General features: G+C 43.1%; 1 protein-coding gene across 1 annotated transcript; it reads right to left on the bottom strand.

The window, feature by feature from the left end:
- Positions 1 to 68,692: 68,692 nt before the first annotated feature.
- LOC126106195 (proclotting enzyme) lies at positions 68,693 to 229,809 on the bottom strand. The gene is made up of 10 exons (XM_049912459.1): positions 229,710 to 229,809; positions 195,600 to 196,054; positions 194,995 to 195,007; positions 180,915 to 181,086; positions 160,310 to 160,488; positions 135,098 to 135,290; positions 119,726 to 119,836; positions 101,047 to 101,213; positions 82,084 to 82,223; positions 68,693 to 69,472 (listed from the first exon to the last, which is right to left on the bottom strand). Exons 1-10 carry the CDS (start codon positions 229,807 to 229,809, stop codon positions 69,314 to 69,316), a joined length of 1,689 nt encoding a protein of 562 aa, XP_049768416.1. The 3' UTR covers positions 68,693 to 69,313.
- Positions 229,810 to 288,358: the final 58,549 nt, after the last annotated feature.

Below are 288,358 nucleotides of genomic sequence, written 5' to 3'. Positions count from 1 at the left end.
CCTGGTGCTTGATGGCTCCGTTTTGTTACGACAGTCTGATAGGGAAGGATTATAGAACGTGACAGAGTTCGAGAGAGTGGAGAGAACCTTAACTGCGGACCACGATTCTCGGTCATTAGCTGTTAGTTTTTAGATAATTACAGTGCGGTGCAAGGCTTGTACCCGATCGGCGGTCTGAAGGAAGGTCCTGAAAGCGGCTTTCAAAGCCACGACCTCTCTACGCTGCCGCCCCAGGGCGTGCGGAATGGAGCTGCTCGCAGACGCGGAACGGGCCTCCCGCGGTGATCTCCGGCGCGGCTGTTGCTGGGCGGCGATTCGCGAGTCCCTGCCGTGGCCGGCCGTGCCCGGCACGCTCTGCTGACCCGGATGTGGGAGGCGACTCCTGCCCCCGTGCTGCGTCCGCTTCAGGGAACTCACAGCCACCGTTTCGCTTCAGTTGGATTTACGTCTGTGTGGCTGTGTTTGCCTCACACTCAAGAAGACGGTTCACGCCTCTTGTGTGATTCAAGTCACGACTAGATAGAGCCACACTCGCTGTTCCAATGATCAAGATGTCCGCTTTGCTAGCAGCATCCGTTGCCGCAACCCGTATATTTTGTGGCAAAGACATAATTTTAGAAAGAAGGCCAAGTATTGAGATAATTAATACCTTTTCCGTAATACACGATTGAGCGCAGTGAAAGAGATAAAGGTGGCAAAGTGTATTATATACTGCTTAAAATAATTAGGTGATTATGACTTTGGGCGTCTGCCTTACTCCACTGATGAATAACTGATGACTGAATATGTTACCAAATTATACCTTTGACAAATCAGGCCCACAACAAAACATAATTATATCCTCGATCGTTGTCCGCCTGCTTAGCTGGGTGGTAACGTGCTCGCCTCGTATGCAAGCGGGCCCGGGTTCGATTCCCGGCCGGGTTGGAGATTTTTCTCCGCTCGGGGACTGGGTTTTTGTGTTGTCCTTTTCATCATTTCATCCTCATCACCGGCGCGCAAGTCGCCCAGTGTGGCGTCGACTGCAATAAGACTTGCACTCGGCGGCCCAACTTCCCCCGATGGTGCCTCCTGGCCAACAATGCCATACGTTCATTTCCTTTACATCCTCGATCGTTTACATAAAAAGAACTGAAACGTCTGACAGGTGTCGAAAACAAAGTGCAAACAATCATTCATCCCGGCATCGTAGGAGCTTTTAATTGGACTTGGAGCTTCAGTAACGTTTATGCCTTCCGTAAGCGTTTATTACTGCGTGATACCTACTACATGGCATGCTTCTTATAGGCCTACGGTCGTCACTGTGTGATATCCATTCCCACTCTTCAACGAGAGTCCATGAGAGTTCTTGGGGAGTGCATGGTGAAACAAGCATGCAGCAAGACCTCAGGTACCGCCTGTATCAAAATGGATTTCACATACCAGATGCTGATACATATGTTCCTCTAATTCCTTTGAACAGTGTATTTAATAGCTGTGCTCGTGATTTCTAAGCAATGAAATGGAATGAAATGATCGCGTGGCATGTTGGCCGGGAGGCCCCAACCGGGGAAGTTCGGCCGCCGGGCTGTAAGTCTTATTTCAGTTGACGCCTCATTGGGCGACTTACGGCTATGATGATAAACAAAGGATGATGAGGACTGCACAACACCCAGTCCACAAGCAGGAAAAATCCCCAACTTGGCCACGAATCGAAACCGGGCCCGCTGCACGGTAGGCAAACACGTTACCACTCAGCGAAGCAGGCGGACTTCGAAGCAATGTTTCATCCTCTTGGGCCACTGACAGTAAGCGAAAATAGAAAATTACAGAGATTTTGTACTAGTAGCGACAAGAAGAGCTGACACTTCGAATTCTTGCTACCGGAGGCAACTGCCCTAGTTCGAAGTTCCGGTTCAACATATCTACTGTGTCGACCTCTGAATATAATTTCAGAAGTTTTCCAGAGTCTGGTGAAATACCTGAAAAACTACGTTAAACTAGACTGGCAACGATTTAACGTTTCTTTGTTATTTCATGCTTCCATTTACTGCCAGTAATCCAAGAATATGCAAATACATGTTAATTTCCGAATACACAGCACACGAGGTATATGGAAAGGAACAGCTGCCGGGTCTTATTTTGTCAAAATTGTTTAATAAGAATTTCTAGTTCCTTTTTTATTTATCCACAGATTCCAAATTGTAGAGAAGAGTGGTTAGACGTTACGCGAGATCCTGAAGTGAGAAGCAATTTCCCGCGCTGTTTGGGAACTTTCAAACCATACAACGGTGAAAGCAAATGTATCAATTACAAGCGCGATTTCAATATTCCTTTATTTGCTTTTGTCGACGCGAACAATTTATGAAGGTAAGTGGCTCACAATGGGTCCAGAAAGGCTTCTTCGACATAACATCAAGGGCTCCAGCGTCGCTCCTCTTATTCAAAATGAATAAGTAGGAAGTACGAACGAAGACTTCTTATTCTCTACAGCTTTACCTTTGACCCTTCCAAGTGAACTGTAGACAGTCAGTTTTTTTGCACTCTCAAATGGTTGAAATGGCTCTGAGCATATGGGACTTAACATCTGAGGTCATCAGTCCCCTAGAACTTAGAAATACTTAAACCTAACTAACCTAAGGACATCACACACATCCATGTCCGAGGCAGGATTCGAACCTGCTACCGTAGCGGTCACGCGGTTCCAGACTGTAGCGCCTAGAACCACTCGGCCACTGCGGCCGGCGCTGTATGGATCTAATCAGCCAGAATTGTCACATAATCCTTGGCACACCGGTCGGCTTTTGTACTCTGTCTTCATAATCAGCAGAATTAGGCAGCCATAAACAAGGAAATGCATGATAATACACTTCTCGCTAGATCCATCGGCTTAGACAAAGGCAGATTTACATGAGTGAATGAATCTTTTAACAGTGAGACGTAGTTAAACAACACACCAAACGAAGAGAACCGCGGACAGGCGCACGAGTGTTGCACGGGTCTCCCCGTCTGACGTTGGGACCATTGCTTTTCACAATATATATAAATGACCTAGTAGATAGTGTCGGGAGTTACATGTGGCTTTTTGCGGATGATGCTGTAGTATACAAAGAAGTTGCAGCATTAGAAAATTGCAGCGAAATGCAGGGAGATCTGCAGCGGATAGGCACTTGGTGCAGGGAGTGGCAACTGACCCTTAACACAGACAAATGTAATGTATTGCGAATACATAGAAAGAACGATCCTTTATTGTATGATTATATGATAGCGGAACAAAAACTGGTAGCAGTTACTTCTGTAAAATATCTGGGAGTATGCGTGCGGAACGATTTGAAGTGGAATGATCATATAAAATTACTTGTTGCTAAGGCGGGTGCCAGGTTGAGATTCATTGGGAGAGTCCTTAGAAAATGTAGTCCATCAACAAAGGAGGTGGCTTACAAAACACTCGTTCGACCTGTACTTGGGTATTGCTCATTAGTGTGGGATCCGTACCAGGTCGGGTTGACAGAGGAGATAGAGAAGATCCAAAGAAGAGCGGCGCGTTTCGTCACAGGGTTATTTGGTAAGCTTGATAGCGTTACGGAGATGTTTTGCAAACTGAAGTGGCAGACTCTGCAAGAGAGGCGCTCTGCATCGCGGTGTAGCTTGCTATCCAGGTTTCGAGAGGGTGCGTTTCTGGATGAGGTATCGAATATATTGCTTCCCCCTACTTATACCTCCCGAGGAGATCACGAATGTAAAATTAGAGAGATTCGGACGCGCACGGAGGCTTTCCGGCAGTCGTTCTTTCCGCAAACCATACGCGACTGGAATTGGAAAGGGAGGTAATGCAATGGCACGTAAAGTGCCCTTTGCCACACACCGTAGGGTAGCTTGCAGAGTATAAATGTAGATGTAAATGTAGATGTAGACGTTGAGAGAGTGCTGCGCTTGCGCACGATGGCCCGCGGCGGCGCAAACCGAGGCCTACGAGAAAGACAGGTCGCTGCTCATACGTCACGAAGGTAGGCCTGAACTCGCTCGCTCGCTCAGCTCGGCAGACAAAATGCGTTTCTAAACCTGTTCACTCGCAGCTGGGCGTGTGCGTATAGACGAGAATTGCATCTTCAACTGGACTCTGGTATTAGGAAGTCTTACTGATTAACAGTACTACAACAAAACTTAATTTAAGCCCAATACTCGATATAAATCGTATAACGGATTTTTATAGCATTTACTCTCTCCTGCTTAACAGTCCTCATTTCGTACATGAAGTGGTGCCTTGTGCAACTGATGATCATTTTGGCATCATTTTAATTTTGTTGTACCCCAGTAAAGCCGTAACAAATTATAAGTAGCCCTCTGGACGTCCGAGCATTGTAGGAATAATAACAGTAAGATTCCATAAGAGCGGATTCCAGTAGAGTATGCAATCCTCGTGTGTGGGTAGACACCTAATTACGAGTTAACAGGTGTAGAAACGTAGTTTGTATGCTGAGTTGAGCAAGCGAGCGAGCGCAGGCCTACCTTCGTGACGTACGCGCCGCCGCCTGTCTTTCTCGTTGGCCTCGGCGCAAACACACACTTGTCAGAGCCAGCACGCGCCCCCTTGCTTCTTCGTTCATCAGCCGCATGCACCTAGTGCGCACGGAACGTTGCACAAGTGTAAACGCATCTTTACTGACACAACCACAGGCTGCTTGTTTATTTGTGATCGGTGATTCGAGTTTTAGGCAATTCTTTTTTATCCCTAAACCGTTGCGAGATTCGGGAAAACACACAACACCGACGCTACTCTCAAGTACGCCAGAATCATGTTATTCGAGCAGCCTGCCAGAATACATAATTAACTCCGTTTCCAGCCCACATAGCACACGCAGTGATCACAGGCCGACGGTCTCGGTGTGTGTCTGGGGCAACAAGGTCTTCAATTCGTGATGGAGGAAGCGTCGTGGAGGACTGACTTAGTCAATACTATGGCTCAAATGGTCCTTACAGATAACTAATTGATCGAAGTTTCTAGAATCTGGGCACCGGGAAAATGCTTTGATGTGGTCGATTGTACTATTGTACCCATTTCCAGTTGCTTCTATCGTAGGGAAAGGTGAGTTACGTAGCAGAAAGTTTTCCGGGAGAGGCAATCATCTCTTAGGGGTGAACTTGAGCTCAGAGCAGGAATTCGCTTTAAGTCTATAATGGTTGGCCTCTATTTATGTTAAGAGCCCCCTAGAAGCTCACTGCAACACTCAATTGATCGTAATGCTGTTTGTATAACCTCGACTTATTTCGGTAATGATGCTATAGCAACTGTTCGACGTTTTTCGTTGTGCAAGCCGACATACACCATTCTTGAAAAGCAGAAAACGTGGTCCCTCGGAGATATATGTCTCCATTAGAGGCAGTTTCGATACCACCAAGCAAAATTAATATCTTCGGTGTAGATGCACCGTCACTTGCAAGATGCCGACACCATCTTCCAAGCTGTGCGACCCACACACTGAGCGTTTAGCTGAACTTTAGTGATAGAAACAAGTCGCGTTGTGCCTTGAATTGCTTCTGCCTGGCTGTTCCACTGTATGGCGGCAACTGGTCTGAGAATATGGTGGAGTCAACGTTCACCACCGAACGTCAATGGCCAGTCAAGGTCCATTCTTTCCATGACAGTTTGCCACAATGACACAATTAGTCCACTGGTGATTCACTTTCAATACAGAAGCGTACGGGCGATTCACAATGTGTCTCGCATAAATTGTCCATTTATGGATATTTCAGAGTAAGGGACAGGCTCCTAATTTGTATTTACTAACTTTGAATGGATGTTGTGGTTAGTCATCTAACATACAGAATATTATAACGGCACTGTATGTCATTTTATCCATTTGAAGAAACGCCAACATCACGAAAAGATGACTTCTTTCTAAAGCGGTATGAACAATAGCACTCCACAGCTCAACTTGGGCTTGACCCACGTTATTTTTCAAGATGTATCAACGCTTAAGGTTTCATTGACATCAACATAATTTTAAGTCATATCAGCAACATTTCACCTTTCTTATGCGATGTTAGATCTTTTATTTCATTGATCTGAGTTATTCATATTCGTGAACGAACTTCAGGTATACAAGAATTAAAATAAAGAAGAGAGAGGAAGTTTGTTATCTACATCCATACGTGTAATAATGAACGATCCATTTGTGGCAATCTGTATAAAGGCAGCGTTCCATGAAAGCAATACTACAGTGTCTGAAGCACACATGTGTCTAATTTACTATGAAAGTAGTAGGTACGTACAGGACATGAACAATCATGACGGAATTGCATAGTTTCTCTCATAACACGAATAACAAAATAAGGCGTTTGCTTTTGCTGGATGGAAATTGGTATCAAAGCACTCTCTGTCCTGTTGTGGCACTGCACTGTTAGTACTTTGTCCAGCTTCCATTCTTCCTTATTCCCTCAAAAATTCTCTTCGTGCATTGACTTTGTTAGGGCTTATAGTTCTTGCAGTGCAATTATCATCCATTCTTCTCGTATCTTTCTTTTCAGCTCACATACGGTCTCAATTTGTCTTCCATTGCAATAAATATTCCTCGCAACAACTCCCCAAAGGTTTTCCAAGGGTTTCAGATCCGGGCTGCGTTCAGACCAATGTAAGACATCAATATTTTTATCTTCAAACCACTTTTTGATTATAGTAGAAACATACACAAATGCATTATCGTCTTGAAATATTAGACTTTCGTCCCCTAGGTCCTATACTTTGCAATCAGCTCTGTCTTTAGCATCTCACTGTACAGGTTAGAGTTCATTCCAGTGTTCAACAAAGCAAACCGTGACTTACATTTGGCGCAAAAGTCTGCCCAAATCGTAACACTTCCACCACCAAAATTTCTTCTCATTCTTACCTGCCGGCCGAAGTGGCCGAGCGGTTCTAGGCGCTTCAATCAGGAACCGCGCGACCCCTACGGACGCAGGTTCGAATCCTGCCTCGGGCATGGCTGTGTGTGATGTCCTTAGGTTTAAGTAGTTCTAAGTTCTAGGGGACTGATGACCTCAGATGTTAAGTCCCATAGTGCTCAGATCCATTTGAACCATTTTTCTTACCTGCTTCTCTGTTCTCAGATCATGCCAATAATACTGAAATCCATCCTGCCCTTCTAAATTAAGTCTTCTCATCACTGAAGATCACTTTACCGAATTCTGAAGTCCAGAACACATGTTTTTCAACAAACTCCAATGTAGCCTGTTTATGTTTGGGCTTTAGAGCGGGTTTCTGCAGCTGTTTTTTGACTGCAAGATGTTTGTCCTGAGATAAAATATGTCGTACAAGTCTGCCAGCTACTGCAACTGTAAATCAGCAACAAGTTGAGAAGAATAACGGTTTTTGGCCCTTGCTTTGCGCAACAGTAACCCTTTCTATGTCTTAGATAATTTTCTACTTTGCACATATTTTCCGTTCTGCCAATACCGTGCGCCCAATCTACTTAAATCATCAATCATTGTAATTGAAAAGTTCAACTTCTCGGCAAGCTGACGATTAGAGGGACCCAATTCCTTGCAGGTGCCGACTTTTGCTTTTTCATCACATGATAACTGTTTTCCGCGTGGCATTGTCACGATCGTGGTTTACGTACACAACACGCACTGTCGCTAACGAAGTCCATTTCCTGTCTGCAGTAAAGGTGCGGACGCACACACTAACACCTCAGACAACCGAGTTCACCCTCTACAATCTGAATCGTTGATGTTTTGTTATATACTTTGCTACTGACATTAAATGCGGTACCATTTAACTGCATTTGCACTGGATTCGTACTATTGCATACACATTGTGCAGAACTATTCCAAGCTACAATGTTAATTTTTCTGCATATATCCATGCATTTATGCTGATTTTCACTGCTGTATAAGTATTTCATAGCAAGTACGCTTTAACACGTAACTTGTTCATAGTTATGAAGCATTAACTCAAGTTTTAGCTCCGAAGAAAATTTTATGTGTCTATGTATTAGCAGTTTTGATAAAGGCATTACACAGAGAAATGCTATAGTTTTTTACGAAATTTTTTCACTGGAAATTCACACTGTAGTAAACTGCTCAAAATCTGATCTTTCCCCACCCTAGTGACGTCAGGAAACCGCTACCTCTGTAATGGAGGAGAGAGTAAACCTGCGTTTTTAGGACAGTAGAGTACAATCAGGGCCAGTTTAAGGCCAAAGGAACACAAGCTGTCCCTTGGGGCGCCAACCTGAGAGGGGCGCCAGGTGTGTCCAAGTGAAAGATTTGTATACAGTGAGTCTCACAATTAGTAGAGAAAACCGACACGGGTGAAAGTGCACGAGGGAAAACGAAGGAGGGCGAGGGGCACCAAATGATGAAAAAGTATTCTCCAACCAGCTCTCAGTGTAATGCGCAATATGTCCAATCGTGAACGGGACAACGCGAGTTGTTTACACTGCACAGTCTCTCACCGTGTCTTAAGGAGTCATATCATGCTTGAAAATTCGCATATTGACACTTAACGGCAAGAAGTGTTGGCAGTGCGGAAAGAACCCTTCGAATTGAGTTACACTACACTGACATCATCTAAACATTCAACAGCTATAGTGAGACACAAAACATTGAAGGTCTGGCTTTTAGGTGTCGTCTGTGGCCAACACCAGCCGATGATCCCCACCTACTAGCAGGTACCTCGAACAGAATTCAACAGAACTGAACACTGCCCTATTGGGGGGGCAACTGGGACGCCGTGTCAACCCATACAGTGCGCAACTGCATCCGTACCATCAATGTGGCTTCTAGGCGTCCGTTAAGAGCAACAGTGCAACACCCACCCCCTTTCCCCCACCTTCACGCTCCCATTAGCACCTTGGTGAGTGAAGAAAGTGGGCAAGGGAAGACCTACAACGGAACCTTGATCAGTGCCATCCGAATCTCCTAAACGAAGGTTGTAGGATTTGAAGACTGGTGATCGAAACAGATGAGTGCGGCCATGTCAAATCCAGGCAGCCGCACTGGTCCTGCATGGAGGTGGATCCACGTTTTGGTTTGGCATCAAATTCGGACGTCCGACGCCTCTCATCAGTCCTTCAGTCTATTGTCCTATCCAGTAGTCTACATCTGACCAACAGAATCGTCTTCCAAGAAGATAATGGCAGAGCACAAAGCGACTGTCACGTGCACGTCTCCCTGCGCGATGTATGGAACGAGCTACGGTATCTACTGTCACGAAGTCCGCCCCTGGTAGCTCAGTGGTCTTAGTGACGGAATGTCATACCTAACGGCCCGGGTTCGATTCCCGGCTGGGTCGGAGATTTTCTCCTCTCAGGGACTGGGTGTTGTGTTGCCCTTATCATCAGCCTCTCATCCCCATCGACTCGCAAGTCGCCGAAGTGGCTTGAAATCGAAAGACTTGCACCTACCTGACGGGAGGTCCTAGCCACACAGCATTTCCATTACTGTCACGAAGACAGTATGAAATCGAATGAGCATGTGAGGACTGTGGCAGGGAAGGCGAATGGTCGACTACTGTTTATTGGAAGAATTTTGGAAAAGTGTGGTTCATCTGTTAAGGAATCCACATGTAGTATGCTGGTGCGACTTATTCTTGACCACTGTTCGAGTGTTTGGAATGCGCACCAGGTCGAATGAAAGGAAGACATAGAAGCAGTTCACAGGCGGCTGCTAGATTTGTCGCCAATAGGTTCGAACGACATGCAAGTATTGCCTACTCCTTCAGGAACTCAAATGGCAGTCCATTAAGGCAAGGTGACGTTCTTTCCGAGTAACACTAATGAGAAAATTGAGGGAACTGGAATTTGAAGGTGATTGCAGAATACATGTCGCGTAAGGACTACGAAGACACAAAAAAAAGGGCTAAAACGAAGGCTCTGTTCGCATGTGGAACAGGAAAGGAAATGACCAGTGGTGGTACAGGGTAGCCTCCACCACACACCATACGATGGCTTGCGGAGTGTGTATGTAGAGGTAGACACAGATGTAGAGGTAGATGTAGAACTGAACATGCTTGGGAGAAACTGAAAATTGTATTACGTCGTCGCAAGAAACTTCCTGAAACAGTGAATGATCTCAGGAGGGCCGCCGTTGGAGAGTCGAAGAGAACTGAACAAAATTTCGCGCACCTTCTGTGTAACATGTCAAGGAAAATCCACAGAGCACGGAAAAGAGAAACACCTTATTGGATATTACACATCAGCACAATTTGATTTCTTAGATATGCACTTTGGGACAATCTACCTTTATTTTGGTACTTACTTTGATTATATTTCACATCTCATCAGGCTTAGTCTATCATTCCCTTTCTTCCTTCAATCTGAGCTCGGAACCGACTATAAACTAAAGGGGGTTCAGAACTTTTTTGAGCAGTTTGTGATGTCATGAATTGGCAAGAGCTGCGCGGGGTAGCCGAACGGTCTTGGGCGTGTCATCACGGTCCGCACGGCTTCCACCGTCGGGGGTTGGAATCCTCCCTCGGACATGGGTGTGTGTGTGTGTGTCGTTCTTAGCTTAAGTTAGTTTAAGTTAGATCAAGTAGTGTGTAAGCTTTGGGACCGATGACCTCAGCAGCTGGGTCAAAAATTAAAAAACAAAACAAAAATTCGCAAGAGAAAGGCAGAATATCTTTCAAACTCTGATTTATTTGCTCTGCATAGAGCAAATGAAATCGGAAGCAGAGGATTATTAGTGAAATTCCTAAACATAATCTCGATTCTCAAGAAGTACCAATAATGTAATATGAAATACACAAACAGACGTTAAGTACTTACAATCAACCCTCTTACAAAGACTATGCTAATTGTGAGATGTCAGGGAAGATGTTCACGAATCGATAAAGGACTTGTGCTGAGAAAGACTGCAAATATCACAATTAGTAGCGCTTCTGCAGATAAAGGGTGTTATTATGGAGGACGGAACACAACCTTTGTGTTTGCGCTATCGGATTAATTTATTATCCAGGAAAGTATCTATCTTCTCGGAGACCGTCTATACGTCCAAAAAAACTATACTTATGAGATCAAAGTAAATCTCATTAGGATGAGTTTAACCGTTGTTTCCCTAACTCATTTATTTCGGTTTGTAGATGGTTCGAGACTATGTATGGCTATAAAGTAGTTCCTATTGTTATCTAGTAACGCACTTGGTTAGTTAGTAGTTCATACGCATCACAACCTAGTGACGAAGAGAATAACAGTAATATTAAGTCGTAGCTGTATAAGTATTCAACGAATATCTAATAAGACTCACCTATAAGTTGTACTATACTTGACTTACCTATATGTTGTACCATATACACCGTCCAAGGTGGATCATCAATGAATGGGACATGTCAAGTTAGCATAAATAGATATGCAACTTTGAATTTTATTGTATATTGTGATTTTTATGACGTAACAGTCATCAGTGAACACGTTTTGTAACAAAAATTCTGAAGACCTGAAGATGACAGCGAAGTCTGTCTAAACTGGTTGTTTAAAATAAAGAAATATTTATGCGATTTTAGCTTTAGCACATTTTGACTAACATATAAGACATGCGATGTTTTGTACAGATATTCTTTCCTCATTGAGACGGAGACTTTGATAGCGTTGTGATAATGTTCATGCCGTACTGTTTCCAGTGCAAGTAAAAAGTTGGGGGAAGAACTCGAAACCAAAGATGAACCAGTTCTAGTGTCACAAACATCTATGCCTAATGCCTGACGGACACATTGTACTATCGTTACATCATTCTGAATTATATATGTGCATGTTATGTGGCTACAAAACTGCATTTCTCTCTTGTCACGAAACTGTTAATCACGTGGGGAATGAATGGCGCATTTTAAGACAGGCCGCGCTGTCAAATACCTGGTCACAAGCCATAACGTACCGAAGGCCATCGTCCCTCAGGTTAACGATCGCATACACTGACTGGTGAGTCAAAACACAGTGACACAAATGCGAAAATCCATTGAGTTGAGCGACTTTGACAAAAGCCAGGTTGTTGTGGCCTAATGCCTGGGAGCGAGTATGTCGGAAACGGTGAAGCTGGTCGGCTGTTTGTGTGCTACTGTCTTAACCATCTATGGAAAGTGGTTGAGGGATACTGAAACCACGAGTAGGCGACAAGAAGTTGGGCGCCCATACCTCGTCACGGAACATAGGGATCGAAGGTTTGCCCGCTGTCTAAAGTAGGATAGGCGGCGATCTGTGGCAGATCTGACGACAGAGTACAGTGGTGGCGCAGGCACAAGTGTTTTGGGACGCACTGGTCAGCGCACAGTGTTGAACATGGTGGTCCGCAGCAGGAGACCCGTACGTGTTCCCATGTTGACCCAACAACATACAGGGTTATTACAAATGATTGAAGCGATTTCACAGCTCTACAATAACTTTATTATTTGAGATATTTTCACAATGCTTTGCATACACATACAAAGACTCAAAAAGTTTTTTTAGGCATTCACAAATGTTCGATATGTGCCCCTTTAGTGATTCGGCAGACATCAAGCTGATAATCAAGTTCCTCCCACACTCGGCGCAGCATGTCCCCATCAATGAGTTCGAAAGGATCGTTGATGCGAGCTTGCAGTTCTGGCACGTTTCTTGGTAGAGGAGGTTTAAACATTGAATCTTTCACATAACCCCACAGAAAGAAATCGCATGGGGTTAAGTCGGGAGAGCGTGGAGGCCATGACATGAATTGCTGATCATGATCTCCACCACGGCCGATCCATCGGTTTTCCAATCTCCTGTTTAAGAAATGCCGAACATCATGATGGAAGTGCGGTGGAGCACCATCCTGTTGAAAGATGAAGTCGGCGCTGTCGGTCTCCAGTTCTGGCGTGAGACCATTTTCCGGGGGTACGCGTGAAACTTGCCCGCACGCGTTCACCCGTTTCTTCGCTCACTGCAGGCCGACCCGTTGATTTCCCCTTACAGAGGCATCCAGAAGCCTTAAACTGCGCATACCATCGCCGAATGGAGTTAGCAGTTGGTGGATCTTTGTTGAACTTCGTCCTGAAGTGTCGTTGCACTGTTATGACTGACTGATGTGAGTGCATTTCAAGCACGACATACGCTTTCTCGGCTCCTGTCGCCATTTCGTCTCACTGCGCTCTCGAGCGCTCTGACGGCAGAAACCTGAAGTGCGGCTTCAGCCGAACAAAACTTTATGAGTTTTTCTACGTATCTGTAGTGTGTCGTGACCATATGTCAATGAATGGAACTACAGTGAATTTATGAAATCGCTTCAATCATTTGTAATAGCCCTGTAGTAATTGTGATTACACTGGGCATGGGATCGTCGAGATTGGACCGCGGGTCAATGGAATCGTCTCGCCCGGTAGGATGAATCTCGTTTACTGTTAAAACACGTCGATAGTAATGCCCAGATACACCGTCACCCAGCGAACGGCTGCTCGAAACATGCAGCGCACCACTGATGGAGGCAGTTGGGTAGCAGTATTATGTTATGGGGGACATTCACCTGGGCCTCCGAGGGACCTGCGGTAGTAATCCAAGGCATCATGACAGCTGTGGACCACGTGAACATTATTAGGTACCACCTTTAACTCCTTATGCTTGATGTCTTCCCCAGCAGCGAACTGTCTCAAGGCGTGTCCCAAAGCCAGAATTGCGCTTCAATGGTTTGAGAAGCATGATAATGAACTCACGTTAATGTCTTGGCCATCAAATTCGGCTCATCTGAAACCGATGGAACTCAACTGGGACGCTATCTGGCGCCGTCCCTGTTATCACAAATCAACCGCCCGTAAATGAAGGGAAGTGTGTGACCGGCGCGTAGAGATCTGGTGCCACAAACCTCTGGAAACCTATCGAGTACTTGTCGAATCCATGACATCCAGAATCACTGCTGAATTGCATTCCAGAGGTGGACCAACACGCTTTTAAAAATTCAAATGGCTCCAAGCACTATGGGACTTAACATCTGAGGTCATCAGTCCCCTAGACTTAGAACTAATTAAACCTAACGACATCACACACATCCATGCCCGGGGCAGGACTCGAATCTGTGACCGTAGTAGCAGTGCGGTTCCGGACTGAAGCGCCTAGAACCGCTCGGCCACAGCGGCCGACTAACACGCTTTTACGTAGGTAGTCGTAATGTTTTAGCTCATCAGTATATTGTACCTGTTTTCTCGTGAGATTTCTTTCGTGATTCGTAACTTTATGCTAATGAAATTGGATTGAGTGGGTTTGGATTGTCAGAATAGGTCTGTTGATTTTGATGTACAACTGTTATAATGCCAATAAATTTTTATTGAAGATAGAAAGATAATAAAACAGTTGCTATGGACTTGAATACTACATTGAATTTTGTGTGAGACACAGAAAATTTCACCAGAAAATAGTATTATAATTTTGTTATAAACTGAAGCCTGGATAGGCGTTTATGGGATGCACGACGAAAGGTTGTTGAATTATTTAGGCATATGATGGCATTTTTAAGAGAGAAGAACTAGAGTTAATATTTTCGAATCGTGTGTAGACGTCTGTGTGGTGGCAGTGGTGGCCTAGCAGGTAGAACACTAAACTTTCGCCTTGGATGTCTCGGGTTCACTCCCAGGTAGCGCGGGGATTTTTCCTCGTTCCAGTCCTTCTAGGATTGCCAGACGTCAACTCATCTTGCAATAAAATGAGTTCCGGTGTCTTTCCCGGGGGTGAAGGGCGGCCGGGTCGAAGGGCTCGCCACTCTCCCCCTCCTAGGGTTGCGGCGAAGACAGGCTGCATTGTACCTGCAATCAAGGTATTAGCATTGTCAGGGGCTGGCAACGTAGGCTTTATCTTTACCCTTTTGTAGATGTTCTGTGCCGATCAGCGGTTATTTAGTGAATGCTACTGACAACAGGTAGATTCAGAGTTTAACACAGTCGTCATACCTGCTCTACGTATCCTACTATCTTTCCCTTCTCACGCTCTACAAAACTTATAATCTAAAAATCGAAATTGATATTATCAGTCAGTGAAGAATTTTTGATACTCAGCGGATAACATAGCACTTGGATTGAGATTCTGTTATGGCTGGAATGTTATGTGATACTCAACAAACTTGGAGGAGATAAAAACTACCACATGTCGAGTCTACGTAGTGACGAGATCCACCGACGCCGAAGTGTCTTTGAAGAGGAATGGCGGTCGGTGGCTCTACCCACTTGACGTTTAGCATAAGCCCTGACCTGAATTGAATTGGGTGTGGTGCTGCCAAAGCGAGGACAGCAATTGTTCCGCTGATTGCTAAGTATGTACGTCACCTATAGAAAAAGTGACGAGACCTTTACGACGCAACCAGAGTATCTGTGAACACCCGGCTACAGGACTTGTCTTTGACAGCTGACGAGTCCAGTCCGTTCCACAGCGGATTCCTTGCTCCTCAACACAACGATGTCCGATTGGACGAGACTATTAGAAAATATCTTCGAGAGGACGTGAGAAGATATAATGAAAACCGATTACAAAATCTTTTTAAAACCATAAGAATGTAAAGAGCACAAAAAGAAACTTGTTTTCTGTAAACAGCACATTTCATCAATTATTGTTGCGGATGTAAAGTAACCAACGAGGGAGGAATATTTGCACAACCAATCAAAGATGTAACATAAAGGTTTTCTGGATGTTTAGCCACGTCATATTGTAAAATAACTGTCACTAAATGAATAGTAGCGACGTTTCAGTGACCTTACTCTGGGACATCTGCAGGCTTGGTCGAAACGTTCGTATTATCCATTTAGTGACAGATCATTTTTATTCTGAGTGCGGACGCGGAAGCCTGCAAATTTACAATCCAAGACTTCTTTAAAATTTTAGATAATTGAAGAGACGAATCGAACGCATAGGCGGTATTAAAAAATAAAGTCGTACGGAAATTAGTATAAGGGGAGGTGTGTAACGTCTTTAGAGTATTTCAATTGCAAGCAGGGGGAAGAGAATACCAAACGAACCTTTATTTCCGGAAAGCAGTAAAACAAACGATAGGCTCATCAGCATCCTCTTCACAGTGTATAAAATATCCACCAAGAACATCACCACCCGCTTGGACAAAGCGATTTATTCAACCTGGCTGTTTATGTATTTATAATGTGGAATCAGTCATTTTTTGAATTTGATACGAGTTGTTGTAGCATTAACTAGTTTTTGTGCCACTGCTGGCTCACCATCAGATGGAAGTATTAGACGAACATTATCTGACCCATGTGTAGATAGGCGCTATAGTTGTCGTGATTCCTCTGTGCCATCGTATCCATTACAAAATTCGTTCCGATTATGTATCTTTTAGCCAGCTTACACACACACACACACACACACACACACACACACACACACACACAAACACACACACACACACAGAATAAACAAACACAGATGTAGTTCGTCATCCACAGGGGAAATAACAGATTTCAACTTGACAAAGGAACAAAATGGTTTTTACACAGGTTTCACAGTTTCTGAGACAGTTTCGATAAGCTCTGTACAAACAGCCTTCGAAAAACTACTCAATCTACGTTAGTATACGGAAGAATATATTAACAATGATACATCTTCCGTTAAACTCCTTCATGGAAGTGGAGAATTTAAAACTGAAAAAGTAGCGCGACCAGAAGATTCTAAAGCAGCAGCATCCCAACAAACGAGATCCGTATCTGATCACCGATGCTGGTGACAGACCGCCCATAAGCTCGCCCGAGAGTTGTAATTATACTGATAAATGGGTTCAAAAATGACATAAACAAATACACACAACACCGTTACTAGTCAACTGACCTTTCGAAGTATGTCAGATTTTATTTGAGTACCCTGCCCCCTTTGAAGCGTATTGTCTCAGTACTACACTTGTGTTCGTTTACTCTCTCTCTCTCTCTCTTTCTCTCTCTCTCTCTCTCTGCCTCTTTCACACACTCTCTCTCTCTCTCTCTCTCTCTCTCTCTCTCCCCCCTTGTGTGTGTGTGTGTGTGTGTGTGTGTGTGTGTGTGTGCGCGTGCTTGTGGTTACCATAAGTTGTCGAGAGTGTCAAATGGAGTATTATACAACGTTTCGTCGAAAACAAGGGGAAGGAATAAAACCGAAGACGAATGGATAGTCCGCCGCTCGTGGTCTCGCGGTAGCGTTCTCGCTTCCCGAGCACGGGGTCCCGGGTTAGATTCCCGGCGGGGTCAGGGATTTTCACCTGCCTCGAGATGACTGGGTGTTTGTGTTGTCCTCATCATTTCATCATCATCCAGGAAAGTGGCGAAATTGGACTGAGCAAAGGTTGGGAAATTGTACGGGCGCTGATCACCACGCCGTTGAGCGCCCCACAAACCAAACATCATCATCATCATCATCACGAATGGATAGTTCTGAGAGGAAGAAAATAGGACAAAACACGAGGCCCAGTGGATGTCGTTGGTTGGTACATGACATTTTGAATTTAAATGATGCAAGGAGAAAATATACAAGTGCAAATGTCGCAAATGAAGCAGGTTAAAAAAGTATATATTCATCTAGAAAATGAGGCTGACATAAGGTGCAAAATGGGGAAGCGGGGACGGCTAGAAAATAAAGGCAAATTGCTAGAGACATTTATTACAGTGTGAAAGTTATATACTGGCCATAGGAAAATGAAAGAGACCTTTGGAGAAAAGAGAAGCAGCTATATTAATATCAGGGGCTCCGAAGACAAGTTAGACAATGCAACGAAAGAATGACTGACTGATGGAAGGAGTATATAAAAGTGCTATACAAGAGAAACGAACTTAGAGACAGTATTATAGAAAGGGAAGAGGAGGAAGATGAAAATAAAATGGGAGATAAGAAACTACAAAAAGAATTCGACAGAGCAGTGAAAGAGATAATTCTCTAGAGTGAGCTAGAACAGATGACATTCCCTCAGAATCACTGAGACAGTTGGGAGAACATACCAGGACAAAACTATTGCACCTGGTACGCAAGATCTATGAAACAGACGAAATACCCTCTGACTTTAAGAACATAATAACTGCAGTTCTGAAGAAAGTAGGTGCTGACAGATATAAATATTACACAACCATCAACTTGATAAGTCATGATCGTGAAATTGTTAGAATCCGACGTCTGGGAAGATCAGTTAGTCAATAAAGCCTTATTACTTCATTAATACTGAGCTGGTATTTTTTAAAATTGTTAACACATTTCATTCCCTAGTCCCCAACTCATGGTGTAATTGGTTACAGTTGCTGCCACTAGATCGTGGGTCCCGCATTGGATTCCCGGCCGTGTCAGAGATTTTCTTCGCTCAGAGACTCGGTGTTTGTGTTGTCCCAATGATTTCGTCTCATCATTAAAAAGACACGCAAGTCGCCAAAGAGGCTTCAAATAGAAAGACTTGGGACATGAGGTCGAACAACTACAGACCTGCCCTCCAAGCCAGTAATGCCATACCATCATTTCGTTCCCCACTGAGGCGGTATGTTTAGAACTGTGTTCTTTACAACCTATTATTCCTGCAGGATTGTAGTGGGACAGAGGATAATCTTTAACTGGGAGTAACTGGAAAGGGATTTCCAGTCCCGACATTTGCCCAATAACCATGGGAAACCTCCAAAAAACTTGGCCGGAACTGGGGAATTAGAACTAGTTTATTTCTGGGACAATTTAGTGTCTGTGTATCTTGTACCTTTATGTGTTGTAGGTGTATCTTGTATGAAGGCGATATCGTTATGGTACAAGGCTTTTTTTTCATCAATACTCTTCATTTGCTGGCCGCTTTGGCCGAGCGGTTCTAGGCGCTTCAGTCCGGAACCGCGCTGCTGCTTCGGTCGCAGGTTCGAATCCTGCCTCGGGCATGGATGTGTGTGGTGTCCATAGGTTAGTCAGTCTAGGGGACTGATGAGCTCAGATGTTAAGTCCCATGGGGCTTAGAGCCAATTGAACCATTTGCACTTTTCATTTCTACACCAAGTAGTTGAGTGGGTTGTTCGATGTCCCATCCATTGTAGAGTCGCAGTTCTTTTCAGCTAATGTCCAGGCGACCTGATAACTGGGTAGAGGAGTTTCACAAATTCAAGTTTAGAAATTTGCCCTATAATCTCGGGAAACTCCAGGAAACAGTGGTTGGAACCAGGGAATTACAAGTATTCTTAATTGAGTTCTGGGACGATGTTATGCATCGTCCCAAACAAAAGTATAAATCGGACACTCCGAAATAAATGAATGCTACTAACAGTAACATGTTCTATCTTCATACATTCCACATTTTCTCGCATTTTCAAACACACTCATCCATGTTAAACAGCATTTGGATATAAGTGAAATGTTCTATAGTTCATAGACGAAAGAAGTGTCCTGACAACCGAAATGGTTTTGATACGGCTGTTTCACGAGTGTACCACAACTAAACGTGTAACACGATTTTGTGTACGCCTCAAAGGTAACGTCTCTCTGTTGCCGTAGCTCTGTAGACGGTTGTTGTTTTCAGCCACGAGGCTTTGATAGCGCCAGCAGCCTTTTACGTTCCGCAGTTGAAAATTGACAACAGCACTGCCACCCGTCAAGGCTCTCCTTACGTCATATCAAGTGTACTATGTAGGAGAGGGTATTATACCTTGAGGATAGTGTAACTACCAACACATAGTGTTTCTTGGTCAGTGTTTCAATCTAAAGACCCATTTTAGAATCACACTAAAGTATGCGCACTAGAAATGCACACTAGAAGCAAGCACATAAGCAGTTCCCAATTTTTGTTGTTGTAAGCCATGAGTTTGCGTTTTGTGCTGCATTTTTAAATATAGTTTCTACACATTCGAGTGCTGTACAGTATATTAAAGCTATGTGGAAGATATTGTTACTTCTTCAGTTACAGAGCTCTATGCCGAATAAAATTCTATATATTTTTAAAACTAATTATACAACGTGCGGGCGGTTAATACATACTTCGTCGATCGTGCATCACTTTGCACATTGGAACGGAAGATCTTCCGCCGTGGAACATGTGGTACTTGCGAAATAACTGAGTTTCTTTAATTTCTTAACAATTTCATCTATCTCAAAAATGGAAATCTATGTTAGTCTCCTATAACTTCTGTTTCAAAATGTATTTAACTTTAATGGCTTCTGATAACGCTTCTATTTAACGTAACAGACAGATTATTAAATAAATATTGACAAGATTTTCTCGAATACACAGTTTTAAATTTCAATAGAATAATTGTTCTAGGCGCATGACGATGTTTCACTGTGCAACATTTTTTCACATTTAAAAAAAAAACCTTTTTCGGAGTGATTTTTGTACTTTCAGACGAAAACTTCAGCGCACGAAAAGTGAACACCCTCATTTGAAAATGGAATAAGGAAACATTAAACTCCTATTACAAGGCTGGCGAAATTCTGAAGTGTCCCAAGGTACAACACTCTATTAAAACACACACCCCTACCGTGAGGGCAATAGGATCTCAGAATAACTGCGGACATGCATGTGAACGACCAAAGAAACCGCAAAGAATTTTAAAAAGGCGTACAAAGACTGAGTTATAATAAAACTGATATTAGTTACGCACCAACACATTATCTTGAGGAGAAACAGTTGCATGTTAATGACAGGTAAACGTTTTCACCAGATTCATGCACCCGAAAACCATCATCCATAATTTTTCCATATTGGCATGAGCCGCATTCGTTTGGAACCACTACTCACCTTGGCGTGTAATAGCTACCTCTTCAACGAACTACCATTTCTTCCTGGACGCTACACTATTCTTCGCTTCCAATTTCGTTTCAGTATCAATGGTAATTATATGGGGTATGACACAAAGCAGTTTCGAAAAACAAGGTGCGCCCAGGAATAGCTGAAGGTTGTTGTATAACAATTTTTACGAATTCAGTGGAACTGTTTTACTGTTAGGCAGGCTATATCTGATAATTACAACACTTGATAAATAAATCGAAACATTCATTAGAAAATACTTACCGAAATAAATGAAAACTGAATTGTTGCGGTTGTTACGGTACGATGTACTCTCCGCCATGCACTGTAAAATGGCTTTCAGTATATTTACGCAGATGTAGGTTGGGTCTCTGGAAAAATAGGTTAGGAAGGGTGCCATAATGCCGTTGTAGCCTCTCCTAAGGCAAGCTGGACTACGACTGTTTACTTGACCTTGACAGAGTTCACGTCAGAGGTCGTGACACACGTGTTCTATCGGGGATAGATCTGGGGATCTTGCTGTCCGCGGGATTACCTCCATACACAGCAGTTGATGGAGACACCTGTCGCGTATGGAACAGTGTTGTCCTGTTGAAAAGTGGCACAAAGATACTGACGAATGAGAAGTAATACATGACGATGCAGAACGTCCGTGACGTTCCGGTGTGTCGTCAAATCTCCCCTAATCACTGATCACTATAATCCGTGACCTGAAGTCGTACCCGGTGACTCCCAATCCATGGCGCCAACAGTAACACCGCTGTACTCTCCAGACATTGGAAGAATGGCATACATCCCCAGGTCGCCGCCATATTCGCAGACGGTGGTCTCCCAGGGTAGTGCAGAACTGCGATTCGTCGCTGAACGCAATGTGACGCCATTCGTCATCATCAGCCCCTGATTCCCAGTCACAGCACCACTCCAACCGCATTCGATTGTGTTGTCTTATTGGCAGCCTAAACATTAGACACTAATTCCCTAGTCTTGCTCGTGCTAGTGTCGAACAATGATGTGAAATGACACAGTATGCTGTAAGAAGCTCCGTTATTTGTTTCATCTCCATTTACATCATTACTCCACAATTCACAATTAAAAGCCTGGGAGAAGGTTCATCGAACCACTTTTTAAGCTACTTCTCTATCGTTCCACTCCCGAACAATGCGCGGAATAAACGAACTCTTAGACCTTTCCGTGCGGCCGCGCGGGAATAGCCTAGCGGTCTAGGCGCTGCAGTCATGGACTGTGCGGCTGATCCTGGCGGAGATTCGAGTTCTCCCTCGGGCATGGGTGTGTGTGTTTGTCCTTAGGATAATTTAGGTTAAGTAGTGTGTAAGCTTAGGGACTGATGACCTTAGCAGTTAAGTCCCATAAGATTTCACACACACCTTTTCGTGCGAGCTCTGATTTCTCTTAATTTAATATGATGATCGTGTCTTTCTACCTGTGTATGTCGACAAAAATAAAATTTTTTCACATTCTGTGGAGGAGGATGGTGACTGAAATTTGATAATAAGTTACTGCCACAGCCAAAAACGCCAGACACCTCAATTCGTGTACCATATCCGTACTCTCCTATTTCACGATAGTACAAAACGAGCTGCCATTCTTTGAACTTTTTCGATGTCCACAGTCGATCCTATTTGGGATCCAACACCGCAAATCAATACTTCAGAAGAGGATGGACATGCGCAGGTTCCTTTTTTTTTTTTTTTTTTTTTTTTTTTTTGGTGCTCGTTCGGATGACTTCACGATTTCGAGACAATTGCCGCCTTTTACGCCATACAGATATCTTGTCTAAATCATTCATCTAAATCATTCTACAATTCGTTTTGATTATCTGACGGCATTATATGACAGCATCATCTGCGAACAGTTTAAGAGCGCCGCCCAGATTGTCTACTAAATGGTTTATATAAATCAGCGATAACACAGGACCTATAACATTTCATTGATATACTTCAATTTGACTCAACGACTTTCCGTCAGTTATTACGAGCAATGAGTTTTCTGAAAGGAAATCACGAATCCAGACACACAACTGAGACAAAAGTCCATAGGCAAGGCACGCAATTTAATCAGAACTTACCTATAAGGAAAGGTGTCAATAGTCTTCTGGAAATCTAAAGCTATAGAATCAATCTGACGTCCCCTGTCGATAGCACTCATTACTTCTTGAGATTAAAGAGCTAGTTGTGTTCCACAAGAACAATACTTTATGAATCCGAGTTGGCTGTCAATAAATCGTTTCCCTCTAAGTGATTCATAATGTTTGAGCACAGCATACGTTCCAAAGTCGATGTTAGTGTTATGGGTCTGTAATCCAGCGGGTTATTTCTATTTCCTTTCTTGGGTATTCGTGTGACTTGTGCAACTTCCCAGTCTTTGGGTATGGATCTTTCTACAAGCGAGCCGCTGTATATGATTGCTAAGTATGGAACTATTGTATCAGCATATTGTGAAAGGAACCTGACTGGTATATATTCTGGACTAGAAGCCTTGCCTTTCTTAAATGTTTCAAGCTGCTTAGCTACACCGAGGATATCTACTTCTAAGTTACTCGTGTAGGCAGCTGTTCATGATTCGAATTCTGGAGTATTTACTCCGTTTTCTTTTGTGATAGTGTTTCGGAAAACCGTCTTTAATAACTGCTTTAGTGGCGCTGTCATCGAGAACATCACCATTCTTATCGCACAGTGAAGCTATTGATTGCGTCTTCCCAGTGGTGTACTTTACATGCGACTAGAATCTATTTATGTTTTCTGATAGATTTCGAGACAAAGTTTTATTGTGGAACCTACTGAAAGTGTCTCGCACTGAAGTTCGCGCTAAATTTCGAGCTTCTGTAAAATTCGCCAACATTGGGAATTTTGCTTTCTTTTAAATTTGGCGTGCTTTTCTCGTTAGTCCTGCAGTACTATTCTGGCCTGCTTTGTCTACCATGGAGGATCAGTACCATCTGTCATTAATTTATCTGGCATATGTCTCTCAGTTGCAGCCGATACTGTTTCTCTAACTTCTGGTCTACACTAACTTAATGACATGGGAAGGAGTGCGGACTGTATCTTAGGGCGGTGTTAAGCGAATATTTATCTTCTTTTTTAAAGAGACGTATTTTGGGTTTTTTTGGTGGGTGTGGATGTTACGGAATTCAGTCTAGCTACAGCAATCTTGTGGTCACTAAACCTTGTATCTGTCACGATTATCCTTATTTGGTCAGGACTGTCTTTTACAAATTGGTCAAGTACATTTTCGCAACCACTTACACTTCGAGTGGACTTGTAAACCTGATGTTGAAAAGAATTTTCTAAGAAGGCATTCAGTACGATTTTGGACGACGTTTTATGTCTGCCATCAACTTTAAATATGTAATGTCGTCAACATATCGAAGGCAGGTTGACGTCACCACCAACTATATTTGAATGACTGTGGTGCCTATTGTAAGGACATTTAAGTTTTCTTTGAACGGTTCAGAAACTGTATCATCTGCGTCGGGGTGTGGGCATGTGGCGCGGGAGGTGGGGGGGGGGGGGCGGTAAAAACAACCAATTATTAATTTATTTGTCAAGTATAACCTCTACCCATACTAGCTCACAGGAACTGTGTACTTAAATTTCACTACAAGGTTAACTTCTTCACACAGCCATAAGCACTCCACCACCAACTACATTTAATCTATTCTTTCTGAACACGGTTAGGTCCTCTATAAAAATTTCAGCTGAACTTATTTGGAGCCTGGTTCTTTTCCAATACGGCCACGATAGATTACAACTACAGTACTGATTGTTCCTTTGTCTGCCCTCTTCCTGTGTTCGTCCTGCACCCTTAGAAACTGAAGCCCTTTCTGCATATTCCCGAGGCCTTCTATCCTACAAAACCGCCCAGGCGCTACATGGTCGCAGAACTGTCTGAGCCTCTGATTCTGACCTTCCGCTCAACTCTGTACCCAAGGACCACAGTCGGTCCTGTCGACGATGCTACAGATGGTGAGCTCCGCCTTCATCGCGCAGGGCAGGCAAGACTGTCAGTCTTTACTATTTCAGCTAATCCAGAGAGGCATACATTGTTAGTACCAACATGAGCCACCACCTGCAATTGGCTGCACCCTGTGCTTTTCATGCCAAACAGAAGTACACATTCCACAAGTGGAATTATTTGCCCGGGTGTACACACAGAGTGCTCATTTAATTCCTTCCTCTCTTTCGCAGCCATCTCCCTAAGGGGCCCTAATATGCGCCTGACGTTGGCTCTTTCAAATACCAGTAATCGCACTCTCTGCGAATGCACAGATTTTGCAGGCCATGAGAATTCCTCTGGAACAGGGCAAGCGACTTCATCTGGCACAGGGACCTCGTCAGCCACAGGCAGCGCCCAAAACCTCTTCGTCAGATGAAACGGCGAGGTCCTCCCATCGGCCCTGGTAAAGTTTCTCGCTGCCAACCGCATATTGGAGCCACTTCGCACTCGATCACGGTGAACAGTATCCGAGACGGCCACAGTCGTGGACGGATCGGGGGATATGTGGGTCGTGCTGGACGTCCCTCGGATCGTCCCGTCCGGCTCCCACAGCGATGCTCATTGGCAATAGCCTCAAGCTGCATGACAAGCCAACACCGCCTGTAGCTGTTAACTAAGGGTCACCAACTCGGCTCACATCTGAACAAAGCAATCACAGTTCCTATACATACTAAAGACGGCCTGTTAAATACACAGACACACCCGAAATATAGGATCTGAAGCTAAAGAACGCTGATGGAATTTACAATAAGTCGCTCCTTGTGAGAAGCTGTGTTAACACACAGTACTCTATGTGCTGCTGCTGCTAAGAGAGCTGTCACTCGACTGGTGGATCTAACTATAGCAAGTGGCTCTTGAAACACAAAAACAAATTCCTGGCGTGATGCAAACAGCGGTTCCATGCACTATACAGTTAATAAGGCGAGGAACTCTGCCTAATAAACAAACACAAACAAATATAGAAGCTGAAGCTAAAGAATACTGACGAAATTTAAAGTAAGTCGCTTCTTATGAGAAGTTGTGTCAGCTGACAGCCCTCTGATGTGCTGCATGATGCAGCACAGGTAGGAGAGCTACCACTTTCCGGATGGCAGGCACAGATGTGAAGGGGCTACGATGTGCCTGGTGCACAACATTGCGATCGTTCCTTGTGGTGGTAGGATGTGGTCGAGCAGAACCTATATTACGTGTGTTGCTGCCCCTTCGTAGCCACACAGTCCAATATTGGGCCACTGTCACATCGGAATGCCCCTTGAATCAGGATATTTCACGGATCGATCAGCTAGCTAATTGGAGACCCAGAATGAGGCCCTTTCCAAAGACTGTCAGATGGTGATAACGCTGTACCACACCAGTATGTTACATCTACGTGTCCTCCACAGTGATCATTCAACAACTGACGCTGTTCACTCTCCTTACATATCCTACTGGGCCTAATTAAAACACTAGACATGAACAACATTCGCCAGTGTCTGTGAATTTTTATATGGAGCACTTTGTGGAAGAGGCCTTGACGTCATCCTAATGGAAACCACCTGCTTTTTTCGCCATGTGGATGACACGTTCGTCATTTGGAATCATGGAAGCCACAAACTCTTTGACTTCTTTGTACATCTGAATTCCACACATGCCAACATCAAATTCACTATGGGGACCGAAGAAGAAGGAAGACTCCAACTTCTGGACGTCACAGTCAAGAGAAGAGCTGATGGCACCCTGGGCTAAGCTGTGTATTGGAAGAAAACGCACACTGACCCGAATTTGAACGCTAATAGTGCCACCACCCTGCACACAGTTCTGGGGTGCTAAAAGCACTAGTACAGAGGGCACTCGCCACCTCAGACGCAGAGAGTCTGCCGTGGAACAAGAACACCTCAGAACTAAGTTCCGAATAAACGAATACTCAGAATGGCAGATTAAGCGTGCTCTTGCCCCACCACTGCAGTACAACCTATGGAGACGGAAGAAATCACGGAGGAAGAGGTAGCTATAGATTATATATCTTACACCGGCGCGCATTCCGAAAAAGTCGGGTGCATTCTGAAAAAGCACCGCGTAGGAACTGTCTTTCGCCCATCCAATAAAACATTGACATTATTGGGGAGTGTCGATCTGAAGAAGGCCGGGCTATATCAGATTCCGTGTCAATGTGGCGAGACGTATATTGGACAAACAGCGAGAACTATCGAAGATCGATTCCAAGAACACAACGACACACTCGGTTAATGTACTCAAACAAGTCGGCGGTCGCAAAGCATCAAAGTGGTTCAAATGGCTCTGAGCACTATGGGACTTAACTTCTGAGGTCATCAGTCCCCTAGAACTTAGAACTACTTAAACCTAAGGACATCACACACATCCATGCCCGAGGCAGGATTCGAGCCTGCGTCCTAGCAGCAGCGCGGTTCCAGACTGAAGCGCCTAGAACCGCTCGGTCACATCGGCCGGCTCATTAGAGAAGCCATCGAAATTCGCACCATGGATAATCTTAGCAATCTGGACTGCGGCTATAATCTCATCAAGGATTGTGAACCAGCGCTGGTCTAATCAAGCAGACTGTCAGCAAACATAATGAACTGCGACAGGGCGGACAGAGCAACTACTTTGAAGCGACCACAGGCGCCGACCCAAGCGTCTCCTCGCGCTCTCAGGGCGGACCGCGGAGGAAACGGCTTGCGGTGGGAGTGGATATAAGCACAGAGCATAGATTACCTCTTTGCTCTATGGACATAAATCGGACATCCCCTCGGCAGCTCAGTTCGCCAACGGACCTTACGATGGCGACACGTCTGATCGCCGCAATATTGAGCCTGTTGCTGTTGGACGCTATTGATTGGCAGTAAACCCGTGGACTGCTCGATCAACATTAATGCACTATGGTGGCCGTTTTACTACCAAAGAAAATTTCAACTCTAATTATTTACATACATGCCTACGTTGTGTATGTGTACGAAGTTACACTGACATTCGACCATGTCTTCTGGGTGCTTCACTTTTTGTCAGACAGTATAGTTGACTTACAGCATTTACTTATTGGATTGTTTGTATGTTAAATTAACAATATATTGCAACCATCAGGAAAGACTTCCTGTAGCTCGCATAAATTATAACGAGCTTTGTAGAAGAAGAGAAAATGTGAGTCACTTGTTCAATGAGTATGTGTATCATGATTTGTTCAATGGCTATAATTATCCTGTAAAAAAAAGTCTGCTTTCTCTTTCACTACTTAATCAACTTCCAACTCCATCACTGCTCTTCGACTTATACTAAAGTTTCAATTTTTGACACTTCACCATGGATGCTACCACCAGGCATTTCGCTCCAAACTCTAACCGATACTGGTATGAGAAATTGTATTTCTTATCCGTACCACATGCTAAATCGTACGTTTTAGTATCCGCCTACCACTAACGGAAGAAGGTTCACCGCACAATTTCCACAGTTCGCTGTCAGTGCGAAAGCAGACAGACTCCTTCTAGCTACCTACACCTAAGGAACTAAATAGCTTACTTTCTCTCCCGCAGCAAGCAGTAATGAGAAACTGTCAGGCTACCGTATATTGTGGCATTATGGTCATAAATGATTTGCTGCTAAGCAGCAGGTTTCGTTGCTCGCTCACACCGGGAATACAAACAGAGGCGGCTCCGCCCCAATTTGCTGCACGACGCGGCCCGCCACTGGTAAACCGGAACCCCATGTGGACGGATGGGGAGTTGTTAGGTTTCATTATATATATTTATATATGTAGTGTATCATGTTTTCCCTATACTTGAATGCAAATCATGCACGTAAACATTCCTAATCCTCCTCCCACCTTCGCATAAAGCGTGGCCAAATACTAGTTGGGAAAAAGCAGAAGTAGTTCTGTAGTAAAGTAGTGTCAACCTTACTCCTGGGTAGTGGATCAGAGATACAGCACAGGCAGGTCGAAGTCAAAGACGTTCCAGTGTCATAAGATTTGGGGTGAAGAGGTTGATCACGACCAAGTGGTTCGATCATCCCCTCCACCGGGACCCAGGAAGACCTCCGGGTGCCCGCCATATTCTAGGAGCTCTACAGAAGACGGGTTAGTGAGCAGACGTGCCTTCAGTGCGGCTGTCTCGGTGTTCACAGGAAGAAAGGTATTTGAATATTTGAACTAATTCTATTTTATTTCCAGCGTCAGATTATGTAGGGAAATGAAGGTACGTTATTATTGCTTTCTCGTTTATTCCGGAAATTTTGTGTGGAAACAGAGTAGGCTCCCATCCTTTCAACAAAGCCACGTGGTGTCGTAACCTACAAAGTCTCAGCAACAGTTCCAATGCATAAATTCTATCGCGCAAATCGAGTGTAGAGAAGTATATTCAAACGGCGAGTGATTTATTTTGGTCGAAAAATTGAACTGTAAAAATGTTTCTTTGTACGAAGGGGGTCTTAGAACACGTGGTCTGCCCCATGCTAGTAATAGTGAACGTGGGTGATCGTTGGGTAGCCAAATTATAACATCGAACGGTCTCATCGTAATTCGCCGCCTCACGGCATAGTTAAATTAATTGTCGTTTCCACTCCCTTTGTAGTTAGATATACTGTAGTTCCACATGGTCGACCGTTCGTTGCCGGTGGGCACAAGCGACAAAACAGATATTGCTCCGCTAAACTCCTTCGACCCCTGTGTGAATGTGTTCGCTAAACTCCTTCGACCCCTGTGTGAATGTGTCTGGTCCCCAGCCTGTCCGTTATTTCCCTCTCACATAGTGGATGTTCTGTGTAAAGTAATGGTAGAATATGGTGGTACACGTTTGGCCAAAGCAATTCCGTCTTGCCCGTAAAACGATCATGTGCGTGCAGATTAGAATACAAGATAGCCAAGCTGTAAGTTATAAAAAATGTAATCTCTGCAAAGTGGAATAATTTCTGTAATTGCTGTAAAGTCGAATGATTATGTTTAAAATAAATAGGTTATGAATGATCATCAATCTTTAACATACTCTGAAATCACAATGAAGCCAATTTAAGAGAATTCATTTACAGAAGGAAAAGAGTTTTAAAAATAACAGGGACCCACTTACCAGCGTGTGAGCCCTTCAGCCCCTTGCTTAGTAACGTGCAAAATAGAACTCGCTCTGTTCTCTAACGCTCTCATGTACCCCTTCCCCCAGTTATCCGTTGCGCCATTTCCATTTAGAGCTAGTTGCAATGACTACCTCTTTTAGTAATGCCGATGTCAGGTGTCAGTTTCCGCCTGTTTGTGTACAAGTACAGAAACAAGAAAATCCACAAAAATAACGAGGGCTGCATAAAGCAGAAATATGAGCGTTGCCAAGGGTTTTTATGCAAGTACAGGCAAAAGCATAATTTTCTCTCCTCCACAATAACACAGTTAACTTTCACCTGGTGTCCTCTGCTGGTTTTATTGTAAGAACGTTTGTTGGATTCCCATAAAACGGTAATCTTTCATCTGGCGTCCCTTTGCCACGATTCCCACAAAGCAGACGGTAATCTTTCATTTGGCGTCCCTTTGCCACGATTCCCACAAAACAGAAGGTAATCTTTCAGCGAGTACAAATTAGCGAAAGCGAAAGGCAAGGAACCTAAGCTGAGGAGACAAAGGTCACGGGATACCTCGTAATATCGTGTCGGACCTCCTTCTTCCCGGTGTACTGCAGCAACTCGACGTGTCATGGACACAACAAGTCGTTGGAAGAGCCCTACAGAAATACTGAGCCACGCTGGATCTATATCCGTCCATCATTGCGAAAGTGTTGGCTGTGTAGGTTTTGTATACGAACAAACCTCTCGATCATGTCCCATAAATGTTGGATGGCATTCATGTCAGGTGGTCTGGGAGGCCAAATCATTTCCTCAATTTCCCTCTTCAGACTGTGACCCGGTGACAGAGCGCATTGACATCCATAAAAGTTCCATCGTCGTTTGGGAGTGGTTGCAAATGATCTCCACGTAGCCGAACATAACCATTTCCAGGTGAATGATCGGATCAGTTGGACCAGAGTACACAGCCCACACCATCTTGGAGACACCACCTGCTTGCACCGTGCCTTATTGACAACTTGGCTCGATGGCTTCGAGGGATCTGCGCTACACTCGAACCCTACCATCAGCTCTTACCAACCGAAATCGGGACTCATCTGCCCAGGCTACGCTTTCCATAATCTAGGGACCAATCGATATGGTCACGAGCCCAGGACAGGCGCTACTAGCAAAGGCATCTGCGTCGGTCGTCTGCGTCATAGACCATTAACGCAAATTTTCGCCGCACTGTCCCATACGTTCGTCGAAAGTCTCACATTGATTTCTGTGGTTATTTCATTCAGAGTTGCTTGTCTGTTGGCACTGACAACTCTAAGCAACGCCGCTGCACTCGGTCGTTAATTAAAAGTCGTCGGCTACTGCGTTGTTCATGGTCTGAGGTAGCGCCAGAAATTTGGTATTCTCGACACAATATTGACACTGTGGATCTCGGTATATTGAATTTCCTAACGATTTCCGAAATGGAATGATCCATGCAACTGGCTCCAACTACCGTTCTGCGCTCAAAGTGTGTTAATTTCCTTCGTGCGGAAACCTGATCACATGACTAACCTGAGTACAAATGACTGCTCCGACAATCCACTGTCCTTACATACCTCGTCTCCTCGCCACTACAGCTATCTGTATATGTGCATATCTCTATCCCATGAATTCTGTCACCTCTACATATTTTGTCACTGTTCTGCGAAATCTCGCATCCAACTCGGCTCTAGAACAGCACCAAACATTCTACTGTACCAATTATTATATATATAAACGTAACGTGAACGGTATTATGATAAGTAAACTTTTAATATCCGACAATGATTCGGTTTCTCCGCGTACCCCGAGTATCGATAGGGAGAACAATTCATATATACTCGGGCGCAGGCACTGCGATTTACGTTTGTGATTTGGATCGCTCTTTGGATCGCTCTTTGGATCGCTCTTTGGATCGTTGTATACGCTTTAGACGACTTTGCGACGGTGTGGACGTCTTGTGGTTATTCGTTCACTTAGTGACCTCCACTGTCATTTACCTCTGAAACCATCTGTTTTGTTCCGCCGGCCTCTGCTTTTTCACCAGTGCCAGCTATCATAAATTCTCTTCTACCTCCGCAGAGTAGGATACAAGAAAACTAATCTATGTTATGTAATGATTTCTGAACCTACCATTCGTCTTAATATCGTACTCTTTATACCAAAACAAGAAAAATGTCCAGTACACTTGGGCCTGAACAGCTATGAGCACTTGTTCATCTTCGGTACTGCGGAACACATTTCTTCTACAGCAGCCTCATTGCTTCCCATATTTTGGGAGGAGGCAGTATGGACAAAACAAGAATGAAGTGTCCAAAAAAAAAGGGGCTCTAAAACAAATACCTTAAAGAGTTATGACTACTTGCTGATGAAACGTATCCCCTCTATTGAACAAGGGCTTTTAGTTCTTAAGGGATGCAATTCAGAGCCCATATTTACTTGACAGTTTTTCTTGTTTTGATCCATGCTACTTTCTTCCAAAATATGGAAAGCAAAGAGCTTTCAGTAGAAGAGAGGTGTTTCACAGTACTGATGATCAACAAGTGCTCATAGCTCTTAAGGTATGCATTTTAGATCCCATCTTGTTTTGCTGAAGGGAACAGGTCCTCGAAGTTTGTAAAGGGAATTCAGTTACAAACTGTACAGTGGTATCTTCAGAAAGGAAAGGTATTGCCAAACTTTTTATTTATTCAGTCGCTACTTAGTGTCTCTTCTCAAGTATAGTGAATCTCATTTTCCAGGCAGAATTTTGCCTTTTGTCTAACAACATTCTATGGCTTTTTGTATAGAATTTTCTTACTGCATTCAGCAGTCAGTTAGCCATACTGACACTTTTAGTGATTTGCTTTCTCACAGAGAATCCTCCTGTAACATCAGCTAACACTTTTTTTGTGAAAAACCGAGGTACACTTCCTTTGTTGAATTATTTATGTCTTCTACAATTTCGTTTAAAATGCCGCAGTTCTTTCCGTTCCTGAGCTCATGCTATGTTCACTTAAGTTGTAGTTGTTGTCTCCCTGATTTGTAATTCCAGTCACGGGCATAATCAAGAGGCATTACCTTGCGCGTGACCTCTGTTTCACATTTACCGCTGGAGTACCTCTGCGGATGTACACGATGAAGTCGTGTGCGATTGTGAAAAAACACAGTTGTGCACAGCATATCGCCTTTCTCTCACAGTTACTAGTAAGAAGCTTACGAGCCCACATTATCTGTAACGTAAGTTATGTTTTCATTCAATATTATATACAATCCTTTCTTCACTTAGCGCGGTATACTGCTAATGCTAGCTGTTTAAAAATGTGTGTGAAATCTTATGGGACTTAACTGCTAAGGTCATCAGTCCCTAAGCTTACACACTACTTAACCTTAATTATCCTAGGGACAAACACACACGCCCATGCCCGAGGGAGGACTCGAACCTCCGTCTGGACCAGCCGCACAGTCCATGACTGCAGCGCCTCAGACTGCTCGGCTAATCCCGCGCGGCCTGCTAGCTGTTACCAAGACGCTTAGGTGTGGCGGGGCTGTGGCTTTTGTTCTAATCAGTTGACCTCCTCAGTCGGTCATACCAGTAATTGCACGTCTTTTCGCAACGGTCGCCTAATTTGTCTTGGTCTATGTTGTGTACTTTTCCAGCGATGGATTATCCTACCACACACTACTCTAACAGCCCATTTGTTTCAGAATGACTTTTCGTTGCTAGCTCATCACGAGCACATGTAAAAATATTATTACACTACTGACCATTAACATTGCTACACCACGAAGATGACGTGCTACATAAGCGAAATTTAACCAACAGGAAGAAGATGCTGTGGTATGCAAATGATTAGCTTTTCAGAGCATTCACACAAAGTTGGCACCGGTGGCGACACCTACAACGTGCTGACACGAGGAAAGTTTACAACCGATTTCTCACACACAAACAGCAGTTGATCGGCGTTGCCTGGTGAAACGTAGTTGCGATGCCTCGTGTAAGGAGGAGAAATGCGTTCCATCGCGTCTCCGACTTTGATAAAGGCCGGATTGTAGCTTATCGTGATTGCGGTTTAACGTATTACGGCATTGCTGCTCGCGTTGGTCGAGATCCAATGATGCTAGCAGAATATGGAATCTGTGGGTTCATGAGGGTGATACGGTACGCCGTGCTGGCTCCCAACGCTCTCGTATCACTAGCAGTCGAGATGACAGGCATCTTATCCGCATGGCTGTAACGCATCGTGCAGCCACTTCTCGATCCCCGAGTCAACAGATGGGGACATTTGCAAGACAACAACCGTCTGCACGAACAGTTCGACGACGTTTGCAGCAACATGGACTATCAGCATGGAGACCATGGCTCCGGTTACCCTTGACGCTGCATCACAGACAGGAGCGCCTGCGATGGTGTATTAAACGACGAACCTGGGTGCACGAATGGCAAAACGTAATTTTTTCGGATGAATCCAGGTTCTGTTTACAGCATCATGATGGTTGCATCCGTGTTTGGAGACATCGCGGTGAACGCACATTGGAAGCGTGTATTCGTCATCGCCATACTGGCGTATCATCCGGCGTGAGGGTATGGGATGCCATTGGTTACATGTCTCGGTCACCTCTTGTTCGCATTGATGGCACTTTGAACAGTGGACGTTACATTCCAGATGTGTTACGACCCGTGGCTCTACCCTTCATTCGATCCCTGCGAAACTCTAGATTTCAGCAGGATAATTCACGACCGCATGTTGCAGGTCTTGTACGGGCCTTTCTGGATATCGATAATGTTCGACTGCTGCCCTGGCCAGCACATTTTCCAGATCTCTCACCAGTTGAAAACGTCTGGTCAATGGTGGCCGAGCAACTGGCTCGTCACAATACGCCAGTCACTGCTCTTGATGAACTGTGCTATTGTGTTGAAGCTGCATGGGCAGCTGTACCTGTACGCGCCATCCAAGCTCTGTTTGATTTAATGCTCAGGCGTATCAAGCCCGTTATTACGGCCAGAGGTGGTTGTTCTGGGAACTGATTTCTCAGGATCTATGCACCCAAACTGCGTGAAAATGTAAATACATGTCAGTTCTCGTATAATATATTTGTCCAATGAATACCCGTTTATCATCTGCATTTCTTTTTGGTGTAGCGATTTTAATGGCCAGTAATGTATACATCATACACTTCACAAAAGTCGTCAACGCTCTATGCTTTGAAAGGACAACCATATCAAGGATATATTCTGAGATCTCGATTCAGATCATCAGGGACAACTGCGTTGTCAATAACGCGTTAATGACAGCGATCGTCGTTAGCTCGATTTGCAAAACCGAAAACACAGATTGTAGCGCAGCATATTGTCTGTAAGTTTGAAAATAGTTTGTTGTGATACAAAGTGAACAATTCTCATGAGCAATGAATGGAAAATTCCGGAACTTTTAAGCTATGAATTAGTTATGAACCTTGAAGTCGCAGAATAAAATTGGACACGTAATCCGACTATTAATAATTAACAGAATAGTTGCACGCAGACACTTACATGACTTAAGTGGAGCTGAAAGTGAGCCTCACATAGCTATCATTTGAACATTGAGTAGTGAGTAATGATTCATCAAAACATTGACCAAGAGTTAAATGTGTTTGCCGGCCGGAGTGGCCGAGCCATTCTAGGCGCTACAGTTTGGAACCGCGCGACCGCTACGGTCGCAGGTTCGAATCCTGCCTCGGGCATGGATGTTTGTGATGTCCTTAGGTTAGTTAGTTTTAAGTAGTTCTAAGTTCTAGGGGACTGATGACCTCAGAAGTTAAGTCCCATAGTGCTCAGAGCCATTTGAACCATTTTTTTTTAAATTAAATGTTTGAAGCTTCCTGGTAGACTACAACTGTGTGGTGGACCGGGACTCGAAAGTGGGACCTTTGCCTTTCGTGGGGAAGCGCTATACCAATTGAGATAGGCAAGGAAAACTTTCGACCCGTCCTCACAGCTTTACTTCTGCCAGTACCTCATCTGCTACTTTCCGCACTTCACAGACGTTCTCCTGCGTAACGTGTGGGGCTAGCACTCCTGGAAAAGTCGTATAAAGTTTGGAAGGAAGCAGATGAGGTACTGGCAGAAGTAAAGCTGTGAGGACGGGTCGTAGGTTTTCCTTGCCTATCTCAATTGGTATAGCGCTTCCCCACGAAAGGCAAAGGTCCCACTTTCGAGTCCCGGTCCACCAGACAGTTGTAGTCTACCAGTAAGTTTCACATCAGCGCGTACTTCGTTTCAGAGTGAAAAATTCATTCTAGAAATTAAATGTTCGCTTTCTCCGTACAGAATGTCCAATTACACATGTAATCAGTGATTCTAAGCGTGATAGAGTAACTGAACCATCAAAATCAACACATAAATTATCATCACGATTTTCAACGGACATCTCAATAAGGTGCCAGAGCACTTCCGCACACATTTAATGAACACTGATCGCCGCTACCACAGCCGTCGACCTGCATTTCTGCATCTAACACCTAATTTCGTGCTAAGAGAAAATGCTTATTTCTAATGTTCTGTGGTTGCAAAATTAATTAATTAAGTAAGTGGCCTCTGATGCATAAGCATATAAATGGGCAGTGAGGAGAATCAGATTAAAGAATGTGGCGGCGTAGTAGCTTCATCGCACTGTGCCAGTACAAGTAACAAAGAAATGACAAGGTTTCAGGGGAAACAATTTTGAGAGAATATCTTTATTACAACCGCCTCCTATCGACTCCAGACAAAGTCTCTTGATCCATTGTGGATATGGGACAGCGGCCGCTCAAACATTACCAAGGCAAACCGCCACACAGTCATACGTTTTCAGAAGTTATCTTGTTTAGACAATCTGTTTCAGTATCTCAATAATGTCATCTTCAGACCCCTATGCACTCCATGTATAGACAATCAGATATATCGATACTTGCATACTAGAGCCATCGATATCTGGATTCCATGAATTCGTTTGTGGAATGTTTATTTCTAAGAAAGAGCTTCTTGTCAAGTCTTCGGAGTAAACACTCCAAAAAAGAATTCACGGAATCCAGATATTGATGCTCTAGTATGAAAGTATCGATATATCTTATTCTCTATATATGGAGTGCATAGGGACCTGAAGATGACATTATTGAGATGCCGAAGCTAGTTGTCTAAATAAAATAACTGCTCAAAATATATGACTGTTTGGCGATTTTCCTTGGTAACAATCAAAGTCAGTTTTCCTCCCAAAACAGAACCTTACCAGCACCAGAACAGACCATCGGAAGACACAGAATGAGAATGACAATGGTGGAAGCACGTTCAAACAAGGAACATCTCGTGGCTTCCATACTGCAAAAATTTCCCACCGGCGAATAAACAAACCGACTACCCAAAGACGCGAAATTGCCTTAGTGACCAGGCAACGAGGTTTCTCAAGGAGCTAACTTCACTCAATCGATGCCCATTATAGTAGAGATAAGCAAAGTGTCGCAAAAGTCACTGTCGTGACCTACTAGATGGAAAATATGGTACTACCAAATGAACATCCAACTGCAGTCGAGGACGACAGCAATGTGTGAGTAACCAAAACCAGCCTCTCGATGTGATATACAGAAGCCACAACCTCGCACGAGTCTATTTTCCATAACTCACAAGGTACAGGAACTTCCATAACTAACCTTAAACGCTAGAAACACGATGAAGTGCCACCTTAAATCATGACTTGAACAACACGACAGTCGCCGGGTACGACTGGAAACAACCAGCATACAATTCAGACGGTTAGTGGTATTAAACATGGTTGTTCTTCTTATTACAGAAGTTTATTCGTCCGTATTACGCAAAGACCACCTCCAATATAACTGACAATGTCAGATAACCATCATAAATTAGTCGTATTGTTGTATAGTCAATCTTTACCTGAGTTAAAATAGAACACTTGGTTAGTTCGGCATCGCCCCCTACAGAGCAAGTGACATCTTGACTCGCTATGTACAGAGAACACCACAACACCGTTTTCGAATTGTGACAGAGTAGACTGGAGAACACAGTGAGGACACGATGATACGTGATTTCGCTTCATTTCAGTACTGTGGCGCATATTTGGTATACTTTCGAGGTGACTGATTTCTGTGAGTTGTGAACTGTGGAGCAGTCTTGGATGAGCATCGTTACCAGATTATCTTGAAAGCTATTGATTTCATGTTGTTGTTGTTCTGGTCTTCAGTCCTGAGACTGGTTTGATGCAGCTCTCCATGCTACTCTATCCTGTGCAAGCTTCTTCATCTCCGAGTACCTACTGCAACCTACATCCTTCTGAATCTGCTTAGTGTATTCATCTCTTGGTCTCCCTCTACGATTTTTACCCTCCACGCTGCCCTCCAATGCTAAATTTGTGATCCCTCGATGCCTCAGAACATGTCCTACCAACCGATCCCTTCTTCTAGTCAAGTTGTGCCACAAACTTCTCTTCTCCCCAATCCTATTCAATACCTCCTCATTAGTTACGTGATCTACCCACCTTATCTTCAGCATTCTTCTGTAGCACCACATTTCGAAAGCTTCTATTCTCTTCTTGTCCAAACTATTTATCGTCCATGTCTCACTTCCATACATGGCTACACTCCATACAAATACTTTCAGAAACGACTTCCTGACACCTAAATCTATATTCGATGTTAACAAATTTCTCTTCTTGAGAAACGCTTTCCTTGCCATTGCCAGTCTACATTTTATATCCTCTCTACTTCGACCATCATCGGTTATTTTACTCCCTAAATAGCAAAACTCCTTTACTACTTTAAGTGTCTCATTTCCTAATCTAATTCCCTCAGCATCACCTGACTTAATTTGACTACATTCCATTATCCTCGTTTTGCTTTTGTTGATGTTCATCTTATATCCTCCTTTCAAGACACTGTCCATTCCGTTCAACTGCTCTTCCAAGTCCTTTGCTGTCTCTGACAGAATTACAATGTCATCGGCGAACCTCAAAGTTTTTACTTCTTCTCCATGAATTTTAATACCTACTCCGAATTTTTCTTTTGTTTCCTTTACTGCTTGCTCAATATACAGATTGAATAACATCGGGGAGAGGCTACAACCCTGTCTCACTCCTTTCCCAACCACTGCTTCCCTTTCATGCCCCTCGACTCTTATAACTGCCATCTGGTTTCTGTACAAATTGTAAATAGCCTTTCGCTCCCTGTATTTTACCCCTGCCACCTTCAGAATTTGAAAGAGAGTATTCCAGTCAACATTGTCAAAAGCTTTCTCTAAGTCTACAAATGCTAGAAATGTAGGTTTGCCTTTTCTTAATCTTTCTTCCAAGATAAGTCTTAAGGTCAGTATTGCCTCACGTGTTCCAACATTTCTACGGAATCCAAACTGATCTTCCCCGAGGTCGGCTTCTACCAGTTTTTCCATTCGTCTGTAAAGAATTCGCGTTAGTATTTTGCAGCTGTGACTTATTAAACTGATAGTTCGGTAACTTTCACATCTGTCAACACCTGCTTTCTTTGGGATTGGAATTATTATATTCTTCTTAAAGTCTGAGGGTATTTCGCCTGTCTCATACATCGTGCTCACCAGATGGTAGAGTTTTGTCAGGACTGGCTCTCCCGAGGCCATCAGTAGTTCTAATGGAATGTTGTCTACTCCCGGGGCCTTGTTTCGACTCAGGTCTTTCAGTGCTCTGTCAAACTCTTCACGCAGTATCTTATCTCCCATTTCATCTTCATCTACATCCTCTTCCATTTCCATAATATTGTCCTCAAGTACATCGCCCTTGTATAAACCCTCTATATACTCCTTCCACCTTTCTGCTTTCCCTTCTTTGCTTAGAACTGGGTTGCCATCTGAGCTCTTGATATTCATACAAGTGGTTCTCTTCTCTCCAAAGGTCTCTTTAATTTTCCTGTAGGCAGTATCTATCTTACCCGTAGTGAGACAAGCCTCTACATCCTTACATTTGTCCTCTAGCCATCCCTGCTTAGCCATTTTGCACTTCCTGTCGATTTCATTTTTGAGACGTTTGTATTCCTTTTTGACTGCTGCATTTACTGCATTTTTATATTTTCTCCTTTCATCAATTAAATTCAATATTTCTTCTGTTACCCAAGGATTTCTATTAGCCCGCGTCTTTTTACCTACTTGATCCTCTGCTGCCTTCACCACTTCATCCCTCAGAGCTACCCATTCTTCTTCTACTGTATTTTTTTCCCCCATTCCAGTCAATTGTTCCCTAATGCTCTCCCTGAAACTCTCTACAATCTCTGGTTCTTTCAGTTTATCCAGGTCCCATCTCCTTAAATTCCCACCTTTTTGCAGTTTCTTCAGTTTTAATCTACAGTTCATAACCAATAGATTGTGGTCAGAGTCCACATCTGCCCCTGGAAATGTCTTACAATTTAAAACCTGGTTCCTAAATCTCTGTCTTACCATTATATAATCTATCTGAAACCTGTCAGTATCTCCAGGCTTCTTCCATGTATACAGCCTCCTTTCATGATTCTTGAACCAAGTGTTAGCTATGATTAAGTTTATTGATTTCATAGCACGATGAATCATCGCTTTCATCATGAAAGAAAGCACTACACCCGAGTACACTTCTGTAAATCGGTCACTCGCATTAGATGTCAGATGTGCAACGAACTAATATCAACGTCGCGGATCTCAGACACAGAATGATCTGCTGTTTAGTGGATAATTACAGAGGATGTTATCAGTCGCCTATGTAAGGCGACATATAACGTAGTTTACAGGCAGTGCGCAAATCTACAGCATTGCGTACAAATAGTATTTAAACCTGAAGAAAGGAGGATTAAGGGTTAATATTCCGCCAACGGTCGTATCATTCATTAGAGATGAATGTTAAGGTCGAAATGAACACGGATAAGGCAGAGAATCAGCTGTGGCGTTTCAGAGGAATCATCCCATCGGAAAAGATAAACTCAACTCCAGAAAAATGAGAATGTAGAGTCTGAAACACAGTGTAACTCTTAGTTACGCACTGACATAATTGTAGAAGGTATTATTTTCCAGTAGCGAGTTATTAAAGATAGATACTTTCTCCTGCCGGACATAAGGCGAGGAAAACCTCAGAACAGCGACAGAAGACTTTCTCCAAAATCTTTCTCGTCCACGTCTCATTACTAGGCAGAAGAATTCCATTCTCACGAACTGTTCTGCTACAATGCGCAGAAAATACGAAATTTTAGGTTTTATTCACTCATATTTTTGTCTTCCAGTAGCTGAAACCGAGCAGGGGAAATGTGTAACATTTCTTTGAATCGCTCTTCGTTAGTTTCAGTTTTTCGGAAACTTATTTCTGTAGGTGTAAATGAAGTGAACGTTGTTAACTTAAGTGCTTTCCAGATGTATAGCAATGTGGCTCTGAAAGATTTTTTTCTTTTTATTGCCGATATTGGACAATTTTCCACGGTTCCGTGCTAGCGATGGATCAATGTACTTTTAATGTTTGTGCTGCCTTCAGGAGAAGTGCGACCGTGAATCTCGATGCCCACTGGCAGAATATTTTTCTCGAACTACACCACGTAGCCTGCCGTTTCATTCTGGCAGATAGATGGATCACCGTCAGCAAACTGTTTTAGAAGTCCTCATTCCAAGAGACGCTGCATAAGAATTTGGGTTTTACCCCATTTTGTTGGCGCAGAGTTTGGTGATCACTAACTTTACGTCTCCGTCTCTGTCTCTTCCCACTTTTGCCCGCATCTCGTGGTCGTGCGGTAGCGTTCTCGCTTCCCACGCCCGGGTTCCCGGGTTCGATTCCCGGCGGGGTCAGGGATTTTCTCTGCCTCGTGGCGGCTGGGTGTTGTGTGCTGTCCTTAGGTTAGTTAGGTTTAAGTAGTTCTAAGTTCTAGGGGACTGATGACCATAGATGTTAAGTCCCATAGTGCTCAGAGCCATTTGAACCATTTGAATCTTCCCACTTTTCATTGAAATACGGGCTATGAAAATTTCTGTCAGTACCAGGACTAGAACCGACTACTTCCATGCTGAACGTCGCTGCTCTTGCGTGCGTTAGTGCTCTCGACTTCGAAGCCACCTGACTACGTACAATATAGACCGTCTTGGGAGCGTTTACCGTTTTCATGTTAGTTGGTTCATGAAAGTCCAGACTCTAAATTCACACTTGACACATTACTAAAATATATTTTATTGTTAGTTAGATAAACTCATTTCACCACGTACACCGCGCTTCATCAGTCAGGACCTTTTATCAGATGGATTTTTACGAACGTTTCACACGCCAGTATAAAAAGTTTCAAGTCTCATAAGGCACTGATTAGTAATTTCCTGTTCACATGAAGACACTGGGGCTACCATTCGATTTTCGCTGCGATAGTAACTGCACTGGCCTTCTACACAATAAGATTTCTGTCGACCGCATGACAGGGTCATTCAGTTGATTGTCCTGCAGTTCCGGCACCTTAGGTAGTGACGTAGGAGGAACCTCGGTAGCAGCTGACTGAGGCTATTAGTGATACGGAAGCAGCTAAAGTTCAAGTGCGTGTCGGCAGACGGCGCATGCGCGCTGCTCGCTCGTTTGTGAAGCTCGCATCCGGGAGCACAGCTTCTACGAAGACGACCTTGCCGCCCCTCTCATTCACACTCTGCATTCCCCTCTGCTGGCAGGCGGCGGCCCCAGTCGATGCTCTCGGGACCGTCTCTCGTCTGTGTGCCATAGGTGGGGCCCGTTTATTGACACAGAATCTTGCTCTTAAGCGTGGAACTCATAAGCCACTAAAACGTGCACTACGGAGACGTTATAACATTATCATTCAGTCCCTCGTTTGTTTTTCGCCAGAGTGTTGCACAAGAAGTACTAATGTGCGAATCTTCCATACGTATCCGGCGACATTAACTGACGGTTTTCAGCTGAGTAGTTGCTCTTCAGACAACATCCCGTACGGTCTTTACTTCTCGTTACTTGTACTTTAGGTACCTGGGCTATGCATGGTTCTGCTTGAAAAGAATAACTCGATGTTGTCATAGGGTCGAGCCGTACACGTCAGCTTTCATGCCACACAGCTAATTTGCTGTAAATAATAACCTGTAGCTCTGATCCTGCAGTCAAATGCTCTATGTATCGGCTGGAATTGCGAATTAATAAAATATACAGAACTATGAAATAAAAGATTTATTGAATAATTTAATAAAAAAGGTTCTGTTCTAACATCTGTAATTGATGTAGACGACAGATAATTCTGCTGAATAATGTATTTTCGTGGAAGATTATCTCAGCTAAACGGAAAGTGGTCCCACGACATCCAGTTAACATACAGACAGAAAAATACGTTATGAAAAGCAGTAAAGTTGCGTTGAGAACGTTACGAGAATAGTAGCATAGCACCCAAGCTAAATAGTCATCCAACACGCGCGAAAACTAAGTCCATTTCGTGATCACAATATACGAAATATTCACCAGCTCAAAATAGTTCAGAGTTCGTCATGACGATTTACAAATGAACACTCACGAGATAACGTTCACCACCCAGAATCAATCATCTATACGATCAAACACGTTAAGATACCACACGCAGGTCTGCCTCCTCCAAGAACTAGACATAAATTTCCCTTCTTCTTCGAGATCTGTCACAAAAATATCTTGAAAGTTAAAGTCTTACAACGGCCTTTCACCACCCAGAATCAATCACCTATACGATCAAACATCACTCCTTTCCACTGGCAGATCTCCACTGTATCGCTTCCTTGAGTGCACCACTCGAAAAAAGACTGTCTCCACTTGACTCCATTAGTTCTTCACTGCCTGCTTTTCCATTGGCTGAAAGCCGTCCTCATCAAAAATACATCATGCGTAAGTTCTACAGACAGGATTTGACTCAACTTGACCACTTTCTGCACTAAACTAACATAGTACAAGAGTATTTAAATAAAGAAATATCAGAAGCATTTGGCCACTCTCAGACCGTGTGCAATAAATAGAAATAAAGATTTGTTCATTAATAAATAAGCCACGATTTTTCGCAGGTGCTCTCACGTTAAAAGACAACATATTGTCGTTAAATATTGTTTAAAGAATTACTTAGGCCTTCTTGATAGAAGCGTCTTTTGGCACTCTTTACAATGGTGATGTAAGCTGCCACATGTCGTTGACCACTTCTTAAATTTCCTTAATTTTCTGTTAGCAATTTTAATCAGTAGTTAAATAAATATCTGTCAAAAATAGCAAAATATTCCTTAAATTAGTACGCAAGTATGACAAGGTATGAGGTATTCATGCTGCGTTCATTTACTGTCTTATCGCGAAGAATAATATGTTCTGACAAACAATTTCATGATGAGAAAGATACAAACACATAATAAATCCATAAGTAAATTAGGCAGATTTATGTATCTTTCAGAGATATAGATATACACTCCTGGAAATTGAAATAAGAACACCGTGAATTCATTGTCCCAGGAAGGGGAAACTTTATTGACACATTCCTGGGGTCAGATACATCACATGATCACACTGACAGAACCACAGGCACATAGACACAGGCAACAGAGCATGCACAATGTCGGCACTAGTACAGTGTATATCCACGTTTCGCAGCAATGCAGGCTGCTATTCTCCCATGGAGACGATCGTAGAGATGCTGGATGTAGTCCAGTGGAACGGCTTGCCATGCCATTTCCACCTGGCGCCTCAGTTGGACCAGCGTTCGTGCTGGACGTGCAGACCGCGTGAGACGACGCTTCATCCAGTCCCAAACATGCTCAATGGGGGACAGATCCGGAGATCTTGCTGGCCAGGGTAGTTGACTTACACCTTCTAGAGCACGTTGGGTGGCACGGGATACATGCGGACGTGCATTGTCCTGTTGGAACAGCAAATTCCCTTGCCGGTCTAGGAATGGTAGAACGATGGGTTCGATGACGGTTTGGATGTACCGTGCACTATTCAGTGTCCTCTCGACGATCACCAGTGGTGTACGGCCAGTGTAGGAGATCGCTCCCCACACCACGATGCCGGGTGTTGGCCCTGTGTGCCTCGGTCGTATGCAGTCCTGATTGTGGCGCTCACCTGCACGGCGCCAAACACGCATACGACCATCATTGGCACCAAGGCAGAAGCGACTCTCATCGCTGAAGACGACACGTCTCCATTCGTCCCTCCATTCACGCCTGTCGCGACACCACTGGAGGCGGGCTGCACGATGTTGGGGCGTGAGCGGAAGACGGCCTAACGGTGTGCGGGACCGTAGCCCAGCTTCATGGAGACGGTTGCGAATGGTCCTCGCCGATACCCCAGGAGCAACAGTGTCCCTAATTTGCTGGGAAGTGGCGGTGCGGTCCCCTACGGCACTGCGTAGGATCCTACGGTCTTGGCGTGCATCCGTGCGTCGCTGCGGTCCGGTCCCAGGTCGACGGGACGTGCACCTTCCGCCGACCACTGGCGACAACATCGATGTACTGTGGAGACCTCACGCCCCACGTGTTGAGCAATTCGGCGGTACGTCCACCCGGCCTCCCGCATGCCCACTATACGCCCTCGCTCAAAGTCCGTCAACTGCACATACGGTTCACGTCCACGCTGTCGCGGCATGCTACCAGTGTTAAAGACTGCGATGGAGCTCCGTATGCCACGGCAAACTGGCTGACACTGACGGCGGCGGTGCACAAATGCTGCGCAGCTAGCGCCATTCGACGGCCAACACCGCGGTTCCTGGTGTGTCCGCTGTGCCGTGCGTGTGATCATTGCTTGTACAGCCCTCTCGCAGTGTCCGGAGCAAGTATGGTGGGTCTGACACACCGGTGTCAATGTGTTCTTTTTTCCATTTCCAGGAGTGTAGCATAATGCTATCACTGAGATGTCACTCGTTGAAATCGCATGAAGCATTTAAAGGTGGTTAATTCAGAAGTTTACTGTGAAAATATTTAGTCACTGTGAAAGATTAACTTCTGTAGTTTTAAAGATATTGAAATTATTGTTGTGTCACTGGAGGCACCCCATTTATCTGAGAACGCCGATGTATTAAGATTTGCTTTATTATGTAATTGTGATTTATTGTCGAATTTATAAGCACTGTAAGAAGTCGTCTTTCAGCTTTTCTGACACTCCGCCATTGCCGGTGCGTCGTCTCTTCTTCTAAGCGACCGATACCTGTCCAAATTCCGTGTACCTCGCTTTCCTGTCAAGCCTTTGTACCCGCACCTGGACTCACCAGCAACGGTCGTTGCGAATGGACCAGCCGCAGTACTTTGGCGACCCTGGGGCTGCCCACCAGCACACAGCCTCAACAAGCAACTTCACCTCATCTCGTACCAAATCAAGGCGGCCGATTAACTTGCATACATATGTGAAATGTTACAATTCCAATCTCTGTTATTTGTTCTTGTGGCTGTGAAACTAGATGTACGGTAGTGGCAGTACGTTCCGTCTCAAATACTGGGTCTGTGAAATTACATGAACCCTTTCCCCAAAAAGAAAGTCTAAGTGCTCACCTAGATCTCCTCCTACCATCAATCCAACGGGTCGATTAACATGTAGCATCACGTCTCTCACGTCTTCCGATCTTCCACTTTCATGCATCCCAGTTTCTCAACACTCTAACACAGGGTATCCCATATAAAATCGGTATGCCTCACGTACAGGTTAATCATCTCTAGTCAAATTGCATATGAAGTGGCAACACTGTCTCGAAAGTTTGTGAGTTCGTGCGTTAGTTGTTGTGAGACGCTCGTATGGTGGAGTTGTTACAGAAATGGGTCATTTTGCATTATAAAAGCCAACTGTTGACGTAGAGTGTTACATATAGACATGTTCCATCAACGAATCTAAAGAAATGTTTCAAGAGAAATATCCTGGTAGGAAACTCTCCATGACCAGCTCTGTTCAAGATCTGTACAAGAAATGGAGGGCTGCAGGACCCGTTCAAAATGTACAGAAGAATAGGCGGCCGACAGTGAGGACCCCTGAAACTATAGACAGAATTCGCATGACACTACGAGAAGTCCCCGCAAATCGGTAAAGACGTCAAGAGTTGAAATTTGAGGATCAGGAAAAACATTGTTGTAACTGGCTGTTAACATCAGTTGCTAACGGTTACTTGGACTCCTCTCTTTACGTCATGTCATATGAGACCTTGTTTCATTTTCCGGGTTTTGTAAACTCCCAGAATTGCAGATACTGGTCATCGAACAACCCACATATTCTGCATGAAGAACCTCATCACTCAGATAAGATAGGTGTTTAGTGAGCGTTGTCCGGCATGTGCAAAATTGGCCCTTTTTTTCAGTTGCACTTCAAACAGTGCCAGATATCTAGTCTTTTTATGCACTGCTGTCGAATGTAGGGAAACTGCACCCAGTATTCCAACAAGACAGAGCAACCGCTCACACAACCCACCAAAATATGGCATACACTATCAACGTGTTCCCTGAAGACACTATCAATAGAGGCCGCTGGCCCCCAAGGTTCATGGACTTAACATCGTGTGATTTTTATGTACGCGGAGCACTAGAAAGCAAAACGTATGTTGATAGTCCGCGCACTTTAGACGATCCTAAATGGAACATTACTTGAGAAATTATCAACATCACGCCTACAAAATTACAGCGTGTTGCTGGCAACGTCATCACGCAAAGTCAGCGATGCCTGGTTGCCCAGGGCCACCACTTCCAGCATCTCTTATAAACAGGTAACTACGTCTTTTTAACGTTATTGCTATCTATTCTTTTTTAGTTAATTCTTTGATACTCGGGCTTGAGACGTACCGGCTTTATGGTGGACACTGGGGTACTCAACAGGCAACTCACACAAGAGCCTTGTATGTTGTCTTCTTGACAGCTGCACAACGTTTCTTGAGAATTCACGCAATAACTACAAGTAATACATTGGTCTTTCCTGCAGCTGCTTTTAATTTTTTTCCTACGGCAGACCGCCTTGTAACGTCATGATAACCACTGTCACTGAGTTCAGCGATTTATCTCTGTGCCAAAAAGCTATCAGATTTTTCACCCTACGTGTGAAATATTACTTTTAAAGAGAAACTGACTTTCGTCACCTAAAGTGTATATTAATCCATTTCGATTTCAATTTTCCTGTACTAGTCGACCACTACGTTATTGCACCTGGGAGCTAGGTCGCTTCGGTCGACTTATTGTGAAATTTTATCGTGATATTTTACGACACACTGAACCACTTGACAGTAGATGCACAGTTGTCTTGGTATCATTCCCAAGCGTTTTCCTTAGTCAGCACTGTAACTGTTTGCTGTGACGTCACCGTGTGTTTCCGAGAATGGCCACCGGAGGCCAAGTGTAATAACATCGTGGTCGGGTAACAGTATTCAACGAAGGTACATTACTGTACAATGACAAACAAATAATGAAATTAGTCTTAACACGGACAGATTGTTTCATGTTAAGAACAAGAGCTGTTCATCCTAAGCAATTTCCAATAATAGTTTTCTTTCTTACGAGTACTTCTGTTCTAAATAGAGTAATAAATGGACCTAAAAGTTACGTAATGAAATATACGGAATTCCAGTATGACTGAGCTACATTTTCCAGTGTTAAAGCATTCTGTTCCGTTCAAAGCGTATTATCTCAGACGATTTATACGGATGCAATACGTCGCACGCAATATTAGTTATTTGCTACAGATAAGTATGTTAATACTGTACATGTAAAAATCACATTTATTGTCTCTCAGGCAACGTTCTGTGTAGTGTTTGTTATCACGGAGATATTGTTTCTATTGCTTTGGAACTGTATGAAATTGTAGATTTAAGTCTGACTGCGGGCAACGAACACGCCATGATCAGATTTCATATTGACACAGTCGGTTCATTGAGAACCTTCCCAAATATTCTCTGAAGTTAGAAATAATGTCTCAACATACCTCCCGTCTTTACATGAATGATGGTATGCTCCAACAACAGCACAGCTTTTAGATGGCAAGGCTTTTCATTTCTCTAGAGAAGCGAAGTTACTTCGAGACAACAATGGAAAAGCAGCTTCGTGTATTTGGCTCGACATTGTCGCTTCATCTAACCAAAAACAGATCGCTCTTTGAAGAAATGAAATATACCTACTAAAACATTGCAATTATACTCCGAGCTCCTGTTTATATGTTGCATATGCTGCAGCGCATGATGATTGTTTTTTATTTCCGAGAATAATGTCAGATCACTGTCTCAGAGCGTTCCCTCGGTCAAAAGTTATCGCCGCCAGCCATATCCGTGCGTGGATATTCCATACGCTCTTAACATTTTATCAGATGATAGAGTGGTTCTTTGGAACCTTTGTTTATAAATAACAACGTTGAAAATGTTACTCACAGAAAGTTCCGTTTCCACTTTTGTCAGAAAAGTTTCTTGTCTAGGCCGTAAAAACCGCAGCCAAAGATCATTACATAAAATAAAAGACTTTCATCTAAGCGTCTTTCGCTATGTTTGTACAGTAAGTGTCACTGAGACATGGTTTCTGTAATTTCCTGCTCCAGTAAATTGATCTTCATGATCTGTCGAAACAGTCGAGATTCTGCAGAACTTTTGATATTACCCTCTTATTTCAGAAACAATAAAAGAGAAAAGCATACTGAGGATGCCACAACTGAGATGTATTGGTTATTAAAGAAAACAAAAGTATTGTTTTCCTACATGAAGGCAGACCTTTCTTTAAATCATTTTTTTCTGCGAGATTGGGAATAGATCTTAAAATTCCATTATGATAGTATTAAGGCATACTTTATAAAGCGATTATGTCTTCATTTAACGCGCATAAATATGAATATTACGACGAAAATCATGCGTACTTCGTGTCTTTATTAATTACCTACATAAATATTATAAAGTGTTACATGCTTTCTATTTTTTCCTACTATCCCTTTCAGCAAACACAGTATATGAGCTGTATATTCAAAGCATAAAAAAACTCTCTCTACAGTTTCAACATTTTCTAAGGATTACTTAAATAGTTAAATTATTAAATTTTATATATTTCAGTTCTGCTGCAGGTACAAAAGTGTTTTCTACTTTTCTTTTAATCCTGTACCGTGGGACTAGTTCGTGACATGGTCATCAGGTTTGGTATCTTCTTTTGTATACAGGTTGCAACAAAGTGATATTGATTAACCTGTGGGGGCTGTAGGGTGTGTGTTGTTACTTATATCCTGCCGTTCAGTCGCCCCTTCGGCAGATGACCTGAGTCTGTACAGTTGCTGTGGACACGGCAGCGGTCAGCGCGTTGGATGGTGCAGAACGCGCCGTCACCTGGCGAGACACTGCACACTGCCAGAGTGGTGGCCTGGCACCACGCGTGTCTCCCAATAACTTGTATAATTTGCAGTGTCGTTTTGTGGCGTTTCCAGACATGGATTCCAATGCCCAATTTGTTCATCAAGACGTCCTCTACAGCTGCTTGAAGTTCGTCGGTATCGTATTTTTGCACCTAGTATATAAGGCAATACTTATCGAGTTTTGCAGTGCTTCCATCCTGGGGCTATCACAAATATTTCTGTTATTACTTGATTAACGCTGGGCTTCAGCATTCAACACTGTCTGCTTTCACGTATCACGAGTGTTACAAATTGTAGATGCTCTGCAAGAATTTTTTTTTAAATCTTGTTTCCAACTTTAAACAACACTCTGACTAAATTGGTGGCTCACAGTTAATAAATGAATTTTACAGTCGAAAATAAAAGTCTGAAAAATACTCGTACATTAAGTAGTTAGGAACAGTGACACATCTGGTACAGAAAAGGCACAGGTTAAGATCTGCATGTATCAATGTAAAAGATTTTGTAGCATAGCACACTGCTGATTTCTTGGTCATTTACTGTAACCAATCAAGGTTGTTTGGTATGACCTTAGAATTTCCAGTCAATATCAAAATTCATTTTTTGATACATTTCATTAAGGTTGTTGCTGTTGTTGCGTTCCCTGTAAATGTTTTACTAGCATTTCACATCTTCGTTGGTTGCCAGTTAGACACGACAGTCCCCACAATCCCGTTCCCTGTACTTAACATACCCGCTCTATTGCTCTACACTTCAGCTAGACTTAAAATACTGACGTGTCTAGTCTGACACAATTATGTGTAAATGCAGTTTCATGATTTTTCGATATAGTATGGCAAAGAGAACATTAAACAGTAGTAAAAGTGAATAATCTGTTACCTCGAGCTAGGGAAAGTGAAAATGATAAAAAGTGAAATAAATTTAAGTGAATGTGAATCGTGTAATAAATGAATAGTTTATTAAGTATAATTTTAATGTGTTACTCGATATTAACATTTAATAGGATGCCGATACGTAAACGAACAGAGGATGTAGCTTGTGGTGACCTGAAAAGAAGGGAACAGAACTGTGAAAGAATGAAACAGATGTGGAGGGAGAAGCGTGACTAGCTTCACAACCCTAGAGAATGAACAGATTGTGAGAAAACAGATGAACAACGAGATTAGATAGAGAAGAGGATCGAGGGAGACATTCAGCAAGCTGACATAGAAAAACTGCTGAAGAAACAAGATTACGGAATAAACTAAGTACAGTGACGGTGAGTGAAGTTCTAGGAAGACAACGACCGCAAGCACAGGAATAGAATATTAGTTTGTGAGAAGTTCAAAGCAAAAGAAGTGGAGATTACAGTTTAACAGACTGACCATTGCGTTATGATATATACACAGACACGTTGTCACTGGAAAAATGGCGGCCGCTGTGGCCGAGCGATTCTAGTCACTTCAGTCCGGAATCGGGCGACTGCTAAGGTCGCAGGTTCGAATCCTGCCTCAGGCATGGATGTGTGTGATATCCTTAGGTTAGTTAGGTTTAAGTAGTTCTACGTCCAGGGGACTGATGACCTCAGATGTTACGTCCCATAGTGCTCAGAGCCGTTTGAGCCATTTGAACTGGAAAAATGGTCTAGTGTGTTAGTTCTGTGACGCCAAGAAATTAGAGAAACATCAGAATTGTGTTGAATAAGTGGAAATATTCGATTAGCGCCACTGGAGGTGCCTCTACAAGAATAATAATATAACTGGACAAACTCCACAATAAAAAATTTTCTACAAAATGTGAGAGCGTAGAATGCTTACTCTGAAATGATATTTCGTGCTACTTCCATGAGCAGTGAAGTTGGATCGTATAATCGGCAAACGAATCATAAATTTTTGCAAGTCGATTTCATTGTCGACGAACAAATTGCATTTCCAGAGATTTCTGTAACGTTCTCTGATATTATTTCTGAATTTTTTTGAATTTTCCCTAATGTTTAAGTATTTCTCAGTTGTTCTGGGATGTTCTCGGTGTTCTAATAAATAATAAGTAAGAACAGAATACTTTATTTCAAATTAGGTCGTTGTTGAATAATTAATTTTACTTAAGAGTAATTAACAGAATGTTTGAGCATTCTAGAGAATTTTGGAGCGTGAAATGGTAACATTTTTATGCTTTATTCAATGTTCATGTTTGCGATGTTCTCGAATATTCTCGAGTGATCTGGAACGTTTTCAGAAAACGAGTAAAAATGAAGACTAAGCGAAGTGAGGCTTTTTCAACTAGTACTTATAACAAAAATAACTACAGCACTAATTTCTACATCATATCACTGAAGCTGCTTATAGGTATATGGCCAAACAAAAAATACAAAAAGACATATATAGCCAGTCTTACCTGCAATGCAAACAGCACTGAACTTGATACGGAAGGCAGAAGGTAGCAAATATTGATGAGTGTAAGATTTTATATTTGGTCTTTATGTCATCACCTGCGTATTTCTTAATTTTATGGATATCTTCCAGACAATAGTATTATCATAAAGGCTGGATCTTGAGCTTAGTGTAAGGAACAGAATTCGACTACCTGCCACAGAGTTTCCTGTTTCTTCCGCACTTATCCTGTTACACCGGCTCACTTAACTCGTGTCACTCACAGTACGTGCAATCGTTTCCAGTTGACGCTTCTTGGATGCCTTGCTTGTCAGACGTCATAATTGTAACTGACTGACTGCAATTAGGGCGTGAATATCGTAGTGCCGCGTTTTCCATGTTGTTACCGGTGGTGGTGAGAGAAAAAGGCATCGCCTACTTTTTTCGGAAGGGACGAAAAGCGAGCACCGAATTTAACGTTCCCACCTAACGAGAGGATTGTAACATGTCGGCCAGGGGATTCCTCTAACCGCGTGGACCACAAACAATGAAACTGAGTAAACTACGCGAACAAAGCCTCTAAGTACTATTTTGCGTATCTCTTTCCTTTTCTGGACCAATAGCCTACTGGGGATGGAAATTACTTTGATCAGTCGCACATGAAGCTGTTACCTCCAAGCCCAACACACTCTTTTTCAGCGTTCATTAGCAAGCTCGGCTACGAACTTGGGTTGTCTAGTCTCCTGACTTCACCTCTCAGTACAATTCAGTGACCATATCACGACAGTGAGAAAATGTGATTTTGAATCAAACTCTCCTCGTCTTGTCGTTTCTTCTGTGTTTTCTAGTACTGTACGGCTAACATCAGAAAGCCTGTATTGTAACTTTGGAAGATCCATATACCAAGGGTGGAAAATTGTAGATTATCGTCTTACTGATGTCGAAGTTCTTAGCGACAGAACATTTGTTGAAAGAAACATTCCAGCTGCCGTTAGGACTGGTTCGGGGTAATCCCGAAACAATTCAGTCGACGTTAGTGGCGTAAGTTTGAATAACAATCGAGTTTTACACTAACTCTACGAGGTATAGAAATTACGATATATGACTGAAACTTTCATGTGTAATAAGAATATAATGGTCATTATTAAAGGAACAGAAGAAAAATATCTGCATGCTGTAACAAAATAATTGTTGTCTTGTAATGCATAGCTCACATAGTTTAATAAGCAAAACGTAGGACTAGGTACAGAGTATGCAAATGAAAATCAAAAAGATTTGATGAATAACGTAAGTCTTTCTTCATATAATTCCTGCGATGGAACTGCAGACAAACTTAACAAGAACAACCTATAGTGCGGAGCTGAAGATAGCCTTACAATTACAGAATGTCATCTGTACTTATCCACCGGCCCGTTATCCACTTGTGGTTTGTTAGAGAATATTCATGAATACTCCAGCCTGATTGGAAGCCACAAACACACCTCCTGCAATTCGGGAATCCAGGATTTCTCGGCGAATCTCGATGACGAGCAGGAAACTTGTCGAAACGTTGCCACAGAATGAGGCTGATAACCCGAGAAAACTTCATCACATTCCATGAAGACATCAATTTAGTAACGAACAGGCCAACCAGAGATATCATTTATGAATATTCAGTTTTCGACAGGCTCGTGATCAGACCACGTGACCCTCTTTCTGCCATTGGTGTCGGCGCCGCCGCTGGTGACACGTGACGGACGTTACTGAAATCTTCATCCAAAACTATTTTGGCTACATCGTCACTCCTCATTGAACCAATGGATATTTAGTCGGAAACAACCCGAATTGTGTCGGGATGAATACGACGGAGATTCAACGGCGGTCGAAAATTACCACGTCAGCTACTGCCGTTGGTTTTTGATGAGATAGCGGGATCCGCCCATTGTGATTATACATTCCCGCCAGTCACGTGGTGATTGATTCTCCTGTGGGGAGAGAGTTACGAGTAGTATTGATAGCGGCAGGTTCGACCACCTTCACCTGAGGGTCTTTCTGATAGTTCCTGGCACCAACCCTTGTTACCGTCTTTACGTTCTGCTATAGACTGCATCGCTAACTGGGAACCACTGGCGTCCCGCAATTCTTAACGACTCTGTAGAGCGAGAAGGTGTCATAGTGTTCATATCTGTTGTTCGTGGAGTTGTTCTGCAGAGCTCTTTAAGTTGGCTCAAAAAGGCGATAACGGCCTCCAATGTGGGTGTTGACTAAGTCACCTTAATCATTCCTTCCTTAAAAGCGCATACCACATGTTCCATTTCTCTGTTGTACTGAGGATGGAAGGAAGCCTTCAGCAGCTAATGTATTCCATGCCGTGGCGCGTAATTCTCAGTTATAAACCGAGATCCTTTATCATAAACCATATATCAGGAAAGAACTTGTGGATCACTGCTTCTGCTATTGTGGACTGTGTCTGGCAAATGTACGGGAACTCAGTAAAAACTCTGACAATAAGAGGACCCATGGAATTTTGGAACGAAACTGCATAATCAATTTCAAGTGGTGTCAGATTATGGCACACCGAATGGACCTTGTGTGGAGCTACTAGGCTCTCGATATCCCTGTCTATCGTGGGCCAATAAACATGTCAAAATATTAACGTTTTCATCTGTGAGCTGCCCATGGCCTCAGCGGAGGAAGATTATAAATCTGTGGTGGGATTGCAAACTTGTGTGAATGCTGATCTGTAGTGAGTAACAAAACCGCTTGCTTACTGACAGTCGACGCTATGAAGAAAAGTACTTGCATAGTAGAGGATTAGAAAGTGAAGAAACCTTGTCTGGCCAGCCTTTTTATAGCCCATCATATTATCTTCAAGAGTAGCAGGCCTTTAGCCAAATCACTGGAGAGTTTCGACGCAGTCATGGGAATTTACTCTAAAACTTGACAAATGATGGTGCCAGTCTTGAACAAAGAACTTCTTGTCTGTCGAAGTCTATATCTGTAAGTCTTGGAAACCATGATAATGAGTATGTGTTTGCATTACATCTTGGATTGTATATTATATATGTATGCCCTCATGAATGTGACCAACTACTGTATCATTTTTGCTGTCCTACCGCAAAGAGGCAGTTTCGTCCCACGCAATGCTGGCAGTTTCGTCCCAGGCAATGCTAGCAGGCGTTTGTGATCCGAAATTCAGTAGATCTTTACTCTATGTAAGTACAGGGTGTTTCAAAAATGACCGGTATATTTGAAACGGCAATAAAAACTAAACGAGCAGCGATAGAAATACACCGTTTGTTGCAATATGCTTGGGACAACAGTACATTTTCAGGCAGACAAACTTTCGAAATTACAGTAGTTTCAATTTTCAACAACAGATGGCGCTGCGGTCTGGGAAACTCTATAGTACGATATTTTCCACATATCCACCATGCGTAGCAATAATATGGCGTAGTCTCTGAATGAAATTACCCGAAACCTTTGACAACGTGTCTGGCGGAATGGCTTCACATGCAGATGAGATGTACTGCTCCAGCTGTTCAATTGTTTCTGGATTCTGGCAGTACACCTGGTCTTTCAAGTGTCCCCACAGAAAGAAGTCACAGGGGTTCATGTCTGGCGAATAGGGAGGCCAATCCACGCCGCCTCCTGTATGTTTCGGATAGCCCAAAGCAATCACACGATCATCGAAATATTCATTCAGGAAATTAAAGACGTCGGCCGTGCGATGTGGCCGGGCACCATCTTGCATAAACCACGAGGTGTTCGCAGTGTCGTCTAAGGCAGTTTGTACCGCCACAAATTCACGAAGAATGTCCAGATAGCGTGATGCAGTAATCGTTTCGGATCTGAAAAATGGGCCAACGATTCCTTTGGAAGAAATGGCGGCCCAGACCAGTACTTTTTGAGGATGCAGGGACGATGGGACTGCAACATGGGGCTTTTCGGTTCCCCATATGCGCCAGTTCTGTTTATTGACGAAGCCCTCCAGGTAAAAATAAGCTTCGTCAGTAAACCAAATGCTGCCCACATGCATATCGCCGTCATCAATCCTGTGCACTATATCGTTAGCGAATGTCTCTCGTGCAGCAATGGTAGCGGCGCTGAGGGGTTGCCGCGTTTGAATTTTGTATGGATAGAGGTGTAAACTCTGGCGCATGAGACGATACGTGGACGTTGGCGTCATTTGGACCGCAGCTGCAACACGGCGAACGGAAACCCGAGGCCGCTGTTGGATCACCTGCTGCACTAGCTGCGCGATGCCCTCTGTGGTTGCCGTACGCGGTCGCCCTACCTTTCCAGCACGTTCATCCGTCACGTTCCCAGTCCGTTGAAATTTTTCAAACAGATCCTTTATTGTATCGCTTTTCGGTCCTTTGGTTACATTAAACCTCCGTTGAAAACTTCGTCTTGTTGCAACAACACTGTGTTCTAGGCGGTGGAATTCCAACACCAGAAAAATCCTCTCTTCTAAGGAATAAACCATGTTGTCTACAGCACACTTGCACGTTGTGAACAGCACACGCTTACACCAGAAAGACGACGTACAGAATGGCGCACCCACAGACTGCGTTGTCTTCTATATCTTTCACATCACTTGCAGCGCCATCTGTTGTTGAAAATTGTAACTACTGTAATTTCGAAAGTTTGTCCGCCTGAAAATGTACTGTTGTTCCAAGCATATTGCAACAAACGGTGTATTTCTATCGCTGCTCGTTTAGTTTTTATTGCCGTTTCAAATATACCGGTCATTTTTGAAACACCCTGTATGTGTAACATTGCAGACTACATAGACTATACTTACGGCTTACCTATCGATGTACGAGTTTTGTTGGGCAGTAACAAGTGTTTTAGAAATGTAGATTATCAGGCTCTCTGAACCATCATTTTAGTGGTGAAGCAATACAGACCCGATACACACTATGAGATATCACTTGCTAAGTCGTACAATTTTCGAAGAGTGTATGGCACTAGTCACAGAACTGAAGTCAGCTTTTGTTTGTCACCAACACTGTACCTAAACCAGCGGCGCACAAAATGTTATGTGGTTTGGCAATGTCTGCCATATTCAGAGTCAACAGAATATTACAGTTAATGTTCCTCGTGAAAGTTTGTAGTTCTTTTAGACTTAAGGGTCTAGGTATTTCATTACCTCCTCAGGGGACACTGCCTTAACGTAGCGCTGTCCGTGCGGGCGAGAAGGTTTGCGTGCTCCGGATCCGGAGGGCTATGCCGGCGGTAGCCTAGCTACCAGAAGGGTCAGTCAAGCCGGACAGGCCAACGGGGAGGAGCCAGACAAAGTGTGTCCTACAACGACCGATAGCTCCCCCTTTCCTATCCCAAACCTGTCCTCACCATGTCCTTTTTCTGTCATTTCCTGTTATAAGACCTCAACGGTAGCGACAGCGGAGAAAGAGTCTTTCGGAACGGTGAAGCTGGCGGAAGAGACACCTTTTCTCTTTGGGTACAAAACAGTACAAGTAGCGAGTGTACCCCAGAGGGGCAGCTACAGATAGCTTCTGGCTCATAGCGAGAGGCTGATTTTAGGGTGGGCAACCTACTACCTATGTGGAAAGTAACGGGAAACTACCACATTACATACCCAAGCAATACATGGTATGTCTCTCCAGGTGAAAATATTCCAAGTTAAAACTTCCCTTCATTCAGATCGTCGGGTGGAGGGGGGGGGGGGGGGACACATTGAGAGTAGACATATTTGAAAGGAAGAAAGCGACAATGAAGGAAGGAATGATAAGCATTGGAACATGGAATATGAGGACACTACTGCAAGCAGGAATGCTAGAGCCGGCCGGGGTGGCCGAGCTGTTCTAGGCGCTTCAGTCTGGAACCGCACGACAGCTGCGGTCGCAGGTTCGAATCCTGCCTCGGGCATGGATGTGTGTGATGTCCTTAGGTTAGTTAGGTTTAAGTAGTTCTAAGTTCTAGGGGTCTGATGACCTTTGATGTTAAGTCCCATAGTGCTCAGAGCCATTTTTAGGAATGCTAGAGAATGCAAAACAGGAGATAAAAAGTAACAGATTAGATGCCCTTGATTTGTGTGAAATGAGTTGGGGAGAGAAAGGGGAGATAGAAAGTGGAAATTATAAGCTCTTTTATTCAGGGGAAACCAAGAGTTTGCGTGAAATAAGATGGGGAGAGAAAGAGGAGATAGCAAGTGGAAATTATAAGCTCTTTTATTCAGGGGAAATCAAGAGTGGAAGGTGTATTGATAGGGAAAAAGCTGAAAAATTAGGTAATGAAGGTACAATATATTGATGGAAGACTGATGATGATACGAGTGAAGAGTAGCTCAAAAGATCTGGTGTTAATACAAGTATATACACCAACCAGCCAGCATAGAGATCAGGAAGTGGAAAAATATTGTGAGAAAATACAAGAACTCACCGAGAAAGAAAATAGAAAGGTCTGCATTATCATAATGGAGGACTGGAATGCGGTGGTGGATGAAGGGAGAGATGAAGATACAGTAGGAAAATTTGGATTAGGAATAAGAAATGAGAGAGGTGAACGACTAATTAGTTTCTCTAAAGAAAATTCATTAGCAGTGGGCAACACATTATTTGAACACCACAAAAGGAGAAGTTACACATGGATATCAAATTTGAACAGGGAAAGATATCAGTTGGACTACATCCTGATAAACACAACCAAGTAGTGGAAGAAATACAAGTGAAGTTGAAAAAAGTCTGGAGAGATAAAGAAAAAGCGAGACTAAACATAGAAAGACTCAAAGAGGTAGGAACGGCATCAGATTTGGAAAACAGATTTATGGAAAGATGGGAAAGAGGTAGTGTTGATGAAAGTGTTAATGACAAATGGATAAAAATGAGGGAAGGACTCATGGACTCTGTCAAAGAAGTACTGGGAATTAGAGTATTCCAAAGTACCAGGAAAGAATGGATAACGGAAAACATGTTCAAAAAGATGGAAGAGCGTAGGAAGTGGAAAAATTTAGAAACTGAAGAAGGCAAAAAGACGTACAGGAAACTGAATAATGAATTAAGAAGAGAAACTGAAGAAGCAAGGGAAAAATGGATGAAACAGAAATTCGATGAAATACAGAAAATGGAGAAAGAGGGAAAGTATGAAATGATGTATAGACTGGCTAGTGAGATAGTTTTTTAATTTAAAAGAAAGAGGAATAACATGGAAATAGAAAGAGAGGATGGTACTCTAGCAGAAGAACCACAGGAGATTTTGAACAGATGGCAAGAATGTATTGAATGTCAATATAAGGGGGAAGAAATACAAAGCGAAATTAAGGTTGAAGAGGAGCAATATGTGGCAGATGATGGAAAGGGATTCACCATCTTGGAAGCAGAAGTAGAAAAGGCGCTGAAGGAGATGAAGAATAGGAAGGCTTGAGGAACTGATGATTTGCCAGCAGAACTGTTGAAGAGTCTGAGAAGCATGGTAAGAAAAGAAACAGTCTACCTCTGTAATGAGATAAATGACAAAGGGGAATGGCCTGAGGACTTCCTTGCAACAGTAATGATACCAATTGAGAAAAAGAGAAACACTAAAAAATGTGAAATCAGTCTAATTTCTCATGCAGCTAAAGTGTTGCTGAGAGTGTTGAATAGAAGGCTATATGGCAAGCTGGATAGAGGGATTTCAGAGGAGCAGTTCGGATTTAGAAGAGGAAAAGCAACAAGAGACGCTATTGGCCAGTTAAAAACTATAGGAGAAAGATATATGGAAAAAGGTAGAGAAATCTTTGCTGTTTTTATAGGTTTAGAAAAGGCTTTTACAGAGTTCAGTGGAACAAGTTGATGGATATTCTGAAGAGAAAAGGAGTAGATTGGAAAGAAAGACTACTGAATCCAGAATCTATATTTACACCAGGAAGTAAGCATAAGGACTGGAAATGAAATTCAGAAGGAAGCAGCATTGGATGAGGTGTTAGACAAGGTTGTTGCCTTTCCCCACTGTTGTTTAACGCATACCGTGAAGAGATTATTGCGAAAGGCTTAGATGGGAAAAGAGGAATATGTATTGGTGGAAAGAGCTTAGAATATATAATATTTGCTGATGATATGGTATTAGTGGCAGAAAGTGAGCGGACAGTGAATAACATGCTGAAAGATCTGAATGAAGCTTGTGTGGAATATGGGATGCAAACAAACACAGCAAAAACAAAGAGTATGGTCATCAGTATAAGACGCAGATTGTCCAATACTAATATAGGACAAGCAACCAATAGCCAGGTAAGTGCATTTAAATATGTTGGAAGCACAATAACTGTAGACTTGAAATGCTACCAGGAGGCGAAAACTCGAATTGCCATAACGAAGGAGGCATTTAACAGAAAGAGGACACTGTTACGTGTCAAAATAGGTAAAGGCCTAAGGAAAAGGCTTGGCAAAAGTTTGGTCTCGAGTGTGGCACTATATGGGGCAGAAACATGGACGCTGGGACGAGAGAATGTAAAAAGGTTAGACGCATCTGAGATGTGGATGTGGAGAAGAATGGAGAGGATAAGCTGGATGGAAAGAGTGACTAATGAAAGAGTCTTGGAAAGGGTTAGTGAGAGAAGATGTCTGCTGAAGGTTATAAGAGAAAGGAAAAAGAACTGGTTGGGACATTCATTGAGAAGGGAGTGCTTGCTACCAGATGTTTTGGGAGGACTGGTTTGTGGGAGAAGACTGAGAGGAAGAAGGAGATACAAGATGACAGACGACATAAAGAGAAGAGGAAATTATGTGGACCTGAAGAGGATGGCAGGAGACCGGACAGCCTGGAGAACTACAATGTGAAAAACCTGCCTTTTGGCAGAACACTAATGATGATGATGTCTTTCATTAGTGGCCTGGAGGCGGTGTTGGGAAGGTGTTATTCCCCTCGGCCCCCGATCACAGAAAGCACTGGCATCAGCTAAAACCGCATTTTAACACCAATGCCTGACGACTTGAAAGCAGCACCTGCAAGTCAACGATATGCCTTCTCGTGATGGCAGCCATTATGACAACGTTGTGTAATGCCGGCCGCTGGTGGCCGAGCGGTTATAGGCGCTTCAGTCTGGAACCGCGCGACGCTTCGTTCGCAGGTTCGAATCCTGCCTCGGGCATGGATGTGTGTGATGTCCTTAGGTTGGTTCTAAGTTCTAGGGGACTGATGCCCTCAGATGTTAAGTCCCATAGTGCTCAGAGCCATCCAACGTTGTGTAAATAGTAACAAAAAGCTCATACTTGCCTCATTATTTGATTCAAATATGGCTGGAAAATAGATGATGTGCTAGTAATGTCAATTTGTCTCTTTTTAGAGATAAACGCAAAGGATGAGCTGAGTGTTGGGCACTGCTGCGACTCTGAATCTAGTGGAAGCGGTAAGTGGGCACTGGATATGCCAATTTCTTTAAACCAGTCCCCTTTTGATAGTAGACAACATTCTCGTCAACGAACGGATCGACTAGAAAGTGTAAACACATTGTCGGTGAATTGTGAGCAACTGCCTGCGCCATCGCTTTGCTCCACCTAATCGCCCTTCTCCGGTCGCGGCATCACACAGGTTTTTTGGAAGTTCGGAATTCAAAACCCAGTCTAGCCATTTTGAGTAATGTTTGCTGCCCTTTCTACGTGATCCAGTCACATTAATGTGACCAACGCCTATTCGACGGCAACATGCAGTAACTACTCACAGACGGCAGGTGGCAGAGCTAGCAGTGGAGGATATGGACTATATGATCAAAAGTATCCGGACACCTGGCAGAAAATGACTAACAAGTCCGCGGCGCCCTCCATCGGTAATGCTGGAATTCAATATGGTGTTTGTCCAGCCTTGATGACAGCTTCCACTCTCGCAGGCATACGTTCAGTCAGGTGTTGGGAGGTTTCTTGGGGAATGGCAGCCCACTCTTCACGGAGTGCTGCCCTGAGGAGAGGTGTCGATGTCGGTCGGTGAAGCCTGGCGCGAAGTCGGCGTTCCAAAATATCCCAGATGTGTTCTATAGGATTCAGGTCAGGACTATGTGCTGGCCAGACCATTACAGGGGTGTTATTGACGTGTAACCACTCCGCCACAGGCCGTGCATTATGAACAGGTTCTCGATCGTGTTGAAAGATGCAATCGCCATCCTGGAAATGCTCTTCAACAGTGCGAAGCAATGTAGTCCTGTGCTGTGACAGTGCCACGCAAAACAACAAGGGATGCAAGCCCCTCCAAGAAAAACACGACCACACCATAACATTACCGCCTCTGAATTTTACTGTTGGCACTACATACACTGGCAGATGACGTCCACCGGGCATTCGCCATACCCACACCCTGCCAGCGAATCGCCACATTGTGTAGCGTGATTCGTCGTTCCACACAATTTTTTCCCACTGTTCAGTTGTCCAATGTTTACACTCCTTACACCAAGCAAGGCGTCGTTCGGCATTTACCAGCGTGATGTGTGGTTTATGAGAAGCCGCTCGATCATGAAATCCAAGTTTTATCATTTCCCACCTAACCGTCATAGTACTTGCTATGGATCCTGACGCAGTCTGGAATTCCTGTGTAGTGGTCTGGTTAGATGTCTGCCTATAACGCATTACGACCTTCTTCAACTGTCGGCGGTCTTTGTCAGTCACAGATGAGGTCGATCTGTACGCTTTTGTGCTGTACGTGTCCCTTCTCGTTTCCACATCACTACCACATCGGAAACAGTGGACCTAGGGATGTTTAGGAGTGTGGAAATCTCGCGTACAGACGTATGACACAACTGACACCCAGTCACCTGACCCGTTCGAAGTTCGTGAGTTCCGCGGAGCGCCCCATTCTTCTCTCTCACGATGTTTGATGACCACTGAGGTCGCTGATATGGAGTACCTGGCAGTAGGTGGCAGCACAATGCCCCTAATGTGAAAAACGTATCTGTTTGGGGGTGTCCGGATACTTTTGATCACATAGTGTACCAAGCACGTCGGGAGGGGGGGGGGGGGGGGGCGGGAAACATTGCAGTCTTTTTCGTATTGTGGAAACAGAGCGATTTCCCTGACGTCCGAAAGGGCAGCATCATTCGCTTTCGTCAGGGGCGAACGACGGCTGCGGAGACGTGTACAGGCGAACAGACGTGGAATGTTGAGAACTGACAGCCCATTTGAACGAGGGGGCTAGCAACGTGTCCCCTGAAAGACTATTCGGAGGACGTTGCTGCATGTAGGCCTCCGCAGCAGTCGCCTTGCTCACGCACCACGGTGGCTGCTGTTCATAGGCGACGGAGGCTGGAATTTGCATCTCGTTACCGCAAATAGACGTCCACTAAGTGGCGACAGGTGGCCTCTTGAGACGAACGCTCCGTCGGACAGATGGCCGTTGGCGTGTACGGCGTGAAATGTCTGAAAGCGAACACCCTCTCAGAACTATGGAATAGGGAATGTTTTCGTGGCATTCGCAGGGTCATCTTGTCACTATAGAAGGCACAATGAATCTACATAAGATTGCATCTATCGTTGGGGACCGTGTCCAGCCCTACATGCCGGATGATGGCATCTACCTGCAGGACAATACAACGTGTCATACAGTTCGCTGTGTACGTACTCCCCTGGCAACCAGTCTTCCCGGATTTGAACCCAATCGAGAATCTCTGGCTGTACGCGCTGTCGATCCTCAGGTGAGTAACTTAGCGCTGATGGCCACGGTACAGGAGTCGGCAAGACTCCACATCTCTGTCTGTACCTTACAGAACCTCAAACACTTTTCCTGAACTTTTCGCAGCGGTCCACGCAGCTAAAGGTGGTTATTCAGGTTTCTGGCAGGTGGTCACATTAATGTGACTGGACAGCGCATAATCATTTTACGAGGAATGCTGTGATGAATAGTTAACTTCATACTGTACCACACGATCTGTCGCAAGGGATTAACAAACAGGGGCAGTTACAAGGACGACTTCTACTCTTCGTCTCATACCTTTTGTGTAGCTTACCGACTGCTTTCAAGCCTACGTCCGTCAATTACAAAGGAAAAAAAAAAACTTACTGAGCTTTACAAGGCAAGCGTGCAGCAGGCATGGTTGTTTCGAATCGGTTGTCTCGTAATTCCTCCCCTGTCAATTTATGCGAATCTGCAAGGGGTTAATAACGTGTATTCTCCAAATGGAAAAATGGAATCTTACACGTGTCGTGACAGTGATTATGGCATGCGGGAATCATTACTTTCCTATTCTTTTTGCATTCAGAAAATAGATACGAGTCGTTTGTTCACTCTGGCCGTTCTAAGACTTTTATGTGTTTGTCTACGTGAAGCGTCCTTCGTTAGTTCTGCTACGGCAATCGAGTTGTTATTATACGCTGTAGAAGCCAGTCGTATTCCAAAGCACTCTGATACGACCGTACTTTATTATTTTTTAATGTATGCTGGACCTGTCGGTACAGGCACCATCAATCAAAATAGTACTATGTGTCTTCTCAATATGTAACGCTTTTTCTTTGTTTTGGATTTTCACTGGTATGTCCAATGCCTTGTACAACTAAAGAGAACGGAATGCTGCCAGAAAACAGCAGAGGAAGTATATATTGCTCTGTCCATTCATCATTATCTTATTTATCAAGTTTTAAACTAATCATCACCGAAAAATTCATTTTAATATTTTTTCTTTTCCTTAGTCTACATCTTAGGCATTCTCAGTTATCGCTGTGGTCATCATGTTCTCGTTTTCTTACACCTTCTACGCAGTCTGAACATGTTGGCAATGTAAATAGCAAAAGAAGTTACTTTCCACCTTTTAAGTTTTGCAATTTACAGTTCAAGAGGACGTTCGGCTATTCGCGGCACAAGCTACATAGTTTTAAAAATGTTAGCATACACTGCGGCGACAAAAGTCATGGATTAGGGACATGCCCATATACACATAGCGGTAGTACCGTGTACACAACGTATAAAAGAATAATGCATTGGCAGAGCTGTCGTTTGTACTCACAAGGGAAATTGAACGGTCCATGCTGAAGATGTGTCACATCGAACTAGGTCAAGACTTTACGCGTCGCGGTTGTGTGACCACGGCGTTGGTTTGCGGAGCGGGCGTGCCGAGTTCAAATTTCGCTCGTACCCCTGTCTCTTTCTTCTCAAAATTATGAATTTTCCATCCGGTCATTGACTTGTCTGTTCTCCTATTGTCTTTGCAGTTTTCATGCTATACGTTGGTTAAAGGATATGAATCATGTGGTAAGAAGATATTACCGTCGCAACTAAAAGAGATGAGTGGTGAGAGCAGGCGAGATGGTGCATTGACCTCTCACAGAAATGAAAACAAGAAATTAATTCAAGCGTCAAAACTTCCAAAACGGAACATAACAGTCATAACACGAGGTATTTGTGTAGAACAGAGAAGAGATACGTACGTCTGGAGGTCTCTTCCTTACACCTCACTGTTACAAACGGGCGTTACACCACGACCCACTCACATTTGAGTATAGCTAACAGACACGTCAATGACCGGACGACCAGTTCATAATTTTGCGAAAAGAAATTTGTGGCACTAGCGAGATTTAAACACAGATCTCCCCTTTCGCAGTCCAACGGCATAATCACACCTCCGTAACGCCATGGCTACGCAAATATGCTCTATGCTCCACGTCTTGGGCTTGGACCATTCACTGTTTCCATGTTGCTTCTTTTGTCACAGTTCAGGACAACTTCTTCCTGCTTTCATGCTCGATCTGTGTTCAGTTTTTGGCGGGCTATCCACTGGGCCATCTTACGGCTAAATATGAGGGCGGGCGACGGGGAGTTTCCCTCGTCAGGTGATTCATGTGAAAGGGTTTCCGACGTGATTATGGATGCAAGACGGGAACTGACAGACTTCGAACGCGGAACGGTAGTTGGAGCTTGACGCAGAGGACATTCCATTTCGGAAATCGATAGGGAATTCAATAATACGAGATTCACAGCGTCAAGATAGTGCCGAGAACGCCAAATTTCTGCCATTACCTCTCACAACTGACAACGCAGTGGCCGACGGCCTTCACTTAACGACTGAGAGCAGCAGCGTTTGCGTAAAATTTTCGGTGCTAACAGACAAGCAACACTGCATGAATAACGGATGTACAACGAAACTATCTGTTAGGGCAGTGTGGCAAAATTTGGCGTTAATGGGCTATAGCAACAGACGAGCGACGCGAGTGTTTTTGCTAATAGCACGAGATAACTGCAGCGCCGCTGAGCTGACGGTAGGATTCGAATGTAGTGCAGTCTCCATGGAGCCAGGGACACAAGTTGTCAAAAGGCACTGTGCAAGCTGGTGGTGGTTCCATAATGGTGTGATTGTGTTTGCATGGGATGGACTGGGTCCTCTCGTCCAACCCAAGTGACCACTGGGTGGAAATGGTTATGTTCGGCTACCTGGAGACTATTTGCAGCCGTTGATGGAATTCATGTTCTCAAACAACGATGGCATTTTCATGATGACAATACGCTTTGTCACCTGGCCACAATTGTTCGCAATTGGTTTGAAAAACATTCTGGACATTTATAGCGAGTGATTTGGACACCCTGATCGCCCAACATGAATCCCATCGAATATTAATGGGGCATAATGGAGAGGTCAGTCCGTGAAGAAAATCCTGCACGGGTAACAACACTTTTGCAATTATGAATGACTAAAGAGACAGCATGGCTCAGTTTTTCTGCAGGGGACTTCTGACTTAGTGTTGAGTCCACGTCACGTCGATTTGCTGCCCTGCGCCGGGCAAAAGGAGATCCGACAAAATACTACGATGTATGCCAGACATTTGTCGCCTGAGTGCATAGCCGCGATTTCATATTTTAAAGCACGTTATCCCTTGAAAGTAATGTGTCGGGTAAGAAGACTTCACTGTGTATTACCGAGCTAGCCACGCGAGATATATTGTATAAGTTCGGCCTTTACCGCAAAATGAACTTCTTAATATAATATGATGTCCTTCTATGATCGCCCCGCCGTGAAATAATAGTTCAGTAATACCAAGAACGAATATTAAAGACCATGATTTAAGTTTCTGAGGTTTATAAAATAGTAATATAGAGAAAAACGAATTTTTGTTATCAGACTGTATAGTGGAAGACACAAAAAGAAGTAAACTGGTCCTCACCATAAATGATGTTTAGAGCAGCCCCACTATTTTACTAACGCCGTTACTATTGGAGGTGGTATGCCTTCGGCATCCTCTGAACCGAGAAACGGTTTACACAGTCAGTTCTTGGGACCACTACGTTTGAAGTGCAACTTTGGTGTTTCACGCAATGGAAGCGTTTCGAGAGGTGAAAACTGGATCAAATGACAGGAAGTATACGTACAAGCCACGAAAGGTCCAATTCTCTCAAATTAGAATTAGAAATATGATAACATTTTGTTAGGTAAAAATTAAAAATTTTAACAATGGCTATCGACAGGGCATAAAGTACACAATGCGTGTAGGACATCAATATGTGCTATTTCAACTGTTGTTTAATTTATTCCAGTAACAGTGCCAGATTCGCTGTTGAGCTGTATGACAGAATTTATTTTGATGTTCGCGTCATGTACAACAGATTTCAAGATTATATAGTCTCGTTATCAGGTGCCAAACGTGCCTGCCAAATGGAGTGCCATACATTCCACAGCCGTTTTTCCAGAACAGGACACGACGAGGAAGTGAGCCAAAGCGTTGTGTAGAGGGTGCTGGACGTTGCAGAAGCAACATCTGTAGCAGGAAAAAATCAAATCTTGAGGCATGTTTTATATCTGACGATGGAACCCTATGATCTTAAAATCGATTGTAAACGAAATGAACAATAAAATACATTGCATCGTACTGCTGTATGGGGAAATTGACACAGTTACGGGAGTAAAACAAAGCATATTATCCAGAATATTTGTTGACAATCATTTTGGCAGGCCAAAGTAATTCATGTAAGAGCGATGACAGTAGACACCAATGAAAAATAAAATGTATTCAGAACTTCTTGTCCATATTCTTGAGAATAGAAATTCCTGAATTTGAAACAATTATGTTACACAACACAAAGACGGCGAGACGAAAATCATTTTCTAGAAAACAACATGATAGTTATGACAAAACAAGGACTGATGGCAACCCTAAAATCAACAGCTTTTAACAAATATCCCACCTTCAGCGATCTCGACCAACATCAAATATAAAAATATTAGATTCTTTGAATAGATATATTTCTGTAGCTTGAGGCACCGTTTCACCACGTTACAGCGACGCAAAATGCTAAATAGTTTTGTAGTTATCCTTAACTACAGCATGTTTATGTGATCATGTGCAAAAGAATGGTAGTACTTTATAATATAAATATTTATTACATACATTATTTACAGGTCATATTTAACATATTTAAATAACTGTTTGACGATGAAATGCAGAAGTCATTCTTAAGAGTACTTTTGAAATAAATATTCATATTGATTTATGTTTGAAATACTGTCCTAACAGTATCGCTTGAGGTATTGATTCTAACTCAGTAATATGTTAAACTGTTTCTTACACTCGAAGAAATGTGTTGTATAAAAATTCAACTTCTTACAATGGCTTTACTTGATTCGTCATGGAAACACGGTAAACAGAAAGTCTGCTGACTCACCACATTTCCGCTCGCAGAACACACATGAGTAAAAGGAAATATATCACAGTTTTATCGTTATATAAGAATACTACGAGTATGTAACAACAAATACCATGACTATGCGGTAATTGCCAAGTGCAGAAAAAGATCCTTAGCTAATAGACAACGCGATAACAAGAGTGTTGTCAATTTGGTGCGTCGTGGTACTGTATTATACAGATTTACACTGCACGTCTCACTATCAGCAAGCTAATTCGTGAAGGAGTGAATTTTCTGACATAAGAGATGAGAAGAACATAAACTGTCTGAAATGAAACTGTCTCGTGAGCTGTCTTTATATGATCTACTTCTGGTATTAAATGCAAATGTGGACTCGTCAATGAGCAATTTCACGTGAGAACAGAAAGTCCGTCTCGACCCACAGGAAGCACCTCCCCGCGCCGTGTGTCCTCCACGACGCGAGGACATGTGGGCTCATTCGGCAGCGTGCCGCCCCTGTCACTCGCTCATGTTCTCCTTTATCCAGTCGAGGTAGTGGGTGACCCTGGTGTAGACGCCGGGGTAGCCCGGCTCCCCACACTTGTTACCGAAGGAGACGATGCCGATCTGGATCCAGTGTGCGTCTTGCTCCAGCATCAGAGGGCCGCCGGAATCACCCTGAAACAGAAAATGCGCCACTTCAGGAAAAGAAGTTTCTGACCTGCTTCTATACGGCATAACTGCAAGTTAATAATCTCAGAAAGATATTTTTCTCGCTCGTATTTCATAAACAGACTGTGTGGTGACAATAGGTAGCCAATATTTTAATGTTGTTCCTTACGAGCTATCTCAGATGAGATTACTTGAGAAGTACTAACTATTGCAGAAGTATATGTATAATAATAATGAACTAACCTCAATAGTAAAAAGACGAGGGCTAGTAGAAATCCTTGGGTAACAGAAGAAATATTGAATTTAATTGATGAAAGGAGAAAATATAAAAATGCAGTAAATGAAGCAGACAAAAACTAATACAAACATCTCAAAAATGAGATCGACAGGAAGTGCAAAATGGCTAAGCAGGGATGGCTAGAGGACAAATGTAAGGATGTAGAGGCTTATCTCACTAGGGGTAAGATAGATACTGCCTACAGGAAAATTAAAGAGATCTTTGGAGAAAACAGATCAACTTGTATGAATATCAAGAGCTCAGATGGAAACCCAGTTCTAAGCTAAGAAGGGAAAGCAGAAAGGTGGAAGGAGTATATAGAGGGTCTATACAAGGGCGATGTACTTGAGGACAATATTATGGAAATGTAAGAGGATGTAGATGAAGATAAAATAGGAGATATGATACTGAGTGAAGAGTTTGACAGAGCACTGAAAGACCTGAGTCGAAACAAAGCTCCGGGAGTAGACAACATTCCATTAGAACTACTGATAGCCTTGGGAGAGCCAGTCCTGACAAAACTCTACCATCTGGTGAGCAAAATGTATGAGAGAGGCGAAATACCCTCAGACTTCAAGAAGAATATAATAATTCCAGTCCCAAAGAAAGCAGGTGTTGACAGATATGAAAATTGCCGAACAATCAGTTTAATAAGTCACGGCTGCAAAATACTAACACGAATTCTTTACAGAAGAATGGAAAAACTAGTAGAAGCCGACCTCGGGGAAGATCAGTTGGGATTTCGTAGAAATATCGGAACACGTGAGGCAATACTGACCCTACGACTTATCTTAGAAGCTAGATTTAGGAAAGGCAAACCTACTTTTCTAGCATTTGTAGACTTAGAGAAAGCTTTTGACAATGTTGACTGGAATACTCTCTTTCAAATTCTGAAGGTGGCAGGGGTAAAATACAAGGAGCGAAAAGCTATTTACAATTTGTACAGAAACCAGATGGCAGTTATAAGAGTCGAGGGACATGAAAGCCAAGCAGTGGTTGGGAAGGGTGTGAGACAGGGTTGTAGCCTCTCCCCGATATTGTTCAATCTCTATATTGAGCAAGCAGTGAAGGGAACGAAAGAAAAATTCGGAGTAGGTATTAAATTCCATGGAGAAGAAATAGAAACTTTGAGGTTCGCCGATGACATTGTAATTCTGTCAGGGACAGCAAAGGACTTGGAAGAGCAGTTGAACGGAATGGACAATGTCTCGAAAGGAGGGTATAAGATGAACATCAACAAAAGAAAAACGAGGATAATGGAATGCAGTCGAATTACGTCGGGTGATGCTGAGGGAGTGAGATTAGGAAATGAGACACTTAAAGTAGTAAAGGAGTTTTGCTATTTGGGGAGCAAAATAACTGATGATGGTCGAAGTAGAGAGGATATACGAGGGCAGTTCAATAAGTAATGCAACACATTTTTTTTTCTGAAACAGGGGTTGTTTTATTCAGCATTGAAATACACCAGGTTATTCCCCAATCTTTTAGCTACACAACACTATTTTTCAACGTAATCTCCATTCAATGCTACGGCCTTACGCCACCTTGAAATGAGGGCCTGTATGTCTGCACGGTACCATTCCACTGGTCGATGTCGGAGCCAACGTCGTACTGCATCAATAACTTCTTCATCATCCGCGTAGTGCCTCCCACGGATTGCGTCGTTCATTGGGCCAAACATATGGAAATCCGACGGTGCAAGATCGGGGCTGTAGGGTGCATGAGGAAGAACAGTCCACTGAAGTTTTGTGAGCTCCTCTCGGGTGCGAAGACTTGTGTGAGGGCTTGCGTTGTCATGAAGAAGGAGAAGTTCGTTCAGATTTTTGTGCCTACGAACAAGCTGAAGTCGTTTCTTCAATTTCTGAAGAGTAGCACAATACACTTCAGAGTTGATCGTTTGACCATGGGGAAGGACATCGAACAGAATAACCCCTTCAGCGTCCCAGAAGACTGTAACCATGACTTTACCGGCTGAGGGTATGGCTTTAAACTTTTTCTTGGTAGGGGAGTGGGAGTGGCGCCACTCCATTGATTGCCGTTTTGTTTCAGGTTCGAAGTGATGAACCCATGTTTCATCGCCTGTAACAATCTTTGACAAGAAATTGTCACCCTCAGCCACATGACGAGCAAGCAATTCCGCACAGATGGTTCTCCTTTGCTCTTTATGGTGTTCGGTTAGACAACGAGGGACCCAGCGGGAACAAACCTTTGATATCCCAACTGGTGAACAATTGTGACAGCACTACCAACAGAGATGTCAAGTTGAGCACTGAGTTGTTTAATGGTGATCCGTCGATAATCTCGAACGAGTGTGTTCGCACGCTCCGCCATTGCAGGAGTCACAGCTGTGCACGGCCGGCCCGCACGCGGGAGATCAGACAGTCTTGCTTGACCTTGCGGCGATGATGACACACGCTTTGCCCAACGACTCACCGTGCTTTTGTCCACTGCCAGATCACCGTAGACATTCTGCAAGCGCCTATGAATATCTGAGATGCCCTGGTTTTCCGCCAAAAGAAACTCGATCACTGCCCGTTGTTTGCAACGCACATCCGTTACAGACGCCATTTTAACAGCTCCGTACAGTGCTGCCACCTGTCGGAAGTCAATGAAACTATACGAGACGAAGCGGGAATGTTTGAAAATATTCCACAAGAAATTTCCGGTTTTTTCAACCAAAATTGGCCGAGAAAAAAAATGTGTTGCATTACTTATTGAACTGCCCTCGTAAAATGTAGACTGGCAATGGAAAGGAAAGCATTTCTGAAGAAGAGAAATTTGTTAACATCGAGTATAGGTTTAAGTGTCAGGAAGTCGTTTCTGAAAATATTTGTATGTATGGAAGTGAAACATGGACGATAAATAGTTTGGACAAGAAGAGAATAGAAGCTTTCGAAATGTGGTGCTACAGAAGAATGCTGAAGGTTAGATGGGTAGATCATATAACTAATGAGGAAGTATTGAATAGGATTGGGGAGAAGAGAAGTTTGTGACACAACTTGACTAGAAGAAGGGATCGGTTGGTAGGACACGTTCTGAGGCATCAAGGGATCACCAGTTTAGTATTGGAGGGCAGCGTGGAGGGTAAAAATCGTAGAGGGAGACCAAGAGATGAATGCACTATGCAGATTCAGAAGGATGTAGGTTGCAGTAGGTACTGGGAGATGAAGCAGCTTGCACAAGATAGAGTAGCGTGGAGAGCTGCATCAAACCAGTCTCAGGACTGAAGACCACAACAACAACAACCTCAATGAAAATGTTTTTGGCAGTATTTACTGGAATACAATTCTTGAAACTGTGTAGCTATTAAGGTAAAAAGTGAAAGGCTGAAGACAACCTGTAGACAGATACAAATGAAACACATTCGAAGAACCTGAAAGTGAGGCTGTAATAGAGAAAATTGAAAAAATGGAGTGCAGCCTGTATCCCATGGTACTCAGTCTATAAACTGAGTATGCAGTATAGGAAACCAAGGAGAAATCTGTAAAGACAATTAAATTTTAGAGAAAAGAAGTAAAAACTCGAGATTCGAGGATGACAATATAATTCTGACGTAAGGGAGAAAGGGTTTGGAAGACATGTCGAATGGAGTAGATAGTCTCTTGAAAAGAGTTTATACGATGAATACAAGTAAAAGTATAACAAGGTAACGTAGTGTACTCGAATTAAATCAGGTGGTGCTACGATAATTAGATTGGGAAACGAGATAATGAAAGCAGAAGACACACTTTGATGCCTGGGAAGCAAAACAGCTAACGATGATAGAATTATAGAGGATGTAATGCAAAAATGGGTTATGTTAGCATCGTATGTAAATGTGTTACGAAGTCCTTTTTGAAAGTGATCATTGGAGCGTAGCCTTATATGGACGCGAAACGTGGAACTTTAACAATAGAAGCTTTTGAAATTTGTTACTACAGAAGAAAGTTAAGACTAGATGGATAAATCTAGTAACTAAAGAAGAGGAACTGAACTGAATCGGGGAAGAAGCTTTACGAAACAATTTATGAAATAACTGGATAAGTTGAGAGAACGTGTCACGAGATATCAAAGAACAGTTAATTTGACAATAGAAGGAAGAAAGAGAGAGAGAGAGAGAGAGAGAGAGGGAGGGAGAGAGGGAGAGCGAGTGAAGGAGGGAGGGAGAGGAGTAAAATTTGTAAGAGGACACCAATGTCTGAATAAGATAGGCACGCTGGAACGCATGTAGAGTGCAGTAGCTGTGCACATATAAAAAATCTTACACAGGATAGATCAGCGTGGAGAGTTGCTTCAAACCAGTCATCGAACGCATGAGTAGTACAACAACACAAGTAATCTACTATCTGCACTTGGCAATGTGCAGTCCTCCTTACTTAATTTTGCTTATTGAACCATATGTAAATCAATATTCTGAAAAAGCTGTAAAATCAGACTTTGTATTTCTCAAGCAAACAGTCTAGCATTGATTGTGAGAATTTATTGAGCTGTCTAGTCAGAGCAACTGGACCTTTGGTGTTCTCGACGTTGCAGAAGGCTGTATGATGTGACTAGGATTAAATACTTCTTTACTTGGTTCGCTCCCATTCCGTGTGGAGTATCTTTCACTGCACTGATTGCATGTTGCTGGCAAGTGGAAACGATGGGCCGGCTGGGATTCGAGTCGCGGTTGCTATATTCGATGGCAGTGCAGTGCGCCGCCCAAGCACGTTTCGAGGACCGACTCAGAACTTCAGCTCGTCTCCGGCCTTATACCACCATATCCATCTCTCAGAGGTGCTAGACCGGCAATACAGTGGGAAAACCTTTACTGACTTTAGAAGCGAAGAGGAAGATCCTGTAACATGTTAAAACTTTAAGTCTGTCGTGCGAAAGGCCGATATCGAGGATCTACACGCTGCCTGGCTCAAAATTTTAGTTCAAATGGTTCAAATGGCTCTGGGCACTAAGGGACTCAACATCTTAGGTCATAAGCCCCCTAGAACTTAGAACTACTTAAACCTAACTAACCTAAGGACATCACACACACCCATGCCCGAGGCAGGATTCGAACCTGCGACCGTAGCAGTCCCGCGGTTCCGGACTGCAGCGCCAGAACCGCTAGACCACCGCGACCGGCCACAATTTTAGTAATCACATACAATCATGTCTTTATTTGATAGCTGTAATGCGCATATCTTACGTGTATCTGCTTTCGTTTTTGACAAACTTGAGTAATATTCTGAAAGATCGTGAGACGACAGTCCATCTATCGTTAGAAGAAGAGGTTATTGGACTAAGTTGCTGCTGATAGACTTTTAGTTTGTTCGAAGAGGGCACTAGCAGTGGCAACTAACATTTGGCTTTGGGAGAATTGGCTCAGTGGAGTAGTCATGGAGAGGCAGTGCCGACCACAGGATCTCACGGAAACCGTCCAGTAGTCGAATCACATATGAAGGGCTTATTTCAGTAGTGGTACAAGTCTATTTTTGTTCATTTTGAGATACAGACTGCTAAAGTTAAATGAGCGCTGAAAAATCTGCAGCTGAGATACTATAAATATTCAAGCATATGGCTTCTTGCTAGAGATGAACCTTTCTTTCTGTTTGTTTGTATCATTAATTTCAGAAGCATTATAGGAAGAGAAGTGGAGGTAATGAACCTGTACAACTATTGAAATAAGCCCTTCATATAGCAGGAGTTAGACGAGGAGTTACTTGTCAACAGATATTCGTAGAGGAATGACTCTGACCGATGAATATAAGCCTGCAAAGAAGGCTGACGTTCGGCTGAAGTTGAAAGCAGCTAACTCTATGGCCAGGATATTGCTCATCATCAGCTCTTGTGCTATACTTTAGATATTTTCCAGTATATACATTCATTATAGTGTCAGAGGGGACAGTACACTCTCTGAAAAAAAAAGTGAAGCAAACAAAAGTGGAGGCGAAAATTAAATGAAAATTCACGGACTGCGAGGGTTATTTCAGTGATTTAAAAAGAACTTGGCAGTATGAGGCCACTTATCTGAATGATGTTGCACCTCGTCTGACATACATGCATGCACTGATTCGGTTGGGAAATGAATTATGAAGCCATTGTATCACTTCTGAGGTAAGTTAGCCCACAGCTGTTGTAATTAATCCTTGATGATCTGGATACTGACATTGGGACTGAGTTGGTTCCACACACGTTCTATCTGGGACAGATCTGGGTATCTTGCTGGCCACTGGAATACGTAAACAGCATACAGACAGTTCGTAGAGAAAGATGCCAAATGTGCACAAGCATTGTCCAGTTAAAAATGATATCACGCTACTGTCGTAAGAGAGGTAGCACGCAAGGACACAGGATGTCCGTGATATACTGAACAATCATCAGAGTTCCGGAAATGACTACCAGCCATGACCTGAAGTCTTACCAGATGGCTCCCACACCATTACGCCAGGAGTAACACCGCTGTGCCTCTCTGAAGCATTGGAAGAATAGGGCCTCTCTCCATGCCGCCGCCATACATGCCGATGTTGGTCATCCGCGGTACTACCCAACCGCGTTTCATAGCTGAGCACAGTGCGACGACATACATCAGCAGTCGATGTTTCCCGGTAACGATATCACTCCAACATGAACAACAGCCTACGCAGAGGATGGTTATTCCTTATTCCAGCTGCTGCTAGTCTCTGACCAATGATGCTGGAAGACACAAGGAATCCCTTACTTGTTCTCGGATGCAGGCGCAGATGTGAAGGGGTTATGGTGTGCTTGGTGCACAGTTCGGCAATATTCCCTTGCAGTGGTCAGATGTGGGCGATGAGAACCCTGATTTGTATGCCTGCCCTCATGTCCACATGCAGCCACACACCGGGCCATTGTCACATTCGAATACCTCACAATTCCGATCAGATCAGCCGGCCAAATGAAGGGCCACAATGAGACCCCTTCACATACTGTTAGGTTCTGATAAACGTGCCTCATACGAGTACCCAGCATCTCCGCGTCCTTCATAGCGACCACTCAACATCTGACACTATTCAGGCTCCGTAAATACCTACCAGACCGAGTAACAACACTAAAATCGAACAACACTAATGTACTCCGGTGGCCGTTGAGTCTGTCACGGATAATTGTAACTGTAGTTCCGCCGATGATGTGTACGTGTGCGAACTTACATTGACGTCCGATCACATCTTCTGGGTGCTCTACTTGTTTTTGTCATGCAGAGTATTTCGGAGCACGTCAGTCAAAGCACAAAGGATATTTTGTTTTAGTTTCTAAGTCACAATACATTTATTCGGTAGCGAAATTCGTCATAAATAATCCACCAGATTTTGAGAAGAACCGTCGTGTCCATACCTACAACACTAGGGGGAAAAATGACCTTCATTAACCATTATTATAGCTGTTTGTGGCCCAGAAAGGAGTTCGATGTGCAGCAACAAAAGGTTTTGACTATTTTGCCAATAACATGTCTGACAGGTAGCAAAGCAAGTTTTAAATCAAAGTTAAAATCTTTACTCATAGACAATTCTTTCTATTCCATTGACGAATTTCTACCTAAAAATTGATAGCCAGTAAAAGAAAACTTATTTTTAATTGTACATGTATGAGTAGGACTAACAAAATTGTGTGTTCATTAATCTTAACATTAATCATGTCTACATAGCCTGTAAACTGATTCATTCCACATCATTTCGATAAAATACACGTTCAAATGATCTGGGGGATATGTAACTTGCTAACTCGCTAAAATATTGTTATCTGGCACGTACAGGGTGATTCCGTGATGAGGTTATAAACTTTCAGGGATGATGGAGAAAGGAAAATGTATCAATTTCAGTTACAGTAGGAGGTAGAAGGGATCAAAACAAGAAAAAGTCTGTAATCGATAGGCTCTAAAGTGCATCTTTGCTGCTGTGAAACGCTTCTCTTCTACTGAACAAGTGCTAGTAGCTCTCAAGGTAAACATTTTAGAGCCCATGTTTTCCATACAAATATGTCTTGTTTTGGTCCATACTACCTCCCAAAATACGAAAAGCAAAAGCTTGCAGTAAAAGAATTTCACTGTCAGACATATCGTAACGATTTCCGCTTATAACTTTCGATTCGACCGCTTCCAGACCGGGATCCCTTATCACGGATTGATACAATTACACCTCTCCATCATCTCTAAAAGTGAGTAACCTCATCACGAAATCACCCGGTATATAGTATATAATGAACAATTTCGTAGATGTTACTATTTAATGATCTGACACCTCTAGCACTGACATAGCACTACATCTATCTCACTGAAATTTGCACTTGTTTGAAAGAAAGAACTCCATCAATCAAATTAATAGCAAACACAACCCATCGTTTGCAGTGCTGTCCCACACTCAGTAGAATGCATCTTCTAAAGGCTTCCACAACACTTAACCTCTTATTTTCAACCCATGTTAAATGTTCGTTTTCTTGGCAGTCTCTCACTGTCTGCAAAAATCTCTTGGGTCCATTTGGCTGTAACTGTCGTTATTCTGCTTTACAAAATCAATGAATGTTACGATATTGCAGTTTTAACAAGGAGTCACAACTGCTACCTGACTCACCCATCATGACCGAGTTTCCCCAACCGTTCCAGATAAAATATGAGATACATAGTTAGTTAGTGTTATGTTCCATGGATTATTTGCACCATAAATCGTAAATAATGATGTGGATTTTATATTCATATCACAAATTAACAAATTATTTTGTAAATATGGCTACAGGGCGGTCATTCACAAGTGGTTTTCTTACAGACGGATGTGAGTTAGTAATTCCTACCTCCACCTTTTACACATGACAGTAATAAAAATTCTTTTACGGAATAGTAGGAGTTCTAAAGGAGTAACTTACCAGATTGTTTTCAAATTTTACTTTCCTGTCTGCCAGACATTTGATATCATTGGGCAAGTATCAAAAATTTTTGTTTCAGCGTTGTACACCCCTTTTTGTGCTAAGCCTTAATGTGGAGTAAGGAATGTCATTTTTCCTTTTGCTGTTGTAATTATGTACATCGTTGTTCCTTTTGAGCTGTAGTGGATTATTTACGTCAAACTTCATGAAGGAATAAATATACTGTAAAGGAGTAGTCAGAATGAAAAACTCCTTAAACAGATGCGTACGAGAAGATCGTGAGAGAGAACCACGTATTATTCTTACAGCACGTTTTGGAGCAATTGCAGTTTTCTTTCATAAAGATGAGTCACTCCATTGCATCACTCCAGATGACGTTACTGAATGAAAATATGCAAAATACGTCAACATACTGATTTGTCAGATTTGCGATGATTCCAAGTGCAAATGTAGCTGACTTAAGTTGTTTTAGAAGTTCCAAAATGTGTTTTTTCCAGTCTAAATTCTCATCGGCACAGACATCTAAGAATTATGAAGTTCCTCCCTATTTATTACTTCTTCACCATGTGTTACACTTATCCCTGGTGTAGTGCATCTAGATGTGGAGAGCTGAATACGTTGTCTTTTTTTAAACTGAGAGTGAGATCATTTGCAGAAAAGCAGTCAATGATACTTTTAAGAATACTATTTATCATTTCCTCTGTTGGTGTTTGTATGTTTGAGTTCATTACAGTACTACTGCCGTCCGTAAAAGAACTTATTCTACTTCCTGTATATTAGACAGAAGATCGTTAACATATGCAAGGAACAATAACAGACATAAGACTGAGTCTTGAAGAACCCCACGCTTTATTTCTCCCCCAATTATAATAATCTCTCCTGACCGCCATGATTGAATTACTTTGTTGAATTACTAAGTACGACTTTCTGCAATTTTTTGGGTGGATATGGCACCGATCATATGGCTAGACCATAAATCCCATAAAACCTCAGTTTACCTAGGAGAATATTGTGAGTTACACAGTTAAATGCCTCAGATAGGTCGCAGAAATTACTGACCGGCGCTTTTTTGTTCCTAAATGGTTGTAAAATTTGGTGAAAGAAAGTGTAAATGACATTCTCCTTTGGGCAACCCTTCCGCCATCCGAACAGTGAATTACTGAGAGTCTTATTGTTACTCAGGTGAGATACTATTCTAGAATACACCACCTTTTCAAAAAATTTGAAAATTGATGTTAGTAACGAAACAGATCGGTAGTTACTGACCTTTATCAACTTTCTTAAAGAGGGGCTTAACAACTGCATATTTCAATCTCTCTCGAAAAATGCCTTGAAGTAGTGATGCATTGCATGTTTCAGATAAGACGATGATTAGCTTGTTAGATGGGAAGAAATCGTTAGTACTCTGTTAGAAACACCATCAACTCCAGATGAGTTTTTACTTTTTGAGAGAACATATAATTTTCCTAATTTAAGAAGGAGAAGTTGGTGTTACACTCATATGACTCAATTTTGTGAGAACTACCTTTTCAACACACTGCTGTGATTTTTGGCTTGAACTGTTTGTCTGTCCATATATTTTCTCACATGCTTAAGTAATGACTATTAAACATTCACTACCTATGACTCATCATTTATAGCACATCCATTTAATTCCATCATCATTTATAGCCCTTCTATTTCATTCAATGTCCTGTTCTGTAGCTGGTTGTTCTGTCTCTTATTTCACTACATTTGATGTAACCGTACGTTCGTTGTCAGAAATACTGATTTCTGGCATACTGCGCATATCCCTTGATTTTTCTCGGCTTTTCTTACTACTTTTGAGTAGTTTTTGTAGCCTTCAACTGCTGTAGGATCTCTACTTTTTCTTTCCAACAGATACATTGCCCTTTTCCTTTGACAAGATACTTTAAGTCCTCTAGTGATTCATAGTTTTGTACATGGTTGTTTAACATCCTTTCTGATTAGCTTATGCAGAAAGCTATTTTCAAATAATGATAGAAATTTATCATGGAACAGATTACATTTTGTGTCAGCATTTGGTTCATTATATATTTCACCCGAGGTCATTATTGTAAAGTATTCTTAAAAACATTTGTTTTGGAGTCATTAAGTATTCTTACTGATTTCCATTGAGAAGTAACTGAAAGGTACTATCTAATTTATCCTAACTAAACGTGCATCATGGTCAGGCAGAGCATTTGCTTCTGGGTATACAGTTATTTTCTTGCTCTGACGTTCATCAGAGATCTTCTATCTTCGTCCATCCATGTTGGAAAGCTAAATACTGAGATCAAACTGTAGGATCCAAATAAGGTTTCCAAATCATTTTTGTAGTAGAATCCTGTGGACAATCTACATTGAAATCACCACTGAGGAGTATTATTTTTGAAATGCACTGTCTTATTTATCCCAACTAAATGTGCATCGTTATCAGGCAGAGCAAGCTGCTTGCTGCTGCCTGACAGACAGGATAGTTAGGAATCCAGATTCTTCACAAACAGTTCAAAATTTATCAGTGTGGATCTACATATGGTTACAAGTTAAAGTTACCTATTTTTCAGTATTAACTCACAAGAACAGAGTTCCATGTGCTAATCACTATACAATCTACTTGCCTCAACGTATTCTGCTTTAATATATGTAACAACTCCTGCTTTTCCAATATTGGTTATACATAAGTAAGACACTAGAGTGTAATATTTTATGTTTAACATCGCTAAGCCTGTGGTTGTGTGGTGCTCAATAGGCATAAGATGTCTGTCTTTTCATAGCTCTCTAATTTTTCTAAACAGTCAAGAAGAAGCTCTTCTGTCTTATTACCCAGTTCTCTAATGGTTTTGTGAAATAAGGTAGTCTTACTTTTCTGTGCTTTCTTAAGCAGTTTTAGAGCTCTTCTGTTATTTTAACTTGTTTCACAATGGGGTGCCTCAATCCTGACACTGACCAGTCAATCTATCTTTCCGTCTCTTATTCAGATGTAGGTCACATCTAGTACATCCCCATCTCCCAACCTTAGCAACAGGCACTGCATTAGTATGAGATTTCATTTCATATAGCAGTATTTCCTTATGGTAGATGATGATCATTAGTTAGCCTGTGTTAATCATTATTAGTAGTTTTAAACCAATGTCTTGTACAGTAAGTCCATTTTCATAATAATTATTAATTAATATATTGAATTATTTTCTAATTTACTTGTTATTCTCTTTATTAAGTGATATAATCTATGATCTCATGGCAGTGGACCAGCCTCCACAACAAGAATACTACGTCTGCACCGCCGCTGAACAGTTACTTCTGTTGTAATTTACTGTATCAGCATGCACTCTATTTTTATATCTGTATTTGCATTTCGCTTAGGTTGTTTAACTTAACAGTAAAGGCAACATTGAAATTTTAGTAACATACAGTTAACAGTAACTCATTAGGCAATCTCCGTGCTTAGCTGCTGCTCTAACAGTTCAGAGCTAAAGAGGATGTGTGTTACGTGATGGTGTGGGCTCACCTGGCAAGCGTCCTTCCCTCCCTGGGCGTAGCCGGCACAGATGAAGTTCTCGGTGATGTCCTGCAGGTACCGCCTGTCGCAGTCCTCATTGCGCCACACGGGGATAGACGCCTGCCTCTGAACAGTACTTTCTCTGCCACCTGCCGAGACAATATTTGCATGTTTCTAAGCTTCATTTTCTAGGCTGATTTTGATGATAAAGTGCCTGCAGTTAAGTTTTAGATTTCTTTTTGGAGGTTCTCATAGAAAGAACTCTTCACAAGGAATGTATTGCAAATAAATGTTCCTGACAATAAGACACAGATACACTCATATACACAGAGCAAATCGTTCCGGAAGGAAGGAAGGAAGGAAGAGAGATTAAGGTTTACCGTCTCTTTGACGATGAAATCACTGGAGATCGAGAACAAACCTGGACTGAGCAAAGGTGAAGAAAGTATGAAAAAATTAAATTTGGAATGCTGGGTGGGGATTTGAATCTCGTTACTCCCGATTATGAGCCCATAGCCTTAACCGTCTCATTAATCCCTCGCCATACTTATTAATTGTACTAAATGACCCTCTAACCACATATGTAATAGCTCTATGAAGCGGGGTATTTTCCCAGATAGACTGAAGTATGCCATTGTTAAACCACTGCATAAAAAGGGGATACGTCTGATGTCAACAACTACCGCCCAATTTCTCTTCTGACTGCTTTATCCAAAATTCTTGAAAAAGTGATGTATTGTACAGTAGCTTCACAAGTTCGTAAAAATAAAGTTTTAACAAAATGTCAGTTTGGTTTCCAGAAAGGTTTTTCAACGGAAAATGCTATATATACTTTCACTAATGAAATATTAAATGCTCTGAGTAACCGGAAGTCACCTGTTGGGATTGTTTGTGATCTCTCAAAGGCTTTTGATTGTGTAAATCATGGAATATTTCTAGATAAGCTCAACTATTGTGGTATAAATTGGACAGCGCCCAAATGGTTTAAATCATACCTAACTGGAAGAGTGCAGAAAGTTGAAATAAGCAGTTCACATAATATGCAAAAAACTAGTGATTTCTCAAACTGTGGAACCATCAAGAATGGGGTGCCACAAGGTTCAGTCTTGGGTCCTCTGCTGTTCTTAATATATATTAATGACTTGCCATTCTATATTCGCGAAGATGCAAAGCTGGTACTTTTTGCTGATGATACAAGTATAGCTATCACACCCAACGGACAAGAATTAACTAATGAAATTGTAAATGATGTTTTTCAGAAAATCATTAAGTGGTTTTCTGCAAATTGGCTCTCATTAAACTTTGACAAAGACAGTATATGCAGTGCCACACAGTAAATGGAATGACACCGTTAATAAATATAGACTTCGATCAGGAATCGGTAGCTAAGGTAGAATATTCAAAATTTCTAGGTGTATGCATTGATGAAGGGTTGAATTGGAAAAAAACACACTGAAGATCCGTTGAAACGTTTGAGTTCAGCTACTTATGCTATTAAGGTCATTACAAATTTTGGCGATATACATCTCAGTAAATTAGCTTACCACGCCTATTTTCATTCTCTGCTTTCGTATGGCATAATATTGTGCAGTAACTCATCATTGAGTAAAAGATTGTTCATTGCACAAAAGCGTGTAATCAGAATAATTGCTGGAGCTCATCCAAGATCATCCTGCAGACACTTACAGGGTTATTACAAATGATTGAAGCGATTTCACAGCTCTACAATAACTTTATTATTTGAGATATTTTCAAAATGCTTTGCACACACATACAAAAACTCAAAAAGTTTTTTTAGGCATTCGCAGATGTTCGATATGTGCCCCTTTAGTGATTCGGCAGACATCAAGCCGATAATCAAGTTCCTCCCACACTCGGCGCAGCATGTCCCCATCAATGAGTTCGAAAGCATCGTTGATGCGAGCTCGCAGTTTAGGCACGTTTCTTGGTAGAGGAGGTTTAAACACTGAATCTTTCACATAACCCCACAGAGAGAAATCGCTTGGGGTTAAGTCGGGGGAGCGTGGAGGCCATGACATGAATTGCTGATCATGATCTCCACTACGACCGATCCATCGGTTTTCCAATCTCCTGTTTAAGAAATGCCGAACATCATGATGGAAGTGCGGTGGGGTACCATCCTGTTGAAAGATGAAGTCGGCGCTGTCGGTCTCCAGTTGAGGCATGAGCCAATTTTCCGCGGGCTACGCGTGAAACTTGCCCGCACGCGTTCAACCGTTTCTTCGCTCACTGCAGGCCGACCCGTTGATTTCCCCTTACAGAGGCATCCAGAAGCTTTAAACTGCGCATACCATCGCCGAATGGAGTTAGCAGTTGGTGGATCTTTGTTGAACTTCGTCCTGAATTGTCGTTGCACTGTTATGACTGACTGATGTGAGTGCATTTCAAGCACGACATACGCTTTCTCGGCTCCTGTCGCCATTTTGTCTCACTGCGCTCTCGAGCGCTCTGACGGCAGAAACCTGAAGTGCGGCTTCAGCCGAACAAAACTTTATGAGTTTTTCTACGTATCTGTAGTGTGTCGTGACCATATGTCAATGAATGAAGCTACAGTGAATTTATGAAATCGCTTCAATCATTTGTAATAGCCCTGTATTTAAAGAGCTAGGGATCTTCACTGTAGCCTCACAATATATATATATTCACTTATGAAATTTGTTATTAACAATCCGAACCAATTCAAAAGTAATAGCAGTGTACATGGCTACAACACTAGGAGAAAGGATGATCTTCACTACTCAAGGTTAAATCTAATTTTGGCTCAGAAGGGGGTAAATTATGCTGCCACAAAAGTCTTTGGTCACTTACCTAAAAGCATCAACGGTCTGATAGATAGCCTTATAGCATTTAAAAGGAAATTAAAAGAATTTCTGAATGGCAACTGCTTCTACTCATCAGATGAATTTTTGGATATAGCAAGTGGGTAATTTTCCCACACCCAAAAATAAAAATAATTAAAAATATTAAGTGTCACGGAGAATTTTGTGTAATGTAATATCTTGTATAGACACCTTTTATTAACCTGACTTGTTCCACATCATAACGAAGTATCGTATTCATGATCTATGGAACAAGTTCTAATCTAATCTCTGTAGGAAAGGTTCCTAGCACAAGCCTGTGTGGTGGCGCCCGATCGGGAGATATCCAATTAGAATACTTGTGGTGAATACATTTTCATCGGCAACATTTCGACGGTAGGGAAATCCAGGTTTGGACTCAAGGTTTCTTAACACCAGAAGCTGAGTTATTACCCTGGATTAAATTCCAAACGCCTCGGGGGCTCCATAGCGTGCGGAGTCTGACGCTGTTAATGGTGAGCACTCTGTCGAATAATAGAGTTATACTGGAGGGGCCCCTTAGTGCTCAAGGAGTAGGCTATGAGTCGACTGCTGGTTTCACCGTCTCCCTTCTCACATCATTGACAACATAAACAAATCTTTGCACGATAGCTAAAGCTCATCACTCAATTACGCTTAAGACACAGCTCTCAAATTTCGTGAAGGAACGGTAAAATTCTACGTCCACATCTCATTCATACTCTGCAAACCACTGTTAAATACATTGTTAGAGCTTCTGCCTAATCCAGTTTCGTATAGAGAACAGGAAGAACCAATGCTTAAAAGCCTCTGAAGATGCTGAAATTAGTTCAGTCTTTTCTTCAGGGTCCCTATGGGGGTGAAGAATCTCTCCAGCTTCTTCCCTTCGCATTGGCTCTCGAAATCTTGCAAGTAATCTTTCGTCATATAAACGGCGACTGTTTTCAAGTGTTTGCCAATTCAGGTTTTTCAACATTTCTGGGGCACTCTCCCGCAGGTGAGACAAACCTGTGACCACTAGCGCTGCCCTTTTTCCTACACGTTCAGTGTCCTCTACTAACCCTATACGGCATGGGTGCCAAACATTTGAACAATATTCTAAGGCGTGACGTACGAGTGATAGGCCAGTAGTTTCCGTAGAGTGACTGGATTTTCCCGGTTTTCTGCCAATGAATCTAAGTCTGCCGCCCGCCTTACCTACGGCTTCATGTATGTGATCGACTTATTTCATAACCCTACAAATTGTTACACCTGGGTACTTGTACGAATCGGCTGATCTTAATTTAGATTACTTGGTGTAATCATACGATATTTCTTTTCTGCTGTTTGTGAAGCACAGAATGTACGGTTTCTGTGTCTTTAAAACAAAGTTGCTAATATTTGCGCCCCTCTGAAATCCAATCGAGATCTTACCGAGGATTCGTGCATCTTTTTCAGGTTGTATTTCATTATAGGTAATTGCAACAAGTGTGAAACGTATGAACTCACTATTAATAATGTCTGCCAGGTCATTAATACAAGACATAAATAACAAGGATTCCAACACACTTCCATGAGGCATGCCTGAAGTTAGTTCTAATTCTGTAGACAAGTCTCAGTCCAAGGTAACATGCTACGTCATCCCTACCAAGAACTCCTCAGTCCAGTCACAGACTTTGTTTGATACCCCATTTTGCCGTCTCTTTCTTAATACTGGCTGGTTTGGTGCCGTATCAAATAGTTCCCGGAAGTCAAGAAATAATAAGTCCGCCTGCATGCCTTGATCCACGGCTTTCAGGAAGTCATCTGAGAAAAGTATGAGTTGGTCGTCAACGTTTTCAGGTTCCAAGCTGGTTGGCACTAAGCAGTCATAAGATTCGAGGAACATCATTATGTCTAAACTTAGAATATCCTCTTGGATTCTACAGCTTCTACAGCAGATGGACGTCATTGAGGTGGGCCGACAGTCGTAATAGTGTGCTAAAGCCCTACCAGACCGACAGGCTCAAAATTCACCAGCGTTTCACCTTTACCAAAGTTCAAAAATAGTTAAGTACCTCCAGGAATGTTTTCGTCTCGGTAACACATTCTTATAGTACATAGAAAGCCTATACAAGGGAGATGTACTTGAGGGCAATACTATAGAAATGGAAAAGGTCGTAAATGACGATAAGTTGGGAGATGTTATACTGAGAGAAGAATTTGCCAGAACAGTGAAAGACCTAAGTCGCAACAAAATCCCTGGGATAGACGACATGCCATCGTAATTACTGACAGCCTTCGAAGAGCCAGGCACGAAAACCTCTTCCACTTGTATGAGACAGGCGAAATACCCTCACACTGCAAGGAGAATATAAGAATTCCAATTACAAAGAAAGTAGGTGCTGACCGGTGTGAGCATTACAGAAGTACCAGTTTAATATGTCTTGGCTGCAAAATATTAGCTTCATTCAAATGAAACATGGTCAGTGCGTCTACCTTTGCCTTACACGTAAGGTGGCACCACGTAACTGCGGGTATGGTGGCCGCATCTGTTGATAGAGAGACTGACACGTGCGCATCGTTTGATGTTGCAAAGCGCCAGTGTGGTTTCACGCCGAAGAGAAGGTGGTCACACAAGTTATCGCCACTGCCGAACATGCAGGCGAGTAAGCAGGAACTGCGTGTGGAGTTTCTGGAACGGGGAACAACTCTCAATGCCCAGCGTTATCAAGGCACTTTACAGAACCTTAGCCGAGCCATCAAGTCGTAACGCCGAGGCATGTTGTCCACTGGCGTTATCCTCCTGCATGATAATGCCCTCCCACACACGGCCAATGCGTGAAGACGACATTGCAGCAGTTTCGGTGTGAAACTCTGGAACATCCACCGTACAGTCCCGACGTTTCACCGTGTGACTTTCATATGTTTGGATCTCTAAAACAAGCTATTAGCGGATATCGATCCGCAACGTACGACGAAGTGTGTGACTGGATCCAGACATGGATCCGACAGCAGCCTACTACCTTCTTCAAGGATGGAACCGACCGGCTAGTGTCGCAACGGGATAAATGTGCCAACAGTTTTGGCGACTGTTTTTGTGTCTGTGTACGGTGTATAACTACATTTTTGAGTTAATAAAATCGTTACCGTTACTTTACACTTGTGACTGTATTTCACTTGGACGCCTCTTCTTAATAGAAGAGTGGAAAATCTTGTAGAAGCCGACCATGGCGCGAAGATCAGTTTGGATTCTGGAGAAACGTAGGAACACGCGAGACAGTACTGACCCTCCGAATTTTCTTACAAGATCGGTTAAGGAAAGCATTTGTAGACTTAGACAAAGATTTGGCAATACTGACTGGAATACTTTCTTTGAAATTCCGAAGGTAGCAGGGGTAAAATACAGGAAGCGAAAGATCATTTACAACTTATAGTCGATAGGCATGAAAGGGAAGCAGTGTTTGTGAAGGGAGTGAGACAGGTTTGTAACCCATCCCCGACATTATTCAATCTGTACACTGACCAAGCAGTGTAGGAAACCAAAGAAAAATTCGGAGTAGGATTCAATTTCCAGGGAGAACAAATAAAAACTTTTAGGATTGCCGATGATATTGGAAATCTTTCTGAGTCAGTAAAGGATCTTGAAGAACAGTTGAACGGAATGGACACCGTCTTGAGAAGAGGATATAACATGAACATTAACGAAAGCAAAACAAGTATACCGGAATGTAGTCGCATTTAATCAGGTGATGCTAACAGAATTAGATTAGGAAACGAAACACTTACAGCAGTTGGTGACTTTTGCTTTTTGGGCAGATAGAAAACTGGTGATTGCCGAAGTAGAGGCGATATGAAACAAAGACCGGTAAGACCGGGGTGGCCGAGTGGTTCTAGGCGCTACAGTCTGGAACCGCGAGACCGCTCCGGTCGCAGGTTTGAATCCTGCATCTGGCATGGATGTATGTGATGTCCTTAGGTTAGTTAGGTTTAAGTAGTTCTAAGACTAGGGGACTGATGACCTCAGATGTTAAGTCCCATAGTGCTCAGAGCCATTTGAACCAAAGACCGGCAATGGCAAAAAAAAAAAGAGTTTCTGAAGCAGAAAAATTCGTTAACGTCGAATATTTTTAAGTGTTAGGAAGTCTTTTATGAAAGTATTTGTATGGAGTGCAGCCATGTGTGGAAGTGAAACATGGACGATAAACAGTTTAGACGAGAATAAAGTAGAAGCTCTTGAAATTTGGTGCTAGAGAAGAATGCTGAAGATGAGACGGGTAAAACACGTAACTAATGAGGAGGTACTGAAAAGAATTGGGGAGAGAAAACATTTGTGAGACAACGTGAACAGAAGAAGTGGTAGGCTGATAGGATACATTCTAAGGCATCAAGGGATCACTAATTTAGTACTGGAGGGTAGTGTGTATGGTAAAAGTAGTAGATAGACACCAAGAGACTGGTGATGAATGATGATGTAGATTCAGAAGGATGTAGGTTGCAGTAGTTGTTCGGGGATAAAGAGGCTTGCACAGGATAGAGTAGCACAGAGAGCTGCATCAAACCAGTTTTCGGACTTAAGACCACACAAACAACAAAATGTTAGCAGTCGTGAAAGTAAGAGCCATACGGGGTGGTCAGAACCAGTCTGAAGAGCATGGTAATAGTATTGCAGGGTACGCTGTGCTGAGAAATAATTTTTAACAAAAAAATTTGATACTTTGCACCGTTTCCGATTTAATTAGAATTGAAATTAGCCAATAACGCCTATGTACGTGCAAATACAAACAGCCTGCCAGAGACACTTTCCCCCAACATGTTCATCGTTTGGTTTCGTCAAACTGAATCCCACTTCCGAAAAAGGCCCATTTTCAATGGAAATAAGCATTTTAACCACTGGTAACTCATTGACCCACAGATGTCTGTGCGTTACCGCATTTTAGAGCGTGCTGGTAGTAGTAGTAGTGATTGAAGCACTAGCTCGCGCTAAAATGCGGTAATGCACAGACATCTGTGGCTCAATGTGTTACCAGTTGTTAAAATGCTTCGATTGAGGATATAAAATGTAGACTGCCAATGGCAAGGAAAGCATTTCTGAAGAAGAGAAATTTGTTAACATCGAGTATAGGTTTAAGTTTCAGGAAGTCGTTTCTGAAAGTATTCGTATGGAGTGTGGTCATGTATGGAAGTGAAACGTGGACGACAAATGGTTTGGACAAGAAGAGAATAGAAGCTTTCAAAATGTGGTGCTACAGAAGAATGCTGAAGATTAGATGGGTAGATCACATAATTAATGAGGAGGTATTGAATAGAATTGGGGAGAAGAGAAATTTGTGGCCCACCTTGACTAGAAGAAGGGATCGAATGGTAGAACATGTTCTGAGGCATCAAGGGATCACCAATTTAGTACTGGAGGGCAGTTTGGAGGGTAAAAATCGTGGAGGGAGACCAAGAGATGAATACACTAAGCAGATTCAGAAGGATGTAGGCTGCAGTAGGTACTGAGACATAAAGAAGCTTGCACAGGATAGAGTAGCATGGAGAGCTGCATCAAACCAGTCTCTGTCTGAAGATCACAACAACAACAACAACAACAACAGTGTTTCAATTTGCACGCTCATTTACCTGATTGGCTAACGTCAGTGCTAATGAAATCCGAAATGGAGTAACGTACCGAATTTTTTTTCTTAACAATTATTTCTCAGCACAGCGTACTTTGCAACACCCTTGGAAGCTTTTCAGGTTGTTACTGATCACGTTTGTATAGCAGTATCCAAGGGGTATTTTGAGCCGCTTAACTCGGGTGGTTTTCTTTCTTCGGGCACAACAGAAATACATTAGACCTAATAGCAACAAACAGACCTGACATCTTTGAGGACGTCCATATTGAATCTGGAATCAGCGACCATGAGGCAACTGCACCAACAATGATTACTGATGTACAAAAGGCAGATAAAACAAAAATAACGACTAACATGTTCAGTAAGCTACTTAAAGAGGTAGTCTCGTCTTATCTTAAAGAAGAAATCCAGTTATTCGCCCCTGAGCAGGAGCAAGAGGAATAATTGCGTCTTAAGTTTAAAAGAAAAGTTAACCATGCACTGGATAGCTATGTATCTAGAAGAAAAGTTCGTGATTAGAAGGATCCTCCATGGTATTCAGTCACTGTAAAAACCTTCTGAAGAAACAGTGATTACTGTATAATAGGTGTAAAATAAAGCCCAGGGCTATAATAGACGCTGAGTGAAAAACATTTTTCTCTCAAGAGGGCTATGTATGAAGCCGAATCTTGTTGAAAGATTTTGTCATACGTATAGGCTGCCAGTGGCACCACAGTTAGTGTCCAGGCACTGTTGTATGACACAGGAGGTGAAACTGAAGGGAGCAAAGCAAAAGTAGAATTGCTGAATTTCGTTTCAACGTATTCCTTTACTAACGAAGAGGCAGAAATACTGCGCCACGTTTCTTCCCGCGCCACTGCAAAAATGCATAAACAGGTATTACTGTCTGTAGCGTCGAAAAAAGCTAAAATCACTAAGAAACCTGTCATATTCTATACAAAATTTGCAGCAGACTTAGCTCACCACAGATTATCATAGAAACGATCCAGGTTGAGCTTTACATACGCGATCCATAAAGGAAGCAAGGAAGTTTAACGTTTAACGTCGTGTCGACGACGAGGACATCAGAGATGGAACAAATTCTTGAATTTGGAAAGGAAATCGAACGTGACCTTCCCAGAGGAACATTTCCGGAATTTGTCTTAAGGAATTTAGGGAAACGACGAAAAAAAAAACTGAGTTTGGATGGTCGGACGGCGATCTGAAGCGCTGTCCTCCCGAATTCGAGTCCAAAGTCTTAACTACTGCGACATTTCGCTCATTTACGATCTACGACGCAACAGGATGCGGGAAGATTAAAAATACTATAGAAAAGTGCAGATAGATATAAAAAGTTTTATGTAAGTCATGAGTCTTATCTGGATAACTCAGGCTGTAATGCTAAAAGTAGTGGTCCAGGTTAGAGCCGAGTTGTTGTTCAATAAGCAGTTTTAATTCGTAAGGAAGTTTCTGAAGAATCTACATTCCGTTTCAGAATAACAGATTCACTTTACATTCCTTTTCTTATTCATTAACTTTTTCTGGCGCAAGGAAATAATGCTACATTACATGGAGAACCTTCAAGCTAAGTACTAGGCGTTACGTAACTCCTCCGTGACATTGGCGGCCGGTACGCTATACTGATGAGCAGAAAATAATTGCTTGACGCAGGTCGCCGCTTCCTTATGTCTGTATAGAGACAAAAATAATTACAGCACGCCAGTGCCTATGCGTTTTCCGAAATAATGTCCGACCAAACTTCCGAGGCAAAGTAAATGTTGACTATGGAGCATGGTTCAATGAGAACTCCTAACAGCGTTTTGCTTCACAATTCGTTGTGGGTACAGGTGTAACATATTGTGTGGCGAAGCCTATGGTAAGTCAAGTGACCGTTCTCTGTATCATGTCAGGCAGTGTATTTAGGGTACGCAAGTGTAAGCACAATAAAGCAACGTGTTGTTTGCCAGAACGAGTTTTGCGGAGAGAATTGATTGAACTCGAACTCTGTATGGTCCTAAGGGCTCACAAATTCTTAGAGTGCGGAATCTCTGTGCCACAATGCTATCACACAGAAAATCGACACATCATCCGAAGATAGAAACACTGAAACATTGAAAGAAATATCAGATTACCGTTTGTTACTGGAATGTCACAAAACGACGACAATGCCAACACTTGATAGCTCTATCATTCCACACTTTCAGTGTTCTTTTTTCGTGATTTTAGTGTTTTTTATGGGTAGAGAAAATAGTACCTGTAACTGAGACATTGACATCTGATAGTCATTCAAGTGCACAAAAGGGAAATAAAATTTGGGTCAAGAAAATCATCACATTTATATTTAAATTTGTAACTTGCACTGCCTTTACTTTCCCTAATTTTCCTCCTTGGAATGAATATGGCTAGCATACTGGTCTCTGGTTGCAAATGTTAATTTTCTCCATTCAGAACCTCTACTTACCCTTCGAATTAGCTCGTCTGTTATCCTCAAAGACTGAGTGCATCCCACTTCAAACCTCTACCAAGGAAAAACCTTTTATGGTGAGGGAAATGGAACTCGAGTCTTTCGCACCTGTGTTAGACACTCTGACAGTTTACTTCAGAGGCTTCTTCCCTTGTTGGTCTTGTTGTAGAGGATTCCTGTTCCAGTGGGCCGACGTCCATTACGTAAATTGAAAGTGGAGGGGAGAGAAAGGAAAGGAAAGGGAAGGAACTAATGATATCAGCTATGTCAGCTGCTTCGGGACTTTATGCGAAATCAATGACGACAGATGAACATGCCATGTCGAACCGAACCCGAACCCAAGATTTTCTGCTTACTTGACAGTTGCGTTACCCACTGTGCCACCCGGACACAGCTTTTACTGCAAATGCGTGGACTATCCCGACACTCTCCCGGCCAACTCACATTCACACCCAGCGCCACATATCCGCAATCGCCGTCCATGTCCTAGCTAGATGGTCGCTAATTTTAGATTCCCGCTGGAGGTCGAACGTAAGTGTGCATCCGCACTGAAGGTTGTGGAATCATTGCCCACCAAGGCGAATCAGTTATATGAATGGCTGGTGTCTGTTCCTTTGGACATGTCCGAAGGAACAGATGCCTCGCAGTCATATAAACATTATTATGAAAGCTATGCTATCATCAAGATTATTCGTTGTTAATGTTGTTACAGTTGTGGTTTTTCAGTCTGATGACTAATTCGATGCAGTTCTCGATGCTAGTCTGCCCTATGCAAGCGTCTCCATCTCTGAATAACTACTACAGCCTACGTCCATTGGAATCTGCTAACTGTATTCAAGCCTAAATCTCCCTCTACATTTGTTACCTGTCGCCCTCTCTCCTCCACACTACTCACCGTTATCAAATTGACTAATCCGTGATGCTTGCCAATGTGTTCTGTAAACCGACCCCGTCTTTTAGTGAAGTTGTGTCATAGATTCTTTTTTCCCCAGTTTACAAGTTGTAAATAACCTTTCGCTCTCTGTATTTTATCCCTTCTATCTTCAAAATTTCAAAGCGTGTAGGCCACTCAACATTGTCAAATGTTTTCTCAAAATCTTCAGATGCTGTGAATATAAGTTTCCTTTCTCCATTGTATCTTCGAATATAACACGTAAGTGTAAGATACCACTGCCTAGCGTGTTCCTACATTTCTTCTGGTCCCAAAATCTGCCTCTCTAAGTTTTTCCATTCTTCTGCTGGTTTTATCATGGATGGCGCTCTCAAGGAACTGAATAATTCCGAGGAAGTGTTGTCTACTTCAGGGGCCTTGTCTCCACTAAGGTCTTTAAGTGCTCTGTAAAATTTTTCTTCCTTCTCATTCTCACCTACATGCTCTACTTTTACTGTAATATTGTCCTCGAGCTTGTTTCCCTTACGTAGATCTTCTATATTCTCTTTCCACTTTACAGTTTTTCCTTCTTTACTTAGTACTGTCTTGCCATCTCTCCTCTGTATAAAACTGCTTCTCTTTTCTCCAAAGGTATCTTTATTTTTTATGCTGCCATCTACCTTTTCCCAAGTCACTAATATTTCTACAACCTTGCATTTGTCCTGTATCCATTCATCCTTCATCATTTTGCATTTTTTGTCAGTCTCATTTTTAAACGTCCGCCTTTTCTTCCACCTGATTCATTTACTGCATTTTTGCACATTCCATCGTTCCACCAATGAAATTCAGTATCTTCTGTGTTTCATAAGAATTTCTATCAGGCGTTGTCTTTCTATGTACATGGTCCTATGCTGACTTCTCTATTTAATCTCTCAAAATTATCCATTCCCTTCTATCGTATTTCTTTCCCCTCTTACCGTCAATCATTCCCTAATGCTGCCTCTCAAACTCTTAACAGCACATATTACAACTGTTAACAGCACAAATAAAATGTAGTTGAACTGGAAGTGACGATAATCAGTGTTAAGAATCTGTAGATACCTGCGGGCACCCTGTCTGGAGTACTTCCCATGGAGGTGTGCGCAGGAGGGTTCGCACAACAAAGAGAAAAATCATTTGGTCCTGTGTATGATAAGCTCAGAGATGCAATTCTTCATTGGTCTCTTTCAGTCATTTGAGGACACTTCTGGTAGTGTAGCAAGGCACATATCCATCGTTACTATGCAGGACATCCTGTGGAAGGAACATGATATTTGGGTCGTAAGCAAATAGGCCAATAGTGACGTCTACACGGTGTAATGGCACTAGAGCAGCCAGAAAGTGTGTCGTTTCTTTGTCATCAGACAAATTCAAGTCTTTTCCTTTGATGTGTTATGCACCAGGATTTGGTACATACAGATGAAACAACAATCAAGTAGACCGGAAGTAATAACACGTTTATTCAGAGTACAGTTATAGGAAGAAATAACACTACCAAGCAAATGTATAGTGTATGTGGGTTATAGGAAAGAGATAACACTATCTTTGAACTCAGTGAGAAGGTTCGTGATGAAGTCCTAGAACAGTGAGGTGTAGCACGAGGCCTAGGTCTGTAAACCGGTGTCTGCCGTGGAAAGGACTCGTCAGATCGGCGGAGGTCGCCGCTGGTCGGCTGTTACTCTCAATGAGGAACCACTGAGCGGTCGGCGCGATTTCCCAGCGTAATTCCCAACTATGACTGGCTTCTCGGAGGCCGTGCGCCAGCCTGAGCATTGCTGAGGTGGAGGCATACAAAGCGGACTGTTCTCTGGTACGTGACTCGCGGAGGGAAATAGTTCCGCTGGCTGTGCCTCCTGCCATCGACTTTAACGCCACCAGACGTCGAGACTAGCGCCTGCAGTGACCGCGTCCTGAGTTCCGGGCGATAACAAACCGCGTTGTTATTTTTGTCTTTGTTCTGTCTTGTTACCCGCAACTGTTGCAGACAGCTGTGCACATAGCGGATGACGCCTGAAGATAGGCCACCGAGGAACATAGGTGTACATATGGTTGCAATCCGGTCAGGGTGTAAGTGCAGATCCTTTCTTTCTTGGGAACAACATGGCGAAGCCATCTTGCTAGTAGCCAAAGATCCTGCACGATGTACCGTCGCCATCAGACGGATTCTAACCCCAATTTTCAGAAGAGTTCGTGATGAAAAGTGTAGACACGATCATCGGTACCTCCCTGTTTGTACGAAAAGTTATCTAAGAAAGATGTGAGCCACGGCGACTTTAATTTAGGCGGCATGGCATTCCGCTGGCGCCACTAACTACTTGGGTTGCCGATATCGGTATGATCATATGTCGCGAGCTAAGGTCTTTGGTCGAGTCGTGTGTATTGGGAGGCCCTGGAACAGTCAGTTGGCTGGAGGCCAAGTAGCTGGCAAGTTGATAGAATTGGAAGGAAAATCAGCATTGGCCGTATTTTGTTGTTTTATTGTCAGCAAAATCGATTTAAGTGACCGAAAATCGATTTTTCTGACAATAAAACAACAAAATACGGTCAATGCTGATTTTCCTTCCAATTCTATCCACTATTTGGTCGTGGTGCACACAACACGCCATGGAGTCGCCAATCAATAAGCTGGCAAGCTGTTGCTTTTGGGGGCCTCCGCCTGTCCGGTACGCCTGGCCGGTATGGACCTCGAGAAGCAACGGTCGGGGCAAGCCTTGCTGGCTAGCTTAAGGATTGATAGCGGCGAGTTTCGGGAAGAGCAGCCAATGTGGCGAGCAACCTTGTCGGCAAGTTCCTGGCCTACTCTGCAACCTTAAATTTTACGGCAGCTCGAATACTGCCTGTACATATTGGAGGCGATAACACCCCGGCTTGGGGTCCTGCAAGTCACGGCTCCTTCACATCTGAGTGAAGTTAAGCGTTGTTTTCTTATTTTTTGGGTCTTTGATAGTGCAAGGCCACGTCTGTGTTAATGTGAAACTGGACCTGGTATGATAACGCACCTCCGAGAGACTGTGTGTATCATCATTGGTCAGTGTAACTGATCGCAATTTGTTTTTCCAGGCCATATTCCGTGCAAGTGTACCAATATTCTCTGTTACAAATTGAAGCGGCGAAATTAAATTTGTAGCATAACCTTTGTCGGAGGCAAAGCACCCACTGTAGATGAGTATGTCTTAACCCTCGTATCAGCAGGTGCTCATATTTCGTCTTATAACTTACAAGTAATTTTGAGGAGTGTTAAGCTTATAATTTGTAAGTGTAGTCGCTTTCGTGATGAATTGACATATCCTAAATCTAAGGTATTCTCGTCTGTAGGCTTATTTGCGCCGATTTCTGTTCCCGTCTGACGTGTGTTGTAGCTTTAGCCGCGGATGAAGCGTTCCTGTTCCCTGGGTCCAGAGCACTTCCGTCGTCGCACGACGTCTCTGATCGTGTGATGTGTGCATCGTTAGAGTGTCCCCGATTAATCGGAACCCATTAGTCTTTCCTGTTTGACGAAATCAGCGAGCTCATGACGTTTAAAGCGCGTTCTGCGAGCCCGAAGTTACTCCTTGCTATACCTGCTCTTTAACTGCTCGTTTATTGTTAATTGCTCGTTAATTGTTGCTACTTATAGAGCACATTAAGTTTGAAGGCCTTTCACTCATCAATCTGAGCTGTTGAACCTTTCCTATGATCCACAGTCATTTGCTAACTCCACTCATTGAATTGTGAGACTTGCTTGCTTCTCCCTTGTTGGCTGTGATAGCCGTCTGCTGCAGTTCTCAGCTTATCTTGTATTTTGGGCAATTGTATATTTATTAAAGGTCTTTGCCACCGTTCAGCTGGTGTGTACCAGTTGGGAGTCGCATTTAAATTGTATGCCATCCCAGCTTTGACTGTATTCTGGGGGATTGTGTATTTTATGGCTTAAGGCATTTTTATTAAGGGTTGTACGTTGTTAAGGCCTTTCCAAGAGCCACAGTCAGTGGCGTGACCTGCAACACTTTCTGCATTTTGGATGGGCGTTGTCCAGTTTTGTAACGTGTTGTCCATGCTTGGAAACTGTTAGTACATTTAGTAACTGTCAGTGTAATTCATTCTACTGATAAAATTGCGTGTTGAACCCGCTTGCAGCGACACCTAACTGGCGTGACTTCCTTCTTGTACCTGGGAAGTGTGTGTCCTTGGTTTGAAGCCCTGCCGTTAATGGTACAAATTGTTAAAGTTGTTATTAATGGATTGAGCCTGTTCAAGTTTTTAAAATGATTGTGAGCATTGTTATTCTTTTAACAAGGTTTTTTAAATTGTAATAATAATGTTTTTAAGCAATAAAGTGTATTCCATGAAACACCAAATAACGAAATATGCAGGTCCACCTTCCAGGTGGTTGTGAGGTATCAAGTGTCGGCATGACCATTATTCATGTCTAATAGCCCTGGTAATTTTCAGTAGCGTTATCTAAAATGTGTCTTCAGTCTTCCCAAAATATTTTTTTGGCACTGATTAATATTAACGTTTCATAATCTACGTAGTTTTGCAAGTAGTCTCCCTCCTTCTGCCCCCCCCCCCCCCCCAAGTCATTCTCCAAGCCTGCCGTCCTAGGATCATAGACATTTTTGTGATCAGGAGGAATCACTTGCTTCAGCCATGTAAGGAGTGAGCGAATTTGATAGATTCAGAAACGTAGCACCAGTACTGTTACATGGTTTATATATTTTGCAATCGCGATTTCAGTATTTTTGCCTTTCTTAGGTGATAACCTTCCACGAGGGGCATGAATACGTATCCTTTAATGTTTTTCACGTTATTTTGGTATCCAACGATATTCACATAGTCCACTTCACCTGTTTAAGGAAAAAAGGAGATTCATCGACTGTAGAAAGATGTGACACTCCTTATAACAGTTCCTTCCGAATTAACTGTGAGGTCTGCACCATTTTTTGCGTATACCGTGTATGACATGTAACTACTGCATAGACGCAAAATGGTGCAGCATTCGCGTTTAATTCGGTAGGAATTATTATAAAGAGTGTCACAATCTCCTTTTAAACAGACGACGATAAATTTTGTAAAATACATGAGCATGGTCAGATGTGAGTATGATGTTCTTTTCACAGTAAACAATGTGTTATTCTACACTTCATGGGTTATTTCAGAAGAGCACCCATGCCGTAATCGCAAATGTGAAATAAATCGAGAAAGAGTACTGTAAGATATATTACTATCGATATGGTATACAGTAGTAAATCATACTCATTACGCATTGTTGGTTCTCTGTAACTTACGGATCTGAGCGCACCTTTTTTCAGCAGGGTCATTGCTTCCTGTTTTAAGCTGAACAATGTGGTCATGTGCTATTGGTGTCACACGCGGAACGGTTACGTCCAATTGAACAGTTTGTTAATCTGATGAAATATGAGTTTGGAAGTAGAGCAACAGTGAGTAATTATTTGGTTTATTCGCGGAGGATGCGAGTAATTACACCCGAAATCATGGGATCAGTCAGTAGCGCCCATTTGTAAGATGTATTATTACTTGAATAGTTTTTAAGGCACCGTGAACTGTCGCAGCGCGCAAATATATTTGGAAAACCAGTACAGCAAATGGCAAATTTCACTCAGGAAATGGAATAAATTTAACTGTTAATAGGGACGTTGTTGGGTCCAGGCATTGTTAGGTAGTGTGTGACTCACCAAATCAATAAACGAAGTACGAGAGCTATTCGGAAAGTAAGGTCCGATTGGTCGCAAAATGGAAACTACTGCGAAAGTCAAAAATGTTTTATTTGAAACAGTTAGCTGCACCTTACAGTTCACTGTAGCCGCTACGACCTATATATTTGTGAGAGTGCTGTACCAACTTCCCAATACCCTCGCCACAGAAGGCAGCCTCCTGTGTTTTCCGCCAATTCATTATCCTGGTCTATAGCTCGTTGTCTGTGCGAAAATGTTATCAGCGGTTCATGTGAGCAGAGATGAAACTCAATCGGAGCTAATTAAATGCTGTATTGTGAGTGATGAAACACCTTCCATCGAAAACGCTGCAGGAGCATGTTTAGTGCCCCTGTAGTGTGCGGCCGAGAACTGTCATGAAGAATGAAACGTGTGACAATTATGTTACGTGGCTGTATGACATCAGGCAAAACCTTTCACCAGACCCTCATACTTGGCGGGAGACTGTTGTTCTAGGCATCTTTACGTGCTCCCTGTGTGATCAGAACTGAAAAGAGCGAAGCTACCCGATCGACACATCTGTGCAAAGCTTCATCGGATTTTCACTGTGCTTTCCATTTTGCTCCCAATCGGACCTTATTTTCCAAACAGCCCTCGTAAAATGGTTTGCACTGTTATCCTTTGACAGCAAAATTTTTGGACTTAAATTTCGTAACTTAAATATTCGACGAGACTTTTTTTTAAGCTGCATGGTCAGATTTGGCAACGAAGCTTGAAGTCTCAGTTAACTATCCAACTATCCCTTGCTCATGCCCGATCGCCGCAAACTAAACTCTTGTACTGAAAGTTGAGCAATATGTTACAGTACAGAGAGATCATGTTGTCATTTCTGTAATACTGTAGCACTGTGGACGCAATTACAGAAGAAATAATACGTAAATCAGTCCATTACTCTCATTGTGTGTCTTGTTTCCTCTTCTTCCTTTTTTTGTCTATACAACCACATAAAGTGTGCATACTGCATAAGCTTTCAGCCGTACTTAATAGTTTTCATTCTTGTGCTATTTTAGATCTAGCCCATTGAAGACCAATGTTATTTTCAGCCAAGCCGCAGAAAGGTATTCGGTAACTTCGGCGGGTTAGCACTAGCAAGGATTTTGCCACTGCACAGTATAACAGTTTACCAGTTCGAACGAAATATGCATAGTACTATTACTTTTAAAACCAGCATAAAGAAAATTAATCATCAGCTAAAGTGACTGTTGTCTGCCGTAATTGTGCAGCAGGTAGCAAGATAAGAGAAAAGAGTCCCTGGTATCAGGGCCATATGTATCCCAAACAGAGCTTTTTTTTCTTCCCCTTGTGTAGCTTCTTTGGCAGTGCATCTCCTATGACACAGTCCGTGAACCATTCGCTGTAGTCCTCGTATCAAGCAGCAGATCGTGATAACATAAATGGACAGTGTGGAGAAGATAAGGTGGGTACGTTTTCAGTGTACAGTACAGCGGCTACTGGCTAGCAAGTTGTAGTGTGTGTGAGTAGGCGGCGGTACCGTAGTGGGTGCTGCCCCAGCCGACGACGGTGGGCCGCGTCCCGACGAAGGGCTCGTCGCGCAGCTCGTTGTCGGGCAGGCAGATGGGGATGGAGTAGCGAGAGCGTCGCACCGGCCGCTCCAGCTCCAGCAGCGCGATGTCGTGGTAGTAGCCCACGCGGTTGAACCTGGAAAACGGCGAGACGTCAGCTCAACGTGTTCTCGTCTGCGTTCTTATCAGCCGACACTCCACTGGCGGCTAACTGTCTCTTTTGCGTAATATTTGAGATTATTATTGACATCAGCAACATCGTCATGACACTTTTCTACATTTACACCGCATTTTTTACACAAATACATTGGAAAACTCAGTAGTAAAACCGGTGTACTGTATTTTCAATAGCATTTTTAATACGCCAATGTACCTTTTGAAGTCACAGCTTTATCACCAGCGCTTCAGTCTTACGTAATTGATTTCAACATATCAAACTGTGTATCTGACAAGAGTGGAAAACCTTATTATTTTTCTGTAGACTATGAGAGTAAAATTCTTTTTAAAGATTAAGTTGCGTTGTATTACATATAAGTTACTTATTTTCTTTGTGCTATTGAAATATACATGCAGTTTGTGAATTTTGTGCATTTATCAATATTCCTTTGTGTTATACAGACTGTCCCAGGGGGAATGGTCAATAATGAGGGACATAACAGAAACGCTCATTTGAAGCAAAAACCAAGAGATTTAGTATATTGCGCGCGAAACAGATATTTTTTCCACGTTCCCGTTTTTCATCTGGACATGTAGTTCAACGACCAGTGCAAGAACAGAAACATTTTGTTGAAATGGTGCAAAGTAATCCTATTACCAGCACACGGTGAACTTTTGTACGTATCAGTGTACCACCAACACGTGCATGGCGAACATTACATGCGGTAAACCTTTTAACTCATAATGTATAGAACTCATGTTGTAATATTTACTAACTATTGTGCTGTAAACATGTGTAAAGCCGACAATGTTCGCCGGCCGCTGTGGCCTAGCGGTTCTACGGGCTTCAGTCTGGAACCGCGCGACCGCTACGGTCGCAGGTTCGAATTCTGCCTCGGGCATCGATGTGTGTGATGTCCTTAGGTTAGTTAGGTTTAAGTAGTTCTAAGTTCTACTGGACTGATGACCTCTGATGTTAAGTCCCAGAGTGCTCGGAGCCGTTTGAACCATTTTGAACCGACAATGTTCTGAATAACACAGAAAATAAATAACTATTTATATGAAATGTGATGTATCTCAGAAACCATTCGGACTAGAGCATATGTCCATATGAAGATTTTTTCGTCATATGCTCGTTCTTGTCATATCCCTGAATATTGATCATTCCTCCTGGATCACCCTGCGAAATACTTCGTCAAGTACCTCACGGTTTAATATTGCAGAATGCTAAGAGTGAACGAGCCAGTATCAGTGCGATTACACCTTGAAAGAGGACACAAAGCATCAGTTTCAGTAAGTCTACAGTAGCTCCACCTGTCAACCAGAAGGATATCAGTTGGTGGTTACTGAAGGGAGCGATAAACGCAGTAAGCCATGAAGTGACCAGCCCTGATGAATAGCATATGGCATAATGACAAGATGTGACCTAATCTGAAACTTGAAAATGTTGCTTCTCGATTAAAGCGTTGCGGAGTCAAACTGGATTACAGACAAGTGGACCAACTGTCGTACAGTCTGACGAGAGGACACGGCATTGACGCTCAGCTGAACGCCGGGTCGAAAGTATCGATAAAGGGCGGAAATAGTGCAAGCTGGTGATTCGGAAACAATCGCCCATTGTGAGGGAAACGTAAAAGGAGAAGCTGCGATACTCCATGGAAGCACTGCCGTTAAAAACTGACGTAAAGAAAGCCTCTCACTACACGTGACAACTAACAGATACTCCCCCATCTATATGTTGCAACTTTACCTAACAACAGATAAAGAAATGAAAGAATACATGGTGTTCACTTCACTACAAAAAACGGGCCGCTAGTATCCCAACTGTTGTCTACAGAGCTCGAACAACTAACTCATTAATTGACTTCCGCTCCCGGTAGCTGAGTGGTCAGCGCGACAGAACGTCAATCCTAAGGGCCTGGGTTCGATTCCCGGCTGGGTCGGAGATTTTCTCCACTCAGGAACTGGGTGTAGTGTTGTCCTAATCATCATCATTTCATCCCCATCGACGCGCAAGTCGCCGAAGTGGCGTCAAATTGATAGACTTGCACCCGGCGAACGGTCTACCCGACGGGATGCCCTAGTCACACGATATTTCATTTAATTTAGTGACAGGGGTATCTTGCATCAGACAAAATTCATTATTGTCTACATCAACAGTAAGAGGGGTGCAAAGATCACATGCACAAGAAATCATGAAACTCACAAAATAGAAGAAGTAAGGAAATAAACTGAGCGGACACCATGAGATATTACCGTTGTGCACAGAAAGCTACTCAGGTATAAGGGAACGTTCACTATAGAAGTTACATATACATAAAATATCACGTCAAAGTACACTACGCAATGTCGCACGCAGGAAGATATTATTGTTATCTAGCGCACTTAAGATATATGGGAATTTGACCCTACCGCCAGAGCGCAATAAGACCAGGCCGCTCTCCAGTACAGCCCTATAACAACTTAAAAACACGAAAAATGGCAGCCATTAATTGGCTTGACATAAAATCAGCGTGGAAAATAATGGCAATCTTTGGTGAATCTACAACAAATCCAACACTAAAAGATAATTTAATATTAATAGTTTGGAGGAAGATATGTAATTCCTCAGAGACAGCCGTAAGAAAGTGAGGATCCGCTCGAATCCCAGTTACGGCAATCTTTGGTTAGTATGTCAATTTGTTTACTCTGTAGAAAATACGAATTTAATATAACAATCATTTCACGATTCCGTGATTTACAAAGACCTGCAACTTTCATTATCATCATCATTCTACAAGGGATGGAAAATGGGTAATAAGTCTCTCATTTTCGGCCACCTCCTCCAAAGCAGCTAGGGAAGTCACTTAATTAATGAGTTAGTTGTTCGAGCTCTGTAGACAACAGTTGGGATACTAGCGGCCCGTTTTTTGTAGTGAAGTGAACACCATGTATTCTTTCATTTCTTTATCTGTTGTTAGGTAAAGTTGCAACATATAGATGGGGGAGTATCTGTTAGTTGTCACGTGTAGTGAGATCATCGCTGGTTCATGGTATGGAGTCATGGTCTGCTTCGTGTTTCAACGGTTTTGAATATGTTTTACGATGAGGGCATTTGTGAAGATAAATCTAGTTCTATTCTGCAAACTACTCCTTCGCCATCGTTGATATGTGTATAGGATACTGATCCTGCTAAAAACAGATTAATACCGCGGGTTATAGTTCCTGCACTAAATGGGACCATAAGAGGACTGTTTTTCTTTCAATCTCTGATCGGTCGTGAAATGAAAACCCCAGTCAAAGTCAAAATTGTTTTATTTGCAACATTTAGCTACACATTCCACCTAATTCTCTGCACAGTCGCCGCTCTGACATAGACGTTTGTCGTAGCGTCGTACCAACTTCCCCATACCCACGGACCGAGCGAGGTGGCACAGTGGCTAGGACACTGGACTCGCATTCGGGAGGGCGACGGTTCAATCCCGCGTCCGGCCATCCTGATTTAAGTTTATCGTGATGTCCCTAAATCGCTCCAGGCAAATGCTGGGATGGTTCCTTTGGAAGGGCACTGCCGACTTCCTTCCCCGTCCTTTCCTGGATACAGGCTCCCAGGTAGATGCTATTTTCCTTGACTTCCGGAAGGCGTTCGATACAGTTCCGCACTGTCGCCTGATAAAAAAAAATAAGAGCCTACGGAATATCAGACCAGCTGAGTGGCTGGATTGAAGAGTTCTTAGCAAACAGAAGACAGTATGTCGTTCTCAATGGAGAGACGTCTACAGACGTTAAAGTAACCTCTGGCGTGCCACAGGGATGTGTTATGGGACCATTGCTTTTCTCAATATATATATAAATGACCTAGTAGTTAGTGTCGGAAGTTCCATGCGGCTTTTCACGGATGATGCTGCAGCATACAGAGAAGTTACAGCATAAGAAAATTTTAGCGAAATGCAGGAAGATCTGCAGCGGATAAGCACTTGGTGCAGGGAGTGGCAACTGACCCTTAACATAGATAAATGTAACGTATTGCGAATACATAGAAAGAAGGATCCTTTATTGTATGATTATATCATAGCGGAACAAACACTGGTAGCAGTTACTTCTGTAAACTATCTGGGAGTATGCATGCGGAACGATTTGAAGTGGAATGATCATATAAAAGTAATTGTTGGTAAGGCGGGTATCAGGTTGAGATTCATTGGGAGAGTCCTTATAAAATGTAGTCCATCAACAAAGGAGGTGGCTTACAAAACACTCGTTCGATCTATACTTGAGTATTGCTCATCAGTGTGGGATCCGTACCAGATCGGGTTGACGGAGGAGATAGAGAAGATCCAAAGAAGAGCGGCGCGTTTCGTCACAGGGCTATTTGGTAAGCGTGATAGCGTTACGAAGATGTCTAGCGAACTCCAGTGGCAGACTCTGGAAGAGAGGCACTCTGCATCGCGGTGTAGCTTGCTGTCCAGGTTTCGAGAGGGTGCGTTTCTGGATGAGGTATCGAATATATTGCTTCCCCCTACGTATACCTCCCGAGGAGATCACGAATGTAAAATTAGAGAGATTCGAGCGCGCACGGAGGCTTTCCGGCAGTCGTTCTTCCCGCGAACCATACGCGACTGGAACAGGAAAGGGAGGTAATGACAGTGGCACGTAAAGTGCCTCCGCCACACACCGTTGGGTGGCTTGCGGAGTCTAAATGTAGATGTTGATGTAGATATAGATGAGACCGATGACCTCGCTGTCTGGTCTCCTCCCCCAAACAACCCAACCCAACTCCAACTATACCCACGCCATAGAACGCAGCCGCCTACGCTTTCCGCTACTTCTCTAGGCCGATCTGCGACTCGTTGTTTGTGCCAGAATGCTGCCCTCATAGGCAGCAGTTCGTCTGAGCAAAGATATGAAAATCAGAAGGAGTCATGTCCGAGATGTATGCTGCGAGGTCAAACACTTCCCATGAAAACGTTGCAAGAGAGTCGTTGTTAAAGCTGCTGTGAGTTCCTGCAATACTGCCGCAGTTTGCAGTCACGAATGATAGTTACGTTATTTGAGATTAATGGAATCAGGCGAAAACACCTCACCGAAAGACAGCACCCGCTTCACACTTGGCGGAGGCCTCTTTTTTTTTTTTTTTTTAAGACATCTTTATTTGTTCACTGTGTGCTCGTGACTGAAAAGTGCGAAGTAACGTAACCGACGTGCACTCTAGGGACACTGTGCAACACATCGGCGCAAAGCTTCATCAGATTTCACTATCGTTTTAATTTCGTAACCGATCGTAGTTTTCAATATAAAATAGCCCTCGTAATATTACTCATAGCATGAATATACTGACCGTTAGAAAAACGACTATCTTTGTTGAAATTTAGAGAGTTCAGTTGTTCCTTAACGCCACTTATGTAATATCCATATCAGTCAGTTTTTCAGTGAAACGAGAATTATGCTAGGGCAATACTCCTGTATTTTTCTTTGTAAAGTTGCATTTTAAAACGTAGCCCATCGTTTCTGCCTTTGCTTTGATACCATCAATTTCATTTCCTGTGTCATCTATAAGTGCCTGGACACTATCTCTGGTGCCAAGAAGAGCCTTTACATATGATCATAATTTCTTTGGTTTTTTTGGGACGTCTTTCGATAAGATCTGCTACCTTCCTGACAGCCAAATGCGTTTCATCAATCATTTATGTATCTATTTCTCAACACTTTGTTTTATACGTCTTGCACAATAGTCGCTTTTTCTTTATGTAGACTCTACACACAGGAAGGCCTCTCTCATCATGAACTGTTCTACTACGTACACACGTATTCGGTGCTTTGTTAATTATTCTACTAAAATTCAGCCACGTTTCCTCTTCCGGCTCCTTCCCCAAGCTCAGTGTTGAAGAACATCCCTACTATCTAACTGTGATTTTGCCTAAAATTTTGGTTATCGATATTAGCAATCCCCGCACTCAGTTATGTCGTATTACGTCCCGTCCCCCTATACTGTCAAACTCCCTTTATCTATAAAACCAATGACGATGGTCCCTTATAGCATGTTGACGAGGAGACATAGCTTACGAATAAAGTGGCTGGAATCAAACCAGTATGGTACAGTTATCTGAATTAGAATCGTGTGCTGTCATTGGGTTCTACTGAACGAATCTTTGAAGACTTAATCGTCGCTTAACGTTACTTCCACCACAAACAGGATAACTTCTAGCGTGACATGCTGTTCTGTTAGAAATTTACTCATAAATTACGTTCCGCTTCATGTGAAATGAATTACTGGTGAACTTTTCCACCAGTTCTTTTTATGCCGCAAGTTGTGTAAAATTATAGCATAGTACACTTAATGAAGTGTCTTTGCTACATAAAAGAAGACAGCTACTGTCCTTGAGATATGAATTAATCACACACACACACACACACACATATGCCTTCTCAAAAACCTTTCGAAAACATTGCAAGTAATGAAATTAGTTTGTAGTTGTCCACACAATTCCTTTTTTCTGTTTTTTAAAAAGATTTTGCTAACGAGTAGTTTCATCCACCTGGAATATGACTACATCTGATACAAAACGCAAAGGTGACTGAGAACAACTTTAACGTCTGGTGCACTGGTCTTCACAAATCTGTTTATTTCATCAAAGGAATATAAATTTTTACTCTCATTTACTCTGTAATTGATTCAGTTTCAATCCTTGTTGTTTCCTGTAGCTACATTTGGCACAATTCGCTTGGAACAACAATTTTGAAAATTTATTTTTGGATAGCATGCGCCTTGAAGAATTTTTTTTTCTTTCAGCCAAGTGTGTTTCGCTGAAGCTAAAGCATCAACAGCGTTTTTATTTTCTTTGTATTAAACAACACTGCTTTTAACTATTTGTACATACAGAAACTTTCAGTTTTCAATAAAGGTATTCACAAATTAGCAAACAGAAAATTTTTTACATGTACCTTGTTACAATACACTGTGGTTTTCTATATTTTGCGTTATAGTTATTTTCTGTCACAATTCATCATCTGCAACCATGGAAAACTTAATGCAGAAAGTTATTTACATCGAAAATTTATGACTAGGAATGTTATAACTAACTGTTTTATTCTGTGAGGAAGATCGTGTGTGTGTGTGTGTGTGTGTGTGTGTGTGTGTGTGCGTGTGTGTGTGTGTGTGTGAGTGTGTGCGTGTGTGTTTTCGAGTTTGAGTTGTCTGATACTTCTCTGAGGGCAGAGATACATTGGAGAGAGCTGTGTATTCGTTGATCATTTTTTTCCTTCAGCTATGGCTTTCTGTGTTTGGTAATTTTGCTCGGTTATTAGATTTTATGTGGGCGCTTCTTGTTCATGTGTATTTCTGTGGATTTTATGTGTGTTTATGTTATGTGTGCCTGTGTTTATACGTTGGTGATGATCTGTTTGTTTTTGTGTGCTAGGTGTCCCTTTCATTTATGTTTTTATTTTTTGATTCAGTTTATCTGTAATATTTGTGACATATACTTTCTACACAACTATTTGTTTGATTATCTGTAGTTCATATTTGTAGTTTTCTTCATCGAACGGGTTTTATTCAGTCTGTACAACACGTTTTGGATACCAGTCTATTTGTGGCTGATTGTGTAGTTTGCGCTTTTTTACTGGTGGGGATGAGTTTCCTGAAAACAGAAAATTGATGATAGTTGTTGTGTCTTTCTCTTGTGGGGTCAAGAAAATTTAACTCCTTGTTATCTTGTGTTTTTACAGTAAATTTTGTTTTTGGATGGACTACCTTTATGCCATTGGCTAGTTGTCTGACGTGACTGGATTTTCCATCTAAAAGGCATATGATGCCAACTACAGAGGGATGCCAATATACTATCCTGTACTGTGTAGGTCTTGCTATTGTTTCAAACATGTGACTAAAGAAGATGTATGTTAGGAGTCCACTGGCTACTGACATAATGAAACAACAAGAAAGGAAGAGTAACTCAAACCTCAGTGCATGTCTGATAAGGGAGCTAATTGCAGAAAAAAATTAGATGTGTAATGAAGGACAAAAAAATTAGTATACTGTAACGAAAAATTAAAAAAAAATCCAGAAGAATAATGAATAAAATTAGCAACAATGAGGCTCTTGTCACAAAAGGAGGCAAGGGCAGCATTGTGGTAATAAAGAAACAGGAGGAATCCAAAAATAAAACCCTAAAATTTCTAGAAGACAGGGTACATAAGCTAAAAAATGCTTTCATACAAAGATACCCCCCCCCCATGAACCATGGACCTTGCCGTTGGTGGGGAGACTTGCGTGCCTCAGCGATACAGATAGCCGTACCGTAGGTACAACCACAACGGAGGGGTATCTGTTGAGAGGCCAGACAAACGTGTGGTTCCTGAAGAGGGGCAGCAGCCTTTTCAGTAGTTGCAAGGGCAACAGTCTGGATGATTGACTGATCTGGTCTTGTAACAATAACCAAAACGGCCTTGCTGTGCTGGTACTGCGAACGGCTGAAAGCAAGGGGAAACTACGGCCGTAATTTTTCCCGAGGGCATGCAGCTTTACTGTATGATTAAATGATGATGGCGTCTTCTTGGGTAAAATATTCCGGAGGTAAAATAGTTCCCCATTCGGATCTCCGGGCGGGAACTACTCAAGAGGATGTCATTATCAGGAGAAAGAAAACTGGCGTTCTACGGATCGGAGCGTGGAATGTCAGATCCCTTAATCGGGCAGGTAGGTTAGAAAATTTAAAAAGGGAAATGGATAGGTTAAAGTTAGATATAGTGGGAATTAGTGAAGTTCGGTGGCAGGAGGAACAAGCTTTCTGTTCAGGTGCCTACAGGGTTATAAACACAAAATCAAATAGGGGTAATGCAGGAGTAGGTTTAATAATGAATAGGAAAATAGGAATGCGGGTAAGCTACTACAAACAGCACAGTGAACGCATTATTGTGGCCAAGATAGATACGAAGCCCACACCTACTACAGTAGTACAAGTTTATATGCCAACTAGCTCTGCAGATGACGAAGAAATTGAAGAAATGTATGATGAAATAAAAGAAATTATTCAGATAGTGAAGGGAGACGAAAATTTAATAGTCATGGGTGACTGGAATTCGAGTGTAGGAAAAGGGAGAGAAGGAAACATAGTAGGTGAATATGGATTGGGGCTAAGAAATGAAAGAGGAAGCCGCCTGGTAGAATTTTGCACAGAGCACAACTTAATCATAGCTAACACTTGGTTTAAGAATCATGATAGAAGGTTGTATACATGGAAGAACCCTGGAGATACTAAAAGGTATCAGATAGATTATATAATGGTAAGACAGAGATTTAGGAACCAGGTTTTAAATTGTAAGACATTTCCAGGGGCAGATGTGGACTCTGACCACAATCTATTGGTTATGACCTGTAGATTAAAACTGAAGAAACTGCAAAAAGGTGGGAATTTAAGGAGATGGGACCTGGATAAACTGAAAGAACCAGAGGTTGTACAGAGTTTCAGGGAGAGCATAAGGGAACAATTGACAGGAATGGGGGAAAGAAATACAGTAGAAGAAGAATGGGTAGCTTTGAGGGATGAAGTAGTGAAGGCAGCAGAGGATCAAGTAGGTAAAAAGACGAGGGCTAGTAGAAATCCTTGGGTAACAGAAGAAATATTGAATTTAATTGATGAAAGGAGAAAATATAAAAATGCAGTAAATGAAGCTGGCAAAAAGGAATACAAACGTCTCAAAAATGAGATCGACAGGAAGTGCAGAATGGCTAAGCAGGGATGGCTAGAGGACAAATGTAAGGATGTAGAGGCTTATCTCACTAGGGGTAAGATAGATACTGCCTACAGGAAAATTAAAGAGACCTTTGGAGATAAGAGAACCACTTGTATGAACATCAAGAGCTCAGATGGAAACACAGTTCTAAGCAAAGAAGGGAAAGCAGAAAGGTGGAAGGAGTACACACAGGGTCTATACAGGGGCGATGCACTTGAGGACAATATTATGGAAATGGAAGAGGATGTAGATGAAGATGAAATGGGAGATACGATACTGCGTGAAGAGTTTGACAGAGCACTGAAAGACCTGAGTCGAAACAAGGCCCCCGGAGTAGACAACATTCCATTAGAACTAATGACGGCCTTGGGAGAGCCAGTCCTGACAAAACTCTACCATCTGGTGAGCAAGATGTATGAAACAGGCGAAATACCCTCAGACTTCAAGAAGAATATAATAATTCCAATCCCAAAGAAAGCAGGTGTTGACAGATGTGAAAATTACCGAACAATCAGTTTAATAAGCCACAGCTGCAAAACACTAACACGAATTCTTTACAGACGAATGGAAAAACTAGTAGAAGTCGACCTCGGGGAAGATCAGTTTGGATTCCGTAGAAATACTGGAACACGTGAGGCAATACTGACCCTACGACTTATCTTAGAAGAAAGATTAAGGAAAGGCAAACCTACGTTTCTAGCATTTGTAGACTTAGAGAAAGCTTTTGACAATGTTGACTGGAATACTCTCTTTCAAATTCTAAAGGTGGCAGGGGTAAAATACAGGGAGCGAAAGGCTATTTACAATTTGTACAGAAACCAGATGGCAGTTATAAGAGTCGAGGGGCATGAGAGGGAAGCAGCGGTTGGGAAGGGAGTGAGACAGGGTTGTAGCCTCTCCCCAATGTTATTCAATCTGTATATTGAGCAAGCAGTAAAGGAAACAAAAGAAAAATTTGGAGTAGGTATTAAAATCCATGGAGAAGAAATAAAATCTTTGAGGTTCGCCGATGACATTGTAATTCTGTCAGAGACAGCAAAGGACTTGGAAGAGCAGTTGAACGGAATGGATGGTGTCTTGAAGGGGGAATATAAGATGAACATCAACAAAAGCAAAACGAGGATAATGGAATGTTGTCGAATCAAGTCGGGTGATGCTGAGGTTATTAGATTAGGAAATGAGACACTTAAAGTAGTAAAGGAGTTTTGCTATTTGGGGAGCAAAATAACTGATGATGGTCGAAGTAGAGAGGAAATAAAATGTAGACTGGCAATGGCAAGGAAAGCGTTTCTGAAGAAGAGAAATTTGTTAACATCGAGTATAGATTTAAGTGTCAGGATGTCATTTCTGAAAGTATTTGTATGGAGTGTAGCCATGTATGGAAGTGAAACATGGACGGTAAGTAGTTTGGACAAGAAGAGAATGGAAGCTTTTGAAATGTGGTGTTACAGAAGAATGCTGAAAATTAGATGGGTAGATCACATAACTAATGAGGAAGTATTGAATAGGATTGGGGAGAAGAGAAGTTTGTGGCACAACTTGACCAGAAGAAGGGATCGGTTGGTAGGACATGTTCTGAGGCATCAAGGGATCACCAATTTAGTATTGGAAGGCAGCGTGGAGGGTAAAAATCGTAGGGGGAGACCAAGAGATGAATACACTAAGCAGATTCAGAAGGATGTAGGTTGCAGTAGGTACTGGGAGATGAAGAAGCTTGCACAGGATAGAGTAGCATGGAGAGCTGCATCAAACCAGTCTCAGGACTGAAGACAACAACAACAAACAACAAAGATACCAGAAATAAACACAGATATTTTCAAATACCATCTCATACGTATTCACAAAACAGAAAATTAGACAGTTAAAACCACAAGATCCTAAGACACCCACACTTAACAGCCTGTCAAAAATCCATTAACAGGATATACCGATAAGCCCAATTGTAAATTTCAGTGGTGCACCTAAGTAGCTCCGAGCCTGAGAAATACACACATACTTACAGAAACATTGTGTACACACTAACAGAAGCATACACAACACTGAAGAGCTGATACAAAAGATGGAAATGTCAAAACACCCACAACAGTCACTCTTCCATCATGCGACATCACATCCTCATACGTAACTCTGCCCATCGCAGAAATCATCAACAGCATCAAACAGCAATTAGAACAATGGAAAGACACTCCCAAATCACACATTTAAGAAATATCAAATAATTCTGGAATTAGTCACAGAGAAAATATGATTCCGATTTGACAACCACTTCTACTCACAATAGGATGGGCTTCTACCCAACATCTTCCTTAATCACAAACAAACAAAATATTTGAAATTATAGTAATATAATAAAATATTTGAAATTATAGTAAGACCCAAACAATACAGCAGTATATCAGAATCGCTATGTAGATCACATCTTCTAGATCAAACGCCCAGTTTCATCCAACTACAACATCCATCCACACAGCCATACACAAACTGAAACCACTCAATCACACACAAAACATTCTGGTCTTCGATACCTGCTTGCATAGATTGAATAAAAATCCGCTCAGTGAAGACAACTGAAGAAATGAATTACAGAGAATCAAACAAATAGCTGTAGAGAATGAATTTGACTCGAACATTGTAGACAAACTTAACCAAAAAAAATTAAAACAAAATGAAAGAGACACCGACAACACACAAAAAATCATCGATGACACACAAATACAGAGAAACAGAACATAAATATACACAACCCAAAAAAATATACACAAGAACGCATGAACAAATGGCGTCCACAACAACAAGCAAATGATACTATGTCATAACAACAAGGCAGCTCATAGACTAGGTATCATACTCACAAAAACAAGGATTGATAAGCCCAGAGAAAAGATCTACATCTACATCTTCACCTGAATACATACTCACTATTCACCACACGGTGCATGGTGGAGGGTACCCAATACCACAACTAGTCGTTCTACTCGCAGTCAGAGCGAGGGAAAAACGACTATCTATACGCCTCCATATGAGCCCTGATTTCTCGTATCCTATCTTTGTGGTCCCTAAGCGAAATAATAAATCGGATTAAGAATTAAAATCCATGAAGAAGAAATAAAAACTTTGAGGTTCGCCGATGACATTTAATTCTGTCAGAGACAGCAAAGGACTTGGAAGAGCAGTTGAATGGAATGGAGAGTGTCTTGAAAGGAGGATATAAGATGAACATCAACTAAAGCAAAACAAGGATAATTTAATGTAGTCGAATTAAATCGGGCGATGCTGAGAGAATTAGATTAGAAAACGAGACGATTAAAGTAGTAAATGAGTTTTGCTATTGAGAGGATATAAAATGTAGACTGGCAATGGCAAGGAAAGCGTTTCTGATGAAGAGAAATTTGTTACATCGAGTATAGATTTAAGTGTCAGGAAGTCGTTTCTGAAAGTATTTATATGAAGTGTAACCATGTATGGATGTGAAACGTGGACGATAAAATGTTTAGACAAGAAGAGAATAGAAGTTTTCAAAATGTGGTGCTACAGAAGAATGCTGCAGATTAGATGGGTAGATCACATAACTACTGAGGAGGTATTGAATAGAATTGGGGAGAAGAGGAGTTTGTGGCACAACTTGACCAGAAGAAGGTTTAGGTTGGTAGGACATGTTATGAGGCATCAAGGGATTACCAATTTAGTATTGGAGGGCAGAGTGGAGGGTAAAAATCGTAGAGGGAGACCAAGAGATGAATACACTAAACAGATTCAGATGGATGTAGGTTGCAGTATGTACTGGGAGATGAAGAAGCTTGCACAGGATCGAGTAGCACGGAGAGCTGCATCAAACCAGTCTCTGGACTGAAAACCACAACAACAACAAGCGAAATGTATGTTGGCGGCAGAAGGATCGTTCTACAGTCAGCTTAAAATGCCTATTCTCTAAACTTTCTCAGTAGAGAAATGTAAGTTAATGCGAATAAGTAGCAAAAACAAACTTGTAATGTTCGGATACAGCATTAGTAGTGTCCTGCTTGACACATTCTACAAAATGAATGTCTTTTTCCCTCCAGGGATTCCCACTTGAGCTGCTGAAGCATATACGTAACACTTGCATGCTGATCGAACCTACCGGTTACAAATCTAGCAGCTCACTTCTGAATTGCTTCGAAGTCTTCCTTGAATCCAACCTGGTGCTGACCCAAAACACTCGAGCAGTACTCAAGAACAGGCCGCACCAGCATCCTATACGCGGCCTCCTTTATTACAGATGAACCACGCTTACCTAAAATCCTCGCAGTAAACTGAAGTCGATCATTCGCCTTCCCTACCACAATCCTCACATGCTCGTTCCATTTAATATCGCTTCGCAACGTTACGCTCAGATTTTTAAACAACATCACTTTGTCAAACACGACACTACAAATGCTGTATCCGAACGTTACAGGTTTGTTTTTCCTACTCATTCGCATTAAATTACGTTTTTTCTAGATTAAGAGCCAACTGCCATTCATCACACCAATTAGAAATTTTGTCTAGGTCATCTAGTATCAACTTACAGTCACTTATCTTCGACACATTCCTGTACACCACAGCATCATCAGCGAACAACCCCACCCTATCCGCCAGATGATTTATGTATGAAGAAAATAGCAACGGTCCTATCATACTTCCTTGGGGCTCTCCTGATGTTAACCCTGTCTCCAGTGAACACCCACCGTCGAGGGCAACATACTGGGTTCTATTACTTAAGAAGTCTTCGAGCCAGTAACATATCTGGCGGCCTATTCCGTACGTACATACGTTCGTTAACAGTTTGCAGTGAGGTACCGTGTCAAATGCTTTTCGGATATCTAAAAATATGGAATCAGCCTGTTGCCCTTCACCCATAGTTTGCATATATCATGTGAGAAAAGGCCAAGAGCAGTAACTCAGTACAGCAAAAACTAAAAACACAATATACCTGGTATTCATTAACTGACTTGTCAGGATAGTATTTCAATTTATAATGGAGAGAAAGTAGAAATTTCAATATTAGGTACGCGAAACATAAAAGAGCACTTAAAATAAGGTCTATCATTCTTGATTCGCAGGACGCCTTATGGATACGGACCACAGACCAACAGACATCAACAGCGACCTAAAAGTCTCCCACAAGAATTAATAACTGAAGAAAGCTATCAAATACAGAAATTCGTAGTTGAAAAGAAATAATAAATGATTACACAGCTCTCTGCAACTAAACCCTGTTCTTTGCCCTCAGAGAACTGTTAGACAACCCAAACTCATAAACCTCCCCACACACACACACCCACAATCTTCGACAGAGAATGAAATAATATTGACCACAACACTACCAGTCGTTAATTTTCGATGTGAATAACTTTCTACATTAAGTTATGTATGGTTGCCGACGATAAACTGTGAAAGAAAAATAGCTACAACCCAAAACACACAAAACCACAGTAACATGGTATATATAAAAAAATTGCCTGTCTACAAATTTGTGAATACTTTTCTTAAAAACTGAAAATTTCTAAATCAGAAATTTTTGTGTTATTTCCTGGGAAGGATATAAAAAATCCATTGATGATACAGTAACAAGCGATACATGTCTGGGTAAAAAGAAGATAAAATTGTGTCTGTTCAAGGCGGATCCTATACAAAAATAGATTCTCTTGTATTTTTTTAAGTTTTGTGTACTCTCCTGCATCAATAACATTTTGATATGGCCTGTTATTGACAGGAAGTGTTTATCGAATATTTCGCACAACTTTCCAGCAGATGTGATGTAACTTATTGAAAATCTTGGTCTGCACTGGCACTTCGTTTACACTGACCATACAAGTTGAATTTAGTTTTGAAAGCTACCAATTTTCTTGTTTTAGGGTATCCAATGAGGCTTTCAGTAGCTGTATTGTCTGTCATAATATTTTATGAGAACTGCGACTGTACATAATATAATGTTCCCCTTCCTGTTACATGTCACTCTAATGACATTACTTAAGTATAGTGGTTATTTGTTGGTATTGATTTTCTTTGCCATTATATGATGGAAATCTGGGGTCTAGGGGTATCGTCTTTGACTAGTAATCAAAACATTGTAGATCCCAGGTTTGATCCCAGCCACTGCTTAAAAGGTGGACGATGACTTCCATTTTAAGGAACCATCCCCGCTCTGTCTTGTTAAAGAGGGCGGAAAGACGCACAGAGTACAGACAATAGTTCAGGTATATATGACGACGTAACAAGCATAGCATGAAGATGTGAAAAAAGACGTAAGAATATTGGCCGGATAATCCAGCAAGTAAAGAGAAATAATAATCTAGTAATCATGGGGGAGTGGAACGAGGTAGTAAGAGAAGGGATAGAAGATGATGTTACAGGAGAATACGGAATCGGTAGTCAGAATTAGAGAGGAGAAAGGTTGACTGATTTCTGCACTACATTTCAACTAATAACAGATGATATACTGCTCAAAAATCGAAAGAGGAGAAGGTCTGGAAACACGGGGTAATTTCAGACACATTACGTCAAGGTCAGACAGAGATTCCGAAATCACATGCTGGATTGTAAGACATACCCAAGAGCAGATACAGACTCAGATCACAATTTTGTAATACTCAAGAGTACATTGAAGTTTGAGAGAATCGTCCTAAAGTATCAATGCGAAAATAAATAGAATACTGAAGTACTGAAGAGTGATGAGATGCGTTTGAAATTTTCTAAGACTGTAGATTTTGCGATAATGGAGTTCAGCTGAAGAGAAATGGACATTTATAAAACAGGCAATCACAGGAGTGTGACAGACATGGTTATAATAAGGTAACGACGAAGAAACCTTGGCTAAGATATGTACTTGAACTGATCGACGAAGGAAGGGCGTATAAAAATATTCACAGGAAGACTGGAACACAGCAATATAAATCACTTAGGTATGAAATAATTAGGAAGTGTAGGGAAACCAAAGCAAAAGAGATGCAAGAAAATGTAAAGAAATCGAATAATAAATCGATGTCAGAAGAACTGCTTCAGTATACACAGAAGTCAAAACAAACTTCGGTGACGTTAAAAGCAAGGGCAGCAGCGTTAAGAATGCAATGCGAATTCCACAGATAAACACAGATGAGATACATGCTTGGTGGAAAGAATACAATGAAGACAGCCACGAGGGAGAGAACTTGTCTTATAACCTGAGAGAAGAAGAGGTGTGAGTCGATATGGAAAACGTGGAGAAGCAGTAACAGAGTCAGAGTTTAACAGAACTTTGGAAGACTTGCTTAAATATGGCCTGATAACATTCCTTCGGAATTACTAAAATCATTGGGGAAAGTGGCAACCCAACGACTATTGATACACATTGCGTGTAGAATGTATGAGATTGGAGATATACCATCAGACTTTCGGGAAAATATCATTCACACATTCCCAGAAATGGAAAGGGCAGAGAACTGTTGCACAAGCAGCTTAACATTTCATCCATCGAAGCAGTTGACAGGAATGACATACAGAAGACTGAGAAAGAAAACTTAGGATCTGTTAGATGACGATCAGTTTAGTGGTTTTGACGGTGTGCTTAGAAACCGAAGCAAGACTTCAGAAAATTCAAGGAATGTTCATAAGCTTTGTCAACCTACAGAAAGCGTCTGACGATGTAAAATGGCGCAAGATTTTAGAAATTCTGACAAAAATAGGAGTATGCTATAGGGAAAGATGGTGAATATATATTATGTACAAGAACCAAGAGGGAACAATATGAAGCGAAGACTAAGAACGAAGTGTTCGGATTAAAAAGAGTGAGAGAGAAGGATGCAGACTCTCCTTCCTGATGTTCAGTCTATACATCGAAGAAGCAGTGATGGAAATGAAAGAATGGTTCAAGAGCAGGGCTAAAGTTTAGGGTGGAAGGGTACCAATGATAACAAGTCCACGAGTATCCAACATAAGATTTAATTTAAGGAAGAGATTTCTGACAATGTACGCTTGAAGCACAGCATTATATACCGTTCCTATTTCGTACAGACACACATTGACTCTTCTGTCACACCTTCGGTACTGAAAATAATATGACTTTCTTGTGTGGGCGTCTCCACTATACCGCTTTGCATTGGATTGCACATCCTCCTGGTGAAAGGCTATCGGTGGCATCATCGGACATATGATTCATTCAGGATTGCACTAAAGTGGGGATATTATGTCTGAGGTGAGGCGGTGTGATAGATGTCTCTCTCTCTCTCTCTCTCTCTCTCTCTCTCTCTCTCTGTGTGTGTGTGTGTGTGTGTGTGTGTGTGTGTGTTCATCTTTTTTCCTTACCTATTACTTCATTTTACTGTAAATTGCGTGTCAATGGAAACGTAGTTCTTAAATTGGTGTTGTTTTGATCGTAGACATATTTTATTTTTTGCTCTATGGCTCTCCATGTGAAATAACTTTCCTGCTAGGAAACACTACATATATAGACTGAGAGACTCAAAACAAAAAAAACAACAGCACAACAACAATTTCCTTCGTAGATCACAGAAAATTCATAAAACAATTATTTGAAACATGTTCGTTTAAGCACCATGAAATTCAGGATTACGAGACATATGAGTTAATCTTATCTATAAAGTAAACAGCACTGAACTAGGCACTGAAGAAAAATGGCCGTAAGCATTAATAATACAATAAATAAATAGCATTAATTTTAGAACGTAGTATTTCTAAACAACATTATCCTGTGGAAGCAGACTATATGGTTAAGTAAGTTGTTAGACAGTGTGTGACAATATTGTTGTTAAACTTAGGATCATGTGTACGTACTTGGGATGTGCTTTAACCTGGACCACTTTGTACTGCTCTGGCTGCGAAGGCTCATCCTGACGTTTCAGGTCAATATCTCCCATCAGAACCGTTAGCTGCGATGGGCTGAACCTGCGACATACAAAAACATGGTCAGATAATAGCGCTTTGCAAGCGGTTTTCGGCAGTACGTGTAATAGTTATTGCATTTTAGGTGATTAACTGCTAAAGTACATACTGGAAAAGAGGAAATTAAATTAAAAACAACATATTATTGTGATTTTTCGTCGGACGTCAAGGCGAAATTGAGAATTGTGTAGAGTGGAGCAAGGTGGGGGTTATTTGAAGGAATGACCACTGTGCTCCCCGTTGATCTTTTACATAGATTAACTTCACATAGCCACTCATAACTCCCTGCAGAGGTGTGGTGCTTTCCTCGCTCATAGAGCTAAAATAGTATCGCTCGTTAGCTAAAATAGTATCGCTCGTTACATTTACCACAGCTTTCACCGAACTCGGAATAAACTAATATTGTAAAGCGAAAGCATCACTGCGCTTAGGTAATGTCACAGGTACACAACTGAGCCTTGAAATTAAACTGTGCCTGAAACATATTGTAACGATTTTCAGCACGTAACACGTAGTGGTGACATGCTGATCTGCACCATGACGTCAAGGCGGACGGCGGAAAATTACAACTGTCCAGTGTGGAGACGCAATTTGGAATCTGTGGAAAGCTCTTTTTGACGTACAAATGTTTCTGCTATCTTCTTCTGATTTATCAGTTTTCTGCTGAGACAAACGTTACAATTCTGTGCAGTGGATGTTTCACATAAATTCTTATAATGTTAGTTAACTAATATTCCGATACAAACACTTTTTGATGATAAATAACGCTCTCTCTCTCTCTCTATTCGTTTAGTCGGTTCCGACTCTTCGTGACCCCATGAACCAAATCACGCCACTTTTTCCTGTCTTGCACTTTCTCCCGTAGACCTTCCAGGTTGGAACACATTGCTTCTGTGATGCCATCGATCCATCTCGTCCTCTGACGTCCTCATCTTCTAGTTCCTTCAATCTTCCCCAGCATTAATGTTTTTTCCAGCGAGGCATGCCTTCGCATTGTGTGTCCAAAGTAGGTCAGCTTTTGTTTTAACATTAGACCTTCATGGGAGAAATCTGGTTTAATTTGCTCCAATATTGATCTGTTGGTTCTCTTTGCAGTCCATGGAACTCTAAGACGTTTCATCCAACACCACAATTCGAAGGAGTCAATTCTTCGCCGCTCAGCCTTTCTAATGGTCCAGGTCTCACATCCATACATCACAACTGGAAAGACCATAGCCCTCTTTGTTGCTAGTGTTACATCTCTGGACCTTATAACCTTGTCAAGATTTGACATCCCCTGTCTACCGAGCAACAGGCGTCTTCGGATTTCATGGCTGCAGTCGCCATCAGCAGAGATCTTGGGAACCGAGATAACTGAATGTGGTCACTACCTCCATGGTTTCTCCTGCTATATCCCACGAATTGGTAGGTGTAGTTGCCATAATTTTTGTTTTATTCACATTCAGCATAAGACCGGCCTTTTCACTTTCGTCTTTCACCTTCAGTAAGAGTGTTCTCAATTCTTCTTCACTTTCTGCCAACAGGATCGCATCATCCGCGTATCTGAGGTTGTTTACATTTATTCCAGCTATTTTAATTCCTGTTTCTCCTTCATCTAGCCTCGCATTCCTCATAACATGTTCTGCATACAGATTGAATAAGTACGGTGACAGTATGCAGCCTTGCCGGACCCCTTTCTGAATCTTTATCCATTTCGTTGTTCCATACATAGTTCTCACCGTGGCTTCTTGATCAAGGTATAAACTCCGTATCAGATGAATGGGGTGATCTGGTACTCCCATGTTTTTCAGTACGTTCCATAATTTGTTGTGATCGACGCAGTCAAAGGCTTTGGCGTAGTCAATAAAGCAGAGGTACACATCTTTCTGGAATTCTCTCGCTTTTTCCATAATCCACCGAATGTTAGCAATTTCCTCTTCCTTTCCTAAATCCAGCTTGTTCTTCTGGTAGCTCACGATCTAGATATTGGCGAAGTCTATTTTGTAAGATTTTCAACATAACTTTGCTAGCATGTGAAATAAGTGCGATTGTTCGGTAATCTGAGCATTCTTTAGAACTATTCTTCTTTGGAATGGGGATGAATACTTATCTTTTCCAGTCTTCTGGCCACTGCTGCGTGATCCATATTTTTTGACATATTGAGTGCAGCACTTTCACTGCATCCTTTCCGGTGACTTTAAACAATTCTGCTAGTATTTCATCATGTCCACTAGTTTTGTTATCAGCCATATTTTCAAGGGCCCACTGGATTTCGCTCTCCAAAATATCTGGCTCTAGTTCTAAATTAACATTAACCTCAGCAGTAGGAGCCCTGTCATGATGCAGTTCTTTCATGTATAGGTCTTCTACATATTCTGCCCATCTTTCCTTAACATCCTCTGCTTCACTCAGATCTTTCCCGTTTCTATCTTTTATCATTCCAATTTTTGCCTGGAATTTTCCTTTAATTTCTCTAATTTTCTTATAAAGATCTCTTGTCTTCCCCATTCCATTACTGTCTTCAACTTCCTTGCACTGTTCATTAAAGAATATATTTTTATCTCTTCTAGCTAATTGCTGAAAATCTTTATTTAATTCAAACATAGCTGACCTATCTCCCTTGATTTTTGCTTTCCTTCGTTCTTCTGCAACTTGCAGTGCCTCAACTGATAGCCATCTAGCCTTCTTACTGTTCCTTTTCTTGGGAATGTGTTTCTCTGCGGCCTCCTTGACAGTATTAGCTACTTCTGTCCACATCTCTTGCGAGCTTTTGTCCTCCAGCTGTAATACATTAAATCTGTTTCGTACCTCTACAGCATAGTCGGAGGGTATAGTGTTAAGGTCGTATCTGCAAGTTGGGATACTTTTTGCTACATTCTGAAGTTTCAGCCGAAATTTTGCAATCAGGAGCTCATGATCTGATCCGCAGTCAGCCCCAGGTCTTGTTGTACCTGACTGAACCGCGCTCTACCACCTCTGATTACAAAGTATGTAATCAATTTGGTTCCGGTGTTGGCCATCTGGCGAAGTCCAGGTATATAGGCGTCGTTTTGGTAGTTGAAACAGAGTATTAGTAATTATCAATGAATTTCCTTGGCAGAATTCTAGGAGTCTCTGTCCAGCTTCATTTGTTGTACCAAGACCATATTTCTCTGTTATACCTTCTACAGCTTCATTCCCACTATTGCATTCCAATCTCAACTATGAAGACGATATCCTTTTTTGGTGTTGAAAGTAGTAATTCTTGTAAATCTCCATAGAACTGGTCAATAATTTCCTTTTCAGCATCGGTTGTTGGTGCATAAACTTGAATTACTGTGATGTTGAGGGGCTGACCTTGAAGTCTGATGGACATCATTTTTATATTTTATTGATTGGCGACTCCATGTTGTCTTGTGCACTACGACCAGATAACAGGTATACTTGAAAAAAGAGACAGCATTGGTCGTATATTTTTTACTATCGCAAAATCGATTTTCTGTCACTGAGTGACCATCTTCAGTGCTAGAAGTTAAAAATTTTTTCACATTACGATCAGAGAGTGCAACATAGAAAATCACAATTACATCTGCATATGAACATAACATTTGTTAGAAACAAACCTATATTGTATAACTTAAATTAGGATGCACTGTTGTCACTAAGCTTACGGCAATCACATAGACTGAGGTCGCTGTTTACCTGCACTTGTTCAGCAGACCTCGGTGTGACGGGGCTTGACACGTCCTCTATGTGACATGTGTCACGTGACGACATAGTATTACTGGTTTTGCGAATTTTTATATTTGCATCCCATTACAGCTTTTCTCACTTTATCACTAACTATGAAGGCTACTCCATTACTTCTGTTGTTATCGTGCCCAGAATAATACACCATATGGCCATCCGAAGCAAATTCTCCCATGCCAGTCCACCTCATTTCACTTATTCCCAATATGTCGATGTTAATTTTCTCCATTTCTCTTTTCACTATGTCTAGTTTTCCTTGATACATGGATCTTACATTCCATGTTCCTATGCAGTGCTTCTCTTTGCACCATCTTACTCTTCGTGAAGCTCCTCTCAACCTGGTTCCCCCCGGAGATCCGATCGGGGAACTTGAAACTCCGGAACATTTTGAGCTGAGCGAAGCCATGGGGTTTTCTTGGGACAGTTCAGTGGTGGTTTCCCGTTGCCTTCCACTGTCCTCCAACTCCTGTCTGCTCACCGACTCAGTTTCCCGCTGGGGTTGGTTACCCAACCTTCCGCTGAGTTGCTCGGCTTAACAGGGGCACCACGTGTAGGTAGGAAGTTGGAGAATTGAGGTGACAGAGGCTGTGAGAACTCTCTTGCTGAGTTCTTGTAATCGCGTATCACCCCCATTTCATGCCAGAGTCTCATGACGTCAACAGAGACCCCTCCAGGTCATAACGCTACCCATGTATTATTTCGCAGATTCCAAAACACAAAGATGCCCATACTTTTTCTTCTTATTTCATGTGGCAAACTCAGTCTTGTACATTTTTTTTAGTCTAATCTGTTTAATCACTAGTAGCATTTGTAGACTTAGAGAAAGCTTTTGACAATGCTGAGTGGAATACTCTCTTTCAAATTCTGAAGGTGGCAGACGTAAAATACAGGGACCGAAGGGCTATTTACAATTTGCACAGAAAGCAGATGGCAGTTATAAGAGCCGAGGGGCATGAAAGAGAAGCATTGGTTGGGAAGGAAGTGAGACAGGGTTGTAGCCTATCCCGATATTATTCAATCTGCGTATTGAGTAAGCAGCAAAGGAAACAAAAGAAAAATTTAGAGTGGGAATTAAAATCCATGGAGAAGAAATCAAAACTTTTGAGGTTTTGTAATTCTGTCGGAGACAGTAAAGGACCTGTAAGAGCAGCTGAATGGAATGGAGAGCGTCTTGAAAGGAGGATATAAGATGAACATCAACAAAAGCAAAACGAGGATAATAGAATGTAGCCAAATTAAATCAGGTGATGCTGAGGGAATTAGGTTAGGAAATGAGACACTTAAAGTAGTATGTGAGTTTTGCTATTTGGGAAGCAAAATAACTGATGATGGTCGAAGTAGAGAGGATACAAAGTGTAGACTGGCAATGGCAAGGAAAGCGTTTCTGAAGAAGAGAAATTTGTAAACATGGAGTGTAGATTTAAGTGTCAGGAAGTCTTTTCTGAAGGTATTTGTATGGAGTGTAGCCATGTATGGAAGTGAAACATGGACGATAAATAGTTTAGACAAGAAGAGAATAGCAGCTTTCGAAATGTGGTGCTACGGGAGAATGCCGATGACTAGATCTTCATGAAGAAGACAGAAAGATCGTTATTATCCTTCGAATAAAGTCTTACTACTGTCCCGAGGCGCAGATCGACGATGAGGAAGCTCAAGAAAACTACAGACCCATTCAACGGTTGCGAAGCATCGACAGGAGGACTACAGCCGATGGTCGTCATAATGAACAGGATGTGATTACACGACCAGTACGCAAGAACCTGCAAGAATCGTCATACAGACGACCACTGACAGGACCCACATCCATGGTGCCGTAGTCGGCTCCCATGAGAACTTCGCTGGTCGTCTCCAAGGGAGGAGCCTGCCCTGTGGCTTAGTGGTTAGTGTCGCTGACCAGCGTGTTGTTGGTCGCCAGTTTAAAGATGATCACCAGCAGTTATTTATTATTTAGTATTTACCGTTTCTCTTCTCGATATATTTTATGTGTGTACTGGTGTATATCCTGGAATATTCTATTTTTGTATAAACAGCTGTATTCTGGAATATTCGACGTTTGTGTAAATAGCAACACTCCCCATCGAGTAGCTCAGCTCTGCTCTGTCTGTACATTGGTATCAGTACTAAACGAGCATTAAGTGCTATGTATTGTACTTCATTCGCGACCTTGTCTGCGAATTTAGATTTGATTGTGGTGTCGACAAGATAAAATTTTCTGTGGTGAATTTTACAATCAATAAAATTGGAAAAGTTAAAATTCCACAGGCGGTTATAGGTAGTTTTGGTACAACTTCTAGTCACTTAATAAGTACATCAATCCACAATTTTTTTGAATACGTCACTGGGGTCGCTGAAACACCAAAGTCAGTTAGATGGCGCAGAGGTTAGCACGATAGATTTGAATTCTTGAAGAGGAAGAGTCAAACATCCATCTGTCCACTGAGATGTAGATATCCTCAGGTTTGCTTCAGTTACTTCAGGTGAGAGCCAGGAGTATCTGTTGAACAATGCTACGGCTGATTTCGTCCATCTCGAGCCTGAGCTCCATTTCCAACGACGGGACGTAAGCCCTTACCTCTTTCATCTTGAAAGAGACGTCGAACGGCATAGAACAAATTGTTGCAGGTAGCCCTACAGTTTACGCGCGGAGACGGTTCATCCCCGGCGGGAGAGACGCTGGACGCTTCCAAGCGTTATTTTCACCTCATAAAGTGCTGGTTGTGAAGTTAAAACTCTAAATTACTATTTACACAAGTTTTTAAGGCAGAGTATTAATAGTCGGTAACACTGTTGAAACGTGTAACGTGTCCCAGTCCCAACACTACTCGTGATGAACGGCGAACACTCACAAACTAGAAGAAGCCTGGTGTCTGTAAACGCACTTTAAAACTGTCGCTCTTAAGTTGGAACTGATTTCCTTGATCTTTCTAAAACGCGCGGAAAATATAACATAATTAGTTTTCCGTTTATCTCTATGCGATCACTTACACAGCGCAGATTGTCAGAAGTGGACGTGGATCGTGGCGCACATACTTCAGTAATGCTCTACTCTCAGGAGGAAGTAAGAGTGACTACATGCTTGAGAAAATAAAGGCTCCTGAACTAGACTGCGCGAAAGGATCAATGCAACAAGCACTGGAGAACAAGACTGCGCCTTACTTGATATGTCGGCTTAACGAGTCTGTTGCAAAGGAGATCCCCAAAGCCATAAAAACTAGCACACCTAGTCACTCTTAAAAAAGGGAATGACAAGTATCCCATACTGATTAAATCCTACTGGCGCATTTGTTTTTTATGTAACTTAACCAAAGGGGACCAGAGCTTGCTCTCCAACAGAAGCAAAATAACTGAAGGGACTCAATGGAAACAAGTTTGGGTTTCGGAGAGGGATATTGCTGACAGATGCCATTAATCCAGCATTGAGCATTGTACAATATACAGTAGATGCGCATGCTGTGGGAAAATGGTAGCCGTCGAAGGAGTGCTCGATAACCTGAGGTGGTCGTCATTTTTCTCATGACTGCGTCCTTACAAAGCCAACTTCTTTGTACAAAAATTAAAGCAAGCAATAACGAAAGGACCTTCAAACTGCTCTAGTTTCGGTCCCATATTTTGGGACCTAGGCATAGACCCCAGTCACAAAAAGGAAAAAAAAATGATAGCGGCCCAAACATAACAGTCTGTCTTTCATAGCACAGATAGAATACAGGACAAAGATACAAATTATGTCTAGAAAATGAAAGTTGCTGTTCTTAAAACAGTTCATACATAGGCGATTCTGGTACTATTGAATACCAGTTACATTTTTGAGGACAATTAACTATTAGAACGATTAAAATGACCAAAACGGAAGCGAACAGAGACTGTAACTGTGATACGTTACGCCTTGTGAGCAAGTAGTTTACAAAGAGTATTCTTACGGAAAAGAAATGAAGTAAAGAAGTATCAAATTAGCGGTAACATGCAATAGTAGGTTAATATGGAATTGAGGGCTGAAAATATAGAAAACAAACTAATTTTGGCAAAAAATGTAATATACTTAGACAATACATTTTGTGTAATGCATTTCACAAGAAGTCTACAGTTTTGTGGCTTAGTAAGGCAGTTTGGCTCTTTTTGTTTTCAGAAATCACAAGTATAATCTTTCTTCTATGTACCAGCACAACCGAGGTGGACCCACAGACATTAAGTCAAACTTTCCACCCAGAATTCTTCTCTTTTATCTTCGGAAAAATAAGTTATTCTACAAAGAATAAGAATATTTAACAAGTCGGGGGTTCGCAGATTACTCCGAGCTGAAGATCACAACGAAGTAACTTAAATACGAACGAACCCTCGCACAAGGTAAATTTAAAGGTGACACCACACGACTTACAATTTTATCTAGCAAAGATACATAGAAATTTAAAAGATGGAACCCAGTGGACGTCTCAAGGAGTATGGCGAGAGAAAAAAATGCAGGAAGCTACAAAAGTAAATTAAAGTACGTCTTAGGATCAAGCATACGAGAAGGGATCACACGAGACGAAGGATTCTGCAGGCATCCCTAGGAAGCCACACGAACAGAACGGGCGAAAGACTGTAATAATGTCCTGTAAAAGTGTCCATCGATAAATAAATTGAATACCATAAGAAAACGAACAGAAGCACATCAATCCACTTAACAATATTCATAGGAAATAGAGATCTGGCGAGATGTGCCAGGGATCGTATAAGGAGAGAGTGATTCTTCGATCTGACACTCGATGTGTGCTCCAACAAAATAGTAGGATGTAACATTCTTTTATTCTATAAAACGTTAAAATATCTTGACAATGTAGCTTTAGGAAGCACGACATCAAGTGAGCATTGCATAGGAGCTGTCGAGAATGTAGGTACGTGATACCATGGCTTGATCTTCAAGTATGTAATCATTTATAAGGAAAAATAAATAAATCACCGCCTTACACCTTAAAAAATCGAGTGCGCTCAGTGAGCATTTCAAGTAAAAAAGTAAATGTCGCGTGACTAGGGCCTCCCGTCGGGTAGACCGTTCGCCGGGTGCAAGTCTTTCGAGTTGACGCCACTTCGGCGACTTTTGCGTCGAAGCATTTCAGGTTGTTTAGCTGGATGCTGTAACTGTACCAGACGCCAGTTCCATCCACCGTAGGAATCTCGTTTTGATTACCAGTTCATGTAAATATCCGATCCCGAAGTGCTTTGAAAACTAACAAGAAACCATTATTTCACCTCGTATAACCAAATAAATATGATGTGATATACTTATTGTCTCGTGTGACAAGAAGAAGAGAGTGTCTTTCACTTACAGTGAACCCAGAGTAGTTAATGAAAAATTAGGGCAGGACAAAAGCGTCTAACTCACATCAGTTAAATTTTGTTCTTGTCATGTTAGTACGTGTTACTGAATAAGGTACGTCGAGTGTCGACTTGATCTCCGGAAGAATTTTGTTTGTACGGGTTCATAAAGTTGTCGTGCTGTACGCGTTTGGTTCAAAACAATCTATTGTTGTACCGCGCTGTCACAACCTTCGTCGTTTTGGACAGTTCATCGACAGCGAAAATTCGTGTATAGCTGGTGAACTTTTATGCTGAACACTTTCCTTCATTTTCAACGTATGAAGTAGGCGGCTGAATTCAAACTTAGTGATGCCTCCTTTGAAGGTGAGCCACATAAGGGACACTCACTGGTCAGCCAGGACATTATGAAAACCTACCTAATAGCCGGTATGTCCACCTTTGGCACGGATAACAGCGGCGACACGTCATGGCACGAAAGCAATAACGTCTTGGTAGGTCGCTGTAGGGAGTTGGCACGACATCTGTACACACAAGTCACCTAATTTCGGTAAATTTCGGGGAAGTGGGCGTTGAGCTCCGACACCACGTGCAATCACAGCCCAGAAGTGTTCGGTCGGGTTCAGATCTGGTGAGTTGGGGGGCCACTGCGTTCCTCGAACACTGCATTATACTCTTGGCCTTGTGACATGGTACATTATCTTGTTGAAAAATGCCACTGCAGTCGGAAAACACGATCGTAATGAAGAGGTGTATGTGGTCTGCAACCAGTGCACGATACTCCTTGGCTGTCATGGTGTCTTGCACGAGCTCCACTGGAGCCACGGATGCCCACATACGCCAGCTAGTCTCCCTCCCGAAGTACCAGTGTCAAGGAACCGTTCCCCTGGAAGACGACGGCTTCGCGTCTTCCCATCGGCATGATGAAGGAGGTATCGGGGTTCATCAGACCATGCAACGGTCTACCACTGCGCCAACGTTCAGTGCCGATGGGCACGTGCCCATTTCAGTTGTAGCTGCCGTTGTCGTGGTGTTAACATTGGCACATGCATGGGTCGTCGGCTGCGGGGGTCCATTACTAGGAGTGTTCGGTGCACTGTGTGTTCACACACACTTGTACTCTGCCTAGCATTCAAGTCTGCTGTTAGTTCCAACACAGTTCGCTGCCCGTCCTGTTGTACCTGTCTGCCCAGCTTACAACGTCCGACATCTGTAATGAAGGACGGCCGCCCACGATGTCTGGGCGTAGAGTCACCTTGATATCGCCACGTGTTCAAGACTCTCATCACAGTACTTCTCGAATACCCGATAATTCGAGCAGTTTCCGAAATGTTCGTGTCGAACCTCTGGGCCACCACAATCTGCCCTTGGTCAAACTCAGATAGATCGCGCGCCTTCCCTGCAGCGCGGTGTGGCCGTGCGGTTAGAGGCGCCATGTCACGAATTGAGCGGACCCTCTCGCCGGAGGTTATGAATTTGAGCTATTGCCTGTTAAACATGTACGAAATAGCTGATTCCAAAAGCGTACTAGAAGACGAAGTACGGTATAATTTACACACAGAATGAGAAAGCCTCGTACAATGTAGGTCCCGCATATCTTACTGACAAGAAGCAAATATGATAACGGATTTCTCTGCAGTGTTTCAAATGAATCACAGAGAATGCAGCTGTGTTTACACGCTTGTTTGTTAGTATGAGTGAGACTTCAGTACACCACTTCACGCCAAATATGAAACAGCAATCCCAAGCGTGTTGGAAGCAGGTGAGCCTGTACCAAGAATGGAAGAGTCGATTTCATCTGTCGGAAGATGTATTGTTAGTATTTCTTGGGATACAAAAAAACTTCTTCTTGATTATCTTGCTAAGATGAGACCAATAAAAGTCGAATGCTATTCTGAACTAAGACAAAACTTCAGAAGGGATCTCGTTCGAGACAGAAGCATCTTTCATCAGGATGATGAGAAGTGCTTCGGGAATAGGAAAACATAGTGATTTGTAGGTGGAAAACATTTTAAGTCCAAAGAAGAGGTTATGTAAATGGACATTTTGCAGATCTTCAAGAATCTTATTTTCGGGTATTACTTAATGAATAAACGAGGCTCATGTGCGACAATCCACAGACCGGTTTTCGAATATTTACAACCTGTTCTTGTCTAATCATATTAAAATTATCTAGAAAGATAATGAGGCAGAGAGATTATATTTTCTTTTTGGCATATTTATACAAAGATCTCAATTGTTTGTCTATGATGCTCATATATTTTATATCTCAAGTCAGCTATGCTGAAGAGAAGACGTCACAAAAGTGGCTGGTGTTGTAACTGATGAAGTTTATGTTTTAGTGTGAGTGTGCCTAATAATTCAGGGACCTCTTTCCCTAACAGAAGCAGAAGTTTCTTCTTTCTGCCAGCTGTAACCCTGACATTGTAAACGTATATAGGGTGAACATTAATAATACCAACAAATTGCGTGGACCGATTCCTGACTGGAAATGTAGGAAAATAGGTCCTACGAACATGGTTCCGCAAATGCAGAGAAGTTAGCGCTGTCGAATAAAAGCTCCTCTGACAACGTGCCATGTGTTCCTTGTGTGTTGCGTCCTGTCTGATTGGGGCACCGTATCGTAAGCAGCAGATTGGTCCGGTATTCATATAGGGAACAAGCCGAGATGGTGTCCGTGTATGGCCAAGCAGATGGAAACGGTCGAGAGGCAGCACGATCATACCAAAAGACGTACCCTCACAAAAACCAACCACGTGATACAACATGTCAAGCCCTTTCTGGGCGTCTGTATGAGGGTTGGGTTGATTTGGAGGAAGAGACCAAACAGCGAGGTCATCGGTCTCATCGGATTAAGGAAGGATGGGGAAGGAAGTCGGCCGTGCCCTGTCAAAGGAACCATCCCGGAATTTGACTGAAGCGATTTAGGGAAATCACGGAAAACCTAAATCAGGGTGGCCGGACGCGGGATTGAACCGTCGTCCTCCCGAATGAGAGTACAGTGTGTTAACCACTGCGCCACCTCGCTCGGTAGGCGTCGGTATGATCTGGGATCCTTTCAGACAGACAAACGTGCAAGCAGACGGCGGCGTGTGCGTACACTAGATCTGGAGGAGCCGGTTCTACAGGATATTGAGGCGAATCCTAGTACAAGGTCCAGGCATGTGGCCCGCCAACATGGTGTAAGCCAAAGTACGATCTGCGTGCCAATCGCTGCCATCCCTGGCACATGCAACGGTTACAAGGATTATCAGCGTTGTGTATATTGAACCAGTTCCTGATGTGTAGACCCTTCAACAGCGTTTTCACGACGCTTGCAACGCTATCAGGAGAGGGGCCGGAAAGGGCGTATTGCACCCACGGAGGTCATTTTGAACATCTGTTGTGACGTGGATGCGATACAGGCCTGAACTGTGTTCCGGTACGATATGCTGCCGTTGCACGCACACTGTCCATTTCCGGACACAAGTTCATAGCATCTTTTTTCTCCATTTCCAATCAGGACTCCGTCCCTGCAGTTCGTTAGTTTTATTAGCTTTCACCCTGTACTAGGAAGTAACATGGATGCAACAATTTACAACTTTCTTTCTCTTGCCTTTAAACCAGGTCGTAAGCTCGCCCGTGAAGGTGCCCATCGATTAAAGAACTAGGAAACAAATCAAAAATTTTCTATTTTAATTCCTTAGAGAAACTTTTGAGTAGATGACGGAAAGAGAATGTTTACGTGTGACCCATGTGTATTCATAAATGACAGATTAATATTGTATTCACTTCTATCTAAATATCGTACACGCATACGCGTACATACAGTATCAGACAACCGTCACAATCGATGTTTTGTAGCTGCGGAGGAAAAATGACCGTTTAGTGAATCTTAAGTTTTTTATTTGTATTTAGTGCTTAAACAATTATTCATAACATAAAAATGCAACCAGTTTGAAATATTCGTCCAAAACTAGGTCGGATTCATACAGGCAAACTGCATAGAATTGTTCTTTTTTTTATACAGAAAGCAATAGTTTCCAGTCGCCACTATGCCAGATAACTGGGTAGTAAATGAAAGTCTTCCTCAGGTGCAGAACGCTATTCTTTTGATGCACAATTGATTTAGAACCTTCTGGCTCCATTTTCAGTTGCTCAATTTCTAACGCGGTTATTGAGCATTTCTATGCGTTGAATACTTACAGCGCCATTTTCATTCAAATATTTGCAGCTTGGAAATGGCCAAGAGTTAAGTAGTCTGTTAGGGTCTAGGAAACTCGATTGTTTACTACTGAATTGAAAAAAATGTTATCTGGTGGCGAAACGCGGGAGAGGACAGAGCCCTGGAGGACGCCAGCAGTGGGATAAAAGATACGGGAGTTGGTATCGTGGAGGATGACATAGCAAGGACGGCACGAGAGGAAGGAAGTGACCAGACGGACAAAATTGATAGGCAGGGATTAGGTTTGGAGTTTAAAGAGGAGACCGGGGTGCCATATCCAGTCATAGACATTTTGGAGGTCGAGGGAAACAAAAATGGCGGAGCGACGGGAGTTAAGCTGGAGGGAGAGAAGGTGGATGAGGTTAAGGAGTTGGTCATCGGCGGAGAAGGAGGGTCAGAAGCCATACTGGTTAAGGGGGAGGAGGTGGTGTTGAGTAAGGTGTTGATGGATACGACGGGAGAGGATGGATTCGAAGACCTTACTAAAGACAGAGGTGAGGCAGATGGGACGATAGGAAGAGGCGACGGGAGGGGGTTTGAGGGGTTTGAGGAATAAGAGGACGCAGGAAGTCTTCCACAGTTCGGGGTGGAAGCCGGTAGAGAGGATGACGTTGTATAAATTGACAAGGACGGTCAGGAAGGAGAATTCCCTAAGGTGGCGGTAGGTGACACAGTCGTGACCAGGGGCCGTGTTGCGTTTTGACTGGAGGATAAGTTTAATGCCTTGTGCTGTGATTAGAGTGTTGATGTCGGAGAGGAAAACTGCCCCAAGTACCAGAGACTAGGAGCAAGTGGAGCGACCGAGGTATCGGCGCGTTCCAAGATGGTGGGGAAATGAGAATAATCAAAGTGGAGATCGTCAGGGACGGAGAAGACCTCGGAAAAGTGGGAAGAGAAGTGGTTGACCTTACTAAGGTTGTCGGGAAGGGGGTGGTCGTTATGGAGAAGGGGGTAATAGGGTGCAGAATGGGAACCAGTTCTAGAAAGTGGATTCAGTTGTTTCAAATACTGAAATTACGTTTTAAATAGTAAGAGAAAAAGCTCCTGTATTACACGTAGAATCGTGCGCACCAGGCATATCTCTTAAGAAGTGACAGTTCAAGCAGTTCCGAGTCGGTCTGTTCATCTCACAAATCTTTCAATTGAAGACATGGGCGGAAAAACCGGCTAACTCTCAAATGTAAGAAGAGATGTGTTGCCGTCTGTTGCTGGGTAAGCGAACTATCAAAATTGACATTGTTCTCACTCCTAAATAGCACTTAGGGGTGACTCCTATGCCAATTTTGATAGTTGCCGTACCCAGCAACAGATGGCAACATTTATTTCTAACCTTTTACATTTGGGGGTTAGCCCGTTTTTCAGCGCATATCTTCAATTATGCCCATAATTTGGCAGAAGCTATATAGTTCCAACTATTTTCACCAGCTCCATAATCCCAGTGAGTAACTGTACATGGTACAAAACATGAAATGCCTGTAAATGCCCGCCATCTGATATTTATCATGCAGTGGCCCGAAAGCCGGTTAATGAGTAAATAAAACAGTTTAAAAATGTTACTACGCGACTGATTGCAGTTTCTTCTTCTTGTCTTTCTCGTGCCCTTTTCCCGCATCTGCGCAGTGTCGATATTGTTATGCGTGGAGAAGGGGTGGCCGGTTGTCCTTCCTGTCCCCACGCCGTAACCCCCAGGTGGAATATGTGTACCCCAATTGTCTGCGTGTAATGTTATTCATGTGGAAGTGTGCGAAGTTTTCTGAATGCTTTTGACTCGTGTAACTGAGGCGCGAATTGGGTACCAGCCTGGTATTCACATTATCGGGTATGGGAAACTGCCTAAGTGCCACATCCGGCAAATTGATCCTCGTCGCTAACCCACCGGGCGAATTCGATTAGAAACCGATACAGCTCCCGGTCCCAGACGCGTCGCTTAAACACGATCTACTGTCCGGACAGGTGACTGATTGCAGTTTCCATATGAAATATACGCTTAGTAACATCGCTTGTTCTTAAGAGAGCAGGTAGTTTTGCATTTTGCCTGCGGCACAGACGGTGGTACTCACGGGCGCTGTCGGGAGTCCCTGGTGCAGTGCGCGGCGGTGAGCACGTGGCGGGCGCCGATGAGGGTGCCGCCGCACCAGAACTCGGTGCGCCGGTTGCCGTGCAGCAGGATGGCCGCCATCCACGGCCAGCGGCCCGGCGCCGCCGGCTCGCCGCCCACCACGCGGAACCCGGGGATCTCCGGCTGGCCGCACTCTGTGGAGAACCAGGCACAGTCAACAGCAGCAGGTTGCGCGCTCGGGGGATCACGTAGTAGGGCAAGAGATCATAAAGAAAGCTAAACGAACAAAACATTTTTCACATCTTTAAAAGAGCTCACTGGTCACTCTGGAGCACTGTAGGTGGTGTAGAACCGTTACCAGGCGGTCATGTGACCCTTCACCGCTGACACAAGTCGTGACCACGTGCCAATCGGTTGTATAGAATCAGCGCAGTAAGATGGATGAAAGAATGGCAGAAAGGAGCTATCTTGTGCCGACGTTTCCACGACCAAACCATGACTGTAGTTGCCCGATTTCCTAGTGCACCAACGATGACTATCCAAAGTATCTACAACGAGTGTTATACCATCCGCCATATAATGTATGTTTTGCAGTACACTGAAGAGCCAAAGAAACTGGTACATGTGCCTAATATAGTGTAGGGCCCCCGCGAGCACGCAGAAGTGGCGCAACGCGGCGTGGCATGTACTCCACTAATGTCTCAAGTACTGCTGGAGAGAACCGACACCATGAATCCTGCAGGGTTATCCATAAATCCGTAAGAGTACGAATGGGGGGAGATCTCTTCTGAACAACACGTTGCAAGGCATCGCAGGTATGCTCAATAATATTCATGTCTGGGGAGTTTGATGGCCGCGGAAGTGTTTAACTCAGAAGAGTATTCCTGGAACCACTCTGTACCAATTCTGGACGTGTGGGATGTCTTACTGTCCTGCTGCAATTGTCCAGGCCCGTCCCAATGCACAATGAGCTTGAATGGATGCAGGTCATCACACACGATGCTTACATACGTGTCACCTGTCAGAGTCTTCTCTAGACATAAGAGGGATCCCATATCACTCTAACTGCACACGCCTCACACCATTACAGAGCTTCCACCAACTTGAACAGTCCCCTGCTGACATGCAGGATCCACGAACTCCTGAGGTTGTCTCCATACCCGTACACGTCCATCTGCTAGATGCAATTTCAAAAGAGACTCGTCCGACCAGGCAACATGTTCCCAGTCATCAACACTCCAATGTCGGTGTTGGCCGCCCGGAGTGGCCGAGCGGTTCTAGGCGCTACATCTGGAACCGCGCGACCGCTACGGTCGTAGGTTCGAATCCGGCCTCGGGCATTGATGTGTGTGATGTCCTTACGTTAGTTAGGTTTAAGTAGTTCAAAGTTCTAGGGGACTATGACCTCAGAAGTTAAGTCCCATAGTGCTCAGAGCCACTTGAACCATTTGTCGATGTTGACAGGCCCAGGCGAGGCGTAAAGCTTTGTGTCGTGCAGTCATTAAGGGTACACGAGCGGGCTTTCGGCTCTGTAAGCCCATATCGATGACGTTTCGTTGAATCGTTCGCACGCTGCCACTTGTTGATGGCCCACCATTGAAATCTGCACGAATTTGCGCAAGTATTGCACTTATGTCGCGTTGAAAGATTCTCTTCAGTCGTCGTCGATCCCTTTCTTGCAGGATCTTTTTCCGGCCGCAGCGATGTCGGAGATTTAACGTTTTATTGGATTCCTAATATTCACGGTACACTCGTGAAATGGTCGTACGAGATAATTCTCACTTGATCGCTACTTCAGAGATACTGTGTCCCATCGCTCGTGCACCGATTATAGCACCACGTTCAAACTCACTTAAATCTTCATAATCTGCAATTGTAGCAGCAGCAACCGATCTAACAACTGCGCCAGACACTTGCTATCTTATATATGCGCTGCCGACCAAGCGCCGTATTCTGTCTGCTTACGTATCTCTGCGTTTGAATACGCATGCCTATACCAGTTTCTTTGTCGCTTCGGTGTATAAGAGACAGTCAAATGAAAACGAGTCAGATGGAAAAAAGTGAGTAAACTTTTCATTATTCCAAAAGTAATCGCCTTAACTGTTAATACATTTATCTCACTGTGACAGAAGACGGTCAGTGCCTTCACGGAAAAATGTTCGGGGTTGCCTATGTAACGCTGATTGTACCCAGGCGTACACCTCTTCGCCCTAAGCAAATCGACGCCCACTAACGTCTTTTTTCAGGGCTCCAAAAATATGGAAGTCTCATGCAGAGAGGTTGGGACTGTACGGAGAATGTGTAAGGGCTTCCTAACGAAACTTCTGCACCATAATCGAAATAACCTGACAACATGTGGGCCCGGGTGTGGCGCACTCGGTTAGGCTACTACCCTACAGAATGCCGGGAGTGCTGGGAACAGCGAGTGAAACGCAGCAATCAGTGTCCCCGCAATTTGGTATCTCTGTGGGACCTTCAGCTGCATACGACGTACGTGTAGAAGCTCGCCGAACTGAGGCCATCATCAAGACTGAAAATAATGTTACACGGTGTTAACCTGATGTCTCGCGGTAGAGATCAATTTTTATGTCCGATATGCTTATCGTGACCGAGCTCGATGAAATTAGTGTTTAGATGAGAAACTTTAAGCTTTTTGCGACTTCGACCCATTGACTTTGAGTAGTATCCTTTCTTTTCTTTAGAGAAAATTTTTGCGGCAGTTGTTAACAACTACACTGCACCCAAAAAGACAAGGCAGATTGCGATCTTTGTTGGCAGTCAGGTAGTGGGCACCAAACGTACGAAATGATTACACTTCCAACTCCGAAGCAACAACATTTATTGTGCACCAAGGCCATAAAACGTACACTCTTTGCCATAAAACCTGCCGGCAGCCTGCCTTCGCAAACTCCACGCCGATCACAACATGGGGCAAATAACTTGGCCACTACAATAATTCTCTAAGTCTGCACAAACTGACAACACTGCAGGCAGTCGGCACCAAATTGGGACAGAGATAGCCTAGCGGGTGAAAGAATAACAACAATTATAGTAACAACAAACTAATTTGAATAATGTTTATTGCATTGCAGAATAATTTGTGTTTCTCTTAAGTTATCCTAGGTTTCGAAATTGCACTGTTGTCGACATACACTGCCGGAAAGAATTAGTACACCCTTTAAAGGTTTCCAGTTCACTCAAGATATGTTGTTGGAACAGTACATATGCAGTATATGAAATGACTACATTTACAGATAAATAGCACAAGCGGTTCTGAGGTACCAGGTATCGACTCAAGCTGCAACTCTCATAAAAGTACGTGGTGTAGCCTCCACGGACGGCAATGCAGGAGCTGACTCAAGCTTCCAGTCGATCGTACAGATGGCGAATGCTGTCCTGGGATACGTTGTTCCACACCTGCTCGACCTGGTCACATAATTCTGTAAGAGTTGTTGGTTGACGAGTCGCTCGAGTCACTTCTCATCCCATCACATGCCACACGTGCTCGACTGGAAACAAGGCCGGAGATCGTGCTGGCTAGGGAAGTTGCTGCACATCTTGTAGAGCACGTTGAGTTTCACGGCAGTGTCTGGACGATCATTACCCTGTTGGAACAACATTTCACCTTCCTGTTGTAAGAACGGCAAATGAGCGGGTCTAAAACGTTCTGCATGTACCAGCACTGGTTAGAGTTATTACCAGAAACGCCAAGGATGAACGAGAGTTGCCGGCCAGTGTGGCCACGCGGTTAAAGGCGCGACCGCTACGGTAGCAGGTTCGAATCCTGCCTCGGGCATGGATGTGTGTGATGTCCTTAGGTTATTTAGGTTTAAGTAGTTCTAAGTTCTAGGGGACTGATGATCTCAGACGTTAAGTCCCATAGTGCTCAGAGCCATTTGAACCATTTTTTTGAATGAGAGTTGTAGCTTATCGCACGCCAGGCCATAAGACGTGGGGCAGGACCAGAGTGCCTTGGATGAATGCACTCTCCGCGACAGCACTCACCAGATGTACGACGTACGCGCAACGACCATCACTTGCGCGCAGACAGAATCTGCTTTCATCGCTGAAGATCACGGCGTGCCATTCCATTTTTAAAGTTATTCTCTGACGGCACCATTCGAGTTGTGCACGCCGATGTTTTGGCGTGAACGGCTGACGGGCTAGAGGTGTGCGTGTCCGTGGTCCCACTCCTCATAACCAGCTCGCTACAATTAGTGTTGACACGTCTAGGCTCACGAGCCTTCTTATGTGTACTGTGGTAGGTGAACAACTCCCAATGCTGCCCTTAAAATATGGCGATCCTGGCGGGGTCTTTGCAGCGTGAACGGCCAGAACCTCGTCTACAGGTGTGTAAATGTTCACGTGGCCACTGATATCAGCATAATTCCACAACTCAGGCATCACGTCCAGCTAGTGTGGCAGTTCTCTGAAACCACCATCCCGCCACGCGGAAGGCCGCAATTTGACCACTTTCAAACTCGCTTACTTGGCTGTAACATGAAAGCATCTTCATGGCATTGTTGCCTGCTTGCCTCACATTTGTGAACCACACTAACCATTCTCATTCAAAGAGTAGACACAGATGGCGCTGTGTTAGCTATGCCACTACGCTATCTGTTGGTGGACGACGCTGAAGCCACTAACAGAACAGCTAATACCCCCAGGTGGCACATGTCGTCATTGGATCAAAATCGACGTCGTCCATCCAGATGTACTAATTTTTTTCCGGCTGTGTACTTTAATGGATCTGTGTTTTTGGAAGGATTTTATTATGTTTCGTGGCATGTGTAGGTTAGGAATTTGTTTATAAAGGGAGGAGTTTGATTTGCTTCAGTATTTGGTTATACCAATGTCAACGCGTGCTCATACATGTATCTTAGTAAATATGAGTACAGTCGACAGAAGAAGTGAGTCCGTCACCCCTCTCCCCCAAGGTCTCCCTCTCCCCCTCTCCCATACCACACCTCATCCTTTTCCCTTTTCCTGTCGCGCCCTCCCCCTTTTCCTCTCACGTCCATAGGACCCAGTACCAGCTTATTCTCTCACCTTATCCCTCACAATCACCCCTGTCTCGTCACCACCTCTTACCACTCCCCAGTCATCATCACCACCACTCTCCTATCTTCCTCCATACTCAGTCTTCTTTTTAACTACAATCTGCCGTCCCAGGGCAGATTCTTTTCCAGTTTTAGCACAAGCGTATAGTGCTCCGTTTCTAATGCTCAGTGTATCTTCCATCGTATTCAGTATTTCTCAAGTGTTTCTTCAAGTGTTTAGTGTTGTTCAAGCTTTCTCAAGTGTTTTGAACTGTGCTGTCTGTTGACATTTTCATCACTGTTTTTAACCAATTCATGAATACAGCATTATACATTTAAGAGCCAAACAAACAGGTACACCTTCCTAATATCGTGTAGGGCCCCGCAAGCACGCAAAAGTCCTGCAACACGACATGGCATGGACTCGACTAACGTGTCAAGTAGTGCTGGAGGGAATTGACGCCATGAATCCTGCAGATCTGTCCATAAATCCGTAAGGCTAAGATCTCTTCTAAACAGCACGTGGCAAAGGCATCCCAGGTATGCTCAATAATGTTCATGTCTGGGAAGTTTGGTGGGCAGCAAAAGTGTTTAAATCCAGAAGAATATTCCTGGAACCACTCTGTAGCAATTCTGGACGTGTGGGGAGTCGCATTGTCCTGCTGAAATTGCCCAAGTCCGTCGGAATGCACAATGGACATGAAAGGATGCAGCTGATTAGATAGGATCTTACGTGCGTTTCACCTGTCAGAGTCGTATCTAGACGTATCAGGGATCCTATACCATTCCAGCTGCACACGTCCCAAACCATTACAGAGCCTCCGCCAGCTTGAACAGTCCCCTGCTGACATGCAGAGACCATGGATACATGAGGTTGTCTGCATACCCGTACACGTCCATGCTCTCGATACAATTTGAAACGATACTCGTCCGACCAGGCAACATGTTTGTAGTCATCAACACCTCAATGTCGGTGTTGTCGGGCCCAGGCGAGCCGTAAAGTTTTGTGTCGTGCAGTCATCAAGGGTATAGAGAGGGCCTTCGGTTCCGAAAGTCCATATCGATGATGTTTCGTTGAATAGTTCGCATGCTGACACTTGTTGATGGCCCGCCATTGAAATCTGCAGCAATTTGCGGAAGGGTTGCACTTCTGTCACGTCGAACGATTCTCTTCAGACGTCGTTGGTCCTGTTCTTGCAGGATCTTTTTCCGGCCGCAGCGATGTCGGAGATTAGATGTTTTACCGGATTCTTGATATTCACGATGAGCTCGTGAAATGGTCGTACGTAAAAATCCTCTACTCATCACTCCCTCGGAGAAGATGTGTCCCATGGCTCATGCGCCGACTATAACACCACGTTCAAACTCACTTAAACCTTGATAACCTCCCTTTGCACCAGCAGCAACCGATCTAACAACTGCGCCAGACACTTGTCTTATATGGGCGTTGCCGATCGCAACGCCGTATTCTGCCTGTTGACATATCTCTGTATTGGAACATGCATGCCTATACCAGTTTCTTTGGCGCTGCAGCGTACTACTTATGTTCTCTTATTAACACCACCTTTTAAAATAATTTTAAATTCATAGTACGTAGTAAATACTCTTGTATGTCTTTGTTTTTCTGTTTTAGCATCTAAGTTAGAGGCAAGTTCTATTGGCTGAACAGCGGGTTGTTGGTCCTACTGCCAGCCCACCCTCTCCCACCCCACCCCCCCCACCCCTCCTCCCGTCTACCTCACCGCCATCATGGGGCGAGAGTGGATGAAATAGCAATAAAGGAAAAACAAAAAAGTGAGTCCATCTGTAATTTTAAACAGGTAAATAGTGAATTTAGTATGGAACTCAAGCAAGGTAGTCCACAAAATGCTGAGGTTAGGGAAAGTCGTGAGAGTAATTTAGAAGCGTTGGTTGGTTGTCGGTTTAAAAGAGGGAGGGAAGGGACCAAACTGCTAGGTCATCGCTCCCTAATTTAGAAGGGTCAGTAGCAATGGACAGTGCATTAAATATCTTGCAAAGTAATAAGGAATAATCGGAAGCTGTGGTGTTACGGGAAGAGACTGTGATAGTATCACAAACAACGGGACAGTCCGTACCAGCAGGACGCAAGGACATGAAATATATCTCCTGCTTCATCGCCACCTTTTGATCTGAAGTCTTTCTTAATTGAAATGATGGTAGGGAATAAGGAACATCACGACAGGATGTACAAACAATCAGAATAACTAGATAAAGAGGCGGGAGACTTTAAAAAGAAGGTAGACGAAAATTTCGAACAGCAAGGATAATTGCATAAAAAGTTCTCGGTTTACTTGCCGCGTAAATTTGGATAAAATCCTGAGATTTTGATGATTACCTCCGTCATCGTCGTCAGGGGTAAAACTGACTGTCGTGGACGCGGCAAGTAAACCGAGAACTTTTTATGCAGGGACTCCGTCGCGAAAGACCTTGTAGTCAGCAAGGATAATGATGTGCATTTCAAATAGATTGAAGAAACTTCGAGGACTGTAGTGACCATTTCAAGAGATTAGAACAGCAGTTAACATGCCTTGTACAGGTGTATTACACAAGGACGGTCATATTAGACAAAGAAATCGGAGAAGAAATTAAGAAATGCAAAAACAAGATGAAACACGTAACTGCAGAACAAATCAGTAGTTGCAAAAATAAATTAGGTACGGTAACTCAAGAAATGAAGAGCACAATCGACGAATTACGCAAGAGTTGAAGTAATTAAGGAGTGGAAAGACAAAGTCACGGACGACTTATCACAAACCAAAACACAGGCAGAGGACCTGTCATTACGTAGCTATGCGAGTTCGCATAGGAGCGTTCTGATAAACTTGAAAGATCAGGAGAAAATAAGTGTTGTTCCATGTTAAAAAAATGAAAGGTTGTTGAAGGAGAGAAAAAGTAATAGTGGTTCAGCAAACAGTACGGGGTCGGATATACGTTAATGGGTGCAGAAGATAGGCAGAATGAACAGAAGGAATTACGTCAATTATCAGACACTCTCTGCCGTACACGCGGTGACTTGGTATCGCCACTTGTGAATATACAGTCAAATATTCCAGTAGGAGTACGTTGTCAGAACGTTGGAGAGAACGAGTTTAGAAAATATTTTGTTTCCATACAGAAGAACGAGCTGTTCCCAGGCAGATCGAACAGTCTGCACCCAAAAATTTCGATCAGACAATTCTTTGACAGACTCTCGAGGTCTTGTTCAGTCGGTTACAGAATCAGTTTCATATGTGGGGCTCTACAGGAAAAGGCAGCAGCCACGACGTGAGTGACTGCAGAAAACTGCAGGGCTTACAAGGAATTTACACAGGGGTTTCTGAACGAATAGTGTACAAATGAAGCAGGGACGTATCAGACTAGGTATTTTGACACCATTGGTAAATCTAGAAGTGTCAGGGAGATGTCTTCTGAGGTGTGACTAATTTTTTGTCCGCTGTAGAGCGTTGCATCGTACTTATCAGCCACTTTCCTCCTTCAAATTAATTTCGCAGCAGCGTTGGAAGATATGAATTAAGTGAGATTAAAAGTAAAGAATAAATTTCAAAACTTTCTTCAACTTACATTAAACGCAGATGTCTCTGTTAATCATTAAGAAGAAAATTATTTAGCAAAACAAAACAAAAAAACAGTAGGAGCAACTTGAATCCCTTACACAATTTTTTTCGTTCATGTGGAAACAAAATTTAAATTTTCATTATTTTCTAAATATATCAAAAACAGGCAAGACTTAAATGTTGTTAAGGAATAATACTTAAAGTTAGAAAGAAGAAAATTAATTCTCATTTCAGAAACAAGTAAATTCTAATTTTATAACATTTTAGCACAAAATACCATAACATAGCGCGTGCATAAAAGGCATGAAGATCACAAAAAAGTAATGGGTAGCGTCACTGCCTTGCAAAGCAGGGGTTCTGGTTTCTCGTTCGAGACCTGTTCAGTCCTGGAGGTGAATTTAAATGTATCATATGTTATGTGTATGTATTGGATTGAATAACAGAGGGAGTTTCTGAAATAATGTTCACTTCTGACTGACGTTTTGGACTGTTGAGCCTATACTTACTATCAGACCTTAAGAAAACTTTCATGTTCAGTGCAAAACACGTGACATGACTTATTAAGACTTGGTGTTGTTTTCATTCATGATATTCCTCGTCCCATAAGGTGAAAATGTTCAAATGTTTGAGATCTTATGGGACTTAACTACTAAGGTCATCAGTCCCTAAGCTTACACACTACTTAATCTAAATTATCTTAAGGACAAACACACACACCCATGCCCGAGGGAGGACTCGAACCTCCGCCGGGACCTGCCGCACAGTCCATGACTGCAGCGCCTCAAACCGCTCGGCTAATCTCGCGCGGCCATACGGTGACTACAACGCATTGACTCAAGGAAACGTATTCCTTTCTTCCTACGTACAGTTTGATTTTAACTCGTTTCAGACCCGAAAGTAGTTTTTTGTGTAGATGGACTACAGGAGGAGTATGCTGTCAAGCTAATCGTTACCAGTGCACTCTCTGTACTAACGATATCGCTCTTCGATACGAAATTGCAAAATATGTCGTCTAGTTATGAGATGTGTTTCAACATTGGTAGTAATATGTTAAAAAAAGGTCGAAGGTCTGTACTTCAATTTACAACAAAGTATTTAGTCCTACTGTAATCTCTGTTGTTTTAATTAGCCATCATATTTTGCTTTGTGGATACAAGCTGTGATAATGGGCTGCAAAACGGCACCTATTGCGCCTTACACGATAGGCAACCTGGAGTACTTACAAGTTTCCGTGGTTGCTAGTCTTCCAGGCATCAAGTAATGGTCTGAAGTTTACGAACTCGAAACCATCAGATAGGACTCGCTTAAGTTCATACTACGTGGAAAAGAATACACTTGGAACATGGTGTTTATGCTTTTAGGTGCTGTAGGACATAGTACAGTCGATACCTGAAGTATTTCTGTTTCTGTTATGAAAACTTCTTTCCTTTGGCGTTTGTGTCTTCTGTGGTAGAGTTTGCTAATTACGAACAAACACCCAGCCACGAAATGACAGCTATTTTTATTTACAATCTGTGAATGAATAGTCCTCCTGCCTCCACAACCGACAGTTACTCTAACGGAGGGAAGTCACTCGTGTTATTCGTTTAAACTTCAATGTGTGTGTATTCGTATTGTAATTGTTAGTGTGTTATGTGCATGAAGTCGAGATGGGGAACCAACTAGTATTCGCTTAGATGAGGTGTAGTCAACATTTTTAGCTACCACTCACATATTTAGCTCTGTTAGTAGAAACATTTTCTAACCACCTACCAGTTCCACAGCGATAGTGATTTATAAAGCAATTAACAGAAACACTATCAGAACAGGCCCTTAAGGACCAACGGTACCAATAGGCCGCCGTGTCCTCCTCATCTTTCACGCATCACTGGGTGCTGATACTGCGCGGCATGTGGAAAGCAAACTGCTCTTCCGGCTGTTGTCAGTTTGCGTGACAGGTGCCGCTATTTCTCAACCAAGTCACTCCCCAATTTGCCTCACAAGAGTTGAGCGCAACCCGCTCGCCAACAGACCCTGACGGTGACCCACCCAAGTGCTAGCCAAGACCACAGCACTTAACTCCAGCGATTTGACGGGAACCGGTGTGACCACTGCGGCAAGAAGTCAGCATAAAGCAGTTAAGTAACTTTATTTTCAAACATTTATAAAGGGGAGGTACGGCAAGTTAAAGCATATACACTGAAGCACCAAAGAAACTGGAATAGCCTCTCGTATTCAAATAAAGAGACATGAAAACAGCCAGAATACGGTGCTGTGGTCGGTAACGCCTCGTATAAGACAACAAGTGCCTGACGCAGTTGTTGGATCGGTTACTGGTGCTACAATGATAGGTTATCAAGATTTAAGTGAGTTTGAACATGGTGGTACAGTAGGCGCACAAGTGATGGGACACAGCATCTCCGAGGTAGCGATGATGTGGGGATTTTCCCGTACGGCCATTTCACGAGTGTACCGTGACTATCAGGAATCCGGTAAAACATTAAATCTCCGACATCGTTGCGGCCGGAAAAATATCCTGCAAGAACGGAACCAACGACGACTGAAGAGAATCGTTCAACGTAACAGAACTGCAATCCTTCCGCAAATTGCTGCAGATTTCAACGCTGGGCCTTCAACAAGTGTCAGCGTGAGAACCATTAAACGAAACATCATCGATATGGGCTTTCGGAACCGAAGGCCCTCTCTATACCCTTGATGACTGCACGACACAAAACTTTACGGCTCGCCTCGGCTCGACAACACCGACATTGAGGTGTTGATGACTACAAACATGTTGCCTGGTCGGACGAGTATCGTTTCAAATTGTATCGAGAGCATGGACGTGTACGGGTATGCAGACAACCTCATGTATCCATGGTCTCTGCATGTCAGCAGGGGACTGTTCAAGCTGGCGGAGGCTCTGTAATGGTTTGGGACGTGTGCAGCTGGAGTGATATAGGATCCCTGATACGTCTAGATACGACTCTGACTGGTGAAACGCACGTAAGATCCTATCTAATCAGCTGCATCCTTTCATGTCCATTGTGCATGCCGACCGACTTGGGCACTTTCAGCAGGACAATGCGACTCCCCACACGTCCAGAATTGCTACAGAGTGGTTCCAGGAACATTCTTCTGGGTTTAAACACTTTTGCTGCCCACCAAACTTCCCAGACATGAGCATTATTGAGCATATCTGGGATGCCTTTGCAACGTGCTGTTTAGAAGAAATCTTAGCCTTACGGATTTAGCCGCAGGGCCACTCTGTACCATTAATGACTGCCCTTTACGCCTCAACTGGGCCTGTCAACACCAACATTGGATTGTTGATGACTGGAAACATGTTGCCTGGTCGGACGAGTATCGTTTCAAATTGCATCTAGCGGATGGACGTGAACGTGTATAAATACAACATCAGGTATTCGGGGACCCTTCATGTCTGCAGGTTACTGTTCAGGCTGGCGGAGGCCTTGTAATGGTGTGGGGCGTGTGCAGTTGGAATAATATGGGATCCCTGATTCGTCTAGAGAAGACTCTGACAGGTGACACGTACGTAAGCATTCTGTCTGATGACCTGCATTCATTCATGTCCATTGTGTATTCTGAGGGGCTTGGGCAATTCTAGCAGGTCAATGCGACACCACATACATCCAGAATTGCTACAGAGTGGCTCCAGGAATACTGTTCGGAGTTTAAACACTTCTATTGGCCACCAAAATCCCCAGAGATGAATATTATTGAGCATTACTGGTGTGCATTGCAATGTGTTCTTCAGAAGAGATCTCTAGCCCATTCGTATTCTTACGGATTTATGGATAGCCCTGTAGGATTCATGGCGTCAGTTCTCTCCAGCACTACTTCAGACATTAGTCGAATACATGCCACGTTGTGTTGCGCCACTTCTCCGTGCTCGCGGGGCCCCTACACAATATTAGGCAGATGTACCAGTTTATGTGGCTCTTCAGTGTAATAATAATAATAATAATAATAATTTCTTACCATACTCTTTATGATAAATTTTTTTAACACCTAATGAAAACGTTTTTAAAGCCCCTACTGCCTACCGACCACTACGAAAGCTGGAACGTTCGATAGCGCGTGGTAGAGACCAGGTTGACTACCACTAGCCTAGACAAACTACCTAAAATCTAAACTCAGGCATATAGATGTACCTAACAGACAGTCATTAAGATTGTAGGTGGATGTGTTTAACATTCCTGGCGAGGGCTGTGCACCAGCAGGAAGCAAGAAAGCTCTTACCTTCTGTTCTGTGTACTATGTCAGTGTCCAGAGTACGGTGGCCAATCTGTGGTATGCACACGCAGCCATTACACACCTCACGGTCTCTGTGTTACGAGGGTTGAATGTTAAACAACATTAATTTAATTTTAATTTCCGTTACTTAATGCATCATGCCGATATACACAATGTTGTATCGATTAGTGGACCTCCCTCGCAGCAGAGAAAGTCAGAGACAAAATAATGTAGACTTTCTTGACCAGCCCTGCACATGGATGCAATTGACGGCATTTCAGTAGCTAGCATAACTGATTAACTGAAATACTGCATATTATCCCTCTTCATATTACGCTCATCATTTAACAATGTTTTAATCATTTAACAATGGTTTAGCACCTTTCCGTTTCCTTCCATCGAGATGTGTAGACGTATGCTACCTACTTCTCTATTTTTGCGTTCAGTCTTTGTTACAGACCATGACGGTAATCCAAACCGAGGTTAAAAGTGGGTCCGTATCTTCCGTGCGCTATGTTTGTGGGGGTCCATCCTAAGAAATTGTTACCTTCCGCACACAGTCATAACAGTAGTAGTTACCAGTCTGACTAGTCATGCCAAGGAACAAATACTGCCTGTGTAACTAGATCACCACAACCGATAGACGTGTTGTATTAGTTAATCCCAAGTCCAAGACTTCAAAGTACTCACAATGTTACATTAAAATGTCCTGATCACACCACATAGAGATGTTACATGAACAGTCTTCCGTGACGCCATCACAGAGCTAACGTGCTATGCAGTTGCATGATGGTCCATTGGAGATTGTCTTAATGCATTGTCATGTGCAATTACTAACCCTGGAAAAACAAGAGTTTTCTTAAATATACTGCCCCTATCACATTCTGCAGTGGCAGGTTCTCAAGTAAAACAGAACACTACAAAATTATAAATAAGCTGTGCAGACCAAATCCATCGTTCTTCTTCAACAACTTCTATAACAGCCGATGCGTTAAATGAATCCGTGCTAGCTATGACTGGGTTCCGCTCCCATGCTCAAAACATGCTGACGTCATAGCTAGTAGACAGCGAATTACCCACTCAGGAGTGAACTTAAGAGCCTTTCACGACTTCACAATACCTGACGCTAAAATCTTACAATTACCCGGTGTCAGTGTGTAATATGTCAGTGAACTGTATATATAAAAACTGTGGAAGTCCACGCACTCGTAACCAACAAGCTATCCGAACACGCCTCACTCTTCAATGTTCCGGCGCACATCAACCGTTTTTCTAACCTCCACAGCAATTCTCTTAATGAACTGCAGGACCATCTCTTGTGGAACAAACAAATAATAGTCACTTCTTAAAGCCAAAGGATGGAGGTGTGTTTGAAATGTATTTTGCTGACTGGGTGTGACAGCCGGAAAGTAAAAACTCTGATTGAGGGCTTGGAGCAGACAACAAAATTAATTTGATTTGCAGGAAGAGGAAATTTGCTAGAAATTTCAATCTTCCGGAAAATATCCTCTTTCCTCTCCATAGGATCCTATCTGTGGTAGTATACCCAACTAATTTATTTACACAGTCTCTCACTTTAATATTCGGCAGTCTTATTGCGTCAAAGTTTCATTAGGACATTTCGAAAAAACACGAAGTGCGAAGTACATAAAGAAGCTATACTTAAATATTTGCTTTACACCTACTGAGACAATTGCCCTCCATGTCGTTCGAATCGCGACAAGTTAACTAACTGTAATAATGGATTACCTATTGTGCGAACGTCTTTACCCTTGATAAAGCAGTGCTATTCGTTTACAAATCTCACAGAGAACGCTGTTACCCTTCTTAAAGAAAGTACAATAACTACAGGGTGTTACAAAAAGGTACGGCCAAACTTTCAGGAAACATTCCTCACACACAAAGAAAGAAAATATGTTATGTGGACATGTGTCCGGAAACGCTTACTTTCCATGTTAGAACTCATTTTATTACTTCTCTTCAGATCACATTAATCATGGAATGGAAACACACAGCAACAGAACGTACCACCATGACTTCAAAAACTTTGTTACAGGAAATGTTCAGAATGTCCTCCGTTAGCGAGAATACATGCATCCACCCTCCGTCGCATGGAATCCCTGATGCGCTGATGCAGCCCAGGAGAATGGCGTATTGTATCACAGCCGTCCACAATACGAGCAAGAGTCTCTACACTTGGTACCGGGGTTGCGTAGACAAGAGCTTTCAAATGCCCCCGTAAATGAAAGTCAAGAGGGTTGAGGTCAGAAGAGCGTGGAGGCCATGGAATTGGTCCGCCTCTATCAATCCATTGGTCATCGAATCTGTTGTTGAGAAGCGTGCGAACACTTCGACTGAAATGTGCAGGAGCCCCATCGTGCATGAACCACATGTTGTGTCGTACTTGTAAAGGCACATGTTCTAGCAGCACAGGTAGTGTATCCCGTATGAAATCATGATAACGTGCTCCATTGAGCGTAGGTGGAAGAACGAAACTAAACTGAGCTCTAACATGGAAATTAAGCGTTTCCGGACACATGTCCACATAACATCTTTTCTTTATTTGTGTGTGAGGAATGTTTCCTGAAAGTTTGGTCGTACCTTTTTGTAACACCCTGTATATTCATGACAGTGTGGATCGCGAACCACACACCATGGAGGTCGATGCCTTAAGCAGGAAGGGGCTGCCTCCGAAAGGCAATGTGATAATGGTTCGAGGTCCGGTCTGACTTGGTTTTAATTTATCGCTGTTCTCCAACAGTATATTGAAAAAAGTAGACAGGAGAATGTACTAGATTCAGATGCACCAGAAAAGAAGCAATATAATCAGGTTCCCAGGGATACAGAAGACGGAGAAAGTATAGGGAAGCACAAAAAGAAACCTTCCGTAAAACACGATATCCAACCGGAACTAATGAAAAAATTACATATTGTGACGATTGAATTAATGAAATCATTACGGTCAATCATTTGAAGCTTCTGTATCTCACATACACATAAAGGAAACAAATAGCAAATATCTACATACCAGTCGAAATGACTGGGCAAAGGCAATTATTGTACTTATCTTTAAGAAGGGTAACAGGGTGCTCTGTGAGAATTACAGAGGAATAACACTAGTGTCCCACGGTGTGATGGTTTCTGAAAAGATAACTTTACAGAAAATAAGGAAAAAATCGAACCACATTTAAGAGAAGAACAGAAAAGATTTAGACCTGGATGATCAATTATAGATGCCATATTTATAGTCCGACAGGTTGTAGAAAAGAAATGGGAATTAGGGAAAGACATCGTAGTTGCATTCATAGATACAAAAAAAGCTTATGACACTGTCAGAAGGGAAAAGATTTGGCAAGGTCTAAATAGACTGTAACTGTCAACAGGAATGCAAATGAGAATCAGAAAGATGTGTAAAAATTGCCTGAATTGGGCTACAATAGATGGCAAAAAATCAGAATGGTTTATAACGGACAGAGGGGTAAGGCACGGAAGCGTGCTCTCAGCAGTGGTTTTTAATATAGTCATGGACGACATCACAAGGACATGTAAACGTAGGCTTTCGAGGCCGTCAATAAAATTCTTCTGGGTCTGAGGCCGCATTGTCAACTATAAAACTAAAGTTAGCAATACACCCTGACGAAGGTGTCTTGCAATAGTCGCCGAAACGTCGGAATTTTATAGCTGACAATGCGGCCTCAAACCCAGAAGAATTTTATTGACTATCACAAGGAAAGTTCGTCGAGAGTCTACAGCAGATGAGATGAAAATCATAGTATATGCACATGATGTCCTGATTTGGGAAGAAAATGAGCAGAAGTTAAAAGAACAACTAAACACCTGGCAGAGAGTATTTGAAGCAGCAGGTAGGAAGTAAGCTTAACGAAAAGCGAAGTAATGAAAATCAACGGGAAAAATGAAAAAATGAATAATTTAACTTTCAATGGAAAAATTATTAAAGAAGTAGATTCTTTTAAGTATGTAAGAAGTAAATTAATTAAAGGAAATATCTAGGATGAAATTTCGAAGATAACAGAAACTGTTCGAAATTCTATTATTGTGTATCGGACAAATTAGAAATAAGAAAACAGAAACAATTTAAAAATTTAAGAAGATGCTAAAAGATGATAGCAGAGGCTTTTAATGGAATAAAGTATCCGAGAAGGAACAGAATGATGAAATAACACTAAACACCATGCATATAAAGCCCCTAAAAGAAGCTATGGAAAGTAATAGGCTTAAATGGTTTGGCCACATTAAAAGATTGGGAGCAGACAGACTTCTGAGAAGTGCCCTAGAATGAGCAGAATCTGGACGAAGACCAACTGGAAGATCACGAAAGAGACGGAGAGACGAAGGATGACATGAACCAAAGAGAACTGCAGTGGAAGTAGATGCTAAATGATAGACTATGGGAGGAAAGAGAAGATTGCAAGAGGCTCTGTGAACGACCGGCAGAAGCAGAAACGTTTCAAAAAGAAGAAGAAACAATCGAAAATCGAGATAATAAAATTCGTGATTCCACATGCTACCAATATAGATGATGTCGAACAAGCACGTACACTTCAACAACTTCTATTTAATTCGGATGGAGACTATAAATGCGACCGCCAAGTCTAACAGACATCTTCAAATTAGTAAATATATAGTGAAGTATGAGCTACAGACAACAAAGATTAGTAGTGTCAAATCTTTGTGCTGTAACATTCTACAGAGTGTGTCGTGGCCCCTTAAAATGCTATAATGTTACCGCCACTGACGTTGCATTTCCAAGCATCCTCGTTTCCAGATGAATCTCTGAAATTAAATCGTATTTCGAATAATCTAAAATGTCACAAGAGTGCTTCCGACAGGGATATGACCATAATTTTGCGAAATAGGATGCATTAAATACACAACTGATCTCACGTTAAGAAAACTGTGCAGACGTGAAACAAATATATCTGGTACCATGCCCCCCCCTCCTAACTATATCTACCTAGGGATTACATTAAAAGGAATCTTAGGATTTACCGCCCTGTCTACGACAGGGCCATTAGAAACGGAGCACAAGCTCGGATTGAGGAAAGATGGGGAAGGAAATCAGCCGTGTCGTTTGCGAAGGAATGGTCACGTTGTTTACCTTCACCGATTTCAGGAAAGCACGGGAAACCTAAATCTGGATGGCTGGACAAGAATTTGAACCACTGTTCTCCAGAATACGTGCCCAGCATCTTATCAGTGCGCGCCTTGTGCGGTATGTCGTTTCACACCGTACTGAATTACACTGTACATTCCACGCTCCCTTTCGAAATCCCGCAAAACTTGTGTGGGAGGATGATGTCCTGTTGCGGCGCCACTCCCTTCTCCTGGAGGAGGCATGGAAAGAGCGACTGACGTCCGACAATGGTTTCCATCCTAACGACTACACAGAGCCCACAACAACATCGCCAGTGTCCCAACTACGCAGGAAGAGTTGGTGCCACCTAAAAACGAGCCCAACAGGCCAAGCCGCAACTAGAGTTGTCCTGTGGAGATTGGGCATCGTCGGCAGTTCTGAATGTAACTGCGAAGCAGCAGGACAGGACGTGGAGCACGTTGCCCGAAGAGAAGATACTCAGGGAAACAATGGTGATGTTCTGCAAGCTACAGCTGAAGCTATCAATCGGATATCGAATACTACATCTACATCTACATCCATACTCCGCAAACCACCTGACGGTGTGTGGCGGAGGGTACCTTCAGTACCTCTATCGGTTCTCCCTTCTATTCCAGTCTCGTATTGTTCGTGGAAAGAAGAATTGTCGGTATGCCTCTGTGTGGGCTCTAATCTCTCTGATTTTATACTCATGGTCTCTTCGCGAGATATACGTAGGAGGGAGCAATATACTGCTTGACTCTTCGGTGAAGGTATGTTCTCGAAACTTTGACAACAGCCCGTACCGAGCTACTGAGCGTCTCTCCTGCAGAGTCTTCCACTGGAGTTTATCTATCATCTCCGTAACGCTTTCGCGATTACTAAATGATCCTGTAACGAAGCGCGCTGCTCTCCGTTGGATCTTCTCTATGTCTTGTATCAACCCTATAGTCTGTCTGTAAACTGAAGAGCGAGCGAGCGAGTCCCCACTCCGCCAACCCAGCTACGTCACAAAGCGCTTCTACAAGCTGTTTCACAACGTAGTACCGGCCCTGCCGCGGCGCGCGATTTAAATCTGTGGCGACGCCGTACACAGATACGTCTCGGCTGCGTTTATTTTCACACAAATGCATTAAGGCCATAAGGAATACAAAAGACGATAGCTTCTTTCGAAATACAACAATAGAGTAAATAATATTTACATAAGAACTGAAGTGAGGATTCTACTACAAACATAGAACCGAACGCCTGTTCATGTGAATATGATACATGTTCCTCCACTGCTATTCGTAAAACGAACCGCACATAATTCAATAAATCTGTAGAATTTATGGCTTGTTCTTACTTTGTGTTTCTACTGAAAGGTAGAAGTTTTCATTGAAGGACTGTGTTGAAACTTAACAATTCTTGCAACATGAAGAGTGTTAAAAAACTAAGCAGAAATTTATAATTTTATGTGTTAGTCCGATTTGCACTACTTTTTTGTCACTGTCTTCGTGAACATGTCTCTAAAGTATGTGTACAATGTTATGCATATTCGCTATTTACTCTATTGTCAGTTGTCAAAAAGATTACATGTGTTTTGGTAGCATCAACGATTATTTGTTTTGTATAAAAATAGATCAGATAATCTGTATCAAATTTTGTTGTAAGAATGGAATAAAATGTATGAAATTTTTGGAAATATTGAATATTGCTTTTGGTGAACTTGTTATGAGTAAACCAAGGGCATACAAGTGGTATAAACATTTTAAAGTGGGTCTTAAAGGGCAGCAGTTTTAACAAGTATGGATGAGATTAAAAATATGCAGTTAGAAGACCTATAAACTATCCCGAAGAAACAGTTCCTAAAGTGTTTCGGGAATTGGGAAAAGCACTGGCATAAGTGTGTAGTATGTAATGTGAAATATTTTGAAGAGTATAACATTGCTGAAGACTAACAAATAAAGTTCTTACCAAAAAATAAAAGTTAATATGTAAGCGCACCTCGTATATCAAGCTTTGTGCTTGGAAGTCCAGAATCGGGGTGTGTGTTTCGAAGTGTTTACGATAGCTATTGTGCACATGTCTTATGCAGTATGTCTTAGAATCGGGTGAACAGTGACCGAGACAGAGATTTAGTGTTCCATCAGCATCAAAGGTTTTACGTGATTTTGAAACTGTCTATAAGGATGGGTTTCCTCACAAAATTATTAATTTCCTTCGTGGCGATTCCAGTAAACCATGCGGCTTATTTCCGCGTTTCTTCTCTATGCGTCCTATTGGGCGAGGCTGACGTTTGCCTAATATTAGCCGACAGTTCTTTTTGCGTCGCCTCTTTAACATACGCTGTACTAACATTAGAGACGATCGAACGCTTGTTACTCCGCAAATATCTTCTTCGTATTCTGGACATTTTCTTACAATGCTAGACGATTATCCATCACTTCCGGATATCGAAGTATATCAGTAAGTATAGAAAGTTAACTGACACTGGCAGCTAAAATCCCACGAACAGAAACGACGTATATCACTGCACGCCGATCTACACCGCTACACAGGTAACGGGCAACAGATTTTGGGTGCCCCTGTAGTCCGGTGGCAGCGTTCTTCCGGGAAAGGCCACTTCCCCCACCAAAAGCGCTGCTCGCTCTTCAGTTTACAGACAGACTATATCTGGTACGGATCCCACACTGCTGAGCAGTATTCAAGCAGTGGGCGAACAAGCGTACTGTAACCTACTTCCTTTGTTTTCGGATTGCATTTCCCTAGGATTCTTCCAATGAATCTCAGTCTGGCATCTGCTTTACCGACAATCAACTTTATATGATCATTCCATTTTAAATCACTCCTAATGCGTACTCCCAGATAATTTATGGTATTAACTGCTTCCAGTTGCTGACCTGTTATTTTGTAGCTAAATGATAAAGGATCTATCTTTCTGTGTATTCGCAGCACATTACACTTGTCTACATTGAGATTCAATTGCCATTCCCTGCACCATGCGTCAATTCGCTGCAGATCCTCCTGCATTTCAGTACAATTTTCCATTGTTACAACCTCTCGATACACCACAGCATCATCTGCAAAAAGCCTCAGTGAACTTCCGATGTCATCCACCAGGTCATTTATGTATATTGTGAATAGCAACGGTCCTATGACACTCCCCTGCGGCACACCTGAAATCACTCTTACTTCGGAAGACTTCTCTCCATTGAGAATAACATGCTGCGTCCTGTTATCTAGGAACTCTTCAATCCAATCACTGATCTACTGATGTAGATCTGTGAATGTGGAATGTCATGTCAATTTGTAAAATTTGTGGTTCGTAATTTGTTTTTCTTACGTAAAATGTGTAATTTGGAACTTTTGTGTCTGTCTACCAAACGACAAAAGAAAAAATAATTGCAAATCTCATCAACGGCATCAAACGCCCTCGCATTATGTGATATCGTTCCTATCATTGGTTAAACACGTGTACTGGGTATGAATATGGTGATACCCTAAGTTTTTAATAAACTACAACCAGATTATGTACAAAGGCGAAAAAAGTAAAGAACAAAACTTTGGTATATACAACATACTCTTTGTTGCTTAACGAGCTCTAGAATGTAAAAACGAAGATTAAAGTTAGGGTTCTCCCTGCATTACTTTTCTATATTCCTTATGCCGACTACACAGTAAATGTTAATAGCAGCCGGCTGGAATGGCCGAGCGGTTCTAGGTCCGGAACCACGCGGCTGTTACGGTCGCAGGTTCGAATCCTGCCTCCGGCATGGATGTGTGTGATGTCCTTACGTTAGTTAGTTTTAAGTAGTTCTAAGTCCTAGCGGACTGATGACCTTAGAAGTTAAGTCCCATAGTGTTCAGAGCCATTTTTGTTAATAGCAGTCTAGCTTCGTAATTGTCTCCTTGCGTATCTGTTGTTTGGAGACTGATTATTTCTGTACCTGTGAGTCGCGGAGCCTAGAGAGGGTTGAGGTGGGAGTCATAGGGGTAAGGCACCCGTTCTTGCCCCGCCACAAAGGACATTGTATTGTAAGCATTCCTATTTTTACATTATCAGTTTCTTAAGTTATCGGCTAGCTTGCACAAGATAAATAAGCATGAGGACAGTGAGTATCGAAAATAGCAGCCGAGAATTCTAGAAAATTATTGCGATACATGCTGCCGACAATAAATCTGACATAATTCGTGATGAGTGCAAACATCGATCTTATATTGTGTAAATTATACACATGTCAGAATTGTTCAAATCTGTTGCTATACGAGGTGCGACAGTAAAGTAATGAGACTGATGTGGAAAAAAAAATGTTGCTTACCGTTTTAGTCAAGTTTAGTGTTGTCTCCTTCAAAGTAGTTCCCTTCTGATTGCACACACTTTTTCCAGTGCTTCTGCCATTGATGGTAACATTTCTGGAACTCATCTTCTGTAATATCCTTCAAGACCCTCGTCACAGCTTTTTGGACATCTTGTGTTGTTAGAAAATGGTGTCCCTTGACCACCGTTTTGACTCTTGGAAATAGAAAAACGTCGCACGGAGCGATATCTGGTGAATAAGGTGGCTGTGGTAGTACTGAAATTTGTTTTGAGATTAAAAATTGCTGCACTTACAGAGTGCGCATGGATGGCGCATTATCGTGATGCAGAATTCAATTGTCACAAATGTTGTCACGGACACGAAGAACTCTTTTACGAAGTCTTTCTAAAATTCCTTTGTAGTAATATTGGTTATCTGTTTGTCCAGGAGGCACCCACTCTTTATGAACAACTCTCTTGGAAGCAAAGAAGCACACAAGCTTGCATTTCACTTTTGACTTTGTCATGCGAGCTTTTTTTGGTCTGGATGATCCCTTTGAGCACCATTGCGAACTTTGGCGTTTTGTCTCTGGATCGTACTGTAAAAACAAACTTTCATTACCAGTGAGAACACGTCTCAACAATTCTGGATTGATTTTCGTTTGCTCTAACAGATCGGCTGCCACATCTTTCCATGTTTCTCGCTGTTGTGGTGTGAGATTTTTGGGGACCATTTTTGCACAAATCTTTCTCATACCAAGATCTTCATTTATTATTAGATGAACTGTTTCTCGATTGATCTTCAGTTCATCAGCAATCATTTTCACGCATAATCTTCGATCAGATCATACGAGTTCACGCACCCTGGCCAAGTTGACATCCGTCCATGAGGTTGATAGTCGTCCACTGTGGTCTTCAACAATCGTTCTGCCTTCACTAAACATTTTACCCAATTTAATGCAAAAAGAAATGGGCTACCGTTGCGCAATATTATGCGGTTACATTTCCATGACGAGAGACACAAACACGTGTTAACTTATTACAGCACAGCTCACGACTGAGCAGTTGCATCGATGTGCCGCTTGGACTAGAAGCAGCTTATAAACCAAGGTCAAAGATATTGTGCCTATGCAAGCCTGCAGGGTTGCCACATCTTGCAAAGAAAATCAGTCTCATTACTTTATTGTCACACCTCCTATTGTACTCTTAGACCTTAAGTTAAAAGGATTGCACATGCACTTCTCAAATTTTTGGAAAACTATATTCTAAATGGTTTATTTCTCTGAATGCTATGCTAAAGCAAAGTGGTAAGCATTGATTTTAACTAATTATTAGTATTAAAAACATAGGAATGCGTGCTGCAGCAAAGGTGGGGACGATAGGTTATACAACTACACTGCTGGAAATTGAAATAAGAACACCGTGAATTCATTGTCCCAGGAAGGGGAAACTTTATTGACACATTCCTGGGGTCAGATACATCACATGATCACACTGACAGAACCACAGGCACATAGACACAGGCAACAGAGCATGCACAATGTCGGCACTAGTACAGTGTATATCCACCTTTCGCAGCAATGCAGGCTGCTATTCTCCCATGGAGACGATCGTAGAGATGCTGGATGTAGTCCTGTGGAACGGCTTGCCATGCCATTTCCACTTGGCGTCACAGTTGGACCAGCGTTCGTGCTGGACGTGCAGACCACGTGAGACGACGCTTCATCCAGTCCCAAACATGCTCAATGGGGGACAGATCCGGAGATCTTGCTGGCCAGGGTAGTTGACTTACGCCTTCTAGAGCACGTTGGGTGGCACGGGATACATGCGGACGTGCATTGTCCTGTTGGAACAGCAAGTTCCCTTGCCGGTCTAGGAATGGTAGAACGATGGGTTCGATGACGGTTTGGATGTACCATGCACTATTCAGTGTCCCCTCGACGATCACCAGTGGTGTACGGCCAGTGTAGGAGATCGCTCCCCACACCATGATGCCGGGTGTTGGCCCTGTGTGCCTCGGTCGTATGCAGTCCTGATTGTGGCGCTCACCTGCACGGCGCCAAACACGCATACGACCATCATTGGCACCAAGGGAGAAGCGACTCTCATCGCTGAAGACGACACGTCTCCATTCGTCCCTCCATTCACGCCTGTCGCGACACCACTGGAGGCGGGCTGCACGATGTTGGGGCGTGAGCGGAAGACGGGCTAACGGTGTGCGGGACCGTAGCCCAGCTTCATGGAGACGGTTGCGAATGGTCCTCGCCGATACCCCAGGAGCAACAGTGTCCCTAATTTGCTGGGAAGTGGCGGTGCGGTCCCCTACGGCACTGCGTAGGATCCTACGGTCTTGGCGTGCATCCGTGCGTCGCTGCGGTCCGGTCCCAGGTCGACGGGCACGTGCACTTTCCGCCGACCACTGGCGACAACATCGATGTACTGTGGAAACCTCACGCCCCACGTGTTGAGCAATTCGGCGGTACGTCCACCCGGCCTCCCGCATGCCCACTATACGCCCTCGCTCAAAGTCCGTCAACTGCACATACGGTTCACGTCCACGCTGTCGCGGCATGCTACCAGTGTTAAAGACTGCGATGGAGCTCCGTATGCCACGGCAAACTGGCTGACACTGACGGCGTCGGTGCACAAGTGCTGCGCAGCTAGCGCCATTCGACGGCCAACACCGCGGTTCCTGGTGTGTCCGCTGTGCCGTGCGTGTGATCATTGCTTGTACAGCCCTCTCGCAGTGTCCGGAGCAAGTATGGTGGGTCTGACACACCGGTGTCAATGTGTTCTTTTTTCCATTTCCAGGAGTGTATTTGGTGGGGGGGGGGGGAAGGAGGGGGGAGACGGTAACGATGTGTGACATCTCCAGAATCGAACCGTGGAGCCAGTGTTGCATCTGGTGGAGGAGTTAAGTAAGAATGTTGAGCCTTGACATTTGAGCAGGATGGCGCTAGCTAGGTTGACTCACCACCGTCAGTGGCTATGAGCGCGGGGAACCTGGTGGAGGTGGCCACCGGGTAGACGGGCGGCGGCGTGATGGGCAGGATGATGGGCTTCCGCGTCGTGCTCGTCGTCGTCGTCGTCCTGCGCGTCGTGCTCGTCAGCGGCCTCACCGTCACCAGCTGCGTGGGCCGCTGCGTCACCACGCTGGAAAAGGCGCACAAGCGATACGGCACTCAATAACAGCGCCAAAGGTGGGAATTATAAAAAATGGTTCAAATGGCTCTGAGCACCATGGGACTTAACATCTGAGGTCATCAGTCCCCTAGAACTTAAAACTACTTAAACCTAACTAACCTAAGGACAGCACACACATCCATGCCCGAGGCAGGATTCGAACCTGCGACCGTAGCGGTCTCGCGGTTCCGGACTGAAGCGCCTAGAACCGCTCGGCCACACCGGCCGCCCTGGGAATTATACTTTCGGCCACTACAACTGAAACATCACGAAGAACAGCAAATAGTCAGATTTTACTTATTGTGCTTATATATTAGACTATGAAGATAACACGATCAATTCGTAGGTGATATGGGGGTGCATAGGGAACGAAGGTTAGTACACACAGCTGCCACCTCTGGTACCAACCACGGCTCTTAGCCAGCTGGGCAACAAGTCTAACTGAGGTTGAATGACAAAAATGGGTACGCCATTTCATGCTGCTTCAGCTATATGCCGGCGTTTACCAGCCGTTCTGGCTGGCTAGTGCTAGCGGTGATCTGCAAATCTCTCCGCAGTCCATGACCAGATGATTTCAATGGATGAGAGATTTGGGGAACATGCTGGCCAAGGAACAGCCACCTCTTTATCGGGGTAGGTCAGGATAGCACGGATAACATGCGGTCTTGCGTTATAATGTTGAAAGAGGTCTCTGAAAACAGGGCATAGTCGCCGGCCTCAACAAGTAACGTCAGCTATGCAAATTACCGGCTATTAGAACCAGAGGTGATTGAGTTGTGTACTGAGTCGCACCACATAACATCACCTCAGGTGCCAGGTTCGTATGACGATGACATACACAGTGCATACTGCTGCGAGAGGCGCAGGAACGGAGAGTCATGAAGGTACCGACAGGAATGTGGAACTATCCCGACTCCAATGACGTGACCAGCTGCGATAGGTTTCTCGTTTGAGGATTCCTGGAGTGGACAACCCGATCGAGATGGTTCAACAGATTCTCGATTGGGTTTCAAACTGGGGAATTTGGTGACCATGGGAATACGGTAAACTCATGCTGGTGCTCTTCGAACACGCACGTCCTACTGCCACCGTGCCGACTGCATGTAGGGGTCGACATCGCCCCCCTTCCCCCATGATAGCTAAATACTTGTGTTGATTCACTGACCCTTCCAGAATGACGAGATCACTCAGGGAATGGCCTCCGGCCTGCACTATTCCGGCGATTGTGACAGGCTGTTTGTTTTCAGACGTTCCACGCCAGACACGATAACGGCCGTCTACTTGATGGATAAAACATGACTCATCTGAAAAAGCGGCCTGTCGCAACATGGACGTCCAGTTGTGGTATTGACGTACAAATTCCAGCCTTCGTCGCCGATGAATAGGAGGCAGGACTCATCCTACATGGCCTGCTGTGGAGGTCCATACGTTGTGACATTTGCTGAATGGTCGTTGAGCAGGCACTGTTAGTAGCCTCTTGGTTCATCTCAGGGCGGTGGTCAGTTGCTCAGTAGGCCTACGTCTGTTCGGCTATACAAATCTCCGCAGTTTTCGTTCACACCTCTCATCTATAGCTTGTTATCCTCGTTCCAGTTTTGGATAGTGATATTTTTCCATGCACTGTGTACTTTTACCACGGCAGCATGCGAACAGTTTACAGACTTAACCGTTTCGTAAATGCGTTCATATTTGATCCAAAAGCTAATGATGATGCCCTTAGGGATATCAGACAAATCACTCCGTTTCCGCATTACGAGAAAGACTGCACTGTTCTCCGCGTCCCATCGACACTCTTTAGATACCCTCCACAACTAGCGCTGCCACCTGCCATCCGAGTGGCTTTTGCACATTGACGTTGAACACAGGTGGTGGTCACACTAACGTGACTTTACCGTGTAAAATCTGCCAACGTTCAGTCCTCTTGAATCTTCCACATACGTAAACGTTCATTGTTATGCTGTATGTAGAAGAGGGACTCGTGCTACTTCCATTGTTATCGTTGTTGCGGCAACGTTGATGCCCCACCTCGCTCCCTCGTCAAGAGAAGCAATGATCGACTTGTTGACAGGCAGTAGTGCCCCAGACCTCGTCACACTTTCCGTGAGGATCTTAGTCTTGCTGCAAACAAGTCCATTTCCTGACTCAAGGCATGTGACTTGGCTTTAAGACTCAGCACGGCCTGACGAACAATACGACTCGTACGCTGGTCTCGTGGGGCCTTTGAGATAATACATAGCGTTGGGTATAGTCCTCCTAAAACCATAGAGTAGCATGGTAGTTTTGGGATCCAGACCAGCACAAGCAGCAGTATCACGGAACGATAAACCACCATATCGATAGGACACGATCCTGCCGTTATAGATTTCCGACTGGTGCTGGTAGACTTTTACACTTTTTAGTCGAGATATAGCACGATATTCCAACAAAGAAACAACATTCGAACGTTGTTAATGATTGATAAAAGGTTATGTAATCTTTCCTTACACACAGAATCTAGATGGTGTTCCTCCTACCTACTTAATGCACATGCGCTGAAATGTTAATCATTTGCATATCCAAGAACGTAGTGAACTTCAGGACTATTTGCCATTTGTTGCATGTTGCCTTCGCGGTGTTCATTGTGTAAATACGCGAAATTTCTGGCACGCTGAAAAAGAATTTGGCACCCGTCTTGGGCAATTATATAGTATCGCTTCACAATAGCGATTCTGTTGATAAGTCTCCTCTGGTTTAGACATTTCACACAACCTCCTCTGCGGAGGGATCTTCACCAGGGAGAAAGGGTATGGTGGAAACTGCCTCTGCTATACCCTGTTGTTCCCACAGAGAATATTATTGTGTATACGTTGACGTGACAAAAGTCATGAGATATCTCCTAATATCGTGTCGGTCCTCGTTTTACCAGGCATAGTGCAGCAGTTCGAAAGAAGTGCTATGGACTCAACATGTCGTTGGAAGTCCCCTGCAGAAATATTGAGCCATGCTGTTTCTATAGCCATCCATAATTGCGAAAGTACTGCCTGTTGAGGGTTTTCTGCACGAATTGATCTCTCGATTATGTCCCATAAATGTTTGATGGGTGGCCAAATCATTCGGTCGCATCGTCCAGAATGTTTTTCAAACCAGTGGCGAACGTTTGTCACCCAGTAACTTGGTACATTATCATCCATAGACATCCCATCGTTGACTGGGAAGATAAAGTGCATGTATGGTTCCAAAAGGCCACCAAGTAGCCGAATATAACTATTTACAATCAATGATAGGTTCAGTCGCACTGGAGGATCGAGCCCACACCACAATGGGCACACAGAGCCTTGTTGACAACTTGGCTCCATGCCTTCGTGGGGTCTACACCACACTCGAACCCCACCATCAGCTCTTACCAACTGAAATCAGGACTCATCTCACCAGGCCATCGTTTTACAGTTGTCAAGGGTCCAACCGATACGGTCACGAGCTTAGGAGAGGTGCTGCAGGCGATGTGGTACTGTTACCAAAGGTACTCGCGTCGGTCGTCTGCTGCCATAGCCCATTGAAGCCAAATTTCGCCGCACTGCCCAAACGGATACGTTCGTCGTACGTCCCACGTTGATTTCTGCTGTTATTTCACGCAGTGTTACCTTTCTGTTAGCAGTGACAACTCTACGCAAACGCCGCTGCTCTTGGTCGTTTAGTGAAGGCCGTCGGCCAGTGCGTTGTCGGTTGTGAGAGGTAATGCCTATAATTTGGTACTCTTGCACGCTATTGACGCTGTGGATCTCAGAATACTGAACTCCCTAACGTTTTCCGAAATGGAATATCCCATGCATATTGTTTCAACTACCACTCCACTTTCAAAGTGTATTAATTCTCGTCTGTGACTATAATCACGTCGGAAACCTTTTCACGTGAATCATCTGACTACAAATGGCGCCTCTGCCAATTCACTGCCCTTTTATACCTCGTGGTCCGATACTAACGCCATCCTTATGACTCTCTATGACTTCTGTTCAAAATGGCTCTGAGCACTATGGGACTTAACAGCTGAGGTCATCACTACTTAAATCTAACTAACCTAAGGACATCACACACATCCATGCCAGAGGCAGGATTCGAACCTGCGACCATAGCGGTCGCGCGGTTCCAGACTGAAGCACCTAGAACCGCTCGGCCACTTCGGCCGGCTATGACTTCTGTCACCTTCTGTGTACACTGATCTGCAGAACAAGGCTGGATTAATGTTTCGGATCCTTTTTTATGTAACGATGACAAGACTAATAATGCTCTTGTTCTGGAACACTAACATCCGCACTATGGGAACAGATAAATGACCTATAACGAAACGAAACAGGTACGTCTAGGATCAATAACATGTGGTCAATAACATCGTTACTATTACTTATTCTGCTTTTCTTCTAACACACGATATAAATTAAGTAGAAATGTAAATAATGTGAAAGTACTGGGAATCATGCAATTATATTTTTTTCTTATTTTCATGGAGGGTGCAGCTGTTTTCTGAAGACAAGAAGATTTGTCTCTGTTTTTGTGATGACCGTTCCAGAGTCTGGATCCCGACAGAGAAAAATATTTCTTTTTATTACTATGATACGGAGTGGTACAGGGAAGATTTTGCTTTGGTGAAAATTTTTATTCTGTGGAGTTAATTAACACTGAATACAAATAAGTGAGACTGTGGAACGTCAATGACAAGTAGGTAAAATAAAGAGTGTGGTACCCTCTGCTGTTATGTCAAAGTTTCTTCTTTAGAAAGAAATCGTTGTTTGTGAACCAATAACAATGGGACGAAGAGAGACTTGGAAACGACAGCCAATGAGTCTTTTATGAGCGAATAACTTTGCTTCAGTTTTAGATAATTTGTGTTTCACACCTATATGCTGTGCCCACTGTGATATGGCAAATAAGACAATGGCTGATGGTGCTCAGACTCATTGCCCCTGTATTTAAGTGTAACTGAAATGGTCAGCGCATAGGTGGTACTTGCAGTGGAACGGAAGATAGTGGATCACGTTCTAACCCATGTTACTTACTTTCCTCATTTGATCTGGTTGCTTGGACACTACATGTTGGCGGTATGGTAAAGATGATGTCGAAATCCACTACATCGAAAGCTTTACTGAAATTCAAAAAGCACAAAATATCAACCTCTTGTCTTTTTGTGTGGATCCAGGTACTCCGTCATTTTTATCACGTCGATCAACCTGCAATGATATTTGCAGCAGACTTACTGCTATTCGTGTAAAAGTTTCTTTGTCATTCATTAGTTTGTAATATGGTCATGTAGTATGCTTTCCAATCCCTGGGAATGTACTGCCAGAACACAAATGAGTGCGTAGTCACAGAAATTCTTTGCGGATATATTCTTAAGTAATGTTTTCAGAATTAACAAACAAATCCGAAGTATTTTGACTCATTATCAAAGCTGAAGCAGTAACTAACAAAAATAATCAGAAAAAATAATAGTTACAGGCAGGTGAAGCAGATAGAAGGCCCCAACACCGAAAAACCACAGTGCACATTATTAGATGATGGTGGTGCGGTACAGGTACGAGACGATGTGTGCTGGTCGGAAACAGGGAAGAGTTAAAACAGGTGAAGGAGATATCGTCCTATGGTAGCAGTTTTCATGGGGTGATACACGGATCCTAGTTTGCCGGCCGTCGTCTCTCACTGACAAACATTGAAGGTTGATTTCTTTTTGTGGGGGGAGGAGGTCATCAGTCTTCTGACTCGTTTGATGGCGCCCGCCATGAATTCCTCTCCTGTGCTAGCCTCTTCATGACAGAGTAGCACTTGCAACCTAGGTCTTCAATTATTTTCTGGATGTATTCCAATCTCTGTCTTCCTCTACAGTTTTTGTCCTCTGCAGTTCCCTCTAGTACCATGGAAGTCATTCCCTCATGTCTTAACAGATGCCCGCTCGGCTAATCCCGCGCAGCCTTGAATTTTAATTCCACTCCTGAAACTTTCTTTTATTTCCATTATTGCTTCCTCGATGTACAGATTGAACAGTAGGGGTGAAAGGCTACATCCTTGTCTTACACCCTTTTTAATCCTAGCACTTCATTCTTGTTCGTCCACTCATTATTCCCTCTTGGCTCTTGTAAATATCGTATGTTACTCTTCTCTCCCTATAATTTACCCCTGTTTTTCTCAGAATTTCGAACACCTTGCACCATTTTACATTGTCGAAGGATTTTTCCAAGTCGACAAATCCTATGAACATGTCTTGATTTTTCTTTAGTCTTGCTTCCATTATCAACCGCAACGTCAGAATTGTCCTCCAGTGCCTTCACCTTTTCTAAAGCCAAACTGATCGTCATCTAGCACATCCTCAATTTTCTTTTCCATTCTTCTGAATATTATTCTTGCCAGCAACTTGGATGCATGAGCTGTTAAGCTGATTGTCCGATAGTTCTCGCACTTGTCTGTTCTTGCAGTCTTCGGAATTGTGTGGATGATATTTTTCTGAAAGTCAGATGGTATGTCGCCAGACTCATACATTCTATACACCAATGAGAATAGTCGTTTTGTTACCACTTCCCCTAATGATTTAGAAATTCTGATGGAATGTTATCCATCTCTTCTACCTTATTTGATCTTAAGTCCTCCAAAGCTCTTTTAAATTCTGATTCTTACACTGGTTCCCCTATCTCTTCTAAATCGACTCCCATTTCTCCTTCTTCCTGTATGCTGAGACTGTCCTTCCGACAACCATTTCTTTTTTTTTTTATTTCCTCACATTTTTCCTGCAGCTATTTCGTCTTAGCTTACCTGCACTTCCTATTTATTTCACTTCTCAGCGACTTGTATTTCTGTGTTCCTGAGTTTCCTGGAATATTTTTGTACTTCCTCCTTTCATCGATCAAATGACGTATATCTTCTATTACCGATAGTTTCTTTACAGTTATCTTCTTTGTACCTACGTTTTTCTTTCCAATTTCTGTAATGGCCCGTTTTCGACATATCCATCCCTCTTCAACTGTACTGCCTACTGAGCTATTCCCTATTGCTGTTTCTATAGCCTTAGAGAACTTCAAGCGTATCTCGTCATCCTTAGTACTTCTGTATCCCACTTCTTTGCGTATTGATTCTTCCTGACTAATGTCTTAAACTTCTGGCTGCTCTTCAACACGACCAGATTGTGATCCCAGTCTATATCTGCTCATGGGTACGCCTTACAATCCAGTATCTGATTTCGGAATCTCTGTCTGACCATGATGAAATCTACCTGAAATCTTCCCATATCACTCGGCCTTTTCCAAGTACGCTTCCTCCTCTTGTGATTCTTGAACAAATTATTCGCTATTATTAGCCGAAACTTGTCACAGAACTCAATTAGTCTTCGTACTCTTTCATTCCTTGTCCCAAGCCCATACTCTCCTGCAACCTTTTCTTCTTCTCCTTCCCCTACGACTTCATTCCAGTGTCCCATGACTATTAGATTTTCGTCTCCCTTTACGTACTGTATTACCTTCTCAATATCCTCATATACTTTGTCTATATCTTCATCTCCAGCTTGCGACGTTGGCCTATATACCTGAACTATTGTTGTCGGTGTTGGTTCACTGTCGATTCTGATAAGAACAATTCTATCACTGAACTGTTCACAGTAACACACTCTCTCTGCCCCACCTTCCTATTCATAACGAGTCCTACTCCCGTTATACCATTTTCTGCTGCTGCTGATATTATCTTATACTCATCTGAACAGGAATCCTTGTCTTCCTTCCACTTCACTTCACTGACCCCTACTATATCTAGGTTGAACCTTTGAATTTCTCTTTTCAGATTTTCTAATTTCCCTACCACGTTCAAGCTCCTGACATTCCACGCCCCGATTCGTAGAACGTTATCTTTTCGTTGATTATTCAATCTTTTTTTCATGGTCACCTCCCCCTTGGCAGTACCCCCCCCCCCCCCCCCCCCCCCCGGAGATCGGAATGGAGGACTATTCCGGAGACTTTTGCCAGTGGAGAGATCATCACGACATTTCTTCAATTACAGGCCACATATCCTGTCGATACACGTTAGGTGTCTTTAATGAAGTGGTTTCCATTGCCTTCTGCATCTTCATGCCGTTGATCACTGCTGATTCTTCCACCTTTAGGGGCAGTTTCCCACCCCTAGGACAAGAGAGTGCCCTGAACTTCTGTTCACTCCTCGGCCCTCTTTGACAAGGCCGTTGGCGGAACGAGGGTGACTGCTTATGCCGGAAGTCTTCGGCCGCCATTGCTGATTATTAATCAAAATTTAAGCAGTGGCGGGATTGGAACCTGGGCCCAAGGACGTTTTGATTACTAATCAAAGACGCTACCCCTAAACCAAGAGTGCAGGTACCCACAGTGCACGTACCCATTTCTTCGCCTCCAGCTTCCCACAGGGAACCAGTACACTAACCACGAGCACGAGTCCATCGCTCCCAAATGTGTCAAAGTGGACTCGGGAACGCTCTATGAACATGAGAGTGCTTATGAGATTCTCCAGTCATCTGCTCTCACTTGCACCAAGAACACCTGAAATATCACCGAGCGAGCTCTACAGTTAAGGTCAGGCGCCTTGAGCCTACCTCGTTGTGTTGCAGGTAGTAGCCGAACATCATGATTCAGGAGAGTTCGTCAATACTTTCATAGTCTCGTGGAGTATATTCCAAGATGCGATGTCGCCATTATGAGGCCGAAAATGGTGCAACACGCTAGTAAGGGTTATCTCTACTTCAGTGTACAGAATGTCCCACTCGAAAGAGGCCCTGCAAACACATGTAGCAATTCCGCTGAAATAGCACCGTGTAATCTGTGACGATTGACATGTCAACAATGCACTCTGCAAGATCGTTTGACGCAACATTGTGTTCCCGCGCGTCACTGTGCTGGAGCTCAGTGTCCAGTGTTTTGTGACAACGTATCGCTATTCTGTCGAAGAGCGCTTGTTCCTTGTGAAACAATATTGGATTACTGGTTCCATTAAGATATGTCAGCGAATGTTTGTTGAACGGTTTTGTGACCAGCATATACCGTCTAAATTCTGCACACAAAAGGTAGTGAACAAGACGGTGAATATGGAATGGTGTTGGATCTTCACGGCGGGAGATGGACGCCATTATCGGAAGAAAAGGTGACTGACGTGGAACAACGATTGTTGGCCTCTCCTGCAAAGTATGTTCGACGTTTATCTCAGGAATGTGGAATGTCACAGAGAACGTGTCACAGACCTGCAAAGAAAACTGACTTGTATCCATACAGGTTTACAGTTGTTCAGGAACTGCATGTCAATGACAAAGACAAACGCATTACATTTTGAAGTTGGTTTCAGCAACTGGTTGCTCAGAGGTCAGGAATACTGCGGTACACATGGTTCATTGAAGAGGCCTGGTTCCACCTCTCTGGCTATGTAAACTCTCAGATACACTTTTCTGGTGTAATGAAAATCCACATGCACTGGTCGAGCAACACCTGCATTCACAAAAGATTGGCGTGTTCTGTGCAATATCGTAGTGTCACATCATCGGACCAATTTTTTTTCGAGTCCACTGTGACAAATGCAGTTTATATTGAAATGTTTCGGGAGTTTGTGACCCAGTTGGACGATGAAGAACTTATTCTCGGCTGGTACCAATAGGTTGGCGTCACATGCCACATGTCTCGAGTGATCATGGCTGAGATCGAAGCATTTTTCCCCGCCAGAGTGACTTCGAAAGGACTATGGTCCCCAAGGTCATCTTTTTCATCTGGGGTGGCCGAAAAGGTAAGGTCTGCAGGAACAAACCACACAGCTTAGGCGATTTACGAGAGAACATCATTCGTGAATTCCAGGCACTGACTTCAGAGGCTCTGGCAGCAACAGTCGAGAATCTGCAAAGTCGTCTTCACTGTGTTTACATGTCGAGGGCGGTAACTTCCAGCACCTTTTGTGATTCATCTTTATTTCCCCATGACGAAGGTATGAAATATTCGTTTCATTTCATCTCATGATCTTTATGCATGCCTTTAAGTGTAATTTAAGCAAATGTTTGTTTCTGGGGCCTCTTTCGTGTGACCGTGCGGTCTAGGGCGTCTTGTCACAGTTCGCGTGGCTGTCCCCGTCGGAAGTTCGAGTCCTCTCTCGGGCATGGGTGTGTGTGTGTTGTCCTTAGCGTAAGTTACTTTAAGTTAGATTAAGTAATGCGTAAGCCTAGGGACTGATGACCTCAGCAGTTTGGTCCCATAGTCCTTACCACAAATTTCTAATTTTTCTCTTTCGTGTGGGACACACTGTATTATAAGGTCAGTATCATTTGCTACTGGTTGGAAAGTATTTCCTAATAACTACAATGAATTATTTGCCATGGAAGAATTCATGCAGTTATGGGAAATGTTAGTGGTGCCAACTTCTATTTTCTGTGATCTGTCTCCGGCCGCTGTGGCCGAGCGGTTCTAGGCGCTTCAGTCCGGAACCGCGCGACTGCTACGGTCGCAGGTTCAAATCCTGCCTCGGGCATGGATGTGTGTGATGTTCTTAGGTTAGTTAGGTTTAAGTAGTTTTAAGTTCTAGGGAACTGATGACCGCAGATGTTAAGTCCCATAGTGCTTTGAGCCATTTGAATCATTTTGTGATCTGTCAGAAATATTTGATAGTACTATTCACAGTATTCTCCTGTACGAGCACAAATACACGTCGTCACCCAGAAGACATAGTCAGATGTCAATGTAACTTCCTTCACGTGTATACCATCGACATGTAAGTAAATCATTAGTGTTGCAATTCTCTGTGACAGATAGAACGGTCACCGGGATGTTTTAGTGTTGTTGGTGTTAAGTGTTGTTACCGGGCCTGGTAGAGTATATACAAGACGTGAACAGGGCAAACTTTGAGTGCTCACTGTGAAGAACGTAGAAATGCCGTATACTTGTGTGTGAGTGTTATCAGAACCTAACGGTTTGAAGCGAGTCTCACTGTGGGGTCCGTTTGGCCGGCTGGGTGAACTGCGCGTCATCCAGATTTGTGATGCATTCCGATGTGGCAGTGGCCTGATGTTACATGAAAATGTAATGGCCACTATTTTCGTCGTCAGGAGTCTGGTCGACCACGTCTGACCACCACAAAGAAGGACTGTCGTATTTTGCGTCAAGAACATCATATGCTCGTCACATCTGCACCTGCCGCTCGAGAACAAGTAATGGACCCCCCCGCAATATTCTGTGTCAGTCCGCACTATTAGCTAGCGGAAGCAGGACAAGACAATTACCATCCCAGGTTTAGGTTGCCGTTAACACCAAAATACAGACGGCTGCTTTTGAAGTGGTGCTTTGACCTGGAAGCATGGGCTGCTGATGAAAGTCGTCGCATCGTGTTCTGCGATGAATAAGCAGTTCTATACTACCCTGAAAGGACAGTGGACGAGGTCCCATTCGTCCTGCATTCTGGAGAGGCATAGCGGTGCTACTCCTTTACTCCTGGCATCATCCCATCAAGTATAAGTTAACAGGTTACGGCCGGTAGACAGTCAGAGAACTTTGATGGCACAAGGGTACATTACGGCATACTGAGTGCTGAGTCCTCAGTTGTTACCTCTCTTGTGATAGTTTCATGGTGCAATTTTGCAAGTGCACAATATTTATACACACATTCACGTGCCTCTATGAATTGTCTGCGTGATTTTGATGTAGTCTCATCTCCAGCAAGATACGAAGATCTGTCCCCGATAGAACTTGCGTGGGACCTGCCCGAACTACAACTCCGTCCCAGTGACAGTATGCAGGATATCACGGACCAGTTACAACAGTTGTGAACCATCTTGCCTCACAAGATGATATGACGGCTTTAAGACACATTTCCTAAACGAATTAGTGCATGCTTCCAAGCAGAGGGGTGAAACTTCACACTGGTAAATATGTTCATACTACCAAGTTATTTGTAAATTTGACTCGATATTCTAATCACCACATCACATACCCTGTCAATCCGAGAAGTTTCATTTCGTTTCCTCCACCTCTACTGGCTGCTTCACTTTTTTTGTGAGGCAGTGATTACAGTGTCACGGATGCTGCTGGTAACTACACTGAAGAGCCAAATAAACTGCTACACCTGCCTAATATCGTGTAGGGCCCCCTCCAGCACGCAGAAGTGCCGCAGCACGACGTGGCATTGACTCGGTTAATGTCTGAAGTAATGCTGGCGAGAACTGACACCATGAATCCTGCAGGGCTGTCCAATAACAGTAAGAGAACGAGGGGGTGGAGATCTCTTCTGAACAGCACGTTGCAAGGCATCCCAGACATGCTCAATAATGTTCATGCCTGGGGAGTTTGGTGGCCAGTGGAAGTGTTTAAACACAGAAGCGTGTTCCTGGAGCCACTCCGTAGCAATTCTGAACGTGTGAGGGTCGCGTTGTCCTGCTGGAATTGCCGAAGACCGTCGGAATGCACAATGGACATGATGGATGCAGGTGATCAGACAGGATGCTTACGTACGTGTCACCTGTCAGAATCGTATCTAGACGTATCAGGGGTCCCATACCACTGCAACTGCACCCTTATAGAGCCTCCACCAGCTTGACAGTCCCCTAGTCCCCTGCTGACATGCACTGTCCATAGATTCATGAGGTGTCTCCATAACCGTACATGTCCGTCCGCTCGATACAATTTGAAACGAGACACGTCCGACCACGCAACGTGTTTACAGTCGTCACCACTGCAACGTCGGTGTTAACGGACCAAGGCGAATTGTACAGCTTTGTGTCGTGCAGTCATCAAGGGTACACGAGTGGGCCTCCGGCTCCGAAAGCCCATATCGATGATGTTCCGTTGAATGGTTCGCACGCCGACACTTGTTGATGGCCCTGCACTGAAATCTGTAGCAATTTGCGCAAGGGTTGCACTTCTGTCACGTTGAACGATTCTCTTTAGTCGTCGTTAGTCTCGTTCTTCCAGGATCTTTTTCCGGCCGCAGCGATGTCGGAGATTTGATGTTTTACCGGCTTCTTGATATTCACGGCACGCTCGTGGAATGGTCGTACGGTAAAATCCCGACTTCATCGCTACGTCGGAGATGCTGTGTCCTAACGCTCGTGCGGCGACTGTAACACCACTTCAGACTCACTTAAATCTTGATAACCTGCCACTGAAGCTGCAGTAACCGATCTAACAACTGCGCCAGACACTTGTGTTATATAGGTGTTGCCAACCGCAGCGCCGTGTTCTCTCTGTTTACATATCTGTGTATTTGAATACGCATGCCTGCACTAGTTTCTTTGGGGCTTCGGTGTAGGTTACACCCCGTTCAGCTAAAACAATGCAGTGTGTCATATAAAGAAACTTAGAGATTGAATACAGTGATATAGCATCTTCATAACTGGGACTAATCACTAAAGCTGTATCGGTACCACAGGCATCGTTAGTGACTTCACTCTTGTTCTTGTTATGTACAGGTTGCATCTCAAATGAATGTAAAAGAATGAGAGGGGGTAACGTGGGTCGTAAAAAGGAAAATTTCACACAGCAACCCACGTCCGTGCCCCATAGCGTACAGCGCTAGGCGTCATATAACAGTGTCGTGCCGCCGGGAAGTTATGCATACAGCCAGCCGTTCGAGTCGAAATGGTAGCAGGCATTTTGGTCGGGACAACACCACGGAGTTTCTTCGGTATTTGCTGGGACGCGAACGCGTTGCGATTGGCACTGCAAATGCCCGCTGATACCATGTTGCACAGAGTGCGGCACATGTGCACACTGCCCACTCTGGTTCGCTCTGACATCTTTGTGTTTGGTACTGTGCGGAGCGGACCGGAAATGGAGTTCTTTCCTTGGTAGGAAAGGGCAGACGTGCACTGTGCTTACGGATCGGCGGATGAAAATGATCTCACTGCTCAGCGGTTGTACATTCAGCGGTATCCGAATCGGCGAGTACCAGATTCCGCACATTCACCGCCATCCAGAGTTCCCTGAGAGAGAAAGGAGCATTTCGTGTGAGTTACAACGACACATGTGCATTTAAGGCCTACATCGAAACCCGGTGTATTCATTTTTTGATACAGGTGCGAAGACCAACGCACAATGCGCATACCAGAGATTCAAGAGGAGGCGTTGGCAGTGTTGCAAAAAACACGCCCTCGTCGAGTTCAGTGTTGCTCAAGAAATTGGTGTAAGCCATTCCAAGGTCGGACGTGCTTGAAATGAATATGGTTTGCAGCCTTACCGCTTTCAGAAAGTACAAGCCCTTACCCCATAAAATTTTCCGCGTCGAATTGTCTTTTGCCCGTAGTTTTAGCAGAAGTGTGCCATTCGACCTGAGTTCCCACACTTTGCACTTTTTGCGGATGACGCATTCTTTGCAAGGGAAGGTGTGTTCAACAATCACAATCAACATGTGTGGGCATGGGAGATTTCTCACGCCGACTTGTTCGTGGTCACCAATAGCGCTTCGCCGCCAACGTTTGGGCTGGTTTGGTAGGTGACAATCTAATTGGTCCATACACATTCTCCCGACGACTGAACACAAGCAGATATACAATATTCTTAAGGAAAACATGATCATAGTTACCAGAACACATCCCACTCAACGTGTGAATGCGCACGTGATACCAACATGATGGTACATCCGCACATTTCTCTCATGCGGTGCGAAATCATTTGGATGATATCTTTGGCGCCAACCAGATAGGGTGCGGTGGCCGACAGCATGACCTGCAAGGTCCCCCCACTCGACTCTCCTCGATGTTGTCGTCTGGGAACAACTGAAATGTGTTGTGTAGAAACACCTATCGAGATGTATGAAGAACTGATAGGGCTGGTTTTGGCAGCCTCTAATGTAATAACCACTTTTTTAGGGCTGTTTGAATGCGTGCAATCATCACTCGGGCATCATTGCAAGAGAGCGCAATTTCGAGCAGTTACTATAGCTATTTGCAAATAGAGGTAATGAAACGTCAACCCCACCTCTCTCTTACCTTGATATAAAAAAAATTGAAAACGTGCCCTGCAGAGCTGCTAGCAGGTTAACTCGGATGGCGGTTTCTATGGCTATCTTCCTGGTGGTGCGCTACGCAGCCAAAGGGCGCCTAGTGAGGGATGCGGACAAGGCTTGCTATGTGAAAGTTGCTTGTTATGACCCATTATATCAGTTACATCAGCCTTCTCATTTTTACATTAATTTTAAAAACATCCCGTATAAATCATTTGCCATCGTGTACCGAAGAAGTGGAGATAGTGCTGTTAGCTAACGATATATTTGAAAACTCAAAACTTTCTTGGTAGTTAATAAGCTGTTCCCTACAAATGATCTGTCTCTTAACTTAGATAAAACACAATACATCCAACTGTACAGCGCACATGGTCTGACCATATCATTATGCATGAGGGATATTGATAAATGAAACAGAACATTCTATATTCTTGGATGTTTATAATGAGAAGAACCTGAAATGGAAGTTCGTTGTTACAGATCTTTTTAAACGGCTAAGATCGGAAACTTCTGCATTACAGGTGACACTAGGTACTGGAAGCGAAAGTATCAATAAACTGACTTGTCTTTTTCTCGCATTGGCCAATGTTTTATATTATAACACCTCGGGAGACTCATCCCGAAGGGAAAAAGGGTTTCTCAGACGCCTGTAACAACGTTGATATGTGGTGTCCACTCTAGATCGTCTTTACACAGTTTGGCATACTCACAACATCCTCACGAAAACATTTACTCCTTTGCGAAATTTGTTGTCAACAGTCAACCAAAATTCGAAAACAACATTAACATGCATAAATAAACACTAGAAGGAGAAAAGGTGTACCCAACCCATCATTCAACCTTAGTGTTCCACATAACGAAGAGAGCTATTCGCTCATAAAAATCTTTAACGACTTCACGCAGTGTTGTCATGAATATAATAATAAAATTAAAGGCAAATAGAAAGTGAAGTCATATTTGCTTGACAGCTCCTTCTAATCCAATAGAATACTTTATGAATGTACGCGCATGTGTGTGTGTGTGTGTGTGTGTGTGTGTGTGTGTGTAAGCGTGTCTAAAGAAGACAAAGAGAGAGAGACAGGGAGGAAAAAGAGAGAGAAGGGGAAGAGATATATATATAAAGAGGGAGGGATGACGTTAGGTATTGAGACATGACATTATGCACTACCCGCCGCGAGGTTGTATGTTGACTGGTGGTCCCGAAGGCACTTGATGCGGTAAGTGAAGTATAGGAGGCAATCAGAGACGAATGGGGAATCACTCTAGCAACGATAAGGAGCACAAACGCGGAAATCCGCCGAATTAAGCGACTTTGACAAAAGCCAAATTGTTGTGGCCCTGTGCCTGGGGGACGAGCATCTCGGAAACGGCGAAGCTGGTCGTGTGTTTGCGTGCTGCTGTCGTGACCATATGAAACCACGAGTAGGCAACAAGAATTTAGCTGTCCATACCACATCACAGAACATAGGGATCGGAGGCTTGCCCGCTCTCTAAAGCAGGATAGGCGGAGATCTGTGTCAGATGTGATAACAGTGTACATCGCTGGAGCAGGCACAAGTGTTTTGGAGCCCACCGTTCAGCGCAGTGTTGAACGTGGTGTTCCGCAGCAGAGGACCCCTGTGTGTTCCCATGTTGACCCAACAATATCGTCTATTATGATTACAGTGGGCACGGGATCATCCAGATTGAACCGCGGATCAATGGAATCGTGTCACCCGGTCGGATAAATCCCGTTTATTGATAAACAACATATGCCGTCATCCAGGCGAACGGCTGCTAGAGACCTGTAGCGCGCCATGAACGCAGGCCAGTGGGAGCAGTATTATGTAATGGGGGACATTCATCTGGGCTTCCATGGGTCCTGCGGTAGTAATCGAAGGTACTATGACAGCTGAGTAGACAACATTCCATTACAACTACTGACGGCCTAGGGAGAGCCAGTCCTGACAAAACTCTACCATCTGGTGAGCAAGATGTAAGAGACAGGCGAAATACCCTCAGACTTCAAGAAGAATATAATAATTCCAACCCCAAAGAAAGCAGGTGTTGACAGATGTGAAAATTACCGAACAATCAGTTTAATAAGTCACAGCTGCAAATACTAACGCGAATTCTTTACAGACGAATGGAAAAACTGATAGAAGTCGACCTCGGGGAAGATCAGTTTGGATTCCGTAGAAATGTTGGAACACGTGAGGCAATACTGACCCTACGACTTATCTTAGAAGAAAGATTAAGGAAAGGCAAACCTACGTTTCTAGCATTTGTAGACTTAGAGAAACCTTTTGACAATGTTGATTGGAATACTCTCTTTCAAATTCTGAAGGTGGCAGGGGTAAAATACAGGGGGCGAAAGGCTATTTACAATTTGTACAGAAACCAGATGGCATTTATAAGAGTCGAGGGACATGAAAGGGAGGCAGTGGTTGGGAAGGGAGTGAGACAGGGTTGTGGCCTCTCCCCGATGCTATTCAATCTGTATATTGAGCAAGAAGCAAAGGAAACAAAGGAAAAGTTCGGAGTAGGTATTAAAATCCATGGCGAAGAAATAAAAACTTTGAGGTTCGCCGATGACATTGTAATTCTGTCAGAGACAGCAAAGGACTTGGAAGAGCAGTTGAATGGAATGGAAAGTGTCTTGAAAGGAGGGTATAAGACGAACATCAAAAAAAGCAAAACGAGGATAGTGGAATGTAGTCGAATTAAGTCGGGTGATGCTGTGGGAATTAGATTAGGAAATGAGACACTTAAAGTAGTAAAGGAGTTTTGCTATTTGGGGAGCAAAATAACCGATGATGGTCGAAGTAGAGATGATAGAAAATGTAGACTGGCAATGGTAAGGAAAGCGTTTCTGAAGAAGAAAAATTTGTTGACATCGAGTATAGATTTAAGTGTCAGGAAGTCGTTTCTGAAAGTATTTGTATGGAGTGTGGCCATGTATGGAAGTGAAACGTGGACGATAAGTAGTTTGGACAAGAAGAGAATAGAAGCTTTCGAAATGTGGTGCTACAGAAGAATGCTGAAGATTAGATGGGTAGATCACATAAATAATGAGGAGGTATTGAATAGAATTGGGGAGAAGAGGAGCTTGTGGCACAACTTGACTAGAAGAAGGGATCGGTTGGTAGGACATGTTCTGAGACATCGAGGGATCACCAATTTAGTATTGGAGGGCAGCGTGGAGGGTAAAAATCGTAGAGGGAGACCAAGAGATGAATACAGTAAGCAGATTCAGAAGGATGTAGGCTGCAGTAAGTACTGGGAGATGAAGAAGCTTGCACAGGATAGAGTAGCATGGAGAGCTGCATCAAACCAGTCTCAGGACTGAAGACCACAGCAACAACATGACAGCTGTGGCCTACGTGAACATTATTAGGGACCACCTGTAACCCTTTATGCTTGACGTCTTTCCCAACAGCAAAGTGTCTTAAGGGGTGTCACAAGTCCAGAATTGTGCTACAATGGTTTGAGAAGCATGATATTGAACTCACATTAATGTCTTGGCTACCAAATTCGGGTCATCTGAATCCGATGGAACCCAACCGGGACGCCATCTGGCGCCATCTCAGCTCCCAGAAACAAACCGCCCGTAAATTACGGGAAGTGTGTGACCTGTGCATAGGGATCTGGTGCCACAAACCTCTGGAAACCTATCAAGTACTTGTCGAATCCATGGCATCCAGAATCACTGCTGAATTGCATTCCAGAAGTGGACCAACTCGCTTTTACATAGGTGGTCATAATGATTTGGCTCATCAATGTAGTTAAGTCTACATCGCTGTAGGTAAAAATAAAATTAAAGGTAGCTTACGATTAATGTAAATGACGATCATATAAAACATGGCATTTTGCCATATTTTTTGCTGATAAAGTTTTGGCCGGCCGAGCGGTTCTAGGCGCTTCAGTCTGGAACGACGCGACCGCTACGGTCGCAGGTTCGAATCCTGCCTCGGGCATGGATGTGTGTGATGTCCTTAGATTAGTTAGGTTTAAGTAGTTCTAAGTTCTAGGGGACTGATGACCTCAGAAGTTATTTCCCACAGTGCTCAGAGCCATTTGAACCATTTGAACTGATAAAGTTTATTACAATCGTGATGAAACTCTTTCCGCACCATAACGAGACATTTTTAACTACGACTCATTGAACAAAAGGTGGTCGTTCCGATAGTAAAGCCTCCTTTTTTTGTGGTGACTCTGGATGTCCGCGCCAGATGTCGTTGGTGTAGCGCTAGTGCTTCAACGTTCCTCTTTCATTTGCAGGTGGTTACGTTGTTTTGCGGTAGTTTGCGCCAGCAGAGAAGTGTTCCAAAATCGAGCCTGATACGAACGCGATGTGTGATTGAATTCCTCACTGATGAAGAAATTGCGCCGATTGAAATGCATCGACGTTTGCTAAAGATGTTTGGAGACGATACAATAGACGTGAGCAATGTGAGGCGATGGGTACGGCATTTTCACATTTTCAAGATGGTGAATAGACTGTGCATGAGAAGCCACAGCCCGATCGACACTGCATGGCTGTCATCCCTCGCAGTGAAGGGCGTCTTAACCAACTCATCCGTGCTGATCGGCGGACAACGACCAGAGAACTGTGTGCGAAGCTGAATGTCGGCTGTGATGCCTTGAAAACAATATTGGAACATGTTGGCTATCGCAAAGGCTGTGTGAGATGGGTCCCGTGGATGCTTACAGAAGAACAAAACACTCATCGAATGAAGATTTGTTGGGAACTGCTGGACCAATATGAAGCTGAAGGTGACAATTTTATGAATAGTATCGTTATCGGAGATGAGACGTGGCGTCACCACTACGAGCTGGGAAACACAAAAGACAGTCCATGGAATGATGACATGCGAATTCTCCGTCAAAGAAGAAATTCAAGACACAGACGTCTGCACGCAAAGTGATGTGCACAGTCTTCTGGAATCGCCAGGGTGTGGTTCTTTTGGATGTCCCGGAGCCTGGAGAACCTGTCAATTCAGCACTCTACAAGACGAGACTGACTAAGCTGAAAGCCCGAATTTCCAGTGTAAGTCCAGAGAAGATGATCAACTTTCAACTGCAACATGATAATGTCAGGCCCCACAAGTTTATCGATCACGCAGCTCGTTGCAAAATTCAGCTATACTGTCTTACCACATCCAACGTGCATTCCCGATTTAGCACCTTCAGGCTTCCATCTCTTTGCGCCTCTGAAAGATGGACTACGTGGCGAACATTTTCAAGACTTGGATGCTGTTGTCAGAGCTGTAAGAAAGTGGTTAGCCTTAACTGGTTGCGATTTTTACAAGAGCGGCATGCAGGATCTGGTTCATTGTTGACAAAAGAGCAGGTTTAGGGGCTTCACATATAAATTCAGTTGTTATTTCCACATTTGGGGCGCTCAAGGACGAGATCATCGACGCCTCCAATATGACTGCGCGAGTGAAGGCCAATTGACTACGCTAGGTAAGACATACCTGTCGTCGTCGGCCGGACAGCAGACGCCGGGCGTGAAGAGGCTCTTGAAGCAGATGGAGTCGCGCAGCTGCGACAGGTGCAGCAGCAGCTGCGGACACTCGCTCAGGTCGTCGCAGACGCCGCGGCCGCCGGTCGGCGTGCGGCACGCGCGAGCGTCCGGGCTCGCCGCATCTTCCCCCACGCGGTCGTCTCCTGCGAACACGCCTCCTCTCAAGCTGCTGTCTCTGTAAGGTTTCTCTTTTCTTCCTCACAACTCTCAGTAGTCTATATTCTGCACAAAGACTTTAATGTATGTGTCTGTGCGCGTCTGACTGTTCCGGCGTTGTTCTCAATCGCTTGGAGCAATTGCAGACGGACTTGCTACACAGGAGACAATTATCATGAAGGCAAGACACCTCAAGCACCTCCATATTCGGAGTTGAGGGTGAAAAAATAGTGAAATGTAAGCGTAGCACTCCAACGTACGCAGCAATTTCAACGCAACTTTGTACATGAACGACTTACTGTCGGAAAAAATACTGTGACAGTAGGACACCCCTAGCATTCCTAGGAATGACGCTGGCGATAGGAGAGGGAAAGAGCTGACAAGCAAGCATAACTCTAGAACGCATGCAAACATTTCAACCAAACTTAGTATATATGTATGGAGATGGTATCTGTTCTTTCGGACATGTCCGAAAGAACAGATACCATCTCCATATAGTTAAGGCTAACTGACCTTCTTCTTCTGTGAGGATGCACACGCATTGCCCGAACTATTACGGGACTCGGTAAGATTGTCTGCCGCGAGTAATGAGTCTACTGGGAAGGGGCACTACAAATGTAGTGCGTGGACATTAAGTTGGGAATGTAAGTCTCACGAGGAGCGTGCAAGGGATAAATCCCTGCAGTCACACTACCCTCTGTGCCCTCGGTGGCTCAGATGCATAGAGCGTCTGCCATGTAAGCAGAAGATCCCGGGATCGAGACCCGGTCAGGGCACACATTGTCAACTGTCCCCGTTGATGTATATCATACAGCTTAAGGTATATTGCCGGCCGGATTGGCCTCGCGGTTCTAGGCGCTACAGTCTCGAGCCGAGGGACCGCTACGGTCGCAGGTTCGAATCCTGCCTCGGGCATGGATGTGTGTGATGTCCTTAGGTTATTTAGGTTTAATTAGTTCTACGTTCTAGGCGACTGATGACCACAGAAGTTAAGTCGCATAGCGCTCAGAGCCATTTGAACCATTTTTGAGCTTAAGGTATTGATTTAATTATCTTTTCATAGTATATATGTGGCTTACTAACTAGGAAAACTACTGTGAGGTAACAGGCCTAGGATCCCTTTTCGTGGGGCTGTTTATGACCCTGTAAGCACAATTCTGGAACATCTGGTGGGATATCAAGAAAACATGGTACGTAATTGACTTCCTAACTAAAAAAAATGCTATTTGAGTGATACACGCGTAGCGTCATCACGGACAGATTTCACACATTTTCCCATCTGACACAAGAGTGGGTTAAACAAGAAACCGTAACCACCAGGTAATCGATAAGAAAAGTACTACGAATCTCTTCGGAAGGAAATATATTTGTATGACGGAGAGTATAATGAGGTGCCAAAAGTCATGGAATAGTGATTTGCACGTATAAATATGGCGGTAGTATCGCGTACATATCGTATAAAAGGGCAGTGCATTGACGGAGCTGTCATTTGTACTCAGGTGATTCATGCGAAAATGTTTCCGACGTTATTATGGCAGCACGCTGAGAATTAACAGGCTGTGAACGCGGAATGCCAATTGGTGCTAGACGTATTGGACATCCCATTTCGGTAATCGTTAGGGAATTCAGTATTCCGAGATCGAAGAGTGTACCGAGGATACCAAATTACAGGCATTAACTCTCACGACGGACAACGCAACGGCCGACGGTCTTCACTTAACGACCGAGACCAGTGGCGCTTACGTAGAGTTGTCAGTGCTAACAGACAAGCAACACTGCGTTAAATAGCCCGAGAAATCAAAATGGGACAAACGACGAACGTATCCGTTAGGACAGTAGGGCGAAAATTGGCATTAATGAGCTATGGCAGCAGATGACCGAGACGAGTGCCTTCACTAACAGCACGAGGTCAGCTTCAGCGCCTGTCTTGGGCTCGTGACCACGTCGGTTGGACCCTAGACGGCTGGAAAACTGTGGTCTTGTCAGATGAGTGCCAATTCACCAGTGTAAGAGCAAATGGTAGGGTTCGAATGTGGCGCAGACCCCCCGAGGCCATGGACTCACGCAGTCAACAAGACATTGACCGTAAATGGTTGTGTTCGGCTACTTGGCGACCGTTTGCAGCCATTCAACAATGGAACTTTTATGGATGACAATGCACCGTGTCACATTTTTTTCGCGCCTGATTTCAAGAACATTCCGGGTACGTAGAGCAAATGATTTGGTCACCTAGATCGCCTGACAAGAATCTCATCGAACGTTTATGAAACATAATCTAGAGGTCAGTTCATGCAAAAAATGAAATGGCTCTGAGCACTATGGGACTTAACATCTATGGTCATCAGTCCCCTAGAACTTAGAACTACTTAAACCTAACTAACCTAAGGACATCACACAACACCCAGTCATCACGAGGCAGAGAAAATCCCTGACCCCGCCGGGAATCGAACCCGGGAACCCGGGCGCGGGCATGCAAAAAATCCTGCACCGGGAATTATGGACGGATACAGAGGCAGCATGGCTCACTATTTTTCCAGGAGACTTCCAACGACTTGTTGGGTCCATGCTATGTCCAGTTGCTGCGCTATGCCGGCAAGAAGGAGTCCGACAGGATATTAGGAAGTATCCTATGATTTTTCTCACTTCAATGTATTTCACTGAAAGCGCTAGTCAAATGTTATAATTATTTCAATGAAAAGAATAAAGTTTCGTAACTAATTTTTTTGTTTGTTTGCAGGTACGTTTCTGCCGTTCTGGTACACACTGAAATATAGCGCCTCAGTATCATATTGCGCTGCTAGAAAGCCCGATACAAATGGCTCAGCACACGATAAAGTGAAATTTCGTTCGGTGATTTGTTTTCTGCACTTGAAGGGAAACAACGCTGCAACAGTCCATGCTGGGTTGATGAAAGTGTAAGGCAACAGTGCACCACTATATGACACGGCGGTCACGTAGCGCACACGCTTCCAGTGTGATCATACAAGTCTGTATGACGAAGAACCAAGTGGCAGACCATCTCTCCGTAAAGGAGCGAGAATCGCAAATGAAGTGGAGGACCTGGAGCTCGAAGATCGGCGTGTCACTCTCAAAACGGTAATGGAAATAATGAAAATCACTCATGCTGCAATTTAAAACATTTTACACAACATTTTGAAAATGACACGCACTGCTCACACTAATTCAAAAAGCCCGCCGAATTGACGCAGCAGTTATGTAAGACCAGTCCAGAGGACTGGAGCCGCCTAATCGTGCTGAGACGATTAGTGTGACCCCGGTTCAAAGGAGAAAATCAAGCTATGAAGACTTGTGTGTTTACCAGCACCGAAAAACGAAAGAACCCAACCATCATCGGGCAAGATGATGTTTTTTGGGACTGCCATGCAGTCGTGGTACAGTTACATGGGTTCTAACTGTTACAGGAGCATACTATCGAAATCTCCTGGCGATGTTAAGGTAAAGCGTCGTGGGAAGGTGGCCAAAGAATAACGAAAGTTATGAATGTATTCCAAAATTGTGAATACGATTGCACACTGGCTATACGATGTACTAGTAAAGTATGAAAATTTGTGTTGGAGCGGGCCTCGAACCCGAATTTCCCCATTTTAACGACTGATCACCTTAACCGCTTTGGCTACCTGAGCTCGATTCACGGCCAATCCCATACTTCCATACGTCCAGTGTCTCCGTCCCATAGTGCTCGCATACAAATCGTACGATTCCTGCATAGGGAAACACATAGTTTTTGCTCATCACATTTCCTTGTTTTGGCATGAAATACATTAGGGTGGTATCTGTATCTTACAGTGCCATGCATGCATGTCCGAAGGACAACTGTATCGAAATGTACAGATGCTGTAAAATTCAGACACTGCGCCAACTAAACGACGAAAGTAATAAGGAGCAACATGTCTGTGCCAGTGACATACTTAATATCAGAAGGAGGACCCATTTAGTAATCGATGTCAAGGAATATACAGACAAGAAAATTCATTAGGACAATGCGATGCACTGGTCTAAAAGTAATAGTTACGACCTGGGAAAGCGTCAACAAGGTATCCACAAACACTAGTTACAGGACGAGTGTCAATGAAACAAGAAGATCAATTAACAAAGACGAAAATATGAAATACGGACATATAGGAAACATTCGAGAAATGACCTGTATTTGGAAAAGTATATCAAACAACTGGCTTGACAAGGAGGCTACCAAGTCGTCTACGAAATGAAGACAACATAAATAAAGTATCATATATAGGTCAGAACCAGAATATTGTAAGAAGCGAGGAGTGTCGCTACAGATAACGGTACTATTCGCTAATAAGTATTTTTGAAAAATGGCATAAATGAGGAAGAGTCATAATGACTATTATAACGAATAATCACAACCACATTCAGTAGCTACCATACTCATTAGCTTTTTTTACTTTAGTTACCTGATGCTATATTCCATTTTACTCCGTTCAAAAAAACTTTTGGACTTTTCTCGTCTATATCCTTACATATTTTTGGACTAATAACGTATAGGATTAATGTTTGCATTGCAATAACACTACTGTTTTTTTTTATTTCAGATAACTAACTTGCGTCTTACACCATGTGTGCTAACTATGTTATATATGCCTAGCATATCCTTGATTGTATCCTGAACGTATTACTGCGTTTTTGGTTTCCTTTTATGTATATATACGAGGGTTGGAACTTTAATAGTGGCAACTCTTACAAAACAGATACGTGTTTCAACGTTTTACTGACCTTCAAAGTAGTCACTAGCATTGTGTATAACCTGTTGCCAGCGATGTGGAAGTCGTAGGATACTCTTAGCAGTGGCAGTTTTGTTGACAGTTCGAGCGGCGCGGTCTATTGCCCGACGAATTTGTAGCAGTTCTGAAACGAATGCCGTGAAGTGTTTCCTTCAGTTTATAAATCGAGTTGAACTTACCAGGGCTTAAGTCATGGGAGTGCAGCAGGTGGTATAGCACTTAGCAGCCCCATCAGTCAAACAAATTAGTAACAGCTTGCACTGTACGTGCTTGAGCATTGTCCTGCAAAATGATGGTCAGGTCCTGCAGAAAGTGTCATCATTTCTGTCTCTGTGCTATTCATTTCGGGAACACAACCTACGACTAGCTTAGAGACAGAGGTGATGACACTTTCTGCAGGACATGACTATCATTTTGCAGGGCAATGGTCAAGCACGTACAGTGCAAGCTGTTACTGATCTGTTTGACTGATGGGGCTGCTAAGTATTATACCACCTACTGCACTCCCCTGACTAAGTTCAACTCGATTTCTAAACTGAAGGAAACACTTCACGGCATTCGCTTCAGAACTGCTACAAATTCGTCGGGCAGTAGACCGCGCCTCTCGAACTGTCAACACAACGGGCACTGCTAAGAATATTCTACGACTTCCGCATCGCTGGAAACGGGTTATGCACAATTCTGGTGACTACTTTGAAGGTCAGTAAAACTTTGAAACACGTATCTGTTTTGTACGAGCTGTAAATAAGTAGTTGCCACTATTAAAGTTCCAACACTCGCATATTAATATGTATCCTTTATTTCGTTTATACAATGCTATGTGCGACGTCTTATTATGTATTTGTCTGTTATCTTGCCGGCCGGAGTGGCCGAGCGTTTCTAGGTGCTACAGTCTGGAACCGCGAGACCGCTGCGGTCGCAGGTTCGAATCCTTCCTCGGGCATGGATGTGTGTGATGTCCTCAGGTTAGTTTGGTTTAAGTAGTTCTACGTTCTAGGGGACTGATGACCTCAGAAGTTGAGTCCCATAGTGCTCAGAGCCATTTGAACCATTTCTGAAAAACGGCTGTGGCCACTGTTCCAGTCCCAGAGGCTGCTTAAATATTATGCAAAAACATCAGGAATGGCAGCCGAAGAAATCTGATATAAGTAATCGCCCTCATACAGCCAACGGCTTTGTCAAAGAGGACGAAGGAAAAGACATTCAGGGCACCCTCTTGCCCTTGGGGTAGAAAGCAGCACTTAAGGGCGGAACAAGCAGTAATGATCAATAGCAAGAGTATGCAGAAGGCAATGGAAACCACTGCATTAAAGACAAATAATGCGTATCCACAGGACATATGGATTGTAACTGAAAAAGTGTCATGATGATCTCTCCATTGAATAACGATTCCGGATTAATCCTCCATTCGAATTTCCGGGAAGGAACTGCCACGGGGGAGGAGACCGTAAGAAACAGTTTGAGTAAATAACGAAAGATTAACATTATACGAGTCGGAGCGTGCATTATCAGAAGTCTGAAGATGATAGGGAAGCCAGAATATGTCAACAGGCAATTGCTGGTGTAGAATAGAAGGATCAGTGAAGTGGTATGGGAACAAGGTAAGAATTTCTGGTCAGTCGACTATAGGATAATGTCAACAGCAGCAGATGACATAACGGGAATCAAATTCGTTGGAATAGGAAGGTAGGGAGTTCAGCGATAGGACTATTCCCATCAAGAACAAAAGTTTGCCTTTGACTGACATCAGTCGTACCTAGCCTCCAGCAAATTTCAACCACCTGAAGATGTCGGTTAGTTGCTCCAAGGAAATATTGTCGAATTTGCACAACGTCAACTGGCAGCAAACCTGTGAAGATTGTTTCGCGTTAGATTGAAATTGTACGCTCTTTCAAGACTCAAAGACGTTAAATTCGCATCAATGCACCGACGTCGTCCAGTTGGGTCACAAGGAGACGAATTGTATCACCAGTTGAGACTGCGGACTGAAAGGATAAGAAGACATTATGAGGCCAATATGTAGATTGTCGATTCGTGCGGGGGATTAACTGAAACTGTAGTGCATGTGAAAAGGAGATATTCTTATCCAGTCATCCGCAAGCAATTTTTCTAGGCCATTGCATTTTTGAGCTATAGTTGTAATATGTCACTATGGTGACTAGGTGTTGAGGGCATTGTTTAAAACTATACTTTCGAGAGACACAAAAATATGTCTTCTCTTTGTTTCGGGGAACTTTTTAAATCGGAGAGAAAATAAATCTACGGTTCACGTCATTTTTGAGATCTCTCTCTTCCATGTGGCGGCCCCGAGGCCAGGTGCAAGTCTTTTCTATTCGACGCCGTTACTGCACAGAATAGTAAGGGGTACAAATTCGAAAATATTTTGTTAAAACTCACTCATATTGCCTCAGGAAAATTCAAGCCATGCTACAGCCAGAAGCGGAAGCAGGAAGTGAGCCATTATGTCGCAGTTGGGTCAGGTCGACGACACTGTCTGCCGAGTAAGGAATATGCATTCAGTAGAAAAAAGGACGAAAAACCAAAGGAAGCGAGACAAGCACGTTCCTTAGGGCGTAAGGCATGTTGCAAGAAACTGTATCTATTTCGTAGGAGCACATAGCGAGGGACCGACGCAGCAGTTGACAGCCTGTTAAGCGAATATAGCCGAATAAGGAGGACACGAGCTTTGCGTCATAGCCTCACGGTAGCTCTCTTTAAATATTCCAATTTCCCTGCCCTTGTCATGAGTTGATCAATGGGATCGATGGCAGTCGATTCCACGATTACGATACTGTACTGAATCTATGTCATAGATGCTCCAGCACTGTCTATGAACTAGCCAAAGATGTACTCAAGATGATGGCCTTCACTGGATTAACTTCATGCTAATCGAAGCCTACCATCTACTGATGGAGAAACTGACCGTCTGACACATAGCAGAATGGTGCCAATAATGGATTTCAACATGGAAGCCAGCAACAGGGCCTCTTGGAGCCAACGTTCCTGTTCAACACTCACGCCCCATCGAGTGTTGAAACCTACCAGGGGTAGGGAGGAGATCAACCGACCACACGACTGCAGACAGCAGGTACATCGCGGATGGGTCATCAAGGGCCATCGTAGAATTCGGATTGATACCGCGTGCACTCCACAGCCGGGGCGAGAACCACTTCGTGCTGGGCAGCCGCAGCCTTCGCCAGCAACTGCCGCGCCGCCAGTGTCGCTGACGTCACCTCCCGCGCGTGCGAACACTGAACTGACTCGACGGCGGGCGTCATCTAGAATCCAACACACTGTTGAATTAACAGCAGGCGAAGCTGCTGCAGAAGAACGACGACTTGTAAACATAATGAATAAATAACTGAACTCCAACAACATTTCATTGGCATTACTGATACTTCACAACTTCCAACAGCTATTCTGACTTCACGCAGAGGCGTCTCCGCTGGGCCCTCTGTAACGCCATTTAAGCGACATGCATGTCAGTGATGACGAAACGGTGATGAGAACAATTCAGCACCCAGTCGTCAAGTGGAGGAAGTCTCCGACCCAGCGGGAATTCGAATGCAGGAGTAGTAGAACAAAGTATCTTTGAGGGCATTTTGTTAGTGCAGGTTGCCTGCATAATGGGCAGGGTTGCCCCTCTGGTTACCAATCTGCCGCACTTCACTGCCCTGTGGAGCAGATATTTTTCAGGTACATGTAAGTTAAGAGTGCATGTTGATTCACATGGCACTCGTGCAGGTATAGTATTGATAAGTAGTTCCCAGCTCTAGTAAATACTAGATTTTTTTCAAAAATATTGGATATATCGCCGAGATATATATAGAAAAAGTAAACCCAGGAACAGCTCACTATTGAGGATCAATTAGTCTGTAACTTCAGATTACTTAACAGCTCATCAGTTGTCACAGTCTCCAATGTCTGGGACAGCCCTTTGCACTATCCTATGTGCGATTGGTCACCAAATCAAAATGTTGTTAATGTGGAGTTCAGTTTACGTTTCTCTTATTAGCTCACCAATTCAAACTTCCTATGTTAAGCATATTATAGCTGAAAACAGTCATGGTGCGGTCCTTGCTGGGAGCAATAGGACAAGGACAAGCGACAAACGATATAAACACATCAAAAAAAGTTTTGCATCATCCCAGTTCCCAGAACTCCTGAAGACAGACGTTGACTGTGGATATTGTATCACAGACACAGTCACTTCGACTGTTCAGAGACGTCACTAAACCCGCCCAAAAAATGGGAACAACCATGCATGAGCAGCGCCTATTAGACAGAGGGGGACTGACAGCCGATCACTTCCAGTCATTCCTCCAGGAAGGAGGTACACAGCTTGTGTTGTCTGTAGTTCAACCTTGCCTAGAAAGTCAATATCGCGGTTCGATGGCGTCCCCACTGGTACTTTGTGCCAGGAAGGGCTCTCAACAAGGGAAGTGTCCAGGCATCTCAGAGTGAACCAAAGTGATGTTGTTTGGACATGGAGGAGATACAGAGAGACAGGAACTGTCGATGACATACCCCACTCAGGCTGCCCGAGGGCTACTACTGCAGTGCATGACCTACAGATTATGACTCGGAGGAACTGTGACAGCAACACCACCATGTTGGACAATGCTTTTCGTGCGGCCACAGGACGTCAGGACGACTCAAACTGTGCTCAATAGGCTGCATGATGTGCAACTTCACTCCCGACGTCCATGCCGAGGTTCATCTTTGCAACCACGACACCATGCAGTGCGGAGCGCGGTACAGATGGGCCCAAAAACATACCGAATAGACTGCTCAGGATTGATATCACGTTCTCTTCACCAATGAGTGTCGAATATGCCTTCAACCAGACAATCGTCGAAGATGTGTTAGGAGGCAACCCGGTCTGGCTGAACGCCTTAGACACACTGTCCAGCGAGTGCAGCAAGGTGGAGGTTCTCTGATGTTTTGGGTTGGCATTGTGTGGGGCCGATGTACGCCGCTTCTAGTTATGGAAGGCGCCGTAACGGCTGTAGGATACGCAAATGCCATCCTCCGACCGATAGTGCAACCATATCGGCAGCATACTGGCGAGGCATTCGTCTTCATGGACGACAGTTCGCGCTTCCATCATGCACATCTTTTGAATGACTTCCTTCCGGATAATGACATCGCTCGACTAGAGTGGCTACCATGTTCTCCAGACATGAACCCAATCGAACATGCCTGGGATAGATTAACAAGGGCTGTTTATGGATGATGTGACTTACCAACCACTCTGAGGGATTTACGCCGAATCACCATTGAAAAGTGAGACAATCTGGACCAACAGTGCCTTGATGAACTTGTGGATAGTATGCCACGAGGAACACAGGCATGCATCAATGCAAGAGAACGTGCTACTGGGTATTAGAGGTGCCGGTGTGTACAGCAATCTGAAGGTCTTGCTGTATGGTGGTACAACAAGCAATGTGTGATTTTCATAAGCCATAAAAAGGGGGGAAATGATATTTATATTGATCTCTATTCCAATTTTCTGTACAGGTTCCGGAACTCTCGGAACCGTGGTAATGCAAAACTTTTTTTGATGTGTGTACTTTCATTGTCAGTAATCTTCTGGACAAACCAGTTTCACTGGAATAATGCTAACGCCGCCATTCCGAAAAGTAAAAGTAAGATGTGAACATATATTGTGTTGTATGATGATCGAGAAATAGGAAAAATCGCGACGGAAGACACCAGACGTACGTGTATACGACGACAACATCCAGAAAAGCTCATAGTGCATAGTGCAATATTACGCTAGCTGAAGAAGATTGTTCGAAGCTTACCTGTACGTGTGACTGAAAGAAATCACGTCACTTTGTAATATAACTGTTGTACATTTGCGGGGTGTTCCAAGTAACCTCAACACTTGTAATAATTCACAAATAGCTGATGATATTGAAACCCCGATATGTAAAATGTTGCTGGGTAAAATTGTGACTATATTGCTGCATTATTCTTCTTTTTTTCCGTTTTGTAACGGAAGCTTTTTTCATCGACATCGATTGAAAAGCGATGCCTCGTAATATGATTGTTAAAGTCTGCAGTGAAGTTTAACTCAGAAAGAGGTGGCAACTGCAGCGGTTGAGTTGGAGTCGTCTTACAATAGTAGATTAGCTCTCTTTTTGTGAAAAATTTCGTAGGAAGATTTAAGAATCATCAAAGCGCTATACTTTCGAAGCTCTGTGGAATCTTCGTAAAAAGCAAAACACTTACTTGGAACTAAACAAAATAGCTTAGGTTCTGGGGGACTGATAACCTCAGAAGATAAGTCCCATAGTGCTCAGAGCCATTTGAACCATTTTGAACCAAAATAGCTTCACTCTCTCTGTAGATACATACATTACGATCACTAACTGTTTAGAAAAGTACGCAATTTAAATACTGTACTATCACTTGGCGAAATCCTTATTTCGATACGATGAACTTCTCATATAGTATTAGCTGGACCTAAGATAGGTTTATAACCAATGACACGTAATATAAGATAAAACTATACTTGGGAAACGTACAATGAGAGATGTTAACGCTTTATACAGACGTAACAAAAGTAAAGGCATAGCGATATGCACATATACAAATGGCTGTAGTATCGCGTACATAATGTATAAAAGGGCAGCGCCTTGACGGAGTTATCATTTGCACTCAGGTGATAAGGTCTCCGACGTGATTATGGCCGCAAGACGGGAATTAACAGACTTTCAATGCGTGATGGTAGTTGGAGCTAGACGCATGGTACATTCTATTTCGAAAATCGTTAGGGAACTCAATATTCCGAGATCCATAGTGTCAAGAGCGTGACAAGAATACCAAATTCCAGGCATTATCTCTCACAACGGACAACGCAGTGTCCGAGGAACTTCAATTAACGACCGAAGGCAGTGGCATTTGCGTAAAGTTGTCAGTCCTAACAGGTAAGCCACAATGCTTGAAGTAACCGGAGAAATCAATGTGGGACGTACAATGAACGTATCCGTTAAGACAGAGCCGCGAAATTTCCCGATAATAGGTTGTGGCAACAGACGAGCAACGCGACTGTCTTTGCTCACAGCAAGACATTGCCTGCAGCGTCTCGTGACCATATCAGTTGGACCGTAAACAACTGGAGAACCGTCGCCTGTTCAGATGCGTCCCGATTTCAGTTTGTAAGAGCTAACGGCAGGGTTCGAGTGTGGTGCAGACGCCACGTTGTCAACAAGGCTCTATGTGAGCTGATGGTGCTTCCGTAATGCTGTGGGCTTTTTTTACATGGAATGGATTGGATCCTCTGGTCCAACTGAACAGATCATTGACTGTAAATGGTTATGTTCCGCTACTTGAAGATCATTTGCAGCGACTCACGCACCTCATGATCCCAAATAATGATGGAATTTTTATGGATGTCAATGGTCCATGTCACTAGGCCACAATTGTTCGCGATTGGTTTGAAGAACATTCTGCACGATTCGAGGGAATAATTTGGCCACCCAGATCGGGCGACCTGAATCCCATCGAACATTTATGGGACATAATCGAAATGTCAGTTCCTGCACAAAATTCTGCACCAGCAACAATTTCGCAATTATGGACGTCTACAGAGGCAGCATGGCTTAATATTTCTGCAAGGGGCTGCCAACGATTTCTTAAGTCCGTGCCACGCCGAGTTGCTGCGCTACACTGGGCAAAAGGAGGTCCGACACGATATTAGGTGGTATCCCATGACTTTCGTCAGCTCAGTGCATGTAGGGTTTTTTAAAGATTACGTCATAAGGCAGCTCATGCTTCGCGGTGACGCTAGACGCACCTTAGTATTCGCCAGCTCTGGACGACGATGTCTGACCAAACCAGCAGGGTCTACTACGCTGGTACGCTGCATCCTAAAAAAAGGTTCAAATGGTTCTGAGCACTATGGGACTTAACTTCTGAGGTCATGAGTCCCCTAGAACTTAGAACTACTTAAACCTAACTAACCTAAGGACATCACACACATATCCATGCCCGAGGCAGGATTCAAACCTGCGACCGTAGCAGTCGCGAGGTTCCGGAATGAAGCGCCTAGAACCGCTCGGCCACAACGGCCGGCGCTGAATCCTACCTACCCCAGAAAACTGATAGAGTGACCTTCAACAAGGAAAAACTTAAGAACGTCTGTAAGCGGAGAAAGTTATTTTCGAAGGGAATCAGGAACTTTAATTTTATACGAAGCAGATGAGTGGATTATAGGCAACTTACTTTGCTTACGCTCGTCATAAAGTGCCAAACCCTGTCGCCTTTGCCGGCCGGAGTGGCCGAGCGGTTCTATGCGCTACAGTCTGGTACCGCGCGACCGCTACGGTCGCAGGTTCGAATCCTGCCTCGAGCATGGATGTGTGTGAGTCCTTAGGTTAGTTAGGTTTAAGTAGTTCTAAGTTCTAGGGGACTGATGACCTCAGAAGTTAAGTCCCATAGTGCTCAGAGCCATTTGAACCATATTGAACCTGTCGCCTTTCAGGGCCGTAACAAATACGAATGGACGTCCGGCGTCGCCAGGAAGCGTGAGCGAAGATTTCGTCTAAAAGAAAATTTCTTCCCCATGACGTGATCTGTCATCAAAAATGGCTCTAAGCGCTATGAGACTTAACATCTGAAGGCATCAGACTTAGAACTAACCAAACCTAACTTCTTCTTCTTTATCGTCGCCTTGTCCCACGTCACGTAGCGTCGGCGTTGCTCTTCTGGATCCTTCTCCTCCATAGTACTCTATCCATTGCCTCTTCCTTCTTCCATCCTTTCTCCCTTAGGTCCCTGGATATCTTATCCTTCGACCATATCTTCGGTCTTCCTCTCCTTCTCGCTCCTTCAATCTTTATATCTTCAACTCTGTTTCCAATACACTCTTCCCCTTTTCTCTGTAAGTGTCCGTACCACCTTAGTCTGCTCTCTTGTCTCTTTTTCCCCATGGGTCCCTCTTTCACAGCTCCTCTAACAAATTCATTTCTAATCCTGTCCTTCCTTGTTACCCCATACATCCACCTCAGCATCCTCATTTCCGTCACTTCCATCTTCCTTTCCTGGGCTACTGTGATTGGCCATGTCTCTGCCCCGTATATCATAGCTGGCCTTACCACCGACTTGTACACTTTCCCTTTCAACCCAATGCTCACCTTCTTGTCACACAGCACTCCACTCATTTTCCTCCAGTTGTTCCAACCGCAATTTATTCGGTGTTGTCCCTCTCTATGTACGACCCCAGGTATTTAAATTTGGAGACCGATTTCAGCTCATCATCCTAAGGAAAACACACACATCCATGCCCGAAGCAGGATTTGAACCTGCGACCGTAGCAGCAGCGCGGTTCCGGACTGAAGCGCCTAGACCCGCTCGGCCACAAGGGCGGGCGATCTGTCATTCCTAGACGTTACATACATAGACTTTTAAACATCGTGTGTGTCCTTATTGTGCGATATAATTGATTTTGTAGTCTACAAATTGAGAAATGAAAATAAATGAAAGGTTATAGTTATAGACACAAATAAAAGTATCATTTTATTGAAAGTACTCTGGTAAAGGATGCAAGAAGAAACCATTCACCAGTAAGTGAGTCGAGTATGTGCAGTGTAGAGTAAGTGTCGGGTGGAGGAAGGAGCGTCAGGTCGGGTCAGAGATCACAACACGGGGAAGGCGTCAGCAGTCAGTGAGTGAGTGAGTTAGGAACCTGTGTTGGCGGCCGAGACGACGGCGGGCAGCGCGCCGCGCACGATGGGCGCGATGGCGTCGGTGAGGTTGCGGCCCAGCACGTTCTTGGAGAGCGTGAGGATGGCGGCGGGCAGCTGCTGCGAGGCGGCGTCGCCGTGGCCGGCCGCCGGGCCCCCGGCCGGGGGGCCCTCGTGGCGCGCCGCGCGCACCAGGAAGCGGCCCACCGTGTTGAGCGCGCCCAGCGTCTCGCTGATTGTCGCCAGCTGGTCAGGCGACACGGCCAGCAGCCGCCCCGACTCGCCGGCGCCCTCGTCGGGCAGCCTGCGGCGGAAGTGGCGCTGCTCGCCCCACGCGGGGCCGCCGTCCTGCCAGCCCGGCCTGTAGCCCTGGCCGAAGGGGGCGGGCGGCTGGCCGTAGCGCCGCGCCGGCCACCGGGCTTCGCGGTCGCCGCCGGACTCGGGGAACACCCAGCGCCCCGAGCCAGAGTCGTACGTCGCTGCAAACGGAATCGTCGCTGTTTGTCTGTCGCGTCAGCACGTCAATACTGTCTTCTACGAGTCCAGTAATTCAACAAAAAGCACGTTAACAGTTATGAGTACGGAACAGGATTTCGTGCTTATGCTCAATATTCTGACAATAGATGTAGTCATTTTTATCAAGCAGTCGGGTCAGGTGGTCAGCGGCAGGGAGGCATCGTGACCAGACCTCGGGACTCGATCCCAGCCCACTTGTCTCCACCCACCCTGAAGCTGACTTTGGCCTTTCCTCCTTGCCGATACAAGCGTTTTATGTGTCATAAAAAAGCGGTAAACAGGGTTCCAATCTGAAAAAAAGCGGTAAAGTGCGTTCCTGCAAACCGACAAAAGAGAGAAACAAAAAGGTGGTAAAAAGTTTTGAACCGTGTGTACTTCCATCTTTCCACGGCTCGTTTCCTGAGCGTCGTGTGGAGCCAATATTTTCGGTAATCGACAGTGTTTGGGCGCGATCGGACTCTAGCATCTCGTTGGTGTCTTTATTGCTTGGCTTCTATTTCGTTTTTCTGCGGTTGTTCAGGGTTTGTCTTTTATGAAGCTTTTTCGCTTGAACTCCCGCCTGTAGTGTACCCACTATCGATTAGAGTTCTGTCTTTGGTGTACTTAGAAACCGTAGGTTAGTAACACGACCGACTCACGTGTTTACTGCAGCAGACTCTTTGGCCTGTACTATTTATAGGCGAGCGCGGTCACTCTGGAGCCTACCTCCTCCTTTTCCTCGAACGGATACGGATCCTCTACACCTCCCGCAAACTCGATCCTCCTCACCCACTGGTCTCTCCCATCCTCTCCCGCCCCCGTCCGCTGCCGCGCCTGTACTTTCATGTCCGACCTGCTCTCCATCGCTCCACTCTCCACACCCTCTCCCAAGGTGGCTTCCGCCAGCTCCCCCTCCCTGATGATGCCCTCCTCCCCTCCATCAACCCCTCTTACCAACTTTGATCCTCCCTCCCTCTTCCTGTGTTTGATTCCTTTGAGCACCCTCTCTCCCTTCTCTCCCCCTTCCCACCCTCCTCCCTTTCTCCCCACTCCTCCCCTGAGCTTCCCCTACCCCCGTCCCTCTACTCCTCCTCCCCTCTTCTCTGCCATTGGCATCTTTGCTCTCCCCTCTCCCTCCCCCTCACCCTTCTTCACCTCTTGGCAGGTCCCTGGACTCGCACATGTTACGTGGACATTCGCGCGCCGGAGATCATCGCCATCAGGGTCTCGTCTGTGTGCCGTCGTGTTTTGTGTTCAGTGATCACCGTCACGTTCCATCGTTCCAATGTGTCATCGCAATAATCGATATTTGTGCGTCGTGTCAACAGCTTGTGGTGTGATTTCTCGTCGAATGTGAAGGGCTCCATGTTTTGTATTTTATGTCTACTGTTTTTTTTACCCACCATTCTGTCATTTCTGAGTATTCTTTCTGTCTTTTATAATTGTCTCCTCTAAGGCTGAAGAGCAGCGTAGAATGCTGCTGCCAGCCAGCCTGTTGTGTGTGCAGGTATAAAATAACAATAAAGGGAAAAAAACACGCGCAGTAGCCTTCGTGTCTGTTCTGGCGACGTCGACATCCTGCCTTCCGCGTACGGGTGTTATCGAACCCGCACTTCTACACGTCGAGGAACGCCGGCCTGCGTGGGACCCCTCTGTCCGCTCTTCACTGGTTGTCCGCGGGAGGCGGATGTCAGTCTAATCATCGCCTGCGTCGATGAAGGCAAACAATCAGTAACCATCATGGGGCGGTGGAGCCGCCGTTCGGCGAGGATTTGAGTCCGGGAGCAGTTTGGCTGGGTCGGTGTCTGCCGGGACGACTGGGGACGACTCAGAACTGTGCTCAGCAGTCCCGGATAAACGACGAAGTGCGCCGAGGGAAAAGAGAAAAGAAGTTAAGTGTGAATGTTTCAAGTTGATCGTCCTTTGGGATTGAGTTCATCCAGTCGTCTTTCTCGCCTTGTGGCCACTGCCGTGGCAATCCTCTATTCTGTCCACTGGTGCAATTCTGACAGTGCATATTCCTCCACGCATCGTTGCTAACCGGTTTAGCGGTGTATTTTGGTAGTTATTTGTGTACGTTTGTACTTCTATGTTTTGGTAGTTCATCCTCCCGACCTGTGGTTACAGAATTTCGGGTGGGGAGTTAGTTCCTTGTCTCCCAAGATCTAGTGCTCTATTATTAAGGTTAATTCTAGTTCAGTCTAGTGTTCTGTTAACCCCTGGGTATATGTGTCCGCCATACTATTTGCGCTGTATTTAATCCAAATGAGTTGCACTGACAGTAGTTGGGGGTTCGAGTCCTGTCACGGAGCTGATAAGGGGTCACATTGGTTTCGGCTTGTCAGTTGGAGGGTGTTGCCTTAGAGGTTTGTTAACGTTGGCATGTCGGCGTTGTCTAGCGCTACCGGGACCTAACGAAGAACATTGTGCTGATTAGGGAATGTTGTTACGCGTTCTTGTTTTCATTTCGATATCTGTATTTGTGAAGGCAACGGCATGAAGTAAGATCTGTTCTGAAGCTGTGCTGGATCTTGCGCTCTTGGTATTTTTGGTTTTGTTTTGATCCCGACTATTTGGGTGTCAGGAATGTGGAACTGTGTTATTAATGTTTGGCTTGAACAGCGGACACGCGGCTAGTTTAGTACGTGTGTAGTGGCATGGCGTCCCCGTGAAGGCGTGCCCGCTAGATTGCTATTGTGTCTCCTTTAAGTGTAATTTCCACCTTACTAAAACCCAATTGTTAAGAGGGAGGAACAAAAAACTTAAGAAATATCTTCTATTTGCATTAACTATCTTACCTGTCGCTTAAGTAAATATCTGCTCAGTGATTAAGCTAATGGGAGCACCTATCCTAAAAGCGACTAGCGCAATTCTGTTATGGTGGCCCTAGTACCTATTGTGGTCCGAAAGATTATATAAACAGGCTTACATGCTCCGTATCGAACTTCTGATGTTGTATTTTGAGTGCTTGTGGATTATTAAAATTCATTATAGTGCAAACGTTTGTATTTTACCAACCGTGTTTATAAGTTATTAATGTGATTGGCTGGAATGTAATACGAAAGTTTTAGGACCATAGGTTGTCCAGGTAGAAATTTGAAGCCATGCTATGTTGTGAATTCATGTATTTATGTTTTATATTGCAATGCGAATTTAAATGTGGTAAACCCACGCTTTGTGATTAATAATTAAAGATTTAAGAGTGCGTTCACTTAGCGCTTACTTATGTGTTGCATTATTATTATTTTAAAAAAATTATATTAGGCGTTTTAATTTCTTAAATTAAAGCCTTTCCAATTCGAAAGTGGTGGCCCTCCCATTTTGGGCAATTGTAAGCATCGAAGCAGTATTCACGTAGTTGGTGTTATGTATTGTATGTTATGAATAAATTATTTATGTGTTAAATCACGTCTGATATGTCAATTCCTTGGCCCCGTCCACACCTTGGTCGTAGTCTTTTAATATTAAATGATCAGACCACTGTTCCAAGTTTCACTGGAAACTGAAAGGCTGTGGTATCGAACTGTTGCTGCGACAATACTGTTCACTCTCCCTTAAAAAAAACAGCCGCGTTGTCAGCGCGGCAGAGTGCTAAACAGCTAACCGAAGGAGCCCAGGCTGGATTCCTAGCTGGGTCGGAGATTTTCTCAAAATAAATAAATAAATAAGTAAATAAATAAATGAAAAAGAAAAAAAAGGAACGGTAAAGCTCTTGACTGGAAACCACGACGTCACGGGATCCAATCCCGGTCGAACCTAGGATTTTTCAGTACGAAGCCAAAACGACATTCAATTAAAAGACTTACACCAGCCACTGAGCCATACGAAATCATTATTATTATTTTTATCGTGTGCTGCGAGCGGTCGCCTCAGAGGTGTTCGTTGCCTAGAGTGTGATTGGAAACCAAGCCCTGGATAAATTAGGGTTTAACATGCCATTAACGACGACGTCTACAGACGCGAAATTAACTTGTATTAGCCAACAAGGTTCTGGTCTTTCCAAACGAATTTTCTTGGCAATCGCCAGAAGTGTCTTGGAGAAACTATACAAATCCTAAATTTTCATGACTGGCCAAGATTCGGACCACGAAGCGACTGCAGAGCGCTAAATGCTGCACCACTTCACTCGGCGTCTGTTTGTATTCCAGGCCATCGCTTCCACTCCGTCTGTAGACTTATAGGATTACCCACCAAAATAAGATGTACCTGAGTGCAATTGCCAACCTGGCCGTAAATCTCGAAGTGTATCTTCTCCCACTAGGAGAAATCAGACTTCTGACCTAGCGAAGAGGTAAAATAGTGAAACTTTGGACTCGTATCAAGAAGGACGCAGCTTCAAAGTCCCTTCCAGCCACCCAGATTTCCAGAACGACCTGATGTAAATACCGATTTACTTCCCCATGCTCGTGCTTCACATTTCATGACCTCGTCGTCGATGACATAAAATCTTCTAACATTCTGTCTTTTTCCCAGATCCTGGGAGATGCCGTCTTTGACGAACTTCGATAGACTATTTGGGAACCACTCAAAACTAGCTATTGTGAAATGGTGTAGGTCACTACGTTTACCTTATAGAAATAAAATTGAGGTCAAGGGTCATGACTCAGGATCGTTTCGGACCAGGCGGAATACGCTAGAACGCTCGTAAATTAGGAAGTTTATTTTGTAGTTACGAGCTCGCTACCTAATACACTCCTGGAAATGGAAAAAAGAACACATTGACACCGGTGTGTCAGACCCACCATACTTGCTCCGGACACTGCGAGAGGGCTGTACAAGCAATGATCACACGCACGGCACAGCGGACACACCAGGAACCGCGGTGTTGGCCGTCGAATGGCGCTAGCTGCGCAGCATTTGTGCACCGCCGCCGTCAGTGTCAACCAGTTTGCCGTGGCATACGGAGCTCCATCGCAGTCTTTAACACTGGTAGCATGCCGCGACAGCGTGGACGTGAGCCGTATGTGCAGTTGACGGACTTTGAGCGAGGGCGTATAGTGGGCATGCGGGCGGCCGGGTGGACGTACTGCCGAATTGCTCAACACGTGGGGCGTGAGGTCTCCACAGTACATCGATGTTGTCGCCAGTGGTCGGCGGAAGGTGCACGTGCCCGTCGACCTGGGACCGGACCGCAGCGACGCACGGATGCACGCCAAGACCGTAGGATCCTACGCAGTGCCGTAGGGGACCGCACCGCCACTTCCCAGCAAATTAGGGACACTGTTGCTCCTGGGGTATCGGCGAGGACCATTCGCAACCGTCTCCATGAAGCTGGGCTACGGTCCCGCACACCGTTAGGCCGTCTTCCGCTCACGCCCCAACATCGTGCAGCCCGCCTCCAGTGGTGTCGCGACAGGCGTGAATGGAGGGACGAATGGAGACGTGTCGTCTTCAGCGATGAGAGTCGCTCTTGCCTTGGTGCCAATGATGGTCGTATGCGTGTTTGGTGCCGTGCAGGTGAGCGCCACAATCAGGACTGCATACGACCGAGGCACACGGGGCCAACACCCGGCATCATGGTGTGGGGAGCGATCTCCTACACTGGCCGTACACCACTGGTGATCGTCGAGGGGACACTGAATAGTGCACGGTACATCCAAACCGTCATCAAACCCATCGTTCTACCATTCATAGACCGGCAAGGGAACTTGCTGTTCCAACAGGACAATGCACGTCCGCATGTATCCCGTGCCACCCAACGTGCTCTAGAAGGTGTAAGTCAACTACCCTGGCCAGCAAGATCTCCGGATCTGTCCCCCATTGAACATGTTTGGGACTGGATGAAGCGTCGTCTCACGCGGTCTGCACGTCCAGCACGAACGCTGGTCCAACTGAGGCGCCAGGTGGAAATGGCATGGCAAGCCGTTCCACAGGACTACATCCAGCATCTCTACGATCGTCTCCATGGGAGAATAGCAGCCTGCATTGCTGCGAAAGGTGGATATACATTGTACTAGTGCCGACATTGTGCATGCTCTGTTGCCTGTGTCTATGTGCCTGTGGTTCTGTCAGTGTGATCATGTGATGTATCTGACCCCAGGAATGTGTCAATAAAGTTTCCCCTTCCTGGGACAATGAATTCACGGTGTTCTTATTTCAATTTCCAGGAGTGTATTTTCCGAGAAATCGAAGAGCTAGTTATTTCGATCCAGTGCAGACATACCTCACGAGGAAAGTTATGACTAGCTTGAGCGGTGGCCAAGTGGTATAAGGCCTGCGTTCCGCTCATAGTTCACCTAAGAACGCGTGAGTTCCCACTGCATTTATTGGGATAATTGTTACTCTGTAACATCGGAATGAAAGCTGTTGTGTAGCTTGAATATTGTTACTGTAAATAAAATAAATTTTGTTGCGAACAAAAATAGTGATCAGCGTACCTGCCTACAGATTTTGATCCACAGTACAGATTGTACTTTTTTTTCTCGCAAAACGTATCCTTTTATGGGAATGCGGAGACGTAAAAGCGGAAAATAGAAACAGAGAGCTTTTACCAACAGGGCAGCGGTCCAAAGGCTTCTATCCTCAAGTGTTTTTTTTCTTTTTAATTGAGCGATCTGAAGATTCCATCTGATCTTCCATCGGATCAGACCTCGATTTGTTTTCGAAAACGGCAACAGAGTGATGTAAGTCCTTATACGAGCACTACCCTCCTAAAGCCGCCCGGCTGGTATCCTGAAGGTCGTCGAAATAGGTGCGTCGCGGATTCTCTCCTTTTTGTTACATCAGGAAAACCCCGAAATAAACAGGATACAGGAAGCAGGCTGGCAATAACATAAACATCTTCCCTGAAAATCAGAAATATGAAAACATCTAAGATAAATTGAAGTGTTGAGAAGTATTTTCTGAAATTATTTGTAAGGTTGTTACATTAAGTGGCAGAGTAATGTGAACGATAAACAGCACAGACAAGAGGAGAAAAGAAGCTCCTGAAACGGGACATTACAGAAGAATGCTAGAGGTTGGACTGGATAGGTAAGTGTAACCGGTGAAGAAGTAATGAATCGGAATGGGCAGAAAAATGCTGACTAAAACAAGAGGTAGGTTGACAGGCCAAATCGTGTGGCACCAGGCAATAGTTAATTTGGTAATGGAGGGAACTGTTTGAGTAAAATTTGTAGAGAGGAATTACGCATGTCTACAGTGAGTGGTTCAGATGGATATATGTTGTAAGTAATTCCCTAAAAAATTCCCTGTCTATTTTATACTTAACTGTAATAAATGTTGCCCGTTTCAACACTTCTGTTCTCCACGAAGGAACCCATTTCATATAATGTCAGTCTCTAAAACGGAATTCCAAGTTACAGTACCATGGTAAATGACAGTTACAGAATTTAAAGTTTGTAGTACAAGCTAACATAATTCTCTGGAACGTAGACGTAAAAGACGATAGTAGCTGAAGCTATAAGGAACACTTGGCTGTTATTCCCAACTCTTTGAACAAAGTTCGTAAAATACGGCATGCACGTATAGCTCTTAGAATAACAACATCTGACAACACGATATCTGTTAACTATGAGCTCTATGAAGAGTGAGATTACCTACACGACACTGAATTGTCAAATGCCATCAGTATATTCTGTGTCGTATTAATGTGGTATGAAAATTCAGTCCTGAAAATAAAATTACATCTAACACGTGCGCACATAATAGCGACACTGCACTCACAGTTTCGAATATTACAAATGTCAAAAACATTAAAATTAGCCCTCAACATCATAGAAATGAAATGGATTGTCGCCGGCCGGAGTGGCCGAGCGGTTCTAGGCGCTACAGTCTGGAACCGCGCGGCCGCTACGGTTGCAGGTTCGAATCCTGCCTCGGGCATGGATGTGTGTGTTGCCCTTAGGCTTAGGTTAGTTAGGTTTATGTAGTTCTAAGTTCTAGGGGACTGATGACCTCTGCAGTTAAGTCCCATAGTGCTCAGAGCCATTTGAACCATTTTTGAAAATGGATTGTCCTGTAACACATATCGAGAAGACTTCCACGTTTAGCGAATCATATGTTGGTTCTGTGATGGTCTCGGCTGAATGTATGTATCAGAACAGACTTTGGAAATAGTTATCCTGTCATGCAAGTTGAATGCTACCTACTCATCGTGACGAACGCACTCTACTGCACGTCGCGAAAACAGTTTGCGTATGCAAAAGAAACAGCTACCGAGAGGTTGACAGTACGTTCTGGATTCAGCTGGAGTCATCTGCGTATGCAAATTTACGTACAATATGTAGTCCGAAATGTTTACTTAACATGTACACCTATATTTACTCTCTGACTTGACACGTACCCATCTACATTCACATTTACATTCCGTAGTGAAGCGTATGGCAAAGAGTACTTACTTTCGTTCACGCATTAAGGTTTCTTCCCGTTCTACTCGCGTATGAACCGCGGAAGAATTGCTATTTAAATGAACGTGTGCGTCTGTAGTTACGGGATTCCAGTCTTGTCTTCCCGGTCCCTACGGCAACGATATGTATGAGACTGTAACGTATTCCTAGATTCATCACTTAATTCACTTTCCTGAAACGGTATAGCTAGGCTTTCGTGTGACAGCTGCGACTGTCTCCAAGCGTCTGCCAGTTCAGTTTCTTCGGCACTTCACTATCGCTCTCCTGTGGTACAAACAAATCTGTGGTAACCGTGCTGCTTTTTTTGGAAACGTTCAGCGTCCCCTGTTAAATATAAATGGTGTTGGTACCCATGCAACTGAGCAATACTCTAGTATAGATCGCAGGTGTGTTTTGTAAACAGTCTCCTTTATATATTCATTGCATTTTCCCGGTCTCCTACTAACGAACGGAAGTCTATCACCTGCTTTACTTACAACTGAGCCTATGTCATCGTTTCAGGCCATATCCCTAGAAATTGTTACACAAAGGAATTTGTATAAGTTGACTGATTCCAATTGTAACTCTCATTGTAGTCATAGGATACTACGATTTTTGTTTTTAACGAGCACAATTTTACATCTCTGAAAAATTAAAGCAAATTACAAATATTTGTATTTCTTTGGAATCTTATTAAGGTCTGACTGAATATTTGGGCAACATTTTTCAGGCAGTACTTCATGATCTGCGAAAAGTCTGACCTTACTATTGATATTGCCTGCCAGATCATAAATATACAATACGAATTGCAAGGTTCTAATACACCTCCCTGAAGAACGTCTGAAATTACTCCCACATCTGTTGATTACTCTCCGTCCATGACACTATGCTGCGTACTCTCTACCAAGAAATCTTCAATCCAGCCGTGTGTACTGTTTGATACCGCGTATGATCTATACTTTTCTTAATAAGCGATAACTTGGTGCGGAGTCTAATAACTCCCGAAAGTCAAGAATTAGGCAACAACCTGATTGCCTTGATAGATGGCTTTCAGGATGTCATGTGAGAAAAGCGCGTGTTTGTTTTCGCATGACCGATGTTTGCGGAATTCATGTTCGTTGGTATGGAGGAGATCGTTTTGTTCGAGATACCCCATTACGTTTGAACTTAGAATACGTTCTAAGATTCTACAACAGATGTATGTCATTGGACGGTAGTTTTATGTATCACTTCTGCTACCCTTCTTGTAGACGGGTTTGACCTCTGCTTCCTTGAAACTGCTGACCTTTTTTTTAATTCGAAACATGTACGATGTATTACGGTTAAAAGAGGACCTAAATTAATCGAAATTTCTACATAGAATCTGACTTAGATTCCATTGGACCCTGGAGCTTTGTTCAACTTCTGTGACTTCAGACGTTTACCGACGCCACTGACTTCTATATCACTTATTTTTGTTCTTGCGCGACAGTTAAACTGGCGTAGCGCTCCTGGATTTTCCTTTCGGATCTCGATTTGCTCCTATCAGCTTCAGTCCCTGTCTCCTCCTTGACTGTCTGGACACTAACATCGGTGCCACTAACAACCTTTGAATATAACCAGAATTTCCTCGGATTTTGTGAGAGATCTTTCGATAGCAATCTGCTATAGTAGTCGTTGAAGGCTTCACGTTTTGTCATCTTGACAGCCAAATGCGTTTCATTCAGCATCTGACGTTTATGCTTTGTTTTATTCCTGTTATGCAGTAGTCTCTGTCTCTTGAAGTTCCTTTACAGAAACTATATGTCATGGAGGGTCACTCCCGTCATGAACCATCCTACTAGACACGTATTTTTCTAATGTTTGGTCAGTTATTCTTCCAACCGCAGTCACACTTCTTCTATATCCACCTGCCCAAAACTAAGCGTTTCACGTGCCACCTTGAATTACGACACAGCTGCTTCTTTATCTAGTTTACTGAAAATGTAAAACTCTCTACATGTTTTAGATGCCGTTTGCACTCTGGTAACAGTTGCTACTAAAGTCGCCTCATCGCCACTGATGCTAGCTTCATTGTGGACTTAAGCAAACTGGTCAGATCAATTGGTTGCCATTGATCTAATAAATTTTTATTTTCATCGGACTTCCAAACTATCAGTCCTTGGTGTTTTTAGAAAGGCGTTTAGCATTATTCCATATTGGATGACAAAAGACTTCTCTCTTTATGATAATATTAATGGAGGACATACGTATTAGCAACCTGACATTTTCTCCAAAGTTTTTGGCTGTATTTGAGAGTGGGTTTGGTGGTGAATAGAATGATTCAGTTATAAATTTATGCCCACTGTTAATACGTAGTAGTGTCCATACAATCTCGATACAGCTTCAGTTTCTGTCTTAGCAGATTTGAGTTTCTTGTCTACTGTGATTACCTGCTAGCATATGCTTTCGATCTATACACTGTGGCGGAGATTTTCGTCTCACGTAATTTCTACTTGTTAATTCGACAGTAGTCGCTGTTTTGTTAACTGTCTTTGTTTTCAATGTAAAGTTAGTACACGTAACTTCTACTTGTTAATTCGACGGCAGTCGCTGTTTTGTTAACTGTCTTTGTTTTCAATGTAAAGTTAGTACATTTTATTTAATAATTTTGTTCAAATGGTTCAAATGGCTCTGAACACTATGGGACTTAACTTCTGAGGTCATCAGTCCCCTAGAACTTAGAACTACTTAAACCTAACTAAACTAAGGACGTCACACACATCCATACCCGAGGCAGGATTCGAACCTGCAACCGTAGCGGTCGTACGGTTTCAGACTGTAGCGCCTAGAAGCGCTCGGCCACTCCGGCCGGCTACTAATTTTGTTCATAAAATTTTAGTATATGAGTGAATGAAGCTTTGCTTGTAAATGTATTCCATGTACTTTTATGTAAAGTTAGCGTATTGTATGTAGGCACTGTAATCAAATACTATGCCCGTTACGTCAAAATTAATATCTGTGTTTTGTGATCGCAGTAGGACAATGAGGTTAACCGGCTTGAGGTAGGAGGAGGAAGAAAGTTGATGGCGAACAGAGGTTGATGGCGGTACGTAAGTGGAGGAACTATTCGTGTAACGGGAAAAGAAGAACTGTTTTGAAGAAATATTTAGACTGTGAAGTGTCAAGACAAGTGCAGAAGGAATTATTCCAACTGGAAAGATGTGAAAGCATGTTATTTTGAGAATTTATCCCTGTTATAGTGTGTATCGTCAGAGACTTGGCTTAAGAGGAATGTTCGATAAGAGTCATCGGCTTTGGTCAGTGACGTAATGTTAATAGCTGCTGTCACAACATCATTTCTACCTTTGCTGCATATATTCACAGTTTTGTTGTTAGTCGGCAAAATCAGTGAATTTGAAAAAAACAAAAAAAGAACTGGTTGTGTTATCTGTAGCTTAGCCCGAGGTATAGGTTAGGTTGGGAGACGACAGTTTGGTTGTGAGTTGGCGAAGACAACGAATGGGAAACTAAATAAATCTGGTTGTGGTGACAGACTGACCTGTAGCTTTGCCCAAGCCCTACTAGGTTAGGCTGGAAGGTGACTGGCTGTGAACTGATGGAGCCAACGAATGTAATACTAGAAAAAAAAGATGACAGACTGATTTGTAGCTTGGCCCGTTTGAAAAAATCCCCAATAATATGATGCTATATTTGCAATATTGTTTACGTCATTTGTCACATGTTTCCTATGTCGCTGGTCAAAGCCAACGAGTCGCACCGAACATTCCTGCATCTCCTTAGACTTTGTAATGACGTCACGGTAAAACGCATTGGTGGACTACTTCGTCGTAAGATTGTTATATAAATTATTCAGAGACAGTGGGGGTGTGTCAAGAAAGAAGAGAAGCCGATTGTTAGAAGTAAGAAGCAGCGATATGAATTTTTGATGAGAACGAGGAGAGAAGAACAGAAGAGACCAAGAATTATCTAATGGCGGACGGTAACTACATCGAGTTTGAATGATTTTGAGCAACTATTTTAACTCTAATAAAAGATGTGTGGGTGGAAGGCGTGAGAGAAGAGTGTAACGGACAGTGAAGTTTCGAATTATTTTATTCTTCAGTGAAGACAAAGGCGTACGTGGACTGTAGCAAAAGAACGAATACTTATCTGAATCAGTGACTACTGCTTTGCCTTTCGTATGCGGCGGGCCATTTAGAACCGGTTAATTCTTTGTGAGGGTATAATGTATGACTTGTCGAAAATGTGCACGCTGTCATACAAATACATCATATTGGCGGGTGCTTACTGTAAAACTTAGATACGGTGTTTCTGAACGTTATCCGCATCCGAATTTTCCCTGGAGAGATTTCAGTATTTATTGTTATTAAGATGTTTTCCGAAGCTTTATTTTTTGGTGAAAGTAATTTTCAGAGAATTTAGTAAATTTCAACTGAAAACGCCGCCATATTCGCAGCCATCTAAAGTGACCGAAGGCAGCGCGGTCCATTAAGTTTCACAGATCGTCCTGCTACCGGCACCTGCCTGCAGCCAGAGGTAGCAGCGTCTCAGAAACAGCCTACAACTCTGACAGCAGGCGGGAATAAATAACAAAAGCATATTCACAACGACTTTGAATGTTGCGATCATCACCAAATCAGTTCAAGCAAGTGAATTAATTGAACCTCAAAACATTCATATGCAGTACGAAATGGAATAATAGAAATAAATTAAACTTGCAGGGAAATACTTTGAAACTACACTCAGTAGAATGCACACACTGTAATTTCTGTAGCAGTCTAGTATCATACAACTTCTGTATATGTACAGTCAATTAAACTGATTGCAATTGGGATAAATATTGAAGATAGTTTTAAACGTTTTCACCATGGGCTTTTGTAAGAGGACAAGCAGTAACGCTAGTGTCCTGCAATTTTACTTTGACGTTATATTAACTTAAAACACCGACAGGGGGTATGAAATAATAAAAACTTATGTATAACAGAAATTCTTACGTGGCATTAATGATTTAAATTCAGACACTGATTAGTGTATAACACATACTCTCACAAACTGCATATGATACTATTTTAATATATTCTTATTATTCTGCACTATGTTTGTATACTTGAGATGATAGTCGAAGTATGTGTGTTCGTACTTACGTTGCTTATGTAGAAAGAGCGAGACATTGCAGTACCAGAGAAGTTGGTTTATCAATATATGGTGTTATCGATTAGATGGCGTGAGCAAAGAGATAACGAGGTACAGAGAACGTGCAATACTTTTCTATTTATTTGATAAAACGGCAGTCATAAAATCAAATTATTGCCGTTTTAACACTTGCTTCGGTAGTTTGTAGTTTATTACTAGGATTTAAACATTCCATCTGTAGGAGTAATTTCTTTTGATCTTACACTAATACTTCAGAATCTCCTACAACTATAATTTTCTAGGCTAGAGTCGATTTGAAAAAAAAAGAGGTCTTGTATGCGCCGTCAGCTAGCTAGGTAGCAAGCTGCCTCTGATGTCTAGTGCACCCCTTATCTTGTTACGTGGACAACTTTTTATCGTTTCAACTTGGCAATAAAGTCAGCAACTTAAGTTTTAGTTCTGGTAGTTTATTTACCCAGGATACTACAAGAACTGTTTCAATCTCTCCACACTGCTAAAGCTATGTTTTATATTTGAAGTCTGATTATACGGTGACGTGTGTTGTGCCATACTGGCCCTAGTGGATGGAGACAACAGTCTTCTGTTTAGTTCAGTGTCTCTAATAACATCATTTTTGCTTTTGAAAAACTCGTTGGGCAAATATATTTGCTGGAGCCCTTCTCATTGTGAAGTTGTGAAAAATGCCATCATTAGTTTCTGTTCCGAGCATGGATGATTTGCACTCAAAACATTATAATGCTTCCAATATTATGAACCATTTTGACAATCTAGCTCTTTTCCTTCACATAGTGATTATGAAACTGAAATTGAAACTTTGTGAATAAAAATGAACACTAATTTACACCTAATTATTTGGAGCACAATTTCTTCTTCAGTTTTAATATTTTTTTCGTGTTTTATTGGTTGAGAATTGTAAATTAAATATTATTTTAGAGAAATTATCGTAAAGTACATACGTCTGGAACACGTACGCAAAATTTATCAGCTACTTTCTGGAACGAGATGTAAAGTACTTTGTACAGCTGTCATGGCATAAATAAGCAGCTGAAAATGAGTGAGTAACCAGTGTAACGTTTTGAACTGCGACGACTCTCGAGTTTCCCCTTTTTCTTGTTTGTTGAGGAGTCGCAAACGAATCGTGCTTTGATCCATATTAGGCATAACACCTTTAAAACATTGCAGCCCCATACCCTACTTTGTTAGGCCTTGTTTCAGAGACTGAGAATGGTTGCAAAACGTCAGGGTTCACAATATTTACTTCGGTACCTTTCTTTGTTCATTTTGCAATGCTTCCTGACGATTATATTAATGAGGACAGCTAGCTTTCCTTTTAATTGTACAGTCTTATCTGATAACATTTGCTATGCAATGTCTTGGGAGCTCTTTAGGATTATGTACAACTAAATTGTAACTAAACTTCACTTGTGAATTGTTTGCGACTAATATCTTAGGTTACTAGATTTTGTGACCTATGCTGATTTGGCTATACTTTTCTTCCGGACCAACAGTAATACTGAAGTTTCATCAGCATTCCTTTATTATTATGCGTTACGAGCCACCGTTCTGTTCTTCTACTGTCGATGTCTTCGCATGCGACACAATTGTATGTGGTGATTACGAATTTTTGGTCATCTCAGCTCAGTTTCAAAAACACGATTTCTAATTGCAGTGTTAAAGAGAATAGTCTCGAAATTGGCATGGGGATGCCAGATTTGTCAACATTTGCGTTTCTCATTTTGTGAAAACACAAACACTATTCACATTGCTGAAAAACAGATCGGTCGTAGCTGGTGGTTTGTTGAGCATCGGCCGGCCGCGGTGGTCTAGCGGTTCTGGCGCTGCAGTCCGGAACCGCGGGACTGCTACGGTCGCAGGTTCGAATCCTGCCTCGGGCATGGATGTGTGTGATGTCCTTAGGTTAGTTAGGTTTAAGTAGTTCTAAGTTCTAGGGGACTTATGACCTAAGATGTTGAGTCCCATAGTGCTCAGAGCCATTTGAACCATTTGTTGAGCATCGGTGGAGAGGCAGTACTGCTGCGGTTCGCTGGGTAGTTGGGCAGTTCGCACTTTGTGCTTCTCTTGCAACGTCAATATGAAATGGTTACATTTTCACAGCATAGGATCCATCTATCACCAAGAAAAAGAACACACAGAGAAGGTCAAGTATAATTAAAGACACGGTAGATAAAGTGTACGAATGCTTTATGTTCGGTTTAGGAGATAATTTCGCCTTAAAGCGTCCATCAACTTGCAATAATCTCACCTTAAAGCGTCCAGCAACTTGCAATTATTCTATATTAAGATTTAACCCGCAATATACTATCAGTCATGTTTAAATATCAGTTTCCTGCTGCAATTTACAAGTAGGCAACTCATAGCGCGAAATGAAGACATTTTAAAATGAAAATTGAAATAGACCACATAAGTTTATTCATAATTATTGGAATCAGGCTACACCTGATTAAGAATGCAACTAATCTCGCTATTGCTCAGTCATGTTTCAGCAGATTTGTGCCATCATCAGTGAGTCATGTTTTACTTCAGTCATAGTCTTTGAAGATAAGTTTTGTGGGACCTTCTTTAAATTGTAATATAGCTTTCCATATTTCTTCCCGTAGTTCTTGTAGTCTTACCCATACATTTATCTTGCAAAAAACAAAAAAAACAAAAAAGACACTGAAACACGTTGCGGTTATTTTAGTGCTCAGCACTCCGAAATTAACATACTGTACTTCCAAAAAATGGTTAATAATATTCCTGTTTGGGCAAGAAACTAGTTGTGCTTAATAAGACGAATCTAGTACCTAGGGCTGCTAATAGAGCATAAGAAAACAAATTATAGGTATTACTCTGTATTTTATGCGAAAAACCACAAAAATATTTCTGTTTGCTTTTAATTTCTTTGATCCCACCAGAGAGACAGTCATACTAACAGATAATGTCACGAAATTCGTCGCCGGCCGGGGTGACCGAGCGGTTCTAGGCGCTACAGTCTGGAACCGCGAGACCGCTACGGTCGCAGGTTCGAATCCTGCCTCGGGCATGGATGTGTGTAATGTACTTAGGTTAGTTAGGTTTAATTAGTTCTAAGTTCTAGGTGACTGATGACCTGAGAAGTTAAGTCCCATAGAGCTCAGAGCCATTTGAACCATTTTTGAACGAAGTTCGTCTGGCGTTGTTATTTTGGTAGGTACATATTTGGGGACGCAAGGATGCAGAACTGAGTGAGGAAGCCGTCTAAGGAAAGTGTTCCAGCTTTACTGTGTGTTCCATTACGTGAGAAACGGATAGAAAACGTAAACAGTGCAACTTGGTGCAAAAAGAAATGAAAGTAGAAAGCGCGGCTGGCAAAGCAGTCAGCAGACAAAACATGTAGTAAGTCAATGTGAAAAGACTTGCCTCTAGTTGATGTGTTCTTCAGTACGAAAGTGGTTTGCTGCAGCTCTCCACGCTATTCAGTCCTGTGCTAAGTCTCTTCACCTCAGCATGACTACTGCAAGGTTCACCTATTTGAAGTTGCTTACTGTACTGAAGCTTTGATCTCCTTCTACAATGTTTGCTGTTCACACTTCCCTCGATTAGCAGACTTGACTACTCCTTGGTGCCACGGGATCACGGGAGGCCACAGCTGATTTCCATCCGACTCCTTGAAACAATTTAAGCTTGTGCTACGTCTCTAATGACCTCAATGTCGACGGGACGTTAATCTCTAATCTGCCTTTGCAGTTTCCTTCTCCATTGCATTAAGTACTCGTATACGTTCATGAGATCTACTCATCTAATCTTCATCGTTCTTCTGTAAAACTTCATTTCAAAGGCTTCTTAGTTAACATGCCAGTTCGGTATCAAATGTTCCTAGGTATCATTTTTAGTTATAGTTGGCATGGAAAAGTGTGTTATAATAATTTGTTAGAGGCATCAGCAGTCAATAAAACTTTTAACGCATAGAATGTGAATTGTTAGTTTCCGCATCAATATAATTTGTGGCGTAATACATTACCTGAAAACGAACACCAGTCTTTAGAAATACAAAGCAAATAAAAATATCACCTCTACGATATTACTTTACTTTTCGTGCTCGGAAAAATTTTTCAGTTCAATACCGGGCGACGTTCAGTACTTCATTCTTATCACGCCATAGTACGTTCAAGTTACACCTTGTGAAACAGGTGGGGCATTGTAGAAGATGTTCCATTTCTTGAACTTCATCACAGTCGCATTTGTTGTCTGCTTCGTCTTTGAGGCTCCATCTAATTATACTGCCACTACAACCATTTCGAAGCGATTCAGTGTTCTACAAATCATATAGCTTGATGTACGGCTGCTGGAGATCTCTTGCGAGGCAGTTTTCTGGGAGTTCATTTAACTCAGTACTAAGGGATCTCCTGCGGGTTTCAAGGCTCCCAGGCCCGCGTAAAGCACCGTGTGGAGAGTGGCGCTCGTCGAAAGTATGTTTAAACTTTTCTATTTGCTCTCGCGCAATTCTTTGGGGTTCAGGATCTGAGAATCTGTCAGCTTCATATAGCTTCCCAAGTGATGTGGGTTTCATGCATTTTGTTGATGGTTTTCATATGTCACATAGGCTCGTACTCATTTTTTGACATGTGTGGATGTAGATCATACGGGGCATGCATATTCCGCTATGGAAAAGTAAAGTGCTAAACCAGTCGGTTTGTTTCATTTGCTATTCGCTACTTTCCTTAAAGTATTGCTCCTGGTGGCAGTCTTTTAGCAGCTTTTCCCGTGATGATGCATGTGTGTCAGTGAATGGACCAGCACGACAGCCAGCTATTTAGTGTGTCTATATGTTCCAATGTTTAACGAGTTTTCCAGTTTCCCTGGAAGAGACCGTTCTTTTGTTGGCGCCGTCGCTCTACTACCCTCCAGTGTTACATAAAACTGCCTTTTTTGCAATAGAGCTTCAATCACTTTTGTGAGCGGGTGGTCTTTAAATGCGTTGTAGAGTTTTTTCATGAGCACTCTATGGTTGACAAGCAGAACTTAGATGCGCCAGACCTACAAGTTTTATTTCTTTTTTTTTCTTTCAAACCCTTCCCCTGTGTGTTCTGCAAGGAACAGAATTTAACTAGTGCACGATTATCCTGGTCTGAATCGAGTCTGTTGGGAAATGAGCCGTTGGTCTACGGTATGTGCCACATGATTTAAAATTATTTGTTCATGCTGTTTATGCAGATGGTATAGGAACGCTGTAGGGTAGTAGTTCTTTGGTTGGCATGTGTCTTTCCTGTGTTTCGACAGTACTACGATCTTCTGGATCTTGCATTTTTTTAGACAGTGGTTGCAAAATCTATTGTTTGGCAGTAGGGTCGTGGAGTTTGATCTGTTCCACCCATATATCGCAGACTCCAGCTGCTTTCTCCTTTCCATTGAATTCAGCTCAAGATCAAGTTTTTTCCCCAGTAAATGATGTTTCGAACACTTTAAAAACGTAGCAGTGTGACCATTAGTCTAAATTGTGCGCATATTATTGTCCACTTTTATGTGTGTGGGTTCAGTACACTCTTCAACAGTTTCAGTGAAAGACACTGTTGCACTACGAATAAAAATGAAAAGTACAATATGACTACAAAAAGTATAGAGAGGGAGGGAAGTGAATGGCAAAACCGAGATCAAGATAAAATTGCTCAATAATATTGCGTTGACCGCGATACACGTGGAACTTCACAGATGTGATCTGCATTCGACAGTAAGTGAGACTGAGCGTGCGAGTATTTTGGAAAGACGTGTTATCGGGTGGAACTGAGATAGAAACTATAAATATAGCCAGTCGATAGCAAATAATGCTTTTTGTGATTGTTCGTTCAAACATAAAGTTTCCTTTGGAAAATATTTATCAACAGACACACGATTAAAATCACAATAACGCAACATCAAATAAAAGAACATATCTAATGTTCAGTTTTATCCAAAGAGATAGGGCAGTGGCTGAGACACTGTACTTCTTTTCGGGAGGTGGCGTCCAGTTTTGGTTTCCCTTGGTTTCGCTAAATCGATTAAGGCGAAAGACAGAACGTATTCTTTGAAAAGTTTTCGGCTAGCTTCTTTCCCACTCTATTTCCATTCCGTGCTTGTGCTCCGTTTCTAATGATCTCGTCATCGATAGGCCGTTACAGTTGAATCCTCCGTCCTTCTAATATTAACATTTTATGATCGTGTGAAACATTTTCTCAACTGTATTTCACTTTTAATTTTGATATTTCTATTAACAGAAATACTTCATTATACTAATAGTGACTGTACCTCATCATATCGCTTAAGGAATGTCCTTTAATGTTTGCTCCGAAAGACAGAGTAAAATACTGAGTGCTACTGCTGTAAAAACAGTTACAAATACAAGCAAAACTAAGATAGCTGTGTAAAAACGAACGTAAAATTCGACTCAACGGTAGTGAAATCAGTACTGGAAGAACACTAAGAGTTCTTAAATATACTACGATAAATGAACTTCTCTGATTCCATTTACACATTTCTCTCACAGTGACGTTGCTGCGGTATCCGTCTTTTTCATTGAAGGATGTTAAAAACTACTAAAATCTTATTATCTATTTCTGTATGCATTAATGACCAGTTTAATTATGAACAGCTTTCAGAATTTTGAGGCAGATAGTAATATATCTATTAACAAATATAGGACATGCATATCCATGGCGTGAGCATAGCGTAATGCGTAGGTCGCCAACATCAAGCCGAAACTATCATGTGGCTTGTGTGTAAGACTGTTCGTTAGCATTTTTAGCTAAGACTGAGACTTTAGTATTACACTCATTTCCCCTGTTTAACACACTTACTTGTTAGTAAAAGCAATGATGAATAATTGCTAACATGGATCCAAATCGAAATATGTCAATGGAGGAAAAGTTGACTTTCATAGGTAAGTACCAAAAAGGTCTAATTTCAGTTATCATACCAGAACGAGCCAAATTATTTGTTGATAATACTGAGACACAGTGCAATCAAGAGTTAATATCGTAAGGCTACCTTATGTGACTGTATGATCATAATTTTATGAGTCAACTGTAGATTAATACTGTAGTATGCCACTAATCAATCTGTTGAATGTTTACACAGTTCGAGAAATTTTCACATGAAAATAAGGTTTGCATACGACAGTCTGAGTCATAACCTCCAGATTATATAGAACTCTGAACCATTGTGTTTATTGTAAAGTGATCACAATACGAAAATGTAGTACTAGTACCAATGTCATGGAGTATGTGCGATTAAAAAATCAATGCGCTAAAAATTAAGGAAGATTAAACATGTGGCATCACAAAGTAAAAACGGAAAAATTTCATCCCCAAAGATATTTCACTGTGTGGTAAATCGTTGATTTGCTGCATACTGTAGATCCAAACTCCATGCTTTTTCTGGACATTCAATTTCACATTGCTACCCAAGCAGAACTGATAAAAACAGGGACTCGGTAATACGACCAATGCAGAGCAAAACCTAAAAATAAATGAATATCCCATCTTTTTCTGTAACAAAAAAACAGTCAAATACTAGCTGTAACACTTGTCAGAAACAAGCAAAATTACACTGCATTTATGACTTAAAAACTTTAAATCAGGTTCATTCCTCATAGCGAATGCAAAATGTTAATGTGCCTATGAAACACACGTTCAAAATATACCGTACTTTCGGACAACATTTGTCTTTACTAGCAAAGTAATGACATTCAAAACGTGCAGAGCGTTTAAGAGGCAACGCTCACGCTGCATTACAGCCACGTGACTTTCGAAGCCAATGTATGTAGTCGACAGAAATTTTATTCTGAGAATCTGAATCATCACTCTACATATCTTCGTACTCTATGATAGCAAAACGCAATGGAAAACGTCTAGAAAGAAAAGTGCGTATATATATCTTTGGTAATACGATGACGATTAGTACCGTCTTTGGCTCTATTCTAACAGTTCAGAATGAGCGTGGGAAGTTTGATTTTGTGATCGAGAACTATACCACTAAGGAGATAAATGCCACCGTCAGGTCTTCATAAATAATACTGAACGAAAGGACGACTTCTATTCCCGTAAGTTAAACTAAAATTTAATAATATACACTGATGTTTGAGAATGAAGAACTTCAGCATTCACACACACTTAATACTGCTGGCATTAAAACAAGTCGTGCGTTTCCGCGTTATGGAGATTTCATTCGTTAGGCCGGTATTACACTATTATATTTCTTTGTGAAAGTTGATATGTCAAATATTTATGTCAAAGAAATTTTATGGTGTAACAGAGAACTTTGTCTCGCTTGTTGTCCAATAAATGTGATGAAATCTGGGACCTCGCCACAGATTTGATCATAAAAGTCGTTCGTCGTCTGTTCACTGCAATGTGAAATGTAACCGCTTGGAGCGCTGGTGTCACTACAACTATTTGACGTCTTGTAGTGTGTTTGTAAACATGGCTTCAAAGTTAGTGTATTCCTTCAGCTCTCTTTATTTTAGTAAACTTGTTTCGACTACGATGGGGAATGAGCAAGGGGCACAATGCATGCTATTAATTGTGTGTTGATGGGCAAATAGAATATGCTGCAGGCGACTTTATATCCACAGCCATCCATTTCGACCTCTAGAAACACCGAGACAGCTTTTAAGCAAGCTGGATTACAGGATGTGGTCAGACTCTAAAACAAAAAATTTCTTTCTTAGATTTAATTTTGTACTTTGTCTATTTTTGAACTCTGGAGGCCACTAGTTAAAAAGCACATCATCTGTTCGTACTTTTAATTAATTTTGTAGTTGTTGGAACACTAATTCCATTAACTAAATTATTCAAAAATAAAAATAATTCTTATCGCCTATACGGTGCACTAAGCATTTATTTACCTTCACATATTCCGCCTTCAGTGCTTTATTAATCGCTTCACACGTTTCAGGAATTAATTTGATTCATGTGCAATGTGATATTCGAGTACTGTGTTGTAAACTAGAGTACCTCTCTCCTGTATCTAGAAATCCCAGTGTCATAGTTTGTCTGTCTTCTGTACATATAGCATTTCTTAAAAGAGTATTCTGTTTTGTAATATGAGAAGCCACTATACTGAGCAAATACTGAAATAAACTCCCATCCATTCGTAAATTTTATATATATATATATATATATATATATATATATATATATATATATATATGACCTGATGTCCTCCACTTGCAGCTCTCGTAACAAATTTTGCTGAACACTTTTACTATCTCGACGTAATACCAATGGCTTCATCCAAATATGTTTCCTTTTTTTCCGCCGCTTTTCTTACACACACACACACACACACACACACACTGCAATTGTGGTACTAGCAGTTGTATCGCATAATAACAAGTTGTCCGCCATCATGAAATTTGACCAAAAAAAATGACGACAGTGTAATACCCTTTCTTAACGCTACGTCGAAGATCTTTGTGAAATAAATTTGATGAATATTGATCATATTTCTTTGTCAAAGTATTTTGATTGTGTAATACCGGCCTTAGACCTTAAAAATGCATCTCCATTCGTGTAGTTAAATTTCACCTCTTTTAAAGGAGTAACTCCGAAACAGGCGTTTTGATAGTTGCGTACTAAAGATGGACTGAGAAAGATGAAACCTCAAGAATATTGCATTACTGAATTCTAAAAACTACAGTATGCATTTACTAACAGCGCGCTATGCATAAAACAGATTTATTAATGCTGGAGAAATGGTTTCAATTTTATTTCGTATTATCGCGAAAGGCACGAGAGGTATGAAAAGAAGAACAAGCTCTGAGCGGGAAAAGTAATCAATTGCGTCTTTTTTAAAGGATTTATCTCGGTATTTGCTATAAGCGATCTAGGGAACTGCGGGGAACCTAAACCTGGACTGCCGAACGGCGACTGGGAAGTATACAGTGTAGCAAAATTCATAACAGTTATTAACATAGGCTTGATTTTTTTTAGGTTGCCCTCCAGATTGTTCATGGTTTACTTTATCTCCAAGTGGTTAAACTTGACTTAACGCAGAATCATCGCTTTGCATTTGTTTCTTCAAAATATTGTTCACGTTTTCTAGTGGCTGTGTGGATTTTCGACTAGTTGAGGTCTAACAAGGGAATGGTCAGACTTGTCATGTCGAAACCTGTGTTGCTTTTTTTACCACTGTGAGTTTACATTGCAAGAAGTCTGTATGCAGAATTTTAGCTGCTGACATGAACTGGAAGTCTGTAAACAATTTGATGAAGTAAGACATTATTGTCGCATGGTTTCCGCGCTTATAAGTGCCCTTGTACATCCCTGACCTCTCTCGCTACGTTATAGCAACGCCATCTAGGGACAAGGTGGCGTTAGCTACGCGCCGCTCTCTTGCCACAGCAGTGAGAGAGCTGATTCCCCCAGTGAAAGGGATCGTATGATAATTAAACATTCGTTGACAAATGTGGCTGATATGTTATCTACAACATTCTTTCCAAATAGCTATGAAATAGACACAAATAGATATACGGTTTAGAACACGTCCAAATTTTATTTCTTGTAATTACCTCAAAAATGCGAAATATTGATACAATGTTCAAAACATAGGTTTTTTGTGCACCAAGAACATACAAGCAAAGACGACATATGGCAGCCCTGCGAATCACAGACGTTGTTAGATGACCGTAGACAAAACTGGGCTGGCGTTAGGAATGAATCAGACCTAGTATCAGTATATTTCGAGGAGTGCCACGCATATTTAATCAAATTCTGAAAATTGATAATGTACTACTGATTGCAGCTTGAGAATATTGTCACGATGATACACAGGAAATTGCAGTGATCTGCACACAATAATTTTCTCTGTTAGTTTTCTGTAAAATGCCTTCCACTGACGGAAAAATTCTCTGTCCAAAGGTTGAATTACGTTCGTCGTGCCGGGTGGAATCTGAAGTATCTCTACTTCTTTGTCAGGGTGGGCTCGAAATACAGCTTTTAATGAATCAGACCTTTTATGACCTGACCACGAATCTAGAAGGAGAAGAGATTTGTTCCCGCAGAACGGAAGAAAAGCATGACGCATGAAAAGTGTAACGTTTTCATTTCCCATTTTTCCAGACTTCGATGCGTCTACCACAAGATTATTTGCGTAGAACATTGTTCTTTTGACACGTGGTCCAAAACGTCCAGTTGGTTCTTGAAGACACACATATAGGCTAGTTTAGGCAGAAATGAACCATCCAGACTAATTATGGGCATTATAGTGTATGAATGGGTGAGTGCAGTCATGAACTGCGCAATCGCCTCAATATGTTTTTCCCCTTTGAATGACAGTGTTCTTTTTGCACGCATTTCTTTTTGAAAACCTGACTGATCTGCATTGTACACGTACGATTTACTAAAACTAGCGATCTTATTTTTTGCATTCGTAAGAAAAGCTTCTATCATTTCGATTTGTGTCACTTCATTTTCCGACCTGTTTTTCGATACAAATTTTATTATTTTTATTGCCACAATTGTTTGTGATCTTTTGAAGCGACTAATCCAACTTTGAGAAGCTGTAAATTCTTTAGCGCCTATCGCGTTGGCAATCTCTAACGCCCAATCACGAAAAGTTGTATCGCTGACATTAAATGACTGTTGTCTGGCATCGGTAAATAGCTCAAAAAGTCGCGCATTTATCTCCGTCACAATTTCCAGTCGACTCTTACGTCGTCCACCTACTTCCTTTTTCCATCTAGACAATTCACGTTCAGAACGGACAAACCGATACTTATTTTGAACAGTACTTACACATAGGCGTTTCTTACCACTTTCGTTCAATCAATACGTCACCGCTTTTTCTTTGTCTGATAAGGTAATTGTAGTTGCTGGTGTTACTTTCGGAGATAATTGATGATGGTACGTGGCACTATCACTCGAGGAGTCTTTATGAGTGCAACTTTCGTCGATGTCTTCGCCGTCTGTAGAGTCACAGTCTGCAATATCGAGTGTTTCAGTTGTTTCTAGCCACATGTCTGCGCCATTTACATGCTCGTCTAGAAGTTTAACAACTATGTCACAAAACACATAGTCTTCACGCGTGTTTTCTGTTGATTGCTTGATTTGGCGTCTGTGGCATATCTCCATGGCAAGCAGCAAATCATTTACGGGGTTCACCATCACCTGTGAGGGGAGATTGAATGTTCACCGTAAAGTGGCTTGCGGAGTATAGATGAACATGTACAGAACATCTTTCACATCTCTAACCAGTTTCAGAACGGTATGTTTCGAAATACGTACCAGAAATTAAAAGGACGTGCATGCCACAGAAACGAATATTCGTTTCTCCTTTCCACCAAAACCTTGCAGCGATATTCCTCTTTAGTGAACGCCGCGATAAGACGGCCGCTCTTCCCGACCATGCGCACAACGCTCGCGCCTCGCCATTTCCAGGGGTGGCCAGCCGTCACTGCAAGCGCCAAGTAGGAATCACAGCCATGTTCGTAATTTTTTTTAGGTGTCTTCCAGTTCATGTCAGCAGCTACAATTCTGCATACGGACCTTTTGCACAGTTAAATAACAGTGCTAAAAAAAGCAATACATGTTTCGGCATGACAAGTCTGACCATTCCCGTGTAAGACTGAGCTGTAACTAAATAAAAAGAGTCTAAATGCACTAAATTTTGGGTAAATTCCGTTTCATACCTTGTATAAGGGTATGATACAATGAAAGGACGAGTATGTGATGTTCTGTTGGATATAGCTACTCATAGTTAAGGATTGTTGCTATTTACTACATACAGTATTTTATTATTAGTTAACTCAGCAGGGATGATACACTGTTTGTAAGAAAGCTTACGCTGCCATTCGTTACGACTTTTAATTTTACTGTTCCGTAGAGGTAAGTGCAAAGTTAAGAAATTTAGCCAACACATGCAGTTAAGCACGAAGCTCGAATTTCCAGCCCGGTACACGGTTATATTGTGTTACTTTATCCACAGTTCCACATGTAGAGTGAAAGGTTTGCAATATGACGTAAACCACATGCGTTCCTTATATTACCATCCAAAAATTACTTATTTTCCCGGCGACAAAAATTTTTGAAGTGTATAACGGAGTTCTAAGCTGAAATGTGTTATTGCACATATAGAAAACAACCAGTATTCAATCGATAACTAACCAAAACGTAAAAGTAAAACATTTTTTACTCGTTTCCAGTCCTCATTTTTGGATGGAATTTTCTTCGTATGTGTGTACTCGTTGGTTACCCGTCGCTATGTTTATATGGGACATCCTGTTTTCGTTAACTGATTTCCCAATACCGCTTTTGGGTGGCCATGTGGACACTTAAATACTGATTCTGGAAAAGCGTTTTTAGCTGCTGGGTTCCCTCTTGCACAGTCTACATTCACTCCCGCATAAAAGCTCTATCGTTTTTGAAACGTGTTTTGATTGTTCAGTTTCTACTTGATTTAGAAGCGTCGTTTTATCTGGATGGAATGAGTTGTGGTGACGGAGATAGTTTGCAGTGTTGGGGGAAGAAGATATATCGGAATGACAAAAATGTTATCCCCCTCCAACTGAAGCGAACCACCCGCCCTCCCCTTCGCTCGCTCCCCCCCCCCCCCCCTTTCACAGTCTGATCTACAGTCAGATGCAGCGATAAAAATTATGCTGTACGTCTGTAAATATGCCATACGTATTTTAGTTGACAGATATTTTTGCTTTTAACTGAATCAAACTGCTGCCTCCTTGAAGCTACTACCAGTCAGACAGAGTTAAACGTCTTTAAATCCAACTACTCTGGCCTACCTAGTCATAAGTTTCCAGGAAGGAATGAAAAATCTTGTAAATCGGAATGGTTTGTGCCTTGTCTGGGGATGCATCACAAAGAAAGAAGAGACACTGTTATATTTCGGAAAGAAACATATTTTTTTAAAAAAAGTTTATAGTAACGGGAAAAAGTTAGAGAAAAGTTCAAAATACACCAAGAAAGGCCCGTCTCAATTACTCAGCAAAGCTAAAACAACATACGTGCGATCGGCCAACCCATTCGACATCTGATGACCGATCGGGAGAAACCCAGAACCACTGTGTTAGTAATTATCAGTTCACTTGGGCTCCTGGATCGAACAGGAAACGCACTGATAGGTCATGAAAAGATCAGTGAAAACCGCGTGACACATCCCGACAGAGAAAGGACGATGTACCGAAACTAAAGACGTTGCTAAAGCGCCGCGATACTTGATAGCTGCCACCAATATAAAACAAGATACTGGAAATTACGGGTCACACAAGATGTGCAGGTATTTGTAAAAAAAATCTCCATTTTATGGAATTTTGGTAGTTTCAACGACGGACGTAGGTGCCAGGAGCAGTACACTAATTTGTGTACGTTTCATCGTCCCTGAGAAACTCCAAACAAAAGAGCTTTTACGGGTATCGTACAGTCCGCCGGATGCCAGTGCACAGACCCTCACTAGAAAAGGGAGTTTCTAAGCGCTCATTGTTTCAATTGTAGCCGGCCAGTGTGGCCGAGCGGCTCTAGGCGCTTCAGTCTGGAACCGCGCGACCGCTACGGTCGCAGGTTCGAATCCTGCCTCGGGCGCGGATGTGTGTGATGTCCTTAGGTTAGTTGGGTTTAAGTACTTCTGAGTTCTAGTGGACTGATGACCTTAGATATTAAGTCCCATAGTGCTCAGAGCCATTTGAACCTTTTTTTTTTCAGTTGTAGGTGATCTGACTGAGCCGAGCAAGTGTATGCAGGAAATCCTTCAAATAATAATAATAAGAGCTTTATCAAAGGCCGATTATTATTGCTGTCAACAGTAATCTGAACTACTGTTCCTAAGTGCTAACAGAGAAAAGTAATCTAATATGCAGAACGAACTAATATCTTTCCACCTTGTTTGCAAGAAACCTATAAAATTGGACCCGTATTTAGGACTTTTAATATTGTTGAATTATTTCTCTTTATAGAATAACGTAGTTCTGACTACCTGACACCTTCTCACACTACTAATATACTGCGTAACGATTTTGCTAAAAGATTTATGTCAAACCCACATTAGATAAACCCAGTGAACTGATTTGCTTGCCCTCCACTACAAAAAATTAGCTAATAGGTTTGATTGTCACATGACCCGTCCTCTTCCCCTTCATCGGCGAAAAAGTTGTATTGCATATAACCATACAAAGTGCATGTTCGAGTTAGTTAGTCTCTTACTGTATTATGTTTTGATGCATTCAGTGGTGGTTTCATTACCAAGTATTTATCTGAGTGACACAGTATCCAAGAAGTATTAAATAATGGGCTATGTTCAGTGAAGGATGAACTCTAACTATACAGGGAATTTCAGAAATACTTTTACATACTTTGGGAACAGGTTCCTTACACTAAAAGATGAAGAAAAATTCATATAAATATATGTTCGAAAATCCTTCGTTTTCGAGTTATTAACGGAAGTTGATGTTCTACAAATATCTAGATAACTCAACAACTTCACTTTTCTATGCACGGGTTGGACTCATTGTATCCTAGATGGCGTTGTGTTGCCAGCGAAGCTTGTTTATATTCGTCACTCGTCTGTCTTCAACGTGTCCATTGTGTACATGTGCTACAGGTAGTACGTTAAGTGAAAGTGCTCCGTCCAAACATGGCAGAATATTCATCTCGTGAGCAGGCAGACATGGTTTTTATTTACGGCCGTGCGAACAGTCACGAACATTAGTCTGTATCTGACGGCATTACCCCATCGAAGACAGCAGAGTCATCCAATGCGACAATACATACTACCAAATTGTTCAAATGGCTCTGAGCACTATGGGACTTAACATCGGAGGTCATCAGTCCCCTAGAACTTAGAGCTACTTAAACATAACTAACCTAAGGACATCACACAGATCCATGCCGGAGGCAGGATTTGAACCTGCGCCCGTAGCGGTCGTGCGGTTCCAGACTGTAGCGCCTAGAACCGATCGGCCACAATGGCATTTAGCCGGCCGTTGTGGCCGAGCGGTACTACACGCTTCAGTCCGGAACCGCGCTGGTGCTACGGTCGCAGATTCGAATCCTGCCTCGGGCATGGATGTGTGTGATGTCCTTAGGTTAGTTAGGTTTAAGTAGTTCTAAGTTCTAGGGGACTTATGACCTCCGATGTTAAGTCCCATAGTACTCAGAGCCATTTGAACCATTTGGTGGTATGTATTGTCGCATTGCCTATACAAGATCCGTGGCATCACAGACTGTCGATAGAGTAAGTCCACATGTCGTTCGTACAACTGACCAAGAAGAGCGCGTTCTACGGACTCTCGAAGAAGAGTCAGGTATCAGCGTAAGGCAAGTTCAGCGTAGAGGAGAGTTCCCTAGAAATGCATCCATATCATCTTGAACGTGTGCAAGGCCTTACTCCTGCCGATCACCAACCACGAGGGATCTTTTGCTGACGGTTTACTACACAAACTGCCAATCCGTTGTTTGTTTCTTTAGTTTTGTTCACAGACGAGGCAACGTTTGAAAGAGATGGAATAAATTTCCGCAGTCAACACGTATGGGCCGATCGCAATTCTCATGCTACAATACCGGCTTTGTCAGTTTAAGACTAATGTGTGGCCTGAAGTTGTAGGTGACACTTTGGCAGGGCCATACGTTCTTCCAGCACGTCTTGCAGCTCCTGTCTGCAGGCACTTTATTCAGAACATCCGCCAAAACCTACTAGAAGGTGAACCCCTACAAATAATGAGAAACTTGGGGTTTGTGCACGATGGATCTCAGCACGTGTCAGTCTCAGCGTTCGAGATGCACTGGCTGGTATCTACTATGACGGACAGATAGGCAGAGGAGGAGCACGTTCCCCCGATCTCAATCTTTTGAATCATTATCTCTGGGAGCACCTTAAACAAATAGTCTATACAGCATTCACCCGGGTACAGAAATCGACGTGTCATGGAAATGTGCGAAGCCGTTCGAAACCCTCAGAGAGTATTTGAAATGGTGTGATAGCTCATGATTCGAAGAGTGTATGCATGTTTAGACTCAAAAAATGGGTCAAATGGCTCTGAGCACTATGGGACTTCTGAGGTCATCAGTCCCCTAGAACTTAGAACTACTTAAACCTAACTAACCTAAGGCCATCACACACATCCATGCCCGGTTCCAAACTGTAGCGCCTAGAACCGCTCGGCCACCCAGGCCGGCTTTAGAATCTAGAGGAGCGCATTTCGAGCATTTACTATGAATTTGTGCGTTTAGGAGCTCCAATCACCTAAACTGTATACTTTCATTAATAACTGGAACATGAAGGATTTTCCGGCATGTGTTTATTATGAACTCTTTTCTTGTTTTGGTGTAAGGACCCCCCCCCCCCCCCCCCGCCCCCCAAAGTCCGTAAGAGTATTTTTGACACACCCTATACATTCATTAAGGGCTTGAGTTTGTTGACGGGTATTGTAGCCACTTTCGTCGAGGAAAAATAATCAAATCCGGCATATTATTGTAAATCTAAGGCTCACGTCCTCTCTTCGCGACGATAGTTACGGCTACAGTTATAAGTACTGAGCATGTTGCGTACCCATTGTCACTCATTTCAAGTTGCCTCCGCGGGATGACTCATTTTCTTCTTGTACTGTACAGTTACGTGACTCCGAACATTACGGTAGTTAGGTAGCTCTCCTTAAGCAAGCTGCAGAAAAATAATTTCGCTACAAAGTGTACATCTATTAACGGAATATTAGTGTCAGTGTTCTCATTGTTGCTACAAATTTCAAGTGCTACCAATCTCAGATTTTCTAAACCAGTTATAATCAAAGTGACTCCCTCATAACATGCATTTAATAAGGATTTGTCATTCTCCATTCTCAGTTTTTTTTATGTGCTAAAACATAGCTTGGATTTGTAAGCCCCATATAGGCTATTCTCAAACACTGAACAGAGCCTACAGTAGTATTATCCTTACGCGTGTTCTTTCTCTGTTTATTGTTTATGAGGCATTCTGATGACGTTCATTCCAAAACTTGTGCATCCTGCAGTGTCTCTACGAAAACTGCGCGCCCCGTAGCACCCTCTATTAGATCGGCAGGGTTCAGCCAGACAGGACGTATCATTCTTTCTCATCGGTGGAACGTTTATTCTGCGCGGACTGTGTTAATTTGTCAGTTATTCAGTATCAACCGTTATCGTTTACATCCTGGGACGTGCCATATGACAATATTTCTGAGACGGTAGGAGATATCCGACTTTTCAGTTAATACACTACTGGCCATTAAAATTGCTACACCAAGAAAAATGCAGATCATAAACGGGTATTCATTGGACAAATATATTATACTAGAACTGACATATGATTACATTTTCACGCATTTAGGTGCATAGATCCTGAGAAATCAGTACCTAGAACAACCACCTCTGCCCGTAATAACGGCCTTGATACGCCTGGGCATTGAGTCAAACAGAGCTTGGATGGCGTGTACAGGTACAGCTGCCCATGCATCTTCAACACGATACCACAGTTCATCAAGAGTAGTGACTGGCGTATTGTGACGAGCCAGTTGCTCGGCCACCATTGACCAGACGTTTTCAGTTGGTGAGAGATCTGGAGAATGTGCTGGCCAGGGCAGCAATCGAACATTTTCTGTATCCAGAAAGGCCCATACAGGACCTGCAACATGCGGGCGTGCATTATCCTGCTGAAATGTAGGGTTTCGCAGGGATCTAATGAAGGGTAGAGACACGGGTCGTAACACATCTGAAATGTAACGTCCACTGTTCAAAGTACCGTCAATGCGAACAAGAGGTGACCGAGACGTGTAAGCAATGGCACCCCATACCATCACGCCAGGTGATACGCCAGTATGGCGATGACGAATACACGCTTCCAATGTGCGTTCACCGCTATGTCGCCAAACACGGATGCGACCATCATGATGCTGTAAACAGAACCTGGATTCATCCGAAAAAATGACGTTTTGCCATTCGTGCACCCAAGTTCGTCGTTGAGTACACCATCGCAGGCGCTCCTGTCTGTGACGCAGCGCCAAGGGTAACCGCAGCCACGGTCTCCGAGCTGATAGTCCATGCTGCTGCAAACGTCGTCGAACTGTTCGTGCAGATTGTTGTTGTATTGCAAACGTCCCCAGTTGTTGACTCAGGGATCGAGACGTGGCTGCACTATCCGTTACAGCCATGCGGATTAGATGCCTGTCATCTCGACTGCTAGTGACACGAGGCCGATGGGATCCAGCACGACGTTCCGTTATTACCCTCCTGAACCCACCGATTCCATATTCTGCTAACAGTCATTGGATCTCTACCAACGCGAGCAGCAATGTCGCTATACGATAAACCGCAATCGCTATAGGCTACAGTCCGACCTTTATCAAAGTCGGAAACGTGATGGTACACGTTTCTCCTCCTTACACGAGGCATCACAACAACGTTTCACCAGGCAACGCCAGTCAACTGCTGTTTGTGTATGAGAAATCGGTAGGAAACTTTCCCCATGTCAGCACGTTGTAGGTGTCGCCACCGGCGCCAACCTTGTGTGAATGCTCTGAAAAGCTAATCATTTGCATATCACAGCATCTTCTTCCTGTCGGTTAAATTTGGCGTCTGTAGCACGTCATCTTCGTGGTGTAGCAAATTTAATGGCCAGTAGTGTAGAAGTGTGGTTCAGATAATGAATGCAGTTATATTTTGCTTTATCCATGATAGAGAGCATAGCCTCTGTACTGGGTCACGTAATGATGAGTTATTCAATTTTACATTAATTCTTGAGTAAACATTCCCAAAATACTTGGGATATGAGACAGTCATATCTACTCATTGGGGACCCAATATTACTATAAGCGACAAGTGTAAATTGATCAGTAAGTGAAATTACGAACAAAGAAATATGTTTTATAAGTGAAATGACAGCAGTGAATATACATGATATTTTATATAGGGTCATTCAACTATGTAGCTATAGCAGAATTTTCTTTGAAATGTTCGTTGTTTGTGATTTCTTTGGAGCAGTGCAGGCTCACTAGCACAAGCCTCGCTGTTTTCCATTGTCCCCAGTATTTAATTGTTCCTGGGGTGCTTTATTTGTGATAATTAATATCCGACCTTTATTTTCTGTACATTGGTTAAAATTTTTGTAATTTACAGAAAATTAATCGCGCTAATGAAACAATGATCTGGTAGAATTTGCAACAATTTCACCTCTATTAGGCGAAAATAGTGAACCAAGGAAGTTACTTTACCTTGTCTCTTGACGCGAGTAGTGTTATTCGCAACGGTGGCCAGAACAGCATCAGTAAGGACCAGTACCGCCACCACTCGGCAGATGGCAGCGCAAGCCATGTCCGCTGCTCACTGAAGCGGCGGAAAAAATCAGGAACAAGCCGTTCCAACCTGCAACGCGTCAGAAAATTTATTATAAGCATTATATATACAAATTCCATATTTCTGGCAAAGCTGCAGTTTTACATTTCAAGAAGAGAACATTCAAATTTAAAAGACAATGCAGAAAGGGCGGCTAGAGTTTAGTCTTGACAACATCGAGGTTATGACATACAGAGCAGTAAGTTCGTTGTAAAAGTATAAAGGAAGTAATTGGCTGTCGCTCGTTGATTGTGTAAGGTGATAAAAATTACAATAAAGAAAAAAAAAGAAAAAAAAGTCGCTCGTTGAAGATACCATCTAAATATTCAGCTGCAGTGATTTAGGAAAAGTATTGCGAACGCCTGCAGGGAAACTAAATTGCCGTTTTGGGAAAAGAGAAACAGCTTTATGAATACCAAGAACCAGTCCTAATTAAAGAAGGGCAAGCTGAAAGAGGGAAGGAGTGCATAGAGGATCTATACAAGGGAGATAAACTTGAAGGCAATATTATAGAAATGAAAGAGGACGTTGGTGGAGGTTAGTGGGAAGATATGATACTGCAAGAAGAATTTGACAGGGCTCTGAAAGATCTAAGTGGTAGAGCTAGCCATGACAATAAGCTTCCATCTGGTGTACAAGACGTATTACATGCGACATAGCCTCACACTTCAATAAGAATGTAATAATTGCAATTCCAAAGAAAGCAGTTGCTGACAGGTGTGAAAATTACCGAACAAGGAGTTTAATAAGTCATGGTTGCTGGATATCGTGCACGAACTGACCCATCGATTATGTCCCATAAATGTTCGGTGGGATTCATTTCGGACGATCTGATTGACCAAATCATTCGCTAGAATTGCCCAGAATGTTCCTCAAATCAGTCGTGAACGATTGTGGTCCGGTGATATGCCGCATTGTCACCTATTAAAATTCATGATTGTTTGGGAACATGGAGTCCATGAAAGGCTGCAAATGGTCCCAAAGTAGCCGAATATAACCGATTCCAGTTATTGTCGGTTCACTTAACCAGGGGACCTAGTCCACACCATGTAAACACAGCCAACAGCGTTATGGAGCCACCACTAGCTTGCACAGTGCCTTGTCGATAACTTGGGTTCGTGTCTTCGTGAGATCTGTGCCACACTCGAACCTTATAATCAGCTCTTACCAAGCAAAATCGGAACTCATCTGACCATGCCACAGTTTTCCAGTTGTCTAGAATCCAACTTTGCTGCCGAAACCCCTTTAACGCAGAATTTCGCCGTGCTGTACTAACGGGTACGTCGTCGAACGTCCCACATTGATTACTACGGTTGTTTCACGCAGTGTTGTTTGTCTGTTAGCAGTGACAAGCGACACTGTTGAGTGAACGCCGGCGGCAACTACGTTGTCCGTGATGAGAGGTAATAACTGAAATTTGATATTTTCGACACATTGGCACTGTGGCTCTCAGAATATTGTATACCCTAACGATGAAATGTCCCAGGCGTCTATCCCCAACTACCACTCCGCGTTCAACAACTGTCGTGTGACCATAATCACGTCTAAAACCTTTCCACATGAATAACCTACGTATAAATGACAGCTCCCCCATTTCACTGCCCTTTTATACAGTGGCAGATTTACATATAGGCCCACTAGGTACGGGCCTAGGGACGGCACCTTAAGAGGGGCGGCGTTTTTTGCTCTGTACTCATTTTAACCTTTAATTAACTGCGCTTACAAACGACAAAAATTTTTAATATTGTTAAACAACTTGCTAGTTTAAATAACCCTTAAGAACGAAATTCGACAATACAAGCTTGAGTTATACATAGCGTACTTGGTGACTGAATAGAAATTTAACATTGGGTTTCTTTCTGGTATCATCTTCATGATTGTTCAAAATATTTTGAAGTCAGCTGTGAGGACGGTAATCTACAATACAATGTTTGAAACGTTATTATTCCGAGAATGTTGTAGGCTTCTACTTAACCCTACCGTATTTTCCCCGTGAAAATACCGGGACCCCTGAAAAGCTGTGATAAACTAATCAGCAGTTTCTTAAATACTGTAACATATGTGGGCCTCAGTATGTAAAACCCGACTATACTTAAATTTCTTGTAGAAATTACGGGGAAGTATCAAGTCAACCCTCCATTACTGTAATTAATGTGAAAGCTCTGTGGCAAGGGCGTACCCAGGATCTGAACTAGGGGGGGGGGGGGGGGGGGAGGGCAGGTCATACTAGTCTCAGGAAACAAGGACTCGAGACAACATACAGCACTTCTTATTAAATAAAACAGTAAACCAGTGAAAAACTGCTTTTAATAAACATTTTAAATACAAGAATGCACTTTTATAATCCGAGAAAACATGCAGCATTTCTTATTAAATAAAACAGTAAACTAGTGAAAAACTGCCCCTCGCTGGGTACGTCCATGCTCTGTGGTCTTCAATATCTGAGCTTTGATTTAATGACACCCGTTTACCATAACATGTTGATACCGGGAATGTTTTACACTTTTAAACACATGTTTATAAGAAAATAACGTAAGAAGAATATCTAATAATGTGTGAAATACACTTCACAACAGTTTAAAATTTTTATTTATTTCTTTACCTAGTTACTTTTTTTGGCGCAAAAAGAAGAAGAAACCAACTTTCGTTTGTCGCATTTATTGTGCTGCAGCCTGCACGATATCAAAGTTCCCACTCTGTGCAATCGTATAGTACGTGGCATCATTGCAAATTTTATATTAAACTTCTTCCTTAAGGGGCTCCGGAAAGGCTCAAAATCATGAAAAGTTCAATTTTTACTTTTTTGCCTTTTCTGAATCTGCAGACTATTATCTTTTAATAGATATATAATTTATTCAATTCCGAAGACTACAACTTTTTAAAAAATTTTTTGAAATGTGTTCTACATGGGCGTGACCCACTGTGGCGCTGTTAAACTGGTGTCAAATGGTGTTATTATTAACGTACGTGTTCATCAGGCACATTTTAGTGATGTGAGATAAAGTATGTGTTGTGGCTAACCTGTGATGGTTCAATATATATCGCTGGTGTGATTGTCGATTGTTTCATGTTTATTTACTCTGTCGTTATCTCGAAAATATTCGTAATTAATTCTGTTTCTTGAGTCTCTGTTTTGTTGAAGTATAATAATGAGTAAAAGTAAAGTTGCTGTTGCGACTTTCAATGATGGCAACATTGTAAGGTGCAAGGTATTTAGAAATATGGGAATGAAGATAGGTTCTAACATGGTAAGAGCGATGCTTGCTTTAGACAAGGAACGCCTTCGGGCTGCAGACAGGGCTGTAAAGAGTCTAGAAATACAAGCAAGAGTAAACAGGAGGAGGAACAAGAGGAAGCTGGAGGAGGAGTTTGCAGAGGATGAAGATAATCCATCCTATGGACCTGGAATGCACTAAAAAGTTAATCCAGTCTTTGTCGCTCGATTCCCAAAACTTTTATTTTCTCATACTAATTACATGTTTTCTAAGGATCTTCCAAACATATTTGTTTCAAACTTTCAGTAAATGTTACACAGTACGTTCTGCATAATTTAACATAGCCTTTTTCCAAAAAACTGTATATTTTTGAATATATAAATAAAAATTGCAAAAAAATGTTGTGAATTTTCATTACAATTGAAAAAAATCATCTTTAATAACTGAACTAAAATTTTGTAAAATCCCTGTGTTAAGTTGTAGCCCATATTCCAATAAATAATCTGTAAAAAGTTCAACTTCCTACCTCAAATACTTTGTGAGGAAAGATGTAATTTATAAGCGTTATTTTAACATTGCAAGTATAGGGCGTTCCGGAGCCCCTTAAGCTTTTCTCGTCAGGGAAAGGTTATTTTTATTTTATGTTGGAACAGAAGGTGCATTTGCCTATAGACATAACAGCTGTGTTCACACAAATGACAATACATCACATCATCTGTCAACAAGACTATTTAAACTTTGTAATCTGTCCTCTCTGCCCACAGAAATCACTACACTGTTATGAGAAAAAGTGGGATAAGAGTCGATCCACCACACCTCCCTGCAAGAAACTGCCAAAATTATTTGCTTCTTAAATTAGAAATACAGTTTCAAGAATGTTCAGAACGTATTTGCGTCCCAGCTAATATTCTGGCGACGCGGGAAACACAAGCCAAAAAAGGAACTGTCTCGTTTTCTTTAAGAGACGCATTCCAACCGTCAGGTGTGACAACAGAGAAACAGGCGACAATGAAGTTAAATTATTCTGCATTGTAGCTCATTCATAGCACAGTTACGTCTAGTAATCCGAGTTGGTTAGTTCATCGCTCTGTGTTTAAAGGAAAAATCTTTGTGGTCGTGTGCCGTGTTTAAAGTAAAAAGCTTTGTGCTAATGTGCGGTGCAGTACGATTGGAACTTGATATAGCTTCCTTTCTTTCCTTTTACAATTTTTTTCTTTTGTTTTGGCTGTTGGTTGACAATTTTGTAAGTGCCTTAACATGAACAACAGTGAAAAAAGCAAATTAAGTGGGGCGGCATTTTGGAAATTATCGAAGGATAAGGTTTTCGCAAAAAATGTTGTTGGTTCAAGTAGTACGGATGATATTTCTGGCACTGCAGCTGTTGTATAAGAAGTAAATACAGACGAAACAAAAGTTAAGAATGAAGAAAAGCAAATTGTTCCTGATTTCGAGTTTCACGTTGTTGGGAAGCATGTTCATTTTTCAATGTAGTGCAAAACCTGTATAATTTTTTCTCCGCTTCTGCACAGCGCTGGGATAAACTACTTTCTTTCATGAAACCAGGTAAAAATTTTATCAAAAACACGTTGGTCAGCAAGAGAGGACGCATGTGTAAGTCTATATGAAAATTGGGGGGGGGGGGGGGGGGGCGTTATCAATGCCCTCACACATATTGCCAATAATATGTCTGAGAAACAACTTGTGCAAAATGAGGCTTCAGCTTTATTGAATCAACTCAACAGTCTAGAAAACAGCATTCATGATGACAGTTTGGAAGGACATACTCCAGAGATTTAACAGTGTAAATCTGAAATTGCGAAGTGTAAATATTGATACTAAAATCGTGCATGATTTATATGAATCACTTGTAGGATTTATTGCATCTATTCGTGGCATGTTCGACTATTATGAAAATCAATCAATGGAGATTGTGACTGATATAGACTATGAATGCACCTATAAACCATCACGAAAACGCCAACTTCATGATGACGAACAAGCGGACTCTGAAGAAGTTTCTCTGACTGGAAGGAAAAAATTTGGAGTCGAAACACTTCTCCCAGTGCTCGACAACTTGTACGCCGAAGTTTTGAGGAGGAAGGAAAGCTATAGAAAGAACACTGTCGGACTCCTTCACAGTCTTCAGTAAGCTTAAGAACAGTTCACCTAACGATGCTGCTGAACGTGCAGCAAAACTCCAACCATCATATGACACAGATTTAGAGACTTCCTTCCCTAGTGAATGTGTACATTTCGTGGAACTTTTGAAATCTTCTGAGATTAGTGATATACCTGTAGAAATGAGTAAATTTTTACGAAAAACGAGGTTACAGTCGGTGTTTCCGAATGTTGACATTGCCCTTAGAATATTTCTATGTATGGCACGTACAAATTGTTCAGCAGAACTCTCGTTTTCGGCTCTTAAAAGACTGAAATCCTATTTACGGTCTACGTTGTCCGAATAGAGATTGAACGCCTTGTCCATTCGTCACATTGAACCTAACTGATAACCGTCTGAACAATGAAGATACGATCAACGAGTTTTCTGCGGCAAAGCCAGACGCAAACTTTGCTAACTGGTGAGTTTGTTTATTTATTCATATTAGTTTTAAAAATTTAAGATTATAACATAGTTTTTATTATAATTTAGAGCACATTCATTGGATTTACAGACTACGTATTACCTGTTTATTTTACGATTGCCGATGGCAGAACGCGGAACTTAACCTCGTTTACATGCAAATGTGACCGAAAGCGCCCGACAATACTGAACAATACCCGAATGACCCTGTTCGCTCGGCGCTGCACAGCAAGTCATACCGATACTGTAGTATATTACAACTGATACGTATTTTTGGCGTCTGCTGAAATGTATAGTTATCGCGGAAATATACGTTATCGGAGAGTACGCTCAGGTGAAAAAATGCTAATAAATAACGTAGTTCAGTTCTGTCGATAAATACGTAAAAGCTTAGTTAATACCGTTTGAAAGAGCTATGGTGAGAGCAGTAGCTGCAGTACAAAACTATTCAGCCCTTACATGGATTTAAGGGTTTGTGTACACTTATTATGCAGCATCTAGCTACAAAGACCCTAATGCTTTACACGTTAACTATCATATTATAAAAAAAATTTGATTCTTTCCCACTAGTCTGTAAAATTATGTAGTAGCAAATCCAGTTCTGTGTTTGTTCGTCTGTTATTAGTTTGTGCGCCGTAATCTCCATTTCATTTATTACGCTTTCCTATACATTCATGTATTAATACCGAATGTGTTTTTTTTTATCTGCTAAACATTCAGGTTATTAGATTGTAAAACGAAAGTTTAATTTTAAATGCATCTCTGTAAAAGTACGTATTAATTTCTAGTGTATAACACGTTCGCTTCAATTTTTAGATCGTAACACAACTTTTTTATTTTTATTTCCAACGGATTCGTGTAAAAGAACGTATTAAAAGTGAATGTATAACAAAAATCCGTTGTCTCCTATACGCGCTGCTGAATTTTTAGACCCTAAAGAAAAGTTATTTTCCTTGTGTTCGTTTCTGTTGTCTTTCGCCAGAAGAATATGTTAACACAATACAGTTTTATGTTTGTTTTATCCGCTGCCGGACACCAAGCACAGTTCAGGAAGCATATTACAGTTTGATTGAGCGCGACTAAACTGCTGAAGCGTCCTTCAGAACGACGAATAGCGGAGTACGGAAACAGCTCACAGCGCTCCCACCCAAAACGGCAATTGTGAAGTGATCGGTAATAGTTATTATTTAAAACATGTTTTCTTTAGGGGGGGGGGCGCATATAATATAGTGTGCCTAGGGGCTCAAAATTTTAAATCGGCCACTGCTCTTGTACCTCGTGTACGCAATAATACCGCCATCTGTATTCGCTCACGTCGCTATCCTATGATTTTGGTCACTTCAATGTAGTTGTGTTTAGGGCCATGCGCGCTGTCTCACTTTTATATGAATTATTTTGTGAATATTTAATTTTTAATGCACATAATGATGTGCATAGCTAATTGCTTGCTGGATATTGTTTAAGACATAATTACTTTCGGCATGAATTTTCGTTTTCATTGGTAATCAGTTGGGTATATTCACCTTTGTATAATCGTGTGTATTATTTGTGGGAAACTGATCTCTTTTTTTTCTAGTAAATTGGGCTGTCAAGATTGCTTTTCGCACTTGAAATAGTAGAATCTGGTTGTGACTGCGCAAGTATTAAGTATTGCTCTGCTTGCTTACTACAGATTATTTTTAGTTTTTCTTCCTTTCTGTTAATTTTAAATGTTGTAAAAGAGTAACATTTTTTTAGTTCATGTGGGTGATTGTTTCTTAAATTGTACCAAATTTCCTTTGTTAATACGTTTGGGAATGAAAGACAATCTGTGATGGCATTTTATATTTTGAGTCCTGGCTCTCCTGCTCTCTGCTCCACTGCATTGGTAACAGACCAAAATGTTTGTGAATACATTTGCTACGAGTCAGCATCCATTGTGTGCTCCATGTTTGTTCAGATAAAGACGTCTATCTGTGTGGCAGGGCAGTGTTTGAGTTCTGTTTGTGAGGAAAATTTTTTTCTGGTGTTCCTGGGCGACAGACCGCATCCCTCACTGCTACTGGCTTCTCCCATGCTACTTGATAGTTCGTTTTACCGATGTGAACCTTTACTCTTCTGTGATTTATTAATTGGTTCAGTTTCCTTCCTGTTTCCTGCATGGTACATCTTAGGAACACAGGCTTGTAAAAGTTATGCGTATTTGACTGTACCAATAATAATTTGACTTACTATTGCAACTATGACAGGAAATGATTATTAAACAATTTTCGCAACAGTTTTATTCTCCTACGAATAATGATGATATGTCTGATTTTCGGGCGCTCAAGTGGGCAGTCATCAGCCCCTGTATAAAGTCCCAATTAGCCGGCCGCTGTGGACGAGCAGTTCTAAGCACTTCAGTCGGGAACCGTGCTGCTGCTCGGTTGCAGGTTCGAATCCTGCCTCGGGCATCGATGTGTTGATGTCCTTATGTTAGTTAGGTCTAAGTAGTTCTGAGTCTAGGGGACTGATGGCCTCAGGTGTTAAGTCCCATTGTGCTTAGAGCCATTTAAGCTATTTTCTTAAAGTCCTAATTTTTATACAGTTCAATTTGTACACAATCCAAAGTAGCCACTATCACGAATGATGATGAGGATTAAATGATGAGGACAACACAGATACCCAGTTCTCGGGCAGAGAAAAGCCCCAACCCGGCCGGGAATCGAACCTGGGATCCCGTGATCGAGGCAGCAACGTTGCCACTAGACCACGAATTGAGAACTCTCCCACGCATGGGATCTTCCATAGACCAATCATATTTTTACCTGATACGTCTTGCATGGCTGGTCATTTAGTTTTTTTGCTCTTGGGAACTTCCTGTTCACTTGGTGTGATGCTGTGTTTTAACTTGCCTCATGATTTTCTTCAGCTCTTTACAGTATACTCTATAGTGAAAGTCTGCATCTACGTTGTGATTGCCCTCAGTATTATACCGATTTCTACTCATATTCTGTTACCATTACTTATCCTGACTTGGTGCTCCTACTACTACAGTTCTGTTTGCAGTTTCTAACGAACAATAATATCAAAGACAGTGACGAAATTTGTACAAATGGACTATATGTATTTTAACTCAGTTTGTCTATGACGAGGACTTATTGTTGATTATGCCTTTCGAAAATGTCTTTAAATGTCTGCTTATCTCTAAATGTTCCGTTTACTGTCTTGGTCTATGACTCTAACATGATTCTTTTCGTTTTAATAAAATGTCTCACAAAAAATTGGAGTACTCAGAAGACATAGTCGGATTTCAACTTCATACATGTAAACTCAGTCGGCGGGTAACTAAATGATATGAGTTGCAGTTTTGTGTAATAGTAAGAAAAGCTACCAGAGTTCATGTATAGTTTTGTTACCAGGTCTGATGGAGTACATAACGATTCGTCAGATAGTCATGCGCGTTAAAGCAGCCGCTTCCGGGACGGGGAGGCGCACTGGCCCTGGCCAGCCTGGAAATAGTTTTTAGGCGGTTTTCCACATCCTCCTAAATGATTGCCAGGCTGGTACCTACGTCCTACCTCAGATACACACTACGCAAACGTTTAGAAAAGTTTTTCATACTTGCAAGTAGATTTTAAATGCAAACAGATGGGATACACAGTTTCCATCCTTGTTAGGGCGGGGACGGGATACGAGATTGACGATCTTAGACGTTTGGTTTCTGAAGGACATGGAGATGCCATATATTCTTGTAAGACAACAGTATATGCTCATTTCCATTTTATCGGCATCTAACAGAGATTGAAACGGGCCTCTTTATGGATCTCTCAATGGCCAGCTGGTCGAATCGTGGACTATCTAGTTTTGTGGGGCATTCGCATGTGACAGTGGCTCAATATTTGACTGCTTAGGAACATTAGGGCAGGAATGTGGCACGTTCGTCGTCAAGATTCCGGCAGACCATGTCTGACCACCTCAGGGTATGATCGTCGCAATTCGCATCAAGAACATTGCAACTCTTTCGTCTCTGTGCCTACCATCCGAGAACAAGAAATGAACTCCCTGCAACATTCTGCGTCACATGGCACCATTGGACGGAGACCAGGAACAGCCTGAGTAGGGAGTTGCCGTACCACAGGCAGGCTTCCGTTTACACAGCAGCACAAACGGCTGCGTTTGGAGAGGCGCCGTGAACGTGACCAGGAAGCATGGATTGCTGATGAGTGGCGTCCACTTGCGTTCTGCGATTAATCGGAGTTCTGCACTTTCCCGAGTGACCATTGTCGGCGAGATCTGCGGCAATCTGATAATTCTTCCAATGTTTTGGGAAGGCACAGCGGTGGTGTTCCTAGCGTCATGATGCAGAGATCCGGCCGGGGTGGCCAAGCGGTTCTAGGCTCTACAGTCTGGAATCGCGCGTCCGCTACGGTCGCAGGTTCGAATCTTACTTCGGGCATGGATGTGTGTGATGTCCTTAGGTTAGTTAGGTTTAAGTATTTCTAAGTTCTAGGGGACTGTTGACCTCAGATGTTAAGTCCCATAGTGCTCAGAGCCATCTGATGCAGAGAGCCATTGGATAATAGTTCCTGTCACGGCTGGTAGTGACTGGGGAACTACGATGGCACAATGGTATGTCAAGGATATCCTGCTTCCTCACGTGTTACCTCTCACGCGCCGGCATCGTGATGCCATTTTTCTGTAGTATAGTGCTCGTCCACACATGGCTCTGTGAACTGTCTTCGTGATGTTTATGTACTCTAGTGGGCAGCAAGAACCCCAGATCTGTCTCTGAAAGGCATGTGGGGGAGCAGGTAGAAGGGCAACTCCTCCCTTCCTGGGTGCCGAACCTATTTGTCGAGAAAAAGAAACGGTTCAGATTGTAGTAATGCTTCCTTCTCTAATCCTGCGGATGACTGGAAGGACGCTGTATAAAAAGCTCAACAGCTGAAGTATTTATATCAGAAGCGAGATGGCTTATCGAAGTGGCCATTGATGAACTCAAGGAGTACCACATGTAATGAAGCTCAAGATATCGACACGTGCGAAAGTAACGAATTTGCGTAAAGTGGTCTTTCTTTTTAATCACATTTTTAATGTACATTTGTTAAAAATTATAGTGCAGTTAATTCTAAAATCCATTCATTTTCCTTGAGTTCATAGTGTCGTAAATTATACTTCAGTTTACCTTGATTTCTCATTCAACAGCAGAACGGATCAGTCAGATGAGCTCATTGACTTGGAAAGTAAACTAGTCATTGGACGTCACTGACAACAAATCCATCAGGGATATTTCAACTCCTCTGCAGGTCGGCTATTGGTGGTGTATTTGTGAAGTGGAAACGTTAAGGAATAACCACAGCTAAATCAAGAGCAAGCAGAACTCATATACCGACGGAGAGGTACCGTCGGGTATGGCGGAAGGTGGTTCTGCAAAATCTCATGAAATCATCGGAAGGTATCATTCATGAGTTCCAGAGTGTCACCAACAATCCAGCCAGCACAATGACTGTGCGCAGGGCTTGAGGTGGTGTAAAGAGTGACCCCGCTGGACACTAGCTGACTGGAAGCGAGTGATTTGGAGTCATGAATCACGCTATACCCGTGGCGATCCGATGTAAGTGTCTGGGTTTGGCGAAAGCCTTCAGAACGGTATCATCCATCATCTGCAGTGCCAGCAGTGAAGGACAGAGGAGGTGGGGTTATCGTATGTGGATGTTTATCGTGGTTATGGTGTTGTCTCCCTACTGCGCTTATGACAACGTAAAACGCGGAAGGAAATTAGCACTTTTACAGAATTGTGTACTGCATACCGTAGAGGAACAGTTCAGAGAAGATAACTGTATCAGCACAACAGGGCACCCCGTCATAAAGCAGCATCTGTGAGGCAATGGTTTGTGACAAAAACATTCCCGAAATGGTCTGGCCTGCCCAGGGTCTCGACATGAACCCAATGGAACACCATTGGGATGAGATTGAGCGTCGACTTTGCTCGAGACCCTAGCGTTCAGCATTACTACCTTCCCTGGTTTCGACTCTTGACGAAGAATGGGCTCCCACTGCTCCATATACCTTTCATTAAAAGTGTCCTCAACAGAGTTCAAGATGTCGTAAAGGCGAAAGGCGCACACACTCTATATTAATGGCCACAAATAGCTGTCCGTGGGCAGCTACACGCTGCTGTTTTATGCAATATGGCTGTTAGACGTCAGCAGAACGACAGTTAGTGCCACCACCGCGATTCTTCTAGCCATCTCACACAAGCATCCTGTCCCAGACAATATATTATAAACGTACCGTAATCAGACCTACTACGTTGTGGGTGGGACCTGACAATGGAAAGACAACCATAACAGTCAAATACATTGTGAATGAATTTTTGCTGCGCCGTCATAATGATCGTTGATCCTTTTTTTGGTAATTCGAAAGGAGTACACTAGATCCGAACCACAGGTCCTGAGAGATACTTTGCTTAGCTTATAGAAAGTCTTTGTCCCAAGTTTTTTTTTCAGTTTTCTGATGTATAAGACCTCATTTCACTGTTTAATAGCATTTCTTTGTGTTGGAAATAGCAGTCACCATGTCACACGAATACCATGTAAGCACTTCTTAGCGAAACCGGTGAACTTGAATTAATTTGCTACCATTCTTTTACCTAGAATTAGACGTGAAGAAAGTACGTCGCTTTGTTAAAACAAACAAAAATAACATGTTAAATAAACGCAGATCTGTAGAATGAAGAACTCTGTCTTTCCCAACTTATTAACGTAACGTTTGCAGGTCTTAAGTAGTTGAACTGTCGAAAGTAAGGATCTCATCCATAGCTAGGGTTCGACATCTTTAGCTTGTTATCGGCTCGTGTAAGGATGGCTGACTAATTATTACTGCACAATGCACATAGCCCGAAATTATCCGCTTGAGTACGAACTTCCCTTTGGAAGATACTCTTAAACGACCAAAATGCTAGTCATAACATCCTCTGCAAGAAATTGTCGTTGCTTGTTCTGCTTACGCATCCGCTTAATAGTGTGAAAATGAATCAATTCCAAGCTCAGTGTAGTGTCATTTGTTATTCAAAACCCCGAACGTTAGTTACCTATTAATAAATGTCGAAGCAGACCACCATCTACATATTACTGTGCTAGACAAAACAAATTAATGGTATTATACATTTGCTGACAGAAAGTGTTACTGTAGTGGAACGATTGTGACGCGTCCAGGTCGACTATACAAAGTAATACGACCCATGCAGGGGTGTCGAACCCGCGGCCCGCGCTACGCATGTGACCCAAAGCATGTATTAAAGCAGCCCAAGAAGTTATCATCCATCAGACGATTGGTTAAAAAAATGTTCATAAGTAATGATAAATTGAATATTTTCTATATGGAACTCCTGCCTCATGATGCTATTCTCTCATTGGTTCATCCCATCCCGCTTCTTTTTTCCTAGCGTTAAGCAAATTATGTGCGGCCGAAATATGCTCGTCTTCTTCCAATGCAGTCCCGTTAAGCTAAAAGGTTGGACACCTCTGGACTAATGGTTAACTGACAAAGTAGAAGTTTGCGAAAGTGAGTTTTCGAGGAACGGTTGCGTGTGACGCAAGAGGAGGAAATGGGTGCTTTCTATTTGATGCAGATCCTGTTCAGGGTAGGTCTTCTGTTTGTGGTGGATATCGTTCAGGAATGCAGAAGTGGCAGCATCCGGTCCGGATTACGTGAAGGCATGGGAGTGGGGGGTGGGGGAGGCAGAAATTGGAGTGGGCAGGCGGGGGGGGGGGGAGGGAGGGGGAAGGAGTGGTGTACTGTAGCAGGAGGTGCTGACTCAAGTCGTCAGCGAGCGAGCATTCGGCACGAATCACATCAGCAGCGAGGCGCCCGCGCACAGATGACGCGTGGGGGAAGCCAGAGAAAGTGCGGACGCAACCCACACAGACAGGCGTGCAGGCAGCACTCTGGCGACCCGTCACGAAATTATGACTAGCAGTGAATTCTAATCAGTCATAATGCGTAACTTCGCAAAAGCCGTTGCCATTCTATGTCTGTACGAGGATAGCTTAGTACAGAAGCATTGCCATAATCCTTTCGTGGTTAAAACTCAGTGTACACACATTTCAGAAGTAAAAGATCAGAAACTTTCTGCCGTTATGATCAATAGTACACTTAGACTAACAGAAATAATTAAATTTCTCCGATTTTGCATAACAATGTAGAGAGGCGCACGTATCTCATTAACCTAACTAAGTCCGTGTTTTCATTTGAAATTTGGATTTTCAGAGCTACATTTTTGTTCAAGGGTGTTTTATCAGGATGGTAAATACGGAATAAATATAACAAATAAATAACAAAACACATTTATTCCCATAACAATGAAAAACGTGATACATCGCATAAAATTTTCCACATATAATTTGAAGAAGGGTTAGATATATCACATACCAAGGTGTTTTTTGTTTAGACTCTAAGAAGTTTGCTGGGGCATATACATCCGACCAACTAAACATGAGGTGCAAACCATCAGAATTGCCGAGCAGTGGCAAAATGTTTGAAAACCGTTTCTATAGTTGATGTTCAAATGTGTGCGAATTCCTATGGGACCAAACAGCAGAAGTCATCGGTCCCTAATCTTACACACTACTTAAACTAACGTATGCTAAGAACAACACGCACATCCATGCCCGAGGGAGGACTCGAACCTCCGACGGGAGGGGCCGCGCAATCCGTGACATGGCGCCTCGAACCGCGCGGTCACAGTAGATGAAACACATATTTGACTGTCAGCTGATTTCTTGAAAATCTTAAGCATCAGCCAGTTTCAGTCTTGGATCATTATGAAAGGATATAAGCTTAAAACAGTTCAAGTAAATACATCTCTCATGTCATTATGTGCAGTGGATACATCTCAGGCGTTAAAGTGTGTAATAAATTCCAGTACAGTAATTTCTACACAGGACGTTCACGAGTGAGTGCACCAGTACATGTTCTGTGTAGAAATTACTATACTGGAATTCATTACGCACTTTAACATATGAGATATATCCACTGTCAAATAATTATATGCGAGATATATCTACTTGAACTGTTTTAACCGTATATCCTTTCATGGCGATCCGAGACTGAAACCAGTTGATTGTTAAGGTTTTCAATAGAACAGCTGATGATCAAACATGCATTATATCAATTACTAGACGGCGATAAACGGTCACCTAACAAAAAGTTTTGTTTCTGCAGTGTATAAAAAACACAATTACTAACTTGAGACATTCTTGGAATGAAGCAGCTGATAATTTTATTTTATTTTCGTGAAACAGGGGCACAGTGCCAGATATTAACACACGGTGCTCCGCTTGATCTCTCCCAGTATTTTACACAGGGTGGGTCAGTAGGAAACGTACATGGTTTGGGGGGCGATAGTATTAGTGATTCTGAACAAGAAACACCATATCAACGTATGTCCTGTTCTTAACAGTTTCCGAGGAACCTAATGGAAACAATGGAGAACAGGACAAATGCAGGTAGTAGTATATGAAACACTGCCATCTAATATTTAGTTTAATTGTGTACATTTCCCCGTAAAAGATGTTCAAAAAGTCCACCGTCAACTGCAGTGCATTTTGCAGCTCTTGTAGACAGCTACCACTTTGCTGACCTGGAGCTCATTCGTATGATCCTGTACTTGAGCACATGTGTGTGAAACACGAGCGAGAAGTTCCTCCTTTGTGTCCACTCTGCGCTCGTAGACTTCGCTCTTAAGCTAGCTTCACAGATAGTAATCCAGTGGATTAAGATCGGGCTACCTCGGTGGCTAAGAAATGACTCCACGGCGACCGATCCACCTCCGAAATTCCCATCGCAAAACCCGTAGACAAAATTCATATCACCAAGCTGCGCATGTGTGAAGACCTGTGGCACTTCCACTACACTGATCCGTAGTGTTTTGGCTGTACACGTAAAAACACTGTAGTACACTGGTGCAACGGCTGTAGTTTTAATTGTGGCCGTGCGGTTAGAGGCGCTTCAGTCTGGAACCGCGTGACCGCTACGGTCGCAGGTTCGAATCCTGCCTCGGGCATGGATGTGTGTGATGTACTTAGATTGGTTAGGTTTAAGTAGTTCTAAGTTCTAGGGGACTGATGACCTCAGAAGTTGAGTCCCATAGTGCTCAGAGCCATTTGAACCATTTGTAGTTTTAAGACATGAGGTAAGCAACGCGTACACTCGTCGCTCCACCATGCGCAAGTGAATTGCGCCCTGCAATGATCAGTAAAACAACACTAAGTAGCACAAAGTCGCTTTGGTTGTATATTCATATGTAAGTGAAATGGTTCAAATGGCTCTGAGCATTAGGGGACTTAACATTTGAGGTCATAAGTCCCCTAGACTTAGAACTACTTAAGCCTAACTAACCTAAGGACATCACACACATCCATGCCAGAGGCAGGATTCGAACCTGCGACCGTAGCAGCAGCGCGGTTCCTGACTTAAGCGCCTACAACCGCTCGGCCACAGCAGCCGGCCATATGTAAGTGAGTGCTGGCTTGGAAGGAAATGCCTCTGACGCCTGTGATTTTCAAACAGCTCTTGTACGGTTGAGAAAAGTGCATACGATCAGTTAAAGTTTTTTGCTCAGAATCACCAATACTATCATCCCACAAAGCATTTACCTATTCTCCTGACTCACCCTTTATATCCATTCCGCGGTAAGTAGTATTTTTGTCTAAGTTACGAAAGCTTCTTTTTCAATGGTAGCCTAGACGTATATGGAACACAGATACGTCAGCGCTCAAAACTGCATATACTTACTTAGGATATGAGTGACCCATCAACAATGAAATGGTTAAGAAGCATGTATTCATATTAATCACGGTAAACCATTGTGTAATTGTGAGCAATAAATATTTCTTTTCAGACTACACACGTCATGGTATTTTTATCCCTGGACGTCTGTCACTTGAACCTGAAGTGAATAAGCTGTGTATACGAATGGGGTAAATTCTATTCTGTGTGGTTTATACAATTGGATATTAATACCTCATTTGGCTGGCCACTCTGCTGTAACCTCCGTTCGCACTCGAGCTTGAATCACTTTCATGCCTCAACTACTACTATAAACTTTACGCTATGTGAGTGTATCATATACGAAGCTCATGTGCCTCCCTATGAATCTAATTTTAGCTTTGTTTGCCTTGGTGACAGAATTATTGTTAAAATAACAGTGCTGGCATAACTGCCAAACATTTTTCATCACTGTCAATTAATGCTTGCATTTAGTTAAGTCTGCAGTATCTTCCCTTTTAGCTCACTCTAGTTACACCACCAAGAAAGAATAGTCAGACAAGTTTATTGATCGTTCAAGTGCAGTCCAGGTTAATGATATAGGCCACATAAAACGTTCTTGGAATTCCTAAGTAACTGACCGCTATTTAACATCTAACTGCGAAAAAGTGGTAATTAAATTTAAAATAGAAATTTCCAACAAGAACTGTTTGCTATGAAAAAACTTATATCTTCAATTATACCTCTTCGAAACACCCAAGTTTTCAGATAACAAAGAAAAAATCACACTAATAACAATAATTCAGAACGTTGTGTAGTGAATGTGATGAATCTCAATCAAAATATTGAATGCCTAATGCTGCTGTCGTGGTCTTCAGTCCGAAGACTGATTTGATGTAGCTCTCCTTGCTACTCTGTCCGGTGCAAGCCTCTTCATTTCTGAACAACTACTGCAACCTACGTCTATTTGAACCTGCTTACTGTATTCATGTCTTGGTCTCCCCCTACAGTTTTTATCCCACACACTTGTCTCCAGTACTAAACTAGTGATCCCTTGATGTCTCAGAACGTGTCCTATCAACTGATCCCTTCTTCCATTTAAGTTGTGCCACCAATTTCTTTTCTCTCCAGTTCTAATCCTAAGAATTTTTCTGTAGCTCCACATTTCAAAGTACCACATTTCAAATACGTCTCTTCTCTTCCTGTCTGAAATATTTATCGTTCACGTTCACATCCATACAAGGCTACACTTCAGATAAATCCATATTCGATGTTAACTAATTTATGTTCTGCAGTAAAGCTTTTCTTGCTGTTGCCAGACTACAGTTTATACGTTCTCTACTTCGGCCATCAACAGTTATTTTACCGCTCAAATAGCAGAAGTCATTTGCTACATACATCAAAAAAAGTTTTGCATTACCTCGGTTCCAAGAACTCCTGAAGATAGACGTTGGGTTCGTTTCCCGGCGGGGTCAGGGATTTTCTCTGCCTCGTGATGACTGGGTGTTGTGTGATGTCCTTAGGTTAGTTAGGTTTAAGTAGTTCTAAGTTCTAGGGGACTGATGACCATAGATGTTAAGTCCCATGGTGCTCAGAGCCATTTGATAGACGTTGACCGTGGATATTGTACCACAGTCACAGTCCCTTTGACTATTCAAAGACGTCACTAAACCCGCCCAAAGATGGAAACAACCATGCATGAGCAGCACCTATTAGACGGAGGGGTTCCGACAACCAATCAGTTCCAGTCATTCCTCCAGGAAGGAGGTTCAGGGCTCGTGTTGTCTGTAGTTCAACAATGCCTAGGCTGTCAGTACCGCGGTTCAATCGCGTCCGCACTGTTACTTTGTGCCAGGAAGGGCTCTCAACACGGTAAGTGTCCAGCAGTCTCGGAGTGAACCAAAGCGATGTTGTTCGGACATGGAGGAGATACAGAGAGACACGAACTGTCGATGACATGCCTCGCTCAGGACGCCCAAGGGCTTCTACTGCAGTGGATGACCGCTACCTACGGATTATGGCTTGGAGGAACCCTGAGAGCAACACAGCAACGCCACCATGTTGAATAATGCTTTTGGTACAGCCACAGGACGTCGTGTTACGACTCAAACTGTGCGCAATAGTCTACAAGATGCGCAACTTCACTCCCGACGTCCATGGCGAGGTCCATTTTTGCAACCACGACACCATGCAGCGCGGAGCGCGTTACAGATGGGCCCAACTTCATGCCAAATGGACCGCTCAGGGTTGGTATCACATTCTGTTCACCGATGAGTGTCGCATATGCCTTCAACCAGACAGTCGTCGGAGACGTGTTTGGAGGCAACCCGGTCAGGCTGAACGCCTTAGACACACTGTTCAGCGGGTGCAGCAAGGCGGAGGTTCCCTTATGTTTTGTGGTGGCATTATGTGGGGACGACGTACGCCGCTGGTGGTCGTGGAAGGCGCCGTAACGGCTGTACGATACGCGAATGCCATCCTCCTACCGATAGTGCAACCATATCGGCAGCAGACTGGCGAGGCATTCGTCTTCATGGACGACAATACGTACCACCATCGTGCACATCTTGTGAATGTCTTCCTTCAGGATAACGACGTCGCTCGACTAGAGTGGCCTGCATGTTCTCCAGACATGAACATGCCTGGGATAGATTTACAAGGGCTGTTTATGGATGACTCACCAACCACTCTGAGGGATCTACGCCGAATCGCCGTTGAAGAGTGGGACAATCTGGATCAATAGTGCCTTGATGAACTTGTGGATAGTATGCCACGACGAATACAGGCATACATCAATGCAAGAGGACGTGCTACTGGGTATAAAAGATACCGGTGTGTACAGCAATCTGTACCACCACCTCTGAAGGTCTCGCTGTCTGGTGGTACACCATGCAATGTGTGGTCGGAAACGATGTTTATGTTGCTCCCTATTCCAGTTTTCTGTACAGGTTCCGGAACAAACTTAGTTTGATGTGTGTACTTTTAGTGTCTCGTTTCGTAATCTAATTCCCGAAGCATCGCCTGATTTACTTCCGCAAGATTCCGTTACTCTTGTTCTGTTTTGTTAACGTTAATCTTATATCACGCTTTCAAGACACTGTCCATTCCATTCAAGTGCTCTTCCAAATCGTATGCTGCCTCTGCCAGAGTTACAGTGTCATCGCCAAATTCCAAAGTTTTCATTTCATTTCGAAGTTTTGCTTTGGTTTGCTTTGGTGCGTGCTCAGTGCACAGATCGAATATTATCGTGGATAAGCTACATCGAAATAAATCACAGATAAAACAAACACAAATGATAACGCTAAAGATATTCTATGTCTGAACTTGGAACGTGTTTGAAATGTCCAGATATGCTTTACTAGATCTTACGGGGGTATTAATGTGGCTTCTCTGTAAACGGAACTATTCGCGGTTTAAGTTATTCGTTCACAAGACGAGGCCTTTGCTTGATAGAAAGGATGGAGGCATCACCTATAGACCTGGCGTAAAAGAAAATCAAGGAAATCATCTCTATAGAAGTGAGACGGTCCTGTTTCACAGTCCGAAATCATTCGTTTCCCGACTGATCCGATGTGTATGTGAAGAACAGTGACATCCCGTCCAGGTTAACCCAGTGGGTAGGCTACCAGCTTAGACGGCCGGTAAAGAAGTGTTCGGTCGCTTCGCTTCCATACTTACCACTACAGAGTATTCTGCGCGCGATATTCGATATGTCCAAGGACAATCACTAGTTTTAAACTGATCGCTGTCCTGTTCCTTAAAGTATATCTAAAAATATCGTCGATCAGCCTGCATCATTGCTCTGTCACCTGTACATTTAACTTCTGCATCCCGAACGTGTGGTTAAACTTTATACCGTCACATAAGGTCGACAAAAATGTGAATTATTGTCTGCTTCTGTCTGCGTTTGGGCAGGATATTGCATTTCTATGACCTTTCATCGCAAATTTGTTCGGATAAACAATGTCTTGTCATTATTCGACCAAGTAGGGCATGCGAGCCGTGAAGCAGTAGAGAACTTGTCACGTTGTTGCGGACTCTTACACTCTCAACACAGGCAGACTATTAATTCTGAAGAGACACTACCGTGGGGCCCGGTAAACAGAGCGAGACTCCGCGGAAAGCTGCGTAGCCCAGAACGTGGGACACGGCTTACTCCACGTGGTGGGCGTGCGGCTGTAGCCAGCCCTCCGCTCTTACAGAAACGAGAAAGTCTTCCAGCTAAGTGCGTGCTGCAACGTACGTATTACGGCACATTGTTAATAAAGGAAACAAATTTCCAGTATGTGTTCGCGATCGTTGTGAATATTTTTTAATAAAACCATGTAGATCGCTTTTTAAAATTTCATCATTTATTACGACGTTTCAGCTACTGCGAAGATCAGATATCTACAGTTAAGAAGAAACGAACATAATTAGACACAAACGTTTGCTATACAGCAACAAAATAACAAAAGATAATAAATTAAAAAGTTGCAACTCTTAAGGCTTTCCCAATGATCTGTTGACATGATCTCCGCCGGCTGTTCGCGTCGTTCTCGCACTATATTTCGACGGCGTATTTCGCTATCTTCTTCACGTGCCACCCGAGAATGGTCCTTGCGTGCTTTCTTTTTTCCCATCGCTTAATTCTCGCTTCTTAAGGAAGCGGGCGGGTTGGTCGAAGGCATGCATTGCCTACTCAGTGAGCAATGCGAGATTGGGATCTTTCTTTATTTGATCAGTTCTGGGGTTGTGCTTTGGGTTCTGTATTTTTGGCTTCTTGGCCTTATGTGGGGGGGGGGGTCTTCAGCTTTCCCAATTCGGAGCAGAGGAGGATGTCGGGGACAGTTCCGGCATTCGCCTTACGGCCGAGGGGAAACCTCAAAACCCTGGCTGTAGCTGCTCGTATTACTCCTTCTCGCGCGTCCTTTCTAAAGGCACTACGTCGTCGTTCGTCAGTGCTGGTTCGGCTGCCTTGCGCCGCACGTACCCCTCGCGTCGCTGTCCTCTCAGCGGCGGTGGTGGTAGTTGGACTGGCGGCCGTAATGCCAGCGACGTCGTTCTTCTTCTTCTATTTCTAAGGAATGTGGATGATATCTTTGTCATCTGTTCCCACAGCAGGAAAAAACTAGACGATGTTGTGGAACATCCGGATTCACACAATCTGAATATAAAATTCACAATGGAACTGGAAAAGGATGGGCAACTCCCATTCCTGGATGTACTACTCAAGAGCAATGCAGATGGCACATTTGGGCACAGTGTATAGCGCAAACCGACTCACTCTAACTTATACCTGAAAGCCGATAGCTGTGACCATCCACCAAAGACGAACGTAGTGCTCAAAACACTAGTCCACAGGACACATACCCTGTCAGATCCCAATAGTTTGTCAACGGAAATAAAACACAATCGGTGCTGAGCAAAAATGGGTTTTCCTCTAGAGACGATCCAGAAGGCATGTCGACCTACCAGTCAGCTGCAGTATCCGGAAGAAGAACCAGAAGAGGCGAAGAAGAAGTGTACCTGCCATATGCTGGACCAATCTCTGTCAAGATCAGCAGAATTCTCATGAAACATGTCATCAAGAATTTTTTGCCAGCCCACTGAAAAGTGGGATAATGCTGGTGAATGTAATGGATGACCTGGGGCTATGCAGGCTACGTATTTACAACATCCCATGTCAATGTGGGATGTCATACAGCGGCCAGACCAACAGGACTGTGGACACCAGGTGTAAAGAAGACCAGACTCAGACAGGCAACAAAATCAGCCATAGCGGAACACTGTCTAGAACTTGCTCACTCGATGAACTACAATGACACCAAGATTATCACACAGACCCCAAGATCCTGGGACAGTGTCATAAAAGAATGCATCGATATAAAACTCATAGAGAATCTTATCAACCGTGGCACTAGATACCATCTCAGCACTGCTTGGGATCCGGCTCTGAAAACCCAACGTAGGACACTTTGAGATTTCGCAAGACACCGAAGTGCAGACCGAGAAAACAGCCATGAGACAGTGCACCAGACATTACAGGACGGATTTTCACACACCTCAGATGACGACCGCAAGAGGACGGTCGAGCCGGGCGCGGACGGCAGTCGGAACACCAGTGGCCAGAGACGACCATTGGAGTCATGCATAGCGGGCGCGGACCGCGACGGAACACCCGACGCAGCACCATCCAGTCATAAACACTGGATTCGATCCACCCAAGGATCATTCTAGGGTAGCACCTGAAGAAGACCGAATCACGCAATCGAAATATCGTGCGAGGACGACGCGATCCGGCCGAGATCCCGATTATTCAACATGTCAACAGATCGCCGGAAAGCCTGAATAATTACATTAGAAGACTCTACGAGGAGGAGATGTACCGCAACATTGAGAATCTGGACAAGCTTCAAAAACGAAAGGGAGGATGCCGAGTTCTCACAGTTTCCTACTGAGATGCCGAGAGGGGGAAGTAGTTCCAGTATTAGCTAGGATCAAGCATCACGTTAACTCCAGAGCGGCGAACAAGATCAGAGACCGAGCTAGTCTCGAGCTGATAAGGGACAGAGAGCGTGACATTCGCCATCGACTAGATGTGACGTCCAAGGGGTTGTTGTTTCTACACCTTTCCACAGCAGCTTCCTTAACCAGCCAAGACTGGAACCGGTTGATAGTGCCTTCTGGTCTCTATCAGAACGCCCCAGGAAGAAGTCAATGGCATGGTAATTAGCCAAGTTTGAGCTCCTCAACAGTGTGTAATAGAATGGGGGCGCACGTATTGTGGTCAATATGACTGACAAACACCCTAATGAGACCACCTCAAAAGTAACCAGCAAGCGTCTCAACTTCACAGTGATTCCCAGAAATGTACCTGTCGCAGCCTTCATCAGTGCAGTTAAGCTAGCGGCTAACATGTTACCTTCCAGTGCTGTCGATGGGATCCATAGAGAGACCTTCAGGGCACTCACCAAGACCAAGCCACCCAAATACAACATCTCAGGCAATGAAAAGGTGGCACTCAGTCAACTCCAGGAGGACGATAGGATTGTGGTGGTGACAGCAGACAAGGGGAACTCCACAGTCATCCGAAAGAAGATGACTATTACAGAAAGGTGCAACAACTTCTGGAGGATCCACCATACAAACCAATACGAAGCGACCCCATGGACAAAGTGGACAAAACGATCAGGGATCTGCTGAAGAAGACAGGCCTGCCTGAACAAGTCATCAACAAGCTGCGTCCCAAAGTGCCAGTACCACCCAGACTGCATGGACTCCCCAAAGTTCACAGGAATGGCGCTCCTCTTCGATCTTCAGGTCTTCAGAGTCCGCAGCCAAGTGCTTGTGCAGCAAGCGCTTTCTGACGTCACTCCACTCGCGACCGGTGCGTTATTACCCTTTGATACATGTCCCTAACATTTCCGTAACCAGCTGTGACCCAGTAAAATTACAGTTACTTACATTATTATTTACATAGATCAATAAACATCCTTTACACTCTCAAAAATCTTTTATGGTTTACAGGAAAATCGAAACGCAATATTTATGGTTCATAAAGGAAAACTTTTTAAATTCGTACATCTGTGTTGAAGTGTCAAAGTTTCTCCAAAAGAAGTTTCCTGTCCCCTATGAACTCACCACGAGGGTCCCACGTTATTGGTGTCCAGATACGGAGCTGACTGCAGCTATCGGATGACTTTGGTGAATGTTTGCCAGGCACTGTGAGGTTTAACGACCGCGACAACGGCCGGCAACGAGGACTGGGTGACGGGTGTGGAGTGGCTGTTCGGGGCGCACATCCGCCAGCTGAGTGGCGTTGCGCAAGCCGGCGCTCCGTGTCCGGCTCAGAGTCAAGAGCCAGCGCCAGCGCCGTCTCGCCGCACTTTCGCCCGCGGCGTGATGGGAATGCCCGCCGGCTTTCCCTCTCAGTACGTTGCTAGCCAGGAGAAAGGGAAAGCCGCCGTGCCTTACACTCTTTGGTGGTAGCCAACAAACGGATGCCACAATGTTCCGGGTAGCCAGCAGCACCTTGGTGACGCGATGCTGCCGATCTCTCGTGTGCTGCGCCTCTCTTTTGTTGCAACGGGGAAGGCGCTTACTGTGCAGTACAGTTGTCGCTATGTAGAATGGCGCAGTGAAAAGTGGCCCTCTTCTCTTTGAATACGAGTGCAATATTTCGACTTATGAAATAAACAGCGACAACAATGAACAGTTTTATGCATTTATCTATTGTTAGCACTTTGTCAGTATTTCAGTTTATTTCATCAGTGACGTTTCTATTTGCCGTCTGCAAAATGACTTTCTCGTTAGAAGAAAGTATTGAAATTCTGGAAGCATATGTGAAAACAGGTTCGATTGAGGAAAGAGAGCGATACAGAGTGCGTATAAAAATTGGCGTATCTACGGATCTGTGCAAAATGTAAAACGAGAAAGAATTCCTTCAGTTCTCACACCATAAGTTATTGCAGACGTTCGCCGAAGAATTATTCAGAGCCCAAAGAAGCATACGTGTAAGCTGGACCAACAAGCGCATTTAAATAGGAGTTGCCAGCGGACATTGAAAAGTCTTAATTGAAAGCCATATGGTGTGACAGTTGGGCAGCAATTACGGGAGAATGGCAGTCAGAAACGTGTAGGTTACTGCACGTGACTTTTGAATAACACCAACGATGGTTTGTTAGACGCCGGCCGGAGTGGCCGTGTGGTTCTAGGCGCTGCAGTCTGGAGCCGAGCGACCGCTACGGTCGCAGGTTCCAATCCTGCCTCGGGTATGGATGTGTGTGTGTGTGTGATGTCCTTAGGTTAGTTAGGTTTAATTAGTTCTAAGTTCTAGGCGACTGATGACCTCAGAAGTTAAGTCGTATAGTGCTCAGAGCCATTTGGTTTGTTAGACCCTTTCCATTATATCACGAGTGATGAAGCACGGTTTCGTCTTTCCATCGATATCCGAACTTTACGCCGGCTGTATCTGAATATGCTTAGAGGTGCACAATTGTATACTGATGTCGCATGAGGTAACTTTCAACATCTTATATAAACGTATTTTTCACTGTAAATAAATGGTGTGTCCATTTCAGCTCTTCGTTTCTGTAAAGTCACTGCATTTCGTTCATACTTCCACGTGCTACTTTTATCTGCATCAGCCTGTACTACGGATCCGTATGTGCAGGAAAAACGGTAGCGGTCCTCGCTCACTTTCAACGCGGGTATTTGGGCAAGTGCATCGGAGAGTACCTTCGTTAAGCAATATTTAGAGCACCAAAGTCAGAGCAGATCACAGCACATGTGTTTCGTGACAAAGATACCACAGTTAAAGAGTAACAGTAACTTGAAAGTTATTTTCATTCATCGAGATAGGCGACCGGTAAAGAGTACTTCCATGAAGAACTGTGGAACCAATCCAATACGAATAAAGTCTGAACTTGTTTACCTCAAACAATCTGCATGTTACTACACTCCGACGAGAGCCACATATACTAATTATCTATATCTATGCCCTCAACCTGCCCCCTTTCCGTAGCTGCTCTTTTTCTTTCCAAATGGCGTTCGGCGCAAAAAGTAACTCTGAAGAAGTGCTGAAAATCAAAGAAGCTCTCAAAATTAGTCTTTCGGGTAAAGATAACAATCATACAAATAAATATGGTGTACCTTCTGTAGCTGTGCGTTCTCTGGCACACACAAATGAAACGGTTGTCACATCCCCTGGGCTGCAAGTGAAGCCCCAGTTATTGATCAGACACTTCTCAGCCCAACTTCATTCCTCCCACTACCAGACATAACGGTCCACCTGTACTGCCCCCTCCCCTCTCCCCCCTCCCTCATCACTTCCTCTCCCTGCTGCACTCTGCACTTTCTGAAGCAGCATCGTCGTCTACGACATATCGCCGTGCACACCATTGCCATCTGTGTTTCGTATAGCATCACCACAAAAGGAATAAACATTTTATTTTTCCCCCGTCTTTTTTTAGTCGTTTTAACTGTACGGTCGCAGGTTCGAATCCTGCCTTGGGCATGGATGTGTGTGATGTCCTTAGGTTAGTTAGGTTTAAGTAGTTCTAGGGGACTGATGACCTCAGAAGTTAAGTCCCATAGTGCTCAGAGACATTTGAACCATTTTTTAGCTCTACGAAACTATGTGAGTAGTTGTTCATACAGTTAGACTGAAGATCAGCAATATGACTGCTAGTGCGGTCCCTCCCCCACCCCCTCTCTCATGTGATGGGATGGGACAAAAATGAACTATAACAAAACATAAGAATACTTCTATGACTACTGTGTACCGCCACGCCGGGTCTATAACTATTGTGTAGATCCCTGAAATCTGTCTTGATTGACATAACTATGTAGTATATTCAATGACCGAATCTATTGTGGACGACCACGATAGATTCGAGGCCCAACTGTGTTTGGGTTTACTCACGACCATGCCTATTCTTGAAGTTTTATTTATTGGTATTAGTCAACAAACCTATACAGTTAGCTTCTTTAACAATACACTTATTGCAGTAGAAGATTAGCGACAACATTCAGTAGAGATCCTTTACGCTCACATTTACGTGGGTTAATACTTGAGTTGTTTTTTATTATTTTATAAAAGAGTATTTGCCTAAGAGAAACAGAAGGATTAAATTTTGTAAATCGTATTGTTGTTTTCATGCAGTAAAAGAGATGCTCCATTAGGGAATGAACACTTTGCTTCCCAAGTTGCTGCTCTTTCCTGTACTTTTTGCATCCAGAACGATGTGATTAGGAAGCTTCTCGAAACAATACGTTCGTCTGTAACTTTTATCCTACAGACATTGAGAAGATACTCTCTGCTTACTAGATCCTTACTCATGACCATAAATACTAAATTAATGCTTCGTTTGCACAAGCAGGTACATATCAGTGGAAGGGAAACTTTTTGACAGGCAGTTCACCAATTTATCATTATCATTATTTATCATTTGTCATTCGCTCCATGTGGTGTGGTGTATTAGTACTGATTAGAATACTTGTGCCATCTGAAAGTAGGACTATTTCAGGGTATTTTGTATTAAAACATTAAATGGTACGTCATTAGCATATACTAGTACCGAAAAGTTTAGCATAATCGTGAACTGGAAGGACACATCTTGACTAGGGCTTCGGAAGGGTCACAGGAAAGTGTTAAGCTTAATCGTGAGACAGTCAGCATGCAATATCGCTCAAAACATCCACTCAGGAGTGGGGCTCTAATTGCTATCCGGCAATCCTCAATTTAATTTAGATCATCATTGGTTTCTTACGGTTAAGGAAAATATCGGTATGGTTTCATTCCAAAGGACAAGGCCGATTTCCTTCTACATTTTGTAACACTCCGAACTCTACTCCTCCCCACCCCCCCCCCCCTCGGAGGTTCGAGTCCTCCCTCGGGCATGGGTGTGTGTGTTGTCCTTTTGTCCTTAGTGTAACTTAGATTAGTTAGTGTGTAAGCCTAGGGACCGATGACCTCAGCAGTTTGGTCCCATAGTCCTTACCACAAATTTCCAATTTTTCCGAACTTGAGGTCCGTATCTAACAACATCGGTCGTCATCCGGATGTTAAACCCTAATTTTCCTTCCTTTCTTCTTACCTACAAAAACATGTAATTAGGAAGTTCTTTTTCTGTAGATACACATTATTAAGAAGAAAAACCAAAAAATCAGTTTCACAAGCACAAAATTTATAATAAGGTGTGTAATCAGTGCTACATAGTTTTGAAAAGACTCTGACACGTTCAACGATGCTAGGACTATGGCGTGCATCTTATTTGTTACAAGGCGTACGTAATGAAATCGCTGTAATGCTACATTGTAAATGTTGTCTGATGACCACAATTTGCTCGCAACAAAAGTGCAGGGACGACTGAGATCTCATGAGCATTAGACACTGCATTTCGTTGACTATAAATTACTGCCTGTAAAATGCAAGCTTTGGAAAGTGTCTTCAGAAGAGAATGGGTGGGCCCAGGCGCCGTCACATCACAATCAATTCGCGTGCGCGAGGCAGTTTGTACCATTACCTCGATGGGAAACACTGAAAATTACAACACCATAGTTTTCGGCCCGTTCCTCGAATTCCTGAGGAAACATGGGCGAGGTGGAGACGGCCTCGGGGAAACCCGTGGGGCCCTCGACGCTTCGTCACGGGCGGAGGAAAGTGGGCCCCTGACGCGTCCGAGGCGTGCGCATTGTGCTTCGCCGCCTGTTGTGTAACATGCGTCCTCCAAAATTGAGGTCGAGACGTCTCACCTCGTGTGTTTTGCCTGTGCATAGCAGGATGCGTCTATGCGGACGAAACATTGCTCTTTCAGTGTGTTACAATATACATCTTTTATGTGAAGGAGTGATGTCTGCGGGTCGTAGTGGCCGAGCGGTTCTGGGCGCTACAGTCTGGAACCGCGCGACCGCTACGGTCACAGGTTCGAATCCTGCCTCAGTCATGGATGTGTGTGATGTCGTTAGGTTAGTTAGGTTTAAGTAGGTCTAAGTTCTAGGGGGCTGATGACCTCTAAAGTCCCGTAGTGCTCAGAGCCATTTGAACCATTTGAAGTTCATTTCCTTTCCTTTCTCCGCTTCCACCTTCAATTTACATACTAGTATACATCATTCCATGTTTATTCCTCATTTAAATATGTTCTGACACATGAGGATATTAGCATACCAGTACCTGAACATGGCACTAGTTCACAAATAAGAGACATGTGATAATGACCTTCGCTATTGTAGATAAATTAAGACAATACAATGCAGACAAGGCACCAAGTCATGAGAGAATACCCGTCAACCTTTATATTGAAGACATTGCAGAATTAGCACCCTTTTTTTTAGCTCGTGTGTATAGGCGCGCGTGACTCAAAAAGAGTGCGGGTGATTCCTGTTTCCAAAAACGTTAACACAGAATGAACCTGAAGTTATGCAACCCTAACTTCAAGAAATTCAAGTCTTTGTTAATGCACGTATAATGTAAAGACTCACAAAATGCAGGGTGCTCCACATTTCATGTTACACAATTCTAGATGTTGTAGAGAACAAGTTTTACGTTGAAATCCATGTCCGAAAACGTCATCCACCGACGCTACAGAGCGCGTCGGCGCCTGTAAACCTTTGTATATACAGGGTGATTTCGTGGCGATGTTACAAACTTTTAAGGATTATGGAGACGGACAAATGTATCAGTTTGAGGTAAAGGCCTATGGTTCGGAAACGAACGAATCGAAAGTTACAAGCGAAAATCATTCTCATACCTCTGACAGTGGAATACATGTACCAGTACTTCTGTTGTTAGAATGTAAGGTATCCAACTTTCAGAGGTGGTAGTGCGGACCAAGACAAATGAAAACGTCTAGTAAAAATGGGCTCTAAAACGCATACCTGAGGAGCTATGAATACTTGTTCATCTTCGTTAGCGTGAAACACATCTCCTCTATTGAACAAGTGCTCATAGCTCTTAAGGTACGCGTTTGAGAGCCCATGTTTACGGGACATTTTTTCTTGATTTGGTCTATAATACCACCTCTAAAAGTTGCCTACCCTACAATGCTAACAACAGCAGTACCGGCGCATGTATTCCACTGTCATAGATATCAGAACGATTATAACTCCCGGGTTCCCGGGTTCGATTCCCGGCGGGGTCAGGGATTTTCTCCGCCTCGTGATGACTGGGTGTTGTGTGATGTCCTTAGGTTAGTTAGGTTTAAGTAGTTCTAAGTTCTAGGGGACTGATGACCATAGCTGTTAAGTCCCATAGTGCTCAGAGCCATTTGAACCATTTTTTTCTATTATAACTTTCGACGCGTTCGTTTCCGGTACAGGGACCCTTACCTTAGTTGATCATCATCCTTGGAAGTTGATATCATTAGGGAATGAATCTGTATAAACACACATCTACAGGCGCCGTCAGCTTTGACGCTCTGTAGCGTCGTTTGATGATGTTTCGGGACATGGTTTCCTATGATTTGATCTACTACGTCACCTCTACAACCGCTAGGAGTGTCTAATATAGCCGCGCGGTCTACGGCGCTGTAGTCATGGACTGTGCGGCTGGTCCCAGCGGAGGTTCGAGTTCTCCCTCGGGCAAGGGAGTGTGTGTTTGTCCTTAGGATAATTTAGGTTAAGTAGTGTGTAAGCTTAGGGACTGATGACCTTAGCAGTTAAGTCCCATAAGATTTCACACACATTTGAACATTTTGTCTAACATGAAATGTGAAACACTCAGCATTTTTTCTCGTAATAGATGCTAGAAATGTCCTGCATGTGCTGCAACACACCTCTCAACATGTTTGTTGGCGTTAGCTGCTACTATTTGGATGGTCGCTACACTTATGTGAGATATTTCGTCTTCGTTATTGTGCTTCAATTTGTCGAGTGTGTGAGGGTTGTTCTTATAGATGTTATCATTCAGATGTCCCCAAGGGAGGATAGAAATCTAGGACTCTAGGCGGCCACAGGTCTCGTGAAATGATTTAGCTCCCAAAGAACTCGAGCCCTCAAAGATCTCGAGCAACATTAATTATCTCTGAGGGTGCTATTGATCCTGCTGCAGCCCTCAGTGTCGTGCATCAGCCGAGAAAAAAATTAGACCTGCAATTTTTTTGCGCGATATTGCACACAAAACTGCAGTCCTCTGTGACTGTAATGGTGTCTCATAACAATCATGAGCGTTTTTTGAACTCCAATATATATCGTTCTGGCTGCTGACGTAGCCAGTTAGATGAAGCCATGCTGCATCAGAGTAGAAAACATAAATCAACACCCGAACACTGTTGCGAATAAAATGCAAAAACCATTGACAGCAATGTAGTCTTCTTCCTCTATCAGGTTCTCGAAGTCTTTGCACAACATGAATACTATGCGGATGGAGTTTCCGCTTCTCTGTGACTCTGCGAACACTCCCGTAAGACATTCCAGTGTGTGGACAGTTTTCCTATCGACTTTCTTGATGAACGTAGCAAGGATGTGCGGATAGTTTCCAATGAGGCATCATGTAAGACCGAAGATTGGCGGGAACGTTCTCGTTGATATACGCTACTAATTTTTCTGAAACGAGCGACTATGCGTGAAATCATTGATTTGTTATGCATCCTTGTTTCGGGAAAACCTACCCTAAGTTCTTTGTGACATTTTAAGAAGAATTGCGATTTGAAGAAACTATCAAGAATGATCACACGTTCAACCTGGGTAAAACGCATGTCTGCACACAGCCTAATCCACAATAACATAAAAAAGGAGGGAAGCTGCTTGGATATCGCATGCTATGCGTCTCCCACAAGGTCATTCGTTGCCACCACAAAAATTCCCACCGCACACTTTTTTGAATTTTGGGTTATGTAACTTCTGGCTCACACTGTTGATAGGATGCACGAGATTGCAGATAAATATCGCACTTGTCCATCAGTTACAGGATTCTACTGCATATTCTACGATCAATCATTATGACGCTCCTGGAGGAAAACAATCTTCTCTTAAAGAACCGGTACTGTTTCAGAAAGAAAACCACTCGTGTGAGACGCAGATTGCTTTATTCGTACACGGTACCTTGCAAACAACAGACGCAGATGAACAAATAAATGGCTCTGAGCACTATGGGACTTAACATCTTAGGTCATCAGTCCCCTCGAACTTAGAACTACTTAAACCTAACTAACCTAAGGACATTACACACATCCATGCCCGAGGCACGATTCGAACCTGCGACCGTAGCAGTCCTGCGGTTCCGGACTGAAGCGCCTAGAACCGCACGGCCACCGCGGCCGGCTGCAGATGAACAGGCAAATTACTTCTTCCTAGAGTTCCGAAAGACGTTTGACACTGCGCTGCATCGTTGACTAGTAATCAAGATACGATCTTATGGGGTGTCTTCGAAAGTATCTGATTAACTGGAGGAATATCTGACCAGAATGAAAAATACTCCTATCGTAGGGCAAAAAAGGCGAATATGTACTGGGCAGTCAGGCAAGATATTTTGCTTTAATTGCCTTTCAAGCTGCCAGATAAGTCGAGAAGCTAGTTCCCTTCTTCTACTGCCTAACACTGCTTAGAACATATTCACCGTTTTTGTGCTATGACAGGAGCATTTTCCATTCTGGTTCCTAACTTTTACTCTGCCGTAATTTTGACATTAGACAGCCATAACTTGGCAGCCATATAGATATTTGTTCACTAGGGCGACGACTGAACCGGTATAGGATTTTTTTATTGTCTGTCCAACCATGTTGTTTATATCGTGGCAGCAGATAAAGCTTTTTTCTTTTTTTTTTTAATCTTATGAGAGTTTACTGCTAAGGTCATCAGTCCCTAAGCTTACACACTACTTAACCTAAATTATCCTAAGGACAAACACACACATCCATACCCGAGGGAGGACTCGACCCTCCGCCGGGACCAGCCGCACAGTCCATGACTGCAGCGTCCTAGACCGCTCGGTTAATTCCGCGTGGCGATAACGCTTTCACAAAACAACAGGATGATCATGTATTTGTCTACCTTCTTACAAAACCTGAATCGATTCGCACAAGTGTGAAACACAGAAGTTGTGCGCTTTAGAAAAAAGTATTTTTTTGCACGTAAAATACAAACGAATCAAGATTTTTTCAACTGATTAAAATTTATCCTAGACGACGGTCCGATAAACCGATGGACCAAATTTGAAGCATCAGTCTCGCACCTGTCTGGAGTTATTTCAGAGTGATTGTTCTTGCGCGTAAAATCCGGACGGTACACATGCAAAAATTGTCATTAACAGAGCGTTAATTTCAGGCCAATTAAAATCTATTGCAAAAGGAATTAATTTATTCGCACAAGCCGGCCGTTGTGGCCGAGCGGTTCTAGGCGCTTCAGCCCGGAACCGCGCTGCTGCAGCTGCGGTGGCCGGTTCGAATCCTGCCTCGGGCATGGATGTGTGTGATGTCCTTAGGTTAGACAGGTTTAAGTAGTTCTACGTCTAGGGGACTGATGTCCTCAGATGTTAAGTCTCATAGTGCTTAGAGCCATTTTTTGATTCGCACAATTTGCCTAGGCGACAGATCCAGTGTGTCGTTCAAATTTTGCTTAATATTCTGTAACATAGCTACAGCAGGACAGATGTTCGAACGGCTATACAACTGGCCGCTGATACGCTAAACCAAGAACTTTTTACACCATGTTCCTAGATCAAATAGGAAGACAAAGACCCCACCCCAACAAAACCGTGATTCTGCGCGCGGCCTTTTCAGACACATTTGTCACAGCGCTTCAGCGCTGTAACGATTAACAGATTTTAACACGTTATAGAGGGCAACAAATGTACCACAGAAACGAAAGGAAGATCGGGCTTTTCCCAAGGAAGCGTAACAGAGCCTCTAGTGTTTTCAGTATGCATAAACTACTTATCAGATACGACTAGGACTACCATAAAATTACTCGCTCACGATGCTGTTCTCAGAAAATTATCGTTGTTCGACGTTCGTAAGGAAATATAAATTGTCGTGAACGTTACTTCCATAATGAATGGCAGCTCTCCTTTAATGCGGTTAAATGGAAGATAATGCATATAACAAAGAGAATAAACAGGTAGTATTGGATTAATGGCAAACATATGGAGCACATCACAGCATTTTAATATTTAGGGGTAATATTCAAAAGTGATATCATATGAAACGATTACGAGAAATCAGTGTTAGGGAAGCTGAATAGAAGGACTTATAGTTGCTGGTAGGGTTCTGGGGAAGTGCAGAGCATGTGTAAAGGAAATCACTTGTAGAACACTATGTATCAGTTCTATTGCTGCAGTGCTTGGAGTACTTTTCTAGTAGGAGCGAAATCGGACATTGAATGGATTCAGAGACGTGCTGATAGGGTCGTTACAAGGTGTAGCCCATTTCAAAGTATAACAGAGATGGTCGGGGAGTTTAAACGAAAATATTTGGAGGAAAGTAGAGTAGTTCTTGCGAAACCCTATTGGGTAAATTAGAAAAGCTGTATTCGGGGAACACTATGCTATCATTCTGCTGTCACCGTTGCCCGCATCTCGTGGTCGTGCGGTAGCGTTCTCGCTTCCCACGCCCGGGTTCCCGGGTTCGATTCCCGGCGGGGTCAGGAATTTTCTCTGCCTCGTGATGGCTGGGTGTTGTGTGCTGTCCTTAGGTTAGTTAGGTTTAAGTAGTTCTAAGTTCTAGGGACTTATGACCACAGCAGTTGAGTCCCATAGTGCTCAGAGCCATTTGAACCATTTTTGCTGTCACCGTTGTTTATCTCGTATAAGGATTATCATGGTAAGATAAGAGCGATTAGGGTGCGTTCAATGGCATATAGGCAGTCATTTTTTTCTGTCTCAATCCACGAATGCAGCAGGGTACAAAATCACTAATACTGGTACGAGATACATTCCTCCTCGCACGGTACAGTGGTGTATATGTAGACTGTTCATACAGGGTGGTCAAACAGTCTGAAAGGTTGTAAGGGTGTTGCATGGTAGGTTGTGCCGAGAAATACTTGTTAAGAAAAAAATCGATACATTTCGCCGTTTCCGAGCTATTTAGCAGTTAGTCCATCATGTCGTTGCGCCGCAAATTCAAGCGGCCCGCCGAATACAATTTGTGTCAGTTGGTTTCACAGCAAAGATCATAGAGCACAAGACTGCTCAGACATTGGCTCGAGTTCGATCCTTACTACCGTCCCAAGTCCATCATTTGTATCGCTCTCTTGTTCGGTTTTAGGAAACCACACGAAGATTGCGTCTGGCGAAACCGTTTCTGGCGGGCCGCTTCGACGAGTATTTGCGCTCGGATCGGCCAGATTCATTAACTTCAATGCTAATTAACTCGGAAGCGGCTCAGCATATCGAATTTCTTTCTTATCAATTATTTCTAGCCGGCCGGAGTGGCCGAGCGGTTCTGGGCGCTACAGTCTGGAACCGCGCGACCGCTACGGTCGCAGGTTCGAATCCTGCCTCGGGCATGGATGTGTGTGATGTCTTTAGGTTAGTTAGGTTTAAGTAGTTCTAAGTTCTAGGGGACTTATGACCACAGCAGTTGAGTCCCATAGTGCTCAGAGCCATTTGAACCATTTTTGAATTATTTCTAAGCGCAACCTTCCCTGCGACGCTCTTACAAGCTTTTCAGACTGTTTCTGGTCACCCTGTATTTGTTACTGCATTGTAGAGTCACTGACAAGAACTAAACAGTTTTGATTACTGTGAAAATGCTCATCCTCCATAACCGACAATATTTATAAATTTGTGTTTGCATATAGTTGCGTTGTTTTTCACTTATTTGTTAAGACGCATGCCTGCTGAGAGGCGATTACTTTGCTGCCTGTACTTAAAGGCAAGTTTTAAGTACTTTCACAGCAATAGAGTAAACGGCTGATATTTTAATAACCTTGGATCAGACGCGCGAGTTGCGTGCTAAAGTGATGTGAGGAAGTTTTAATTAGCAGCACGATAACAATTGACGGGCATTGGCAGATGAAAGGGCAGCTCCATTCACATCAAGATCCTGCTCCGCCAGTGGACATTGCTAAATCAATCTGTGCTCGCAAATTTTGTCCGCAGCTACTGCAGCATTGTCGACGACGGCTACGGCCTCATCTCTTCAACAACGAAAGACTGCAAGACTGTTTCACTTAATTCACGTTTTTTAGAATTGTAACGGCATTACCGAGTTATGTTGGCGAACTTTTAATTTTAATAATAATCACTGCAAAAACTTAGAAGCTTTAAGCTAATAATTATTCCGTCTTTATTACCAGATAGGTCCCATGTCCACTCCAGTTATTGAGACAATCCTAGTGTCGTTTATTTTAAAAGAAAGAAGTATATCAAAATTTATTTCCGTTTCAGTTCTTTTCTATATTTTTAATAATTTTGAAAACAGGAGTAAAATATTTTTAATGAGCCTCAGTAACTACACTGTTGATTAAAGTATTGTTTAGAGGCAAAGTTATTCTTACAGATCAAAAGTAAATTCAGTTATCTGAAAGTAAATTAATTCCTGGCACTTTAAACTAAAGATTTTATTTAAAAGAAAACAATTATTCATACTTGCTAAGTTAACGTAAACCTGTGATGCTGCTTTGTGTGTTGGCCTGGTTCGTATTTCGGCGTTGCAATTGTTGATATTCTTTTACTGAAATAATTCTAAAGTCAGTTGAAGTTTTGTTTCGCGTTTTATTGCCAATACCCAAGTCAGCAAAAGTGACGTTGCGCAACTATTTAGTATAACAGCACACAGCCTCCAGTTAGTCAGGTTGACATTTGTTTGTTATTCTGGGTGAGGTTTATTTGTTCGACATTCACTTCATTGTGTTTAAATAACGAGTGTAGTAATAACTTAAGTTATTTCTCGTTATTATTTCGTGACGTGTTTTGTTGCTGCAAACGAGGGTAAAGCGTTCTGTTGCCACACGTATTCAGATTATTCCTTACTCGTGTTGCTCGCAATTACAATTACTTGGTGAACACACAGTGCTCATTTAGGCTGGCAACCGTTTTCTCATGCCTGGCGCTCAGCACATCTTCTTGTTGATTTGAGCATATGACTATAATAGATTTGATGCAGTACTTGATCCATTAATAGTTATCATCTTTAATTCAGCATAACTGCTGCATCCCTTGTCAACGATATACCTCATAGGGTGGAGACAATCATTCTGATAGTAAGGTCGGAAGAGAATAGCGGGCATCGAACTGTAGAAAATTATCCAAGTAAACACAGGTCGTAAATGCACCGTTGTGGAGCTGCGGCTATAAAAAGACATCCAATCAGCGATAAGCGCGCGGAAGTTCGTCCTGCAAACTAACGTATTTGGGTAAGTCTAGCAGCGCCGTTTCGACACCATTTCCTTAATTTACACTTATTGATCTACTGAAACTCAAAAACACAACGAACGGACTGAACTAGCTAACAATGCTTTCGCTAAAAAGTCTCCAAATGGTACTCTTTCACAGGTCAAGAAAAAAAGAAAACTGCCAGCTTCTAACACTTACCATATATCTGTGTCATTTATTATTTGCGTTAAAGTCTGTATGTAACGCGGCATGCATTAAGTATATGAACTATTTATTTTAAGGAAAAATGTATTTCATACATGCTTTTAAAGGTCCACTGCTTTTTATAATACGTAGTACCTAATGCAAATCAAAAGCAATAAAAAAGAATTAAGATCACATATTTCGCGATTCCACATGTGCAACACAAATGTAAAAGTGGCTCTTGTTATAAGGGTGCAAAAATAGTCTATTACTTGTGGCTTATACCAGAACCGGCATTTGAAGCTGACTATAGAACGATTCTATTGCTGCCAACGTACATTACGCCTAAGGACCGCGAAGATAAAATTAGACATACTCGGACTCGTGCGAAAGCTGATACGCAGTCGTTTTTCGCTCTCTCTATTTGCGACTAGAACAGGTAAGGTAATGACTAGTTGTGAACAGGGTACTCTGCGCCGCGCCCTATACGGTGGATTGCGGAGAAAATTTACAAAATACTGTTAGTAACATGCTGACATCTCTCAAATATGTTTAATTAGTTTTTGCTGCTCATTGAATTATATATTTCTTACAACCGACAACTTGTCGATGTTGCTACAGAGTTTTCCGTAACGGGGTCCTTGCATAGTTCTCGGTTTCTTTCCCTGTCAAATTCAGTTTTAACCCCTGACGACGATGACGGAGGCAATCATCGAATGCTTGGAATTTCATTCAAATTTGACGTGGCAAGTAAACAGAGAACTTTTTATGCGACATAATACATGTATTGTCATCTCTTTCCGCTTATCTCTGACGTCTAATGCAAATTACGTATATCTTTGTTCAGTAGCATCTCATTGGCAGCTTGACACTGAGCATTATAGATTGTCGTTAGAAAAAAATGCAACATAGTGGTACGTTTATCGGCACATTATTTCATGCTACACGAAGAAAAGTGTAAGCCTTGAAACATCTAGGACATATTCAATGTAAGTACATATAAGTTCATCATCCAATTTCCATCTTGAATTCATGTTCGATTTTCATTTTCTTTTCGAATATTTATCGGTCTGAAATGTTCTCATTCTAGGGCACCATGACATTCAGAGCATTCAACAGCTAATTAATATTTTTTCCTGTAAAAACAACGCATCCATGTGATAAACAAAATATTCGAAACCGGTAATGCCAAGAAACAATAAAATTTATTCGAGAAATATGTCATCAGGTAAGTGATTGGTAGCTGTCCCTGTAATAATAATTTCGTGTGGCTCAGTGGTCTGGTTGGTTCCATAAGACGTTACAACCACCAGTGGTCTGTTGCAAGTCTTTCAGTTCGACGCCACATTAGTGACTTACGTGTCCCCGACCTACCTCAGTTATCCAACCGGGCAAAGGGGCAGGGACGTACAGTTTAACGAGGAATCCGAACCGCATGTGTTTATAACCCGACCGAGCGAGGTGGCGCAGTGGTTAGCACACTGGACTCGCATTCGGGAGGACGACGATTCAAACCCGCGTCCGACCATCCTGATTTAGGTTTTTCATGATTTCTCTAAATCTCTTCAGGCAATGCCGGGATGGTACCTTTGAAAGGGTACGCTCGATTCCCCTCCCCATCCTTCCCTAATCCGAGCTTGTGCTCCGTCTCGAACGACCTCCGTGTCGTCGGGACGTTAAACACTAATCTCCTCAGATAAAATAAACATCAGATAAAATTCGCATTTAACGTTGCCAGCCACGGACGGAAATTCAAGATGAAACCATCATCTTCAGCTAGTTTATCCAGTAACTTCGCCCTTTGGAATTCCGAGTGTTAAGAGGGGCAGCACAGTTCAAAAGCGCACACACCCCCGTCTCTCATCACTGATGAATGCCGTTTTATGGTGTATTTCCGACCTGTGGCACTGACCTCGTCCGGCTGTTTTTCTCCACCCTACTGACGGGTCAACAAGTGGTTGGCCAGTTGAATTTTTTACGTTCAGTCGGTTTTTTCACATGAATGAAACAAGTCTCTGCGGTGACCTCAGCTGTACACATTTTCACTTACTCTCTGGATTTGATTAGTTTCAATTAATATGAGGCAACTATCTGACACAAGTCTTTGAGTGCTACGTGAGTTAGATGAATGTTTTCACTCACTTATATGACATGAGTGATTTCACTTACATACTTCTGCAACCTTCTCGGTTACACACGAACCGTGACTTATGTTGCCAAATTTACTTAGAGACAAATAACGTACTATCTTATTCCAAGGAGAGGTGAATAAAAACTATATATTAATTTTGGCCTACTTAAAAACGAATTTTTCATACTTCTGGCATTAAATACGAATTTCTGGCCGCTTTTAAAAGGTCTCTATCAGGTGCTGCGTTATAAATTTGTTTAAATAAATGAAAAATTACTTTTTCTGAAATTTATTGAAGTTCTTCTCTTGCTCTCTCTCTTTCTTCTGGCATGCACCCATCACCGAAAACTCTGTTTCAGTAAATGCTGAGGTGACATGAACAGTGACCATATAACACTCAATTTCATTTAATTGTCTGGTGACTCAGTCATTTGCTTTTTAAGCATATACTCATTGTCGAAAGCATATTTTTTTGCGAAAAGTATATCATTCGTCAATTTTCTCCGATATTCTTTAATTAATATAGTTTCATAATATGAATCATCTTTGCAGATACTGTACGCAGACGAGTCAAAACATTATGACCACTGCTTAATACCTTGTGGACCACCTTTCTAACGCAATGTATCACTGATTCTGTGTATCATCGATACTACAGTTCGTTGGTAGATTTGTGGAGCTATGTTGCACCAGGTGTCTACGCACAAGTCATATAATTCCACTAAATAACTGACAGCTGATAAGCGTAAGTGGTGATGGCGCTCGATAGTGACCCAGATGGGAACCATTGGATACATATCAGGTGAATTTGGTGGACATTAACGTGATTTCACTGTCATGCTCCTCGAACCACTGCAGGAGTTTCTGTCTTCCAGACACGGACAGTTATACAGCTGAAAGATGGCATTGTCGTCAGGGAAGACAGCAAGCATGAAGGATGCATGTGGTCCGCAGCTGACCTGGCGTCTTCGATTAGTACCATAGGCCCCTTGCAAGCGCAGGAGAATGTCTCCCGTAGCATAATACTGCTCCCACCAGCCTGCGTCCGTGGCACGGTGCACGCGTCGAACAGATGTTTGTGGAGACAACCATCTACCTGGTGTAGCAGGAACGTGATCCTTTCGACGAGCCGACACATTTCCTGTGATACATGGTCCAATCTCGATGATCCCGAGCCCACTACAATCATAACTGACGATGTCGTTGGGCCAACATGTGAACACGCAGTGGTCGTTTGCTGCGGAGCTCCTTGTTCAACAATGTGCTCTGAATGGTGTGCTCCGAAACACATGTGTGTCCACCGGCACTGTGCTGTTTCGCCATAAGTGCTACACGTCGCCGTCTATCCTACTTTACATAACAGACAAGCCTCTGAACTCCGCTTTCTGTGGAGAGACGTGGACGTCCAACCACTTGGCGCCTAGCGGTAGTTGCCCTTATACCACTTCCATAGACGCTCACGACAGTAGCACGTGAACATTGGACGACCAGTTTAAGATGTGAATACTGTGTATAGACTACGTAAGTGATGTAGAGGAGCCATACGAAATCCAAAACAGGATGGTCGATCAAGCTTTATTTTATAATAATATGCATTTAACAACGAAAAGCAGAATCCAGTAATGTCAATTAACTTCAAGAGCTCTTACTATTGTACTTCTCTTGCGCGGTAACAAACAAAACTTCATACAGAGGCACTAATATTTTATAAGGTGCTAAATGTAAACTGATGTTGTTGAGTTGGGCCGTGAGTTGTTGACCGCTTATATCAGGGGCAGAGTAGGCGGAAACTGGAAAGCCGGCCGCGGTGGTCTAGCGGTTCTAGGCGCTCAGTCCGGAACCGCGCGTCTGCTACGGTCGCAGGTTCGAATCCTGCCTCGGGCATGGATGTGTGTGATGTCCTTAGGTTAGTTAGGTTTAAGTAGTTCTAAGTTCTAGGGGACTGATGACCACAGATGTTAAGTCCCATAGTGCTCAGAGCCATTTGATCCATTTTTTTGAAACTGGAAGGTTGGTGGACGTGAGACGGGGATGTTTTATTGTTGGTCTTCCAGGACTGACAACTCACGGGCTTGCGTACCGATTGGCCGGTATGCTATGCATTTTGACACTGAGATACCATGGGCTCTCCAATGCGCTTTACAGAAACGTTCATATTCACTACGGTACATATGTGTAGCAAGAAATATGAAATTAAATAAAGGCTGTTGTAACAGAATGTCACGAGTAGAAGGAAAATGACACCCAAAATACACTCCTCTGTAAAAGTTTGGAATATCATAGAGTTTACTTGAACAATGGTTTCTTATAGTACACCCATTGATGTTTGTACACTGCCTTATTAATAAAATAAACACAGTTCCTTCTGGATAGTTATAAAAAAATCATTATAAAACAAAGCAGGCTCTCTTGTAAGTATACGTCTTGAAAACAAAAAAGTAAAAATTTTTGTCTCATGATGATGATTATCAGTCTTTAGTAGTGAGCATATCCTCCCCGCACACGGATGCGTTCTTTCACTTTGCGAGGCATTCTTTGGATGAGACCATCAAATTTATCTCGGGTACGAAGTCCCACTCATTAATGGCAGCTTCATCGAGATCCTGAAGATTGTCATGTGGACACAGAGGCTGTGCAATGGCCACCGTCAACAGGTCCCATGCATGATCAGTTACATTCATGTCTGGGGACTGTGCTGGCCAATGCATTCGGTTGATGTTCCATCTTTGAAGTTACCGAGTTACCTCTGCAGTACGGCGCAGTCTCTCTTTGTCGTTGACTAGGATGTTGTCATTGATTTCACGTCTGTAGGGCCTGACATTCGTTTGTACGATTTCTTGGAGGTTTCGGGGACCAGTAATGTTGCCGTAGATGCAAATTAGAGGGGTCCGCCATCCCATCATTATTGCCGCCCAAAACTTCACACTTCTACTTGCAAACATATTGACTTCCTGAGCGTATCGGCGTTCCTTGTGCCGTCTAGCCTTCTCCAAACCCTAACACGTCTAATGTACGGCGGCAAACCAATTCTGGTGTCGTGACATGACATTACTCCATTCTGCAATGGTCCTATATTGATATGCACGAGCCCAGGGCTACGACTGTGTCGGTTCCGTTGGCTCAGTACAAAACTTCTCATTGGTATTCTGGAATGAAGAGCATCCTCATGTTTGTTCTGAGATACGAATGCTTCTTGCCCGGGAGAAGTCATTTCCAGTATTTCTGGCAGTTGATGATGGGCTCCTGCGAGCCGACACAGTTGGAGGAAACGATGCAAAGCCACTATCCTGACTCCATCCGTGTTGTATGCCTCTACGTGGCATGTCACTGCAGTGCTGAACACAAACTGAATGAAGATGTTGATACTGGACTGCTCACGGAGTAACGCTGCGGCAGCGGTATGGTTACATGACTGGGAAACGGAAACAAAACACGCCATTAGTAAACATATTCCAGTATATGGGTTCTAACTGGATAATGCACGAAGGGCCTCGGTCATTGACACCTCTAGTATCGTAGACTACATTTTACAATAGAATTACAAACTTCTGTTCAGCAGTGTATTTAGTTAAACATTTTTGATCGTGTCCCGTATTGATAATGCATTTAAATATAAGTACAATTACTGTTATTAATCAATCGATCATCCGCTCACAAGTACAACACTTCGTCGGACAGTTACAGTGTGACAACTCTGGAGCTCGCTGACGATTGCAACAATCTGAAACAGATAACTGTCGACACGAGGTGTTCCAAATGGTGCCGACTTTTAATGATCAGTACTTGGGGCCCGGCATCCACCTTATTGCGTGGGCTTATATAGTACTAATTATTTACTTAGGTTACCCAGTTCTAAGCAAAGAAGGGAAAGCAGAAAGGTGGAAGGAGTACATAGAGGGTCCATATAGGGGCGTTGTTCTTGAGAACAATATTATGGAAATGGAAGAGGAGGTAGATGAAGATGAAATGGGAGATATGATACTGCGTGAAGAGTTTGACAGAGCACTGAAAGACCTAAGTCGAAACTAGGCCCCAGGAGTAGACGACATTCCATTAGAACTACTGACAGCCTCGGGAGAGCCACTCCTGACAAAACTCTGCCATCTGGTGAGCAAGATGTATGAGACAGGTGAAATTCCCTCAGACTTCAAGATTAATATAATAATTCGAATCCCAAAGAAAGCAGGTATTGACAGATGTGAAAATTACCGAACTATCAGTTCAATAAGTCACAGCTGCAAAATACTAACGCGAATTCTTTACAGACGAATGGAAAAACTGGTAGAAGCCGACCTCGGGGAAGATCAGTTTGGATTCCGTAGAAATGTTGGAACTGAGGCAATACTGTCCCTACGACTTATCCTAGAAGAAAGATTAAGGAACGGTAATCCTACGTTTCTAGCATTTGTAGGCTTAGAGAAAGCTTTTGACAATGTTGACTGGAATACTCTGTTTCAAGTTCTGAAGGTGGCAGGGGTAAAATACAGGGAGCGAAAGGCTATTTACAATTTGTACAGAAACCAGATGGCAGTGACAAGAGTCGAGGGACATGAAAGGGAAGCAGTGGTTGGGAAGGGAGTGAGACAGGGTTGTAGCCTCTCCCCGATGTTATTCAATCTGTATATTGAGCAAGCAGTAAAGGAAACAAAAGAAAAATTCGGAGTAGGTATTAAAATCCATGGAGAAGAAATAAAAACTTGGAGGTTCGCCGATGACATTGTAATTCTGTCAGAGACAGCAAAGGACTTGGAAGAGCAGTTGAACGGAATGGACAGTGTCTTGAAAGGAATCAACAAAAGCAAAACGAGGATAATGGAATGTAGTCGAATTAAGTCGGGTGATGCTGTGGGAATTAGATTAGGAAATGAGACACTTAAAGTAGTAAAGGAGTTTTGCTATTTGGGGAGCAAAATAACTGATGATGGTTGAAGTAGAGAGGATATAAAATGTAGACTGGCAATGACAAGGAAAGCGTTTCTGAAGAAGAGAAATTTGTTAACATCGAGTATTGATTTAAGTGTCAGGAAGTCGTTTCTGAAAGTATTTGTATGGAGTGCAGCCATGTGTGGAAGTGAAACGTAGACGATAAATAGTTTAGACAAGAAGAGAATGCTGAAGATTAGATGGGTAGATTACATAACTAATGAGGAGGTATTAAATAGAATTGGGAAGAAGAGGAGTTTTGGCACAACTTGACTAGAAGAAGGGATCGGTTGGTAGGACATGTTCTGAGGCATCAAGGGATTACCAATTTAGTATTGGAGGGCAGCATGGAGGGTAAAAATCGTAGAGGGAGACCAAGAGATGAATACACTAAGCAAATTCAGAAGGATGAAGGCTGCAGTAGGTACTGGGAGCTGAAGAGGCTTGCACAGGATAGAGTAGCATGGAGAGCTGCATCAAACCAGTCTCAGGACTGAAGACCACAACAACAACAACAAATTAGCAATAGGCTCACCACATATTGCGGTCCAACAAGACTCCCAATAATGTTAGTATTGGCTCTTCAGCAAAAAAGTTTGACGAACACTGCTCCGGAATATTGCTGCGCATCTAGAATCACTATGTCTGTTCAATTCTGGCTGCTCTGCTCCATGCGTTTGTTTGCGGCCCGACATTGCGCGACGCGGCATGTCCGGCGTGGACGCGGCTTTAGTTGAGCCCATGTCATCATCAATCACGACTGCATTCAGGGCCTATTCGAGAACATTTGTCCACACAAACAACTTTGCATTTGGCACCTCCTCTCGCCACCGTTTTCTGTTGTACATTTTCACCCGTGTCAGTTTTGCTGCTGGTTGTGATTCGCTCCGTATACAAATTTTGTACTTGAGCTGCTCTGGCGTCCCTCTCAGGTTAACGCCCCAAGCGGCCGCTCTAATTTGCGGTACTATCTGCATAGAAATCTTACAGTTGTGGCACATCTGCCGCCCCTCTCAGCATGGCGCCGCAAACAGCAGCTTATGTCGCTTGAGCCTCAAACCGGCCTTGATTACAGTACGCTTGGGATCAACGAGTTTGGGGTGTGGTTAATAGAGACGTATCGCCGGGTAGAACGAACCAATTTCATGTTACACCTGATCGATGATCGTGCCTGAATACTCCGTTATCCAGACGAAAGGCTGCTCGAGACATCCACCGCGCCACGGACTCCGATGGAAACTATCTTCTGCTGTGCGGAACATTCGCCCGGGCTTGCCTGGGACCTGTAGTAGTGGTCGAAGGTACTACGACAACTGTGCGCGGAACATCTTCATCCCTTCATCCTTGATGTATTCCCTGACACCGATGGCATCTTGGAGCAGGCAACTGTCCGTGTCACAAAACTACAATCGTGCTACACAGGTTTGATGAGCATTATAGTGAATTTACAATGATGGCTCGGTTTCGATGTTCGCCTGATCTGAACCCAACGGAACATATCTGCGTTCGGACGAGAGCACCTAGAAACCGCCGGTACGTCTTTAACGCGAAATGTGTGATCTGTGCACAGAAATCCGATACCACACGCCTCTGGAACCCTACCAAGGACCTGTAGAATCCATGCCGCGCAAAATCATTGCTGTGTAACATTCCAAAGGTGGAACTACAGGCTATGAAGCGGGCAGTCATAATGTTTTGACTCATCAGTGTAAATGAGACTAATCTGAAGTGCCTTCTGGCGGGAAGTCTTGTTATAGTTTTTTGCATTCCAACGTTTAAAAGGTCTACGCTAGCATTTTGGGAGACGGGACTTTATGTCAACTCATAAACTGCCACCCTAATAACTTGCGACTGCTGGACTCCTCCTGCAAAGCCACCTCTCTGCAGATTAAAGGGAAACCATAGCATATGCTTGTGGTAACACTGCAGCATACACGCTTAGGTGCGCCTCACGTAGTATATATCTGAATTCTTGTTAACTGTCTCGATGACAAGTGAATCCAAGTCCATGCTACGATAGTCTCTCGCCCTGCACTTAACGTCGAGTCACACATAACGAGTCACTTGACAGTGCTGTGGGTGTTCTTGCCAAGTCAGTGGTCCTGAGCTCTACAACATCGTGCACTGAGTGTTCCAGAAAACTCTGGTCTGCTAAACCCAAATACTTAAGTTTCATACGTTATTGTGGCTGAGGAGTCGTTGCCTGTTGAAACATATATAACGTTAAACACGAGATAATTCATGCAACCGGAAGATTTTGCCAAGAAAACATCATAAACCTCTTAATGTTATGACTCAAAAATTTAGACTTGCTTTTAGATACATTGAGATTTTTCCAAAAGATGCAGATTACATAATTTCAAGCACCTGATAACTGCATGATTTTGGTTTTTAAAAAAAAGTTACAAATAAGTTACTGAGGAGGAAGCACAATGATGTTTCCATTTCGCATTGGACAAATATTCACAGAAAACTTCAGTCCTGATGCTGGGCTAACGCCAATAAACGTGAATGTTGTGCCATTTGTTTCGATTTGTACTCCAGTTTTACTCCCTACACAGTTTTTCAACCTTGCGTTTGTGTATTTTGCGTTCGAGAGGTCACACCCCGGCAAGAAAAGAGTCACAAATTAAAAATGAAATCAACTTTTAGTTTATGAGACCGGAAAGTAATGTGAAGTGCCCTGACGCGGACAAAAAATGACACATCCGTATCTCGAAATATGTCCACTTCTTGGCGGATGTGTCCGTTTTACTGTAGTCTACCTCACGAATACCACGACGAGAACAGTTTCACTTCATCACTTCAGCGTTGCTACTGGCAGGTGTGCATCGATCATTCAAGAAGAGCGGCACATTCTGAGTAGTCACACGTTTCATGTATAGGTTAAGTTGAATTTAATTTTTAATATCATTGACTATTACAACGTCTGTGTTTATAAAGTGCCTGAATCTCACATTACAATATCCCTGAGACGTGCATGCATGTCTGAAGAAGCAGACGCTGTTTTGGAGATTACAGCTGTTGTATGTGTTACAAAACACATATTAAAAAATTTCATATACTGTAGAGTACAATAAAACAAGGGAAATTTATGCTGTAATGAAAGTTCATGTTGAATCCCTTTTCTCTGCTAAAAGTATTCCTACATTATATAACCCCATTTATGATTTTATGTCTTCGTAATTTGTGTTCCGTAAATTGCACCTAATTGATATTCGTGATTAATTTTCATAAATTTTAACTTTGCATTTTGTATTTTTCTAATAAGACAATTTCAATTTGTTTTTCATTTTTTTATTCTAACTTAAGTATCGATTTTGTCTGATTGAGGTTCGAATGTCATATTTCATTACAGCACGTTAAAGTATTTTTTACTTGAAATTTAAAGCAAGCGTATTAAATTTCAACATAAGTTTTATTGAATTCTTTAAGCCGATTTTTCTCAAGTATTGCATTCTTGAGTTGTGTCGTTGTTCATGCCGGGGTGCGATATAACAGGGGTTACTTGACACAGATCCTATTGATAAACAGAATTGCCAGATTAAACTGACCAAATTACCGAACATCGCCTGGAAAAGGATTTGCTGAGCTGAGGGCTGAGAGTGAACACAATAAAACACTTAGCAAACATTAAAAAATAATATTTACTATTGCTACTTATCGCTTTCAACAAATGTTTCTTATCTTTAATTTTTTGATGAAAGTCCTTGTTTGTTGCAAACTTCAAATTACAACGGGGCTTATTTCTGTTTTTACCACATCGACACTCAGTTATTGACTTGATTTTACAAATCAATAATTAAATAACATGAATGGAATTCTAAAAATACTGATCCACTCATACTCCGTTACCGAACACAGAACTGAAATATCGTACAGTTAGGTAAAAACCGAACACTTGGCAACCCAGACGATAAATGAAATAACAAACTACAAAATGAAAATACAAAAAAGCTCAGTCACTCCATGAGTCAGGTAGCAGCCGCCGGCCAAAACAGAGTAGTGATAGGGAAGTAACCGCTTTCGTAATATTTTACAAGTTCCTAACCAGATGTGAATCATATACACTCATGCTCATAAATTAAGGATAATGCTGATACATGGTGGGCGGTTTACGGGTTTAAATCACCTCCGGGTATGACTATGCGGTGCATTTGATCTGCGGTCGTCGCACGGTGCCGCTGGCAGCAGTCCCCATAAGCAGAGGTGTGTTGGTGCATGTCAGAGTACGGTGCAGCGAGTAAATGTGCAGACGTTTTCAGACGTGCTAATGGTGACTGTGTGTTGGAAATGGTTCAAAGAACACGATGACATTATGAGGGGTAGAATACTAGGGCGACTGGAAGCTGGTCAAACACAACAGGTCGTAGTACAGTCCCTCCGTTTGCCACAAGGTGTGATCTCAAGATCATGGCAACGATTCCAGCAGACAGGAAACGTGTCCAGGCGCTACAGTACGGGACATCCACAGTGTTCAACACCACATCGATATCTCACCATCAGTGCCCGCAGATAGCCACGGAGTACTGCAGGTAGCCTTGCTCGGGACCTTACCGCAGCCACTGGAACAGTTGTCTCCAGACACACAGTCTACAGACGACTGAACAGACATGGTTTATTCGCCTGGAGACCTGAAAGGTGCATTCCACTGACCCCTGGTCACAGGAGAGCCCCTAAAGCCTCGTGTCAAGAACACAGTACATGGTCATTGGAACAGTTGTTCCAGGTTATGTCCACAGACGAGTCCAGGTGTAGTCTGAACAGTGATTCTCGCCGAGTTTTCGTCTCGCGTGAACCAAGAACCAGATACCAACTCCTTAATGTCCTAGAAAGGGACCTGTATGGAGGTCGTGGTATGATGGTGTGGGGTGGGATTATGATTGGTGTGCGTACACCCCTGCATGTCTTTGACAGAGGAACTGTAACAGATCAGGTGTATCTGGACGCCATTTGGACCAGTATGTCCGCCTTTTCAGGGGTGTGATGGGTCGCATCTTCCTCTTGATGGATGATAACGCACGTCCCCACCGAGCTGACATCGTGGAGGAGTACCTTGAAACAGAAGATGGTGTGACCTGCTTGTTCTCCAGACCTAAACCGCATCGAGCACGGCTGGGATGTTCTCGGTAGACGTCTTCAAACCCCTAGGACACTTCAGGAGCTCCGACAGGCACTGGTGAAAGAATGGGAGGTTATACCCCAGCAGCTGCTCGACCACCTGATCCAGAGTATGCCAACCTGTTGTGCGGCCTGTGTGTGTGTGCATGGTGATCCTTATCCCATATTGACGTCAGGTTACATGCGCAGGAAACAGTGGCGTTTTGTAGCACATGTGTTTTGGGACGGTTTTCTCAACTTATCACCAACACCGTGGACTTACAGATCTGTGTCGTGTCTATTCCCCTATGAATGTATGCTATTAGCGCATTTTTTGTAGTGCCACTTTGTGTGGCACCACATTCTGCAATTATCCTTAATTTATGAGCATGAGTATAGATTCATTTGTGTGTTTTGTTAGTTTAGTTTTTGAATTTCTGCATGTTAAGTTAATATGTAATAGTCACAGCTCTCGCATTTTGGTTTGTGTTGGAATTTACGCGTTTCTAAACATAAGCGAATTGTTTAGTCTCACCTTTGTGTTTTGGTACTTTCGTTTCAGATTCACTGCATGTTAATCTAATTTACTAGACACAGTTCTTCGGTTTTCATCGGTGTCTATTGTAGAGTTTCGTAGCGTTTGTCGATAGTCGCTTGTTTGTGTGTGTAATGTAGTTTTCCATGGTCTTAGGTGTGGATAGGGACTGTGATTGCTGTGTACGGATACAAGCTGAGTTGGTGACCCTTCGCTCTGAGCTCCAGGCTGTATTGGCTTCGGTTGCACAGTGCTGCAGTGGATGGGCATTACTGTTTTGCGCCGGCCGTGGAGATCCAACAGACGTCCAGCACGACCTACAAGTCCGCAGATCGGTCAGCACCGGTGACTAGCCCAGTTACCGCTCGCACTGTGGTTTACCTCTCACCCATGGTCGAATGGAAGGTCGCCTCGGGGCGTGACAGGCAGGGAGGGGCTTCCCAGCGGGCGGAATGTGGCCTCTCCACTTAGTAAAGCAAACAGGTTCCAGCTGCTGTCTGTAGCTGACAATGTCCGTCAGTTAGAGCAGTTGCTTCAGAGGAAACCTCTCAGCCTGCAAGATTCAGCCTCTCACAGAGGGTGGGATTAATGGTAGCTGGGAACTCTAATGTTAGGCGCATTATCGGGCCGTTATAGTCACAGCTGCCAATGAGGGGAAGAAAGCCACTCTACACTCAGTGTGCATACTGGGTGGAGTCATTCCAGACGTGGAACGGGTCCTTCAGAATGACATAAAGAGCACAGGTTGCAGCCAACTGTAAACGGTGGCTCATGTCGGTACGAAGGAGATAAGTCGCTTTGGATCGGAAGGGATTCTCTCTGGTTTCAAGCGGTTATCACAAGTGGCAAAGTTGCCATTCTTGCTTGCAAGATGAAAGCAGATCTCACCATTTGCAGTACAGTCTACAGCACCGATTACGGACCTGTGGTACAGAGCAGAGTATAGGGTCTGAATCAGAGGCTCAGACGGTTCTGCGACCGTGTAGGCCGCAGATTCATTGACTTGCGCCACAGGATGGTGGGTTTCCGAGTTCCGCTAAATAGGTCAGGAATCCATTACACGCAGGAGACGGCTACATGGGAAGTGTAGTGTGTAGTGTGGACTAGACGGTTTTTTGTGTTAGAGGTCATCGGAAAAACACAGAAAGGGCTTCAAAGGGGGCAGGTCGAACACATGAAGAACGTAGACCTAGGAGCCATAGGTATAACGGTTTTAAATTGTCGTAGCTATGTTGGGAAAGTACCAGAGAAGCAAGAGCTAATAGAAAGCACGGATGCTGAAAACGTTGTAGGCACTAAAAGCTGGCTAAAGCCAGAGATAAGTTCAGCCGAAATTTTTGCGAAGGACCGAACGATTTTCAGAAAGGAAAGGCTAAATATAGATGGCGGTGGCGTGTTTGTTGCTGTTAGAAGCAGTTTATGTTTTAGCGAAATAGAATTAGTTAATTCCTTTGAGTTAGTATGGGTAGAAGTCATTCTTGGCAACCGGAATAAAATAAGAATTGGATCTTTTTACCGCCCTCCCTACTCACATTAGTTCATGAGCTCACTCGAACAGTAAACGGTTCTGAAAATACACTTCACCTCTTAGCAACAAATAATCCTAAGCTAATAACGAGCATCAATACGGATACCGTAACTCTCAAATCAACCAAAAATAAACGAAAAATATGTCTAGTCAAAAAATCAGATAAAAATTCACTTGGCGCCTTCCTGAGAGACAATCTCAGCTCCTTCCAAACTAACAATGTAAATGCAGACCAGCTGTAGCTTGAATTCAAAGAAATAGTATCGACAGCAACTGAAAGATTTATACGAAATAAATTGACAAACGACGGAGCTGATCTCCCGTGGTACACAAAACACATCAGATCGCTGTTGCAGAAACAACGGAAAAAGCGTGAAAAATTTAAACGAACCCAGAAGCTTGAAATTGACCGCGGATTCCGTGCGAGATGCCTATAATGTTTTCCACACCGGAACTTTGCTTCGACACCTGGCAGAAATTCAAGAGAGATTCTGGTCGTATGTAAAGTATGCTAGCGGCAAGACACAATCAGTGCCTTCTCTGGAAATATTATAGATGAGAGTGTTGCTAAAGAAGAGCTGCTAAACACATCCTTCCAAAACTCCTTCACCAAAGAAAACGAAGTAAATATTCCAGAATTCGAATCGGTAACAGCTGCCAACATGAGTAACTTAGAAGTAGATAGTCAAGGAGTAGTGAAGCAATTTAAATCATTTAATAAAAGCAAGTCTTCAGCTCCAGACTGTATGCCAGTTATGTTCCTTTCCCAGAATATGCTGATGAAATAGTTCCATACTTAACAATCGTATCCAACAGCTCGCTCGACGAAAGATCCGTATTGTAAAGCTTCACAGATTACACAAATATTCAGGAAAGGGAGTAGGAGTAATCCACTAAATTTAAAGGTTCATATGATTAACGTCAATATGCAGCAGGATTCGGGAACATACATTGTGTTCGAACATTATGGCTCTGAGCACTATGGGACTCAACTTCTGAGGTCATTAGTCTCCTATAACTTAGAACTAGTTAAACCTAACTAACCTAAAGACATCACACACATCCATGCCCGAGGCAGGATTCGAACCTGCGACCGTAGCGGTCTCGCGGTTCCAGACTGCAGCGCCTAGAACCGCACGGCCACTTCGGCCGGCTCGAACATTGTGAATTACCTCGAAGAGAACAGTCTATTAACACAAATCAACAAGGATTCAAAAAAACTCGTTCTTGTGAAATACAACCAGATATTTACTCAAACGAAGCGTTAATTGATATCGACAAAGAATTACAAACTGATTCCGCATTCCTTAATTTCCAGAAGGCTTTTGACACAATAGCTCACTAACGGCACGTAGTCAAATTGCTTGCTTATGGAATATCGTCTCACCTATGCGTCTGGATTCGTGATTTCCTGTCAGAGAGCTCACAGTTGGTAGTTATCGAATAAAACAGAAATGATTTCTGGCGTTTCCCAAGGTTGTGTTATGGGCCCTCTGTTGTTCCGTATCTATATAAACGATTTAGAAGACAATATGAGCAGCCGTCTTAGGTTGTTTGCAGATGATACTGTCGTTTATCGTCTGGTAAAGTCTTCAGCAGATCAATAGCAATTGCAAAACGATTTACATAAGATATCTGTATATTGTGAACATAGGCAATTGACCACAAATAATGAAAAGTGTGAGGTCACCTACATAAGTGCTAAAAGGAATCCATTAAATTTACGTTTCACGAAAATCAGTCAAATGTAAAGTCCGTAAATTCAACTAAATACCTAGGAATTACGATCGCAAACAACTTAAACTGGAAGAAACACACAGAAAATGTTATGGGGGGGCGAACCAGATTACGTTTTATTGGCAGATACAACAAATCTACTAGACTGCCTACACAAGGCTTGTCCGTCCTCTTTCGGAGTCCTGCTGCGCGGTGTGGGATCGTCGCCAGACAGGATTAACAGATTTCATCGAGAAAGTACAAAAGAAAAGCTGCACGTTTTGTATTATCGAGAAATAGGGGAAGAGTGTCACAGACATGGTAAAGGATTTGGGTTGGACATATTGAAAAGAGAGGGGTTTCTCGTTGAGGCGGGAATTCTCACGAAATTTCAGTCATGGACTTTCTCCTCCGAATGCAAAAATATTTTATTGTCGGTGATCTACATAGGGAGAAACGATAGTCATAAGCAAAATAAAGAAAGATATGTGTGTCCGTTTTTTCCAGAGTGGAATAACAGAGAATTATTGTGAAGGTGGTTTGATGAACTCTCTGTCAGGCATTTATGTATGATTGCAGAGTAGCCATGTAGATGCAGATAAAATGTAGTTAAGCTGAACGACAGAGAAGGGAAAATAACGTCCACAAAATATCCGACGATCACTGTACTGTCACGGCAACACTGTACTGTAACGGCAACAATATCGTCCGCAAGAGATCCGATAATGACAGTACGATGCAAATACGATTCGAGTTCTAACAATAATACTTTTTACTGCGACGTAGGAAGCACGGGCCGGTTAAGAAACCGGGGTGTGTTACTCGACCCCTAATTTCTATAAAAACAGCCCAGAATTACAGTCCAGACGGAATAACTTGCTACTCTGAAAGCATGCGAATGCGGTGTCGAAACGACGTGTGACGTATCTTGAATAACGCAGCGTCATTACTCGGCGCTGTTGAGAACACGTTGGGCCTTGGAGGACGGGTCATGGGTTGGAGCTCTCCCATTCGTGCGGGTTGGTGAGTCAGCGCCGCCCTCTGGCTAGCCGTGGCGCGTGTCGCGCGCTCGGCTGATACTCAGCACGGCACTTTCCCCACTACTTTCTCCATGTGGAGAGGCGAGAGGCTTTTTCCTCTGACTTCGTCCGATCCGTGTTTTGGTGCATGCGCCTTCTTCGAAGAAAACGTTACCAACGTGCACAAGCTGGCGTTGACACAGCACGCGCAAATCCGGGTCTGTGATTTCTTGATCACCACTCTAGCCGAAACTTGGCAGGTTCCTTGATCTGATTAGAATTAATGTCAGATGCATTGGCTTTATTTCTAACGGAAGTTCATAAAAAGATATTCAGTTAATTGATATGTTAATGATTACTGTAAGATGGATGGGCGTTACTTCATTGTCGAAGCGAGTTCCAGCATCATCTCGGATAATCTAGTCTCTAACTGTGTAATGCAGACCAGTGATTCCTGAAGTGGTTTGCATGGAACTAGTGTTGCGCGAAGTTATATTTATCATTGAATCGTTCGATTCTTTTAGGCTGTTAAGTAATGCCACAGTTACGAAAAATATTTTGGAATAGCTCTGAGAAGAACCCATGATCGTAGTTTGTGAGAATTCGGCCCTGATATTCGGCGCGTGTACAGAGTATCTCCTGTCCGTCCCGTGTTTGACATTCAGTTGTTTCATTTCATTCGATTGAAGACGATACATTTCATTCAATTGAAGACGATAGTTGTGCATAGCTTGACCGTGACTCAAAAGATTTGACATGTAAATCACAGTGAAAAAAAGATCAATAATTAAGCTGTGTATGTATTGCTATACATGTACTGCTAGTATTATTAAAATTTAATAATACTTGTAATAAAGTGTAACTAAACATACTAATTCTAATTATTGTAAAGTTATTTCATTGTAGGTAGGTTTAAACGTGAAATTGTATTTATTTTCTAGTTTGTCATAGGTAAATGGCTAAGGACTGGACGGCTGTCAAACACTAGAAGTTCAAACGCAGGGTCTGATAGTGAAGACGGAATAAAGCCTCAAGAAATTTTTCCGGAGAATGTTCTTGCTAGATGTTCGGTAAGACTTATTTGTTTGTAATGTATTTTTAATATTGGCTGCGTGAATTATTAGAATTACTGTTTTAGTTTTCCGTTAAATTTTTATAGTTTTGGCTGGTAAGAACTGACACTGTCACAAAGAATTTTGCTTTAGACCGACACTGCAGAATTATCCTACAGCAGTAAAACATAAACGAAAGAATAACACCAAAATAAAAATCCAGTCGCACAGAAAATGCACCAGTTACAACAAACACAGTGCACACACAAGCGTCTGCCGACAGCGAAATGTGTCAAAGACTTAGGACGAAGACAGCAATGAGTGAGACGCTGCAACTGTTTCTATTTGGCAGTCTGCTTACGTTTCTAAAGGCGCGTACACACTGCCAACGGAAACATGTTCCCGTTGGAAACAAGGTTCCTGGGGTGTTTTGCAGTATACAGTCGCACCAAAAAGTATTGGCACACATGCGTATTTATCGTTGCAGGTTACAAACGCCGCACCTTCCGGTACACAGCACATGTACGTCACATAACAGACATTACAATTCTGCCCACAGCGCCTACCATTAACAAAGAAATGCAGTGTTAAGGGCAAACATGTATTTCCTCTGCACACAAAAAGTATTGGCACAGAGCGTGACTTCTCGGTATATTGGTGGGTTTTGAGGTACCGGAACACCATCTGCTGACGCAAAAGACACTGCGTGTTATTGATGGCCCATTCGCTAGTATGCTGTATTGCGCGATAGTGGTCAGCATGGGGCCGAAGAAGAAGGAACATTCAGTGGCGTTGCGTGAGAGAGTGGTATTGCTCCATTCACAAGGGAGAAGCTATCGACAAATCGGAGCAGAGGTGTCTGTTAGCTACACCACGGTACGAGCCATCATTCATAACTATAAAGAGACTGGAACAACAGTGAATAAGTGTCGTCCTGGACGTCCAAAAGTGCTTACAACCCGAGAGCGTCGCCGTATCATCGCCACTTGCAAGGAAGGAACCTGCTATAAGTGCAGCAACTATTGCTGAGTGTTGTGGATTGGCAAGAGAGCCAACCCGGTTTTGAGAGGAAGCCGAAAGGCACGCGTTTTAGCTCACGCAGGCTGGCGTGAGGTCTGGAACAGGACAAGGAAATTAGACTAGCAAAAAAGGACGTAGCTGTGGAATACTTAACTTTAATTCATAGAGGGTGAACATCGCTCTTGACGGTACATGTTTTACAGCATCAATAGTAACTGGTAATGGCGCCTTGCTAGGTCGTAGCAAATGACGTAGCTAAAGGCTATGCTAACTATCGTCTCGGCAAATCAGAGCGTATTTTGTCAGTGAACCATCGCTAGCAAAGTCGGCTGTACAACTGGGGCAAGTGCTAGGAAGTCTCTCTAGACCTGCCGTGTGGCGGCGCTCGGTCTGTAATCACTGATAGTGGCGACACGCGGGTCCGACGTATACTAACGGACCGCGGCCGATTTAAAGGCTACCACCTAGCAAGTGTGGTGTCTGGCGGTGACACCACACTGAGGCTGTTCAGACAACGTCTGACAAGACGGTTAGTGTTCAAACTATACGAAATGTGTCGAATGAGACTGACATGTATGGACGTTCTCCCAAGAAAAAGCCATACATATCGGAAATTAACCGACAGAAACGTCCGCACTTTGCCAAGGACTACATCAGCAAGTCAATGGAGTTGTGGAACATTGTGATATTTAGCGATGAATCGAAGTTCAATGTGTTCGGATTTGATGCAAGAAAGAAAGTTTGGCGCAAGCGGAATACGCATCTCGACATCAAACACATGCACCCCACAGTTAAACACGGTGCGGGCGGTATGATGGTCTGGGGCACTATGGTGGTGTCCGGCGTTGGAAATCTAGCTGTAATCCACTGTACAATGAATCATATGAGATACATCGACGTGTTGCGAGGTAATTTACACGCTAGTGCACAGACATTGGGCCTTACTGGCGTGTTTCATTTCCAGCAAGACAACGACCCAAAGCACACCGCCATGAAAATCCGGGAGTGGTTACTGTACAATGCCCCCAGAAGGTTTCTAACACCACCTCAGAGCCCTGATTTGAACCACATTGAGAACCTGTGGGCTCATCTTGACACACAAGTCAGAAAAAGTCGGCCGTCTGTAAAAACGACTTGGAGAAAGTGCTCCTGGAGGAATGGTCGAAAATTGCCCCTGATATCACCCGGAATTTAATACAAAGCATTACTAGGCGTTTACGTGCTGTTATAGATGCTAAAGGGATGCACACTAGCTATTAGAAGGTGAACCTCAATGAAGAAAACGAACACACTGTCAGATTCAACGCGTGTGCCAATACTTTTTTGGATGCAGAAGAGCGATGTTTATTTTCATAACACTGTATGTTACTTTACTGACAGGTGATTTGGACATATTTGTAACCTATGTAATGTAAGGTTGCACGTGTCTGGGTTCTGTTCTGAAATATATGTTTCGTTTAACCTACAACCACTAAAATGTATCTGTGCCAATACTTTTTGGTGTGATTGTACACTGAAGAGCGAATGAAACTGGTACACCTGCCTAATATCGTGCAGGGTCCCCGCGAGCACGCAGAAGTGCCGCAACATGGACTCGACTAACGTTTGAAGTAGTGCTGGATGGAACTGACGCCATGAATCCTGCAGAGCTCTCCATAAATCCGTAAGAGTACGAGAGGGTGGAGATCTATTCTAGACAGCACTTTACGAGGCACTCCAGATATGTTCATAATGTTCATGTCTGAGGAGTTTGGTGGCCAGCGGAAGTGTTTAAACGCAGAAAAGTATTCCTGGAGCCACTCTATAGCAATTCTGGTCGTGTGGGGTGCCGCATTGTCCTGCTGGAATTGCCCAAGTCTGTCGGAATGCACAATGGACATGAATGGATGCAGGTGATCAGACAGGATGCTTCCGCACGTGACTTGTCAGAGTCGTGTCTAGACGTATCAGGGGACCCATATCACTCCAACTGCACACGCCCCACACCATTACGGAGCCTCCACCAGCTTGAACAGTCCCCTGCTGACATGCAGGGTCCATGG

The sequence above is a fragment of the Schistocerca cancellata genome, chromosome 1, assembly GCF_023864275.1.
Source record: "Schistocerca cancellata isolate TAMUIC-IGC-003103 chromosome 1, iqSchCanc2.1, whole genome shotgun sequence".
NCBI lineage: Eukaryota > Metazoa > Arthropoda > Insecta > Orthoptera > Acrididae > Schistocerca > Schistocerca cancellata.
Note: the sequence above shows the minus strand (reverse complement) of the source record. Positions and strands in the feature narration are given on the sequence as shown.

Coding starts and splice junctions, on each gene's coding strand:
- LOC126106195 (XM_049912459.1), bottom strand. CDS start 229,809: ATGGCTTGCGCTGCCATCTGCCGAGTGGTGGCGGTACTGGTCCTTACT. Junction 160,489..180,914: donor TGTCCGGCCGACGACGACAG/GTATGTCTTACC, acceptor CGCCTTTTCCAG/CGTGGTGACGCAGCGGCCCA. Junction 69,473..82,083: donor GAGGGAAGGACGCTTGCCAG/GTGAGCCCACAC, acceptor TTTCTGTTTCAG/GGTGATTCCGGCGGCCCTCT.